The 282882-nt window shown below is 40.4% G+C and overlaps 12 protein-coding genes across 13 annotated transcripts; 2 read left to right on the forward strand and 10 right to left on the reverse strand.

Moving 5' to 3' along the window:
* Nucleotides 1-33135: 33135 nt before the first annotated feature.
* On the forward strand, nucleotides 33136-43689 carry dpys (dihydropyrimidinase; the record flags this gene model as incomplete). The annotated part of the gene is made up of 9 exons (XM_080768282.1): nucleotides 33136-33387; nucleotides 33803-33961; nucleotides 34432-34611; nucleotides 38071-38260; nucleotides 38676-38832; nucleotides 39132-39273; nucleotides 40440-40582; nucleotides 42159-42366; nucleotides 43630-43689. The coding sequence occupies 9 exons, from the start codon at nucleotides 33136-33138 to the stop codon at nucleotides 43687-43689; spliced, it is 1491 nt and encodes a 496-aa protein (XP_080624408.1).
* A 1636-nt stretch (nucleotides 43690-45325) lies between these two features.
* LOC308318659 (dendritic cell-specific transmembrane protein-like) lies at nucleotides 45326-114125 on the forward strand (the record flags this gene model as incomplete). The annotated part of the gene is made up of 3 exons (XM_080768283.1): nucleotides 45326-45330; nucleotides 46369-47167; nucleotides 114111-114125. 3 exons carry the CDS (start codon nucleotides 45326-45328, stop codon nucleotides 114123-114125), a joined length of 819 nt encoding a protein of 272 aa, XP_080624409.1.
* On the reverse strand, nucleotides 113763-124825 carry bnipl (BCL2 interacting protein like). Its single transcript, XM_080768042.1, has 10 exons — nucleotides 124607-124825; nucleotides 121542-121598; nucleotides 120650-120714; nucleotides 120226-120453; nucleotides 117843-118061; nucleotides 117013-117115; nucleotides 116663-116794; nucleotides 115333-115419; nucleotides 114643-114741; nucleotides 113763-114165 (listed from the first exon to the last, which is right to left on the reverse strand). Exons 1-10 carry the CDS (start codon nucleotides 124648-124650, stop codon nucleotides 114141-114143), a joined length of 1059 nt encoding a protein of 352 aa, XP_080624168.1. The 5' UTR covers nucleotides 124651-124825; the 3' UTR covers nucleotides 113763-114140.
* A 468-nt stretch (nucleotides 124826-125293) lies between these two features.
* prune (prune exopolyphosphatase) lies at nucleotides 125294-144159 on the reverse strand. The gene is made up of 8 exons (XM_080767748.1): nucleotides 143956-144159; nucleotides 139926-140030; nucleotides 139384-139589; nucleotides 133800-133984; nucleotides 132653-132811; nucleotides 131629-131723; nucleotides 128717-128875; nucleotides 125294-128169 (listed from the first exon to the last, which is right to left on the reverse strand). Exons 1-8 carry the CDS (start codon nucleotides 143992-143994, stop codon nucleotides 127861-127863), a joined length of 1257 nt encoding a protein of 418 aa, XP_080623874.1. The 5' UTR covers nucleotides 143995-144159; the 3' UTR covers nucleotides 125294-127860.
* Nucleotides 144160-150360: 6201 nt separating this feature from the next.
* Nucleotides 150361-180918, reverse strand: myo1eb (myosin IEb). Its single transcript, XM_080769266.1, has 27 exons — nucleotides 180638-180918; nucleotides 178179-178313; nucleotides 176998-177087; nucleotides 176815-176909; nucleotides 176593-176680; nucleotides 176116-176205; nucleotides 175193-175324; nucleotides 173934-174068; nucleotides 173225-173357; nucleotides 172140-172336; nucleotides 170659-170739; nucleotides 170332-170418; nucleotides 170139-170225; nucleotides 167793-167960; nucleotides 160427-160512; nucleotides 160063-160144; nucleotides 159286-159491; nucleotides 158463-158607; nucleotides 157764-157878; nucleotides 156730-156899; nucleotides 156079-156224; nucleotides 155303-155449; nucleotides 154534-154691; nucleotides 154010-154084; nucleotides 153257-153467; nucleotides 152208-152383; nucleotides 150361-151259 (listed from the first exon to the last, which is right to left on the reverse strand). The coding sequence occupies exons 1-27, from the start codon at nucleotides 180638-180640 to the stop codon at nucleotides 151183-151185; spliced, it is 3315 nt and encodes a 1104-aa protein (XP_080625392.1). The 5' UTR covers nucleotides 180641-180918; the 3' UTR covers nucleotides 150361-151182.
* A 2155-nt stretch (nucleotides 180919-183073) lies between these two features.
* pi4kb (phosphatidylinositol 4-kinase, catalytic, beta) lies at nucleotides 183074-208348 on the reverse strand. Of its 2 annotated transcripts, XM_080769119.1 has the most exons (13): nucleotides 208293-208348; nucleotides 203859-204637; nucleotides 198288-198638; nucleotides 195727-195954; nucleotides 195028-195255; nucleotides 193886-193995; nucleotides 192720-192824; nucleotides 191589-191712; nucleotides 190025-190138; nucleotides 189511-189662; nucleotides 187617-187749; nucleotides 186866-186986; nucleotides 183074-185636 (listed from the first exon to the last, which is right to left on the reverse strand). In XM_080769119.1, the coding sequence occupies exons 2-13, from the start codon at nucleotides 204618-204620 to the stop codon at nucleotides 185455-185457; spliced, it is 2610 nt and encodes an 869-aa protein (XP_080625245.1). In that variant the 5' UTR covers nucleotides 204621-204637; nucleotides 208293-208348; the 3' UTR covers nucleotides 183074-185454. The 2 variants fall into 2 exon arrangements, with proteins under 2 accessions (XP_080625245.1, XP_080625246.1); XM_080769120.1 differs by lacking the exons at nucleotides 198288-198638; nucleotides 203859-204637; nucleotides 208293-208348 and adding an exon at nucleotides 197476-197559.
* On the reverse strand, nucleotides 201192-202757 carry LOC308317907 (protein angel homolog 2-like; the record flags this gene model as incomplete). Its single annotated transcript, XM_080767255.1, has 1 exon — nucleotides 201192-202757. The coding sequence occupies one exon, from the start codon at nucleotides 202755-202757 to the stop codon at nucleotides 201192-201194; it is 1566 nt and encodes a 521-aa protein (XP_080623381.1).
* Nucleotides 208349-211176: 2828 nt separating the features above from the next.
* On the reverse strand, nucleotides 211177-217911 carry LOC308318660 (extracellular calcium-sensing receptor-like; the record flags this gene model as incomplete). The annotated part of the gene is made up of 7 exons (XM_080768284.1): nucleotides 211177-212090; nucleotides 212171-212294; nucleotides 212395-212622; nucleotides 212839-213114; nucleotides 214357-214491; nucleotides 215223-215492; nucleotides 217624-217911. 7 exons carry the CDS (start codon nucleotides 217909-217911, stop codon nucleotides 211177-211179), a joined length of 2235 nt encoding a protein of 744 aa, XP_080624410.1.
* A 12810-nt stretch (nucleotides 217912-230721) lies between these two features.
* On the reverse strand, nucleotides 230722-239583 carry LOC308318661 (extracellular calcium-sensing receptor-like; the record flags this gene model as incomplete). Its single annotated transcript, XM_080768285.1, has 10 exons — nucleotides 230722-231674; nucleotides 231760-231883; nucleotides 234247-234453; nucleotides 234732-235001; nucleotides 235384-235470; nucleotides 235640-235669; nucleotides 236765-237059; nucleotides 237265-237401; nucleotides 238328-238428; nucleotides 239505-239583. The coding sequence occupies 10 exons, from the start codon at nucleotides 239581-239583 to the stop codon at nucleotides 230761-230763; spliced, it is 2244 nt and encodes a 747-aa protein (XP_080624411.1). The 3' UTR covers nucleotides 230722-230760.
* Nucleotides 239584-239848: 265 nt separating this feature from the next.
* On the reverse strand, nucleotides 239849-243467 carry LOC308318662 (extracellular calcium-sensing receptor-like; the record flags this gene model as incomplete). Its single annotated transcript, XM_080768286.1, has 5 exons — nucleotides 239849-240762; nucleotides 240851-240974; nucleotides 241055-241282; nucleotides 242499-242774; nucleotides 243345-243467. 5 exons carry the CDS (start codon nucleotides 243465-243467, stop codon nucleotides 239849-239851), a joined length of 1665 nt encoding a protein of 554 aa, XP_080624412.1.
* A 5790-nt stretch (nucleotides 243468-249257) lies between these two features.
* Nucleotides 249258-253248, reverse strand: LOC308318663 (extracellular calcium-sensing receptor-like; the record flags this gene model as incomplete). Its single annotated transcript, XM_080768287.1, has 6 exons — nucleotides 249258-250224; nucleotides 250310-250433; nucleotides 250521-250748; nucleotides 250841-251116; nucleotides 251607-251813; nucleotides 252988-253248. 6 exons carry the CDS (start codon nucleotides 253246-253248, stop codon nucleotides 249311-249313), a joined length of 2010 nt encoding a protein of 669 aa, XP_080624413.1. The 3' UTR covers nucleotides 249258-249310.
* Nucleotides 253249-256976: 3728 nt separating this feature from the next.
* On the reverse strand, nucleotides 256977-273943 carry selenbp1 (selenium binding protein 1). The gene is made up of 12 exons (XM_080769239.1): nucleotides 273893-273943; nucleotides 271676-271729; nucleotides 270870-270982; nucleotides 268949-269134; nucleotides 265704-265824; nucleotides 265130-265312; nucleotides 263304-263485; nucleotides 262859-262937; nucleotides 261368-261489; nucleotides 260826-260918; nucleotides 258732-258850; nucleotides 256977-258260 (listed from the first exon to the last, which is right to left on the reverse strand). The coding sequence occupies exons 1-12, from the start codon at nucleotides 273894-273896 to the stop codon at nucleotides 258098-258100; spliced, it is 1419 nt and encodes a 472-aa protein (XP_080625365.1). The 5' UTR covers nucleotides 273897-273943; the 3' UTR covers nucleotides 256977-258097.
* Between the last annotated feature and the right edge of the window lie 8939 nt (nucleotides 273944-282882).

Consider the following 282882-nt stretch of genomic DNA (forward strand, 5'->3'; position numbering starts at 1 on the left):
CCGGTATACGACGATAGCAATCGTAGGTGTAGCCTATTGCGCCCATTTTCTTGTATTTTCCGTACCACAAAAAACGTGTGTATGATGTTGATTATTATTATTATAAAAATACAAATCCATATAAATATCGGCTCTTATTTACTCTGTTTCTAATAAAATACAGGAAAGTGATTATATGAATGTGGCTGATAGTTCTTCGGAACAGGGCCTAGTGGAATGTCTCCACTGCTCTGTTTAAACAAAGCCAAAGATAAGATTTAAGGAGAATCCTTAAGGTGATCCAGCTGCCCTCTCTCTCTCCCAGGCTGCAGACCACTGTAGTGACTGACCTTCAGTGTGCAGGGCTACAGTTGAGCACTTCACCACAGAGTGGGAGAGATTATGTTTATGCTTTACCAATATAACATACATTCACACTGTGCACACTTTAACCCTGATATCCCAATTTCGGGCATGTCATTTTAAGTTTAAAAAAAGAAAGACTAGCTGATCTGGAACATCCAATTAACCACGTTTGTGGTTAATTGGATTTATATAATAATAAGAAGAAAATAACAATAATTTTTATGTTTTAGTTCTGCTCCACCTGACTGTTTCTGATTTCAGTTTTCCTCCAGGCAGCCAGAACTGCTGTTGTCCAGTTGGTTACATCAACTGTTTATCTTCAGTCTCTGTCATTTTTCATTTTCTGTTCATGATTTACATGTGAATTAGTTCGAGAACAAATCATTTCTACGTCTCATCCATTCTTTACAGTACATTTTAATGATTAGCCAACTGCACGTCTGAATTTCCTCAATTATTCCATGACCCCTTTTGCTCAATGTAAGGAGACAAATGCTCTTTTGCCATTTAATCGCATGCAAAACTGTAAAACTGAAAGGAAAAGAAAACCTGTCAACTGCCAGAGTGCATTAAAAAAGCAGAGCATGCATATAAATGTATTTTGTCATATGCACGATTACATTACATCAAAAGAGTGTTTAACAGTTTGTCACATCACATTGTAATTAATGCAAAACATATTTGCAAGAACAACAATTTTCTGTGGAAAAAAATTGTCATTATTCACTATTGCTATGTGCTGCCCAGGATAATCCAGTGGTTGGTAAAGAGAGAGAGAGAGAGAGAGAGAGAGAGAGAGAGAGGGAGGAAATAATTAGCAGAGAGAAACGATTGCACTAATGAGAGAAGCATTTGACTAGGATACTTTACTTGACCCCCAGTGTTCCTTGGCTGTCCTAGTAAAAGAAGGCTGATTTATAATTATACTCTGCAATGCACCATGAAATTGTTATTGTGGAATACCTTTTTGAAAATGTTATCAAACAATTACTTTAATTTTTCCCCCCTGGAAACTGTTGCACACACGTCTACCAAATGAGATGGTGGAAGCGGTGTCTTCCTGCCTGTCATCCACTGCTATTCATGCAGATGAGCTCACTACCCCCCCATGCCCCCCCACCCTCCCCAGAGCCGCTGTTCCGAGGAATGCTGTGGCAAATAAAATAATACTCTGATAAAACTGAAATATTTTATGACAGAGTGATAATCATTGCAAGCATACGTGCCACTGATATGGGGCTGTTGCAGTTGGGGGAGGAGAGGAAATAATCCTTTTTGTGGGCTTTAAAAAAAATGAATCTCAGTCGAATCACATCAGAGGGGTGGAAAAAAAAGAAAACTCAAAGACAGTTCCAAGATGAGCCAACTCCAGGAGAAAATGACCTCCTCGTTTTGGTGATAAAGTTCTAGCCAAAATATGATATCAGCCCGCGACGTGACTCATTAGAAATGTGTGTATGGCGTGGAGGCAGCTCTCCCTATCTGCCAGTGCCTGGCTTGCCGACTGATAAGAGGCAAATGCAAATGTCCTGATAAGAACTGAATGCAAATATTTATGATATGATATTCCCTGGGAATTATGTGTGGATAAAACAAAGTGTATTATTTCCCTGTATTTCTTTCAGGTTTGCCAAAATGCCCCTTTTTGCTTTCGGAATTTGCATTTCTTCAAAATTGATTGGGCCTGCGTATTATGTTAAGCTATTTGTTTGCTGAGGATGGTAATTAGTTACTGTAATTACGGCGATGACAGTTGCTAAATTGTTTTTAAAGCATTACAGTGCGTCTGTGCCAGAAGATTGCAGTACTTATTTTAGGATTTAAGCATGTGCCGGAGAAACTCCCACTCTAAGGCCAAAGTGGGAATTTTTTTGAACTACAAAGCAGCCATTTTCTAAGCAAAGATTTTTTTTGAAAATGTCTGTTAATTTGCACTAATTGCTGAGTTGCCTGTGTTTCGTGGTTTATTTTTCGATTGGGGGCATGTTACTGATAGGATGTCTTGGGGGATCAAAATGGGCTTGAAATAGTATAAATACATGTGTTTGTTAGCTTTGACTGCTCATTTTAAGTCAGACTTTTTTTAATGTTCTCTGTAACCCAAGAAACAAATTGCCGTTGAAGGCAAGTTTGTAATTATTGTTCCCAGTGTAGCCTATACATGCTTTCAAGTTAAGGAAACATTAATTAGTGTGGATGTGGACAGTTGGGTGTTTTATAAGGCGTTTCATGTACAGCATGAGCAGCAAATGTCTAAATCACATGGATCAGGACTGTCAGAGCTGCTTATGCATATTTCTAATGTTGGAATATAAAAACATACCCAAAGAATTACATACTGTAGAGCACAGTATTAAGTGTGTGACACTGTATTTGTGCTTCAGAATGTATGCTAGCCTGTAGCAATTGAGCCTGAAACTGGTATTGGTTCAAAGTCAGATTGTTGCACAACTTTTTGTGTGTTATTCTTTTCTTTTCATAAATTAACGCTCTTGATCATACTACAGTGTCATACAAAAGCATCAAATGCCTGTAGATCTGCTACTTTTGCTGTTTTTGAATTTGAATCCTGAAAAGCAACAGTTTTGGACATATGGGGTTTCCACCCGTGAACCGATAGAGACGATATATAATACTCTAGCAGTAAGATTGATATATAGTAACAACACATACAAGACACACTATGATGAATATCTTTGAACGTGACCCATAAATCTGTAAAATTGTAATATCTGTAAACTGTAATAATATACACGTATCATCCATTGATAATTTCAAGCTGATTTGTTTTTACCAAGGGGAATTGTAAGAGGTGACAAAAATACAATGTGAGAGTCCTCTCTCAAAACTACTGATTCCTCCATTTTGAAAATGAATCACGCAGTGGTTCCACTTCTCAAGACCCCATGGGCAATGAGCCTGGCTCTCTTCTCAGGCATTATGCTATAAGTACGTAATTGGATTTACTATTAACATAATCGGACAGCGTGCATGTTGACTTCTTATTCCCCAATGAGTTTGATTTGCTCTTATGAACCCTATAGTAGGAGATGCTGAACGTACATTATAGCCCCATGAGGTGATCTTTGTGTCTGTGACTTCTACTCAACTCTTGCAAAAGCTTGTACCTTTTTTTTAACTGGAAAAATATGGTTTCTAATGAAAGAGCAGGGTTGGATTTGCTGGAGGGTGTGTGTGTGTGTGTGTGTGTGTGTGTGTGTGTGTGTGTGTGTGTGGGGGGGGGGGGGGTCCATGCCCCTGCCCCTGCGTTTGATATCCCCCCTCTGGTCATTCAGTTTTATTCGCTGGTGGGGATATGTTTTATCCTTGCTTCTGGTCAGACTGAATTAAATATAGCCTGTGCATTTGCTTTTGGGAAATGTAGACTGACTGATATGTTTGATATTTCTGTTTGATGACACCCCAATGTAACTATTTAATACAAATCTATGTTAACCACATGAAATAGCAGATCTACAAGCTCACAATGGGTCCTGATGTGCCACATTGTGAGCTTGTGGATTGGCTATTTTTCCTATTGGTGATATGAAGCATGGGGGCTTACAGTAAGTGTTTCCCCCATAGTTGGCTTTTTTGTCTTTCTCAAATACAGCCTTGTGAAAGAAATGAAACCATGTCTGTCTGTACAGTAAGGTGAGGAGTTTGGTACTATTTACTCCTGATGCATATAGGTTTATGCTGAACAGCTTCAACCATACATAATGTGACCATTTTAAGCAATTACATGCAGAGTTCATAGGGATGGGGAGTACTGATTGTGAATATCTGTAACACAAAAGCAGTTATCACAGCAGCCAACAAACATATATTTTGAATGGCTGTTAGATTTTTTGAGTGGTGCAACCACTCCTATACGGAGCTTGTGTGTCTCTGGCTGTCCCTGGGTCCCTGACTGGCTGTGTCCGTCCCTGTGTCTGAGCACGAAAATAGCGTTTGGTTGGTCTAGTAGTAAACTAAAGGTATTCCTATTTTAGATTAAATGTGGCCTCTGTGAGTGAGGCTAATTCCAGTGTTGTCTTTCTGTTGAACACAGATCCTCCACCCCAAATCCACATCTGCCCCAGTGAGCCCCCTACCAACAACACATACAGTAGGTAAGTGCCTGTACACACACACACACACACACACACACACACACACACACACACACACACACACACACACACACACACACACACACACACACCCTTATTAGATGCACCCGCTGGTTACTTCTTAATTAACACCTACTGCGGCCATAATAATGGAATCGCTTTCTCCCTTTCTGAAATCCCTTTGAAATTACGCAGGATTAAGGAAAGTTGGTTGCTAAATTGGTGTGTGCATCTGTAATTTAATTGCATCTAAGGCTGTTAATTAATAAGGTGCCTCCATTAATAGTTAATGTATAATTGCCATTAATTAACAGGCGGTCTTGATAACGTGTCACCAAAATCAAACAAAAACAATTAGCTTTTGGAGGTAAGTGTCTTTTAAAAGCCTCATTATTAGGACTGGAGGTAATATACAGGAGTTAGAATGATAAAGAAGCCAGTGCAGTTTATTTGGTTGGGGAAGGAGAAAATAACACAGTTGACATCCATAAGGGAATTAACATGTGTTAATTATGGACTAAGCTCATTGCAACATGATAAATAGAGCTGGGAATCTGTCCCTTCTAGTTGGATTCTCTTTTCTTTATTAGGCTGGACTATATTTGTTATAGACAGTGCAGCCTGTTTTAGATCAACTAATATTTAGTCCCTCTATGCTAACAACCAGTGGTGTAAAGTAACTACATTTACAGTTTCAAGGTACCTTTACGGATTTTTGCGGATGTTTGTGGATTTCCCATTACTTGATACTTCTACTCCGCTATACATCTCAGAATCAAATGTTGTACTTTTTACTTTATTTTATTAAAGTATAATTAGTATAAAATAGGGCTTAAGTGGTTAATGATCAATAATTATTAGTCCAATAATTCTGAAATGGAACATTCTGCACTAAACTACTTTTACTTGTGCTACTTTACATATATTTTGATGCCCACACTTTTGTATTTTGACCTTAGAAAGATTGAATGCAGGACTTTTACACTGTGGTATTGTGACTATTGTCACTGTTTCCAAAATCCGAGTACTTCTTCCAACCCGGCTAGCCGGCTACCCGGCTAACAACACATATTTAGACAGATCTCCCATCAAAACAATCGTCTAGTTAGACTCTAACTAAGCGGCGAAGCGCACAATTGCTTTGGCTTTTATTGCTGATTGCAATACTATATTATATAGTTATATCCAACGAACTCACACAGATGAAGTTGTACTTCAGTATAGCAACTCTAATGTTCAATCCCATAAACATAACATTAAATACTTTAAACAGAGTATTCCATGTTGATCAATTCAGTAAGCCAACTTCCAGTGGGATTTGGTGGCCTTGGTTTGCTATTTGGAAAGATCTGACTGTTTGTGGCAGTGGCACCGAGTTCATGAGGGAAAGTGTTATTCCATGACAAAAGCAATCATCTGAAGTCCCGGTGTTTGAGCTTTCCTTTATCACAGTGTCACATGGAGTAAATATAACAAGTAATAACTTAGGCGCCAGGTAAAAGCATGACTAATAATTTAAATACACGGTGTGACTAGCAGCTTTTGTGTTTGAGCTAGTGTGTCACCTGAAGCCTCTTCTGGGAGAAATAACACCAAAACAGTTTAGTAGCCTGGTGCGTCCTACGTGGTATAAATCAATAAGTTGTGGTTTTAGCCGTGATTTACAAGTGGAGTGGGCGTTCACGCGAAATGAATTAGGTGTAAGGTTGAGAAACAACGTACATTTGGAGCATGGGAGTTTAAACAAACCCGGCTATTATTTTCAGTACCATATTACCATGAATACAAATGACAGCACGACCTCAATCTTCTGCAGTGCGAGAGAGCGGGCGGAGCCCAAGATCCCAAAGTGCTTGTTTGGTCTCAATTTCCCTCCTATCACAGTGTCAACAATCATGCTGTTTAGTGTTGAATTGGTCCATAATATTCAGGTGAGCTGTCCACAGGGAAACCACTGTGAAATGCAGTATTTCCCTGAAATGTAGCTAGTTGATAGAAATACTGTACACCTCTAATATTTTCAAGAAACATGTATTCTTTTTAACCTGTTTTACTCTTTATTTAATGAGGCACCAGCGACAGACAAAAACATGCAATGTACAAAACACTTGGCCTATTAGAAATCCTTTTCACCCCGGTTCGCCACCGAGAAAAGCACCAGACCACTTGCTAAACAATTAGGACATATTAGCTACTTGTCAGTCAGACCTTCTGGAAACGATACATCTCCATTTATTTCCTCTCTACATTTTCTTCCCCGTCTCCTCTTTTTCTCGCTCTCCCCAGACAGGCTGGAGATGTGTGGAGAGTCCACAGGGAGCTGTGGAATATTTCACTCCGCCAGAGAGGGACCCATTGGGAATAGGGGTTGAAACTGTGTGAGTATGTATCTCATTAGTTCAGTTATGTAATTTGGAGCACTGATAATCCTCCAGGACCGCCGAGTTGCACACCTCGGAAACAAGAGTCGTAGTCGTCAACTAATTGCTGGGTGTGGTAATGTAGCCTGTAAAGTAAGCTATGGTCCTCTGTGGTTTTACAGGTTAAATACCACTGTTACAAGTGGTTCTTGTGGAATTGCTTGCCACATAGTGTGGTTAGGTCATCGATGCAGATGATCTAAATAATCAAATGCTCTAGGAAAGGAAAGGTACTATGTTTACCCAGGGTAACTGGACTAAGCTCAAGAACTTGTTTACAGCCAGGCCCTGCTCATAGAACATTTCATGGTAGAGGTTCAATGCCTTGCTCAAGGGCACTTCAGCGGTGGTAATTTTAACGTGCCGGTCCAGGGATACGAACTAGCGAACTTCCGATATCAAGACCGCTCCGCAAACCGTTCGGCCACCGCTGCCTCTAATTCAGTGGTTCCCAAGCTTTTCTGGACCAAGGCCCAAAAAGCCCGGTAAACCAGGGATACTCAAATAGATTTACCTGTGGGCCACATTACAAAAATGGCAAGGGGCCAGGGGCCAGTAGATAAAATTACGACATTAATGATACTTGATAACTTCTCTCTTTCAATTGCTTTATTTTCGCAAAATGTATCAAAATACAATGTGCATGCACACAATATGTAAATAAATAAATATGTTACATTTTCTTGCATAAACACAAAGAGCTGTTTCCATAACTGCACAAATTATTGCACATAACATGAGTAGCTGTTATAATAACATAATAACATAACATGAGTAGCTCTTTGCCTGCCTGCCTGCCTGCCTGTCTGTCTGTCTGTCCATGAGTAGTTATTTGTCTGTCTGTCAATGAGTAGCTGTCTTACTGTCTGCCTGTCTATGAGTAGCTGTCTGCCTGCCTGTCTATGAGTAGCTGTCTGTCTGCCTGCCTGCCTGTCCAATTGTCCATGAGTAGCTGTCTGTCTGCCTGTCTGAGTAGCTGTCTGCCTGCCTGCCTAATTGTCCATGAGTAGCTGTCTGTCTGCCTGTCTATGAGTAGCTGTCTGCCTGCCTGCCTAATTGTCCATGAGTAGCTGTCTGTCTGCCTGTCTATGAGTAGCTGTCTGCCTTCCTGCCTGTCCAATTGTCCATGAGTAGCTGTCTGTCTGTCTATGAGTAGCTGTCTGCCTGCCTGCCCAATTGTCTATGAGTAGCTGTCTGCCTTCCTGCCTGTCCAATTGTCCATGAGTAGCTGTCTGTCTGTCTATGAGTAGCTGTCTGCCTTCCTGCCTGTCCAATTGTCCATGAGTAGCTGTCTGCCTGCCTGTCCAATTCTCCATGAGTAGCTGTCTGTCTGCCTGTCTATGAGTAGCTGTCTGACTGCCTGCCTGTCCAATTCTCCATGAGTAGCTGTCTGTCTGTCTGCCTGTCTATGAGTAGCTGTCTGCCTGCCTGCCAGCCAGCAAGTTGGTTAACAGAAAATAAATTGTTATGGCTGAGTAAAATAAAATACAATAAACACAATTTGCCTGAAAATAGATTACCCAGCTATGACCTTTTTCATGAAAAAAAAAGAGTAGTGATATGGCTCACTGAGTAAAATAAAACAATCTACCTGAAAATAGATAGCTATAAGTGAAAGCAATTTCCGCAATTTCCGCAATTACCATTTCCGCAATTTCCGCAATTTCCGCAATTTCCTCAATTTCCATTTCCGCAATTTCCATTTCCACCATTTCCGTAATTTCCGCAATTACCATTTCCGCAATTTCCACATTTCCGCAATTTCCATTTCCACCGTGACCGTGACCGTTTAGCTATAAAATTATGTCAGGGAATAGGGATACACAGTATATGTCTTTCATTTGCATTGCATCCCCCCCCCCCCCCCAAGCTTTTATTTTCGTTCGAGTAATAGTACAACTCTAATAGTATTACTTATAATAATGTAATTAAAGATAACTTCATTCAGATTTTTTTATTTTTATTTCATTTTCCAGATTTTTTTTTCTTCTTTTTTTTAGATTTTCATTGGTGGGCCAGTCATAATGGTCCCGCGGGCCTGATGTGGCCCGCGGGCCTGAGGTTGAGTATCACTGCGGTAAACCATATCGATAGCGTGAATTCACGTTTTCATGTGTACCTGACTGACCACTTAACACATCCGTTCAATCACAATACACAATGCTTATAGAACCACCCTTTTATTTTTAAAACACAAGATAGAAAAAGAATACAAACAGACATTACATTAAACAGACAAAAAGAAAAGAAAAGCAAGGGAAGAAAAACAGAATAATAGTGACAAGACAAACGAGTACACCACAGTCCTGACATGATTGTACGTACATTCCAGGTCACCAGAGTCCTTTTTAGTTTTTTGCTACAGTTCAATTAGGTACATTGAAGCACAGTCTAGACGGGTCCACTATATCTAAGACTGGTTTCCATACCTTCGTGAACCCTTCCATGTTATCACGGAGGAGATAAGTAGCATGATTGTTTTAATGATCACTCAATCGACTCTGTTCCGGCTTGGATCAATGGAGCAAGCCTACTGTAGTATGCTTTAAGTTCCTACAGTAGTTGTATCACAATGAACTCATTTTTCAAGTTTCAAAAGAAAAAATCCCATGATATTTTAAACACAAATGTATTTATATCAACGTTATATCAACGTTATATTATGAATAAAATATCAGTGTAAAATATTAGTGTCAAAAGACAATGATTTGGTGTCCCACTTGCACTATCCAGAGATTCCTACATATTGGTAATCGCTGCTCAAATTTGAACTTGAATCAGATCAGAGGTTTGGACGGTCCATTTCCCATTCCTTAAAATGTAGCATCGTCATGGACCACTGTATTTAAGTAAGTGTACAGTACAGTCAGTGTTTGTTCCATAGACCCGGTTCTCAGCAGCAGTACACCATCTTTCACTGAGCAGCCTGGATGGAATCACCTCAGTCTATGGGGATGGTTAACTGGCTGACTGGGTGCAAGGTTGAAGACCTGGGTTCATCACGGGGGCTTCGACCTCCAACCCAACCTGGAGCCCAGAATGAGGAAGGGTAGAGAAGGTGTCAGTATCATTCAACGTGACACGCCATGTCCAATAACAACCAGCAACATAACATCATTTAACCTTTACAACGCGTCGTATTGATCCATCTGGTCGTTATCGCGCTGCCATCGCAGCTTGGGGGCTCGGCTTAGCTTCAGCTTTAGGGGGCTGTTGGAATCCACCCAGGCAATATTACTGAGAGACAAAGAGACCCAGTTCTATTTTTTTTTCTCCACCTTCTCCTTGGATCATAACCCCCCCCCCCCCACACACACACACACACACACACACACACACACACACACGTACACTTTTGTATTACTATACTTGTGAGGACATAAACATTTTAGGAAAGTGATTTTATGTATGCCAGGAAAGTGGTTTAATTTTGAACCCTAACCATGAAGCTGAGAGTGGCTATTTTTCGGTGCATGACACCTAATCTTTTCTTCGTTTTTGTCATAAACAACTATTTTCCTTGGAAAAGGAAAATGGTCCTCACAATGCTTGTGGGGACACTTGGCACTCACACACACGCATGCACAGTCGCACACAGATCTGTTGAACAATAGGCTAGATATCTCTAGGTTCTTTCTGAGACGTCTAAATGGCAATTGGAGGTGTGAGATATAATCTTGGCAAGCTGGTGCTGAATGATTAATAAATAAATAAACAAGTATTGCTCCCCGCAATCCCTTGATGATTTTCCAGTGATGCCAGGAGAATCTGTGTACTCATTTCGTCCTCAGTAAGACATCGTAAAACAATACCTTAATTAAGTGGTGTCTGTCTTTATTGGCATATTCCTATATGGATGCATTATCAGAGAGAGCATATTAAAGCTGCACTACAGCATGTAACTTTCCGCTTCTACCCGTAATTTGAACCCGGTTTCCTGCGCAAGTGCTGACATTTTGGAAGGCCTGTAAATGAGAAGAGTGGATTCATAGGAAGAGTAACATCGTACCACAACTTGAAATATCTATCCTAGGTGATGCATGCTACTGTTGTGTCTGAAGGGCAATTTAAGACATTTTGTTACTACCTCTGGAGACAAAATAGTAAACACAGTATAGTTTATTAGCTGAATCTAATCTTATTTTCGAAGCAGTGTTTCACCTTTCAGTGTGTGTTTCACTGACAGAATGGTAAATCTGAGGTCTTTACAGCATGAATTCTTTGTTGACGTACTTATACCTTAGATTCTAATAATACCAATCATGAATCATTCCGTATGTCATGTGTAAAGCAGTTTGTAACACCATTTTGAAAGGTGCTATATAAATAAAGTTTTATTATTATTATTATGAAGAGATGGCTGAAGGATATATGGGGACGGGGGGGACGGGGGACGGACAGTAGTAGTAGTGGTGGTGATGATGAATAACAATTGACAATAATGGTGATGACAGTAATGATGCCTGTGACAATGTGAGATGTCAGAGATGTTGTGGTGGCTTTTTGATTGCTATAATGGCTGTGTCGGTACAAACAAAAATCACACCCGTGTGAAGTCATGAGCGCTAATATGAGTCTAACTCATGTTGATTAGGTGATGTAATGGTGATATAAAACAAACGGTGCCAACACAAACATTAAAGGAATTCTTACCTTTCTTACCTTTCTTTGTAGTTGTTACGTCCAGTGGCGTCAACTCCGTGGGTTCAGAGGCGCAAATGAACCCACTGGCATTTTGGCAAAATATATCAATATGCAGTATATGCACCCACTGTCCACTGAAATTTCCCTTCCCCAGTGGTCATGTTGTCATGCACGTAGTCACATACCTTTACGGGGTAAATAAAGTACCAACCGAAAAAACAAAACTCGTTTTTTTTCCACCGCTGAGGGGGGGAGGGGGCGTGGCTGCATGAACCCACTGCCGTTATAATAACCTTCCGCCTCTGGTTACGTCCCCATTAAAGAGGTCCAGGTGTTTTTTTGTGCAAAAACTCGTTATTGGCTATTTCCCCTACCCCTACCATAAGCCCTCAATGAATTGCATTGAATTGAATGGGATTTGAATGGGGCTATGGGGTGCTAATTCGCTTATTTCCATCGAAATAAGTAGTAAAGTGTGCCGCTTGGGATATTATTTACATTATGAAGAGAGGATATATACAAAAAATATATAATTTTGAGCATGGAAATAAGCGAATTAGCACAACACCCCATAGCCCCATTCAATTTCCATTCAATTCAATGCAATTCATTGAGGGCTTATGGTAGGGGAAATAGCCAATAAGGAGCTTTTGCACAAAATAACACCTGGACCTCTTTGGTGGGGACGTAACAACTACAAATAAAGGTAAGAAAGCCTTCTAAGCATGGAATTCTCCTTTTAAACGCCATTAACAATAAAGAGACAATATGATGTAAACGACACATTATGACGTAATTCATGTGTTTACATGCGTTTACTAAACAAACTTTGAACTAAAAACAAACCTGTGTATAGGAGGGGCTAGCGCCCCTCAAAAACCATGGAAAAGTGTACTCTTGTAAAAAGTATTACGTAAATGCTACATCTTGTAGGCTGGACCACTGTTCAGTTAATGAGGAAATGAGACCCGTGATCATAACAGAGTCACTTTGACAGAGCCAAAGCCAGGGTTATCAGAATGTGCCTTGCATGCTGATAATAGACACATGTGCTGAGGAAAACGGTGCTTTAATAGAGTTTTTAACTGTAGATCTGGAATAGAAAATTGGACATACGTTCTAATTGAATACCTGGTTGAAAATGCACCCGGCACGCCATTATAAATCATTTGGAATCAGTTTTCCAGAACTGCTCTCTCCCTCTCACCCACTTTACAAACACAGAGCAAGGCTTTTTCAGCCTCTGATAAGTGTTAATAAATTACCTGAATTTGAAAATTAATGGCCAGCCGCCTGCTTCAGGGAGATATCATTGTGTTTCATGAATATTTTGATTTTGTGATTAGATCAAAATGCGGTGAATTCCTAAACAGCCCCATGCCCAAGCTCCACTGATCATAAACTCTTCCCTTCTTTAAAAAAAATTCTATTCCATGCAAATGTGCTGATATGGAATAATTAGAATGAGTTTTTGCCAGTATTTTTCTGCTGTAACATTTGCATGACTTTAGATCTCACCCTACTGATCTCCTCCAAGCTGAGGGAAAATGTATGTTTTTGTGCAGCTACCCCCCCCAAAAAATTTACCTTGCCAGGCGAGATAATGGCTTACATTGTGATGTTAAAGAGGCTTGTATTTACAAAAAGAAACAAAGGCGAGGCAGTTGCCAGTCCTGGAGGACATTGATTAGGCTCTTCCTGTCATTTCCTATTCACTGGCTGTATCAGCGGCATTCCAGCTCATCTGCTTTTTGTACACGATAGGGATCAAATAGATTTCTGCACCGCTCATTGTCACAACATTTCACTTGTGCAGAATGTACGGAGCATGAATAGCCAGTCAAACTTTGACTTGATAACATACCGTACAGTACGCTTACACTTTGGACTACATTGCGGTGAGCATACTGTATGTCCCGGTTTGGCTGGGATTGTCCCGTTTTCAAGGTGGTTGACCTGAGCAGGGGCTATCGGTGTGTCCGGACACGGACAGTGGCAAGGCTTGTCCATGTCTGTGGCAAATCTTTTATACATTTTGTTTTCATGATATTATTTTGTTCATGTATGTATGTATGTGCGATTAAAGCACTGACTGTAATGGAGAAGACCCAATTATTGAAATGAAATCCCAAACAAGCTGCATTGATGCCTGGGTATGCAGCAAAGTCTCAGATTGCCAGTCTCAAGTTTTCTTCACTAGGTAGGAGACTGATTTAATTAATGCAGAAATGTTATCATTTTAAAATATGTAGCACAGATAGACACTATGGCACATTAGCCGCCCATTAGTATACATTTAGGGCTAGTTCTATGTGTTTCTGTATGTCTTGTATGCCAGTGACAAATAAATAAATCACACTCGTGTGAAGTGAGGGGTGCTCTTATCATACCAGACAGTGTCCTTGTGGTTAGAGTGTCCGCCCTGAAACTGTGAGGTCAGGGTTCGATCTCCGGCCGGGTCATACCAAAGACTGTAAAAATGGGACCCAATACCTCCCTGCTTGGCACTCGGCATCAAAGGGTTGGATTGGGGGGTCAAATCAACTATAATCAAATGATTCCCGATCGCGGCACGGCTGCAGCTCAGCGCTCCTTGGCTGCGGCTCACCGCTCCAAGAGATGGGTCAAATGCTGAGAACAAATTTCACTGCGGTAACGTGTGTGACAAATCATACCACTTTATCATCATATCACATTCTGTGCTCAGCCAATCAAATAATCACAAATCTCACTCCGGCCAATCACTTTTGGCGTCTTCACTTTTCTGCCCTCACTTGAATATGTACTTTGCTCAGCCAATCAAATCACCCAGGTTGATAACCCCTGCTCTAGACCACGGGTTCTCAACCTGTGGGTTGCGACCCCTCGGGGGGGTCGCCAAATTATTCTGGGGGTCCCCAATTCTTTTTTAAAGTTTTTTATTTTTTTTGCAACTGAATGCCTGGAAAATGGAAATTAAGAGTTTACATAGTATGTGGTGCATGCATAAACTTTCCTTAATGATTATATCTGGTTTCAGTATTCATTTATGATGAATTTTCTGTATTATTAAGGTTAGTTTGTATTAGTGGTGGGGAGGGGGGCGGGGGTGGCGAGACATGGCCAAAGCATTTCCGGGGGTCCCCAGCCAAAAATGTTGAGAACCCCTGCTCTAGACTATCTGTGTGTGTGTCTGCCTCTCTCAACACACACACACACACACACACACACACACACACACACACACACACACACACACACACACACACACACAAATACTTGTGAGGAAATAAACATTTTATGAATGCTATTTTTGTACATTAATTTGCTATATTGAACCCTATCCATGAAGCTGAAAATAAGTTTGATCCGTGGCTATTTTTCAGTGCAAGACACCTAATCTTTTCTTGTGTAAAGAGATACACATTCACACAGGAGGTAACATTAAGTTATTTATCCTTAATCTTTGTGGATAACATTCCACATTAGGCATACTGTAGTATTTTATGCAGTGTATTACTGTACAGTAACATTTTGTCAGGATACATTTTGTCGCATTCGTTCTCATCTAGAACGATGAGAACTACTGTGTATTCTGTAGTGTGTGGTCGCTGTATAGGAAAGTGTACAGTACGATGCACAAAACAAACATACACTTTGTGAAGTTGCCTGACTTAAGATCCTAGTTAGCCACACTGTACTAAACATGGAAGGATGCTGGTGGCTGTGTGCGTGCGTGTGTATGTGTGTGTACTTCTATTACCGGTAGGTTACTATACTTGTGAGGGCAATGTACCCACAAGTATAGTAGAATTTCAGAAACCGACATGTTGAGGAAGACCATTTTCCTGGTCCTTGCAAGATAAATAGTTTTACGGTTAGGTAAACATTGGGTTGGAGTTATGCATGATTTTATTCTCAGCTGTGTAATATCTAAACTCGCAACATGTCACAGTGCGATGCGCTGTGAGCTTGTATAGTTCGGTTATTTTCGGCCAGGGTCAGGGTTAAAAATTTCCAAAAATTATACAAATTACATTAATAAAATTGACGTTCTAAAATGCCAGTGTCCTCACAAGTAAAGCAATACAAATACTGTGTGTGAGTGTGTGAATGTGTGAGTGAGTGTGTGTGAGTGTCTGTCTGTGTGTGTGTTTGTGTGCCCGGCAGCTGCACAGGGCCCCAGGGACCAGCCTGTGTAGATTGGGTCTCCTCAACCCATAGCTCATTAGTGGAGAGTGAAAGGAATCTTCGCAGATGGCTGTCAACGTTCAAAAAAGTCGACTGCGTGAGACATGTCAATTGAGGTTTAAGTTCCTTCTGCTTGTTTCTGTGACACTGCAGTATTCAAGCGATATTTGTTTATTCCTCCCCAAAAAGTACAAAAACACAGGAGCTGGGTGACATCTGAAAATGTGTTTTCTAATGAGCGCTCAGAGTACTGAACAGGAGTCTGCACTTGTCATTCATCACCACAAATTACTCGCTCTAACTTGACATGTTTTCAGTGCTACAGATGACGAGCTTGTCTGTTCTGCAAACAGTGGGAATAGTCGGCATTTAAACTGGGAAAATGTGGCGCTGAACAGTCCGGCAAGACGCTACAGAAAATCAATTAGATTGTTTACCTGTCAGAGTTGGAATGGAGGCCATGCCACTTTTAAGGTTGGCTCATCATTTTCACTCCAGCACTGTCACCTGCACTCCTCCTGTTATTCAATTAATACAACTGAATACACAGTTCTGATCCGGCGTTGTTATGCACTAGGCTCTGTTTCTTTTTTTAATGACTGCTGTCGTTCTCATACTATATGTTATACCGTAGCCATTTGGAAACCCGCTGATGAACGTCGACGGTTTGAACTAGCAAGATGAAAGACCATTGTAATCTGTACTGTTGTGTCGTTATGACCACTGGCCACAGTAAAGGAAAGCCTGCACATTGCTCTGCTAGTGTGATTCAGATATCATCATGATAACAGATTAATGGCAAATGTGCATTTGTTCAGTACAGGCTTTTGTCTAATTTTCCTAGAACTGACATTTACAACTGTAATGCATTGCTGACTGTTCGCATTGCGTTACAGTGCTGAAGGAGTACCTGAGGTTAGTGAGAGCAATGCAGTCCAAAGGAGACGGTTAGATTAAAGTAAGTGATATCTTGTTAAAATACATGTCAAATACTATAAACATTCCCATAATAATCATTGCTTTAAAGCGTTTGTTCAGTAACAGGGTAGCTCAGTACACAGAAAATATATTTTCAGATCAGCAAACCAATTCCATTCAATCATTCAGTATGCAGGACCAAAAATTAGCAGACAAAATTAGCATTTTTTCTTTACAGTACAGAAAAAACACACAGTGGCCCATGCACATTTTACAGCAGCTGTTACAGTATGTACTGTAACACTAATGTCAGTATATACAGGTACAACAGCCAACTCCAAGAATTAACTGTTTTAAACTTCAGGAAGGAGAGAGGTGACGCGTTTATCTAGTTCGGTATGGGATTTAAAGTCGGTCTGGACCAGAGATGCTACTTTTCAGTAATTGTACATAACAGCAATCTGAAAACCACTCAAGCTGACCTACTTGTGGGGCTCAGAAACTTTTATCCTGCGGCCAACTCTAAAAATAACCCCTGTGGCCAGTTTTAGATCCATCTCACTGGTAACCCTGACACTTTTACAGCGTGCCAGTGACAGAGACCCGTTTAAGAAAGCAGCGGTCGGTGCCGTTCCTCAAAAATAGCAGATCTGCAAGCTCACAACACATTGCAGTGAGATGCATTGTGAGCTTGTAGATGGGCTATTTTCGGTGTGCGACACTGGCGCGCAACTAATTATAAATCCAGCTTAAGCACTGCACACGTACCATTGTGACATCTTTTGAGTCCCTGCTGAAATATCTTTCCATTATAGCCGTGGCGTGCTTCAAACATTACTGTACAAATGCCTACCTCGATGATGTATGAATAATGAACAAGCAGGCAAGTATGTGCATTTTTGGATATAGTACTGTACCTCTATGAAGTGCAACTCAAATGATTTGTATGCAAATTAATAGCAATGAAACCAAGCTAATGTGTAAGTGGAATCTATGCAATTCCTTGTTTGGCTACACGGAGTTAGTGAGCTTTGTGTGCTAGATCAATGTGAAGTAGTTCCCTTTTAATCATTTACTATGAATGGCAGTAAAACGATTCGCTGAACAAACTGGTATTGATGTCCAGGCAAAAAAAATCACATGCCGTTTTTGTGTTCTCTTTTCTTGTCGCCTTTTCTTTCTCCGTGTGTCACTGCGTGGATATTCTCTCTTGCTGCATGCATCGCTCCTTTAAGATGATTTGGAATTAGACGGCTTTTCATACAGCACACATTATGTAGCTTGGTGGGACTCCATTAGTCTGAATCAAAGAGGACAGCAGCCCGCATAGAACCACACAATACTGTGGCAGCCTGTGTTTCAGCAAATAAATAACAAATCCATCCGCTGCTTACTGTAGCCGCCAATGCAAAACCAACTAATTAAAAGATGAAAGGAGGACACCCTCCTAGCAGTGTGACGATACAGTTTGGTTGAATGCTACTGTAACATCAGGGTATTCAGAACTTGGCCAAAAACGGAGTCTACCGCTAATAAGGATCCAAACCAGCCAGCAGTATTGATTTGTGCACATGGAGGGATAGGCAGACATAATCTCGAGTTGAAGTGGGTGTACAATGAGGTCCAAAGTGTTGCCCCACAACTGACATCGGCCTGTGGGAAAACTAAACCAGGGGTCTCTGCGAGTCTGTTTGGTTTGGTCTCTCCTCCAGTATTCCTTCTCTCCTCTCCGAGCATCTTGGGAGCGTTGAGCTCAGACAGCGGGATTAGTCAAGGATCCATCTTGAGACGCAGATAATGTTCTGTACCAGCTCCCCTGCTCTCTGCAGGCTTCTGCTCCACTGATTACAGCTCCCAACTACACCAGAAATGGCTATTTGTTTTTGAATTGTTATTTTTCCCTTTTTATTTTTGCTCAAACTGTTTTTGTCGGTTATCCCCACCCCCAATTCAATTCGATAACAAAGTCACAACTAGGTCAAGACAATGCATGCAGCCGGCAGTGTCTCTGTCTGAGAACGGACTGACAGCAACATGGAAGCGCCACAGGGCTGTTTAAATATGCCCTCTGGTCTTTCCCTCGCACACAGCCTAAATTACTTAAAGTGGGTGGCACTTTATATTCCACAATGTGACGCTCTGTTTTCTGGAACTAAAGTTAGATTGTTGTTTATATGATTCGCCTTTACCGAACATTTCCTTATAACATTTTTTTTGGTCCTTGACACGCAGAGAAACATAAGTTCAGTGCATAAAGTTTCCTTATGGCATGCAGCATAGCACATACCTTAACAGTTGTGCGATTGTACTAGATGTGAGGAGAGTGTGTGTCTGCCGTCTCACCTGCCTGTCATTGTGAGTGACAGAGGAAAGGTTGGGGAGGGATGGGGGGGGGGGGGGGGGGGGGGAGGGGACTGCAGCAGCTGGATTTGCACCTGCAGACTCTCACAGACATACAGTGGTAACAGATCATCACATCCCCTCCCTCTGTCAGTGATACTTAACAAATAATTCATTGCTTCACTCTTGTTTTTCCTTCTCTTCTGAAGATTTGTATACACACACACACACACACACACACACACACACACACACACACACACACACACACACACACACACACACACACACACACACACACACACTGTACATATGCACTTAAAATAATAGACATTGCAGGCAACATAAGCCCTGACAAAGTATAGTAAAGCTGGAACGGTCAAGTATACTGTAGTCACATAAACAGGTTTTGGCCTAGACTGACATTCCTAGTTGTTATTCACATACAGTATTTTCTTAACTTCTGAAATGTATACAGAGATACACCTGTAGTATATATGTGAACGTGTAGGTACATTGTGCATTTATGTTAAAATAGACATAGTGGGCAACATAATGTATGGCAAAGTAGCCAAATAAAGCTGTAACGATCAAGTAGACTAATTTGAACTAAGATTTTGTCCTAGAATGAGTTATTATTCACTTATACAGTATTGTATTTCCATGAGGCAATTGACATTTGCACATTACGATTTATGAGTTTTACATTTATGCACACTTTTTTGTGTGATTGTCAAGTAGGTTCAACATGAGCTCTGTTAGAGAGCCCACTACTTCATGACGCACGCACACACGCATGCACACACGCACGCACGCATGCATGCACACACGCATGCACACACGCACGTGTACGTACCTGCAGAGTTAGTGCAGGGCCTGGGCAAATTTAATTTCGAGACATTCTCTCCTTGCCTCTACATCCTGGGCTGTTTAAGACACTGAAGTGACTGTTCTTCGCCCGTGTAAAAGAACCCCATTATCAAAGCATTAAGATGTGATTAAACTGACATTTTCTTAAGAAAACCAAAAGAGTTGGGAATAAAGGCAAGGAGAGAACTACATATTGTACATGAGATCTTATCGTGTGTGTGTGTGTGTTTGTGTGTGTGTGTGTGTGTGTGTGTGTGTGTGACTGTGTGTGTGTGTGTGTGTGCGCGCGCGCATACTGATCTTTGAAGCAGCTTATTACAGAGCAAGCTAACAAGACAAGTGCGCTGGTGTACAGATCAGAGGTATGCAAGCGAAATGCACCTGCTAGATTTCGCTATCATTCACAGGGTGTCAGTCAGTCTTGAGGCCCCAAAAGCTGGTCCATCTCTGAGGCCGGGCCAGGGAGTGGGATACAGCACCATGTCTGTTTGTCTATCATCGTCACTGCGCACAAACAAAGTCTGTATGGGTCTGATGGTGGCCAACACGAAGCTTGAGTTATACTTGGTTGCACATCGTGTTGCGCACTGAAAATAGCTGATCTACAAGCTCGCCACTATTGGCAATTTCTGGTGCAAGCACCAGCATGCACATACGTTTAAATCAGGTGTGAGGATGTTCTTTTGATTGTCCAGCTCAAATTGGAGTATGCTCTGCATGTGATACGAAATATGTTGAATTCCCACACATAACAGTAAAAATGCAGAAGTCAGAAGTTCTGAAGGCCCTAAATGCATAGTAATGAGGGGTTAAAATCTTACTGGAATACATATTTATCTTCTCTTTTGTCATTTTTCTCCCAGAGAAAGTGGTATTTTTTTTCACTCCCTTAGAAAGACATACTGTATCTCATAAATATATGAAATGTTTGACTGCAAGACTGATCACTGCCATATATCACACCATAACAGTTATAGTGCGATATACTGTAAATCCTGGTCTCTATACTGCCTCCCCCTGGCCAGTCTGATGGAGGGGAAAGGGAGGAAAGGAACTGGTTGGAATAACGTGTTCCTTCCACATGCTGCGTCCTACCGGGAAAACTCCCACCTGTCAGTTGAAAAGAAGCGGCTTGGACTCCTCATGCATAGAAGGAAGCATGAGGTTAGTCCGTTGCTCTCCCCAGGTTGGCAGAGGGAGTGTAATGCCCAGGATTATATTAGACAATCACAATTTCCACTGGGTGAAAAAATGGGTTGCAAAATCGTGGGATAAAAGTTGAAAAAAAATGAAAAAAAAATTGTATGGTGTGATATATTAGCTGTGCATTTACAGTATAATATAACTAATCTATTCAACATCCAATTCCTAATTTGATTTGGAAGTTACAAATACAGCCACCAAAGAACAAAGGCTTTTTAAAGAGCCCCGCATTTCTGTTGCTCCGTGTTGCTAAAGGCTTGAGTGAGTACAAGTGGTTTAATAACATTTGTTTGTCATTTTAGATTTCAACATCTAAGATCGGAAATGGGATCTGTATTTACTGTATTTTATCTATCTGGCTTGATGTGAGGCCAGCAGCCCTTTTTGTAATAGGAAAACAAGCAATATAGTGTCAAAAGATCTGAGCCAAGATAGTTGGAAGACATTTTGATTTATAGTTTGATCATCTGTCGTCTGCGTGAGCCTCGACACCCCTTCCCTCTCTCCCTCACCCCTTCCCTCCTGCTCTCAACTATCCACCCACTCTTCTCACTTTTTACATTTCTTTCTTTCTTTCTTTCTTTCTTTCTTTCTTTCCTTCTTTCCTTCTTTCCTTCCTTTCTTTCTTTCCTTCTTTCCTTCCTTCCTTCCTTCCTTCCTTCCTTCCTTCCTTCCTTCCTTCCTTCCTTTCTTCCTTTCTTTCTTTTTTTCTTCCTTTCTTCCTTTCTTTCTTCCTTTCTTCCTTTCTTCCTTCCTTCCTTCCTTCCTTCCTTCCTTCCTTCCTTCCTTCCTTCCTTCCTTTCTTCCTTTCTTTCTTTTTTTCTTCCTTTCTTCCTTTCTTTCTTCCTTTCTTCCTTTCTTCCTTCCTTCCTTCCTTCCTTCCACTCTGTATTCCTTCCTTCCACTCTGTACACCAGCGGTTCAATAGCTCTTTAAAACCTTGAAAAATGTGTTTTCCAATACCGATAAATAGAAATATAAGTGTACTACATGTAGTTCCATTGATCAAAGCAGAAACAGAATATATGGATTGATCATTAAGATAAACACGCTGTGGACAATGCATGCGGCCCAACCATCTGACCACTTTACAAAGCAGCTGGTCAGATGGGTGGGCTGCGAACACATGTGAAATGTTTTAAGTGGCTTGTGATCCAGAAAAGGTTGAGAATCACTGCAGTGTACCCTTGTTACAGTATACTGTACTCCTCCTCACACCCCTTCTAATAAACCTTGTGTGGCTGTCTTACAGTTCATCAATTTATCATTCAACTATTAACCTCTTAAACCCTACAACCTACATACAGTATATATACTTAGTTGACCGGGGTTCTCCAGAGGTCACCACGATATGTAATCGTTTTTAGATTCCTAAATTGTAATGTATTTTCAACAGTAATGTTCTTGAATGCATTGCATTACTCAACAACACTGCAAATGAGTTTAACTACTCAATTTAATTTCGAGAATATATAAATCATGAATGAATGAATGATTGAAATGGCAGATCTACAAGCTCAATGCGTTGAGTTGTGAGCCTGTAGATTAGCAAGTTTTACTATATATTTTTTCATGACACCGTGATATGGATACATTTATTTATCAATTATTCTATAAAATTATTGATGAGAGGGTCATTATTCTAATTGATTACATTCGATTAGTCTGATAGACTGATGCACCCCCTACAAGCCACACACCCTAGGACTACCAGAACTCCTCTATATTTTACAGATACTACTATTGATATAAGGGGGTTCCAGTGGGTCCCAGTAAATGAGAACAGTTGATTGATTGAATAATTCATTACAGTAGTCAGAAATGTTAACAGACGGTGGTACAGTAAGACATTAGAGCTAACACAAACGAATCCTGGGGAGTTGTTTACCATTGTGGTCCTACTAGGCAAGAAGGCGTTTAAAAAGTGAGATGTGCATCATTGTGACAGTGTGTAGCGTTGATGACGATTTCCAATGCTTCACTCAACACACCTGCTGAGTTAATAAATCTGACCCCAGCTTAATTAAAATAACACAACATTCTCCACTGAGAGACGGGGGGAAAAAAGAGCAGTTTGAGAATTATTCTAACTAATCGCTAATTAAGATTGAGCACGATTAAAAAAAAAAAAAAAACAAGAACAGGGGTCGGAAAGATAGTATAGATAGAGTATCACTTTTTGCCAGTGATGTGCATTTGGGAAATTGTCGGGTGGAAACCTTATTATGTCCAAAGACTGTTACTTTTCACGATTCAAATTAAAAAACAGCTAGTTTTGAGTATTTTTAAAAGCATGTTCTTTTGAAAAGCCAAAGTACTCCAGTACTTTAACTCAAGTACAGGTTTGACTGAGCAACTTTCAATTGTATTTGAGTACAATTTGACTGTATAATACTTGACTCAAGTATTGTGTGTGGGTTGAGTACTTTAATTGTCCACCACTGTACTGTTTGTCAATGGTTCATTCATTCGTCACTCATACAGCTACAAGCAGCAAAAACGTTGGAATATTCTGCAGAGACTATATGCTAACAACAACAATACAATATAACAACACAATAATAATAAATGCATCTATACAAGAGTGAATCTGTCCCTTGGAAGGGAGACAGAATATACTGTATAGTTAGCATCTTTTCAAGAACAAACTATATTCATAAAGAAATAATTTACACTCTCAATGTCTCCAGTGAATGATAAATGATTGAACTGAGAATCACTGTAATTTGTCATCATGGGTAGTCCAAGAATCACAGGAATTCTGAGGAAATGTTAACTCTTCCCATGAATACATAAAGTAGGTTACTTGACCCTCACTTAGGCATTCCTTATCAAGCTCTAGAAATTGCAAAGTTGTTAATTCAGCTATATTATGTGAGCAAAAATAAACAGTGATACAATATTATTTCCCCCGTCATTGAGAAGTAAACCTATTGGACAATGGACATACAAGGTTTCTGCCCAACAGCAACGATATCTTTAGAAGCATTATTGAATGTGCAAGAAACAGAAGGAAAACATGATGCATGTAAGTCAAAGACATCTTGTCTTTCACCTGCCTACAACAAGTCACTTGTATTGAAACTAACATTTTGAGCAGCCCCACAGGATTTTTACAGTTGTGTTATTTGTAACAACGTAGTGTGTAATGTAACATGCCCATCTCCTTGTGAAGTTCCATAACATACAGCTTCACTAATTGCTCATTTTGTATGCTGCACTTTTGATCAAATAAGGTGAACAAGGCCAGAAATACAGTCATCATATAATGACTGTTATAACTGTGAATCTTGGCCTCTGCTGCCGCGAGGGCTGTAATTCTGCAGCAAGGACTGTTAAGAGGATATCATTATCATGTGTTTTCTCAGTAAGCCGGAGATTTGGTTAAATATAGTAGCTTTTTGTTTCCCCCTCTTTTCATTTGTGCATTAAAGCTGGGTCAAGCCGACCCCTCCCGTGGCAATTCCCTCAAATTGAGCCGCCAAAGCTGCCTCCTCTGCCACAAACGTGGCCAATATCGATGCCATGCTCACAAAACTGATTGAAAAGAGACTTACATGTTTTCAAGGCATGCTGGGAATTGGGGGGCAGGCGGAAGCCCAAGTATTAAAGCTTAGATACTCACCAGTATGCTCTAAAAGGAAAGCATATGCCCACATGTCCAACGTTGCACAAATGAGTGCATGTAAACCATTATTCTGAGCATCTTTAAAAAGCATTTCAAGACAGATTTAGTGGATTTGTGTGTGTGTGTGTGTGTGTGTGTGTGTGTGTGTGTGTGTGTGTGTGTGTGTGTGTGTGTGTGTGTGTGTGTGTGTGTGTGTGTGTGTGTGTGTGTGTGTGTGTGTGTGTGTGTGTGTGTGTGTGTGTGTGTGTGTGTGTGTGTGTGTGTGTGTGTGTGTGTGTGTGTCTCGCTCTCTCTCTGTCTCTCTCTCTTGTGGTGGGAAAGGAATCCTTGGCTTTTGTCCTGTTCTATGCTAATATGAGCACAGGTGAATTATACAATTTTTGTTTCTAAATACTATTTTTGAACAAAATCAGCCTTGAGAAATTGAATTAAAGGTATCATAAAGTCTAACTGTAGAAGGTTGATACACTTGACAATATTGTGCTTAGAAATTATAATCATTCTATTTAAACTTGTTTCTATTATTTCTGTAACAGTCTGCTGTTGCTTTGTGACCACAAGGCAATTACAGCATATCAATAAAAAAATATCTGTTCTTTTTTTAAAGTCTGCAATTCAGATGCATTTTAAAGGACACATTTGAAAGGGACATATTTGAAAGAGATGACAATGATGGATAATTCTGCTATTTGCGAATGTCTGCATCTATGAATTAATGTTTTACGCTGACATTCAAAGGACTGCTCAGAAAATATCAACAATTGATTTCTTGTGAAGGGGAAAAGATATTCTTAATTAGTATATCTGAATGAGTAAAAAGCAGCAGATTTTTTGTTAATATCCTGAGAAAAAGAGAAAAAAAAGAAAAAAACTTTCTTCCAAATCCCAATGAGCCCCACTGTCAAATTCTCAATACAGTACTGTTCTAAATCTGAGTGTATAATAGAGATTGTGGAGTGAAGTGTAGCGCTGTGCAGTTGTTTGCATATTTATTCAGCTGTCATATCTGAGCTGATCATCAGAGGATATAAACTAGAAAGATGAGGGAATAATGGCTCTTGCTGAGAGGCTGCGAAATGATTCAAGCATATTCCTGAAAAGAGACTGGGAGTGTGTAAACAAAAAGTATTCAACAAAAAAGCCATTGAATTCCAAATGAGAAGAGAGTGAAGATGAGGAAGATGGCACTGATAATGAAGATGAAGATGCTGATGAATGATATGAGGAGAGCAGATTTTTTTTATTTTTTGATCCATCTATGAAGCAGGCATTAACTTTTCACAGTTATAAAGTCATTGAAAATAGACATTTTAAAACTCTGCCGTGATAAATGACAACTATTTTACGTCTTACGGATAAGAAAACATCAATCTGCCCGTGTAAAATAAAATTGTTTGATATTTTGTGGCTTGGAGAGATACAATGCTTTGCAGAACAGAGTGGGTAAAAATGTGCTTCAAACACTACTCGAGCATTGTAGAATAATGTTCCTGAAAAGAACACAGACCCTGACATTTAGTGAGAGAAGCCTCTAAGGTCATGCTGTTGATACCTCTTGTGGAAGAAAAAAAAAAAACCCCGGATTAAACATCAGGGCAACCAAAGAGAGACACAGGAAATGTTCTCTTTGATTTGCGCTAGATAAATGTAAATATCACCCTTTTCCTTTTCTAAACAGAATGTTATTGCTCTCAGCACTTGTTGAAAACACTGACCTTTTTATTTCACCCTCCCTTTGGTTCCTCGTCACTGTAATGTTTAAGAGACATTCATCTACAGCTGAAGGTGTCACAGGGCCCTCATATCGTCCATCCGTCAATGTGTATGTAAACCCACTCAATGAAGACAGTGTAGGACAGTTAATTGAAGCAGTATTCTGAGAAGAAGACACAGTGACACAGAGCATGAAATGCTACTCAATGGTGCCATCCAGTGGTGCTGATGAGAGGACTGACTGCACAGCCTCCTCATCACCCATGAAGTTTGGATAACAATTATCTGTTATATTTGCATTAATTTGATTGCTTTGTCTGCGTACTCATCTGTCTGCAATTATAAAGAGTAGCGTTAAAAAGCACTAATTAATTAACTCGATTGTGAGTAGATTGATTAATTCTAAACAAACACGAGATCGCTGCAGCAAATGAGCTCTGGAGTACTGATGCATCAGGGAGTGCTTCCGCACAAGACATTTTGATTATCTGCAGACACATGTAGTTGCAAATCTTTTAATTAGCACAAATAGATAGTGGGAGTGAGTCTGTTTTGTGCAACCAGAACTAACTGCTCGTTACTTTCTAATCATAATTTGGTCCGCTTAAAGGGCGGACAAATGGACTGTGGGTGTGAGACAGTGACTGAGAGGCAACGCAATTATTCTATCCCAAAAAGTAAGTGTATGTGTGTGTGTGTGTGTGTGTGTGTGTGACTGTGTGTGTGTGTGTGTGTGTGTGTGTGTGTGTGTGTGTGTGTGTGTGTGTGTGTGTGTGTGTGAGACAGAATGGGTCTTGACATCTAAAGTCACCACACAAAAAGAGATAATCAAATTATGATCAAAACAAAACAGATGGTCACATAAATCATCCATTCATATGTTGGATTGCTGCCCCTCCTGCAGAACAATGAATCACTCCCTATCAATGCTTGAATCAAAACATGAGAGCTATTATGAATGCAAAATGCTGTTCAAGCTGTTATTCTGCCCTCAACACGTCTCACGTTTTGGCCAAACGTAACATAATAGTGAAGATTTGAGTAATTTTATCCCTTCAAAATGTACCATTCAGCCAGAAACCTTGTATCACATGATTCTTTCTATGATTTTATTTATTTTAAATTAATTATTTCATGCAAAAGTGCAAGAGTACAAGCAAGTGTACAAGCCAAGGTTTCGCCCTCACAATGACGAACAGTAACTTGTTTTGTTTTGTTTATAGTTTTCAATGTTTCCCTTAATTGTAAAAAATTACATAGTGGAAATTGTTGATCTGTGTAGTTTAGTTTGAAAGGACTCTTGCTTCATCAACATCCTCTTGTGGATCAGAGATGTCAGTAAATAAATTAAAATGAATCTTCTCAATAGAGGATGCACCTTCTGTATCCTTAAAATCCTGAACTAGATTCATGTGGGAGCAGTCAGTCACAGCTCCCTTTCTCGGTGTGCTGTCAGCATCTGCACATGCAGAAAAGCCTAATCAGAGAGATACCAGTAAAGTGCATGTAATACTTTAGAGATTTAATGCAGTTTTTAATTGGATAGAGGCCCATTATTTTTCAATACAGAAGGGGCAGTGAGGCACATAAAGCTCTTGAATATTTTTGCAAATCGTGTTCAACAGCATAATGATTAACCATGGCACTAAATTTGCCTCACAAAATGAAAAGCAAACTTCATGCAAGGCGTAATTTAATTGTTTCCCTTCACATTTTCTGCCTCCCATTGTTGGAAGCTTAACATTTTTAGAGTCTGCTTAACAGCTGCCTTGTGATGCTTGAGCTGCAACAATGTGACTGACAAATGTTTTGAAGTAGCTGGAGACTCCAAGTGTCTTTTCATATCCGTAGTGCCAGGGAATTTTTTACATTAGTTCATGTCATTTTTGATGCCTTACTACATGGATATTTATTTCTCAATTCAAGAGTACAAATTTCTACTGTAATACTATATTGACAGTAATATACTGCAGATTGAGTTAGTATTAATATCAATTATTTCTGTCATTTCTTCATTTCAGTTCTAATCTCCACTTGGGTGACATTCAAGAATGTAAAACAATTTCAGAAGACAGAAGGTATTCTAATTCTATAAAATTTTGTATAGTTATCAACAATGTTTAAAACGTTAATACAAAACGCTTATTAGGACCAATGTGGCTTATACTGGTGTTTCACTGTAAGTGCAGTATTTATTTTATTTTTTGTTCTGTATCATGTTTTAGCGCTTACTTAAACCTTGTATCTCCATATTTGACATTTTATGTGTTTTTCATAAATTAATGCCCACAAGTAGGGACATTAAGGACACAAGTAGCAAATATAGCCGATCTACAAGCACTTGTAGTTCTGCTATTTGTGCCATTTTTTTAATTGGTTACTTTTGTCTATGAGTTTTATAAATACCGGTATGAAGTTATGAACCAATGCAAAGTATTACCAAGAGTTTGTGACTAAATTACGACATTCACAAGTATTACCAAGAGTTTGTGACTAAATTACAACGACATCCACAGGAACAAAGTTTCCCCCCCCCCCCCCCCTAACTCCTGAAAACGTAATAATAGTTTGGGACATACAGGGTTTCCACCTGACAGCCACGATTTCCATTTTGTGTGTTCAACCTGAGGAGAACACTGCCATCTGGACTACAATTAGTGGAAATGCAGTGCTGCTGAACCGTCAGCTGCTTGCTGGTAATGCAGCAGCATTCCACTATAGTTCTGAAACACTTCACCATCGGATGAAAAGAGCAATAGATGTGTCACTATAAATTATTCCCGGCAGGAGGCTTACTTTGATGCATTTCTTCATCATTTATTTGAAGACATCTGTGATGATCCCAAAATATGCTATGACAACACAGGAGGAGCGCTGTGTGTGTGTGTGTGTGTGTGTGTGTGTGTGTGTGTGTGTGTGTGTGTGCGTGTGTGTGTGTGCGTGTGTGTGTGTGTGTGTGTGTGTGTGTGTGTGTGTGTGTGTGTGTGTGTGTGTGTGTGTGTGTGTGTGTGTGTGTGTGTGTAGGGGGTGTAATGCTTCAGGTAATGCAGTTAGATTAAAGGAAAATGAGCAAATGGTGTTGCCCCTAAAATAGGACAATGAAAAACGGCTGACAGAACTGATTACTGTAAATTTGATTAGAAGGGCATGAAAAGGTGAAATAATTTCATTCCCCAAAATAAAAAAAATAAAAAATCATTCCTCTCTTCTGTCCTACAATCAAAATAAAATAATTAACAAGGTCATTGAAACCGTGGTCCTCCAACAATTATTTTTATATATTTTTTTCTTTCCTAGCTTCTGACATGGCAACTATAATATTGTCGCTGTCAGGCAGAAACCTTTTATCTCCATATTTAAACTTGTTTTTTCTTTTTTACAAAGAAAAGTGGCACAATGTACAAGCTCACAGCCTGTCGCAATGTGTTATAAGCTTGTTAGATCTGCTATCTTTTAAGTGAAAGTGTAGGTGGACAATTCTGTCGTTTTTAATTTAGGTTATTTTTTCCCCCCATTTTCTGAGAAGTGAGCATTTTCGACATACAAGGTTTCTAGCCGACAGCCATTCTATTGTTCCAGTGCTACAGTAAGTGTGATAATGTGTATACCACACAAACTTGGCAATCAGCCTTCTTTCAGCCTAAGCAGTGAAGCACTGATAATCTGTCGGAGAATAATATTATCATTCCTGTATATTAAAGTGTCTGTACTTGGTGCTCACTGGATGTCATAGGACACAAATAACATCATGGGACGTCTGTCCAGTTTGTGCTATAGTTAGTAAAGGAAAATTGCAGAGATAATGGCATTCCCTCCCCTATAAATCCAAGCAGAATTGTAACTTTCCCTCATTCAGCAGCACAGAGACTGTTGAAGAGATGCCATTGCTGCCTCATTGGTTTTTCCTCTTCCCTCTGATTACTCTTCTCATCTTATGTAAATCCTCTTAAGTCACATGTTATTGTTTATTGCAACTGTGAAGGTTAGGTGTTCCTAAGCCCTGTGCGCTGGCTTATCTCGCCAGCGCATGCATCTTTGTCTCTCCAATGTGTCTTGTTTTCGTAATACACTAATGGATGGGGAAAAAAGTTGTCTGGACTGATGCGGGTGCCGACAACCACCACAATCCACTGCACTAAAATGCTAATCTCTCTCCCACAACACTTGATGAAAGAGAGGCAGATGCATGGTCCAGGGACATCGCACATCCTTATCTGAAGTCTGGTTTATTTTTTTATTTTTTTTTAATGCAAAATGTAAATAGTCTTTTTTTTGGTTGGTCTTTTGGTCATTCGTTTTTTGGGAGTTTTCATAAAGACAAGTTGTTCTGAAATCTGTGTTAGAGGTTGCAGATGCACTTTAACCACATGAACCCTTGTGGGCATGTCGTCAGAGACGGCACTGGACAATCGGCTAAATTGGCCAATTTTCTGTGAAGATATTTGGTGTAGAGGGACAAAAGGAAGGGGACAAAGTACAGATCCCTGGGGGATCCCGGTCGAAGGTATATAGGGGTCACCGAATGGCCAGCGATCCACTCCCTTCTTTTATCAGTTCACTGGAGTAGCACAATAAAAAAAAGAATCGTCTACAATGCAATATTATATGAAGGTAATCTGATGGAAAAGAAATTCCAAAATGTGTTAACCCAAACCCCCAAATAAAAAGCTTCTGTAATGGAGGTGATGTCCTTTCTTGTTGTTTCAAGAGGCCTGCAGGGTTTTGTTTAGTTATGGGAGCATACTGTAATGCCCTCCTGGACTACAGGCTAGGCTGCTGTCTAAAGATTTGAAGTTGCACTGTGCTTAGCATTAATAACTGGTGGTGGAACAAGTAGTCTGATTATTTTACTTAAGTGAAAGTAGATCACAACATAAACATACTCTCGTCATGTTATTCGAAATTTGTAAAAAGTAAAAAGTACAAAAGCATTCGCATCAAAATCCAATACTACTGGCATTATTGAAGATTTGTCAAACTTTTCCCAACATGGTCCATCTATATGGGGGGGCGTGGTTGTGAGCTTATCGATTGGCTATTTTCGAATGGCTAATGTTTTATATTAATAATCTACATCTGCAAAGTAACTAGCATATCAAATTGTAGTAGTAGTAGAGTACAATATTTGCCTTTGGCATGTAGTAGAGTAGAAGTATGAATTGAAATGCTCAAGTAATGTACCTCCAAATTGAGTAAATGCACTTACCGTAGTTACTTGCCACCACTGACTGGCTCTTCTTAGCAGTGAAAATAACATTGGAGATATTCTGGATAATAGCATAGAATAGAATAGATGTGAATTTGATGCATAGGATATTTATGCTTTCTGTCTTCTTGCACTATCCATTGCTGCTAGAGATATCATACCTGTACTTTAGCAATTCTATCTTATCAATATCTTTTGCATTTGTTTTTCTTTTTTACTTCATTACATCTATTTGGTTTATTATTAATATTAATATTACAATGGCTGTTACAGTATCTATATCAATACTTTATGCAAAATGATAATTGGATAAATAATAAAAGACAGCTACGGTTTTAAAACAGCATAATGTTGAACCCTCCATAAATAAAAGTAAACAGTTTAATTGCCAGGGACGTTAACCTCTCTGAGTAGAAACACTTTTTGTTCTGAACTAATGTCCTCACCTCTCTAATTGTGTTCCACTTATTTTGGGAACTTTGCATTTATGGAAATTATATTATTCTGGTGAATGGTGCTGTTTAAACTTTTAAAGAGCATGGAGCAAAGAAAGGCTGGTTAATTCCTGACTGCTAAATGTTACAGTTTGTGTGTGTGTGTGTGTGTGTGTGTGTGTGTGTGTGTGTGTGTGTGTGTGTGTGTGTGTGTGTGTGTGTGTGTGTGTGTGTGTGTGTGTGTGTGTGTGTGTGTGTGTGTGTGTGTGTGTGTGTGCGTGTGCGTGTGCGTGTGCGTGTATTCTACGTCCGAGCATAGACATGGTAACGCCCCGTCTGCCTCTGATTGGCCTACCAACACTGCCGGCCTTACCAGACTTTCCTCAGAGGTGGATAGCTTTATGCTGGATAGTCTGCCAAGAGGTTTCTCTGTGGTGGGAAATAATAAATAAATAATAATAAAGTACGATATAATACAAGTGAATGACAGCTTGGCACGCGCTACAGTAACTTTATGTCGAAGAGGCAAACTAATATATTGTTTATGCCGTTTATTTTACTTTAACCATTATTGTAGGCTACTGTAAAAAGGTCTCTTTTCCCTTGATCTTTTTTAGTATAATAGTATTAGTTTACTATAATTAGATTAATACACGATAATCAGCTGTGCAGCACTTTGTAAATGTTTTAAAGTTATTTTCGTGTACTACATACTATGCAGTCAGTGTAGAGAGGAGTCCATTCAGAACAATAGGAACAGCCCTCCACTGTTTACATTAGGAGTCTGGTTCATTACCCATTTACCCCAGAGAAGTCAACACTCACCTCGTCAATTATTTACTGACAGGTGCGGCCGTTGTTCTGGGGTCCGACTGATATGGTCGGCCGGACTTTTGACCAGCTGCGCATTTAAATAAATTGAAAACAAACACAGCGGTGCTTCCTTTAGCTGTAACAGCACTAATGTGTTCAGGATCTGGATCGAGAGGCACATGACGTTTTCTTTTAAGCGACTACTGCACAGTTAGATAATTGCATTGGTTTTTAGAGAGGTGTGTCTGCTATCTGACCAGACTGAATCCATCTGGGTAATTAAAGTACTTTTGCTTCCACTTTCCTCCAGCAAAGCATGGCAGGTCATGGCATGATCCTAATAAAGGGTGGAAGAGTTGTGAATGAGGACTGCTCCGTAATCAGTGACGTCTACATTGAAGATGGGAAAATTCTTGAAGTTGGATTAAATCTTCAAATCCCGCCGGGAGCACGAGTTATCGATGCTACTGATAAACTGGTGATACCTGGCGGCATTGACACCCACACCCACATGGAGCTGGCCTTCATGGGAACTAAAGCGGTGGATGACTTCCATATCGGTACCAAGGTAACAAAATGAAGGAGTCCAGAGGTTTCAATAGGATGTTATCAGTCCATGGTAGCCTTTTGATGGAATTGTAGGCACCAGTCAATTCTATTTATGGATTAAAGCCCAAACCACACCAGTTGCAACTCCTTGCAACTAGTCGCAACTCCTTGCAACAAAACAAGATCAACCACACCAATGCAACTCCTTGCAACTGCCATTGGGGATAATGATTGCAAGGAGTTGCGTGGCGAATCATTCGTACGGTTTGGGCTTAATTTAAGTATTCAATTTTCTAACCTCGACTTTGCAAATAACACATTCCCTGCTCTGCCCCTCATGGTTCATGATCAATACCTCTTGCTATCTTGTACATTTTGACATACTGTACTGTACTCTCGTGTGTGTGTGTGTGTGTGTGTGTGTGTGTGTGTAGGCTGCCCTGGCAGGGGGCACTACTATGATTCTGGACTTTGTCATCCCCCAAAGGGGCACTTCTCTCCTGGAGGCCTACGACCGCTGGCGGAGCACAGCTGACCCCAAAGTGTGCTGTGACTATAGCCTCCATGTGGCTGTCACCTGGTGGAGTGATGAGGTACAGGGGGGGGGTCCCTGCTTCATCTCTCTCAGTTAAGGGGTCCTGGGCCCCTGCTGTAGCCTGCTATGTACAAATAAGTTCCATTAGGACCATTGTAATTATTATTTAGTCACAAGCTTTTGTTAATCATTTTCATAGGTTAAGTATCATAAAACCCACAGACAGAATGAACCACATTCACTTTCAACACAAACAAATTGCTAAAATAGCAGTTCTGTCAGATAACTCACAAATAGATTGAAACGAATATTTGTCTTGACACACATGCAAGACAAAGTAGGTTGTTCATTTAGGGGAAAACATTTACATAATAACTTAAGTTGAAATATGGAGAACGATTTCGCCCTGACAGCAACGATAAACAAAATGTTCTCTTTCTCTCTATGTCACTACAAAATTAGGCATGTATCAAAGACCTTTCCCCCATGCAACACTCCATCTCAGACTGCTCCCTCTTCTTCCTATAGGTTAAGGGGGAGATGGAGACATTGGCCAGAGAGAAAGGTGTCAACTCCTTCAAGATGTTTATGGCCTATAAGGGAGTGTTTATGCTACAGGACCATGAGCTGTATGCTGCGTTCTCCCAGTGTCAGCGTATTGGAGCCATAGCTCAGGTTCATGCTGAGAACGGAGACCTTATTGCCGAGGTTTGTATGAGGATCAACATTTTGGTTACCTACATTGAACACTATAGCATCCAGATTCTGGTTATGGCATTATATGTGAACATTTGGCCAAAATAGCAGATTTATAAGGTCGAGCTAGCTAGATTTGGTGATGAGAGAAATAGGAGGGTACCAAATATAGTCCCCTGGTCTAATAAAAAATGAATGGTACCAGGGTGTTGTGTCTCTGTCGGGTGGAAACCTCATGTCCAAAACTGTTACTTTTCAGGATTATAAATTCAATATAGCAAAAGTAGCAGTAGCTATTTTTGATGCTCTTGTGTGATGCTGTAGTATTGTCAAGTAAGGGATTAATTTACCAAAAACTCAAAATGTTAAAATATGGAGATAAGAGGTTTCTGCCCGACAACAACGAAATCATAGAACTATTGGTATCCATTAATTCCAAATATTATTTGGAATTTGTTATCAGAATCAGCTGGGTGAACTTGATGTTTTTCCATCATTTTTAAAGGGAAGAGGAATGGTGATATGACATGCAGTCACATATCCCTCTCAGATATGTATGACAATGACAATGGTATGAGTCTACAGTATAAACCTGCATCATGCATGGTAATAGGTATTTATGATAATATACAGTACATTATATCGTCACTGTCAGGTATCAGAAACCATTCCTTTTTCATTAAACATTATTATTATTATTATTTTATATCAGTGCAATTAGCCGATCTGCTATCTTCACAACTTTTGTGTGAAACCTTTGCATGATGAAGGGTATGAATTTACAAAAAATGCGAAAAGCTGAAATATGGAGATACAAGGAGAGCAAGGGGTATATATGTACATTATATTATACAAAAGCAGAATATCAGTAATGGGTATGTACACTGGGTTACAAAGTAGTAGTACTGTAATTACCGTACAATGTAGCAGTAATAGGCCTAGTACTATTATTGCAAATGCAGGTCGCATTTACTATGAAAACGTGCATTTCCCGTCAGTTGGCCCGTCACCCCAGGCATGATCATATATTATGATCATGCCTCGTGACATCACGTGATTAAGCCCATATATGGGAATGCCCATATATGGAGATCCCGGATGTCATCCCCCAGGAGGAAGTCACTAATGTTTCTCTGGAGAGGGAAGTCTGGAACACTCCGGTGGAGCTGTTGCCCCCGCGACCCGACTACGGTTGAAGTGAGCTCTCGTGTAAACATACCGGTGGTGGACCTGGTGAATATTTAAACCTGATTTTAGGCACTGCTCAATCTGTGTACATGTCCCAAAAAAGTGTGTAGCTTTCATGATCACGCACACACGCCTGATGCTACATTAACTAATTTAGCTGGGGACCCCTCTGGAACCCACTCAAGGACCCTTTGGGCCCCAGGACCCTACTTTGAGAAGCACTGCCTCACAGAGGTCAGAATGCAGTGAATTCTCCTTTGTTAACATTTATAGAGACAGTATGACAAAGCTATTGAATTACACATTCAGGAATGTGCAGTTATCAGATAACTGAACTGAGGATAACTGTTATCCTCGGTTCACCTCAGCATTTCCTTATCATGTCTTCTTAGCCAGGCAGAACAAAGGCAAAAACAAACCTCTTCTGTTGGTTCACTGGGTTGTCTTGTTATTAATATAATACTAGCTTGCCACCTATACAGTACGTGTGTTTATTAGCTACCATGTTTGATATCCTGAAAAGTATTCTTGTAAAGAATATTTGAGAATAACCCATGATAGACTAGGTCCTTATCTGTTCATCAACATTAACATACCTGAAATATTAGTCTCAGTCCAATTTACATTATTATATCGGCATCAAAAAGTAATCAAAAAACAATATTAATTCCAGAACTGGCTTTTTGTTTCTGCTTATTTCTTTTTTTCCCCAGTGTATCTTAATGTTCAAGGCAGCAAATCACCACTAGAGGGTGGTAAATGCAAGATATAAAGCAAAATTCAAATGGTGGCAGGCAGCAATTTGTGAACTCCAAGGACATTACTGGTTAACTAGCCTGGTGGAACCTGGACAACATTTGCATCTCTCGGGCAGAGACAATGTACTCCGGACCAAATCAGACCGGAGCGATATGCACCATATGCGGCCGCTAGAGTCGGGATCAACGCGAGACTGATGACATATTGTAGCTGTGCCACAGCACAAATGTAAACACAACCTAACAAGACTACAACTCGAAATGATTATGGAGATATCAGATTGTTGTCCCGCTGCTTCAGGTTCATCGTTTCTGCTTGAGAGAACCCAGATGCAGGCAGGCAGGAGGAGGGAACTTGTGTACTCAATACTGCTGCAATCTGGCAGAGTCAGGTTACTGGTTATTGGTTAACCACTCCGCCTTGAAATCACATTTAATGTGATTTCAAGGAGGAGTGATTATAGTCTGGCAGCCGACAGGCTTCTTTTGTTTAAAGTGGGAAATTTGGTATAGCCTATAGTCTTTTTTATTGCCCTAAAGTGTTGTCTAGATATACATACATATGCTGACCGGCTGTCGGCATTGAGCAATTATTTTAGCTTTATAATATGTGACTATACCATTGACATCCTAATATAAGGCAAGATTTTCAAATTTTCATTATGCTTCATGTAGCATGTGACATCTCAGTCTAGGGGTTTTTCATAATTCAAGCATTAGTTTTGCACAAAAAACACTCCTTGGGCTAAAAACGGCCACTTTTCCCAAATTCCCCAAAATGTGCTGACCTCATCACATTTGTGATGATTGCAATGTCCGTTTTTAGCCCAAGGAGTGTTTTTTGTGCAAAACTAATGCTTGGAATGGATTCTGAATCATGAAAAGCCCCTAGTTTGACATGTCATAACTTATTTAAAGCATAATTAAATGTTGACATTTTTGACATTTTGCCTTATATAGGATGTCAATGGTATGGTCACATCTAAACCCCTATAAAAAAATCACAACCGTGTGAAGTGGTCATTACAGTAGGTGATGTAATGGTGATGTAAAACAAACAGTTCCAACACAAACATTAAACACCATTAACAATAAAGAGATAATATGACGTAAACGACACATTATGACGTAAATCTTCCCTTCATTGTCAATGCGTTTACAAAACAAACTTTGAATTTAAGACAAACATTAAACCAACTCAATACCGACAGCAAGTGGATTCATGAATGTATAGACAATATTTTAGGCCAATAAAAAAAACTATATACCAAATTTCCCACCCCACAACCCCGGCTGCCGGACTATTTACTTGGCTACAGTAGGTCCTTGGCACAAACACCTTACAAATGGGGGTCCTTGGCCAAATATACATCAATTTGGCTGTCCTGATATGAACAGGTTTGAAAACCGCTGCACTAAGCACTGGTAGATTTATTTTTTATTTATTTTCATTTAGGTACAAATAACATGTTTTTATTTGTATTCGTCCTGCTTCTTTATTCCCGACCCCCCACCACCACCACAGGGGGCCAAGAAGATGCTGTCCCTGGGCATCACAGGGCCCGAGGGCCACGAACTGTGTCGCCCTGAGGAGGTGGAGGCCGAGGCCACCCAGAGAGCCATCACCATCGCCCACGCTGTCAACTGTCCCCTGTATGTGGTCCACGTCATGAGCAAGTCCGCTGCCAAGGTGGTGGCCAACGCACGCAGGGAGGGTGAGCTGGCACGCACGCACGCACACACGCACGCACGCACGCACGCACACACACTGCCACCTGCTGGGAGGAAGAGGAAAGGAAGCATCTTGTGTGTGCTGTACTGACTGTACTGTCGTCTCTGTCGGGTGGAAACCTCACATGTCCAAAACTGTTACTTTTCAGGATTCTAATAAAAAAACGGCAATGGTAGCAGATCTACAAGCTCGAAATGTGCAGATTCACACTACGTTTCGTGCTTGTGGATCTGCCACTTTTGATGTAGTGTGATCAAATAGGGCATTCAATTACAAAAAGAAAAAATAATTATGGAGATGCGTGCGTGTGTTTCTCTGGGAGGGTGTTTCTCCTGGTACTGGGACTGGTAGGTTTTGTGACTTTATTTCAAGTATGGATGTGGGTTGTCTCTCTCCAGGACGTGTGGTGTTTGGGGAGCCCATTGCAGCAGGTCTGGGTACAGATGGATGCCACTACTGGAATAAGGACTGGGCCCACGCTGCCAGCTTTGTCATGGGCCCTCCACTGAGACCGGACCCCAGCACCCCTGGGTACCTCATGGACCTTCTGGCCAAGTATGTGCAGATAAAAGTACACCAAGTCAGTTTTATCAAACGTTTTCATGTCAAGGATCCCCAAATGCATATGTGAAAAAGGTTTGTTTGTGCCAGGCACCACTCAGGATTATCCAAAATGTTCCAAACATCTTTGATATTGTTCAAAAATAGTAGATGTACAAGCTTGTAGAGCTGCTATTTTTGAATACCCAACATATAAATGGATACAAATACTAGATACTGTACTACTGTACAGATAGACAGACAGGGGGAAACACAATTTAATTCTTTCATTTCTCCATTCATCTCTTTGCCAGTGATGATCTCAGTGTAACGGGCACAGACAACTGCACCTTCTCTGTGTGCCAGAAGGCCCTGGGCAAGGACGACTTCACCAAGATCCCTAATGGAGTGAATGGAGTGGAGGACAGGATGTCCGTCATCTGGGAGAAGGGAGTGGTATGTCCAGTTACTGTGCTCCTATAGCTTAACTCTTACTGTACATGTTTTATGTTACTCTGGGGGTTATTAACTGTTACTGTACAGATTTATTTAGCTCTCTGGTTTATTTCATGTTTTTAGTACACCTTTATTTTACACTGGGGGTCATCAATACAGTGACAAAAAAGAAAAGCAGCCATTGCTCACAGAACTTGATGATTTACACCTTTAAAGGCCTCTGACTGACACTGATTTCATTTTCAGTGAGAGGCGGGTGATTATTATCGACGCACAGAGAAGTTGATGGGTGTTGACGCAAACGTGTGTGGTCCCGTGAAATTGTTGCGTTGTTGTTTCGTGCATACACCCGCGGGTGGCTAGAGCTGGATTGTGGTCAGCTTTTTTAAACGCGGCTACGCACCAATCATGTGCAGACACGTCGCTGATCCAGGCGAGAACGCCTGCGTCACTCGCTCCCCATCTGAAATGGCTTTTACTTGTACAACAAAATACATCACGATAATGTAAGATTTAAAGATTCCTTTAAGACGGGATAAAAGCTAAAATTTTGTTTATGACTAATGTCTTAAGACAACTTTGAGAAGAGGCTGAATGTGTAGTAGTATAGTATAGTAGTATGTGTAGTAGTATAATAATAATAGTTTTCTTTGACAAGATTACATAAGCATGCTAAGAACCTAATTTATGTCTAACAGTAGATTATCTGTACAGGGTTAGGTATAAGCTATAAGTATACATAGAGTGCTAATATGTGCTATGTCTACATAAAATGCTAAAATTGTAAATCTAATGAAATCCTAAACTATAAATCTATAATTTATATAATACTTTATTTGTTATTTGGATGAACCATAAAAAACCTTGAACGATTACTTTTGCAATTTCTTTTGGGTCAAATCTTGGATTGACTGGCCTAAAGCGTGTCGCAAAGTGACACGTTTTGAACTTGTTGCGAACGCAGTGAGCACTTACTATGAGACCTAGCAGATCATGTCTGTCTGTCTGTGTGTCCGTGTGTCTGTCCCGCTATCCAAATATGGAGTGTGTTGCATCAGCAATCACTCGTTTGCGTGTCTTACTGGTAGTATGGATAGTATGGATTGTCATTCACTGTGGCACCACAATGAAAGTTTGATGTTTTGTGAACGTTTCTCTCTCCTCAGCACAGTGGCAAAATGGATGAGAATCGATTCGTGGCCGTAACCAGCAGCAACGCGGCGAAGATCTTCAACTTTTACCCCCAGAAAGGCCGCATCGCCAAGGGATCCGATGCTGATGTGGTTATATGGGACCCCAAATCGACAAGGTCAGCACAGAACTCACCATTTCATACCCATTTGATTTATTGAGTTTTATAGTTATGTACTGTACTGTATAGCACTGTCTTTCAACGTACAGGCTGACCGGGGGTCCAAAGGGACCCTTTTGGGTCTGTAACTCTGAGAGAGTATGGAGTCAGTAGAGTATTCCATTCGTACACTTTCAAAGTTACAATAACACTGACTGCTACAGTATATCTTGCGCCACCCCTTACCCCTTATCCCTAAACTTATTTGCTTTTTTTTACTAATTTGAAAACCAATTTTAAATAGTTCAAATAGCCGATCTTTAAGCTCACAACGTGTTTATGTAAATCGGCTAGTTGAAAATGTTTTTCAAGATAGTAAAATATGGCAAAGAAGTTTAGGGATAAAGGGTAAGGTGCCCCCATAGATAGGGCCATGAGAATGTAGATTTGGGTTCCAGTGCTGTAGTTTTCAACCCTTTTAATTTCAAGGATCCCATGGCCCATTTTGAAAAATCTTGCATACTCACCAGCAGATGGTGCTGTTGACACACTGATCAACCATGAAATCCTGTCTTCAAGGAAGAACATTTGGATAGAATAGAATAGAATTGCTAAAAGGATTAAACCCAAGAAAGCACTAGGCCTATGGCTTGTTTCCACTGGGGTCCTATGTATTAAATTCATTGAAACATTTAATGACAAATATACTATGCAAAAACATCATATACACGAGCAGTATTCAAAAAGAAAAATATGTTTATGCTCATGGCCATAATACGTTCATATCGGACGGATCAGCGGTGCTGGACAAAGTATGAAGTATGACGTTTGTGAGTGAGAGTCCGAAGTCAATATCTTGGCATCTGCCCCCCTGCCTCCCTGTGTGCCCTTCCCATGTCATTTAGTCCCTTTCCTGTCCAGTGTGGTGACTTTGACAGTGTGTTTTCCCCATTGAGCCTGTCGTGTTGCTTGCCTGTGTAGATATTATTATCTATTGTCCTCTTTGGTTTCCTGCATTTGTCGAAGTCCTGCTTTTGTCTTGAGACCTGCGTTTCTGCATTTGGGTCCAAAAACGGCACCTTTCTGTAGGGCTGTGGGGGATTTGTATAGTTGAATCTGACTGGCCAAATGTTGTCTATATAGTCGACTGGTAGTCAACTATTGAAGGACAACCCAATAAATTATGATTTTGAAGTATTTGTTAATTAATATAACAAATTAGGCTAATCTCTAAGTCGAATCATGCAACAAAAAATAATAATAATAATAATAATCAACTAATCCCTCTATCTATTAGTCGATTAATCGAGGTCGGCCTACACCTATCATAGACATACATACAATTGTTGTATTTATGTGCGTGTGTGTCTGCCTGTGCATGTGTGTGTCTGCCCGTGCATGTGTGTGTCTGCCTGTGCATGTGTGTGTCTGCCCGTGCATGTGTGTGTCTGCCCGTGCATGTGTGTGTCTGCCCGTGCATGTGTGTGTCTGCCCGTGCATGTGTGTGTCTGCCCGTGCATGTGTGTGTCTGCCCGTGCATGTGTGTGTCTGCCCGTGCATGTGTGTGTCTGCCCGTGCATGTGTGTGTGCACAGAAGGATCTCAGCCCAAACCCACCACCAGGCTGTGGACTACAACATCTTTGAGGGCATGGAGTGTCATGGTGTCACTGTGGTCACCATCTCCAGGGGGAGCGTGGTGTATGAGAATGGTCAGCTAAAGACAACACCAGGCCACGGCAGGTTCATTCACCGGCAGCCCTACTCCCACTTTGTGTATGAAAGAATCAAGCAGCGAGATCAGGTCAGTCTTCCTAATTAATGTATCGGTTTAATATATTGCTTATAATCAACATTTTAGTCATGGTCATACCAACCCTCTAATGCAGTGGATTCCAAACAATCAGTCAGGACCCATTTTTGGGTTTTCAGACCAATTCTAATCGCGTCCCAAAAGATTTTCAAAAATGTAAATGATAAAATAATTTGTGTTGTAGTCGAGTCCACCTAAAGCAAGTCCGAGGGGGGGGGGGGGTCCTAGTCAAGACCGAGTGTGGGAGGGGGGCGAGTCCTAGTCAAGACCGAGTGTGGGAGGGGGCGAGTCCTAGTCAAGACAGAGTGTGGGAGGGGGGCGAGTCCTAGTCAAGACCGAGTGTGGGAGGGGGCGAGTCCTAGTCAAGACCGAGTGTGGGAGGGGGCGAGTCCTAGTCAAGACCGAGTGTGGGAGGGGGCGAGTCCTAGTCAAGACCGAGTGTGGGAGGGGTCGAGTCCTAGTCAAGACCGAGTGTGGGAGGGGGCGAGTCCTAGTCAAGACCGAGTGTGGGAGGGGTCGAGTCCTAGTCAAGACCGAGTGTGGGAGGGGGCGAGTCCTAGTCAAGACCGAGTGTGGGAGGGGTCGAGTCCTAGTCAAGACCGAGTGTGGGAGAGGGTCGAGTCCGAGTCGAGACCCTGACCGACAGGAGGCGAGACCGACTAGAGACCGAGACCAGACTTTTTTTCCTTTTTTCGGTAGGTACGGAAAACACTGCGAGAGCAGGCAGGCGCGTCATCTACACTCTGTTACTTATCAAGATAGCTGTCAAGCTCTCTTATAATGTTAATGTGAATGGGTTACTCATAATATGGTTATAATACATTTATTTCATTGCATTGTCGACTCATGACTCGAGTGGACTCGGGGGGGGGGGGGAGTCCTGAGTCCCTCTGTCCGAGACCTAGTCAAGTCCAAGTCAAATTAAGGACGAGACAGAGTAAATTAAAATGTTGTAATGCCAATATGTTTTATTTTGCAGGAAATGCACCATTATAATATCGTTGCTGTCAGGCAGAAACCTCTTATCTCCGTATTCTAACTTGTGTTTCTTCATATTCTAACTTTCTGAGTTTCTAACTTTGGACATAATGAGGTTTCCACCTGACAGAGTATAAAGAGTAGGACAAGAATAACATTACCTTGTATTGTTATTCAGTGTGTAGAGTAGACGTTAGATTCTTTCAGGTGAATATGACTCGAGAGGAGTCAAAATGTTGATGTAAACATCCTTAATTCTTTGTGCTTGGTTTACAGGTGGGGCAACCTACAGCTGTGGACAGGAAGCCCTATGAAGGGCATGTCATATCTTTATGAATGAACGCTACTGGACTAACGCTATTACATCCCAGCTGCAGTCTGTCCTATATGCAATGTACATCTGTACTGTATTTCATTCAAGCCTTGAGTATTATTCATTCTGAAAAAGCCCATTACTCTTTATCAGTATTTGCCAAACAATGGGTCAGCACTCATTTGTGGGATGCTTTGTTTAATGCATTGCGGTGTCAGCTTGTAAATCAGCAATTTTCACTATTATTGAAATAGTGATTATTTCATTTTCCATGTCTCCTGTAGAGACACCAAAATAATTATTTTGAGTCTTGAGCTGAAAACATTTGGGAACCAATACTAAAGGTACTGTAAAGGTAAACTATAGCCTGGTTTCCAGCCCATAGACCCCGCCCACTCCACTGAGTGAACTGTAGAATCTGATAATGAGGCTAGGTAAAATATGCTCTTTTTCAAAATAATACCCTTTACTCCATTTGCTCAGTTGTTGAGTATTATGCCTGACCTTTAGTATAATACTCTGCCATAGAACACATATTATGGTATTAAGCAATTGAATTCAATGTGACTCAATGTGACTTCAATGTGCTTTTATGCCACAATAAATAGTTATGAAGGATGATAAGGCGATGAACAAGTGTAATGACATTTTAGTCTATTCTTTTGTGTTAACTGAGTACAACTATATAAAAATTACTTCTATAACAGGTTTATTTTTCTTTTCTTTTTTTCCATAAACTAATTCAGTATATTCAACATTGTTTAAAAGTGCTTGAACAGTTGGTATGCCAGCAATATTTATTCAGATGACCTAAGCTGACTCTATTTGCATATTGAGTACTACTAACATGCATAACGAAACTGTATGTTTGCCCATATAAGGTCAACTTCCTTGCTGTGGTTAAAAGGGGGCCAGCAGTGCTGTCACCCAGCGTCATGTGGCATGTTGCGTCCTGTTGCGGTGGCATGCTGGCGTGTAGTGTGACATAATGTGACTGAGTTTATCTGCACCACGGGTCAGTGGCGCTCCGCTGTGTGACTCATCCCCAGTGCTGCCCAGAGATTTTCTTTAAGTAAAAGTAGCAATTCAATATGAAAGTACTCTTACAAGTAAATGGCCCCTATTCATCACACTATTTCAACTGTTTAATTTGGCTTTGGAAAGTTGAGCCAGTTTATTGCCAGTTTATTGTGGTTTTATTTATTGTAGAGTTACACAGAAACTACACAGTTGACATTTGGGTTTTTATTTTGGTACAATGAAATATCTGGCCTACAAATGGATTTATTTAAACCGAGGAATTGACTGTGTTCATAGAATCATTCCATTCAATTCAAACTTTATTCCAGAGACTCAGGGTTTCCATAGAGAACATACAAATTGTCAGAACACTTAAAATATATGAAACAGGATTGACCTACATAAACATATTACATATTATTCAGGATTTGTTAGCTACCGTTTGAAAACATTTCATTTAAAAGGTCAAGCGAGATTGCTGCTCTGTTTTATAGCCTTTTTTTATATATCATTTTTTTATCCCACGATTTTGCAACCCATTTTTTCTCCCAGTGTCAATTATCTAATGTAATCCTGGGCGCTACACTTCCTCTGCCAACCTGGGGGGGCAGCAGATTAACCACATGCTTCCTTCTATGCATGAGGTATCCATGCTTCTTTTCACCTGACGGGGGAGTTTCCCCGGCTGGACATAGCGCGTGGAAGGAACATGTTATTCCGACCAGTTCCTTTCCCCTCCATCAGGCGCCCCGGCTGGCCAGGGACCAGGGTTACTGCATGTTTTGTTTTACCTACCCTAGGCTAGGGGACACAGGGAGAACATGCAAACTCCACACAGAGTTTGCATGTCCTTTCGCCAACCCTGCCTCGGGTATGGGCACTGATGACACGGAGGAGAGAACACGCCCCCAGCGCCCACAGCGGGAATCGATCCCAGGACCTTCTAGCTGTTTATAGCCTTTTTGGCTGATTGGTGGCTCTTCTACTTCTTTATTATTAAGAAGTTATATTATTAGTTATATTATTTATTTAATTCAGTTCTAACTTCTAATATAAGCTGACTAAACAGATTGTGTTGTTGTAGGATCCCTTTTTTGCGGGTGGGGGGTAATATGTAATATAATATGAATTATATTATATTACTCTTGATTCTCTTGATACTCTTGAAGTAATACTCAAGGAGTAAGCGTTCCTACTCTGGTATATGTCATAATAGAGTAATAATCTGCGAAAATAGCCAGCAAGCAATAGCAATAGCTTGTAGGCCTAGGTTGTGAATTGGCTATTTTCAGTGAATAGATTTGGGGGCAAAGAGCAACACACAGTCACACACACATATACACACACTTTATGCCCGAATGAGGAACGTTTGGGATGAGCTGGAGCCTTTCTACAGATTTCTTGGGAATCACCTAAAATGTGTTATTATTATTTTGGTTTTACTTCTGCTTCGTTGTAAATGTTCAAGTGCCGCCTCCAAGAAGATGACTGGGAAATGAGTAATACCCAAGGTTTGAGTATAAATGAACACTGTTTATGGAGAGGCAGCGCACAACGCAGCCCAGCTGAACTCTACAGATAGATTTAGGGTTTATACTTTTACTTCACTGTTTGTCTTGCTACGAATACAAACAGTACTTTATGTTCTCATTTCTTTCCGCTGTCACTGTGCTTGTGCAAAGATTTGGAGTGTTCTTTCAGAGGCTTTTTAGGGATCTCGGATCTCTGGCCTTGGAGGTTTACATAACTGGCACCAGCAGGGACAGCTGGAGGTCGACAATCCTGCTCCTCCTCACCTGCCTCCTATTCGGTCTCCTGCTCGGCTCCCTGCTCCTCTTGTACATCCTCTACACGCTGAGCTATGAGGCGGAGGTGGCTGGGGGCGCCGCAGTCTCTGTGGGAGCACTGCTGGCGCTCACTCTCTTCCTCTCAAAGAAGGTACACTGTGCTGCCATTCTGTTTCTGATCTCCTGCTTTATGAAGCAGAGTCGCACGCTGCTGCTGACCGCTTGGATCAGCTTTGTGGTGCTGAGGAACGTCCAGAACACATTAGACAACCTCACAGGCCTCATCAGGAGTATGATATGCAACTTGCAAGCAAAGAAGGAATATATTGCCACACCACTGGAAAAATACATCAAGATGCTGAACTGGGTCGGTGACATGCTCAGGCCAGAATTACCAGATATTAGTGTGGTACATTTTAACTCCAAACTTAATATTTCACTCAAGATATACGATGGCAAATTCGAGGAGAAACTTGTGGATGCCAGACAGAATTTGAACAAAACAGCCATACATGTCCAGTCTGTTTTGCCCACAGTGTCCTCTGTGAGTCACAGAATGTTCCCCGCACTCAGCTTCCTCCTGCTCATGACGTTTATTGTGCTGCACGTGAAGAAGTATTGCAACAACTTGAAATATCAAAACAAGTTCATAAGCAGCAGATTCATCTCCTTTGATGAGAAGCAGAACATCCAGGTAGGTACAGTATGTTTGTAAAACTATAACGAGACCTATAATTAGAGCAAGGCAATATCTTGATATTGTGATGATAATATATTTGTTACAAAAATAATCTGAAATAGTGACAAAATTGCAGATCTACAAGCTCAATATTGATGCGTAAGACCACACTTAAACTCACATTATGATATAATAATGCCAAATCCCAGATAGTATATCTTCCAGACCCATAGAGAGAGAGAGTTACGTCACTAGCATAGACTCCCATTGTAAGAATGGAATGCGGAAGTTCTCATTCTATTTCAATAGGGAAGTTCCAATGTTTGGAACATATAGCACCCAGCTTTGCAGCGAGATAAAACTCTTATTTGCGGAGTGTTGCGGAGGATGAGAAACATTAGCAAATTGCGGAGTGTTGCGGAGGATGAGAAACATTAGCATTTATCCTCGTTTTTCATCATTTTGGACCACGCCGTTTTTCATCATTTTTGAGGATTTGAAAAAAAGATGGGTTATAGCCCATGTTTTTTGAAATTTTGAAAAAGAGTTATCCTCGTTTCTCATCATTTTGGACCATGGGCTATAGCCCATATCGTACGGCATACTATAGCACGCCGTTTTTCATCATTTTTGAGGATTTGAAAAAAATGAAAAAAACGATGGGTTATAGCCCATGTTTTTTGAAATTTTGAAAAAAGAGTTATCCTCGTTTCTCATCATTTTGGACCATGAGCTATAGCCCATATCGTACGGCATACGATAGCGCGCCGTTTTTCATCATTTTTGAGGATTTAAAAAAATGACGAAATGACAAAAACGATGGGTTATAGCCCATGTTTTTTGAAATTTTGAAAAAAAAGGTTAGCCTCGTTTCTCATTATTTTGGACCATGGGCTATAGCCCATATCGTACGGCATACTATAGCGCGCCGTTTTTCATCATGTTTGAGGATTTGAAAAAAATGACGAAATGACAAAAACGATGGGTTATAGCCCATGTTTTTTGAAATTTCAAAAAAAAAAGTTAGCCTCGTATAACGTATTATATCGTATTATATTAGATCTAAATCTATTTTAGACGTGTTTTAGACGTCTATTTTTAGACGTTTTTCTCATCATTTTGGACCGCTATAGCCCATATCGTACGGCATACTATAGCGTGCCGTTTTTCATCATTTTTGATGATTTGACAAAAATGAAAAAATAAAAAAAACGATGGGTTATAGCCCATGTTTTTTTAAATTTTGAAAAAAAAAAGTTATCCTCGTTTCTCATCATTTTGGACCATGGGCTATAGCCTATATCGTACGGCATACTATAGCGTGCCGTTTTTCATCATTTTTGATGATTTGACAAAAATGAAAAAATGAAAAAAACGATGGGTTATAGCCCATGTTTTTTGAAATTTTGAAAAAAAAGTTATCCTCGTTTCTCATCATTTTGGACCATGGGCTATAGCCCATATCGTACGGCATACTATAGCACGCCGTTTTTCATCATTTTTGATGATTTGACAAAAATGAAAAAATGAAAAAAAAAGCGATGGGTTATAGCCCATGTTTTTTGAAATTTAGAAAAAAAAGATATCCTCATTTCTCATCATTTTGGACCATGGGCTATAGCCTATATCGTACGGCATACTATAGCACGCCGTTTTTCATCATTTTTGATGATTTGACAAAAATGAAAAAATAAAAAAAACGATGGGTTATAGCCCATGTTTTTTGAAATTTTGAAAAAGAAGTTATCCTCGTTTCTCATCATTTTGGACCATGGGCTATAGCCCATATCGTACGGCATACTATAGCACGCCATTTTTCATCATTTTTGATGATTTGACAAAAATTAAAAAATTAAAAAAAAACGATGGGTTATAGCCCATGTTTTTTGAAATTTTGGGAAAAAAAAAGTTATCCTCGTTTCTCATAATTTTGGACCATGGGCTATAGCCCATATCGTACGGCATACTATAGCACGCCGTTTTTCATCATTTTTGATGATTTGACAAAAATGAAAAAAAAACGATGGGTTATAGCCCATGTTTTTTGAAATGTAGAAAAAAAAGATATCCTCATTTCTCATCATTTTGGACCATGGGCTATAGCCTATATCGTACGGCATACTATAGCGTGCCGTTTTTCATCATTTTTGATGATTTGACAAAAATGAAAAAATGAAAAAAACGATGGGTTATAGCCCATGTTTTTTGAAATTTTGAAAAAAAAAGTTATCCTCGTTTCTCATCATTTTGGACCATGGGCTATAGCCTATATCGTACGGCATACTATAGCGTGCCGTTTTTCATCATTTTTGATGATTTGACAAAAATGAAAAAATAAAAAAAACGATGGGTTATAGCCCATGTTTTTTGAAATTTTGAAGAAAAAGATATCCTCATTTCTCATCATTTTGGACCATGGGCTATAGCCCATATCGTACGGCATACTATAGCACGCCGTTTTTCATCATTTTTGACGATTTGACAAAAATGAAAAAAAAAAAAAAACGATGGGTTATAGCCCATGTTTTTTGAAATTTTGAAGAAAAAGATATCCTCATTTCTCATCATTTTGGACCATGGGCTATAGCCCATATCGTACGGCATACTATAGCACGCCGTTTTTCATCATTTTTGACGATTTGAAAAAAATGAAAAAATACAAAAAACGGTGGGCTATAAACCATCGTTTTTTTTTTTTTTTTTAACACTCCGCAATTTGCTAATGTTTCTCATCCTCCGCAACACTCCACAATTTTTCCTCCGCAACACTCCGCAATTTTTCCGCAACACTCCGCAATTCCTCCGCAACACAAGTAGACGTCTAAAAATAGACGTCTAAAACACGTCTATTTTAGACGTGTTTTAGACGTCTATTTTTTGACGTTTTTCTCATCATTTTGGACCATGGGCTATAGCCTATATCGTACGGCATACTATAGCGTGCCGTTTTTCATCATTTTTGATGATTTGACAAAAATGAAAAAATACAAAAAACGGTGGGCTATAATCCATCGTTTTTTTTTTTTTTTTTAACACTACGCAATTTGATAATGTTTCTCATCCTCCGCAACACTCCACAATTTTTCCTCCGCAACACTCCGCAATTTTTCCGCAACACTCCGCAATTCCTCCGCAACACAAGTAGACGTCTAAAAATAGACGTCTAAAACACGTCTATTTTAGACGTGTTTTAGACGTCTATTTTTTGACGTTTTTCTCATCATTTTGGACCATGGGCTATAGCCTATATCGTACGGCATACTATAGCGTGCCGTTTTTCATCATTTTTGATGATTTGACAAAAATGAAAAAATGAAAAAAACGATGGGTTATAGCCCATGTTTTTTGAAATTTTGAAAAAAAAAGTTATCCTCGTTTCTCATCATTTTGGACCATGGGCTATAGCCTATATCGTACGGCATACTATAGCGTGCCGTTTTTCATCATTTTTGATGATTTGACAAAAATGAAAAAATAAAAAAAACGATGGGTTATAGCCCATGTTTTTTGAAATTTTGAAAAAAAAGTTATCCTCGTTTCTCATCATTTTGGACCATGGGCTATAGCCCATATCGTACGGCATACTATAGCACGCCGTTTTTCATCATTTTTGACGATTTTACAAAAATGAAAAAATACAAAAAACGATGGGCTATAACCCATCGTTTTTTTTTTTTTTTTTAACACTCCGCAATTTGCTAATGTTTCTCATCCTCCGCAACACTCCACAATTTTTCCTCCGCAACACTCCGCAATTTTTCCGCAACACTCCGCAATTCCTCCGCAACACAAGTAGACGTCTAAAAATAGACGTCTAAAACACGTCTATTTTAGACGTGTTTTAGACGTCTATTTTTAGACGTTTTTCTCATCATTTTGGACCATGGGCTATAGCCTATATCGTACGGCATACTATAGCGTGCCGTTTTTCATCATTTTTGATGATTTGACAAAAATGAAAAAATGAAAAAAACGATGGGTTATAGCCCATGTTTTTTTAAATTAAAAAAAAAAAAAAGTTATCCTCGTTTCTCATCATTTTGGACCATGGGCTATAGCCTATATCGTACGGCATACTATAGCGTGCCGTTTTTCATCATTTTTGATGATTTGACAAAAATGAAAAAATGAAAAAAACGATGGGTTATAGCCCATGTTTTTTGAAATTTTGAAAAAAAGGTTATCCTCGTTTCTCATCATTTTGGACCATGGGCTATAGCCCATATCGTACGGCATACTATAGCGCGCCGTTTTTCATCATTTTTGAGGATTTGAAAAAAATGACGAAATGACAAAAACGATGGGTTATAGCCCATGTTTTTTGAAATTTCGAAAAAAAAAGTTAGCCTCGTTTCTCATCATTTTGGACCATGGGCTATAGCCCATATCGTACGGCATACTATAGCGCGCCGTTTTTCATCATTTTTGAGGATTTGAAAAAAATGACGAAATGACAAAAACGATGGGTTATAGCCCATGTTTTTTGAAATTTTGAAAAAAAAAGTTAGCCTCGTTTCTCATCATTTTGGACCATGGGCTATAGCCCATATCGTACGGCATACTATAGCGCACCGTTTTTCATCATTTTTGAGGATTTGAAAAAAATGACAAAATGACAAAAACGATGGGTTATAGCCCATGTTTTTTGAAATTTTGAAGAAAAAGATATCCTCATTTCTCATCATTTTGGACCATGGGCTATAGCCCATATCGTACGGCATACTATAGCACGCCGTTTTTCATCATTTTTGACGATTTGACAAAAATGAAAAAATAAAAAAAACGATGGGTTATAGCCCATGTTTTTTGAAATTTTGAAGAAAAAGATATCCTCATTTCTCATCATTTTGGACCATGGGCTATAGCCCATATCGTACGGCATACTATAGCACGCCGTTTTTCATCATTTTTGACGATTTGACAAAAATGAAAAAATACAAAAAACGGTGGGCTATAACCCATCGTTTTTTTTTTTTTTTTTAACACTCCGCAATTTGCTAATGTTTCTCATCCTCCGCAACACTCCACAATTTTTCCTCCGCAACACTCCGCAATTTTTCCGCAACACTCCGCAATTCCTCCGCAACACAAGTAGACGTCTAAAAATAGACGTCTAAAACACGTCTATTTTAGACGTGTTTTAGACGTCTATTTTTTGACGTTTTTCTCATCCTTTTGGACCATGGGCTATAGCCTATATCGTACGGCATACTATAGCGTGCCGTTTTTCATCATTTTTGATGATTTGACAAAAATGAAAAAATGAAAAAAACGATGGGTTATAGCCCATGTTTTTTGAAATTTTGAAAAAAAAAGTTATCCTCGTTTCTCATCATTTTGGACCATGGGCTATAGCCTATATCGTACGGCATACTATAGCGTGCCGTTTTTCATCATTTTTGATGATTTGACAAAAATGAAAAAATAAAAAAAACGATGGGTTATAGCCCATGTTTTTTGAAATTTTGAAAAAAAAGTTATCCTCGTTTCTCATCATTTTGGACCATGGGCTATAGCCTATATCGTACGGCATACTATAGCGTGCCGTTTTTCATCATTTTTGATGATTTGACAAAAATGAAAAAATGAAAAAAACGATGGGTTATAGCCCATGTTTTTTGAAATTTTGAAAAAAAAGTTATCCTCGTTTCTCATCATTTTGGACCATGGGCTATAGCCCATATCGTACGGCATACTATAGCACGCCGTTTTTCATCATTTTTGATGATTTGACAAAAATTAAAAAAAAAAAAAAAAAAACGATGGGTTATAGCCCATGTTTTTTGAAATTTTGGAAAAAAAAAAGTTATCCTCGTTTCTCATAATTTTGGACCATGGGCTATAGCCCATATCGTACGGCATACTATAGCACGCCGTTTTTCATCATTTTTGATGATTTGACAAAAATGAAAAAAAAACCGATGGGTTATAGCCCATGTTTTTTGAAATTTAGAAAAAAAAGATATCCTCATTTCTCATCATTTTGGACCATGGGCTATAGCCTATATCGTACGGCATACTATAGCGTGCCGTTTTTCATCATTTTTGATGATTTGACAAAAATGAAAAAATGAAAAAAACGATGGGTTATAGCCCATGTTTTTTGAAATTTTGAAAAAAAAAGTTATCCTCGTTTCTCATCATTTTGGACCATGGGCTATAGCCTATATCGTACGGCATACTATAGCGTGCCGTTTTTCATCATTTTTGATGATTTGACAAAAATGAAAAAATAAAAAAAACGATGGGTTATAGCCCATGTTTTTTGAAATTTTGAAGAAAAAGATATCCTCATTTCTCATCATTTTGGACCATGGGCTATAGCCCATATCGTACGGCATACTATAGCACGCCGTTTTTCATCATTTTTGACGATTTGACAAAAATGAAAAAATACAAAAAACGGTGGGCTATAACCCATCGTTTTTTTGTTTTTTTTTAACACTCCGCAATTTGCTAATGTTTCTCATCCTCCGCAACACTCCACAATTTTTCCTCCGCAACACTCCGCAATTTTTCCGCAACACTCCGCAATTCCTCCGCAACACAAGTAGACGTCTAAAAATAGACGTCTAAAACACGTCTAAAATAGACGTGTTTTAGACGTCTATTTTTAGACGTTTTTCTCATCATTTTGGACCATGGGCTATAGCCTATATCGTACGGCATACTATAGCGTGCCGTTTTTCATCATTTTTGATGATTTGACAAAAATGAAAAAATTAAAAAAACGATGGGTTATAGCCCATGTTTTTTGAAATTTTGAAAAAAAAGTTATCCTCGTTTCTCATCATTTTGGACCATGGGCTATAGCCCATATCGTACGGCATACTATAGCACGCCGTTTTTCATCATTTTTGATGATTTGACAAAAATTAAAAAATAAAAAATAAACGATGGGTTATAGCCCATGTTTTTTGAAATTTTGAAAAAAAAAAAGTTATCCTCGTTTCTCATCATTTTGGACCATGGGCTATAGCCCATATCGTACGGCATACTATAGCGCGCCGTTTTTCATCATTTTTGAGGATTTGAAAAAAATGACGAAATGACAAAAACGATGGGTTATAGCCCATGTTTTTTGAAATTTTGAAAAAAAAAGTTAGCCTCGTTTCTCATCATTTTGGACCATGGGCTATAGCCCATATCGTACGGCATACTATAGCGCACCGTTTTTCATCATTTTTGAGGATTTGAAAAAAATGACAAAATGACAAAAACGATGGGTTATAGCCCATGTTTTTTGAAATTTTGAAGAAAAAGATATCCTCATTTCTCATCATTTTGGACCATGGGCTATAGCCCATATCGTACGGCATACTATAGCACGCCGTTTTTCATCATTTTTGACGATTTGACAAAAATGAAAAAATACAAAAAACGGTGGGCTATAACCCATCGTTTTTTTTTTTTTTTTTAACACTCCGCAATTTGCTAATGTTTCTCATCCTCCGCAACACTCCACAATTTTTCCTCCGCAACACTCCGCAATTTTTCCGCAACACTCCGCAATTCCTCCGCAACACAAGTAGACGTCTAAAAATAGACGTCTAAAACACGTCTAAAATAGACGTGTTTTAGACGTCTATTTTTAGACGTTTTTCTCATCATTTTGGACCATGGGCTATAGCCTATATCGTACGGCATACTATAGCGTGCCGTTTTTCATCATTTTTGATGATTTGACAAAAATGAAAAAATTAAAAAAACGATGGGTTATAGCCCATGTTTTTTGAAATTTTGAAAAAAAAGTTATCCTCGTTTCTCATCATTTTGGACCATGGGCTATAGCCCATATCGTACGGCATACTATAGCACGCCGTTTTTCATCATTTTTGATGATTTGACAAAAATGAAAAAAAAAACGATGGGTTATAGCCCATGTTTTTTGAAATTTAGAAAAAAAAGATATCCTCATTTCTCATCATTTTGGACCATGGGTTATAGCCCATATCGTACGGCATACTATAGCACGCCGTTTTTCATCATTTTTGATGATTTGACAAAAATTTAAAAATTTAAAAAAAACGATGGGTTATAGCCCATGTTTTTTGAAATTTTGAAAAAAAAAAAGTTATCCTCGTTTCTCATCATTTTGGACCATGGGCTATAGCCCATATCGTACGGCATACTATAGCACGCCGTTTTTCATCATTTTTGATGATTTGACAAAAATGAAAAAAAAAAACGATGGGTTATAGCCCATGTTTTTTGAAATTTAGAAAAAAAAGATATCCTCATTTCTCATCATTTTGGACCATGGGTTATAGCCCATATCGTACGGCATACTATAGCACGCCGTTTTTCATCATTTTTGACGATTTGACAAAAATGAAAAAATAAAAAAAACGATGGGTTATAGCCCATGTTTTTTGAAATTTTGAAAAAAAAGTTATCCTCGTTTCTCATAATTTTGGACCATGGGCTATAGCCCATATCGTACGGCATACTATAGCACGCCGTTTTTCATCATTTTTGATGATTTGACAAAAATGAAAAAAAAACGATGGGTTATAGCCCATGTTTTTTGAAATTTAGAAAAAAAAGATATCCTCATTTCTCATCATTTTGGACCATGGGCTATAGCCTATATCGTACGGCATACTATAGCGTGCCGTTTTTCATCATTTTTGATGATTTGACAAAAATGAAAAAATGAAAAAAACGATGGGTTATAGCCCATGTTTTTTGAAATTTTGAAAAAAAAAGTTATCCTCGTTTCTCATCATTTTGGACCATGGGCTATAGCCTATATCGTACGGCATACTATAGCGTGCCGTTTTTCATCATTTTTGATGATTTGACAAAAATGAAAAAATAAAAAAAACGATGGGTTATAGCCCATGTTTTTTGAAATTTTGAAGAAAAAGATATCCTCATTTCTCATCATTTTGGACCATGGGATATAGCCCATATCGTACGGCATACTATAGCACGCCGTTTTTCATCATTTTTGACGATTTGACAAAAATGAAAAAATACAAAAAACGGTGGGCTATAACCCATCGTTTTTTTGTTTTTTTTTAACACTCCGCAATTTGCTAATGTTTCTCATCCTCCGCAACACTCCACAATTTTTCCTCCGCAACACTCCGCAATTTTTCCGCAACACTCCGCAATTCCTCCGCAACACAAGTAGACGTCTAAAAATAGACGTCTAAAACACGTCTATTTTAGACGTGTTTTAGACGTCTATTTTTAGACGTTTTTCTCATCATTTTGGACCATGGGCTATAGCCTATATCGTACGGCATACTATAGCGTGCCGTTTTTCATCATTTTTGATGATTTGACAAAAATTAAAAAATTAAAAAAACGATGGGTTATAGCCCATGTTTTTTGAAATTTTGAAAAAAAAGTTATCCTCGTTTCTCATCATTTTGGACCATGGGCTATAGCCCATATCGTACGGCATACTATAGCACGCCGTTTTTCATCATTTTTGATGATTTGACAAAAATTAAAAAATAAAAAATAAACGATGGGTTATAGCCCATGTTTTTTGAAATTTTGAAAAAAAAAGTTATCCTCGTTTCTCATCATTTTGGACCATGGGCTATAGCCTATATCGTACGGCATACTATAGCGTGCCGTTTTTCATCATTTTTGATGATTTGACAAAAATGAAAAAATAAAAAAAACGATGGGTTATAGCCCATGTTTTTTGAAATTTTGAAGAAAAAGATATCCTCATTTCTCATCATTTTGGACCATGGGCTATAGCCCATATCGTACGGCATACTATAGCACGCCGTTTTTCATCATTTTTGACGATTTGACAAAAATGAAAAAAAAAAAAAAACGATGGGTTATAGCCCATGTTTTTTGAAATTTTGAAGAAAAAGATATCCTCATTTCTCATCATTTTGGACCATGGGCTATAGCCCATATCGTACGGCATACTATAGCACGCCGTTTTTCATCATTTTTGACGATTTGAAAAAAATGAAAAAATACAAAAAACGGTGGGCTATAAACCATCGTTTTTTTTTTTTTTTTTAACACTCCGCAATTTGCTAATGTTTCTCATCCTCCGCAACACTCCACAATTTTTCCTCCGCAACACTCCGCAATTTTTCCGCAACACTCCGCAATTCCTCCGCAACACAAGTAGACGTCTAAAAATAGACGTCTAAAACACGTCTATTTTAGACGTGTTTTAGACGTCTATTTTTTGACGTTTTTCTCATCATTTTGGACCATGGGCTATAGCCTATATCGTACGGCATACTATAGCGTGCCGTTTTTCATCATTTTTGATGATTTGACAAAAATGAAAAAATACAAAAAACGGTGGGCTATAATCCATCGTTTTTTTTTTTTTTTTTAACACTACGCAATTTGCTAATGTTTCTCATCCTCCGCAACACTCCACAATTTTTCCTCCGCAACACTCCGCAATTTTTCCGCAACACTCCGCAATTCCTCCGCAACACAAGTAGACGTCTAAAAATAGACGTCTAAAACACGTCTATTTTAGACGTGTTTTAGACGTCTATTTTTTGACGTTTTTCTCATCATTTTGGACCATGGGCTATAGCCTATATCGTACGGCATACTATAGCGTGCCGTTTTTCATCATTTTTGATGATTTGACAAAAATGAAAAAATGAAAAAAACGATGGGTTATAGCCCATGTTTTTTTAAATTAAAAAAAAAAAAAAGTTATCCTCGTTTCTCATCATTTTGGACCATGGGCTATAGCCTATATCGTACGGCATACTATAGCGTGCCGTTTTTCATCATTTTTGATGATTTGACAAAAATGAAAAAATGAAAAAAACGATGGGTTATAGCCCATGTTTTTTGAAATTTTGAAAAAAAGGTTATCCTCGTTTCTCATCATTTTGGACCATGGGCTATAGCCCATATCGTACGGCATACTATAGCGCGCCGTTTTTCATCATTTTTGAGGATTTGAAAAAAATGACGAAATGACAAAAACGATGGGTTATAGCCCATGTTTTTTGAAATTTCGAAAAAAAAAGTTAGCCTCGTTTCTCATCATTTTGGACCATGGGCTATAGCCCATATCGTACGGCATACTATAGCGCGCCGTTTTTCATCATTTTTGAGGATTTGAAAAAAATGACGAAATGACAAAAACGATGGGTTATAGCCCATGTTTTTTGAAATTTTGAAAAAAAAAGTTAGCCTCGTTTCTCATCATTTTGGACCATGGGCTATAGCCCATATCGTACGGCATACTATAGCGCACCGTTTTTCATCATTTTTGAGGATTTGAAAAAAATGACAAAATGACAAAAACGATGGGTTATAGCCCATGTTTTTTGAAATTTTGAAGAAAAAGATATCCTCATTTCTCATCATTTTGGACCATGGGCTATAGCCCATATCGTACGGCATACTATAGCACGCCGTTTTTCATCATTTTTGACGATTTGACAAAAATGAAAAAATAAAAAAAACGATGGGTTATAGCCCATGTTTTTTGAAATTTTGAAGAAAAAGATATCCTCATTTCTCATCATTTTGGACCATGGGCTATAGCCCATATCGTACGGCATACTATAGCACGCCGTTTTTCATCATTTTTGACGATTTGACAAAAATGAAAAAATACAAAAAACGGTGGGCTATAACCCATCGTTTTTTTTTTTTTTTTTAACACTCCGCAATTTGCTAATGTTTCTCATCCTCCGCAACACTCCACAATTTTTCCTCCGCAACACTCCGCAATTTTTCCGCAACACTCCGCAATTCCTCCGCAACACAAGTAGACGTCTAAAAATAGACGTCTAAAACACGTCTATTTTAGACGTGTTTTAGACGTCTATTTTTTGACGTTTTTCTCATCCTTTTGGACCATGGGCTATAGCCTATATCGTACGGCATACTATAGCGTGCCGTTTTTCATCATTTTTGATGATTTGACAAAAATGAAAAAATGAAAAAAACGATGGGTTATAGCCCATGTTTTTTGAAATTTTGAAAAAAAAAGTTATCCTCGTTTCTCATCATTTTGGACCATGGGCTATAGCCTATATCGTACGGCATACTATAGCGTGCCGTTTTTCATCATTTTTGATGATTTGACAAAAATGAAAAAATAAAAAAAACGATGGGTTATAGCCCATGTTTTTTGAAATTTTGAAAAAAAAGTTATCCTCGTTTCTCATCATTTTGGACCATGGGCTATAGCCTATATCGTACGGCATACTATAGCGTGCCGTTTTTCATCATTTTTGATGATTTGACAAAAATGAAAAAATGAAAAAAACGATGGGTTATAGCCCATGTTTTTTGAAATTTTGAAAAAAAAGTTATCCTCGTTTCTCATCATTTTGGACCATGGGCTATAGCCCATATCGTACGGCATACTATAGCACGCCGTTTTTCATCATTTTTGATGATTTGACAAAAATTTAAAAAAAAACAAAAAAACGATGGGTTATAGCCCATGTTTTTTGAAATTTTGGAAAAAAAAAAGTTATCCTCGTTTCTCATAATTTTGGACCATGGGCTATAGCCCATATCGTACGGCATACTATAGCACGCCGTTTTTCATCATTTTTGATGATTTGACAAAAATGAAAAAAAAACCGATGGGTTATAGCCCATGTTTTTTGAAATTTAGAAAAAAAAGATATCCTCATTTCTCATCATTTTGGACCATGGGCTATAGCCCATATCGTACGGCATACTATAGCACGCCGTTTTTCATCATTTTTGACGATTTGACAAAAATGAAAAAATACAAAAAACGGTGGGCTATAACCCATCGTTTTTTTGTTTTTTTTTAACACTCCGCAATTTGCTAATGTTTCTCATCCTCCGCAACACTCCACAATTTTTCCTCCGCAACACTCCGCAATTTTTCCGCAACACTCCGCAATTCCTCCGCAACACAAGTAGACGTCTAAAAATAGACGTCTAAAACACGTCTAAAATAGACGTGTTTTAGACGTCTATTTTTAGACGTTTTTCTCATCATTTTGGACCATGGGCTATAGCCTATATCGTACGGCATACTATAGCGTGCCGTTTTTCATCATTTTTGATGATTTGACAAAAATGAAAAAATTAAAAAAACGATGGGTTATAGCCCATGTTTTTTGAAATTTTGAAAAAAAAGTTATCCTCGTTTCTCATCATTTTGGACCATGGGCTATAGCCCATATCGTACGGCATACTATAGCACGCCGTTTTTCATCATTTTTGATGATTTGACAAAAATTAAAAAATAAAAAATAAACGATGGGTTATAGCCCATGTTTTTTGAAATTTTGAAAAAAAAAAAGTTATCCTCGTTTCTCATCATTTTGGACCATGGGCTATAGCCCATATCGTACGGCATACTATAGCACGCCGTTTTTCATCATTTTTGATGATTTGACAAAAATGAAAAAAAAAACGATGGGTTATAGCCCATGTTTTTTGAAATTTAGAAAAAAAAGATATCCTCATTTCTCATCATTTTGGACCATGGGTTATAGCCCATATCGTACGGCATACTATAGCACGCCGTTTTTCATCATTTTTGATGATTTGACAAAAATTTAAAAATTAAAAAAAAACGATGGGTTATAGCCCATGTTTTTTGAAATTTTGAAAAAAAAAAAGTTATCCTCGTTTCTCATCATTTTGGACCATGGGCTATAGCCCATATCGTACGGCATACTATAGCACGCCGTTTTTCATCATTTTTGATGATTTGACAAAAATGAAAAAAAAAAACGATGGGTTATAGCCCATGTTTTTTGAAATTTAGAAAAAAAAGATATCCTCATTTCTCATCATTTTGGACCATGGGTTATAGCCCATATCGTACGGCATACTATAGCACGCCGTTTTTCATCATTTTTGACGATTTGACAAAAATGAAAAAATAAAAAAAACGATGGGTTATAGCCCATGTTTTTTGAAATTTTGAAAAAAAAGTTATCCTCGTTTCTCATAATTTTGGACCATGGGCTATAGCCCATATCGTACGGCATACTATAGCACGCCGTTTTTCATCATTTTTGATGATTTGACAAAAATGAAAAAAAAACGATGGGTTATAGCCCATGTTTTTTGAAATTTAGAAAAAAAAGATATCCTCATTTCTCATCATTTTGGACCATGGGCTATAGCCTATATCGTACGGCATACTATAGCGTGCCGTTTTTCATCATTTTTGATGATTTGACAAAAATGAAAAAATGAAAAAAACGATGGGTTATAGCCCATGTTTTTTGAAATTTTGAAAAAAAAAGTTATCCTCGTTTCTCATCATTTTGGACCATGGGCTATAGCCTATATCGTACGGCATACTATAGCGTGCCGTTTTTCATCATTTTTGATGATTTGACAAAAATGAAAAAATAAAAAAAACGATGGGTTATAGCCCATGTTTTTTGAAATTTTGAAGAAAAAGATATCCTCATTTCTCATCATTTTGGACCATGGGCTATAGCCCATATCGTACGGCATACTATAGCACGCCGTTTTTCATCATTTTTGACGATTTGACAAAAATGAAAAAATACAAAAAACGGTGGGCTATAACCCATCGTTTTTTTGTTTTTTTTTAACACTCCGCAATTTGCTAATGTTTCTCATCCTCCGCAACACTCCACAATTTTTCCTCCGCAACACTCCGCAATTTTTCCGCAACACTCCGCAATTCCTCCGCAACACAAGTAGACGTCTAAAAATAGACGTCTAAAACACGTCTATTTTAGACGTGTTTTAGACGTCTATTTTTAGACGTTTTTCTCATCATTTTGGACCATGGGCTATAGCCTATATCGTACGGCATACTATAGCGTGCCGTTTTTCATCATTTTTGATGATTTGACAAAAATGAAAAAATTAAAAAAACGATGGGTTATAGCCCATGTTTTTTGAAATTTTGAAAAAAAAGTTATCCTCGTTTCTCATCATTTTGGACCATGGGCTATAGCCCATATCGTACGGCATACTATAGCACGCCGTTTTTCATCATTTTTGATGATTTGACAAAAATTAAAAAATAAAAAATAAACGATGGGTTATAGCCCATGTTTTTTGAAATTTTGAAAAAAAAAGTTATCCTCGTTTCTCATCATTTTGGACCATGGGCTATAGCCTATATCGTACGGCATACTATAGCGTGCCGTTTTTCATCATTTTTGATGATTTGACAAAAATGAAAAAATAAAAAAAACGATGGGTTATAGCCCATGTTTTTTGAAATTTTGAAGAAAAAGATATCCTCATTTCTCATCATTTTGGACCATGGGCTATAGCCCATATCGTACGGCATACTATAGCACGCCGTTTTTCATCATTTTTGACGATTTGAAAAAAAAAAAAAAAAAAACGATGGGTTATAGCCCATGTTTTTTGAAATTTTGAAGAAAAAGATATCCTCATTTCTCATCATTTTGGACCATGGGCTATAGCCCATATCGTACGGCATACTATAGCACGCCGTTTTTCATCATTTTTGACGATTTGACAAAAATGAAAAAATACAAAAAACGGTGGGCTATAACCCATCGTTTTTTTGTTTTTTTTTAACACTCCGCAATTTGCTAATGTTTCTCATCCTCCGCAACACTCCACAATTTTTCCTCCGCAACACTCCGCAATTTTTCCGCAACACTCCGCAATTCCTCCGCAACACAAGTAGACGTCTAAAAATAGACGTCTAAAACACGTCTATTTTAGACGTGTTTTAGACGTCTATTTTTAGACGTTTTTCTCATCATTTTGGACCATGGGCTATAGCCTATATCGTACGGCATACTATAGCGTGCCGTTTTTCATCATTTTTGATGATTTGACAAAAATTAAAAAATTAAAAAAACGATGGGTTATAGCCCATGTTTTTTGAAATTTTGAAAAAAAAGTTATCCTCGTTTCTCATCATTTTGGACCATGGGCTATAGCCCATATCGTACGGCATACTATAGCACGCCGTTTTTCATCATTTTTGATGATTTGACAAAAATTAAAAAATAAAAAATAAACGATGGGTTATAGCCCATGTTTTTTGAAATTTTGAAAAAAAAAGTTATCCTCGTTTCTCATCATTTTGGACCATGGGCTATAGCCTATATCGTACGGCATACTATAGCGTGCCGTTTTTCATCATTTTTGATGATTTGACAAAAATGAAAAAATAAAAAAAACGATGGGTTATAGCCCATGTTTTTTGAAATTTTGAAGAAAAAGATATCCTCATTTCTCATCATTTTGGACCATGGGCTATAGCCCATATCGTACGGCATACTATAGCACGCCGTTTTTCATCATTTTTGACGATTTGAAAAAAAAAAAAAAAAAAACGATGGGTTATAGCCCATGTTTTTTGAAATTTTGAAGAAAAAGATATCCTCATTTCTCATCATTTTGGACCATGGGCTATAGCCCATATCGTACGGCATACTATAGCACGCCGTTTTTCATCATTTTTGACGATTTGAAAAAAATGAAAAAATACAAAAAACGGTGGGCTATAAACCATCGTTTTTTTTTTTTTTTTTAACACTCCGCAATTTGCTAATGTTTCTCATCCTCCGCAACACTCCACAATTTTTCCTCCGCAACACTCCGCAATTTTTCCGCAACACTCCGCAATTCCTCCGCAACACAAGTAGACGTCTAAAAATAGACGTCTAAAACACGTCTATTTTAGACGTGTTTTAGACGTCTATTTTTTGACGTTTTTCTCATCATTTTGGACCATGGGCTATAGCCTATATCGTACGGCATACTATAGCGTGCCGTTTTTCATCATTTTTGATGATTTGACAAAAATGAAAAAATACAAAAAACGGTGGGCTATAATCCATCGTTTTTTTTTTTTTTTTTAACACTACGCAATTTGCTAATGTTTCTCATCCTCCGCAACACTCCACAATTTTTCCTCCGCAACACTCCGCAATTTTTCCGCAACACTCCGCAATTCCTCCGCAACACAAGTAGACGTCTAAAAATAGACGTCTAAAACACGTCTATTTTAGACGTGTTTTAGACGTCTATTTTTTGACGTTTTTCTCATCATTTTGGACCATGGGCTATAGCCTATATCGTACGGCATACTATAGCGTGCCGTTTTTCATCATTTTTGATGATTTGACAAAAATGAAAAAATGAAAAAAACGATGGGTTATAGCCCATGTTTTTTTAAATTAAAAAAAAAAAAAAGTTATCCTCGTTTCTCATCATTTTGGACCATGGGCTATAGCCTATATCGTACGGCATACTATAGCGTGCCGTTTTTCATCATTTTTGATGATTTGACAAAAATGAAAAAATGAAAAAAACGATGGGTTATAGCCCATGTTTTTTGAAATTTTGAAAAAAAGGTTATCCTCGTTTCTCATCATTTTGGACCATGGGCTATAGCCCATATCGTACGGCATACTATAGCGCGCCGTTTTTCATCATTTTTGAGGATTTGAAAAAAATGACGAAATGACAAAAACGATGGGTTATAGCCCATGTTTTTTGAAATTTCGAAAAAAAAAGTTAGCCTCGTTTCTCATCATTTTGGACCATGGGCTATAGCCGGTAACAAGAACACTCGGCGGATTTACCCTTTTTGCCGACTTCTCAAGACAAGTCGGCAAACCGTGGAGAATATTCGGCAGACTCTTAAGAAGATTCGCCGCGCGACGACTCTTCTTCAGATTCTGCCGAATATTCTCCACGTTTCGGGGCACTTTCAGCAGCTGCAAGTTTCTGAATGTTAGCTACTGCCAGCTACTGTGCTAACGATGCTAAAGCAACACAATGCTTAGATGCATGCAGAAGACGCTAACACTGAGGAGCTAAAGTAAACGTGACGTTGTTGTGATTACGTTACATAACGTAACTACTATTTGCAGTAACCTAACGCTTTACATTTCCCCATTCCATAACGGCGCTATAGTTATTGTGCGAGCGTTGCCCGCGTTATGTGATCAGTGAAAAAAGTCTGGCCATGCAGCTCCGTGAGTCTATCATACAGGCGTCTCTGTGCTGCTGAAGTGAAGCCCGGGGGCAAATAAAGTTGTGAATCGATATAATTCAACTAAACTGCGGGAGAAACACAGATGTACAAGCCCAACGTGCCGTGCATTGCGGCGGGTAGATAACTTGTAGATCTTCCAGCGCAGGAAGGGCGCATGCTTATGAGTGACGCTCTTTAACTATGCATTCAGCCAGCCAGTGACAGACAGACTCACAAGAGTAACACAGAAGTTGACAGAACACACACGCAGTCACGCACTGCAGCAGACGGAATGCACAGGCAGATCCGACAAAACTTTGCACACATCTGTGCTTTGCCTTTCATCCACGCTTCCATAGCCTTTTAAATCTTATTTCCCATCCACGGGCACAAGCAACGTGATATCAGCAGCTTCCACCCGATCTGTGGTGTTGTTGTGTTGACGAGGGAAGCTACTAGCTAGCATGGGAGCTAACGTTAGTTTCATATGTACTTTGCATCCGTTCCCCAACCCCTCACACTCGCTGGTGCGTTACACGGGCAGACACAAAGACGAATGGGAATATCATTTCTATCTATAAGGACAAAGAGCAAAAATTGCTCTTTTGCAATGTGAAAGAAATGCCACCGAATTCTTAATTATTTTCCTTCTCTATATGGGCACACTTTTTGCATGCTTTTATTGATCTGCTGTCTGATCAGCGTGCATGATCATCATGCAGTAGCTAGATGCGCGCTCCAGTGCCGAGATTTCTTCCCGTTTCGCCGACTCTTCGTCACTTTCCGTCCGAGTTCTCAGACAGAACTCGGACCGGAAAGTGACGAAGAGTCGGCGAAAGGGGAAGAAATCTCGGCAAAGATGAAGAAGAGTCGGCGACCCGAGTTCTCCAGTATTCCTATAGCCCATATCGTACGGCATACTATAGCGCGCCGTTTTTCATCATTTTTGAGGATTTGAAAAAAATGACGAAATGACAAAAACGATGGGTTATAGCCCATGTTTTTTGAAATTTTGAAAAAAAAAGTTAGCCTCGTTTCTCATCATTTTGGACCATGGGCTATAGCCCATATCGTACGGCATACTATAGCGCACCGTTTTTCATCATTTTTGAGGATTTGAAAAAAATGACAAAATGACAAAAACGATGGGTTATAGCCCATGTTTTTTGAAATTTTGAAGAAAAAGATATCCTCATTTCTCATCATTTTGGACCATGGGCTATAGCCCATATCGTACGGCATACTATAGCACGCCGTTTTTCATCATTTTTGACGATTTGACAAAAATGAAAAAATAAAAAAAACGATGGGTTATAGCCCATGTTTTTTGAAATTTTGAAGAAAAAGATATCCTCATTTCTCATCATTTTGGACCATGGGCTATAGCCCATATCGTACGGCATACTATAGCACGCCGTTTTTCATCATTTTTGACGATTTGACAAAAATGAAAAAATACAAAAAACGGTGGGCTATAACCCATCGTTTTTTTTTTTTTTTTTAACACTCCGCAATTTGCTAATGTTTCTCATCCTCCGCAACACTCCACAATTTTTCCTCCGCAACACTCCGCAATTTTTCCGCAACACTCCGCAATTCCTCCGCAACACAAGTAGACGTCTAAAAATAGACGTCTAAAACACGTCTATTTTAGACGTGTTTTAGACGTCTATTTTTTGACGTTTTTCTCATCCTTTTGGACCATGGGCTATAGCCTATATCGTACGGCATACTATAGCGTGCCGTTTTTCATCATTTTTGATGATTTGACAAAAATGAAAAAATGAAAAAAACGATGGGTTATAGCCCATGTTTTTTGAAATTTTGAAAAAAAAAGTTATCCTCGTTTCTCATCATTTTGGACCATGGGCTATAGCCTATATCGTACGGCATACTATAGCGTGCCGTTTTTCATCATTTTTGATGATTTGACAAAAATGAAAAAATAAAAAAAACGATGGGTTATAGCCCATGTTTTTTGAAATTTTGAAAAAAAAGTTATCCTCGTTTCTCATCATTTTGGACCATGGGCTATAGCCTATATCGTACGGCATACTATAGCGTGCCGTTTTTCATCATTTTTGATGATTTGACAAAAATGAAAAAATGAAAAAAACGATGGGTTATAGCCCATGTTTTTTGAAATTTTGAAAAAAAAGTTATCCTCGTTTCTCATCATTTTGGACCATGGGCTATAGCCCATATCGTACGGCATACTATAGCACGCCGTTTTTCATCATTTTTGATGATTTGACAAAAATTAAAAAAAAAACAAAAAAACGATGGGTTATAGCCCATGTTTTTTGAAATTTTGGAAAAAAAAAAGTTATCCTCGTTTCTCATAATTTTGGACCATGGGCTATAGCCCATATCGTACGGCATACTATAGCACGCCGTTTTTCATCATTTTTGATGATTTGACAAAAATGAAAAAAAAACCGATGGGTTATAGCCCATGTTTTTTGAAATTTAGAAAAAAAAGATATCCTCATTTCTCATCATTTTGGACCATGGGCTATAGCCTATATCGTACGGCATACTATAGCGTGCCGTTTTTCATCATTTTTGATGATTTGACAAAAATGAAAAAATGAAAAAAACGATGGGTTATAGCCCATGTTTTTTGAAATTTTGAAAAAAAAAGTTATCCTCGTTTCTCATCATTTTGGACCATGGGCTATAGCCTATATCGTACGGCATACTATAGCGTGCCGTTTTTCATCATTTTTGATGATTTGACAAAAATGAAAAAATAAAAAAAACGATGGGTTATAGCCCATGTTTTTTGAAATTTTGAAGAAAAAGATATCCTCATTTCTCATCATTTTGGACCATGGGCTATAGCCCATATCGTACGGCATACTATAGCACGCCGTTTTTCATCATTTTTGACGATTTGACAAAAATGAAAAAATACAAAAAACGGTGGGCTATAACCCATCGTTTTTTTGTTTTTTTTTAACACTCCGCAATTTGCTAATGTTTCTCATCCTCCGCAACACTCCACAATTTTTCCTCCGCAACACTCCGCAATTTTTCCGCAACACTCCGCAATTCCTCCGCAACACAAGTAGACGTCTAAAAATAGACGTCTAAAACACGTCTAAAATAGACGTGTTTTAGACGTCTATTTTTAGACGTTTTTCTCATCATTTTGGACCATGGGCTATAGCCTATATCGTACGGCATACTATAGCGTGCCGTTTTTCATCATTTTTGATGATTTGACAAAAATGAAAAAATTAAAAAAACGATGGGTTATAGCCCATGTTTTTTGAAATTTTGAAAAAAAAGTTATCCTCGTTTCTCATCATTTTGGACCATGGGCTATAGCCCATATCGTACGGCATACTATAGCACGCCGTTTTTCATCATTTTTGATGATTTGACAAAAATTAAAAAATTAAAAATAAACGATGGGTTATAGCCCATGTTTTTTGAAATTTTGAAAAAAAAAAAGTTATCCTCGTTTCTCATCATTTTGGACCATGGGCTATAGCCCATATCGTACGGCATACTATAGCACGCCGTTTTTCATCATTTTTGATGATTTGACAAAAATGAAAAAAAAAACGATGGGTTATAGCCCATGTTTTTTGAAATTTAGAAAAAAAAGATATCCTCATTTCTCATCATTTTGGACCATGGGTTATAGCCCATATCGTACGGCATACTATAGCACGCCGTTTTTCATCATTTTTGATGATTTGACAAAAATTTAAAAATTTAAAAAAAACGATGGGTTATAGCCCATGTTTTTTGAAATTTTGAAAAAAAAAAAGTTATCCTCGTTTCTCATCATTTTGGACCATGGGCTATAGCCCATATCGTACGGCATACTATAGCACGCCGTTTTTCATCATTTTTGATGATTTGACAAAAATGAAAAAAAAAAACGATGGGTTATAGCCCATGTTTTTTGAAATTTAGAAAAAAAAGATATCCTCATTTCTCATCATTTTGGACCATGGGTTATAGCCCATATCGTACGGCATACTATAGCACGCCGTTTTTCATCATTTTTGACGATTTGACAAAAATGAAAAAATAAAAAAAACGATGGGTTATAGCCCATGTTTTTTGAAATTTTGAAAAAAAAGTTATCCTCGTTTCTCATAATTTTGGACCATGGGCTATAGCCCATATCGTACGGCATACTATAGCACGCCGTTTTTCATCATTTTTGATGATTTGACAAAAATGAAAAAAAAACGATGGGTTATAGCCCATGTTTTTTGAAATTTAGAAAAAAAAGATATCCTCATTTCTCATCATTTTGGACCATGGGCTATAGCCTATATCGTACGGCATACTATAGCGTGCCGTTTTTCATCATTTTTGATGATTTGACAAAAATGAAAAAATGAAAAAAACGATGGGTTATAGCCCATGTTTTTTGAAATTTTGAAAAAAAAAGTTATCCTCGTTTCTCATCATTTTGGACCATGGGCTATAGCCTATATCGTACGGCATACTATAGCGTGCCGTTTTTCATCATTTTTGATGATTTGACAAAAATGAAAAAATAAAAAAAACGATGGGTTATAGCCCATGTTTTTTGAAATTTTGAAGAAAAAGATATCCTCATTTCTCATCATTTTGGACCATGGGCTATAGCCCATATCGTACGGCATACTATAGCACGCCGTTTTTCATCATTTTTGACGATTTGACAAAAATGAAAAAATACAAAAAACGGTGGGCTATAACCCATCGTTTTTTTGTTTTTTTTTAACACTCCGCAATTTGCTAATGTTTCTCATCCTCCGCAACACTCCACAATTTTTCCTCCGCAACACTCCGCAATTTTTCCGCAACACTCCGCAATTCCTCCGCAACACAAGTAGACGTCTAAAAATAGACGTCTAAAACACGTCTATTTTAGACGTGTTTTAGACGTCTATTTTTAGACGTTTTTCTCATCATTTTGGACCATGGGCTATAGCCTATATCGTACGGCATACTATAGCGTGCCGTTTTTCATCATTTTTGATGATTTGACAAAAATGAAAAAATTAAAAAAACGATGGGTTATAGCCCATGTTTTTTGAAATTTTGAAAAAAAAGTTATCCTCGTTTCTCATCATTTTGGACCATGGGCTATAGCCCATATCGTACGGCATACTATAGCACGCCGTTTTTCATCATTTTTGATGATTTGACAAAAATTAAAAAATAAAAAATAAACGATGGGTTATAGCCCATGTTTTTTGAAATTTTGAAAAAAAAAAAGTTATCCTCGTTTCTCATCATTTTGGACCATGGGCTATAGCCCATATCGTACGGCATACTATAGCACGCCGTTTTTCATCATTTTTGATGATTTGACAAAAATGAAAAAATTAAAAAAACGATGGGTTATAGCCCATGTTTTTTGAAATTTTGAAAAAAAAGTTATCCTCGTTTCTCATCATTTTGGACCATGGGCTATAGCCCATATCGTACGGCATACTATAGCACGCCGTTTTTCATCATTTTTGATGATTTGACAAAAATTAAAAAATAAAAAATAAACGATGGGTTATAGCCCATGTTTTTTGAAATTTTGAAAAAAAAAAAGTTATCCTCGTTTCTCATCATTTTGGACCATGGGCTATAGCCCATATCGTACGGCATACTATAGCACGCCGTTTTTCATCATTTTTGATGATTTGACAAAAATGAAAAAAAAAACGATGGGTTATAGCCCATGTTTTTTGAAATTTAGAAAAAAAAGATATCCTCATTTCTCATCATTTTGGACCATGGGTTATAGCCCATATCGTACGGCATACTATAGCACGCCGTTTTTCATCATTTTTGATGATTTGACAAAAATTTAAAAATTTAAAAAAAACGATGGGTTATAGCCCATGTTTTTTGAAATTTAGAAAAAAAAGATATCCTCATTTCTCATCATTTTGGACCATGGGTTATAGCCCATATCGTACGGCATACTATAGCACGCCGTTTTTCATCATTTTTGACGATTTGACAAAAATGAAAAAATGAAAAAAACGATGGGTTATAGCCCATGTTTTTTGAAATTTTGAAAAAAAAAGTTATCCTCGTTTCTCATCATTTTGGACCATGGGCTATAGCCTATATCGTACGGCATACTATAGCGTGCCGTTTTTCATCATTTTTGATGATTTGACAAAAATGAAAAAATGAAAAAAACGATGGGTTATAGCCCATGTTTTTTGAAATTTTGAAAAAAAAAGTTATCCTCGTTTCTCATCATTTTGGACCATGGGCTATAGCCCATATCGTACGGCATACTATAGCACGCCGTTTTTCATCATTTTTGACGATTTTACAAAAATGAAAAAATACAAAAAACGATGGGCTATAACCCATCGTTTTTTTTTTTTTTTTTAACACTCCGCAATTTGCTAATGTTTCTCATCCTCCGCAACACTCCACAATTTTTCCTCCGGAACACTCCGCAATTTTTCCGCAACACTCCGCAATTCCTCCGCAACACAAGTAGACGTCTAAAAATAGACGTCTAAAACACGTCTATTTTAGACGTGTTTTAGACGTCTATTTTTAGACGTTTTTCTCATCATTTTGGACCATGGGCTATAGCCTATATCGTACGGCATACTATAGCGTGCCGTTTTTCATCATTTTTGATGATTTGACAAAAATGAAAAAAAAACCGATGGGTTATAGCCCATGTTTTTTGAAATTTAGAAAAAAAAGATATCCTCATTTCTCATCATTTTGGACCATGGGCTATAGCCTATATCGTACGGCATACTATAGCGTGCCGTTTTTCATCATTTTTGATGATTTGACAAAAATGAAAAAATGAAAAAAACGATGGGTTATAGCCCATGTTTTTTGAAATTTTGAAAAAAAAAGTTATCCTCGTTTCTCATCATTTTGGACCATGGGCTATAGCCTATATCGTACGGCATACTATAGCGTGCCGTTTTTCATCATTTTTGATGATTTGACAAAAATGAAAAAATAAAAAAAACGATGGGTTATAGCCCATGTTTTTTGAAATTTTGAAGAAAAAGATATCCTCATTTCTCATCATTTTGGACCATGGGCTATAGCCCATATCGTACGGCATACTATAGCACGCCGTTTTTCATCATTTTTGACGATTTGACAAAAATGAAAAAATACAAAAAACGGTGGGCTATAACCCATCGTTTTTTTGTTTTTTTTTAACACTCCGCAATTTGCTAATGTTTCTCATCCTCCGCAACACTCCACAATTTTTCCTCCGCAACACTCCGCAATTTTTCCGCAACACTCCGCAATTCCTCCGCAACACAAGTAGACGTCTAAAAATAGACGTCTAAAACACGTCTATTTTAGACGTGTTTTAGACGTCTATTTTTAGACGTTTTTCTCATCATTTTGGACCATGGGCTATAGCCTATATCGTACGGCATACTATAGCGTGCCGTTTTTCATCATTTTTGATGATTTGACAAAAATGAAAAAATTAAAAAAACGATGGGTTATAGCCCATGTTTTTTGAAATTTTGAAAAAAAAGTTATCCTCGTTTCTCATCATTTTGGACCATGGGCTATAGCCCATATCGTACGGCATACTATAGCACGCCGTTTTTCATCATTTTTGATGATTTGACAAAAATTAAAAAATAAAAAATAAACGATGGGTTATAGCCCATGTTTTTTGAAATTTTGAAAAAAAAAAAGTTATCCTCGTTTCTCATCATTTTGGACCATGGGCTATAGCCCATATCGTACGGCATACTATAGCACGCCGTTTTTCATCATTTTTGATGATTTGACAAAAATGAAAAAAAAAACGATGGGTTATAGCCCATGTTTTTTTAAATTTAGAAAAAAAAGATATCCTCATTTCTCATCATTTTGGACCATGGGTTATAGCCCATATCGTACGGCATACTATAGCACGCCGTTTTTCATCATTTTTGATGATTTGACAAAAATTTAAAAATTTAAAAAAAACGATGGGTTATAGCCCATGTTTTTTGAAATTTTGAAAAAAAAAAAGTTATCCTCGTTTCTCATCATTTTGGACCATGGGCTATAGCCCATATCGTACGGCATACTATAGCACGCCGTTTTTCATCATTTTTGATGATTTGACAAAAATGAAAAAAAAAAACGATGGGTTATAGCCCATGTTTTTTGAAATTTAGAAAAAAAAGATATCCTCATTTCTCATCATTTTGGACCATGGGTTATAGCCCATATCGTACGGCATACTATAGCACGCCGTTTTTCATCATTTTTGACGATTTGACAAAAATGAAAAAATAAAAAAAACGATGGGTTATAGCCCATGTTTTTTGAAATTTTGAAAAAAAAGTTATCCTCGTTTCTCATAATTTTGGACCATGGGCTATAGCCCATATCGTACGGCATACTATAGCACGCCGTTTTTCATCATTTTTGATGATTTGACAAAAATGAAAAAAAAACGATGGGTTATAGCCCATGTTTTTTGAAATTTAGAAAAAAAATATATCCTCATTTCTCATCATTTTGGACCATGGGCTATAGCCTATATCGTACGGCATACTATAGCGTGCCGTTTTTCATCATTTTTGATGATTTGACAAAAATGAAAAAATGAAAAAAACGATGGGTTATAGCCCATGTTTTTTGAAATTTTGAAAAAAAAAGTTATCCTCGTTTCTCATCATTTTGGACCATGGGCTATAGCCTATATCGTACGGCATACTATAGCGTGCCGTTTTTCATCATTTTTGATGATTTGACAAAAATGAAAAAATAAAAAAAACGATGGGTTATAGCCCATGTTTTTTGAAATTTTGAAGAAAAAGATATCCTCATTTCTCATCATTTTGGACCATGGGCTATAGCCCATATCGTACGGCATACTATAGCACGCCGTTTTTCATCATTTTTGACGATTTGACAAAAATGAAAAAATACAAAAAACGGTGGGCTATAACCCATCGTTTTTTTGTTTTTTTTTAACACTCCGCAATTTGCTAATGTTTCTCATCCTCCGCAACACTCCACAATTTTTCCTCCGCAACACTCCGCAATTTTTCCGCAACACTCCGCAATTCCTCCGCAACACAAGTAGACGTCTAAAAATAGACGTCTAAAACACGTCTATTTTAGACGTGTTTTAGACGTCTATTTTTAGACGTTTTTCTCATCATTTTGGACCATGGGCTATAGCCTATATCGTACGGCATACTATAGCGTGCCGTTTTTCATCATTTTTGATGATTTGACAAAAATGAAAAAATTAAAAAAACGATGGGTTATAGCCCATGTTTTTTGAAATTTTGAAAAAAAAGTTATCCTCGTTTCTCATCATTTTGGACCATGGGCTATAGCCCATATCGTACGGCATACTATAGCACGCCGTTTTTCATCATTTTTGATGATTTGACAAAAATTAAAAAATAAAAAATAAACGATGGGTTATAGCCCATGTTTTTTGAAATTTTGAAAAAAAAAAAGTTATCCTCGTTTCTCATCATTTTGGACCATGGGCTATAGCCCATATCGTACGGCATACTATAGCACGCCGTTTTTCATCATTTTTGATGATTTGACAAAAATGAAAAAAAAAAACGATGGGTTATAGCCCATGTTTTTTGAAATTTAGAAAAAAAAGATATCCTCATTTCTCATCATTTTGGACCATGGGTTATAGCCCATATCGTACGGCATACTATAGCACGCCGTTTTTCATCATTTTTGATGATTTGACAAAAATTTAAAAATTTAAAAAAAACGATGGGTTATAGCCCATGTTTTTTGAAATTTAGAAAAAAAAGATATCCTCATTTCTCATCATTTTGGACCATGGGTTATAGCCCATATCGTACGGCATACTATAGCACGCCGTTTTTCATCATTTTTGACGATTTGACAAAAATGAAAAAATGAAAAAAACGATGGGTTATAGCCCATGTTTTTTGAAATTTTGAAAAAAAAAGTTATCCTCGTTTCTCATCATTTTGGACCATGGGCTATAGCCTATATCGTACGGCATACTATAGCGTGCCGTTTTTCATCATTTTTGATGATTTGACAAAAATGAAAAAATGAAAAAAACGATGGGTTATAGCCCATGTTTTTTGAAATTTTGAAAAAAAAAGTTATCCTCGTTTCTCATCATTTTGGACCATGGGCTATAGCCCATATCGTACGGCATACTATAGCACGCCGTTTTTCATCATTTTTGACGATTTTACAAAAATGAAAAAATACAAAAAACGATGGGCTATAACCCATCGTTTTTTGAAATTTTGAAAAGAAAAGTTAGCCTCGTTTCTCATCATTTTGGACCATGGGCTATAGCCCATATCGTACGGCATACTATAGCGCGCCGTTTTTCATCATTTTTGAGGATTTGAAAAAAATGACGAAATGACAAAAACGATGGGTTATAGCCCATGTTTTTTGAAATTTCGAAAAAAAAAGTTAGCCTCGTTTCTCATCATTTTGGACCATGGGCTATAGCCCATATCGTACGGCATACTATAGCGCGCCGTTTTTCATCATTTTTGAGGATTTGAAAAAAATGACGAAATGACAAAAACGATGGGTTATAGCCCATGTTTTTTGAAATTTTGAAAAAAAAAAGTTAGCCTCGTTTCTCATCATTTTGGACCATGGGCTATAGCCCATATCGTACGGCATACTATAGCGCGCCGTTTTTCATCATTTTTGAGGATTTGAAAAAAATGACGAAATGACAAAAACGATGGGTTATAGCCCATGTTTTTTGAAATTTTGAAAAAAAAAGTTAGCCTCGTTTCTCATCATTTTGGACCATGGGCTATAGCCCATATCGTACGGCATACTATAACGCGCCGTTTTTCATCATTTTTGAGGATTTGAAAAAAATTACGAAATGACAAAAACGATGGGTTATAGCCCATGTTTTTTGAAATTTAAAAAAAAAGTTAGCCTCGTTTCTCATCATTTTGGACCATGGGCTAAAGCCCATATCGTACGGCATACTATAGCGCACCGTTTTTCATCATTTTTGAGGATTTGAAAAAAATGACAAAATGACAAAAACGATGGGTTATAGCCCATGTTTTTTGAAATTTTGAAAAAAAAAGTTAGCCTCGTTTCTCATCATTTTGGACCATGGGCTATAGCCCATATCGTACGGCATACTATAGCGCGCCGTTTTTCATCATTTTTGAGGATTTGAAAAAAATTACGAAATGACAAAAACGATGGGTTATAGCCCATGTTTTTTGAAATTTTGAAAAAAAACGTTAGCCTCGTTTCTCATCATTTTGGACCATGGGCTATAGCCCATATCGTACGGCATACTATAGCGCGCCGTTTTTCATCATTTTTGAGGATTTAAAAAAAATGACGAAATGACAAAAACGATGGGTTATAGCCCATGTTTTTTTAAATTAAAAAAAAAAAAGTTAGCCTCGTTTCTCATCATTTTGGACCATGGGCTATAGCCCATATCGTACGGCATACTATAGCGCACCGTTTTTCATCATTTTTGAGGATTTGAAAAAAATGACAAAATGACAAAAACGATGGGTTATAGCCCATGTTTTTTGAAATTTTGAAAAAAAAAGTTAGCCTCGTTTCTCATCATTTTGGACCATGGGCTATAGCCCATATCGTACGGCATACTATAGCGCGCCGTTTTTCATCATTTTTGAGGATTAAAAAAAAATGACGAAATGACAAAAACGATGGGTTATAGCCCATGTTTTTTGAAATTTTGAAAAAAAAAGTTAGCCTCGTTTCTCATCATTTTGGACCATGGGCTATAGCCCATATCGTACGGCATACTATAGCGCGCCGTTTTTCATCATTTTTGAGGATTTGAAAAAAATGACGAAATGACAAAAACGATGGGTTATAGCCCATGTTTTTTGAAATTTTGAAAAAAAAAGTTAGCCTCGTTTCTCATCATTTTGGACCATGGGCTATAGCCCATATCGTACGGCATACTATAGCGCGCCGTTTTTCATCATTTTTGAGGATTTGAAAAAAATGACGAAATGACAAAAACGATGGGTTATAGCCCATGTTTTTTTAAATTTCAAAAAAAAAAGTTAGCCTCGTTTCTCATCATTTTGGACCATGGGCTATAGCCCATATCGTACGGCGTACTATAGCGCGCCGTTTTTCATCATTTTTGAGGATTTGAAAAAAATGACAAAATGACAAAAACGATGGGTTATAGCCCATGTTTTTTGAAATTTTGAAAAGAAAAGTTAGCCTCGTTTCTCATCATTTTGGACCATGGGCTATAGCCCATATCGTACGGCATACTATAGCGCGCCGTTTTTCATCATTTTTGAGGATTTGAAAAAAATTACGAAATGACAAAAACGATGGGTTATAGCCCATGTTTTTTGAAATTTCAAAAAAAAGTTAGCCTCGTTTCTCATCATTTTGGACCATGGGCTAAAGCCCATATCGTACGGCATACTATAGCGCGCCGTTTTTCATCATTTTTGAGGATTTAAAAAAAATGACGAAATGACAAAAACGATGGGTTATAGCCCATGTTTTTTGAAATTTTGAAAAAAAAAGTTAGCCTCGTTTCTCATCATTTTGGACCATGGGCTATAGCCCATATCATACGGCATACTATAGCGCGCCGTTTTTCATCATTTTTGAGGATTTGAAAAAAATGACGAAATGACAAAAACGATGGGTTATAGCCCATGTTTTTTGAAATTTTGAAAAAAACAGTTAGCCTCGTTTCTCATCATTTTGGACCATGGGCTATAGCCCATATCGTACGGCATACTATAGCGCGCCGTTTTTCATCATTTTTGAGGATTTAAAAAAAATGACGAAATGACAAAAACGATGGGTTATAGCCCATGTTTTTTGAAATTTTGAAAAAAAAAGTTAGCCTCGTTTCTCATCATTTTGGACCATGGGCTATAGCCCATATCATACGGCATACTATAGCGCGCCGTTTTTCATCATTTTTGAGGATTTGAAAAAAATGACGAAATGACAAAAACGATGGGTTATAGCCCATGTTTTTTGAAATTTTGAAAAAAACAGTTAGCCTCGTTTCTCATCATTTTGGACCATGGGCTATAGCCCATATCGTACGGCATACTATAGCGCGCCGTTTTTCATCATTTTTGAGGATTTGAAAAAAATGACGAAATGACAAAAACGATGGGTTATAGCCCATGTTTTTTGAAATTTCAAAAAAAAAAGTTAGCCTCGTTTCTCATCATTTTGGACCATGGGCTATAGCCCATATCGTACGGCATACTATAGCGCGCCGTTTTTCATCATTTTTGAGGATTTAAAAAAAATGACGAAATGACAAAAACGATGGGTTATAGCCCATGTTTTTTGAAATTTTGAAAAAAAAAGTTAGCCTCGTTTCTCATCATTTTGGACCATGGGCTATAGCCCATATCATACGGCATACTATAGCGCGCCGTTTTTCATCATTTTTGAGGATTTGAAAAAAATGACGAAATGACAAAAACGATGGGTTATAGCCCATGTTTTTTGAAATTTTGAAAAAAACAGTTAGCCTCGTTTCTCATCATTTTGGACCATGGGCTATAGCCCATATCGTACGGCATACTATAGCGCGCCGTTTTTCATCATTTTTGAGGATTTAAAAAAAATGACGAAATGACAAAAACGATGGGTTATAGCCCATGTTTTTTGAAATTTTGAAAAAAAAAGTTAGCCTCGTTTCTCATCATTTTGGACCATGGGCTATAGCCCATATCATACGGCATACTATAGCGCGCCGTTTTTCATCATTTTTGAGGATTTGAAAAAAATGACGAAATGACAAAAACGATGGGTTATAGCCCATGTTTTTTGAAATTTTGAAAAAAACAGTTAGCCTCGTTTCTCATCATTTTGGACCATGGGCTATAGCCCATATCGTACGGCATACTATAGCGCGCCGTTTTTCATCATTTTTGAGGATTTGAAAAAAATGACGAAATGACAAAAACGATGGGTTATAGCCCATGTTTTTTGAAATTTCAAAAAAAAAAGTTAGCCTCGTTTCTCATCATTTTGGACCATGGGCTATAGCCCATATCGTACAGCGTACTATAGCGCGCCGTTTTTCATCATTTTTGAGGATTTGAAAAAAATGACAAAATGACAAAAACGATGGGTTATAGCCCATGTTTTTTGAAATTTTGAAAAAAAAAAGTTAGCCTCGTTTCTCATCATTTTGGACCATGGGCTATAGCCCATATCGTACGGCATACTATAGCGCGCCGTTTTTCATAATTTTTGAGGATTTGAAAAAAATGACGAAATGACAAAAACGATGGGTTATAGCCCATGTTTTTTGAAATTTCGAAAAAAAAAGTTAGCCTCGTTTCTCATCATTTTGGACCATGGGCTATAGCCCATATCGTACGGCATACTATAGCGTGCCGTTTTTCATCATTTTTGAGGATTTGAAAAAAATGACGAAATGACAAAAACGATGGGTTATAGCCCATGTTTTTTGAAATTTCAAAAAAAAAAGTTAGCCTCGTTTCTCATCATTTTGGACCATGGGCTATAGCCCATATCGTACAGCGTACTATAGCGCGCCGTTTTTCATCATTTTTGAGGATTTGAAAAAAATGACAAAATGACAAAAACGATGGGTTATAGCCCATGTTTTTTGAAATTTTGAAAAAAAAAGTTAGCCTCGTTTCTCATCATTTTGGACCATGGGCTATAGCCCATATCGTACGGCATACTATAGCGCGCCGTTTTTCATAATTTTTGAGGATTTGAAAAAAATGACGAAATTACAAAAACGATGGGTTATAGCCCATGTTTTTTGAAATTTCGAAAAAAAAAGTTAGCCTCGTTTCTCATCATTTTGGACCATGGGCTATAGCCCATATCGTACGGCATACTATAGCGCGCCGTTTTTCATCATTTTTGAGGATTTGAAAAAAATGATGAAATGACAAAAACGATGGGTTATAGCCCATGTTTTTTGAAATTTTGAAAAAAAAAGTTAGCCTCGTTTCTCATCATTTTGGACCATGGGCTATAGCCCATATCGTACGGCATACTATAGCGTGCCGTTTTTCATCATTTTTGAGGATTTCAAAAAAATGACGAAATGACAAAAACGATGGGTTATAGCCCATGTTTTTTGAAATTTTGAAAAAAAAAGTTAGCCTCGTTTCTCATCATTTTGGACCATGGGCTATAGCCCATATCGTACGGCATACTATAACGCGCCGTTTTTCATCATTTTTGAGGATTTGAAAAAAATTACGAAATGACAAAAACGATGGGTTATAGCCCATGTTTTTTGAAATTTCAAAAAAAAAGTTAGCCTCGTTTCTCATCATTTTGGACCATGGGCTAAAGCCCATATCGTATGGCATACTATAGCGCACCGTTTTTCATCATTTTTGAGGATTTGAAAAAAATGACAAAATGACAAAAACGATGGGTTATAGCCCATGTTTTTTGAAATTTTGAAAAAAAAAGTTAGCCTCGTTTCTCATCATTTTGGACCATGGGCTATAGCCCATATCGTACGGCATACTATAGCGCGCCGTTTTTCATCATTTTTGAGGATTTGAAAAAAATTACGAAATGACAAAAACGATGGGTTATAGCCCATGTTTTTTGAAATTTTGAAAAAAAACGTTAGCCTCGTTTCTCATCATTTTGGACCATGGGCTATAGCCCATATCGTACGGCATACTATAGCGCGCCGTTTTTCATCATTTTTGAGGATTTTAAAAAAATGACGAAATGACAAAAACGATGGGTTATATCCCATGTTTTTTGAAATTTTGAAAAAAAAAGTAAGCCTCGTTACTCATCATTTTGGACCATGGGCTATAGCCCATATCGTACGGCATACTATAGCGCGCCGTTTTTCATCATTTTTGAGGATTTGAAAAAAATGACGAAATGACAAAAACGATGGGTTATAGCCCATGTTTTTTTAAATTAAAAAAAAAAAGTTAGCCTCGTTTCTCATCATTTTGGACCATGGACTATAGCCCATATCGTACGGCATACTATAGCGCACCGTTTTTCATCATTTTTGAGGATTTGAAAAAAATGACAAAATGACAAAAACGATGGGTTATAGCCCATGTTTTTTGAAATTTTGAAAAAAAAAGTTAGCCTCGTTTCTCATCATTTTGGACCATGGGCTATAGCCCATATCGTACGGCATACTATAGCGCGCCGTTTTTCATCATTTTTGAGGATTTGAAAAAAATGACGAAATGACAAAAACGATGGGTTATAGCCCATGTTTTTTGAAATTTTGAAAAAAAACGTTAGCCTCGTTTCTCATCATTTTGGACCATGGGCTATAGCCCATATCGTACGGCATACTATAGCGCGCCGTTTTTCATCATTTTTGAGGATTTGAAAAAAATGACGAAATGACAAAAACGATGGGTTATAGCCCATGTTTTTGGAAATTTTGAAAAAAAACGTTAGCCTCGTTTCTCATCATTTTGGACCATGGGCTATAGCCCATATCGTACGGCATACTATAGTGCGCCGTTTTTCATCATTTTTGAGGATTTAAAAAAAATGACGAAATGACAAAAACGATGGGTTATAGCCCATGTTTTTTGAAATTTTGAAAAAAAAAGTTAGCCTCGTTTCTCATCATTTTGGACCATGGGCTATAGCCCATATCGTACGGCATACTATAGCGCGCCGTTTTTCATCATTTTTGAGGATTTGAAAAAAATGACGAAATGACAAAAACGATGGGTTATAGCCCATGTTTTTTGAAATTTTGAAAAAAAAAGTTAGCCTCGTTTCTCATCATTTTGGACCATGGGCTATAGCCCATATCGTACGGCGTACTATAGCGCGCCGTTTTTCATCATTTTTGAGGATTTGAAAAAAATGACAAAATGACAAAAACGATGGGTTATAGCCCATGTTTTTTGAAATTTTGAAAAAAAAAGTTAGCCTCGTTTCTCATCATTTTGGACCATGGGCTATAGCCCATATCGTACGGCATACTATAGCGCACCGTTTTTCATCATTTTTGAGGATTTGAAAAAAATGACAAAATGACAAAAACGATGGGTTATAGCCCATGTTTTTTGAAATTTTGAAAAAAAAAGTTAGCCTCGTTTCTCATCATTTTGGACCATGGGCTATAGCCCATATCGTACGGCATACTATAGCGCGCCGTTTTTCATAATTTTTGAGGATTTGAAAAAAATGACGAAATGACAAAAACGATGGGTTATAGCCCATGTTTTTTGAAATTTCGAAAAAAAAAGTTAGCCTCGTTTCTCATCATTTTGGACCATGGGCTATAGCCCATATCGTACGGCATACTATAGCGTGCCGTTTTTCATCATTTTTGAGGATTTGAAAAAAATGACGAAATGACAAAAATGATGGGTTATAGCCCATGTTTTTTGAAATTTCAAAAAAAAAAGTTAGCCTCGTTTCTCATCATTTTGGACCATGGGCTATAGCCCATATCGTACAGCGTACTATAGCGCGCCGTTTTTCATCATTTTTGAGGATTTGAAAAAAATGACAAAATGACAAAAACGATGGGTTATAGCCCATGTTTTTTGAAATTTTGAAAAAAAAAGTTAGCCTCGTTTCTCATCATTTTGGACCATGGGCTATAGCCCATATCGTACGGCATACTATAGCGCGCCGTTTTTCATAATTTTTGAGGATTTGAAAAAAATGACGAAATTACAAAAACGATGGGTTATAGCCCATGTTTTTTGAAATTTCGAAAAAAAAAGTTAGCCTCGTTTCTCATCATTTTGGACCATGGGCTATAGCCCATATCGTACGGCATACTATAGCGCGCCGTTTTTCATCATTTTTGAGGATTTGAAAAAAATGATGAAATGACAAAAACGATGGGTTATAGCCCATGTTTTTTGAAATTTTGAAAAAAAAAGTTAGCCTCGTTTCTCATCATTTTGGACCATGGGCTATAGCCCATATCGTACGGCATACTATAGCGTGCCGTTTTTCATCATTTTTGAGGATTTCAAAAAAATGACGAAATGACAAAAACGATGGGTTATAGCCCATGTTTTTTGAAATTTTGAAAAAAAAAGTTAGCCTCGTTTCTCATCATTTTGGACCATGGGCTATAGCCCATATCGTACGGCATACTATAACGCGCCGTTTTTCATCATTTTTGAGGATTTGAAAAAAATTACGAAATGACAAAAACGATGGGTTATAGCCCATGTTTTTTGAAATTTTGAAAAAAAACGTTAGCCTCGTTTCTCATCATTTTGGACCATGGGCTATAGCCCATATCGTACGGCATACTATAGCGCGCCGTTTTTCATCATTTTTGAGGATTTAAAAAAAATGACGAAATGACAAAAACGATGGGTTATATCCCATGTTTTTTGAAATTTTGAAAAAAAAAGTAAGCCTCGTTACTCATCATTTTGGACCATGGGCTATAGCCCATATCGTACGGCATACTATAGCGCGCCGTTTTTCATCATTTTTGAGGATTTGAAAAAAATGACGAAATGACAAAAACGATGGGTTATAGCCCATGTTTTTTTAAATTAAAAAAAAAAAAGTTAGCCTCGTTTCTCATCATTTTGGACCATGGACTATAGCCCATATCGTACGGCATACTATAGCGCACCGTTTTTCATCATTTTTGAGGATTTGAAAAAAATGACAAAATGACAAAAACGATGGGTTATAGCCCATGTTTTTTGAAATTTTGAAAAAAAAAGTTAGCCTCGTTTCTCATCATTTTGGACCATGGGCTATAGCCCATATCGTACGGCATACTATAGCGCGCCGTTTTTCATCATTTTTGAGGATTTGAAAAAAATGACGAAATGACAAAAACGATGGGTTATAGCCCATGTTTTTTGAAATTTTGAAAAAAAACGTTAGCCTCGTTTCTCATCATTTTGGACCATGGGCTATAGCCCATATCGTACGGCATACTATAGCGCGCCGTTTTTCATCATTTTTGAGGATTTGAAAAAAATGACGAAATGACAAAAACGATGGGTTATAGCCCATGTTTTTGGAAATTTTGAAAAAAAACGTTAGCCTCGTTTCTCATCATTTTGGACCATGGGCTATAGCCCATATCGTACGGCATACTATAGTGCGCCGTTTTTCATCATTTTTGAGGATTTAAAAAAAATGACGAAATGACAAAAACGATGGGTTATAGCCCATGTTTTTTGAAATTTTGAAAAAAAAAGTTAGCCTCGTTTCTCATCATTTTGGACCATGGGCTATAGCCCATATCGTACGGCATACTATAGCGCGCCGTTTTTCATCATTTTTGAGGATTTGAAAAAAATGACGAAATGACAAAAACGATGGGTTATAGCCCATGTTTTTTGAAATTTTGAAAAAAAAAGTTAGCCTCGTTTCTCATCATTTTGGACCATGGGCTATAGCCCATATCGTACGGCGTACTATAGCGCGCCGTTTTTCATCATTTTTGAGGATTTGAAAAAAATGACAAAATGACAAAAACGATGGGTTATAGCCCATGTTTTTTGAAATTTTGAAAAAAAAAGTTAGCCTCGTTTCTCATCATTTTGGACCATGGGCTATAGCCCATATCGTACGGCATACTATAGCGCACCGTTTTTCATCATTTTTGAGGATTTGAAAAAAATGACAAAATGACAAAAACGATGGGTTATAGCCCATGTTTTTTGAAATTTTGAAAAAAAAAGTTAGCCTCGTTTCTCATCATTTTGGACCATGGGCTATAGCCCATATCGTACGGCATACTATAGCGCGCCGTTTTTCATAATTTTTGAGGATTTGAAAAAAATGACGAAATGACAAAAACGATGGGTTATAGCCCATGTTTTTTGAAATTTCGAAAAAAAAAGTTAGCCTCGTTTCTCATCATTTTGGACCATGGGCTATAGCCCATATCGTACGGCATACTATAGCGTGCCGTTTTTCATCATTTTTGAGGATTTGAAAAAAATGACGAAATGACAAAAATGATGGGTTATAGCCCATGTTTTTTGAAATTTCAAAAAAAAAAGTTAGCCTCGTTTCTCATCATTTTGGACCATGGGCTATAGCCCATATCGTACAGCGTACTATAGCGCGCCGTTTTTCATCATTTTTGAGGATTTGAAAAAAATGACAAAATGACAAAAACGATGGGTTATAGCCCATGTTTTTTGAAATTTTGAAAAAAAAAGTTAGCCTCGTTTCTCATCATTTTGGACCATGGGCTATAGCCCATATCGTACGGCATACTATAGCGCGCCGTTTTTCATAATTTTTGAGGATTTGAAAAAAATGACGAAATTACAAAAACGATGGGTTATAGCCCATGTTTTTTGAAATTTCGAAAAAAAAAGTTAGCCTCGTTTCTCATCATTTTGGACCATGGGCTATAGCCCATATCGTACGGCATACTATAGCGCGCCGTTTTTCATCATTTTTGAGGATTTGAAAAAAATGATGAAATGACAAAAACGATGGGTTATAGCCCATGTTTTTTGAAATTTTGAAAAAAAAAGTTAGCCTCGTTTCTCATCATTTTGGACCATGGGCTATAGCCCATATCGTACGGCATACTATAGCGTGCCGTTTTTCATCATTTTTGAGGATTTCAAAAAAATGACGAAATGACAAAAACGATGGGTTATAGCCCATGTTTTTTGAAATTTTGAAAAAAAAAGTTAGCCTCGTTTCTCATCATTTTGGACCATGGGCTATAGCCCATATCGTACGGCATACTATAACGCGCCGTTTTTCATCATTTTTGAGGATTTGAAAAAAATTACGAAATGACAAAAACGATGGGTTATAGCCCATGTTTTTTGAAATTTTGAAAAAAAACGTTAGCCTCGTTTCTCATCATTTTGGACCATGGGCTATAGCCCATATCGTACGGCATACTATAGCGCGCCGTTTTTCATCATTTTTGAGGATTTAAAAAAAATGACGAAATGACAAAAACGATGGGTTATATCCCATGTTTTTTGAAATTTTGAAAAAAAAAGTAAGCCTCGTTACTCATCATTTTGGACCATGGGCTATAGCCCATATCGTACGGCATACTATAGCGCGCCGTTTTTCATCATTTTTGAGGATTTGAAAAAAATGACGAAATGACAAAAACGATGGGTTATAGCCCATGTTTTTTTAAATTAAAAAAAAAAAAGTTAGCCTCGTTTCTCATCATTTTGGACCATGGACTATAGCCCATATCGTACGGCATACTATAGCGCACCGTTTTTCATCATTTTTGAGGATTTGAAAAAAATGACAAAATGACAAAAACGATGGGTTATAGCCCATGTTTTTTGAAATTTTGAAAAAAAAAGTTAGCCTCGTTTCTCATCATTTTGGACCATGGGCTATAGCCCATATCGTACGGCATACTATAGCGCGCCGTTTTTCATCATTTTTGAGGATTTGAAAAAAATGACGAAATGACAAAAACGATGGGTTATAGCCCATGTTTTTTGAAATTTTGAAAAAAAACGTTAGCCTCGTTTCTCATCATTTTGGACCATGGGCTATAGCCCATATCGTACGGCATACTATAGCGCGCCGTTTTTCATCATTTTTGAGGATTTGAAAAAAATGACGAAATGACAAAAACGATGGGTTATAGCCCATGTTTTTGGAAATTTTGAAAAAAAACGTTAGCCTCGTTTCTCATCATTTTGGACCATGGGCTATAGCCCATATCGTACGGCATACTATAGTGCGCCGTTTTTCATCATTTTTGAGGATTTAAAAAAAATGACGAAATGACAAAAACGATGGGTTATAGCCCATGTTTTTTGAAATTTTGAAAAAAAAAGTTAGCCTCGTTTCTCATCATTTTGGACCATGGGCTATAGCCCATATCGTACGGCATACTATAGCGCGCCGTTTTTCATCATTTTTGAGGATTTGAAAAAAATGACGAAATGACAAAAACGATGGGTTATAGCCCATGTTTTTTGAAATTTTGAAAAAAAAAGTTAGCCTCGTTTCTCATCATTTTGGACCATGGGCTATAGCCCATATCGTACGGCGTACTATAGCGCGCCGTTTTTCATCATTTTTGAGGATTTGAAAAAAATGACAAAATGACAAAAACGATGGGTTATAGCCCATGTTTTTTGAAATTTTGAAAAAAAAAGTTAGCCTCGTTTCTCATCATTTTGGACCATGGGCTATAGCCCATATCGTACGGCATACTATAGCGCGCCGTTTTTCATCATTTTTGAGGATTTGAAAAAAATGACAAAATGACAAAAACGATGGGTTATAGCCCATGTTTTTTGAAATTTTGAAAAAAAAAGTTAGCCTCGTTTCTCATCATTTTGGACCATGGGCTATAGCCCATATCGTACGGCATACTATAGCGCACCGTTTTTCATCATTTTTGAGGATTTTAAAAAAATGACGAAATGACAAAAACGATGGGTTATAGCCCATGTTTTTTGAAATTTTGAAAAAAAAAGTTAGCCTCGTTTCTCATCATTTTGGACCATGGGCTATAGCCCATATCGTACGGCATACTATAGCGCGCCGTTTTTCATCATTTTTGAGGATTTGAAAAAAATGACGAAATGACAAAAACGATGGGTTATAGCCCATGTTTTTTGAAATTTTGAAAAAAAAAGTTAGCCTCGTTTCTCATCATTTTGGACCATGGGCTATAGCCCATATCGTACGGCATACTATAGTGCGCCGTTTTTCATCATTTTTGAGGATTTAAAAAAAATGACGAAATGACAAAAACGATGGGTTATAGCCCATGTTTTTTGAAATTTTGAAAATAATAAGTTAGCCTCGTTTCTCATCATTTTGGACCATGGGCTATAGCCCATATCGTACGGCATACTATAACGCGCCGTTTTTCATCATTTTTGAGGATTTGAAAAAAATTACGAAATGACAAAAACGATGGGTTATAGCCCATGTTTTTTGAAATTTCAAAAAAAAAGTTAGCCTCGTTTCTCATCATTTTGGACCATGGGCTAAAGCCCATATCGTACGGCATACTATAGCGCACCGTTTTTCATCATTTTTGAGGATTTGAAAAAAATGAAGAAATGACAAAAACGATGGGTTATAGCCCATGTTTTTTGAAATTTTGAAAAAAAAAGTTAGCCTCGTTTCTCATCATTTTGGACCATGGGCTATAGCCCATATCGTACGGCATACTATAGCGCGCCGTTTTTCATCATTTTTGAGGATTTGAAAAAAATTACGAAATGACAAAAACGATGGGTTATAGCCCATGTTTTTTGAAATTTTGAAAAAAAACGTTAGCCTCGTTTCTCATCATTTTGGACCATGGGCTATAGCCCATATCGTACGGCATACTATAGCGCGCCGTTTTTCATCATTTTTGAGGATTTAAAAAAAATGACGAAATGACAAAAACGATGGGTTATAGCCCATGTTTTTTGAAATTTTGAAAAAAAAAGTTAGCCTCGTTTCTCATCATTTTGGACCATGGGCTATAGCCCATATCGTACGGCATACTATAGCGCGCCGTTTTTCATCATTTTTGAGGATTTGAAAAAAATGACGAAATGACAAAAACGATGGGTTATAGCCCATGTTTTTTGAAATTTTGAAAAAAAACGTTAGCCTCGTTTCTCATCATTTTGGACCATGGGCTATAGCCCATATCGTACGGCATACTATAGCGCGCCGTTTTTCATCATTTTTGAGGATTTGAAAAAAATGACGAAATTACAAAAACGATGGGTTATAGCCCATGTTTTTTGAAATTTTGAAAAAAAACGTTAGCCTCGTTTCTCATCATTTTGGACCATGGGCTATAGCCCATATCGTACGGCATACTATAGTGCGCCGTTTTTCATAATTTTTGAGGATTTAAAAAAAATGACGAAATGACAAAAACGATGGGTTATATCCCATGTTTTTTGAAATTTTGAAAAAAAAAAGTTAGCCTCGTTTCTCATCATTTTGGACCATGGGCTATAGCCCATATCGTACGGCATACTATAGCGCGCCGTTTTTCATCATTTTTGAGGATTTAAAAAAAATGACGAAATGACAAAAACGATGGGTTATAGCCCATGTTTTTTGAAATTTTGAAAAAAAAAGTTAGCCTCGTTTCTCATCATTTTGGACCATGGGATATAGCCCATATCGTACGGCATACTATAGCGCGCCGTTTTTCATCATTTTTGAGGATTTGAAAAAAATGACGAAATGACAAAAACGATGGGTTATAGCCCATGTTTTTTGAAATTTTGAAAAAAAAAGTTAGCCTCGTTTCTCATCATTTTGGACCATGGGCTATAGCCCATATCGTACGGCATACTATAGCGCGCCGTTTTTCATCATTTTTGAGGATTTGAAAAAAATGACGAAATGACAAAAACGATGGGTTATAGCCCATGTTTTTTGAAATTTCAAAAAAAAAAGTTAGCCTCGTTTCTCATCATTTTGGACCATGGGCTATAGCCCATATCGTACGGCGTACTATAGCGCGCCGTTTTTCATCATTTTTGAGGATTTGAAAAAAATTACGAAATGACAAAAACGATGGGTTATAGCCCATGTTTTTTGAAATTTCGAAAAAAAAAGTTAGCCTCGTTTCTCATCATTTTGGACCATGGGCTATAGCCCATATCGTACGGCATACTATAGCGCGCCGTTTTTCATCATTTTTGAGGATTTGAAAAAATGACGAAATGACAAAAACGATGGGTTATAGCCCATGTTTTTTGAAATTTTGAAAAAAAAAGTTAGCCTCGTTTCTCATCATTTTGGACCATGGGCTATAGCCCATATCGTACGGCATACTATAGCGCACCGTTTTTCATCATTTTTGAGGATTTGAAAAAAATGACAAAATGACAAAAACGATGGGTTATAGCCCATGTTTTTTGAAATTTTGAAAAAAAAAGTCAGCCTCGTTTCTCATCATTTTGGACCATGGGCTATAGCCCATATCGTACGGCATACTATAGCGCGCCGTTTTTCATCATTTTTGAGGATCTGAAAAAAATGACGAAATGACAAAAACGATGGGTTATAGCCCATGTTTTTTGAAATTTTGGAAAAAATAAGTTAGCCTCGTTTCTCATCATTTTGGACCATGGGCTATAGCCCATATCGTACGGCATACTATAGCGCGCCGTTTTTCATCATTTTTGAGGATTTAAAAAAAATGACGAAATGACAAAAACGATGGGTTATAGCCCATGTTTTTTGAAATTTTGAAAAAAAAAGTTAGCCTCGTTTCTCATCATTTTGGACCATGGGCTATAGCCCATATCGTACGGCATACTATAGCGCGCCGTTTTTCATCATTTTTGAGGATTTTAAAAAAATGACGAAATGACAAAAACGATGGGTTATAGCCCATGTTTTTTGAAATTTTGAAAAAAAAAGTTAGCCTCGTTTCTCATCATTTTGGACCATGGGCTATAGCCCATATCGTACGGCATACTATAGCGCACCGTTTTTCATCATTTTTGAGGATTTGAAAAAAATGACAAAATGACAAAAACGATGGGTTATAGCCCATGTTTTTTGAAATTTTGAAAAAAAAAGTTAGCCTCGTTTCTCATCATTTTGGACCATGGGCTATAGCCCATATCGTACGGCATACTATAGCGCGCCGTTTTTCATCATTTTTGAGGATTTGAAAAAAATGACGAAATGACAAAAACGATGGGTTATAGCCCATGTTTTTTTAAATTTTGAAAAAAAACGTTAGCCTCGTTTCTCATCATTTTGGACCATGGGCTATAGCCCATATCGTACGGCATACTATAGCGCGCCGTTTTTCATCATTTTTGAGGATTTAAAAAAAATGACGAAATGACAAAAACGATGGGTTATAGCCCATGTTTTTTGAAATTTTGAAAAAAAAAGTTAGCCTCGTTTCTCATCATTTTGGACCATGGGCTATAGCCCATATCGTACGGCATACTATAGCGCACCGTTTTTCATCATTTTTGAGGATTTGAAAAAAATGACAAAATGACAAAAACGATGGGTTATAGCCCATGTTTTTTGAAATTTTGAAAAAAAAAGTTAGCCTCGTTTCTCATCATTTTGGACCATGGGCTATAGCCCATATCGTACGGCATACTATAGCGCGCCGTTTTTCATCATTTTTGAGGATTTGAAAAAAATGACGAAATGACAAAAACGATGGGTTATAGCCCATGTTTTTTTAAATTTTGAAAAAAAAGTTAGCCTCGTTTCTCATCATTTTGGACCATGGGCTATAGCCCATATCGTACGGCATACTATAGCGCACCGTTTTTCATCATTTTTGAGGATTTGAAAAAAATGACAAAATGACAAAAACGATGGGTTATAGCCCATGTTTTTTGAAATTTTGAAAAAAAAAGTCAGCCTCGTTTCTCATCATTTTGGACCATGGGCTATAGCCCATATCGTACGGCATACTATAGCGCGCCGTTTTTCATCATTTTTGAGGATTTGAAAAAAATGACGAAATGACAAAAACGATGGGTTATAGCCCATGTTTTTTGAAATTTTGGAAAAAATAAGTTAGCCTCGTTTCTCATCATTTTGGACCATGGGCTATAGCCCATATCGTACGGCATACTATAGCGCGCCGTTTTTCATCATTTTTGAGGATTTAAAAAAAATGACGAAATGACAAAAACGATGGGTTATAGCCCATGTTTTTTGAAATTTTGAAAAAAAAAGTTAGCCTCGTTTCTCATCATTTTGGACCATGGGCTATAGCCCATATCGTACGGCATACTATAGCGCGCCGTTTTTCATCATTTTTGAGGATTTGAAAAAAATGACGAAATGACAAAAACGATGGGTTATAGCCCATGTTTTTTGAAATTTTGAAAAAAAAAGTTAGCCTCGTTTCTCATCATTTTGGACCATGGGCTATAGCCCATATCGTACGGCATACTATAGCGCACCGTTTTTCATCATTTTTGAGGATTTGAAAAAAATGACAAAATGACAAAAACGATGGGTTATAGCCCATGTTTTTTGAAATTTTGAAAAAAAAAGTTAGCCTCGTTTCTCATCATTTTGGACCATGGGCTATAGCCCATATCGTACGGCATACTATAGCGCGCCGTTTTTCATCATTTTTGAGGATTTGAAAAAAATGACGAAATGACAAAAACGATGGGTTATAGCCCATGTTTTTTTAAATTTTGAAAAAAAACGTTAGCCTCGTTTCTCATCATTTTGGACCATGGGCTATAGCCCATATCGTACGGCATACTATAGCGCGCCGTTTTTCATCATTTTTGAGGATTTAAAAAAAATGACGAAATGACAAAAACGATGGGTTATAGCCCATGTTTTTTGAAATTTTGAAAAAAAAAGTTAGCCTCGTTTCTCATCATTTTGGACCATGGGATATAGCCCATATCGTACGGCATACTATAGCGCGCCGTTTTTCATCATTTTTGAGGATTTAAAAAAAATGACGAAATGACAAAAACGATGGGTTATAGCCCATGTTTTTTGAAATTTTGAAAAAAAAGGTTAGCCTCGTTTCTCATCATTTTGGACCATGGGCTATAGCCCATATCGTACGGCATACTATAGCGCGCCGTTTTTCATCATTTTTGAGGATTTGAAAAAAATGACGAAATGACAAAAACGATGGGTTATAGCCCATGTTTTTTGAAATTTTGAAAAAAAAAGTTAGCCTCGTTTCTCATCATTTTGGACCATGGGCTATAGCCCATATCGTACGGCATACTATAGCGCACCGTTTTTCATCATTTTTGAGGATTTGAAAAAAATGACGAAATGACAAAAACGATGGGTTATAGCCCATGTTTTTTGAAATTTCAAAAAAAAAAGTTAGCCTCGTTTCTAATCATTTTGGACCATGGGCTATAGCCCATATCGTACGGCATACTATAGCGCGCCGTTTTTCATCATTTTTGAGGATTTAAAAAAATGACGAAATGACAAAAACGATGGGTTATAGCCCATGTTTTTTGAAATTTTGAAAAAAAAAGTTAGCCTCGTTTCTCATCATTTTGGACCATGGGCTATAGCCCATATCGTACGGCATACTATAGCGCGCCGTTTTTCATCATTTTTGAGGATTTAAAAAAAATGACGAAATGACAAAAACGATGGGTTATAGCCCATGTTTTTTGAAATTTTGAAAAAAAAGGTTAGCCTCGTTTCTCATCATTTTGGACCATGGGATATAGCCCATATCGTACGGCATACTATAGCGCGCCGTTTTTCATCATTTTTGAGGATTTAAAAAAAATGACGAAATGACAAAAACGATGGGTTATAGCCCATGTTTTTGGAAATTTTGAAAAAAAAAGTTAGCCTCGTTTCTCATCATTTTGGACCATGGGCTATAGCCCATATCGTACGGCATACTATAGCGCGCCGTTTTTCATCATTTTTGAGGATTTGAAAAAAATGACGAAATGACAAAAACGATGGGTTATAGCCCATGTTTTTGGAAATTTTGAAAAAAAACGTTAGCCTCGTTTCTCATCATTTTGGACCATGGGCTATAGCCCATATCGTACGGCATACTATAGTGCGCCGTTTTTCATCATTTTTGAGGATTTAAAAAAAATGACGAAATGACAAAAACGATGGGTTATAGCCCATGTTTTTTGAAATTTTGAAAAAAAAAGTTAGCCTCGTTTCTCATCATTTTGGACCATGGGCTATAGCCCATATCGTACGGCATACTATAGCGCGCCGTTTTTCATCATTTTTGAGGATTTGAAAAAAATGACGAAATGACAAAAACGATGGGTTATAGCCCATGTTTTTTGAAATTTTGAAAAAAAAAGTTAGCCTCGTTTCTCATCATTTTGGACCATGGGCTATAGCCCATATCGTACGGCGTACTATAGCGCGCCGTTTTTCATCATTTTTGAGGATTTGAAAAAAATGACAAAATGACAAAAACGATGGGTTATAGCCCATGTTTTTTGAAATTTTGAAAAAAAAAGTTAGCCTCGTTTCTCATCATTTTGGACCATGGGCTATAGCCCATATCGTACGGCATACTATAGCGCGCCGTTTTTCATCATTTTTGAGGATTTGAAAAAAATGACAAAATGACAAAAACGATGGGTTATAGCCCATGTTTTTTGAAATTTTGAAAAAAAAAGTTAGCCTCGTTTCTCATCATTTTGGACCATGGGCTATAGCCCATATCGTACGGCATACTATAGCGCACCGTTTTTCATCATTTTTGAGGATTTTAAAAAAATGACGAAATGACAAAAACGATGGGTTATAGCCCATGTTTTTTGAAATTTTGAAAAAAAAAGTTAGCCTCGTTTCTCATCATTTTGGACCATGGGCTATAGCCCATATCGTACGGCATACTATAGCGCGCCGTTTTTCATCATTTTTGAGGATTTGAAAAAAATGACGAAATGACAAAAACGATGGGTTATAGCCCATGTTTTTTGAAATTTTGAAAAAAAAAGTTAGCCTCGTTTCTCATCATTTTGGACCATGGGCTATAGCCCATATCGTACGGCATACTATAGTGCGCCGTTTTTCATCATTTTTGAGGATTTAAAAAAAATGACGAAATGACAAAAACGATGGGTTATAGCCCATGTTTTTTGAAATTTTGAAAAAAATAAGTTAGCCTCGTTTCTCATCATTTTGGACCATGGGCTATAGCCCATATTGTACGGCATACTATAACGCGCCGTTTTTCATCATTTTTGAGGATTTGAAAAAAATTACGAAATGACAAAAACGATGGGTTATAGCCCATGTTTTTTGAAATTTCAAAAAAAAAGTTAGCCTCGTTTCTCATCATTTTGGACCATGGGCTAAAGCCCATATCGTACGGCATACTATAGCGCACCGTTTTTCATCATTTTTGAGGATTTGAAAAAAATGAAGAAATGACAAAAACGATGGGTTATAGCCCATGTTTTTTGAAATTTTGAAAAAAAACGTTAGCCTCGTTTCTCATCATTTTGGACCATGGGCTATAGCCCATATCGTACGGCATACTATAGCGCGCCGTTTTTCATCATTTTTGAGGATTTGAAAAAAATGACGAAATGACAAAAACGATGGGTTATAGCCCATGTTTTTTGAAATTTTGAAAAAAAAAGTTAGCCTCGTTTCTCATCATTTTGGACCATGGGCTATAGCCCATATCGTACGGCATACTATAGTGCGCCGTTTTTCATCATTTTTGAGGATTTAAAAAAAATGACGAAATGACAAAAACGATGGGTTATAGCCCATGTTTTTTGAAATTTTGAAAAAAATAAGTTAGCCTCGTTTCTCATCATTTTGGACCATGGGCTATAGCCCATATCGTACGGCATACTATAACGCGCCGTTTTTCATCATTTTTGAGGATTTGAAAAAAATTACGAAATGACAAAAACGATGGGTTATAGCCCATGTTTTTTGAAATTTCAAAAAAAAAGTTAGCCTCGTTTCTCATCATTTTGGACCATGGGCTAAAGCCCATATCGTACGGCATACTATAGCGCACCGTTTTTCATCATTTTTGAGGATTTGAAAAAAATGAAGAAATGACAAAAACGATGGGTTATAGCCCATGTTTTTTGAAATTTTGAAAAAAAACGTTAGCCTCGTTTCTCATCATTTTGGACCATGGGCTATAGCCCATATCGTACGGCATACTATAGCGCGCCGTTTTTCATCATTTTTGAGGATTTAAAAAAAATGACGAAATGACAAAAACGATGGGTTATAGCCCATGTTTTTTGAAATTTTGAAAAAAAAAGTTAGCCTCGTTTCTCATCATTTTGGACCATGGGCTATAGCCCATATCGTACGGCATACTATAGCGCGCCGTTTTTCATCATTTTTGAGGATTTGAAAAAAATGACGAAATTACAAAAACGATGGGTTATAGCCCATGTTTTTTGAAATTTTGAAAAAAAACGTTAGCCTCGTTTCTCATCATTTTGGACCATGGGCTATAGCCCATATCGTACGGCATACTATAGTGCGCCGTTTTTCATAATTTTTGAGGATTTAAAAAAAATGACGAAATGACAAAAACGATGGGTTATAGCCCATGTTTTTTGAAATTTTGAAAAAAAAAGTTAGCCTCGTTTCTCATCATTTTGGACCATGGGCTATAGCCCATATCGTACGGCATACTATAGTGCGCCGTTTTTCATCATTTTTGAGGATTTAAAAAAAATGACGAAATGACAAAAACGATGGGTTATAGCCCATGTTTTTTGAAATTTTGAAAAAAATAAGTTAGCCTCGTTTCTCATCATTTTGGACCATGGGCTATAGCCCATATCGTACGGCATACTATAACGCGCCGTTTTTCATCATTTTTGAGGATTTGAAAAAAATTACGAAATGACAAAAACGATGGGTTATAGCCCATGTTTTTTGAAATTTCAAAAAAAAAGTTAGCCTCGTTTCTCATCATTTTGGACCATGGGCTAAAGCCCATATCGTACGGCATACTATAGCGCACCGTTTTTCATCATTTTTGAGGATTTGAAAAAAATGAAGAAATGACAAAAACGATGGGTTATAGCCCATGTTTTTTGAAATTTTGAAAAAAAACGTTAGCCTCGTTTCTCATCATTTTGGACCATGGGCTATAGCCCATATCGTACGGCATACTATAGCGCGCCGTTTTTCATCATTTTTGAGGATTTAAAAAAAATGACGAAATGACAAAAACGATGGGTTATAGCCCATGTTTTTTGAAATTTTGAAAAAAAAAGTTAGCCTCGTTTCTCATCATTTTGGACCATGGGCTATAGCCCATATCGTACGGCATACTATAGCGCGCCGTTTTTCATCATTTTTGAGGATTTGAAAAAAATGACGAAATTACAAAAACGATGGGTTATAGCCCATGTTTTTTGAAATTTTGAAAAAAAACGTTAGCCTCGTTTCTCATCATTTTGGACCATGGGCTATAGCCCATATCGTACGGCATACTATAGTGCGCCGTTTTTCATAATTTTTGAGGATTTAAAAAAAATGACGAAATGACAAAAACGATGGGTTATAGCCCATGTTTTTTGAAATTTTGAAAAAAAAAAGTTAGCCTCGTTTCTCATCATTTTGGACCATGGGCTATAGCCCATATCGTACGGCATACTATAGCGCGCCGTTTTTCATCATTTTTGAGGATTTAAAAAAAATGACGAAATGACAAAAACGATGGGTTATAGCCCATGTTTTTTGAAATTTTGAAAAAAAAAGTTAGCCTCGTTTCTCATCATTTTGGACCATGGGATATAGCCCATATCGTACGGCATACTATAGCGCGCCGTTTTTCATCATTTTTGAGGATTTGAAAAAAATGACGAAATGACAAAAACGATGGGTTATAGCCCATGTTTTTTGAAATTTTGAAAAAAAAAGTTAGCCTCGTTTCTCATCATTTTGGACCATGGGCTATAGCCCATATCGTACGGCATACTATAGCGCGCCGTTTTTCATCATTTTTGAGGATTTGAAAAAAATGACGAAATGACAAAAACGATGGGTTATAGCCCATGTTTTTTGAAATTTAAAAAAAAAAAGTTAGCCTCGTTTCTCATCATTTTGGACCATGGGCTATAGCCCATATCGTACGGCGTACTATAGCGCGCCGTTTTTCATCATTTTTGAGGATTTGAAAAAAATGACGAAATGACAAAAACGATGGGTTATAGCCCATGTTTTTTGAAATTTCGAAAAAAAAAGTTAGCCTCGTTTCTCATCATTTTGGACCATGGGATATAGCCCATATCGTACGGCATACTATAGCGCGCCGTTTTTCATCATTTTTGAGGATTTGAAAAAAATGACGAAATGACAAAAACGATGGGTTATAGCCCATGTTTTTTGAAATTTTGAAAAAAAAAGTTAGCCTCGTTTCTCATCATTTTGGACCATGGGCTATAGCCCATATCGTACGGCATACTATAGCGCGCCGTTTTTCATCATTTTTGAGGATTTGAAAAAAATGACGAAATGACAAAAACGATGGGTTATAGCCCATGTTTTTTGAAATTTCAAAAAAAAAAGTTAGCCTCGTTTCTCATCATTTTGGACCATGGGCTATAGCCCATATCGTACGGCGTACTATAGCGCGCCGTTTTTCATCATTTTTGAGGATTTGAAAAAAATGACGAAATGACAAAAACGATGGGTTATAGCCCATGTTTTTTGAAATTTTGAAAAAAAAAGTTAGCCTCGTTTCTCATCATTTTGGACCATGGGCTATAGCCCATATCGTACGGCATACTATAGCGCACCGTTTTTCATCATTTTTGAGGATTTGAAAAAAATGACAAAATGACAAAAACGATGGGTTATAGCCCATGTTTTTTGAAATTTTGAAAAAAAAAGTTAGCCTCGTTTCTCATCATTTTGGACCATGGGCTATAGCCCATATCGTACGGCATACTATAGCGCGCCGTTTTTCATCATTTTTGAGGATTTGAAAAAAATGACGAAATGACAAAAACGATGGGTTATAGCCCATGTTTTTTTAAATTTTGAAAAAAAACGTTAGCCTCGTTTCTCATCATTTTGGACCATGGGCTATAGCCCATATCGTACGGCATACTATAGCGCGCCGTTTTTCATCATTTTTGAGGATTTAAAAAAAATGACGAAATGACAAAAACGATGGGTTATAGCCCATGTTTTTTGAAATTTTGAAAAAAAAAGTTAGCCTCGTTTCTCATCATTTTGGACCATGGGCTATAGCCCATATCGTACGGCATACTATAGCGCACCGTTTTTCATCATTTTTGAGGATTTGAAAAAAATGACAAAATGACAAAAACGATGGGTTATAGCCCATGTTTTTTGAAATTTTGAAAAAAAAAGTTAGCCTCGTTTCTCATCATTTTGGACCATGGGCTATAGCCCATATCGTACGGCATACTATAGCGCGCCGTTTTTCATCATTTTTGAGGATTTGAAAAAAATGACGAAATGACAAAAACGATGGGTTATAGCCCATGTTTTTTTAAATTTTGAAAAAAAAGTTAGCCTCGTTTCTCATCATTTTGGACCATGGGCTATAGCCCATATCGTACGGCATACTATAGCGCACCGTTTTTCATCATTTTTGAGGATTTGAAAAAAATGACAAAATGACAAAAACGATGGGTTATAGCCCATGTTTTTTGAAATTTTGAAAAAAAAAGTCAGCCTCGTTTCTCATCATTTTGGACCATGGGCTATAGCCCATATCGTACGGCATACTATAGCGCGCCGTTTTTCATCATTTTTGAGGATTTGAAAAAAATGACGAAATGACAAAAACGATGGGTTATAGCCCATGTTTTTTGAAATTTTGGAAAAAATAAGTTAGCCTCGTTTCTCATCATTTTGGACCATGGGCTATAGCCCATATCGTACGGCATACTATAGCGCGCCGTTTTTCATCATTTTTGAGGATTTAAAAAAAATGACGAAATGACAAAAACGATGGGTTATAGCCCATGTTTTTTGAAATTTTGAAAAAAAAAGTTAGCCTCGTTTCTCATCATTTTGGACCATGGGCTATAGCCCATATCGTACGGCATACTATAGCGCGCCGTTTTTCATCATTTTTGAGGATTTGAAAAAAATGACGAAATGACAAAAACGATGGGTTATAGCCCATGTTTTTTGAAATTTTGAAAAAAAAAGTTAGCCTCGTTTCTCATCATTTTGGACCATGGGCTATAGCCCATATCGTACGGCATACTATAGCGCACCGTTTTTCATCATTTTTGAGGATTTGAAAAAAATGACAAAATGACAAAAACGATGGGTTATAGCCCATGTTTTTTGAAATTTTGAAAAAAAAAGTTAGCCTCGTTTCTCATCATTTTGGACCATGGGCTATAGCCCATATCGTACGGCATACTATAGCGCGCCGTTTTTCATCATTTTTGAGGATTTGAAAAAAATGACGAAATGACAAAAACGATGGGTTATAGCCCATGTTTTTTTAAATTTTGAAAAAAAACGTTAGCCTCGTTTCTCATCATTTTGGACCATGGGCTATAGCCCATATCGTACGGCATACTATAGCGCGCCGTTTTTCATCATTTTTGAGGATTTAAAAAAAATGACGAAATGACAAAAACGATGGGTTATAGCCCATGTTTTTTGAAATTTTGAAAAAAAAAGTTAGCCTCGTTTCTCATCATTTTGGACCATGGGATATAGCCCATATCGTACGGCATACTATAGCGCGCCGTTTTTCATCATTTTTGAGGATTTAAAAAAAATGACGAAATGACAAAAACGATGGGTTATAGCCCATGTTTTTTGAAATTTTGAAAAAAAAGGTTAGCCTCGTTTCTCATCATTTTGGACCATGGGCTATAGCCCATATCGTACGGCATACTATAGCGCGCCGTTTTTCATCATTTTTGAGGATTTGAAAAAAATGACGAAATGACAAAAACGATGGGTTATAGCCCATGTTTTTTGAAATTTTGAAAAAAAAAGTTAGCCTCGTTTCTCATCATTTTGGACCATGGGCTATAGCCCATATCGTACGGCATACTATAGCGCACCGTTTTTCATCATTTTTGAGGATTTGAAAAAAATGACGAAATGACAAAAACGATGGGTTATAGCCCATGTTTTTTGAAATTTCAAAAAAAAAAGTTAGCCTCGTTTCTAATCATTTTGGACCATGGGCTATAGCCCATATCGTACGGCATACTATAGCGCGCCGTTTTTCATCATTTTTGAGGATTTAAAAAAATGACGAAATGACAAAAACGATGGGTTATAGCCCATGTTTTTTGAAATTTTGAAAAAAAAAGTTAGCCTCGTTTCTCATCATTTTGGACCATGGGCTATAGCCCATATCGTACGGCATACTATAGCGCGCCGTTTTTCATCATTTTTGAGGATTTAAAAAAAATGACGAAATGACAAAAACGATGGGTTATAGCCCATGTTTTTTGAAATTTTGAAAAAAAAGGTTAGCCTCGTTTCTCATCATTTTGGACCATGGGATATAGCCCATATCGTACGGCATACTATAGCGCGCCGTTTTTCATCATTTTTGAGGATTTAAAAAAAATGACGAAATGACAAAAACGATGGGTTATAGCCCATGTTTTTGGAAATTTTGAAAAAAAAAGTTAGCCTCGTTTCTCATCATTTTGGACCATGGGCTATAGCCCATATCGTACGGCATACTATAGCGCGCCGTTTTTCATCATTTTTGAGGATTTGAAAAAAATGACGAAATGACAAAAACGATGGGTTATAGCCCATGTTTTTGGAAATTTTGAAAAAAAACGTTAGCCTCGTTTCTCATCATTTTGGACCATGGGCTATAGCCCATATCGTACGGCATACTATAGTGCGCCGTTTTTCATCATTTTTGAGGATTTAAAAAAAATGACGAAATGACAAAAACGATGGGTTATAGCCCATGTTTTTTGAAATTTTGAAAAAAAAAGTTAGCCTCGTTTCTCATCATTTTGGACCATGGGCTATAGCCCATATCGTACGGCATACTATAGCGCGCCGTTTTTCATCATTTTTGAGGATTTGAAAAAAATGACGAAATGACAAAAACGATGGGTTATAGCCCATGTTTTTTGAAATTTTGAAAAAAAAAGTTAGCCTCGTTTCTCATCATTTTGGACCATGGGCTATAGCCCATATCGTACGGCGTACTATAGCGCGCCGTTTTTCATCATTTTTGAGGATTTGAAAAAAATGACAAAATGACAAAAACGATGGGTTATAGCCCATGTTTTTTGAAATTTTGAAAAAAAAAGTTAGCCTCGTTTCTCATCATTTTGGACCATGGGCTATAGCCCATATCGTACGGCATACTATAGCGCGCCGTTTTTCATCATTTTTGAGGATTTGAAAAAAATGACAAAATGACAAAAACGATGGGTTATAGCCCATGTTTTTTGAAATTTTGAAAAAAAAAGTTAGCCTCGTTTCTCATCATTTTGGACCATGGGCTATAGCCCATATCGTACGGCATACTATAGCGCACCGTTTTTCATCATTTTTGAGGATTTTAAAAAAATGACGAAATGACAAAAACGATGGGTTATAGCCCATGTTTTTTGAAATTTTGAAAAAAAAAGTTAGCCTCGTTTCTCATCATTTTGGACCATGGGCTATAGCCCATATCGTACGGCATACTATAGCGCGCCGTTTTTCATCATTTTTGAGGATTTGAAAAAAATGACGAAATGACAAAAACGATGGGTTATAGCCCATGTTTTTTGAAATTTTGAAAAAAAAAGTTAGCCTCGTTTCTCATCATTTTGGACCATGGGCTATAGCCCATATCGTACGGCATACTATAGTGCGCCGTTTTTCATCATTTTTGAGGATTTAAAAAAAATGACGAAATGACAAAAACGATGGGTTATAGCCCATGTTTTTTGAAATTTTGAAAAAAATAAGTTAGCCTCGTTTCTCATCATTTTGGACCATGGGCTATAGCCCATATTGTACGGCATACTATAACGCGCCGTTTTTCATCATTTTTGAGGATTTGAAAAAAATTACGAAATGACAAAAACGATGGGTTATAGCCCATGTTTTTTGAAATTTCAAAAAAAAAGTTAGCCTCGTTTCTCATCATTTTGGACCATGGGCTAAAGCCCATATCGTACGGCATACTATAGCGCACCGTTTTTCATCATTTTTGAGGATTTGAAAAAAATGAAGAAATGACAAAAACGATGGGTTATAGCCCATGTTTTTTGAAATTTTGAAAAAAAACGTTAGCCTCGTTTCTCATCATTTTGGACCATGGGCTATAGCCCATATCGTACGGCATACTATAGCGCGCCGTTTTTCATCATTTTTGAGGATTTGAAAAAAATGACGAAATGACAAAAACGATGGGTTATAGCCCATGTTTTTTGAAATTTTGAAAAAAAAAGTTAGCCTCGTTTCTCATCATTTTGGACCATGGGCTATAGCCCATATCGTACGGCATACTATAGTGCGCCGTTTTTCATCATTTTTGAGGATTTAAAAAAAATGACGAAATGACAAAAACGATGGGTTATAGCCCATGTTTTTTGAAATTTTGAAAAAAATAAGTTAGCCTCGTTTCTCATCATTTTGGACCATGGGCTATAGCCCATATCGTACGGCATACTATAACGCGCCGTTTTTCATCATTTTTGAGGATTTGAAAAAAATTACGAAATGACAAAAACGATGGGTTATAGCCCATGTTTTTTGAAATTTCAAAAAAAAAGTTAGCCTCGTTTCTCATCATTTTGGACCATGGGCTAAAGCCCATATCGTACGGCATACTATAGCGCACCGTTTTTCATCATTTTTGAGGATTTGAAAAAAATGAAGAAATGACAAAAACGATGGGTTATAGCCCATGTTTTTTGAAATTTTGAAAAAAAACGTTAGCCTCGTTTCTCATCATTTTGGACCATGGGCTATAGCCCATATCGTACGGCATACTATAGCGCGCCGTTTTTCATCATTTTTGAGGATTTAAAAAAAATGACGAAATGACAAAAACGATGGGTTATAGCCCATGTTTTTTGAAATTTTGAAAAAAAAAGTTAGCCTCGTTTCTCATCATTTTGGACCATGGGCTATAGCCCATATCGTACGGCATACTATAGCGCGCCGTTTTTCATCATTTTTGAGGATTTGAAAAAAATGACGAAATTACAAAAACGATGGGTTATAGCCCATGTTTTTTGAAATTTTGAAAAAAAACGTTAGCCTCGTTTCTCATCATTTTGGACCATGGGCTATAGCCCATATCGTACGGCATACTATAGTGCGCCGTTTTTCATAATTTTTGAGGATTTAAAAAAAATGACGAAATGACAAAAACGATGGGTTATAGCCCATGTTTTTTGAAATTTTGAAAAAAAAAGTTAGCCTCGTTTCTCATCATTTTGGACCATGGGCTATAGCCCATATCGTACGGCATACTATAGTGCGCCGTTTTTCATCATTTTTGAGGATTTAAAAAAAATGACGAAATGACAAAAACGATGGGTTATAGCCCATGTTTTTTGAAATTTTGAAAAAAATAAGTTAGCCTCGTTTCTCATCATTTTGGACCATGGGCTATAGCCCATATCGTACGGCATACTATAACGCGCCGTTTTTCATCATTTTTGAGGATTTGAAAAAAATTACGAAATGACAAAAACGATGGGTTATAGCCCATGTTTTTTGAAATTTCAAAAAAAAAGTTAGCCTCGTTTCTCATCATTTTGGACCATGGGCTAAAGCCCATATCGTACGGCATACTATAGCGCACCGTTTTTCATCATTTTTGAGGATTTGAAAAAAATGAAGAAATGACAAAAACGATGGGTTATAGCCCATGTTTTTTGAAATTTTGAAAAAAAACGTTAGCCTCGTTTCTCATCATTTTGGACCATGGGCTATAGCCCATATCGTACGGCATACTATAGCGCGCCGTTTTTCATCATTTTTGAGGATTTAAAAAAAATGACGAAATGACAAAAACGATGGGTTATAGCCCATGTTTTTTGAAATTTTGAAAAAAAAAGTTAGCCTCGTTTCTCATCATTTTGGACCATGGGCTATAGCCCATATCGTACGGCATACTATAGCGCGCCGTTTTTCATCATTTTTGAGGATTTGAAAAAAATGACGAAATTACAAAAACGATGGGTTATAGCCCATGTTTTTTGAAATTTTGAAAAAAAACGTTAGCCTCGTTTCTCATCATTTTGGACCATGGGCTATAGCCCATATCGTACGGCATACTATAGTGCGCCGTTTTTCATAATTTTTGAGGATTTAAAAAAAATGACGAAATGACAAAAACGATGGGTTATAGCCCATGTTTTTTGAAATTTTGAAAAAAAAAAGTTAGCCTCGTTTCTCATCATTTTGGACCATGGGCTATAGCCCATATCGTACGGCATACTATAGCGCGCCGTTTTTCATCATTTTTGAGGATTTAAAAAAAATGACGAAATGACAAAAACGATGGGTTATAGCCCATGTTTTTTGAAATTTTGAAAAAAAAAGTTAGCCTCGTTTCTCATCATTTTGGACCATGGGATATAGCCCATATCGTACGGCATACTATAGCGCGCCGTTTTTCATCATTTTTGAGGATTTGAAAAAAATGACGAAATGACAAAAACGATGGGTTATAGCCCATGTTTTTTGAAATTTTGAAAAAAAAAGTTAGCCTCGTTTCTCATCATTTTGGACCATGGGCTATAGCCCATATCGTACGGCATACTATAGCGCGCCGTTTTTCATCATTTTTGAGGATTTGAAAAAAATGACGAAATGACAAAAACGATGGGTTATAGCCCATGTTTTTTGAAATTTAAAAAAAAAAAGTTAGCCTCGTTTCTCATCATTTTGGACCATGGGCTATAGCCCATATCGTACGGCGTACTATAGCGCGCCGTTTTTCATCATTTTTGAGGATTTGAAAAAAATGACGAAATGACAAAAACGATGGGTTATAGCCCATGTTTTTTGAAATTTCGAAAAAAAAAGTTAGCCTCGTTTCTCATCATTTTGGACCATGGGATATAGCCCATATCGTACGGCATACTATAGCGCGCCGTTTTTCATCATTTTTGAGGATTTGAAAAAAATGACGAAATGACAAAAACGATGGGTTATAGCCCATGTTTTTTGAAATTTTGAAAAAAAAAGTTAGCCTCGTTTCTCATCATTTTGGACCATGGGCTATAGCCCATATCGTACGGCATACTATAGCGCGCCGTTTTTCATCATTTTTGAGGATTTGAAAAAAATGACGAAATGACAAAAACGATGGGTTATAGCCCATGTTTTTTGAAATTTCAAAAAAAAAAGTTAGCCTCGTTTCTCATCATTTTGGACCATGGGCTATAGCCCATATCGTACGGCGTACTATAGCGCGCCGTTTTTCATCATTTTTGAGGATTTGAAAAAAATTACGAAATGACAAAAACGATGGGTTATAGCCCATGTTTTTTGAAATTTCGAAAAAAAAAGTTAGCCTCGTTTCTCATCATTTTGGACCATGGGCTATAGCCCATATCGTACGGCATACTATAGCGCGCCGTTTTTCATCATTTTTGAGGATTTGAAAAAATGACGAAATGACAAAAACGATGGGTTATAGCCCATGTTTTTTGAAATTTTGAAAAAAAAAGTTAGCCTCGTTTCTCATCATTTTGGACCATGGGATATAGCCCATATCGTACGGCATACTATAGCGCGCCGTTTTTCATCATTTTTGAGGATTTGAAAAAAATGACGAAATGACAAAAACGATGGGTTATAGCCCATGTTTTTTGAAATTTTGAAAAAAAAAGTTAGCCTCGTTTCTCATCATTTTGGACCATGGGCTATAGCCCATATCGTACGGCATACTATAGCGCGCCGTTTTTCATCATTTTTGAGGATTTGAAAAAAATGACGAAATGACAAAAACGATGGGTTATAGCCCATGTTTTTTGAAATTTAAAAAAAAAAAGTTAGCCTCGTTTCTCATCATTTTGGACCATGGGCTATAGCCCATATCGTACGGCGTACTATAGCGCGCCGTTTTTCATCATTTTTGAGGATTTGAAAAAAATGACGAAATGACAAAAACGATGGGTTATAGCCCATGTTTTTTGAAATTTCGAAAAAAAAAGTTAGCCTCGTTTCTCATCATTTTGGACCATGGGATATAGCCCATATCGTACGGCATACTATAGCGCGCCGTTTTTCATCATTTTTGAGGATTTGAAAAAAATGACGAAATGACAAAAACGATGGGTTATAGCCCATGTTTTTTGAAATTTTGAAAAAAAAAGTTAGCCTCGTTTCTCATCATTTTGGACCATGGGCTATAGCCCATATCGTACGGCATACTATAGCGCGCCGTTTTTCATCATTTTTGAGGATTTGAAAAAAATGACGAAATGACAAAAACGATGGGTTATAGCCCATGTTTTTTGAAATTTCAAAAAAAAAAGTTAGCCTCGTTTCTCATCATTTTGGACCATGGGCTATAGCCCATATCGTACGGCGTACTATAGCGCGCCGTTTTTCATCATTTTTGAGGATTTGAAAAAAATTACGAAATGACAAAAACGATGGGTTATAGCCCATGTTTTTTGAAATTTCGAAAAAAAAAGTTAGCCTCGTTTCTCATCATTTTGGACCATGGGCTATAGCCCATATCGTACGGCATACTATAGCGCGCCGTTTTTCATCATTTTTGAGGATTTGAAAAAATGACGAAATGACAAAAACGATGGGTTATAGCCCATGTTTTTTGAAATTTTGAAAAAAAAAGTTAGCCTCGTTTCTCATCATTTTGGACCATGGGCTATAGCCCATATCGTACGGCATACTATAGCGCACCGTTTTTCATCATTTTTGAGGATTTGAAAAAAATGACAAAATGACAAAAACGATGGGTTATAGCCCATGTTTTTTGAAATTTTGAAAAAAAAAGTTAGCCTCGTTTCTCATCATTTTGGACCATGGGCTATAGCCCATATCGTACGGCATACTATAGCGCGCCGTTTTTCATCATTTTTGAGGATTTGAAAAAAATGACGAAATGACAAAAACGATGGGTTATAGCCCATGTTTTTTGAAATTTTGAAAAAAAAAGTTAGCCTCGTTTCTCATCATTTTGGACCATGGGCTATAGCCCATATCGTACGGCATACTATAGTGCGCCGTTTTTCATCATTTTTGAGGATTTAAAAAAAATGACGAAATGACAAAAACGATGGGTTATAGCCCATGTTTTTTGAAATTTTGGAAAAAATAAGTTAGCCTCGTTTCTCATCATTTTGGACCATGGGCTATAGCCCATATCGTACGGCATACTATAGCGCGCCGTTTTTCATCATTTTTGAGGATTTAAAAAAAATGACGAAATGACAAAAACGATGGGTTATAGCCCATGTTTTTTGAAATTTTGAAAAAAAAAGTTAGCCTCGTTTCTCATCATTTTGGACCATGGGCTATAGCCCATATCGTACGGCATACTATAGCGCGCCGTTTTTCATCATTTTTGAGGATTTGAAAAAAATGACGAAATGACAAAAACGATGGGTTATAGCCCATGTTTTTTGAAATTTTGAAAAAAAAAGTTAGCCTCGTTTCTCATCATTTTGGACCATGGGCTATAGCCCATATCGTACGGCATACTATAGCGCACCGTTTTTCATCATTTTTGAGGATTTGAAAAAAATGACAAAATGACAAAAACGATGGGTTATAGCCCATGTTTTTTGAAATTTTGAAAAAAAAAGTTAGCCTCGTTTCTCATCATTTTGGACCATGGGCTATAGCCCATATCGTACGGCATACTATAGCGCGCCGTTTTTCATCATTTTTGAGGATTTGAAAAAAATGACGAAATGACAAAAACGATGGGTTATAACCCATGTTTTTTTAAATTTTGAAAAAAAACGTTAGCCTCGTTTCTCATCATTTTGGACCATGGGCGATAGCCCATATCGTACGGCATACTATAGAGCGCCGTTTTTCATCATTTTTGAGGATTTAAAAAAAATGACGAAATGACAAAAACGATGGGTTATAGCCCATGTTTTTTGAAATTTTGAAAAAAAAAGTTAGCCTCGTTTCTCATCATTTTGGACCATGGGATATAGCCCATATCGTACGGCATACTATAGCGCGCCGTTTTTCATCATTTTTGAGGATTTAAAAAAAAATGACGAAATGACAAAAACGATGGGTTATAGCCCATGTTTTTTGAAATTTTGAAAAAAAAGGTTAGCCTCGTTTCTCATCATTTTGGACCATGGGCTATAGCCCATATCGTACGGCATACTATAGTGCGCCGTTTTTCATCATTTTTGAGGATTTAAAAAAAATGACGAAATGACAAAAACGATGGGTTATAGCCCATGTTTTTTGAAATTTTGGAAAAAATAAGTTAGCCTCGTTTCTCATCATTTTGGACCATGGGCTATAGCCCATATCGTACGGCATACTATAGCGCGCCGTTTTTCATCATTTTTGAGGATTTGAAAAAAATGACGAAATGACAAAAACGATGGGTTATAGCCCATGTTTTTTGAAATTTCAAAAAAAAAAGTTAGCCTCGTTTCTAATCATTTTGGACCATGGGCTATAGCCCATATCGTACGGCATACTATAGCGCGCCGTTTTTCATCATTTTTGAGGATTTAAAAAAATGACGAAATGACAAAAACGATGGGTTATAGCCCATGTTTTTTGAAATTTTGAAAAAAAAAGTTAGCCTCGTTTCTCATCATTTTGGACCATGGGCTATAGCCCATATCGTACGGCATACTATAGCGCGCCGTTTTTCATCATTTTTGAGGATTTAAAAAAAATGACGAAATGACAAAAACGATGGGTTATAGCCCATGTTTTTTGAAATTTTGAAAAAAAAAGTTAGCCTCGTTTCTCATCATTTTGGACCATGGGATATAGCCCATATCGTACGGCATACTATAGCGCGCCGTTTTTCATCATTTTTGAGGATTTAAAAAAAATGACGAAATGACAAAAACGATGGGTTATAGCCCATGTTTTTTGAAATTTTGAAAAAAAAAGTTAGCCTCGTTTCTCATCATTTTGGACCATGGGATATAGCCCATATCGTACGGCATACTATAGCGCGCCGTTTTTCATCATTTTTGAGGATTTAAAAAAAATGACGAAATGACAAAAACGATGGGTTATAGCCCATGTTTTTTGAAATTTTGAAAAAAAACGTTAGCCTCGTTTCTCATCATTTTGGACCATGGGCTATAGCCCATATCGTACGGCATACTATAGCGCGCCGTTTTTCATCATTTTTGAGGATTTAAAAAAAATGACGAAATGACAAAAACGATGGGTTATAGCCCATGTTTTTTGAAATTTTGAAAAAAAAAGTTAGCCTCGTTTCTCATCATTTTGGACCATGGGATATAGCCCATATCGTACGGCATACTATAGCGCGCCGTTTTTCATCATTTTTGAGGATTTAAAAAAAATGACGAAATGACAAAAACGATGGGTTATAGCCCATGTTTTTTGAAATTTTGAAAAAAAAGGTTAGCCTCGTTTCTCATCATTTTGGACCATGGGCTATAGCCCATATCGTACGGCATACTATAGTGCGCCGTTTTTCATCATTTTTGAGGATTTAAAAAAAATGACGAAATGACAAAAACGATGGGTTATAGCCCATGTTTTTTGAAATTTTGGAAAAAATAAGTTAGCCTCGTTTCTCATCATTTTGGACCATGGGCTATAGCCCATATCGTACGGCATACTATAGCGCGCCGTTTTTCATCATTTTTGAGGATTTGAAAAAAATGACGAAATGACAAAAACGATGGGTTATAGCCCATGTTTTTTGAAATTTCAAAAAAAAAAGTTAGCCTCGTTTCTAATCATTTTGGACCATGGGCTATAGCCCATATCGTACGGCATACTATAGCGCGCCGTTTTTCATCATTTTTGAGGATTTAAAAAAATGACGAAATGACAAAAACGATGGGTTATAGCCCATGTTTTTTGAAATTTTGAAAAAAAAAGTTAGCCTCGTTTCTCATCATTTTGGACCATGGGCTATAGCCCATATCGTACGGCATACTATAGCGCGCCGTTTTTCATCATTTTTGAGGATTTAAAAAAAATGACGAAATGACAAAAACGATGGGTTATAGCCCATGTTTTTTGAAATTTTGAAAAAAAAAGTTAGCCTCGTTTCTCATCATTTTGGACCATGGGATATAGCCCATATCGTACGGCATACTATAGCGCGCCGTTTTTCATCATTTTTGAGGATTTAAAAAAAATGACGAAATGACAAAAACGATGGGTTATAGCCCATGTTTTTTGAAATTTTGAAAAAAAAAGTTAGCCTCGTTTCTCATCATTTTGGACCATGGGCTATAGCCCATATCGTACGGCATACTATAGCGCGCCGTTTTTCATCATTTTTGAGGATTTGAAAAAAATGACGAAATGACAAAAACGATGGGTTATAGCCCATGTTTTTTGAAATTTAAAAAAAAAAAGTTAGCCTCGTTTCTCATCATTTTGGACCATGGGCTATAGCCCATATCGTACGGCATACTATAGCGCGCCGTTTTTCATCATTTTTGAGGATTTGAAAAAAATGACGAAATGACAAAAACGATGGGTTATAGCCCATGTTTTTTGATATTTTGAAAAAAATAGTTAGCCTCGTTTCTCATCATTTTGGACCGTGGGCTATAGCCCATATCGTACGGCATACTATGGCACGCCGTTTTTCATAATTTTTGAGGATTTGAAAAAAATGAAAAAATGAAAAAAAACGATGGGTTATAGCCCATGTTTTTTGAAATTTTGGAAAAAAAAAAACTCCAGGCCCATGAATTAGAGCAGTGATACTCAACCTCAGGCCCGTGGGCCACATCAGGCCCGCGGGACCATTATGACTGGCCCACCAATGAAAATCTAAAAAAAAAATCTGGAAAATGAAATAAAAATAAATAAATCTGAATGATTAATTACATTATTATAAGTAATACTATTAGAGTTGTACTATTACTCGAACGAAAATAAAAGCTTGGGGGGGGGGGGGGGGAGATGCAATGCAAATGAAAGACATATACTGTGTATCCCTATTCCCTGACATAATTTTATAGCTAAACGGTCAGAATTCTATTTTATTTGAATGATGAAACCCAGCTGCCATTAATAGTTGGAAATGGAAATGGAAATTGCGGAAATTGCGGAAATTGGGGAAATTGCGGAAATGGAAATTGCGGAAATGGCGGAAATTGTGGAAATGGAAATTGCGGAAATGTGGAAATTGCGGAAATTGTGGAAATGGTAATTGCGGAAATTACGGAAATGGTGGAAATGGAAAATGCGGAAATTGCGGAAATTGCGGAAATGGTAATTGCGGAAATTGCGGAAATTGCTCTTCACTTATAGCTATCTATTTTCAGGTAGATTGTTTTATTTTACTCAGTCAGCCATATCACTACTCATTTTTTTTTCATGAAAAAGGTCATAGCTGGGTAATCTATTTTCAGGCAAATTGTGTTTATTGTATTTTATTTTACTCAGCCATAACAATTTATTTTCTGTTAACCAACTTGCTGGCTGGCAGGCAGGCAGACAGCTACTCATAGACAGGCAGACAGCTACTCATAGACAATTGGGCAGGCAGGCAGACAGCTACTCATAGACAGACAGACAGCTACTCATGGACAATTGGACAGGCAGGAAGGCAGACAGCTACTCATAGACAGGCAGACAGACAGCTACTCATGGACAATTAGGCAGGCAGGCAGACAGCTACTCATAGACAGGCAGACAGACAGCTACTCATGGACAATTAGGCAGGCAGGCAGACAGCTACTCAGACAGGCAGACAGACAGCTACTCATGGACAATTGGACAGGCAGGCAGGCAGACAGACAGCTACTCATAGACAGGCAGGCAGACAGCTACTCATAGACAGGCAGACAGTAAGACAGCTACTCATTGACAGACAGACAAATAACTACTCATGGACAAAAACATGGGCTATAAACCAATCAATCAATCAATCAACTTTATTTGTTCAGACTCAAGGTCCAATAACAACAGACAACATAAAACACTACATACAGAGAGAAACACCCCTAACCCATAAAAACATAATTTTACAATAAACATTCATACCAGTGCTTCCAAAAAGCAGACCGGTACCTGGTGCTACTGAAGCTGGGGTTACATAGCAGCATAATTATACAGTTTTTAGACTCATTGAGCCGACACATACATTTGTACATCAGGTTTCTCAGTAGGGCATGAAAGGTGTAGACTCCCACACTACAGAACAACTCACTAGCACTGCTCCACCTCGGTTTGTTCAATAGTATACGCATGCAATCGTTATAGGCAACCTGCAGTTTATACAAACTTGCTTTCTTATATTTTACCCACAAGGGGGCGGTATAGAGGGGAGTACAGTATGCTCTGAAGAGATTAACCTTCACCTCAGGTGAACATGAGCGGAATTTCCTCCCCAGCATGTTTGCCTGAGCATACAGTATACGCCTATACGGCACTGCCTATACAGATCCTCATCATCAGACAGTTAGTCAGTTATCACATGTCCCAGATACTTCGCTTTACTGCAGATGGATACCACCTGATCTGATAAATAAAAGGATGGAAAGGAGAGGTCTTTATCCCCTTTCGTTCTGCAGAACATTACTACGCTCTTTTTGGCATTATATTTAACGTCATACGCTACCCCATATTCAGAGCATACATTTAGCAGCTGTTAAAAGCCAGCACTACTGGGAGAGAGTATTGCCAAATCATCAGCGTACATCAGATTGTTAACCAGGGAGTTTCCAATCATGCACCCTGTGCTACAGTTATTCAGCTGAACAGAGAGATCATTCATATAGAGATTAAATAGGGCTGGGGAGAGTAACCCCCCCTGCCGGACCCCATTACCTACAGTAAAGGGAGCCGAGACCCCACTTCCCCATCTAACCTGCATACTCTGGTTAGCATACCAGTATGCCAGGATTCTTATGATGCTGTCAGGCACCCACCTTTCCCTCAGTTTTAGGAACAGCTTCTGATGACAGACCCTGTCAAAGGCACGGGAAGCATCAATAAAACCAACTATAACAGATGAGTTAAGGCTTTTGTAGTTATCAACCACCTCTTTTAGAGCATAAATGCAGAGGTCAGTACCATGTTTAGCCTTAAACCCAAACTGATTGTCCGTGGTGTTAAAAAAGGAGCCTAAACGATCTAATAGGATCCTTTCAAGGACCTTGGATAATACACTGGCAAGAGCAATAGGCCTATAGTTATCCACTACATTTATGTTAAATGGTGAATGTTTTCAGACATCATGTAAAAATACAATGTATCGTCTGTTTTGATGAAGGTCTAACGACCAAAACATTTAATAAAGAGCAGCATTGTTTCTGACAGTGTGCTCTTCTTTGTCATTCAGAGATTCCCTTTTGAATGTAAAAATAAAAAAATAAAGTCCCAATCATGAAAAGATTTGGCGGCCCCCCCTACAGTATCTCTGAGGACCCCCTAGCGGTACCGGACCCCTTGTTGAAGATCCTTGATGTATCCTATTCTTCCACCACTCTCTTCTCCATGTCTTCTGTTCGTCCACCTCTCTGTTCATGTCTCCTGTGTCTTCTCCTACAGTATCTTTTCTCTTGAGTGGTGGCATTGTTCTCATCTGTTCTGCTCCTCATCAAACCTGATGCATGGAGATAGTGGAGGGCAGAAAGACAACACAATGAATGAGAGTGTTATTTCCATTCGTTTTGTTTTCTAATTTAAGTTTAGGTCTAATTCCTTTTTAAAGTGTGTTTGCTAACTTAGTTTAGTTTAATGTGTCTGAAAAGGCTTAAAGGACCACTTCACCACTTTTCAACCAATCTTCATATAATTGGTCCTCACTAATGGTCATGAGAAAATAGCACAATATTTTCCTACTCAGTCTGTGTCTCATAGGAGGGCTGTGGGCAGTTCAGAAGCCCATCCACCAGTGACATCATCGATGGGGAATCCAAGCTAATAGAAACTGCATGGGCTTTCTATTCTTGAAAAGTTGCGATGTGGAAATGGAAGCCATCGTTCTCACGATAATAAATATCATCTAGTTGTAGTTAGTTGTGTTATTTCTTTGTGAACTATAATAACCTTAGACTGTGCGTGCGTGCGTGTGTCTTACTGTCTGATACATTCAGGGATCTGCAGGTGGTCCAGGGGTAACATTTCTGACAACTCCTTCAGACTCGAAATGAAACACAACTTCCTGCTGAACTTCTCACTGAGGACACAAGAACATGGGTCAGAGAGCAGGCATGATTCGTCACCACAGCAATCAATCAGTGAAACGAATTCTGCGTAAACACTATAGCTACATTTATGAAAAAATAACTTAAACCGGAAGTAAAATTGGGTGCATTAGTGACATTGTTAGTTCTATGTAAAGCACAGACGGAATGGATTTTATATCCAAGCTGACTCAAGTCTTCATAATTATTTGTATAAACATTTTTGCATTTCATTTCAATCCTAGTTGTATCTCTCTACTTGTAACTGTATCTGTTCTGTGATTCTATGCGTATTCTGTGTGTGTGTGTGTGTGTGTGTGTGTGTGTGTGTGTGTGTGTGTGTGTGTGTGTGTGTGTGTTGGGAGGGGGAGATTATTTCGATTATTTCGGGGAGATTATTTCGGCCTGAAAAATGTGAAAACCCCTGTGTGAATGGATGTCGTGTCTAATGTGCAGTATTGTCTACTGTCTGAATGGATATGTTTTGTGTAACGTAAAACATTATGAAATGTGTTGGTTTGTACATGTTCTGTTCACTCTGTCCATTAAATGTAGAATCAACAGAACCCTGAAGAGGTAAATACCTGATGAACGGTTTGACCACCATGATGAGAGCTTTGATGTACCAGGCAGGATGAACCACAAACAGTCCCTTCAGGTCCTTCTTTAACCTGACACGCACACACACACACACACACACACACACACACACACGCACAGGCAAACGCACACACACAACAGAATTGCCATAATAAACATTTGTCATCTATCATTCTGTACCTTGAATATTATTCAAAATGACACTGTTTGTGTACAATTAAAACACATTATGAAAAAAGAATAAAATAGGCTAGGAGTCAAACTGAGTTATAATTGGGAGAATATAGGGTAAATATACTTAATTCAACTCAGCCAGATTGCTGTTTAGCAAATGTGGTTGCTCTGATGAGACAAGGGCCCTTCCTTCCCACCAAACAGATGCTAAAGGCAAGTATGGTTGCTGCCAAAAATGTATTGATAAACAGTAAGTCTCTAACTTCTTCATGGTCTGGTCATGGTCTGATGAAGAGCCGTGAGGCTCGAAAAGTCATGTCCACTTTGGTGAGAGAATAAATCTTTAGGCTTTGGAGCTCAGTCCAGTGTGCGGACCTTATTTTCTTTTCTATTCGGCCCAGCAACTGCCGTTTAGTTAGTAGATGTGCGTGCTCTATTGTTTCTTTCAACAACATGCTCCATTGCAAAGCTGGAACAAATCCGTCATGACGGTCGGACAGAATACACAAGCTATCCATACAATGTGAATGCCATTCCTGGCAGTTCTTGACAATTGTTGAGTCTAGGCCTATATGTTCAGAATTGTTCTGGGTGCTATGGTGAGAAAGCATCTGTGTCATTTTATATTGAGACTATTGTCTTTGTCAGATGGAAATCTCATATGTCCAAAACTGATACTTTTCAGGATTCAAATTCAAAAGTAGCAGATCTACAAGCTCGAAAGGATCTAACTTTTGAGCTTGTGGATCTGCTACTCTTGTAGTATGATTGAGTAGGCTGTTAATTTAGGAAAAAACAATGGAGATATGGCGATAAGCGGTTTCTGCCCGACAGTAACAGTAGGCTAGTTTATAGAAAGCAGATTTAGAAGACTGGTCTGAACACAATTCAGACCAGCTCATAACAATTCACATTACAACATGTTGCCAGATCTATTGTAGCCAAATGATAGCCAATGATCACAGAATGTCTGCCTATTATGACATTGCCAAGAATAAGGACACTATAGTGGTTAATGATTCTAGGGTGGAGATGAGTAAAGCTGTAATCAGGGACTTTTTTTTAATAACATGTTATTATAGCCAATCTGTATGGTAGACAATATTAACTGGTTGTACTGGGCAGGTGTCAGTGGCTGACCTTCTGTCTATGGAGGTGTAACACTGACGGAGCCATTTGAGGGAGGGCAGCTTGTTCCTGGGAGCCATTCCACACAGATACACCAGCACGTAATCCTCTGATACCATGAGGTCCAGGGTCCCCACTATGTACCTGGAGGCAACAGACACACACGCACGCACAAAAGAACACATCAGAAAAACACATCAGAACAACAGATCAAACTTTGTAATCACTTTCAATCTGTAGCCTACTTAGGGCATGCCAGTCCATAACTGGCAACAAACAGTTATCTACAAGCTCACTGTGAGCTTGTAGATCAGTTATTTTCGCTTTCTTTTATTCATCAAGTATAGCTAGAGTTTTCTCACCTGAACAGGTTGTCCATCACATACTCATACTGCTCCACTGAGTTCTCTGGCAGGAAGCATGAAGATACCAGGATGATAGCCGTCATGTTGTCCCCATAGTAACCTTATAATCACATCCATGCAAGAGTTAGCATACCACAGCTTTATACAACTCTGCAAAACACACAATTAGGGCTGCATGGGCGTCGATATGGTCAAACATCATGACATTTTTGACCAAGTATCTCCATATCGATATTTTGAAGATCATTGAATTGTGATATACATTTTATTATATATAAATATTTTATTCACGATGCCACGTGATGTCACGTGCCCGACCAACACACTGACGGGAAATGCACTATTCCATAATCAGTCGCAATAATATTGATGTATTTTCCCAGCCCCATATAAAGTATTTATCTTCATTTTGTCTCAGTAATCAGTGATTATTCCGTCATTAATTCAAAACATTTAAAGAAAGTTTAAAGAATGAAAGTCACACCTTTTAAACAATTACAACATTTAAGATTTAAGATTTCATAAATACATCTTAAAAAGTTGTGAAAATATCTACAAGCTTGTACATTTTTCCCATAGAGATTTACAAAAATATTTATATAAAAATTGTTATACAAGCTTGTAGATCTGATATTTTCGCTAGTTTGGATCCCGGGCAAACGTCTAATTTCTCTTTTGGGTCTCGAGCTAAAGAGTTTGGGGTCCACTGATCTAGATGATGACCCCACCTGGAACCCCCCCCCCCCCCCCCCCACCCCCACCTCAAGGACCCCCGGGGGCCCCCGAGACCCCCACGTTATGAGAAAACAGTGTATGGTAACAGTCACCTCCGTGGGACAGGACCTGTAGGTAGGGCTGCAGAACGGACATGTTGACGTGGTATTCCTGTTCAGAGACACAGAACCTCCTCCACCGCTGCCCCCCGCTGTCCATCTGGTCAAACTGCTGCTCCAGCTCCACGCCACCTCCTTGCTCCGCCCGCTCCTCTGCGTCCTCCTCACTGGCCCCGCCCCCTGTCGCACGCCGGCCCATCCGAGGGAGGTCATCTGCGAGTGACAGGATTTTTTTTTAAATTATTATCTACTAGCCCTTACCCGTTGTGAGATATTTGCCCCCCCTTGTAGCCACGTGCGTTTTAATTCACTAATAAATCCATTATTAATCATTAATGTGTCAAATCGAAAAAAGGGCTCCGTTAAGACCTCCATATTCATATGGTCAATGCCTGTGTGAATGGGAGTGATTGGTGCAGGCAATGATGAGATAAGGCGCTGTTTGGTGCAGGCAATGATGAGATAAGGCGCTGTTTCTGACACACACACACACACACACAGACAGACAGACAGACAGACAGACAGACAGACAGACAGACAGACAGACAGACAGACAGACAGACAGACAGACAGACAGACAGACAGACAGACAGACAGACAGACAGACAGACAGACAGACAGACAGACAGACAGACAGACAGACAGACAGACAGACAGACAGACAGACAGACAGACAGACAGACAGACAGACAGACAGACAGACAGACAGACAGACAGACAGACAGACAGACAGACAGACAGACAGACAGACAGACAGACAGACAGACAGACAGACAGACAGACAGACAGACAGACAGACAGACAGACAGACAGACAGACAGACAGACAGACAGACAGACAGACAGACAGACAGACAGACAGACAGACAGACAGACAGACAGACAGACAGACAGACAGACAGACAGACAGACAGACAGACAGACAGACAGACAGACAGACAGACAGACAGACAGACAGACAGACAGACAGACAGACAGACAGACAGACAGACAGACAGACAGACAGACAGACAGACAGACAGACAGACAGACAGACAGACAGACAGACAGACAGACAGACAGACAGACAGACAGACAGACAGACAGACAGACAGACAGACAGACAGACAGACAGACAGACAGACAGACAGACAGACAGACAGACAGACAGACAGACAGACAGACAGACAGACAGACAGACAGACAGACAGACAGACAGACAGACAGACAGACAGACAGACAGACAGACAGACAGACAGACAGACAGACAGACAGACAGACAGACAGACAGACAGACAGACAGACAGACAGACAGACAGACAGACAGACAGACAGACAGACAGACAGACAGGCAGAGGCAGAGGCAGAGGCAGAATAACAGGCAGGGCGGAGAGTATAGTGTAGCCTGGTAAACCTTATCCCGGTCGTGTGAATTAACATAACGTCATATATCTTCTGCAGAGCGCTGGGTGAGCATTTTGCAGAAACCATGAGCCAATCAGCTTCTGTCAATCACAGGGCCCTGGCTGGGTGCAGAGGCTGATTGGCTCTTAAACTTTTTGGTTTCTGCAAAAGCAAAACGCCTACTGAGCACTTGGGGCCAGACTGGGAGGCTGGTCTGCAGAAGACACATGATAATGTGATATGCGGTATGCTCACATGCCATTTTGGACCTTCACTGGTGTCAACGATGATACTAATGAAATAAAAGTACCACATTCAGATTGTATATCAGAATGGGGAAATAGAAAAACCTGTCCATCCGTCAGTCAGGTCATCCATATATGGTTGTCAGTCCATTACGCCTTGTGACACCACGCCTCGTCACACCACCATATATGGTCGTCAGTCCATCACGCCCCATGACACGCTCCATATATGGCCGTCTCCATATATGAAGATCACGAAACTGACCTCATCAAACCTTGGATAGCCTTACATGGAGAAGACTGGATCATCATCTGCATATAAACCGGCCAGCAACTCTACATCTGACCTCAAACCCTTTCATCTCCATATATGGAGCTGACCTGTTCTGACATTCCATAGAATTCATTCCATATGTTGATATGGCCCAGCAGTCTGCCGTCACCCAGGCGGATGCGTGCACGCAACTTCTGAACTTCAGAGGTTGCGTGAGGTCCATTTTGAGGTCCATTTTGTCAGCAGCACCATTTTAGCGATCCTTCAGAGTCTGAAGGATCGCTAAAATGGTGCAAGACCCAAATTGCTCCCGATGTGCTGGCTGGTGCCTTGCATGGTTTCCGCCGCCATCGGTGTATGAATGTGTGTGTGAATGGGTGAATGTAACAATCTATGTCAAGCGCCTTGGATAAAGGCGCTATATAAATGCACCATTTACCATTTATAAGAAAACATATATCCAGAATGTCTCTCACCCTCCCATTCCAGGTCATGTGTGAAGTCAGGGAAGGAATATGATTGGCTGTCAGAGGGCGTGTCCAGACCATCCAGGTTGATGTCCAGAGAGGGTGTGTCTGGGGGCGTGTCCGAGAGGCCAGCAGCCGAGGGAACCGGCGAATCACAGTTCAGCATGTTGCTGAGGGTGGGGGCTGCAGCCAAACGCTTCTTGGCTGTTCCTGATAGGGTGAGGCTGGTGGGCGGAACTACGGGAAGGAAGATGATGATGTTTTGTACTTAATGAATAAATAATAATAATAAAGATAATGGGTGCAACTAGGGTGGTCCCGATCCAATCACGTGATCGGAAATCGGGGCCGATCACGATATTTTCAAATGATCGGAATCGGATCGGGAGAAACAAAACGGGTGACAGTTCTGTACCCCAGGAAAGTGACTCACCTGGTCTGTCTGCGGGGGGATTCTCCTGGTCTTCCAGAGGACTGTGGGGGTCTTCAGGTAGTGGTCTAGAGAGCACAAACACAAAACACACATAACCAATAAAACCTATATACTTTTTTGTACAATGAATAGTGAAAACATCTACAAACTCAAAAAGAGACAGATGATTAGATAATGAAAATAATTTCTGCTCAAACAACAGCTCACTGGATGATGTGCTGGTCTAAACCAAATAATTTTCATATTTAAAGCCAATTTTAGTTTAGACTTTTAGACCAGTGGTTCCCAAACTTTTTCATGTCAAGGACCCCCAAATTGACACTAATTATCCCGCGGATCCCCATTTGAAAATACATGCCCGGGACCCCCATAAGAGAAGATTTTTACGGCTCTAGCAGTGATTTTCAACCAGTTTAAATTCAAGGACGCCCAGTTTTACATGCATTTAGGCTACGGACCCCCCATTTAATGGCATTTCTATCACTGGGACCCCAATTTATATTGTAAAATCAATGTTAATTTAAGCCTGACGGGTGCATTTGGTTCCATTTGTACACTCTCAGAGTTACAGACCCATAAGGGTCCATTTGATTCCAAACTATCATTTAGCTGGGTACCCCCTGGAACTCCCTCAAGGACCCCTGGGGGTCCTCGGACCCCACTTTGGGAACTACTGTTTTAGATAAATGATGGATAAGCAGTTGAATGTTGTGCATGTAGCTCATTTGTTTTACCAGAGAGTTTTTTGTTTGTTTGCTTAGTTTTTTAGCTCTCCTAAAGTGAGCAGATGATAATGATGACACCTGTTCCCTCACACTGGGTCATAAATCACTGGGGATTCCCCACAGAGGTCATGGCCCCAAGCAGACTAACAGTCAAAAGTCACTTTTACCTAGGAAATTCTTCATCTTGCCATTCCTCTCTCAGCTCCATGTCTTGGATGGCACTCCTACAAGGAATAGTCAATATGTCAATACAGGCAGGCACACACTCACGCACGCACGCACGCACGCACGTATAGGTCAACAAATAGGTCAACAATACAAATGGCGTTAGTTTTGTGAATTAATTTACTTTTACTGCGTGGCCCCAGTGCCCCCCACAAAATGACCGGAACTACTTAATATTGTCCAAAACCAGAGCAGAACTCCCACCACGAGACTCGGGCAATCAATTAATAGTAATACAGTTGCAACCACTATATTAATGGCAAGTATTTCATACAACTTAAGTAAAAAAAACTGAACTATCCCTTTAATGGAAAAAAAGCCCAATACTAACAGCCGGTAAGCAAGTGGATTCATGAATGTGATGGGTATTTTCTTAATTAAGATTTATTAGGACTGCCCTGTCACACAATATTTGCGTGTGTATTAATTCCACTATCAGCTGTCACCCACTCCAGATTGTCTATTGTACCAAAGGGAAATATGATTAAATGGAAAAACATGGAGAAACAACACGACAACAACTTTGCCCTTAGAGATGAGGATAAACATACTCTTTCACCTCATGAGATAAAGGGTCAACAACAGAATCCTAATCACAGACCGTGATTAAAGTGAAAACAGGATTCAGACGATCGGACGCCCATGACAGCCTGATGACACCTCACTCTGATGTGACCTTTCAACCTATTGAAATGTGACAGCTGAATCCTGATCTATGACATCTTTTTCAGTATGTTTGTGCAAAATGATGTGACTTGCATTCAGAGCACTTAGGAGAATTCTCTCTCCTCTATCCTTTACATTTGTATACGCTCTGGATCTGAAGAAAACTTACTAAAGAGAACTTAGAAATACTTTAAGAATTTGTGTCTTGTGTCAAAAATCCTTTCAGGTCTTTTGCAATACTTCTTTTCTCGTTCGTTTCTCTAGAGTTCATCTTTTGGGTTTTGATACTTGGTTCTCACTTTTCCAGTGAATATTTATAAGGTCGAGGTATCTGGTCTTTTTGGCTATTTTAATAGCCTCACTCAGTTATAAAGCTGTCAGTATGTATACTATATAGACATTATTTTAGGCCAATAAAAAAGACTAGGCTATATACCAAATTTCCCACTTTAAACAAAAGAAGCCTGTCGGCTGCCGGACTACTGTGCTATTAACTCATTTTGGATTTTTTTAAAAAGGGGGGAAAAAGTTGTTCTCCTCTGGTGAAAAGCTGGAGGTTGCACGATGGCAGGCTCTCAGATGGTCACTGTTCAGACAAAATGCTGTTGTTGTTTTTTTCTCCCTCTCTTCTTTTATTCTATTAATTTAAGGTATTTAACAAATTATCAAACTCTTGCAATTATTGTTCTCCACATTGTATGATTCTTTGTGTTGTGATTACAAAGACACCCAAAGGCATAGTTTCAGCAGACACAAAGGAGGCCTCATTCACACGTATCAAACACCGATCAATCAAATGTTTGGTAATTGTTTTGTTTTTTTAGGCCACCACAATGCTTTTCCAATGGGAGTCACATGGTTTGACCAAACATTTGTGTTTGATTGCCGATTGCTGGTGGTGTTCTGCCCCTCCCCCCCGGTCAAACAAAAATGACCTTTAGAAGCCTGTGCACATATATGGCAGGATCACTTTCATTCATTGCAGATTTACTGCCACTATACATTATGAGACATGAATGCAGTGAGTTAATGTGAAAACCAATCACAAGATGCATTTATATTGACCCAGATGACATTTACTGCTGTAAACAAATATTAAAAGTCCATAGACTGCCATATGACATTATTTCAAAATCCAGACATTGGAGGGCCTAGCGGCTCTCAAAAATAGAAATGAGACAATAAAGATTGCGGCTTCTCTCTCTTTCTCTCTCTCTCAGGTCTGCATCTCCCATCCACACACACACACACACACACACACACACACACACACACACACACACACACACACACACACACACACACACACACACACACACACACACACACACACACACACACACACACACACACACACACACACACACACACACACACACACGTGTCTCTCACGCTCTTTGCTTTCTAAGAAGCATGTACAGTAAATGCTCTGCCAGCCTGAGGAAGTGGTCTCATGCATGAAATATTCCTGCTCATCCAGCTGTGAAACCCATCATAGTTCACCAAGGGGCCAGTGATAATGAGAAGCAACATTGTCAAATACAGAAACAAGACTTTATTGATCTGTTTGAGCACAGTCAGCTCTTTTATATATGGAGGTGTTTAGTGGCCCTCTACTGCCAGTCAGAAGAGGAGCTGAGAGATTTAGCAGATCGTCGGCACTGAACGAGTTGCTCTCAACAATGTGCCGACAATTCAGCACAGAGTGCATGCTGTGTGTGACAGTCAGAATCCTTATTTGTGCAGAAATATTGCAGTAAGTATTGATATAAGCTCACACTATTGCCTTGCACAGTACCTTTACTTTACTTTACTATATATACTTTATACTACTCTAGTACTGTATGTCTGAGAGGCAAATATTGTACTTTATATTTTACTCTACATATCTACACTACAATTATTTGAGAGCTTTAGTTACTAGTTACAGTTTCAGATTATGAATACAAAACATAGTTGACTGGTGTTCCCCTGCGCTCTACACTAGAGACCTCTTCCGTTCTCCTCTATAAGCACACAGATCTAACCACACACGTTCTAATGAAGGCTCTGTTCCATTTAGTGTTGCACAGTGGTTCTCAAACCTTTTAACTTCAAGGACCCCCATAACTATATGAGTGTACAAATGGAACCTTACAGCCAGGTCCATTTGGTTCCATTTGTACACTCTCAGAGTTAAACACCCGTAAGGGGCCATTGAACCATGAGGATACCTGGACCACACTTTCCTTTGTTTCTATGGCAGTTATGAACAGTTATAAACAGTCGATCATGCATATATAAGTATATATCAATCATATATATGCATACAGTACATTAGTGTCAGCTGCTGGTCACTCACCCACTGACTGTGAACTGCTTCCTGGACTCTGATTGGCTCTCCATGGTCTGTTCTCCCACGTCCAGACAGATGGTCAGGCAGACAGACAGACAGACAGACAGACACGCAGTCAGACAGACAGTCAGTCAGTCAGTCAGTCAGTCAATCGGTCAGGCAGACAGACAGAAGGAGGTCAAAAAAACAGTCAGTTGCTTGTGTGTCTGTGTTCCCCTGAGCAGACTTCTGTGTTGGTGTGGGTGTGGACATCTAAGTGCATATTATGTTTTGTCTTTGTGTGTGTGTGTGTGTGTGTGTGTGTGTGTGTGTGTGTAGTGTACAAACTGCCCTTACAGGTCTTTCTGCATTTTTTACATCATGTGATCCTGCCACGTGCCTATTGGTTGATACTCACCTTAGAGGCAGAGAGAGTGAGAGAGGGGGGGGGGATTTCCCCATGCAATTTGGCTTTCGAGCTCACCATTCAACTGAAACAGCAAACAGTGTCTTCATTGAAAAAATTCAAGAGCAGGTTGGATAAAAACCCATATGTAGGTGCTGTGTTCCTCGATCATCCAGGGGTGACTGTGAGGTCCATGGCAGAAAGTCTACCTTCAGTCAAAATGTACGGTCCATAAAAGGTTGTCAATACTGGAATGAGCTCCCTCTCACACTGAGGGAGAAACAGTGGCAAAAAAACAACAGTCACACTACAAATAAAGTTGATTTTAATATTTGTATTGAGAATACAGAATCAGAATTGAGAATCAGTCTGTTTGCCTGTCGATTCAATACATGTATACAGTTACATAGGTTCACTTTGTAATGATTGTCCTGCATCAAATACAACAGTGGCTCTCAAAGTGGGGCCCCGGGACCACCCAGGGGTCCTTGACGGGGTTGCAGGAGGTCCCCAGGCAAAATGATTGATAGTACCAAATGAGCTCCCAACAGGTCTGTAACTCTGAGAGCGTAAAAACTAAACGGTACAGTCTGAGTTCTGGGGGTACATGGCCCTAGTAATCTAAATGGACCCTTACAGGTCTGTAACTCGGAGAGGATACACATGGAACTAGGGTTGTCCCGATGCGATCACGTGATCGGAAATCGGTGTCGATCACGTTATTTTCAAATTATAAAAAACGTGATCCGACACAGGAATCATCCTGATATCCTTGTATCAATATTATATCCATATCATGATATTAGACTGGATATTATTCTATTGTGATATGGCATAAGTGTTCTATAAAAATATAAATATAGGATCGGGAAAAACCGGTATCGGCAGATACTCAAAATCAAATTATCGGAATCGGATCTGGAAAACGTGATTGGGACATCCCTACATGGAACCAAAAGGACCCGTAGTACATGTGTATCTTCTCTGAGTTATGGCTGTCTTACAAATCCAACCGTTTTGGGAAGCACTGTGTGTGTAGTGTAGGTGTAGGAACACTCTACTCTTCACAGTACAGCATCCCCCAATGACGGGCATCCTGTCAGCCACCTGTAAGAGGAGGCACTGGTGCATAGTTGCATACTATGGACACCCAGCCAAGCTGGGTGCGCCACCACCAGGGAGGTTACCAAACCTTAGTTTTGCATGGACAGACAGGGACTTCACCCCTGTAGCCACTCGAACACTAACTCTCAACACTTTGAATGGATTGAGAATCCATTAAAACTTCAATCCATTGATTAACCCATTAAACAGGGTTAACCGGCCGTTCAAAAATAGCAGATGTAAGCTTCACAGAACATCACTATTATTGAAAAACCTTGAAAGTGTGAGAACTACTGAAGGCATTTGTATAGAATCGACCTCCGGTCTCAAAAAAATAAAAAAAATAAAGCACACATTCTAGGTTGCTTTATACAGAATGGCATTTCAGCTGAAATTAACTCTATGTCACTTTTATATCACTATCAGCTTTGGTGAAGATTGATGCCAGCTGGGAGAAATAGACTTAAAACCCAAGGTTTTCCCACTAACAACATGCCACTGACATCTGCTACCTTAACAGCTACTATCATCTACAGCTAATGATGTTGGTTCATGTTTGTCTGCAGGATGCATGGGAGCAAAACTAACCAAAGTAACACGTAAGGGCAGCAGTTCTCAACCTTTTTGTCTGGATTCGGGGCCCACTTGAAAATCTCAAAAAGTGTTCACAGACACCCATCCATCTGACCACTACAGACTGTTTTATTTGAATGATTAATCCATTGTGTTTTGGCTTGGATCTGTATCGATATCACAATGAAAACTATTTTTTTAATTAGAAATATCATGACATGTTAATATAAATAAATATTTATGTTATATTATCATCCAAATCTCAGTGTTTTACCAATTATTTGGGGGCCCACTTGCAATGTCCTCACGGCCCAACAGTGGGCCCCAGCCCCACAGCTTGAGAATCACTGATATACAGTCGGGTCTGCTTATTATTAAACACTACAGTCATTATGAACCCATCTGCTGATGTCATAGAAATCCTACATACAGTACAGTAGTTACATAAAGACACACTTTAAAGCTACAATCCGGAACTTATTTTAATTAATTAAACATTAGTATTTAACCAATCTGTATGGAACAATACATAACAGAACTAGAACATCTGCCATTGAGACATAGTGACACTTACTGTACTGTAAATAAAGTTATTTGAATTGGACCGCCATCTTTGTTGTTCAATCACCTCAGAATGTTGGCAGAGGACGTAGAAACGTACAGATTGTAGCTTCAATATAGAGAGGTAAGCTGGCACATGAACCTCAAAACCAAACCTGTGTGTGTGTGGGTGATGGAAAGTAACTAAGTACATATACTCACAAACTGTACTTAAAATCAATCATTTGAAAACGTAGATTTAGAAATACAAAACGAACCTCTTAAGTTTATACGTAATCTACTCGAAAGTAGCCGTTCTACAAGCTCTAATATTGTAGAAAGATATTTTCTACAAAGATTGACACATTTTGATATGTTGTTTTGATGACTCAAGTAAACTTTTGAATATAGGTTGGTATTTTAGATCTTGTAATATTGCTCCTTTTACTTGAGGAAAAATCTGAGTACTTCTTCCACCACTGTTTGGTTTGTATGTGTGTGTGTGTGTGTGTAAATAACAGCATAATTTATCTCGCCAGCTTAAAAATGGTTTATAAAAGTCTCTAATAGTCTTAACAACAGTTGTACTGATTGTAAAACGGCGTGAATCAGAGTCTCACTGGTGGTGTTGAGACCGTCCGGACGTCAGACGTGCAGGTCAGCGCGTGTCGGCCATCTTACTGAACTTTTCCTGCAGGGCATTCATGGCGAGGGGCAGGCCAGCGTCCAACGGGCAGCCTTCCACCAGACTGTTCATGGGGGTGGGCGGGAACTGAGTGTCCTCCTCGTCTCCCTGGAGACAGGCTCCGCCCACCTCCCGCCCCCTGAGGAAGTCCTTAACGATGGGGAGGAGCTTCTTGCGCGAGGCCAGCGCGTTGCCCTGGTGATAGGCGTTGACGCGGGGATAGGGACTGCTCATTGGACGCAGGCTGAGGCTGGGCCGGCCGTCCTCCAGAGCCTGGCTGACCTGAGAGCAGCACACAGGTGATCAATGGTGGACTGGAAGTACTCACAATCTTTACTTAAAGGAGCATTCATTGATTTGGGTGATTTGGAAAACCCCCCAATCCGCCCCAGTAACAAGATGTGCACATGCACGCACGACAGGCCAACAGCATTCACGCCAAGGCCCGTCCCCGCTCGAGCATGATTGGCGGAAGGCCCCTATCTCTATCCTGATTGGATGAAGTCTGGGCCACCAAAAACGAAACCTAAGGTTTTTTGACCGCCAGGGGTTAACTGGGGACAGGGAAGAACTCCTTACCACCGAGTGCAGTGCCTGGCCTCGTCGGTCGGATACACGGTTGTCCAGAACCGCCCACACTTGATTACTTAGTCAGTCCACGTTTCACACTTCAGTGAACAATAGGATCCAAAATATGTGCTTTAAGTTAAAAGCAGATGGACACGCTCATAGCATGGCACAAAGGAAATACAATCTAAAATGACACAGATGCTTTCCCTGTTTTAATGGGATAAATACCCTAATTTGTAGTTGTGTGAGCATTTCTTACCTCCTCTCTGAATAGGGCACTGTGGCTGTACACAGCCAGTTGTCTGAATGGTTGCTGCTGGTTGTTGAAGGCGATGGTCATGGCTATCAGCACATCGTAGCCATGTTTATGACAGAAGGAGCTCAGATCCTGATCCAGATCTGCTCTTTGGAGAAACTCCTGAGCATGGGAGGGAGGAGGGTTTTTTTGTAATCACACAGTCATTCACGCCTGGTCCTCTGCCCAGTACAACCTCAAATACCAATAACTCTGAGAATGTACAAATGTAAGGGTCCATTTGGTCCCATTTGTACACTCAGAGTTATGGGGGTTGTTGAAATTAAAGTCTGAGAACCACTGTACACTATAATAAATACAATACAAAAAGTAGGGAAGGGCCCAGAAGTAGGAAGAGTTCTGTCCAAAATGGCTGCTGTGCGTGCTGAGCCTATTGGTCTCATGCCCAACCTCACAGAACTAACTACCAGGCCTTTGCACACATTGTAACTTCAATAGAACAGCTACATGTAGGACATCACACACCCACTCAATTACCACCTTAACCTACTGCCCTAACAGGTGCAGGTACACTACACTGAGATGCAGAAAACGTTTTTGAATCTTATTTTATTTTAGTTACTACAAAGTTGCACCACAAAAAACAATTACAGGAGGGAGACCACTGTAACTTGTTAGTTGTAACTTGTAATGCCTTCAAACATCTTTTTGTATAGGCAAACTATTGGCTCAAAACCTTACAGACTACTCAGCGACACGTTTCGAGTATGATAACTCTTCCTCGGGCTGCTATTTGTTCATTTGCCTAAACAAAAAGTTGTAAAATACTGTAGCTGTTTGAAGGCATTGAAATTCCCTTCTGTTACCATTTCTATCCACAATGTTGCACAATAATTTCTCTGTCTGACGTATAAAAGACCTGAATATTGAAGTTGAACATGATCATTTGTTGTATGAAACCCCTGGGGTTTCCTTAATTGCCAGCTGATGAACCTTTGTGATTAGGAGAAATGTCTTCTAGACCATCATTGTTTTCATTACGTTGTTTAAAATGTTCTAATTATAAAGTTAACAGAAAGCCAGCGAAACAGGTTTGGGTCATCCATTAGTGGAACATTCCATGGTTGGGTGTGATGAGTCTTTGTGTGTCGGTGTGACGTAGAGCTCCGATAGGACAGCAGGGTGTGACATGACAATGCTGACTCATCAGGGTTAAGCCTAGTGTGGGCATGATGTGATAACAGGTGAACATTCGGCAAAATATACAAACAATAAGCAAAAGTAGCCCATGCAATAAGTAAGATGTAGTAGATCGGCTGTTTCTGCTATTTGATGCACAGTACAACAAATGATTTGGAGTTTAAGTGGTTAATGTCTTGTTGCAGTGGTTCTCCTAGTGTGGTCCGGGGACCCCCAGGGGTTCTTGAAGGGGTTCCAAGGGGTCCCCAGTAAAGCACAAAATCTGTTTAACCAATTTAACCGTATTTCATACATAGGCCATTTGAAATTAGCCCAGCTTTAAGCTCACAACGCATTGCGATGAGGCATGTTGTGACCTTGTAGATCGGCTATTTTCAAAGAAAAATTATGAAACACAAGTTGTATCCCTTCTGGAGTTCTTGGCACAAAATCTTCAGATGGAGGTCTCCAATGATCCAATGGTAGACTCTTACAAGTAAACTGCTACTGTGACAAATCTATTCTAAACCCAATCTAAAGTCATCACCTCTGCCATGTAAACTCCTGCATGATCCATTATGACTCAGGCTTTCTACAAGCAATTTGTCAATCCCATTTTGGAACTTTCATTAAAAGATTAAAGAATTTCAAATATTTAAAATCAATTTCCAAATAAATAAATAAAAATATCTACATGCCCACAAACAGAGATGTAAATGGTACTTTACATAGATTGTGGATTACATCCCCATTCTTACACACATTCATACACCAATGGCGGCGGAAACCATGCAAGGCACCAACCAGCACATCAGGAGCAATTTGGGGTTCAGTGTCTTGCTCAAGGACACTTCGACACTAACTCTGTTCGAACTGGCAACTTTGCGGTTACCATCTGGCCACTCTACCCCTGAGCCACGGCACCCCTGTGACGTGTTGTGAGCTTTCAGATTGGCTATTTCTTTTGTGATGCTCTAGTACTGTCTAGTGTCTAGTATGATCAGGGGTTCACACAAGCGGTGCGCCAGTGCGCATGCGTCGTCAAAACGTTTGGTGCGCGGTAGATCAAAGGCATGACAGCTGAGAGACAGGGATTTAGAGAATGCTGACAGGCACTCAAAAGGCACTCAAATGAGATGTTAACGTCCTGTAAGTAGACTTAGAAATAAAACTAGTGTTGACTAATCATTACAAGTGGCTCATATTTTGATGAGGAAGTCAGAGGACAGGAAGTGCGTTTCAGTTGTAAACAAGCTAGATGACAGTTTTTAAAACGGAAAGTTATCGGTGAGCTTAGCTGTCAAAGTGCTAGTCGCTAAACCACGTTAGCCACCATATTTACAATATGAAAACTATCCGTCACTTAAACAATGTAGGTTACACACGCTGGAATTAAACATGGAACCTGCAGGCAGCATTAGGTGAGTAATTCATTGTATATGTGTTGGACGTTTGTGGTTGTGCTAGTGATAAACGGACAGTGGGATCCTCCTGCTGCTTAACGACTACACTGTCTGTGACTATAGGTGTACTAGTGTAGCTTTGCATCTGTTGCATCTGCCCGTGTGAATGCAGCATAACATTGAGTCAGTATACACTGTGCACCCCTGAGTATGATCAAGTTAATTTATGAAAAAACATAAACTAGTTATACATCGATAAATAAAAAACTTTTTGAGAGGTTTTTGCCTGACTACAACTATATAAAATATGTATATACTGTATGAAGTTCTTACCTCCAGGGTCATGTATATAACTGAAATGGCCAGGTTCAAGTCTCCTTCTGCCACTGCCTTCATGTCCTTCCGCAACATCTGCCGGGTGCTCAAACCTGTGACACACACAGCACCGTACATATGCACATTGAGTGTGCTTTTGAACATTTCAAAGGTGGGGGCAGCTCTGATGTGAGTTGGGAGTGTGTACATGACACAACACAACACACTTTGTGTTTTTTTGGTAAATTAATACTTAATTTACAAAAAGCTCAAAGTGGCCCATTTTGAGCTTGTAGATCTGCTACTTTTGCTATTGTTGAATTTCAATCCTGAAAAGTAACAGTTTGGATATGTATGGGGTTTCCACCCGACAGAGACGATGTCCTTAGCCACTAAAACCCTAGGTATACTTAGTTGAACATGACAATATACCAGTGGTTCTCAAAGTAGGGGGATTCCAAATGGACCCTTACAGGGTAGACAGTAGAAAAGGAACCAAATTGGTTCCATATGAGTACACTCTCAAGTTATGGGGGCCTTTGAAATTAAAACGTTTGAGTTAACCAGTCAATATAATTTTGCTAATCACAATCACGTCTTGTGGATAGAATTCACAAATAATGCCATCCAGGACAGTAAGTCTCAGTGCTCACTGAGTGGTGCAAATTAGTAAACAACAACTTGTCACCTGAGGGGATGGCAATTAGATTTTCTATTAAAACGCTAGAAACAGCATGGACTTTCCACAGAGCTCCATGTGACAGATAATGGTCTCAACAGGACTACTTATTTACCGTTTCACAAGATGATTAAACATAGCAAGCCATTTCCCCAGGGGAATTCATGACAGAACTTGGAATCTGATCACCATCATCTGCAGACATTTGAGAACTCACTATATGTCGTTGTGTTTTGATATAAGTGTAGTTTAAGTTGATTTGTGCACGGGCCACAGAAGCCTGATCAATATCTCATGTGTAAAACACAGAATAGCGCTAGGGTCCATATGGACAACATGGATCAACACAATCAGCCAGTTTACCTGAGACATCAAACTTGGCATTCTGGAGGGACTGGAAGAGAGCGCCTCTCGGTGGCAGGCTGGGGAAGCGCGTCTCCAGCAGGGCAGCGATCTGACTGTCTTTAGGAGTCACCTTCCCTGCTTCTGGAGCCATGTTGACACAGTCTAATACTATGGTACCTGACACACACACACACACACAAAGTTACACTACAGTCAATCAGATACAACTGCTGCTCATGCTTATTAAGATGTACACGTTTCTGTCCAGAAGAAAGGTTCCTAACCCCATTTTTGAGGTTTATGATTTTGTTTTCTTCCATAAATCAATGCTATTGAACACCCTTTATGTCTTTGTACAATATTGTAACCATTTTGAAAAAATGGAATTAAAACATTAAAAAGTGCACCACTTGAGATTAATGTTTTTTCATTTCCTTGGAGTTAGGTGGTTTCTTCCAGACCGCAGAGATATACAGATGACGATTGAGCACTATCCAATCAGCAATGACGTGCCTACTGTACGTTGGAATTCTGGAGACGGCCTGACTGAGAAGTAAAAGTTAAAGTTAAACTTTTTCTTAAATCTGCTGAACGGAGTGAATCGGTTGAATTCCAGGCAGCCTCAACTTTGCACCCCTTTTTCCTGGTTCCGCCTCCTGCCGCAGTGAAGGAAACGGCGGTCACTCCTCGCCATAGACAACGCATTGAACCTCGCCGTTTTCTCAGAACGCTGAAGGAGAATACCGCTACTGGTGTTAACTTAAAGTCCTATTGTCTTTCCATACAGTAGTAGCCTGGGATTAATACCATTTTCGAGTATTGATCAACCTTTGATCGAAGCTGCTGGTCTATAGAGACCAGTAGATACCAGTAAAGTCTTACCATACAGTAGTAACACTAGCTGCTGGTCCATAGAGACCAGTACAGTAAAGTCTTACCATACAGTAGTAACACTAGCTGCTGGTCTATAGAGACCAGTACAGTAAAGTCTTACCATACAGTAGTAACACTAGCTGCTGGTCTATAGAGACCAGTACAGTAAAGTCTTACCATACAGTAGTAACACTAGCTGCTGGTCCATAGTAGAGACCAGTACAGTAAAGTCTTACCATACAGTAGTAACGCTAGCTGCTGGTCTATAGAGACCAGTACAGTAAAGTCTTACCATACAGTAGTAACGCTAGCTGCTGGTCCAGGATGTCCACAGCCTTCTGGATGATGCGCTCCGTTACCAACGTGGCGCAGGAGCCCACTGTCTCCACGGTAACCGGGCAGGAGGGGGAGGGGTCTCTCTCCAGCAGGTGGTGGTCGATGACCTCTACTACTGCCCCCTCAAGGTCACCATCAGAACTGCACACAAACAAACAAACTTCTACTACAAAGCCTCCATCTCGACACGTGACCTTATAGAATATAATAGATCAGCTATTTCCCAATAACTGATGTAGCTAAACAGATTTTTATGCTATATTAACACATCCCCCCCCTCCCTTCGGCTGAAACCCAGTTAAGGTCGTGTGGGGGTCCCCAGATCTTACGTTGAGAACAACTGCAATAGAAGCTCTGACTTAACAGTATAGTAGAAATTAGGCATATAGGTCTAGGCTATTTTGTAGAGTTTTCACTTATGCCAAAAATAGGGACTCTGGGGTTTTTGTGGTTAAAGCTTTCATGATAAGACTAAGTGGACGGCGACACATACTCCACTTTTAGGTAATCACCTAAAATGGGAGCATGTAGCTGCCTTGAGGCTATGGACTAATTAAAGAAACCACTAGGTGTCACCAAAATACATGATAATGACTACAGCTGCAACAGAACGCAGGAACTGACTCAAGGTCATTGTTGGTTTACCAGACAGCAGTTAGTACCACTTAAAACTCTCCATATTCGTTTTGCTTTTGCTTTTTCTACCCTCAACACCAAACCTCTTCGGCAAAAATTGCCAAACTACAAATGCTTTGCGATACATGGTGAGCTTCTGCCCATTTTCAGTAAATGTTCAGTGAATGTGAATGTATGAGCAAAGTATTTCCATTTGACTTTTTGCTCTCAATTTCACGTGAGTTTGTTTTTTAATGGCTTGGCTCTGCAAGAGGATGGCCACGTGTGTGCGTGTGTGACGTGTGCGTACATGTGTGCCAGCCCAGTGTGTGTCTAAATCTCCTATAATGACATGCCCAAAATAGGGTTCAAATGTTTAGGCTCTCCAGAGCAGGGTGATGTGAAACACTGCGACTGTTTGCTGGGAATTGTAATGATGGATCAGGGAGGAGTTGACATGCATGACTTACAATTTAGGCATTTAGCTTTTAGCAGACACTCATATTCAGAGTGACTTACAACAAGCAAGGTAAACACATACATACAGTAGATGCAAATATTCAAATGAGAACAGAGAGACAGTGTAGTGCCTCAGTAAACTAGGATCACAGGTCAACAAAGAACTGAGCATCAGTCTATACAATAGTACTATCAAACAGTAAGCTGTACAAAATCTAGACTGAACTAGATAAAATGAAATTAACAATTACTTATATAATGATTCTTTATTTAGCTATTTTTCTAGCTATTTTCTATGCACTACGTGCTTACTCAAAGCGCTTACAATGGTTCATTCATTCATACATTGGGAGGTGAAGCGGCGAACAGTCAGCGTCCTCACTTCCCACATTCACATACCAAACACTTATGGCAGTGTTATGTTAAAGTGGGCAGAAGGGAGCAGGTCAGTAACTCTGAGTGTGTGTACAAGTCACGGGTGTTACGGGGGAACTTGAAATGTAAAAGTTTGAGAAGGACTGACTTTGCTACACAAACACCGGATCGACTTGCGAGATGCACACAATTAGTTTTCTATGGGTACAAACATCAATACATTGTTTTTTTAGGATTTATGTGCATTTTATGTGCTTTATTTCAGGCAGATGAGCGACAGAGAGGCACAAGGCACTAGAGAGAAAAGGAGGATGACATGCAGCAAAAGCGCTTCGGGTCGGACTCAAACAACCGGCCAGCTGCAGGAAGGACTATAGCCTTATTTAGATGGCATGCACTCTTACTCGACTCCCCAGACATCAATACATTCCAACCTATTTTTGGAAATGTTAGAGGGAAAAAAAACTAACAACATTTTTGCCTATAATGACATGCGCAAAATGGGGGACAGCAGTTTGAAAAGTTGTCAGCAAGCTGGGCACCAACCGTGGGGGTGGGGGGGACAAAATGGTGGGAAGAAAGTGAAAGAAGACTATTAGAATTAGAATTAGATAAAGTGGTCTCAGGTCTCCACCAGGGCAGGTCAGGTTGTGGCCTCCTGGTGGCGCTATAATAGACCAATGTGAAAAGGGTGGAATATATTCCTATACATTACTCAGCCTAGTAGGAAAGTCTGTGAAAGATTTCATGTAAATTGCATGCTGCATTCATGATTTGGTTGGTTTTTGTTCAAAACGGGCCAATCCTGCAAAATTTGAAAGCCATCATTAGCCAATTAGGATTATGAAATATCGGATAGTTCCGGCTTGAACACATGACTATAGAGATAGTGTGTAATGATTTGCGGGAGTTTGACAGAATCTGGAGGAGTAATATTTAAAAAATGTGTTTTTCAAAAGTGTGTGTGCAAAATTTGGCTAGTTAACGGTGCTGGAGATTAGCTGGTAACAGACGGACGGACAGACTCACACACACACGGACACACACATGGATGGAGTGCAAAACATACTCTCTCCCCATGAGGGAGGGCGAGATCCATTTGAGCCGACCGACGCGTCTGTCCGTGGTCCGACGCGGCAGTCGGTAAATCCGAGGTCGGTTGGTAAGTCCGACGGGTCGGTCGGTAAGTCCGACTTGCTGACCGAACGTGGGACTTACCGACCGACCGCCGCGTCGTAGAGCCCTGCGCGGGAGTGATTTATTGATCCCACTCCCGCCTGCTCCCGTGGAATTTCAGCCCAGCCTCATTCCCTCCCGCGCCCGCAATGATTTTATTATTATTACTCACAGACATTGCAGCAGCGCGCACATGCATGCTGGGTGGAGAGAGAGAGAGAGAGAGAGAGAGAGAGAGAGAGAGTGAGAGAGACTGCGCGTTAAAAACCCCATTGTGGGGAAAAGGAACTCGATCCACGCATGCACTTCTCAGAGTGATTAGCCTACTAATGATTGACTTGACCATGGTTTTACCTCAGTAAAACTATACCTAAACCTAACCCTAACCTTAACCTCAGTAAAACTATACCTAAACCTAACCCTAACCTTAACCTCAGTAAAACGATACCTAAACCTAACCTCAGTAAAACTAACGCAGTGGCTGGGGGGCGTTTCCAAGAGCCCTGGCGACAGCCGCGTCGGGCCACGGACCCTTGCTGCTCCCCATGCCTTCGGCCTGGTGGAGACAATTACCACTGCAAGCGGCGGAAATTAGAAGCAAAAGACAGCTGAAGGAGCCTAAAACGGCGAAACTCCCCGGTGAAGCGAAGGCCCCCCCCCCACCACCACCCACCCACCCATGTGGACAGAGTCAAGTTGACAACATCCATGTTGTCTAAAGGCATGCCCGTTGGAAATCTTGTATATCCCAAATCCGTTTGTTTTCAGAAAATGGAGGGCAAGGGGTAGTTTTCCAATGTTGTTAGTTGTTACTTAATGTTGTTAAGTTGTTACGAGAATGATGAAATATGGAGATATGAGGTTTTGGCAGTAATTAATTGGGTGACATGAATGCACACAGACAGACCATTAAAAGATTATTTCGAAATTGGCCTGAGAAAATATCAGGAGACTACAATTAGGGGAGGTAAATGCAAATTCTCCTAAGAAAGGAGGTGTCGTTTTTCCTTTTTTTCCGTTGTATAGGCTAGTGTTTTGTATTTGTTGATGAGTCATGATTTTTATATGCATTTGTGTTAAATTTGTATGCTGTTGATGTTTGAATTGAATACATTGGTCTTCCCCACATTGGTCTGTACCACGTGCTGTTTACATTTCTGACAAGTCGACAGACAGACTGACACAGACATACACACACCGCTACCCCCATGCATAAACAAAGTATTACTTAAGTCTGACTTCACAGCAATTGATAAACGGGTTGAAACACCAGGCAACTAACAATGTGATACAAAGCCCATGAACCATATGATATCACCATATTGGAAATATATTTAAAAAAAAATTAAACAAAACAATACAGGAATCAGACATATGTTGTGTTGTTGTATGGGTATTTTCAGCTCGAGTGATTTTTTTAAAGTTTATTTAGAGTATTATAACATTATATTATTTATTTACTTACAGTAGCCAATTCTAGTATTTTTACCCCTACGTTCTCTCAGTTTAGCCAATTAATCCCTCCCCACTCATTCTGTGTTGCCACTGCTGTTCTATGTGGCTCACCTGCCCGTGAGGAGGAGCCCCTAACGGGATGACATAGGGCCTCCATCCTACTCCTCCTGTTCAACACTCCCCTGCCCCGGCCCATATGAGTCTCTATAGCGCAACAATAAAGATCATGTCATCCCAAAGCTGAACAGTTAGGGCGCGTACCAAATGGACGCTAAATAAAATGCCTTCTTCAGCGTGTCCCCGATTTCACTGCTGGCAGTTTGCAGTGTTTCTTTCCCCTGCTCTATGTCAACCTTTCTTGCCTCTGTCTCACCGTTATCGAAAAGTACAGCATATGGCAGATGGTGAAAAGAAATAAAGATAACTTCCCTCTCACAAACATTGTCAATTATATTCCTGTAGACCCTAATAAAAGAGATAGCTAACGCTACACCATTCTGTTTAGACAGTTGTGGATAAAAATAACAAAACTATAAAACACACAAAGTGTTTGAACTGCTGCGAGAAGTTATCATATTTAATGAATGCTTGTTTACATTAATTTATATTTGGTAATTTTGATATGCTAATATACACTTAATAGCCTGTGTTGTCTTCATTATAAGGCTCAAATATGTTTGCTACTCCAGACAGATATTGTATTGTTTTTGGTCCATAATGGCTGTTTTGACATTTACATCCTGGCCAAACCAAATGTGGAAAACCCCAAACCATGGAACACATCATGAGATACGCTCATGATGCTACGCTCCACAATGTGCTGGAGATGACCTGGCCGAAGCAAATGCTGCTGCACAGCTGCACTCTACTGCCTGTGCCAACCACTGGAAAGACGTGATATAGATCGCCACAGCTAACAGGCGCAAATGAAGGAGGACTACAGACTTTTACAGCGCAGTGAAACTAATCTGGGAATGGGTTCTGCCGTTTCGGCTCCTCAAAGTAGGAACCGGTTCCTCAAAAGAACCAGTCCCTGATCCCAGTGGTCAGTGTGTCAGTTACCTGGTGGGCAGGTGGTGAGTCTGTCAGTGTGTCAGTTAGCTGGTGGTCAGTGTGTTCATTGCGTCAGTTAACTGGTGGGCAGGTGGTGAGTCTGTCAGTGTGTCAGTTAGCTGGTGGTCAGTGTGTTCAGTGCGTCAGTTACCTGGTGGGCAGGTCGTGAGTCTGTCAGTGTGTCAGTTAGATGGTGGTCAGTGTGGTCAGTGTGTCAGTCACCTGATGGGCAGGTGGTGAGTCTGTCAGTTAGCTGGTGGTCAGTGTGTTCAGTGCGTCAGTTACCTGGTGGGCAGGTGGTGAGTCTGTCAGTGTGTCAGTTAGCTGGTGGTCAGTGTGTTCATTGCGTCAGTTAACTGGTGGGCAGGTGGTGAGTCTGTCAGTGTGTCAGTGTGCCAGTGCGTTACCTGGGCAGGACGTTGTGGTCCACCAGGGTCAGCTGCAGCAGGCCGAGGCGGTGCAGGCGCCGGAGGTCCAGCTGCTCCCTGAAGGGCAGCAGGTCCGGGTCCAGACCACACTGTCTCAACAGGAACATGCTGTCACTGCGCAGCACCAAGTCTGACTGGACCAGGTTCAACATGGGCAGGGGGAAGGGCTTATCACTGGGCTGGGTCTGGTGGGGGGGTTAAGGGTGTAGAAGAAGAGAGTGAGAGAGAAAAATAGAGTAAAAGTCCTTGCAGACTGGACGCATTTTCTTTTCCTTCAGAAAAACACAGCAAAAAATCCTTAAAGGTTTTCCCTAAACTTCGTCAACAATGTAACTCCATATTTGATAATGCACTTATATACTTGAATCTGATTTGTGAGTAACAGAATAAAGCACTGTTTAAAGATCCAATGAAAACATGTATATTGAAGAATCAGATGAAGAACAGCCCTAAATTAGGTGATTGCGAGATTATGACTAATGGTTACCTTTGTTGTGATGCGATTGGCTTTAGAGTCTTACCTTAAACAGGAAGAAGGCGTAGGCCAGAGCAGACACCATGGAGTCCAGATCACATGCCTCATTCCCGAGAACGACATGGAACCTTTGACTGCCGTCTCCGTTCCCCTGGGGAGCACATAGCATGTTGTACAACCTCAAACATCTGCTGTGTCCAAAATCATCAAAGTCACACTATACAGTTCTACTCAAATTAGACGAATTCAGAAACGGGTCTCATGGGCGCAGCTTACGTATTTCCTGTAGGCGGAGCCGACATAGCTGCGGGGTAAACCTGCACCTCTTCTACTACATGTGAACTGTAGAGTGACTGATGTTAGTCTGCCTCAAACGTTACTCTTTTACCTGCTTTTTACTAACACTAACATTATAAAGATGCCCAGAACATCAGGATGAACCCGTGTAGTTTATCCTTAAGCCACATAGCTATAGAAGGGGGAGTTGGGGATTTCCACCCAACAATATTCTACGTCTTGCTATCAGTGAGGCAAATGCTACCATATTAGACTGTTTCTGGGTTAGAAATTCAAAATCTGATGGTACCCCAAAAATAGCGATCTGGGATGAGGGCTCCAAACGAACTTCAAATATATCAGACAAGATCTCAAATATTTTAGTCCAATAATGTACCAACTTGGGGCAAGACCAGAACATGTGTGTGTGATTAGCTGGTGTGAGCACATCTATCACATCTATCATCAATTCCAGGATATATTGTAGCAAGTTTAGATTTGCAGTAATGAAGTCTATGAAAGACTTCGAATTGAATAAGGCCTAGTCTAGCACATGATGTTGATGTGTTGACTCGATCAATAGCCCCATCCCACCATTCATCAAGAAACGTTTCACCCAACTCGGTCTCCCACCTATTCCTATTTTTGTCCATAGGGAGGATGTTTAATCTCATAAGAGATTGGTAAATCACTGAAATATGGCCCCTTTGCCCAGGATACAGTATTAGGAGCCGAGTTGTCCCATGGTTTATTTGCTGGTTTCTCAGGGTAGGAGGGAAATTGATTTTTAACAAAGTCTCTAACTTGAAAGTATCGGAAGAGATTATTGTGGGGTAGATCATATTTGGTACGAATTTTCTCAAAACTACTGAATACATTTCTCTCATAGAGATCTGAGAATTTGACAAGACCTTTATCTTTCCACTGTTTGAAAGCTACGTCTGATATAGAGGGAGGGAATAGGTGATTGCCAAGTATGGGACAATTTATAGAGCCATCCTTAAATTTAAATAAAGTGGGAGCGTAACTGTGACCAAATCTTAATGGTGGCAATCACTACTGGGTTTTGGGTAAATGTAGATAGGGGTAATTTAGAGTACTACTGGGAGAGACATTGAGTGGCATGATTTAAATTCTAGTACACACCAGTCAGTTAGAGGGGAGTGGAACCAGTAGGCCATTTTCTGAACATTGGCTGACCAATAATAATAAGTGAAATTGGGTAGAGCTAACCCCCCATCATCACGGCTCCTCTGTAGAACAGAATTTTTAATTCTGGGCTGTTTACCTCGCCAAATAAATGCTGAAATCATCTGATCTAAAGACTTAAAAAAGGATTTAGGCAAGAATAGTGGAATACATTGAAAGAGGTAAGAGAACTTTGGGAGTATGGTCATTTTAACAGACTGGATTTTACCTGTCAAAGATAAAGGCAAGCTATCCCATCTTTTCATGCCAGCTATTGTTAAGCCATTCGTGGTCAGTTTATGTACATGCCCAGGCTTCCAAATATCATATTTACAGAATCTACATCGGTACCCAAGGTTTGTTATGATTCTAAGTAATGGTTGGCACTGTAACTTAGAATGTTTATCTTGAAATGCCTGGTCCATGACATGTACAAACAAATCAAAGACACAGCCCACCTCCAGAAACAGGACCTCCTTGTGACCGGTGTCAACAAAAACAACATCAAGATCACATGCACAACTAAAAAAATCTGGTAACAATCTTGAATGTTTATACATTGCTGCACTGGATGGCATAATTTTTTTAACTGCATCAGACACTAGGTCAACATTAACAATACAGTCATGGCGATTGGCGAGCAATATACACATTTTTGTATGCACTGCATACAATTGTTATGTGTTCATTGTGCAATGGATAGGTGTTGTTCAGAATCATGATGGTTTATACAGAGTGGAGTACGGATGTCGGGATACCCGATTGTACTTGGTTGGTAATACTGGTGAATTTTAAACACACACTCTCTAATGTTCTAATATGAACTCACTGGTGCATTTGATTCTCACTAAAAGCCGGGCCGAGCAGCTCATATACCGGTGAGTTATTGGATACTGTGAGTGTTTTCCAGGCTTGCACGCACACGCACACGCGCACACACACACACACACACACACACACACACACACACACACACACACACACACACACACACACACACACACACACACACACACACACACAACAACAGTCTACACACAGTGAGTACTGAGTACACACAAATACACAAAGTGATGTTGCGGTGTGCCTCTGTGTAAACCAAGACCAGGTCAAGATAACCTGGATCCATAATATGTCTGTTCCAAAGTATCTGAAGGAATTAACCCATCAAGACATGGGGCCGATTGTATGAATGTCTTCTAAATCCTAAAAATCCTGTCTGAATCATAATTTCATAATGTTTTTAGGACGTTTGCTGGTATCGTCCAGTTGTGGAAAGTATAGCTTTTGCACATTTTAGATTATTTATTAAAAAAATGACATTCAGTTTAAATAATGATCTATTATACAGTAGGTTAAGCAACCCAGCACCGCAGCACATAAGTACTTAAAACAAGCCCCAACTTTACCAGCTGCAACATTAAAGTGAAGAACACATTAGTATTTTATCGACATATCTGACTTTTGCTTTGGTAGGCCTATGATAGGGGCGGCCTTATGGATCTGGAGGCCCATTTCAAGACCAAATATGGGGCCTGGGGCCCCATATATACGTAACTATGACATTATTATTCTGTTGATACAGGTGTATCGATACAAATAGTTTTGACTGTTCAATCAACAACACCTTTCCTCATTCTGTTGTCCCTTCACAATAAAGTTTCTCCCCTTTACCTCAGAATGCCGCAAATTTTACCCAGGTTATTAACAGGAAATAGGTTTAATTTAACATTTTGGGTTCTTCGCGAGTGAGCGAGTGAGAGAGAGAGAGAGAGAGAGACAGACAAGGGTGGCAGGGGGTTGACTGACGCCTGGCGGTCAGTCGGAGCTCAGAGGCCCCACTGAGGGTGAAGGCCTATTTCAATTGAAACTGGTGAAACATAGCAAAGGCCTCCTATAGGCCTATCTAGGTGTATTTTATCAAGTCAGACTTGATCAAATATGCACCTATGATAAGTCTTGATCCAGGGCTAACATTGGGTACTACTGTACTGTATACATGTACATATTTATTATAAGTTGCTATTACTGCTACAGTATTACTCAAGTAGCTAAATCAATCTATCTATAGTCTATATCTACTCTAGGTGTATCTATCTGAGGCCTGATTTCCCTCTTGTACGGTCCATATCCATATGCTATGCTACAGTCAGTGTCACACAGCTTTATTCTAATAAGAATGTAGCTCTGGTCCATATAGCTCTAATGCTTCTATGATTCTGCCCCCAGAGCTAATAAGAATGTAAAGCTGCATCATGCCATACATACAGCGTTGACAGGGGCTGAGGTCCACTATATGAAACCAATACACTGCACATTCTGCATGACCAGGCAATATTACGCAACACGCACGCCGCCGCACCACACACACACACACACACACACACACACACACACACACACACACACAGTCAGTCAGTCAGACACACACACACACACACACACGCGTATTGTGACATGGCTTGGTAAACACACAGCCCCACTGCGGTCAGCTGGACTGGACATACCAAAATTAACGGACATAAATACAGTCTACATCCTCCTCCACGAGCCTCTCTTAACAATAATTAACATTCATATGTAAAATAATCCAATAAAGATCAATTGTTTACCTTCAGTAAATCCTGGCAGCTTGTAAGGAAACTCTCCATTTGTGTGTCCTTTTACAAACGTTAACCCCCACAGCGTTACAAACACAAGCTGGATCCAAATAACTATACTATTACGGTGTAAGTATGTGTGTTACGATCTACTAGAATGAGGTAAAATCAAACAGCCCAGTCAGAAATATGATATGCAGCACCGTGGCGTGGAGCTGTGCAGCTAAAAGTGTCATGTGTGTGTTGACCTACAGGCGAACGGAACTCTGGGCAATGTAGTGTCATCAAAGCATAGGGTAAATATTTGTGCCTCAAAGCCTGAACTTCTTTTTTTTTATCAATGCCCTATTGTAGAAATAGTCTACAAGTACAAGTTCAGTAAAAGTAAAAGCATATATTGGCATCAAAATTTGTACCAAAAGTATACTCATTATGCAGAAGTTTTCAAATGTAAAATCCCTTTGAAAATAGCAGATCTTCAAGCTAGAAGCCAGATATACAAGCTCACAACGCAAAGTGACACATGGTGAGCTTGTAGTGAAATAATTGTAGTGGAGTGAAGGCCTATTCATAGTTTGGATTTTCGGTGGTGAGGTGACCACCGCTCCGGTGGTGAGGTGACCAAGCTGAAATAACGTTGATCGGTGGTGAGTAAAAACAGAGAGAAGGGCTGGAGCGGTGGCGGTGGTTTGCTCTTCACCGCGGCTCGTGGTGTCATGTTGTAGTTCGGTGGTCACCTAACCTCAAGTAAAGTAAAAGATATGTCAACATTGTACTTACGGTAAGTACAGTACTTATGTACATTATTAGTTACTTGTTTACACCACTGCTTAAAAACTTCAATCGCTGTTTTCTACTCGCACGACCGTGTCATGCAAGAATAGCGAAAATAGCCGTTATAAAGAGGCGCACCATGTTGTTAGCTTGTAGATGTGATATTTTCCACAATTATATTTCTACCTATAATGACATGCACAATACCAGGTTGAAAGCGGTTATGTCGAGTGTTCGACTCCCGAGCCCAACGCCCTTTGCCACACGTCACTCCCCATCTCTCTACCCCTTTCCTGTCTAATTACTGTACCCTATCAATAAAGGCAAAAAACGACAAAAAAGAAAAGAAAGTGGTTAAGTGGACTTAATTGGGCATGGCCCTTCCATAAGATTACATTAAATTTACCACATAATTTAATAGCTTCACATAGTTCTACATCAGTTAATTAGATATCACATCGGAGTAGATCCTAGCTCTGCTGCTGAGAGAATCTTAAATATTGAATTCAGCGGCGGAGGAAGTCACATAATAAAGTAAAAGTATCAATGGGCCTACCACAATGTAGAAATACGCTGTTACACGTAAAAGTCTGGTATTAAAAATGTACTTGAGTAAAAGTACAAAGGTATAGGCATCAAATGTACTTAAATTACCAAAAGTAATGATGGATGGGATCTGAAACAATGTAGCCTACTCTGAACTAAGTAAACTCAGCCTTTGCTCCATCTCCTTACTTACAGGCATAGTAAGAACTTGAAGGACTGTGAGATTAGGACATTATGAGACCGGAGGTTTATTTGTCCTTAAGACGTGGCAACAAATGGCTGTTGAGACAGGCAGAACCTGAAGCTAATATCTGTATAGTGAAACAGAGCTGTTTTAGAAAGCCTGTAATAACAGGGCCCTTTGTGGGGATATGGTCATAAACACCCCAGGGGTCCTATCTCCTATCTTCTGTGCTTATCACTAAACCTCTCAGCAGCCTCTTAGCAGCAGTGCCCTTGGGAGAGCTCTGCTCTCCTTCTGTATGTCATGAGTTTGGTGTCTATCTTGTCTGGAGTAAAGTATACATTGTACCTTTCATTTTCATTACATGTGTTAAACAATGTTCTGCATATTTCACATAATTGTTGCTGGCCTTATGCCCGTGCATGGCGCCTTGTAAACAGAGAGATTCCTGTTCAATAAAACTGACCAGAATCTTCTGCCTGACTCCTTTTTGAGTGGTGCAACCACTCCTACAACCAGCAATGTCCGTGAGTACCTATATGTATCATTGGTCATGAGCACGAGTATATGACTTATTAGTACCAGTAGGGGGCGCCAGAAACAGAGAGGGATAGTGCATGCTCTGTTGCCTGCTAAGAGTAAGAGAGAGAGAGAGAGAGAGAGAGGTGGGGGGGGGGGGGATTTCACCACTCAGTTCACACATCGTCACGCTACAACACAGAGGCCACTGGTACAGATATCGATATGTCAGTGAAAGTATACTCATTATGCAGAATGTGGGCACCTGGAGAGGCGTTTTGAAGTAGGACTTACTTACACAGCACCTTTGTTGCCACAGTGTTGAGGAACCAATTAACCAAAGAAGATTTACTCTTGTTTGTGTTATCATAGGCCTATATAAGATGCAAAAATCACACCCGTGTGAAGTGAGGGGCATGTTGATTAGGTGATGTAATGGTGATGTAAAAGAGACAATATGATGTAAATGACACATTATGACATACATTTTCCCTTCATTGTCAATGCGTTTACAAAACAAACATTGAACAAAAGACAAACATTAAACCTATGTATAGGAAGGGCTCAAAAATCAGACCAGTCTGAAGTGAGTGGTGCTGTACTGTACTCGTGCTGTAGTACTGTACTGTACTGTACTGTACTAGTCTGTACTGTACTGTACATCAGCATTTGATCGGAGTGCATCGTCTCTGCCCGAGAGAGACCAGATGGGTGCAGGAGGAGGAACTCACTGATGCCGCCATCCGGCGGAGTCAGGTTACCTTGGTCTGCCCCGGGGACCCAGCGGGACATGCATCAAGGACCTCCTAGGGAGACGCTCAAGAGGCATCCTAACCAGATCCCCAAACCACCTAAGCTGGTTAAACAAACTGAGGTCTCACTGATTTGGAATACAAAGCAGCTTTAGTGATGTTTTATACAGTAGCACTTACAAGCACGGAGGCCCTTGCCACCAGGGTGACATGGCGCAGCAGGACTGGGAACCACAGCCAGGACTGGATGCAATATCCTGCAGGACCACAAGACCAACATGAGAACACAGGGCCTACTTAGGTAGAAAGTGATAATGTTGGAAAACTACAGATTGGAAGGTGGATGAATGGTTAGGGCTGAAACTAATATGCTGAAAACATAGGCCTACTGTACTAATAGTACATGAATTCAAGAATGAGTAACAGGACTACTAATAACTTAGGGTAATATGTGACTAAGGTACATGCAGTGACATAAGGCTGAGGGGGAACATCTGTTTAAAACCCAGGTCACCTTGTTTGTTATCCACAATTTGCAACACTATTTTGACACTATGTCCAGTGTAAACACAAACATTGAAGACAAAAGTGTGTAAACACAAACATTGATGACAAAAGTGAGGACGCAAATTGTATTTGGGTGGGCGTGATAGGGTGGGAGATGTGTTGAGAATGAGATGATGTATGATGACCGATGATGATAAGAGCGCCACTCACTTCACACAGGTGTGATTTTTGAGGGGCGCTAGACTGTCCAGTTTGAGGGTTTGTGTAAACACAAACATTGGCTATGCCCAGCTTTGTGTGTCTGTGTGTACCCCATACGATGATTTGATTGGCTAAGGGCTTAAAAAGTGAGGACAGAAAAGTGAGGACTTTGTGATTGGCCAGAATGTGATGATGTATGATGATGTACCTCACTTCACACAATATTTTTTCCTATGTGTTGGAGTTTGGTATTTAGTTAATACAAGCAGATCAGACTTTTCTGTTTAGATGAATGGGCTGTCAATGGCTGGTAGTGGTGGTATTGGAACTCTAGACTCAACTGATCCTGTCCACTGGAACATCCTTAAAATGTGGAACTGTAGCATACTGGGTGTGTCTTTTAATGAGGAAATTTCATAAATGCTCTTCAGATGTCAAGTTATCACTGTTTAAAGCATTCTGTACATCGTTGTATACTGCTCAGTGCTCACCTGTGGAGTAACTACAAGGTGAGTAGCATGCATATAAAGATGCATTACGATTACTAGTGAGGGTACCAAGATGGCACAGTGCCAGTCAGCTGTTTGAGGTGGAGCGCCACACCTACCAGCTTCCCAGTACTTTACTGCACCCAAGCCGTGCTACTCATACACTGAGTTGGCAGTGACCGGGATCAAACTCATGAACTTGTGGTCCAAAGGTAAGAGCTCTACTGACTGAGCTACCCAGACACAAAGGACAAAGGTGGTAGAATCACCCAACAACAGTGAAAGTACGGAGACAACGATGTATGTGGTGCATGGAGTTCTCTAGGACTGTGCATGTCTACAGTCATAGTCATAGATTTGTCTCCTATAGCTGTGTTATGCATCTTTGAAACATCTCACCAACACTCAAGTGGTGCCGTGGCTCTCCGTGAACAGAGAGTATGTACATCTGCATCCTATGGAGGGCGGGATAAGCTGTCAGGTCCCTAGGGTGCCACGTCCAAAGGGTGCCGAAAGGGGCTATATGTCCTCCCTGCTGTGATAACAGTTTGGCTCATCTTATGAGCCAAACATATCTTATTCTGATAATATGTGACCATACCATTAACAACCTAAAAAATTTAACTTTAACAGTAAATGATATAATAGTCAAAACCTTTCCATCCAAATAATAACAAGACAGGTGAGCAACTCTTCCACTCATTAATGCTAATCATGAACAGCTGTGGGACCATCAGCAGCGAACTCCTTCAATGGTGGCAGCAATGGGAGGCATTAGCAATCTTGTTTTTGGTGCTGCACTAGTGACTCTTTGGTTTGCACAAGGTAATCGCTTTTTGGTTTGCTTCCAATGTGCATTTATTAAATTGTAGGTCTGTTGCAGATTCATAGGAAGTCGGTCAGGGGTGCCCAGATGTTTTTGACTTTCAACATTTTGACCAGCTGTCTACCAAAGAATATTGTCATTGCTGAAAATAGTTAAAAAATGTAAGCCTACCTGAGGGGGCTTTGGAATAGCGGTGCTGGCATTACATAATGACAAATACACTTTGAATGGGAAATAAAAGGGGTCAAATGGAATTGGTATTTTATATCTTTTCCTATGTAACTTTGTAATGCTACTGATGTTTGTGCTCAACACTCTTAAGAACAAAGTATTCCATTGTGGGTTAAACAGGCCATTTTTGATGTCAATAAAGTGTCAGATGCCAAATTATTATATTTAAATTATATACAGTATGTAGACATGGACATATCTACCTGCACAGCCTTTGCGATCTACTGGTAGATGACAGATCTACCTTTTGGGCACCACTGGTTAGGTGATGCATGACGTGTCTCGACAGAACACCACAGACCTGCCCCAATTATATAAATTGTATTAACATACTCTACAGATTGGCCAAACCTACATTTTCTTTAATTAGTATAATTGGCAAGCTTTCTTTCCAATGTGGCTGCTGTGCATATCCTAGATACTTAAATGGGCATTGAAGCTAATCATCCCCACTGCCCCAGTTTGATCGCAGTCTTGGTTCTTTGGCTGTTCCCCTGTGAATAACTCATTCTGTTTACAGGATTCTGTTTCGCACTGCCCGCTAGCAACATGAGTCCGCCCGCCGCCATAACCGACGGCAGCGACATGAGTGGCTGGTCCAATAACACGACTCTCACTGACTGCAGAAGATGGTTGCCGTCGAGGCCGTGGATGCTGCAGCCTGGATGAAATCGAAGTGAATGAAAACAATGATGATTGATGACTGCAACGACAGCCTGACGGTGGCAACTTGAACGCTGGCAATATGACTGCTTGCTTTAATTGAAGTTTTTAAACTAATCATTGGGTCCTCATTCTTTCCCTATGTTGACTACACTCAAGACAATTTACCAAAAGTAAGCTGTAACATTTCTATATAGTAAACTCATCTTAAAATCAAAGAATTGTACTCAAACATGTTTGTGTGATCAGAAGAAATGTGGTAAATAAAATTGATAATACTTAAAAAAATGGCAGATGTACAAACTCGCAGTGCAGCACTGTGAGCTTGTAGATCTGCTATTTTTGAATAGCCAACATATAAAATCTAAAATTACACTGATGCCTTTCCTGGTTTTAATGGTCTAATCTCCACAGGCTTGTTCAAGGCCATTTAATTTTAGAAGCTATTCACAAGATGCACTTATTGCAAAATAAATTATACACCAGAACTAGGCAAAAGGAAATTACCGTCTGTGTGGAATTCTGGGTAATGCAGTTTCATCTGTCTCCCCATAATGGGTTAAACATTTCGATTGTTTAGATCCAATACATTGATGCCAAATTATAGTATAATCAAATTCAAAGTGTCAACACAAGTTTGTCAGTACATTTAAAAAATCCAGATAAATGTATAAAATTGGTTACGTTGTACAATGACTTTGGTATTGTAAACTAAACGGCACAACCAATATTTCATAGGATTTATTTCATATTTTACATGCGATCAAATACAGATTGTAGAAACATCACTGTCCACCACGGTAAGAGAACAGAATAAATCTATCAGCGTTTTGAAAGATTCCTATCACTTGGTGGTTCTCAACATTAAACACATTTTCAATATGTTCTTTACATACAAAGCAAACAATAGTTCTTTTAAAATAGACCATTTCTATAAAGTTTTTCAAACTAACATGATGAAATAATGTATATGCCTCTTAAAGCACAAGAAGTTGGTTATATAATATAGAAAGCATTTCCTTTTCTATTATCAGGGAAATGGTAGTTGTATACCAACCTGACATTATACTTTTAGCAACACATCGCTTTCATTTACATTTTAACACTGCTCCAAAAACAAAATGCTCACAATGTATAGTATCACATTGCGACGTGTTGTGAGCTTGTAGATCAGCTAGTTAAACATTATTGAACTTTCCTCCCTGAGTGATCAATACCGTTTGAATTGATCTGATCACTGAGATCTGTGAGAAGTGATGATGCTGATTAGCTGTGGTTTAAAACAGAACATGGTTCGACGGGATTGTTCTAAAGAATGGACATAAAGCTACAATCCATATCCAGGTCTACAAGCTCACAGTGACTCATGCTGAGGTTGTAGATCTGCTATTTTTGGCTAATGGTCCCCTCAGAAAAGGAATTATACGCTACAAGATTTGGTGGAACCCTGTAGACACTGAGGAATCCCTAGGGGTCCCAGGACCCCTGTTGAAGACCCCTGGAATGAAGAGGAACAGAGAGTAGGACAGAGGAGATGCATGGAGTTGTTTACATCTTCTCTACGTAGTTTCCAGGGAACATTCCTTCTCTTCCCCTGAGACGACCGTACCACCACCCTGACGGATCTGTGGAGACCCAATTACATTCATGTAACAATCGCGTTCTACTTCTTCCACTTCTTGACACCATGTAATGTATTGAAGAGCCTGGACAATGACTTTATATTTACGTGACTTTACTGATCATTAGCAGGTAGTAGGTACAGATAACTTCATACAGACCGGTACAAATGCACATCATCATAGTATCTAGTGAGCTTTACGACACTGCCGTTAAAGGTAGGCTGCTACGGGTGCCCGTTACAGTTCCAAATTTGTCTGCTCATTTTCCCTTCTTTAACACCACGAATGGCCGGGGGTATTTAGGACCATTAAATCAGAGCGCCCAGCGATTTACAGCAATGGAGCACATTTAGCGACGCACCAGGCCCTATCCCGGATGTAGCTGAAGTAGCTAACGCGACTAGTAACGGGACCGCGATGGCCAGTCTAAAACATAATCTTTGCTTAGAATTGGACGGAATGATTTAGATCAAGAGTTATTCACGTTTTAAGATTTTCGGTCTCATCCCCTAAAATGGTGGGGAAAATCTTCGATGACGTCCCAACCGGAAATGACATAGAATGTTGCGCAACAGACGCTCCCAGCCTGTGAAGCGATGCGATCGGTTTTGATATCAATAAATCTCTGTCATTTTATTAATCTCCGTCCTGAGCGCTGGGCGTTACTATTTGATAGGACGGTGTTAACTGCAGAACATTGTCATCCTGACCTCAAAATTAGAATTTTAAGTTTATTTAGGCAGGAGATCCTATTGAGACAGAAACCTGCCTTGAAGGTACAAATCACAACTACAATCATATAAAGTGTCTGGAGTCTCTGGACAGATAGTGATATGATAAAAAATCTTGACTAGGGTCAAGGTGGTCCGTATAAAGGGGCCAATGACCCATTTTGACCCCCCGTGGCGCCAAGATATAGCCCTTGGTGTTTACACTTTTTCAACCACTGACCTTCGGTGAGGATGTCGATGACGTCATCTGCATTGAAGCTGAGTTCGTCGGTGTCCTGCGCGTCGTAAGCGTACAGCGCTCTGCACTGTGGACCCCGGGGTTTGGGTCTCGGTGCTGGTTTGGGTCGACCTGCTCCTGGAAGCGGCTTCACCTCCTTAGAAAGTCTACGGTGGAGACTACACACAAAGGCAAAAATACACTAAAGGTTGCACACTGGTGCATTCTTTTGCTGTGTGTTTTGCAGATCCGAAAGTAGTAGGCTATCACTAGCTATCACCTTGTTACCAACACCCCACTTGACACATGCGGAAAACTGATAAAACCAACCCCAGTCTGAAAAAAGGTTATATGGACGAAATATTTGGTGGCAGTGTGCAAACATGATTGACATAAAGTGAGGTTGATTATTTTTCTTACGTTCCTCCGAAGTACAGGCCTTTGGAAAAATCTCTTTGGAAAGAAATCCTTGGCAGTGAATGAGTTTAACCACTTTCATACCCGACGGCGGGGTTGGCGAAAGGGCCTTTCTGTGTGGAGTTTGCATGTTCTCCCCGTGTCCCCTAGGGTAGGTACCCTCACAAAAACATGCAGTAATCCTGGTCTCTAAACTGCCTCCCCCTGGCCAGCCGGGGCGCCTGATGGAGGGGAAAGGAACTGGTTGGAATAACGTGTTCCTACCACGCGCTACGTCCAACCAGGGAAACTCCCCCCTGTCAGGTGTAAAGGAGCAACTTGGACACTCAGGCATGAAGGGAGCATGAGTTAAGTCCGTTGCTCTCCCCAGGTTGGCGGAGGGTGTGTAGAGCCCAGGATCACAGTAGATGATTGGCACAGGGGTGAAAAATGGGTTACAAAATCGTGGGATAAAAAATATATTTAAAAAAGAGTTTAACCACTTTCATTAGCATCCTGTCATAGGTGAAGATTAGCCTGGTAAACCACCTCGGTCATGGAAAATGTAATTCATTCATTCATCTTCTTTTTAGAGATTTGTAAAATCGTAACATTTAAAATGAATTTGAAAACACAGGCTTCAAGCAGGTCCTCACCCGGCCACGCCCTGGTCCGGTACGTCCATGAAGGAGTTGTCCTGGTCGTGTGCGTTCCTCTGGTTCTGGTGGGAGTGTGCGGCCGCGAGGCGCGGCAGAGTGGGCTGCTCCATACTGGACTGCTGACGCAGGAGAGAACCTCTCTGATGAGCTCTACCTGCACCTCCTCTACCACCACCTCTACCACCACCTCCTCCTGCTCTGGGAGAGTCTGGGAAGGGAGAGGAGACGAGGGGTGAGGAGAGGAGAGGATTTTGGGGTTTATTAAATTAATATAAAATATTGATAGGACAGTAGACTGACAGGAAGTGGGGAGAGAGAGATGGGGAGTGACACGCAGCAAAGGTCGTCAAGATTACGATTCAAATCCCTGTGACACGCTGGCTGGATTCGGGCTGAGAGGAGAGGTTTTAATGGCAGTGTGACATATAGGAATTGGTTCTGGTCAAGGTGCAAGAATATTAAATATGGGTTTAGGTAAAGAGCCTCTTCTACAATGTTACTTTTACTTATTTTGTTTTATTGCATCCTAATGTCATTTTAAAATTTGTGTTTTCTTCGCTTTGTGTAAAGCACATTCAATTGACATGAATTTTTGTTGCAATGTGCTATACAAATACAAAGGCCTTTCCTTGCCTAGGTGAATCCATATGAGAGTCAGTAGACGAGACAATAGATTAATCAGTAGATGAGTCAATAGAAGAGTCAGTAAATGAGTCTGTGGTTGGGTGAATAGATGAGTCAGTTGCTCACCTCTGGACTGATAGCCGGTAGATGGAGCCTGGCTGCCCATGTAGCGACTCTTGCGCTTGTCTCGGCGGGTTGGTCCTATTGGGCAGAGAGGCAGTCGGTCACATTGCAAACAGGAAGAAAGCAAGGAGGAAAACAGAAAGAAAACAGGAGGTAACCCGAGCTCTCTGTCAGCAAAGACTCTTATAAATAAGGAGTGGATAAAGTAGTGTTACTTTATCATTCTAATCAATGATGGAAAAGGCCTCAATGGAGTTAGGAGATTTAGGCAGAACAGTAAAACCCACACACAGATGTAAAGGGTGTTCAATACCACATATTTTGAAAAATGGTGATAGTTGGATTCTGCCCGACAGCAACAATATTGGGTTTAAGTGATTAAAAAAAAACTTTTTTGTAAATCTTTGAAAAAAATAAAGTAAAGAAATGTTGCCCATTCACCAAAATGTTTGTATAAACGACACTGTTGCTTTACCGAACAGTCGTTTTCTGGGCTAGTTCTGACCCAAACCCTGATGCTGACTTACGGGAGTTCTTGGGCAGACCCGGTCCGACGCTGACCAGCAGAACTTTACCACTGGGCTTCAGAACCGCCTCGTCTCCCTGACCAGCCTGGAACTGGATCTGTCTGGAACCCGCCGACCCGAATGGACCCCAACCACCTTTCTTCACTTTAAACTCCAGCCTGTACAATGGGGGAGCCAGACAGACAGTTGCCTCCCACAATTTGCAAATGCTTCCGTTATACAGTCTGGAGCAACAAAAGCTCTGAAAATTAACAAGAGATAAAGCGGATGTAATCTCGCAAGAACAGATTCTGAGCAGCGCTACCGAGGGCAGGCCAAACGGGCAACATCCTGTTATAGACATTCTATTGAGGCCTGCCCCCAGAGGCAAATTCAAAGTCAACAAACAACAGAGGGCGCTGTTTTTCCTGTTTTTTTCCGATTGGTTCCCAGATTGAAGCGGATGTGACCCCCCCCTCCCCCATACTTCCGTTTCGTCTTTACAGTCACGTAAATGTATCTGAATATAAATCCAACCGGGGAAACTCCCCCGTATCAAGTGAAAAGAAGCAGCTTGGACTTCTCATGTATTGACGGAAGCATGAGGCCAGTCCGCTGCTCTCCCCAGGTTGGCAGAGGGGGTGTAGCGCCCAGGATTACATTAGACAAAGTTACAAAAATCGTGGGATAATTTATTTCTTTATTTAATGCTTCTCGAAAAAATAAGATGCTTCTCGTTTGGTACCAAAAAAAGGTTGAGAACCAATGGTGTGGTTACAGTACTACTTACAGGCTGTTGAATTTGAGCGATAGCTTCCTGTGTGTCTTCTCCTCGTAGCGTTTGTACAACAGACTCAGGAACTCCGTTTTAAACATGGACTGTAGAACACTGTCGTACTGCATCTCATGAATGATGAACATATCATCCTGCAGAGGACTGGAGGAGATGGGACAGGAGAGGAGAGGAAAGGAGAGGAGAGGAGAGGAGAGGAGAGGAGAGGAGAGGAGAGGAGAGGAGAGGAGAGGAGAGGAGAGGAGAGGTGTGACATGCATACCAGTGTGACATACTACCATGTTTATTAAAATAAACATGCTCTGAAAATGCACGCAGCCCACCCATCTGATCACTGCTGGGTTAAGTGGTCAGATGGGTGGTCCGTGAATGTTTCAGTGGGCTCTCGTCCTAAAATAAGGTTGGTAACCACTGCGTTAGCCAGTTTAGTCGACTAAAACTATGATGAAAAATGTTTGTCAACTACCCTTTTTCACAGACGAAAACTAAACAAAAACTAAGAAAGACAAAAATATGACAAAAACGAAATCATTTTTTATTCAGAAGACTGACTGAAAACCAAACCAGTAAGACGCCTTACTGGTTACAGTACCCGACCGAGCGACGGGAAATGCAGGTTTTCATAGTAAACTGCGACATACAGCCGCAATAAAGATTTGGTGGACTGGTGTCAACGCAGCATTAGCATCAAAGAATCAACCAAAGTTTTGGGCAAGCGTTTTCATAAATGCATGAGATATCCTGTAACAGACAGACAGACAGCCTTGTTGTACCTTAGAGAGACAGACTGGATCTGGTCCAAGTCCATCTTCCTCTTCAGAACCTCCCTGATCTGACCTTTCTCCGGGCCCTGTTTCACCTTCTCTCGACCAATCAGATACACAAACTTAGACGTCAGGATGAGGTCACGCTTCACCGTCTGGGGGGAGAGAGAGAGAGAGAGAGAGAGATAGTGTCAGGTGGTATTGGGAGTCTCAGGACAGGCCTCAGATCAGCTGACAAACAGTGGTGGAAAGTAACTATGTACTCAAGTACTGTACTACCATTTTGAGGTATTAAGTATTTCCAATTTCCCAAAACCTTTATTTCACTACAATTATTTGTAGATTTTTATTATTATTACAAAACACATTAATCACTTCAGCCCTATATACATTTCGGCCATTTGAAAATAGCAGATCTACAAGCACACAATGCGTGTGAGCTTGAGCTTTATACATACAGATAATCTTACATTTTATGATACCGTATTCTGTTGAATGAATATCTGACATTTTTTATATGTATTTGTATATGTATTTATTAACCTTTTTTAGAAAAAAAAAGGGTTATTTAGTCGTGCCCCATAAAAATGGGTCCGTGACGCAAACATGGGTCCCGACCCAGGGTTTGGGATACACTGCCCTAAAAGGCTGAGGTCTTACCCTGAACCTGCGGTCGTATTTGACGACAACGTCGGCAAAGTCAATCCTCTCTCTGCGACCGACAAACTGTCTGATCTCGGGGTGGCTGTCGGTTCCGATGTAATCCCCTACAAAGTTCCTGTTCAGGCTGTTTCTGCGACGTTCTTTCTTGTTCAAGAGGATATCGGAGGCTGAAGGACAGAAATCGACAACATGGATAAAGCGTGAGTTCGTTCACAACTGAAATTGGGATAATAATGATAATTTTAAAAAGGATAGATACCACTACAACACAAAACAAATGAAACGTGGCACGTCCTTTCCTTTGTGCCAGTAGCTTTGACCTGGTAGAGCGACCTCTGCCAGGTCAACCGCAACATAACTGTATCAAGGACTCTAACCTCTACTGGCACTTTTGGGGTATGGTTATTGTAGGAGCCAAAAAGGGTGTTTACAGTCTAAATGGATTCTGGTAGAAATAGCAGAGGGGATTTAACAGAAGAAATATATATCATCACATCTCTATCCTAAAGCTCAACCTCTTCTACCCCGGATTTGAACCCGGGAATCTTTACCATTGAGCTAATGGAGCCTGCTTTCATGCTCAAGGGATCCAATGAAACGTGACCTTCAGTTTAAAATGATGTCAGATACCGTGTCTAAGTGAGACATGACCTTCGACACAATCTAAAAGTCTCAATAGAAGAGCAGGGAGACTAAATACAACCACCCCGATTGTATAATTATGTTATATATTGCATTAACATACTCTACCATAGATTGTATTCATAAAAACTAAAAAGTTACATAGTGCCACTTTAATGTCCGTAATGGCTTATATAAGTGAGGAGGTTGGTTCTATCTCAACAATAAAATTGTGGAGGTGTTCAGGTGGCGCAGGGGTACACGCAGTTCCTGTCCAGACTTTGGGTACAAATCTGTGGCTAGAAGTGACAGGGGCCATACGAATACAGGGGGAATTGAAATTGAGTGGGAGGAAATGGAAAAACAACAAGCAGTGGATGGAAAAAGGTCAAAACTATAGGCTGCTTTACCTTCTTCTCTCATCTTGACGTACTTGCGGACGGCGATATGTTTCCTCCACGCCTGCTGGATCACTCTGGCATACCCGTTGTACTTCCTGTCGCGCATCTCCTCCAGCAAGAACAACTACAACGCAACACAATGTACCACAATACAACATAATGAACTGCAAGGAGGAAATAGACCAATTATTTGTTCACAAACATTGAGAGTGCGTGCACGTGGTGTATGAATCCCTAGCGAGATGCCACGTTGTTGCATGCCGAGAATAGCAGACCTAGAAGCTCACGATGTGTACAGTCATCAAAACTGCCTTCTTCCACCTCAAGAACATCATCTGACCCTCTCTGTAATTATGATATTTTTAGGTCAACAGGAAATGGGGAGAGCGATGGGGGGGATGAGACATGCAGCAAAGGTCGTCAGGATCGGGACTCGAACCCACAACACATCGACAAGCAACTCACAACACGTCGCATCATAAAATGACTTGTCTTTTAGTTCTACTGGATAGCTTCTCCATTCGGTATATGTTCTATTTGTTGACGAAATTGTCAATATATTTAGTCTCAGTTTTAGTACTCATAACTTGGTTTTTATTTAGTTTAAAGGTACTTGACGAATGTTTTTCGTCATAGATTTGGTCGACGAAATCACCAATGTATAGAACACAAATGCTGTGGTACTGTATGCGTGTGTGGTGAACATACCGACTCTGGAGCTTTGATGAAGATCTTGCTGCGTCCCAGTTGGTACTGGTCTGAGTCCATGTTCACAGAGCGGAGGATGTGAACCACCCCCTGGCGCTCCTCGCCCTGCCAGCGAGGCCACGTCTCCCTGGTCAGGATGGCATACCTACACACACAATATTGCAATGTTAGCCTGAGCTGTAGACCAGATTCTACAAAAAAACCTATGTTGCTATATATCAGTGCTGCTCAAAACCTAATTTCATGTCAAGGACTCCCAAAAATTATCTGTAATTGTCTGCAAACTTCTCAAAATATGTTTTGAGAAGGGGTGACTCCCGGAAGCAAGGATTTGAGTTAAAAATGTTCGATCTGGAAATATATCTATTTAAAGATTTGCAAAACATCTTCACAATTTCCCCAAATGATGCGCTATGAGGTTGTAGATCCGCTATTTTTTTAAAGTCGTGACACACACTTAACATTAAATCATAGTGCCTAGCGATTTATAGCAGCGGAACACTTTTACCGACGGACCGGATGTTATCCCGGATGTGGATGTTGCAGCTAAATGTAGCCAAAACACTCTAGAGCCGATCGACAACAACAGGAGGTATGATGAAAACTAACGCGACTAGCGACGGTGGGCCGTCTAACACATGATCTTTTCTTAGAATTGGACGGGATGATTTAGATCAAGAGTTATTAACGTTTTAAGATTTTCGGTCTCGTCGGCTAAACAGGGGGGGAACTTTCTTTTTTTAATTGAAAGGACGGTGAACTAACTAACTAAAATAACACGGATGCTTTCCCGGGTTTTACACAGGTGAAACGTTGTCGTGACCTTTGCAGGAACTTGCTGAAGACCCTCCTGAAGGCGTAGCCCGCCCTGCGGACCCGGATGTTCTCCCTCAGGCCCAGGTACTCCACCTGGTGCTTGGCCCTGGAATCCTCCCAGTCGCGAGCGCGCTTGGTCTCGTTGGGCTTGATGCAGCGGATGTAGTGGGGGGTGCAGCGCATCAGGGTCTGCACCAGGTTGTTGGCTTGTTTCTGCGCAAATGAACACACCCGCACGGATTTTAATGCACAAATAAAATCTCAAGACATGCTGGTTTCTATGGAATCCAAATGACTGAAATCAGTTGTGGACAGTAGTTGTAATCCATGCATATGCACACACATACACTTTCAACCTTGTCCGCAGCTAATATAACTATGATCCCAGTGCTCATTGGCAGAACTACCATACCACATGTCGAACATACAGCACGTCTCTCCATGATACCATGTCAATTATAGCATAACCATCACCACTTGGAATATTGTCTCGACTCCTATTGCCTCATCAATTACTGCCAGGAGGTCACCTCGCCGTTAACATGTATCAAACAAACAAGGCAGTGCTGAATTCAAGTTTATGTTACTGGATTGCATATTTCTGGACTAAAATGTTTTCAGAAAGCTATTTTAGTTTACTGTTTATCTTTAAAATGAGGTCATTCATAACATTCCCACCATGTTTGTTTAAATCATACATTGTAAGCGATTTTGTTTTTGGCATGAATAGGGATTGGAACCTCCAACACTGACAGCGTTAGTGCCTTGCTCAGTGAATCCTGACCTTGATCTTACTGCTGGCGGTGGAGGGTCTGCCTCTCTTCTCGGCATCCAGGTTCTCAGGAAACAGGTCTCTGATGAACGCACTGGCAAAAGAAGACACTAGTTGAATATATGAATATACTAATTGTCTGGACGTGAGTTGAGTGAATCGTTACATGCCTAGTTATGAACATCTAACTAATTAGTTAGATGTAATAATGTAATAATAATAGCGCATCTATAAGCCCACATCAAACAAGTATGTAATCAGTCTAATCGATTTAGTTAATTATAAAAAAATAATCCGTTCTTTTTTTGCATCAATTCGTTAATAATAATCACTAAGGAGTCCATTCCATGACTCCAGATTCCAGTTCAGTACTTACAACTCACTGCTCTGCATCAGCTCGATGATGTCATTGAAGAGCACGTCTCTGTTTCGCTCACAGAAGCCGCAGACATCATACGACACCTGACGAGACACGGTTCAATAATACACACACACACACACACACACACACACACACACACACACACACACACACACACACACACACACACACACACACACACACACACACACACACACACACACACACACACACACACACGTGAATCAGGTCCTTCTTGCAGCTGGCCCAGGTTCGAATTATTTCTTTTTTTTTTTTATAATATTTGTTTTATTCGGAAAGTGCAGTATAATTGTACATATAGCATTTCTACAAACGATATAAGAGCAGTTCCCAAGATTTTCTTCTTTTCTTTTTTTTCCCCACCCCTCTTCCCTCCCTCATCCCCCCTCCATGTGGCAACATCTCCAATGTCTCTGTATAGTATAGTCCTTTTTCCTATATAAGACATCGAGTCCACACTCAAACAGAGACAGGCACGTCAGTAATACTTCAGGTGGTACATTTCAGGAGGACAAAGAAAAAAGAAAGAGTGGGCGGAAAAAGACATAAGAAACAAAAAACAACAACAACTAAAGTATATACATTTATGCTGAGGGGGACAAAAACAATATAGCTTTGGTCTTCGACCACGAGAGGAGGAGAGGTGTCTTATACATTTTATATTTATACAATCAAACAGCAGGCAATGAACCAGTGAGATTACACGAAGTCCGCTCTCAGGGGGGCAATATGCACAATCCAGTTGTTCCAAATTTGGTAGAAATTGTCTAATCTAGTTCTTAACATGTATGTTAATTTTTCCATTTTGAAGATGTCTAGGACTATTCCATGCCAATCGTCCATTGTGGGTGTGATTGGGGATAGCCATCTTCTTGTTATTGACTTTTTGCTGGCTGCCAAGAGAATCTGCAGTAGCTTTGTGTATCTCGACTGGTTAAGACATTCAATGTGGCCCAGGTACATGGTTGTGAAGTTGAAAGGTATTGGAGTATTAAATACTGAGCACAGTGATTTGTGAATATTGTTCCAAAACACCCCCAATTTGGGGCACCCCCAGAAAATGTGGAAGTGGTTGGCTTTCTTTGCCCCACACTGCCTCCAGCACAGCCTATCGTCCCCTTTGTATTTTTCCTGGTATGGGGTCTTAAAATATCTAATAATATTTTTCCAACAGTGCTCTCTCCAGTCCATAGAACAAGTTGAGGTAGACTGGAACTCCCAGATCCCTCCCCATACTTCCTCTGAGAGTTCAACTCCTGCGTCCCTCTCCCATCTCTCTTTGATGTACAACGTGCTTTCATTCTTAGCATCTGAAATGGCGCCATATAACTCAGAGATGGACTTACTTGGCTCCACTGTGAGAGCTGACTTTAATATGAAAAAGAATTCTGATTCAACTGCAGAAAACTCTTTGAATTTGCATTCTTGATTGATATAGTGCCGCACCTGGAGGTATCTGTAAAAGTCAGCCTGTTCCAGATCATGTTTGACTTGTATTGATCTGAAACTATCAATTTCAGTTCTTTGCATAAATGACATGTAAGTTGTGATTCCTTTCTCTATCCATGACTTAAATCTAATGTCGCCTCTATTTGGGACAAAGTCTGTGTCGAAGGCACACCATCTGAAAAGTTTCAACATTTTTTTTAAACCACATGACCTCACAACCTTTTGCCACACATTTAACGTATGGTTTATCCATGGGTTATTGATCCTCTCTAATCGGTCCGCCAAACCCCTGTCCCCTATTGCAGCCTGCAGAGGGAAGTCAGCAACTAGACCAAGCTCCAACTCCTTCCATCTCGCTTTATACCCCCTGTTACTCCAGTATAACAGAGGAGTTATCTGGGCTGCATAATAGTAATTTCTTAAACAGGGAAGAGCCATGCCCCCTTTGTCCTTTCTCAGTTGTAGGGTGCTATATTTAATTCTTGGTTTCTTCCCTTGCCAAATGAACCTAGAAATCCATTTGTCCCATTCTCTGAATTGTTTATCGTCCACTTCTACTGGGAGATTTCTAAAGATGTAAAGTAAGCGGGGAAGAATGTTCATCTTGACTGAACTTATTCTTGAGTTTAGGCTTAGGAAGGGGATTAGGTTCCATCTATGTAAATCAGATTTAATTTTCATCGATATGGGACCATAATTAGCTTGCCTTAACTTTGAAGGATCTTTCGTCACATTTATTCCCAAGTATTTGATTTCTTCGTTGTCCCATTTCAAATCATATTTTTCCCTCAGTCCCCTTGGGGCATTAAAGTTTAGAGCCATGACCTGTGTTTTAGAAGTATTGAGCTTATAACCGGATAGTTCACCATAACCTGTTAGTAGTGACATCAGTTCGTTAAATGACCTCTCAGGGTCCCCCCCTAAGTACACGAGGACATCATCTGCGAACATGGCAGCCTTGTGTTCGATACCCCCCATACTTATGCCTTTGACGGCTTCACTCTGTCTTATTAATTGGCCTAGGGGTTCAATAAATAAGTCGAAGAGGAGAGGCGAGATTGCGCACCCCTGCCTCGAACCACGTTTCAAAACGAAAGCATCAGACAAATCTCCATTAATCTTGATACGAGCTGTAGGTTTGTCGTATAGGGTCTGAATAACTTTTATAAATGTTTCATCAAAACCAAATTTCGCCATTACTTTGTAAAGGAAGGTCCACCTTACGGAATCAAAGGCTTTTCTTGAATCCAGGGCTACTAGGATTGCTTTGGATTTGTCCTCAGTAGTTTGACTTAAGATGTGTAGTGACCTCCTAATATTGTCTGAGGTTTGCCGGCCGCACAAAAACCCTGCCTGGTCCAAACTTATGATGGAGGACAAAGTGTTCTCCAGCCTCCGGGCCATAATAGAGGTGAAAAGTTTATAGTCTAAATTTAAAACACTTATCGGTCGATAATTGTCACATTCTAGTTTATCTTTTCCCTCTTTTGGAATGACTGAGATAATGGCCTCCTTCCACGAGGGCGGGGCATCGCCTCCCCGCAGGATCCCATTGAAAGTATTGAGCAACAATGGTGACAACTCCGCTCTCAACGTTTTATACCATTCTGTGTTAAAACCGTCTGAACCCGGGGACTTCCCTGCTTTTAGCCTGGAAATGGCTGAGTCCACTTCTCCGCTTGTAATTGGTTTTATCAAATTTACATTTTGTGGGTCAGTAAGGACTGGTAAATCCAGGGAGTTCAAAAAAGAATCTATCTGGGTTTCATCTGCTGCTTGGGGTTGAGAATATAGTTCTCTGTAGAAAGTTTCAAAACACTCTTGGATTTTTCCTGCTTTGTTTTCGATATCCCGGGACACAGGATTTCGTATTTTATAAATTGTGTTTTCTTCTTGTTGTTTACGCAGTTTATAAGCCAGATATTTAGCTGATCTACCACCCGTCTCATAGTATCTCTGTCTTAGGAAAAGAAGCTTTTTGTGAGTTTCTTGTGTATAGATGTCATTAATTTCCCCCTGCGTTTTCCTGATTTCCTGTTTCAAGTTGGAACCTGCAACATTACTGTCAGCCACCTGCAGCTGTTTTAATTTATTTTCTAGTTCCAGCAGCTTTTGCCTCTTGAGTTTTTTTTGATACGAGGTTAGAGAAATGATTTTCCCCCTCATTACAGCCTTTAATGCGTCCCACAATATTGCAGGTGAAACCTCCTCCGAGGTGTTCAGCTCTAGATATTCTTTAATATCTTTTTTAATCTTTGTCAATGTAGTCGGATCATTTAATATGTATGAATTTAGTCTCCAGAGGGTTTTTCTAGCTTTCCTCTCCAGGAGCAGGGACAGATTAACTGGACTATGGTCTGACAGGTCAATTGTTGCAATGTTGCAGTTCCTTATCTTGAATCTGTCTGAGCTGAACATGAAAAAATAATCTAGCCTAGCATATACAGAATGTGGGCATGAGTAGTGAGTGTACTCTCTATTGCTAGGGTGCAGTTCTCTCCACACGTCAATAATACCCAGTTCCACCATTAGTGAGTTCACCTTCCTACTAATGGGGTTGTTCTGATTTGCTGTGCCTGAGGAGTCTTTTTTAGTTAACCGTATGTTGAAGTCACCCCCCGACAGGACCACCCCCTGAGAATTAACCATTAAATCAAAAATACGTCTGTATAGAGCCCATTCGCTTCCCGGTGGGATGTATACATTTATTATTGTTATCAATGAACCCTCTATTTTTCCTGTAATCTTGATAAACCTTCCCTCGTCATCCCTGGTTTCTGAAATATGTTCGTAGTTAACTGAGGCTGAGATGAGGGTTGCAACCCCTCTCCTATGGCTTGGAATATTAGATGATGAAAACACATGTCTAAAACCCATCTTTTTTAATTTTTCGTGCTCAGATTGATTCATGTGTGTCTCCTGAAGGAGAGCGATCTGTGCCTTTTCCCTCCTTAATTTAGCTAGTATCTTAGACCTTTTAATAGGATTCAAAACCCCATTTACATTGAAAGAAATTATTTTCACCGGCTCAACCTGCATATCTGTTATTATGTGCAACGGTCAACACCCCTCCTCTCTCCTTAAATAAACAAAAAACCCTCAGCATAAGGAAAGAAAAAACAGTCAAAATACACACAAAATAATAATACCGTACTTGGTCAAAAAACATTGTAAACCTGAGTTCCAGCAGTGGAACCCTTCCACTGCCCATTCTCCTAATAAAGGGAAAACCTCTCCCTGCTTGTGCTAGAGGGCCCTTATCCACCCTGATGACAGCTATGAAAGAAAGATCTTGCATAGTAGTTTGTCTCGGTCGTATCAGAACAAATGCAGCAATGTTGTGTCTATTAGAATATAACCCACCCCCCCCCCCCCCCCCCCCCTATTTTATCAACTAGCTTTCAGTGATATGACATTCCACATATTTAGTCCCACTTAATTTCAAGACAGTGTGTTGAAACCCATTCCTTCATTCCCCCAGATTATCAGTTTGATTTCAGTGATATATTAGTGCCCCGGACACACACACACACACACACACACACACACACACACACGTCACTCATCCCCCCATGTTATCGGTTAAATTTCAGTGATATATTTTTGGTGTTTTGGCTCCCCCCCCACACTCATTCCCACATACCCCCACACACACACACACACACACACACTTGTCATTTCAATTGCATCGGTACACCCCCCCCCCCCCCCTTTTTTTTTATCCCTTTGGAAAGAAAAACAAAGGAAGATTAGTCTGTGTCTTCACGTCTGAATACTTGCAGCCTCTCTATGTATCCTGGAACCCCGCTGGCCCGCGGTGGGCGCGCTCCCCCTGCCGTCTGCCACGCACCTCTCCTGATCCTCTCCCAGAGCGTTGTTGGTTTCTTGATCACTGCAACCGCCAGTCCACGCCTCGCCAGGTCTGCCGTCGCCTCTTCCACTGTAGCATATGTCTTCGTCCCATCGGCGTGGTGGACTCTTAGTCGTGCAGGAAACAGCGTCTGGAACCGTGTGTCTTTTGTTTTCAGAGCTCTCCGTGCCTCAGCATACTCCTTTCTTTTGGCCAATATTTCGGGTGCATAATCATGGTCCAGGCTGATTTTACAGTTTAGCCATGTAAAGCCCTTCTTCTCCCAGGTCTGCTTAATCACTTCTTCTTTCATGGTGTAGCTCAGGAACTTTACCACGATCGATCTGGGTTGGGCACCATTTGGGGGCAGCGGAGCCATGGCGCGGTGCGCTCTTTGTATCTGTAATGGCGTCGTTGGGGGGATATTCAGATTCTCTCTTAGCATCTTTGCCACAAAGGGGATAAGGGACCTTGCTGTCCCCTCTGTCCCCTCTGCTACCCCGTATATTCTCACGTTGTCCCTCCTGGACCGTCCCTGTAAATCAGTTATCTTAGTTTGGAGAGCCTCCTGGATCGTTAGCATCTCTGCTAGTATCTCTTCCACGTTCTGTAGCCTTTCCTCACTGCCTACGATCCTAGCTTCGGCCTGGTCCACCCTCGCGTTTGTTTTAGCTATTTCCCCTTTCAGGTCTTGCATCTGTTTCTTATTTTCTTGCCTGAAACCGCGCAGTTCCCTCAGAATTATAGCCAGATTTACCTCCTCCTCTTGGTCGGAGCAGGGTGAGGGGGGGCAAGCGCCGCTAGCCACCGCGGCCGGAGATCCCACGGTGATGTCCACTGGTTGCTGCGTTGCCGAAGTGCTAGCGGTAGCATCATTGTTAGCTTCAGGTTGCTGTGCTTCGTTATCGCCGCCGGCATGCGTACTCTCCCTTGCTTTCTTTTTCCTTTCTTTCAACACCATCCTCGCCCCTTCTTATGAGTAAATATAACTTGACTTCTTGATATTTTAGTTGACTTTGGGGCCGATATTATATCTTTTGACCGAGCGAACTTTCCTCAAGCTGTCATCCTCTCAAACCGGAAACCGGACAGGTTCGAATTATTTCATAGATGCCCCCTGTTCTCCATTTTCTGTCGAGCTGAACCAAGGCCTGGCCCATGCCTTAATTTTGAGGCCCTTTGAGAACTTGCATTAGAATGAAGACAACTAGTTCCATTCTAAATGTATTTTACTGTGGGAGGGGTGGGGAAATGGAGAACAGGGGGCATCTATGAAACAATTCAAGGCCAATATGTTGGGACAGGATTATAGGCTGATTCAGGGTACACTTTCAGAAGGTTCCCCTTCCATGACCATCATCATCCATCATCATTCCATCATCTCAGATTATTTTGACATCTGAAACGTTTTCTAAATATGAATTAAAGCACATGCTACTTCTGTCCCTTTTTTAGTGTTAGTGTTAAAGCCAACTCTCCACCGTGCCGATATCGGCCTGACTCTGCCGCAGAAGGATTTGGATGGAGTCTCCTGCTGACAACTTATCAATGGCACGGCGGATTGGGGCCTGGTTGGGACTTCTAATTGGACGCCGATCGTGAAAAGTGTTTTGTTTTGGTGTAGATACGGAGACTCCGGTGTTGCCAGATTCTGTGAGTGAAACAAGCGACTAGGTTTAGTAAAACAAGCCCAAAAGAAGTGACCGGTTTCACCGCTATTTTCAAAAAGAATCTTGAAAGCAAGCCTAAATACTACACAAATAAGCCCAAACTAAAGCAACCCATAACTATATAATATTTACAAGCGACTTTACATATTATACAGAACAAAACAAAACAAGCCCAAAGTCGCTTATAATAAGCAGACAACCATTTCCGGAAATGGTTCCAAATGTGATGGGACCGATTCCGGTTACTCAATGCTGGATCCGGTTCCTACGGTTCCGGATAGGATCCCAACCCTAGTGTGTGTGTGTGTGTGTGTGTGTGTGTGTGTGTGTGTGTGTGTGTGTGTGGCGCGCGCGCGTGCACTGTGCATACCTTCCCAGCATAGTGGTGGATGATGAATCCTTTGTTCCAGCTGTTGAAGTGTTCATGGGAGCTGATCTGACTCTGCAGCTTCTGTATCAGAGTCTGGTCTGCACCTTCCCCTTTAGCGTGCATGGTTGCACACACATCATCTAGTACACTCATCACACCTATGGGGTTCTGACACACACACACACACACACACACACACACACACACACACACACACACACACAAGCAGCAATAAAAGTGGTGTGAGCAACAACAACAAATAAAGGTTTTCTATACAGTATTCTATGAATTCACTATAAAAGCTCCAGATCTATCTTTCTCTAATCTCTGTTCGTACTCTCACCTCTGTTATTAAATGTGGGTCATGACCAGAAGAACATTATTAATACAAGCATCTGAAACGGGTTTTCTCAGGTGGGTGGCATCCCAAGGGAGGTTTTCCAGGTATCTCCAGCTGGGAGAAGGACCATGGGGCAGACCAAGGACCAGATGGGGACTTATATCTCCACGCTTGGGATCCCCCAGTTAGACGCAGGTAATGTAGTCAGAGTATATTAATAAAATCTGGGAATACATTTCTTACCAAGCATTTTCTTCACCAATGTGTTTGTAAAGTTGTCTACTATCATATCCCACATTGATTTCTATTCAACCACCATAGGTACCCCAACTTTCAGCTGCTGAAAGTTGGGCAAGTGGCAAGTGGCTATTGCCAAACTAGCCATGAGTCAAACTAGGGGGGTTTTCATCATTCTGAATCCATTCCAAGCATTCGTTTTGCACGAAAAATACTCCTTGGGCTAAAAACAGCCATAGACGTCATCACAAATGTGATGAGGTCAGCACATTTGGGCTTTTGTCTATGGCCAGATTTAGCCCAAGGAGTGTTTTTCGTGCAAAACGAATTCTCGAAATGGGTTCAGAATCATGAAAACCCCCTAGTTTGACCCCTAGTTTGGCCATAGACCCCCTAGTTTGGCCAAAAACTCGTACAAAACTGGATTCAGAATAATGAAAACCCCCTAGTTTGACACGTCACATGCTACTTAAAGCATAATGAAATTTAGAACATTTTGCCTTATAATGGTTGTATGGTACCACAATTTTCAGCAGCTGTCAAAAAATCCCCTAGGGTGGTTGAATAGAAACCAATGTGGGATATGTTAGTAGACACATTGGTTAAGAAAATTCTTGGTAAGAAATGTATTCCCAGATTTTACATTATACTGATAATATTCCCTGACTAATGTGGCTGGGAAAGGGAAGTCTGAGATTCTCTGTGTTCCGTGTGTTAAGATAACACTGAATCTAATCCAGTGGCGTTCAACCCGTTTCATATCAAGGCCCATTATTTATTCGACCACAGAACACCATTTAATGAGATTTAGCCTCTCAGACCCAAAACTTTGAATATTTTGTTGTTGTCGTTGGATAAGATTTTGTCCACAATTCCATGGTCTATTGATGTGGTGCCATAGGACATAGGAGACATGACAGGCAAACGTTGATCAAAATAACAATAACAATTGTGTAGACTTCGTGTAAATTAAGTCATGCAGATGTTTAACAATAATTTAACTCTTGAGAGTGTAAAATTAAACCAAATGGACACATATGGATGCATTTGGTTTCACTTTACACTCTCAAGAGTTGAAGATCTAATAAGGGTCCACTTGGTTACCAACTCTGCGTCATTTACGTAGCTGGGGACCACCCGAAACCACCTCAAAGACCAAAGGTGGTCCCCGGACCACTGGTTGAGAACCACTGATCTAATCCATTAAGTTTGGTTTGTAACTAATTAGTGACACCCGGTGACCAAAATATGTTACTCCAGCTATGTTGACCGAAATGAATGAGCCAGAACGTGTTGCGATTCTTTTTTGGTGAAGAGATTTGGTGTAGATTAGAATCTACACCAGAAGGACAAAAGACGTCTAATTACAGTTACAACTATTAACTAAGACTAGTATAGAGGGTTTAACTCATTAAAAGCGGGAAAGCATCTGTGTCATTTCATTTTAGATTAGAGCTAAAAAGCATCATTTTACACAATGGCTATTAAGAAATAGCAGATATACAAGCTCATTGCACGTCACTTCATGCCACGCTACGAGTTTGTTATTTTAAAGTGAACATGTTTAACTCAAATCTTTGCTTCTGGGGGGGTTCCACTCCCTGGAACAATACATATACTTATGGGGGTCCTTGACATGAAAACATTTGAGCACCACTGACATAGCAACATGTTTTTCAGAAAAATAAAATAAAATCTGTTTGTATAAATGTTTTGTATTTGTTGTTCATCAAAACCAATCAGAAGCCAAACCAATCAGAAGCACTCACCAATTTGGACTCGATGAGGTCACACACCACCTTGTTGTTGAAATAGTCGATGGTCTTCCAATTGATTCCTTCACTAACATACTCCTCCTACACACACACACACACACACACACACACACACACCTGAGTATAGTACACACATCAAATTAATGAAACCATGTTAATACCCACACAGGACGTGAAAGTGTCCTACCTGTTCTGCTTTCAGCGTCAGTTCAATGAAGATCTGCTGCAATTTCTCGTTGACAAAGTTGATGCAGAACTGTTCAAAACCGTTTTTCTGACAGACAGACACAGACAGACAGACAGACAGTCAGTCAGTCATGCGTTTCTAAACATTCTAGACACTAGTTCTGTTCAGTCCAGGCCTTGCTTGGTGAACAAATTCAAATTAGTCTCCCTTAGGCATGGGTAGAGCTCTGTAGCTTTGTTAAAAAGAAAACGTGATAATGAAAACTTCCAACGAAGTGCACGAAAAATGCATAGAAATGTCACACGAATTTTAATACATCAAAATCACCTTGAATATCTCAAAGCCGTAGATGTCCAACACGCCGATGTTAAACTCCTCCTGATCCTTCTGTATGGCCTTGTTGACAGCCTGACACACACACACACACACACACACACACACAATCATCATCATCTCAACTGTAGTCACAATGTAGTAGATCAGTGGTTCTTAACATGATTTTGAATGGATCCCCAGATGACAGTGAAGTAAAGAAAGGGAAAGAAATCCATTACTGCATCAAAAGTAATCAAAAAACTATACTATAGAACCTGGTCAAACATTGGCCAACTAAATCTAGCCAATCACCAAACACATTGCAACATGAGGCGTTGTGCGTTTGTACTGTAGATCTTCTATTTTCACAATTTTTATCTGAGTCAAACTAAATTAAATGCCTGCTTGATTTGAAGGAAGGCACTGGACTAGGCCCGGCGCCACAGGGGTGCAAAAGGGTGCATTGCCCCCTTAACGAGACCTCCTTGCACCCCCCATGTGAAAAGTGCGTTTTTTTCAATTTTTTAAAAATGATTAATTTGTTTCCGTTTGTAATAATGTCAATATTAAAATATAAAACTAAATTTTTACGATTTTTCAAAAATAGCAGACCTACAAGCTCGTAGCGCGCTACTCGGGGGCGCGCTATGAGCTTGTAGATCTGCTATTTTTCAATAGCTAAAGTATAACAGAATGCTAGACAATGACACACTGGACTGGCTTGCTGCAACAGAGCTGAAGGTCTAAGGACACACGACAGAAGAAGAAGATGTTATTCTGTCACACAATCATCCTACACTTCTCCAAACCCCCACACAGTCCACAGCGCCCTCTAGAGGCAGAGGCACCTGTACAGTTATTATCACACTAGCAGTTTGATTTAACGCAATAGCTGTATGAAATTTTAAAAAATAACACCCGTGTGAACTGAGTGGTGCAATTCCCCCCCCCTCATCTCTCTCTCTCATTAGCAGGCAGCAGGCACAGCACTATCCCTCTCTGTTTCTGGCGCCCCCTACTGGTACTAATAAGTCATATACTCATGCTCATGACAGACCACTGATACATAGATACGCACGGACATTGCTGGTTGTAGGAGTGGTTGCACCACTCAATAACAACACTTAGTGTACACCCTTGACATTTTTGACTGCACCCATAGACTATCATTTCACCCTGGAGCCGCCCTGCACTGGACCAAACTAAACTACCAAAGTCAGACAATGAAAGCCTTTTTTAATAACAGGGCAAATAACATGTCGTTTCGATGCCAATACACCGAAACGCTGTAAAGTCCTCAGTGATCATTTAACTCAAAGAGTGTACAAATGGAACCATTTGTACACTCTTAGAGTTACAGACTTGTGAGGGTCCATTTGGTTCCTAACTATCAATCATCTAGCTGGGGACGCCCCTGGAACCCCTTCAAGGACCCGTGAGGAACCCTACACTGAGAACCAGTTTACCAGATGGATATCAGAAGTTGAACTTACGTCCACCAGGAAGTCGAACAGGCGCGAGTAGAGCGCTTTGGACAGGGCGTCTCTGGTGAAACACGCCTGCTCCGTGTTCAGGGTCACCGAGATGACCTCGGTCTTCCCGCCCCACTTGCTGTCCATCACCCTACTGGTCAGCTTGGAGCACAGCCCGTCCTGACTGATGCCTAGCAGATAGGCTGGAAACGCCAGGACTGAGGATGAGAGGGGATTGATGGATTCATACTGTCAGAAATGTAAACAGCACAATGTACATTTTGGCTAAAGGGATAACACAAAAACGTCTTGGGGACTTGTTTCCAAATCTAATTTCCATGGTGATCCTGTATTCATTCATCTGCATATAAATTATACAAGAATACATGCCATCAACAAAACACTTTACGTCCCCTTGTGGTCTCATGATAGATGGATATTCAGGCCTGTTTTGAAAGCCAGTGATCCACATTTTGGTGTCAGGGCATTCCACATTTTGGTGGCAGAGTAGTAGAATTGTCCCACGTTTGTTCTATAAATGGGTAGTACCAGATCATTATCGCTCCCTCTAGTATTGTGGCTGTGGGTGTCACTCACATTGGAGAAGTAGTTAGTGACATGGCCCAACTTCGTGGAATGAACTCCAAAACTGAGCTCCCTGCCATCCTTTGGTCAGTTCAAAGGAATGCTCCAGAACATTTTTCACCGTGATTGCTCCTGCTTCAATTGATTTATTTTACTGAATGGTTGTTCTGCATAAAGCTCCTTTGAAATTGATCATGTTGTGTTTGATGTATTGTTTTTTACTGTATTTTGTGTATTGTAACCTCAGCTACATTGAAAATGAGGGCTTTCCCTCAACTGTATTTCTGAGTATAAATAAAGGTGATGATGATGATGAGTCATTCCCCCTTTGACTATCTTAAAAAAACAATCCCATTTTTAATCCTGTCTGAGCCATCCCAGACTAGCAAAGTGTGTCGGAATGAAGTTGGTCATGGGCTGTGTGTGTGTGTGTGTGTGTGTGTGTGTGTGTGTGTGTGTGTGTGTGTGTGTGTGTGTGTGCGTGTGTGTGTGTGTGTGTGTGTGTGTGCGTGCATCCTTACAGTCTTCACACTCTACAACAGCGTAGTTGTTCTCCTCTCTGAAGGCGATGTTTCCCAGATGAAGAACGGCAGCAACAATCTGTAGAACTGTGTCCTGTTCGTCTCCCGTCAGCCCCACTACAGACATGGCCTCCTGGTGGACAACAAAGATATACACAGTACACACATTATATACAGTATTAGCATAATACATATAGTCGTCATATAGCCATGGATGAAAAGGTTATTTACAGGGGTGACCTGTAAATAAGACTACAGAAGTATTTTAACCACAGTAGATTTTCTACACCAGTTTCACATCAATATCGGAAAAATAAATGCGTCTAAAATTCTAAAGTAAAAACTTATTTTGATATGCCATGTAATTGCTTCAAAATGTGACAGCCAAAAGCAAAACTATTTTAATATGGAGGAGGAATCATCACTTCCTTTGTCTGCAATAATCAACTGCTTGCTTTATGTTATTGAACTATATCAACAGAGTTTTTCTTTACAAATATTAATTATTTGTGGAGATTGTGGGTTGAGCTACGGTTTGGGGCGCCACACACACAACAACAGAATGCAGAAACTGAACAAAAATACAGTGATTTTACAGTGAAAGCAAACAGTGGTTTATCATCCGTCAACAGTCTTGGAATTCATGTTTAATGTTTTAAACAGAGCATACATTTGACAGACAGACAGACAGACAGACAGACAGACAGACCATGGTATCAGAGAACTCCTTCTTGTCGTCCATATCCTCTACGGTGTAGGTTCCAGACTGGTTGAGGTACAGGTAGTAATCGGCCGTGGTGATGCCCAGGTTCTCTCTCTGCTCACCACTCGCTCCCTGCAGCAGCTACAGCGACACACAGGACAGACACGCTATTAGTAGTGGACGACGGTTCACTAACTCTAGACCCATAATAGATGTCTCCCTGGGACCCAAACTAGTGAAAATTAAAACTATTTATTACCGGTACTTTTTTTCCCCCTGATTCATGGGATTTCTTAGATTTTGTATTTATTTAATCATGAAATGTATGACTTTTTTTAATGATGATGAAAAAGGAAAAAAGTAAAACAAAAAATAAAGGGACATTTACTTGTCAGCTACCATACGTTATGTAGAATGTCAATTATGATTGACAGACAGTCCCATCCAATCACCTGCCAAGTAGCTTGAAAAAACGTTGTGAAATAACCCACAAATAATACCAGTGCACTACAGTAGTACTAGCAGTAGTAGTAGTAGTACTAGCAGTAGCAGTACTGATGAGGTAGGCCTATTTTGAGTGTATTATTTACTTAAAGGGTAAGGCAGATAACAAACAACTTCAGATATTTACACAGTAGTCCATATCCATATCTAAAAAAATAACTAGTGGAGGAAGTAGCTACTTGTAATCACTTTACTATAGAATCAGAATCAGCTATATTGTCACATCACATCAAGTAAAACAGTGGGTGAAGTTTTTGTGCATAGTTCCCATCGTGTCATATTTTAACAATAACAACATTATTATTGTTTATCAGAATGACAAATGATAACAGGTACTGTGTTTCACTTTACAGCAGTAGTAGTAGTAGTAGCACTGTTGTAGTAGCACTACACTGTACACATGTAAAATAAACGTTATAAACAATAAATTAGATTGACTCTTCTAAAAAACATAAAAGTTACTGTCGCACGTGCCAAGCTGTCATTGTATTATATCGTACTTGTATTATTTATTTATTTCCCACCACGGAGTAACCTCTTGGCAGACTATCCACCTCGGAGGAAGGTCTGGTGCGGCCGGCAGGGTCGGTAGGCCAATCAGAGGCAGGCGGGGCGTTACCATGTCTATGCTCGGACGTAGAATAGATATACGCAGTACCACTGGTGGTACTTGAGCCACGCCTCTGGTGGTACGCAGAGGAGTGGCCCAAAAAAGGAGAAAGAAGACAAAAGTGGACAGTACAGTACAGTAGTCGTAGTACCTGGTAGTAGATATGGAAGTTTCTCTCTTCTTGGTTCTGGGAAACCACTCTGGTTTTCTCCAGCAGGAAGTTGGAGATCTTTCCTCCGTCTGGTTCTCCTCCTCGGCTGAACTGGATATCAAAATACTTCCCCTGCAACAGGCAGTACATCACAATCACAATCACTGGTTTACAGGTGTATAATCAATGCATCTACAGATTTACACATAGTAAATTGCACGTACATTTCACATGTCTACCCGGTACCTGAGGTCAGTGTTAATTTTTGCAGCAGATTCTGATTTAGTCTTAGTCTTTTGAATAACACACAATTTAGTTTAAGTCCTATTTAGTCATCTGAAATAGTTTAGTCTTCTAAAGCCCTAACCACACCAAAGGGTCAAGACGGTTTTAGCGTTTTCCCTGCTGTGTGATATGTCTTGTTGCACGTTGAATTCAATGACCCAAACCACACCAAAGGGTCGAGACGGTTTTTGGTCAACGTGGGTCAACGTGCAACAAGACGTATCACACCGCCGCAGGCACAAGACTAAAACTGTCTCGACCCTTTGGTGTGGTTAGGGCTTAAGTCTTAGTCAACAAAATCAATACTGCCTGAAGTAAGACATATGTGGCACATAGTCCACGTAAAATCACTGTCATTGGACAGGTATAATCCACAGGTAGGTCCATGAGAGCGATCGATAGCTCTTCCTCATGGACCAATCGATCGATTGATTACTACCAACCAACCAACCAATCATGTGGCAGTCAGTAGCTTTCAATGTGAACGCACCTTGAGAATTTCTTCGATAAACAGAACAGGCTCGTTACATTTGTATTTTTTGTTTAGGTCAATCTCAGCCATTTCTTTTTTGTTATTTGTCTGTGCTATTTATTATGAATTTTACACCGTCCCATCCCCAGTTGACACTGGTACTTACAAAGCGACTGGAGTTGTTGTTGCGAACCGTCTTGGCGTTTCCAAACGCCTCCAGGAGAGGGTTCGACTGGAGAATGATGTCTTTAACGTGCTAGACAGACAGACAGACAGACAGACCATTTGACATTAGAAACACAATGTGAAGGACTGAATAAACCAGAATAAAAAGAGATGATATTAAATAATAAGAATCATCATCATCATAAAATACTTCCCCATTAGTTGTTTTGGAGTATTTATCAGTGTACATTTGCACATTATATGTGAATTGTGTCCTCTCCATTTAACCAATCCTAATCATTAGGAGCAGTGTGTGCCATTAATACACTCAGAGAGAAGGCAGGGGTTTATTGTCTTGCTCAGAGACACTTTGACATAATATACCAGGGCCAAACAGGAGGTGGATATGAGTGTAGTGTAACAGTAGAGGAGGTTCAAAGGAACAGTTGAGGTTCTATTAGAGGTGGTGTAGACTTACCTGGACTTTGCTTCCTCCTCCAGATACTTTAGAAATGTAACTCATGATGTATTTGGCTGCAACTGTTTTACCTGCACCACTCTCCCCACTACACACACACACACACACACACACACACACACACACACACACACACACACACACAGTTTACAGATTGTTACAACCTTAAAAAAATGAATAATTCCACTTGGATAAATGGATTTTATAAATTCATGTTCCTACCTGATAATGACACACTGGTTCTCACAGTCGATCATCATGTTACGGTACATGTTGTCAGCTAGCGCATATATATGAGGAGGATTCTCATACTGGGCCTGAGGAGAGGAGAGGAGAGGTTGGGGCTGGTGTCTCCAAATGTAGCAAAACAAGGTGTGTATGTAATATGTATGTGCGTGTACTTACAGCTCCCTGGTACAGCTCTACCTCTCTCTCAGAGAAGTACGGCAGCTGTTTAAACGGGTTTACTGAGATCAGAACCGACCCAATGTATGTCTGAGGTCAGAGGTGAAGGAACACAAACCACCTGGCTGGTACCAACATAACCAGAATTTAAGACTGACTGATTGATTGATTGAATAATTTATTAGTCAGAAATGTAAACACCAACACAAAAATACATATCAACAAATATTAAACACTGTCTGTAATGTGCAAAGGCAAGAAGTGGAAAATAATGTCAACAGTGAATGTCACCCCCTTTCTTTGAGAAAAATGTGTTTACCTATTTACTAGGGTTGTCACGATTATTACATTTTACTTGAGGATAACTACAAGCTAGCGGCGTCATCAGTAGCTCACATCAAAAAGGTTCATTGTATCATTGCATTGCGCCAGAATACCACCACGCCGACAGTGTGGTTCTTTGCTCACCATAGACGACGTTCAGTGTAATTGTTGTGGTCTGTGGTCGGGAATGGATGGTCAATTCACGTCTGCACCATCAATGTAGTGACCACTTGGCACTTATCAGAGATGTTTAGACATTACAAATCACTGTGGGGAAATGTATGCTAATGTTATCTTAGAAAGCAATACACCGTAAGGGGGGGGGGATATGTTTCATTGCTTCTGGTCAAACTGGATTAAATACATGCTTTTCCTTTTGGGAAAATGTAGACGGTGTGACGTTTGGTATTTATGTTTGATAATGTCTTATGTATTATGCATTATAAATGTTATGCATTATGTAGGCTATGTATGTTAACCATGAATAAGGATGTCTGTAAGGATGTATGTTAACAATTAATAAGGAGTTTCGAGATCGTATTGACAGAACATACAAAAGACTCCTCGTGCGTCCAGAACCTCTCATGGAAGGACCATCCCACTAAAGCTCAGATTCATGGAGGCATCCCCCAGTGCTGGACACTGCTGGACATCCCCCCAGTGCTGTACACACAGACTGGAGACTACCCTGCCCATCATGAGGAGCAAGACCACTCACATTTCCAGATGTTCTGAGTAGGGACACAGGACTGACTGTGAATGAACTTGGTGTGGCGATGAGCAACAGAGACCAGTGGAAGCAGCCTGTGTCGCAGATCTCGAGGGCAATTGAATGATGCTGATGATGTTAAGGATACAAAGATGTAGTCGTCCATGTATCTCCTCTTCAGGTTGTCTGTGATGGCGTCCTCACTGATCTTAGACAGCAGGACCATGTCGTCCACACCTGACACCTTGACATTCTGAGTCTGCCAATGGTATTTCTCCTTACTCTGACACACACACAAAGACACATCACACAGGGATATATGAACCGGTGATCATTGCATTTTCAAACCACAAATCAAATGTTGCCACATAAAACCATTGAGACGGCCTCTTCCAACTACAAAAGCAGTTTATTAGTCACATGATTGTATTCATGTGACAGTCAGTGTGGACCCAGCCCCCCACTTGTCATCTCCATTCAGACCACATAATGTCAGTATCACATCAACTCCACAAAGGCATGCTGAATCTATGGAAAAAGGGCGCTTATTTCCTATCGATTCATTATTCTATGTATGGTCTACTCTACTCTATAAGTACTTAAACAAAGCAAGACTAAATAGCCCAATTGCATATATTAGACACAGCATTGTAGACTATACCAACGTGGGGTCGGGGGACAACCCAGGAGTCCTTGAAGGGACTCCCAGGGGTACCCATATAATATTGATAGTTAGGTACCAAATGGAACCATGCACACCCATTCGGTTAGATGTATTCCCTCTCAGAGTTAAATGAACACTTGCATTTTACAATGCAAAAAATTCATGTCAAACTGGGGTCCTTGAATTTAAAAAGGTTGAGCTGGTGTAGACAATGCCATACATGCTAGAAGGACATCTATCACTGTCATATACCGTTTATAACCTGGTTAAATGTCAGGAAGGGAGGCTATTATGATGGTATTATGACACTGTCCAATCTAAGCACTAGTACTGTACTGTAACTGTACAGTAGCCTAGAATAGTACTATAGAACAGTGGTTCCCAAACGTTTTAGCTCAAGACCCAAAAAATAAATTAGACATTTGTCCGGGACTCACACTAGTGAAGCAGATCTACAAGCTCACAACATGTCGCTTCGCGCCATGTTGTGAGCTTTTAGATCGGCTATTGTCTTATTTATGTAATTTTAGATTTTTCTTTGATTTCTTCATGAAATTACTGAAAAATGTTGCTTTTTTGGGATAATTTTTCTTTTTTTACCCATAAAAATGTGTCCACGACCCACAAATGGGTCCCGACCCAGTGTTTGGGAACTAGTGCTACAGAATACATTAGATTAGATAATACTACTCTGAGGGCAATTTACTACAGTAGTCAGAATAGATGCCGTTTCATGATAACTGTTACAGTATTCTTGTCCTGAAGGGATCTGAATTCCCAGCATTCCCGTGTCACCTGGGAGCAGAGAGGATCAGCTCTGTCCAGACACGCTCTTCTCACACATCATCTACCTACCTCTGAATCCTGACACTCCCTACCAGCTTACCACTAAAACACTGGTCCTCCCTACCAGCTTACCACTAAAACACTGGTCCTCTGGTCCCAATTTTTTTTATGTCAAGGACCACAATAACTCTGCAGGTCCTTTTTCCACCGGGGTTGAACCAGTTCCATTATTTATTTCCCGCCTAATTTTTTACCAAATTCATTGGTTCAGATCCTTAAAAAATACTTCTTCTTGCCCTGAACTGGGAAGTGGGAACCAAAGTGGCCATGTCACTATTCAGGTTGGAAGATGCAGATGTGATATAAATCATCGTAATAAATAAAGAATGGAACCAGTTCTAGAACCAAAGTTCATTTTTGGTGGAAAAGGGGTCTGAGAGTGTACAAATTAAACCAATTTGTATACTTTCTCAGAGTAACAATCCTGTAAGGATAGTTAAAATCCTTAAAAATCCCAACCCTACATTAAACCTGCAGTACTAGGTTCTGGTAGGGATCACCAAGTCGACCAACTATAGGTCCTGGCTGGTAGGATATAAAACCAGCAGTAGAGGTCCTGGTAGGAGATAAAACAAGCCGTACTAGGGGTCCTGGTAGTATATAAACCAAGTTCCAACAGTACTAGAGGTCCTGGTAGGATAGAAAACCAGCAGTACTAGAATTCCTGGCAGTCTAATTCTATACAAACATAGGTTGTAGCCTGCAGCCATGAACATTTGTTTATGATAGCCTTTTATTGGCTAGTCATAGGCAATCAACTGAGTTGACTATTGATTGATGGACTATTACACTTTTTTATTTAAGCAGTTTTCTCTTTTGATGACAGATCTCTGGTTGATATTAAGGAATTATCTGACTGTCTGTCAGGAATAGCTACACACTGTCATACTGCTGACACAAGACATTGACATACGGGTGTGAACTGAAGCAATTCATAACAAAGGCTATATTTCTAACTTAAGACATGTCTGCAGGTACAGTTAGGGGCAGAATGTGCACATTAATTCGTAGCTTTGCATTATCCCATAAACCACAACATTAACAGTCGTACAGGATTAAAATGTGAATTAAACAAAGTCTCAAAGAGTTGATCTCACCATGTCTGCGTGCTGTTACTTCCTGCTCGTTGAGAAAGGATCCTTCAGGTACAGAGAGAGAATAAAGGAGTGTCCTCCTCCCGTCGACACTTCAAAACAAAACTGTCACAACATGGTGAAAACTCTCACTAAAAACAACACTTGATCCGTTTATCTAGAACACATCACAGCTGATGTCCCCTCGATGTCACTGTGAACGCTGTGGCTACAGATTGTGTCAGATTTGTCAAATTTCCAGATGTGGAGCGGCTTATTTGTGTGGAGGTTTGGTTTGGACGGACTCCCTGTTCATGTGTGAGCAGGTAGAGAAACACCTTCACTGACTCAAGTTCACAACCGCCTGGAAGTATGGGTAGTGTAGTTCCGGAATCTATACATCCCATGGCCTGGAGGGACGACATGGCCCTGCTGGCCTGCATGCCTGCATATCAACTGTCAAAAGTTTCACAGAAGCCAAAAGTGTGAATCCAGCTGGCCCCATTAAATCCAAGCCTAATGGGGTGCATCACACACACAAACAGTCTACTGTAGCCTACATACTGTATGTCTCTTTTTGATACTAATGTTTTAGTAATGTTTGTAGTACTAGTACCGTATATTTGTCTATCAGGTTTCAATTAATTGAATACACTACTAGACCAATGACGATAGAAGTTGGAGATTCATGCCCCAGCAACCCCACACCACCCGGCTATGCAATAGGCTACCTGTTGTATCCGTGTCAGAGTACCCGTTCCACAGTTCCACCTGTATCCCTTTTATGCCCATATGGAGATTTCTGTATTGTCTCTCTGTGTTCCTTTATTCCCATCAAGGTCAAGGTCAAGGTAAACTTTATTGTCCACAAGGGAAATTTGTCTTGGGCTTTCACCCCAGCTACAGCCACACATAAAACATCAAAGACAACAAAAAATACATTACAGAGGAAGACACAACATTACACAATTGCACACATTATGTGAATAATCTAGCCTCACGTAGTTACCGCTGTTTCAGAGCCTCGTTCAGCATCTTAGTTGATGCTGATACAAATTATTTTTTAAATCTGATGTACTTCCACTTTGGTTCTTTGTATCTTCTCCCAGAGGGCAGCAGTACAAACTCGCCATTTAAAACATGGGTAACATCACTGACAATTTTTTGAGCCTGTTTTAATGTGGCCTGCTTATAAATAGACTGCAGAGAGGGGAGTTGTCTTACCCCTATGATCTTCCCTGCAGTCTGCACCAATCTTAACAATTTGGACCTCAGTTGCACTGAGAGATTACCGAACCAAACTGTGATGCCAAACCTGACCAGGCTTTCCAAGACTGCTCGATAGAACACTAACATAAATCTTTGGTCAACACCATGAACCCTGAGACGTCGGAGGAAGTGCAGTCTTTGCTGTAGTTTACTACAGAGACTGTCATCATGTGTATTCCAAGTCATTGAGTTGTCAATACAGATCCCCAAGTATTTATATGAGGAGACCTGTGAGATGGTCGAGTCATGGATGACCACAGGCCTGTGGTCACCAATACTCTTGGGGTCAAACACCAATATATGGAGTTCTGTGTCAGGCATGCCCAAATAATGGAGTGTTGTCAGAACAGGCCAGCTCCATATGTACTCTGGGCAGGGGCCCTGTCCGGAGCTTGAATTCCCCATCGATGATGTCACTGGTGGATGGGTTTCTGAACTGCCCACAGCCCTCCCATGAGACACAGACAGAGTAGAAAAACATTGTGGCATTTTATAGCTAACCAATCACATAAATCCAGTTGTTCATGAGATGATGTATGATGATACACGCGGTGTGATTTAAAAATTGTTGTAATCATTTTTCTATTTAATGTAATATATATAAGCCTAGTAATGACATGATTTAATGTAATATAAGCCTAATGCAGGGCTTAAAGTTCTCCGTCCTGGAGACGGATTTCAGTCCTGAGGATTTCATAGGGGTCATTTAATGAGATCAGATCTGAAAGGATGATCTCTGCATGTGTGGTTCCAACCGTGGACCCTGAAAGGTGTGCTTTACTGGTGACTGTTGGTGATTTATTTCAAATTCAAGGCATACTTAAACCAGCAGCCTTCTGCAACAAACCTATCTGACTATAATTCCAATGTGGGTGAATAATCCGTCTCTGACAGGGCCGTAGCTGACCATTTGGTTGCCCTACTCGTAGGATATTTGTGTTGCCCCCTCCCGACGAGAGCACTGCTATTCCTCATGCAGATCGGCTATTTTCACTGTTTGTGAGGGCGCACACACAGCCGCGGAGCCGCAGAGAAAATTGTTATTTTGAGGGTCGGCTTGGCACATTTTGTTGCCCCCCTCGGCGTGTTGCCCTACTCACAGCACGTACTGCGCGTATAGGTAGCGACGGCACTGGTCTCTGATTTCAGACAGCTGATGAAGCACTAGCTAAAGTGATAGAACAAGTCAAATTAAGACAAGAACATTTAATTTATTGTATAAAGGAACATTTACAGAGTTAGGTAAGAATACTGACAACATCTTGATGAAACCCAGCCCATCACTTCTGGGAGGCTATAGTAACAGACTAATAGATTAACTCAAACATTTGGTATTTAATATAAATTAACAGAAACTAAACTGTTAGTAGTGACAGTATTGCAAAAACATACTGACACACTGCATGTGTGTGCGTGCATGTGTATGTGTGTGTGTGTGTGTGTGTGTGTGTGTGTGTGTGTGTGCGCTTGCATGTCTGACCATGTCAAACCATGTTGGCTTTTCTACTGAACTGGAATCAGTCTCCAACTGATGAAATGGCCAGGACAACAAGTGTGACTGTGTTCAATAGATCTCTGCAGAACTATGCATTCAGTAGATTTCTAAGACTATGCTGTCCAGTTGATCTCTACACATGACTAGAGATGGGACGATAATTGTTATTGTTTATCGTAAAAAAACCCACTCACAATAATCATATCGTGGATATTTTAATGTATCGTGAACTTGTCCTCCGTCATACACTAGGAATTATCTTTTAGCTGCAAATTCGGTACCACTTAAACCCTCTACACCAACACCTGTATATACCTTGTAAAGTATATGTACATTGGTATGCTCTTATTTCACTCTACACTAATCCATTGGCCAAAAATATTCCCCCCAGAATAGGGATGCTGGGTGTTCAAGTGGTGAACAGAAGTGCCATATTGATTATCGCAACATTAATGAATATAATAATTAATCATTTTTGCCACAATAACATGTAATCTTCATATCGTCCCATCCCTACACATGACTGTGTAGAGTAGATCCCTATAGAACACACTGTTCAGTAATGAGTAGAGTTTGTCTTTACAGCAGACTGGGAGCCAGTGTGGATAACGTTGGTTCCCAGTATAAACCTTAGCTTGGCTTCATTACCTCCTGTTTGAACTAGGGCTGCACTACTATGACTAAAACCATCACTATGATTCATTGTGATCACGTTTGTTAATCCCAATTATGATCGATTTTATAATACTTTTTTGGTCATTGTGCTTCTCTTGTTGTCATATCTTTGGGCAAATGGTATGTCATTTTATTGTAGGGCTGAAACTACCGATTATTGCCGTTGCAATTATTCTATACATTACTTTTTTGCTCGAATAATCGAGAAGTGTTTTTACAATAAATATTTTCATATAGAAATCATATAAGCCATATTTTACACACTTTGTCGGACAACAATGTTGTGCAAAAATAGCCAAAATAGCGCCCCCTACAAGCTTACAGCTATTTTCACTAATATGAAAATAAATTTCTTTTTTGAAAGAATTACATTCCCATAATTATGGATTATTTCAATAATCAATTAAATCGATTAGTTCCATTAACTGTTTCACCGCCTTTGTTATTGTTCCTCTGTGAGCATGACGGATGCAGAGATGAGCTGTACAATGTTCTAGTTATTAAGGCTACAATCCACACGTTTTATGTCCTCTCCCGATGCGAGAGAGGTCGTTTGCAATTGTCAACACCAGAGATTCCAACCAGTAGGCCTCTGGTCAAGCATAATAGGTTTTAAGTGGTTTTAAAAAAAGCGCTTTATTCGCACTCACAAAATAAGTTTCACAGCTTCTTTTTAATACGTCACAGCAGCAATCAGTAATAATCGCGTATCGCGCTGAAGGAGATGTACCACGAAAATAGGATAAAATTACGTTTAGATTAAAAATATGATCCAAATTGTAATGGAAAAAAGACGAGGGTGATATCCAGCAGCTGACCAAATTAAAGGTGTTTGAAGCAACTGCCAAGTTTCATAAAATCACAATTTATAAATTCTGATCCATTGTGCAGCCCCGGTTTAAACGCACTGCTCTGTAACTTCAGACGGTCACGGGGTCACCTGCTCACATCAGAAAAATGGAGTGATGGGTCAACGGTCAAATCAGGACATTTCCTGTTCTGGTCTAATCCAACTGGCCCCCTGATTGGTTAAGATGCCAGCCCCTGGGTCGATGAGCGAGTGTTTGAACCATGACAACAACAAAAATCACAAATTCAAAACAAAAAGACAAAGAGAAAAAGTGGAATCAGTCAACCAATCAGCTGTGAGACTGGCAGGAGTCTGTGGGGGGGGGGGGTTAATGGTCAGTCTTTGCGGGTAGAAGGGTGGAGGATCATGGAAAAGGTGGCGCCAAAAGCTCTGGGGGAGTGGTCTCGGTACGGCCAATGCCGACAGGTCTTACAAACAAACAAACGCACGCCACGCACACAATCACGCATACTCTCTCACACTCGTCTCTCTCTCACACACACACACACACACACACACACACACACACACACACACACACAGAGTATAGTTTCACATGATTCCGTTGGTGAGGTATTGGAAGCCGTCGTATAGTTTGGTTGTGATGGAGCGCATGGATCCATCCACCAGCTGATCCACCAGCACCTGTAGTTGCTCCTCCGTCAGACTCATGTGGAAGCGCTCCTTTAAGGCACGCATGGTGCTGCTGCCGTGGAAACAGGGGAGCTGGGAGCCTGACCAAACACATTCACGCACAAAGTGCACGTTATTAATGGGGCTATGCAACAACAGCATTCATTTTAAGCAGCAATCTAGCACAAGATTAGTACGGTAGTAAGATAAGATAGTGAGATTCAAGTTATTGTTCCTGTAATGCTTCTATGAATATTTACTTTATGCATTTGGGTCACCATCCCTGCTAATTCCTGAGTCCCCCCCCTCTCCCCTCCCCCATTCATGTTAAACAAGATATCAAAATGGAAATAGGTTTACTTCTACTAATTTTATCATGCATTGTATGCCATTACTTTTTCACTAAATACCTCAATGAATCAATGAATCAATGAAGGCCTTGTTTTCAGTCTCTCTCCAGAGTACAACACGGTCCAGTATGATGCAATAGCGTGAACAGCAGTGTTGGAATAAGCACTCAGTTTCTTTACTTAACCACTTGAAACTTAGCGTTTCTACGTAAGTATTTTTCAACCTTATCTTCATACAATTAGTCTGACTTTCTCACGCTCATATGCGATGCCACCATTTCTTTCCTCTGGCTCTGTCTCAGAAGTGGACTGTGGACAGTTGGACTGTGGTTAGAGACCAGGATTACTGCATGTTTTTTTGTGAGGGTACCTACCCTAGGGGACACGGGGATAACATGCAAACTCCACACAGAAAGGCCCTTTCGCCAACCCCGCCTCGGGTATGGGCACTATGGGGGCGGCGGTGGCTCAGGGTTAGAGTGGCTGGATGGTAACCACAAGGTTGCCAGTTCGAACCCGGGCTCCCCCAGAGTTAGTGGCAAAGTGTTGTTGAGCAAGGCAATGAACCCCTAATTGCTCCTGATGTGCTGGTTGGTGCCTTGCATGGTTTCCGCCACCATCGGTGTATATGAATGTGTGTGTGAATGGGTGAAAGTAATGCACAATCTATGTAAAGCGCCTTGGATAAAGGCGCTATATAAATGCACCATTTACCACTGATGACACGAGGAGGAGAGAACACGCCCCCAGAACCCACTAATACTCTAGTCTATAATTCTGAATATTTTCTTTCTTGGCTGCGACATACAGCAGGCATATTCACACTTAGTTAAAAAACTTAAAAATACAGCGGACAACAACCTTAATGAAGCAAAATGCAAGAGGCACATTTCACTGGATATGTAAATATATACAGTGACAAATACTGTATACCGAAATACTGAAGACCGAACTATCATGAATTATTATGTTACCGTTACCTTGTTGCATGATCTCTACCAAGCCGATGACCCTGTCCATATGTTTTCTAGCTGCTATGAGTCCTTGCAGCATCAACATCTTATAGTAGTTAAACATGTCTCCATCCTGCCCCCCCATCACCTGCAACACAGCACAACACAATATGGTCTTAAACATGTTCCATATCACCTGCAAAATAACACACAATATGGTCTTAAACAGGTCCCATATCACCTGCAAGATAACACACAATATGGTCTTAAACATGTCCCCCATCTCCTACAAAATAACACACAATATGGTCTTAAACAGGTCCCATATCACCTGCAAGATAACACACAATATGGTCTTAAACATGTCCCCTATCACCTGCAACACAGCACAACACACTATGGTCTTAAACATGTCCCATATCACCTGCAAAATAACACACAATATGGTATTAAACATGTCCCATATCACCTGCAAAATAACACACACTATGGTCTTAAACATGTCCCCCATCTCCTACAAAATAACACACAATATGGTCTTAAACATGTCAAATATCACCTGCAAAATAACACACAATATGGTCTTAATTTCTTAAACATTTCCATATCACCTGCAAAATAACACATAATATGGTCTTAAACATGTCAAATATCACCTGCAAAATAACACAATATGGTCTTATAGTAGTCAAACATGTCTCAATCCTGTCCCGCATCACCTGAAAAACACACAAAATGGTCTTACAAATAATAATATATTAAGTCTAGCCAGACTCACGTCCACAAACTCGGCGGTCAATTTAAAGGCCGACGTCTCGAACCCGAGGTTCCGAGGAGAACTGGACAGAATGAAGCCAAAGTCTATATGGATGATGTGTCCCTCAGCGTCCAATAGGATGTTCCCATTGTGCCTGAGAGGGGGGGCGGGGCATAGAGACAGACAGAACATTGAAATGTAGTTCACAACAACTAGCAGTATTACCAATATTAGTATTAGAACTAGTATTACCAATAGTAGTGTCTGAAATAGTAACAGGTCAGATAGATCAGACAGTAGGGATGGGACAATATGAAAATTACATGTCACGATTATTGTGGCAAAAATAAACAATATTATCGCGATAATGAAAATATACTCAAATCTTTTTTATATATATATATTTTTTTTTATCCCACGATTTTGTAACCCATTTTTCACCCTGTGTCAATTATCTAAAGTGATCCTGGGCTCTACACACCCTCCACCAACCTAGTCCCCATATATGGGGGACAAGGGGAGAGCAACGGACTTGAACTCATGCTTCCTTCATGCCCGAGTGTCCAAGTTGCTCCTTTACACCTGACAGGGGGGTGTTTCCCTGGTTGGACGTAGCGCGTGGAAGGAACACGTTATTCCAACCAGTTCATTTCCCCTCCATCAGGCGCCCCGGCTGGCCAGGGGGAGGCAGTTTAGTGACCAGGATTACTGCATGTTTTTTGTGAGGGTACCTACCCTATGAGGAGCTGCAGTGCTCGCCCCATGGTGAAGACAGCACTGTACCATTGAGGAGTCGAGGCCAGTTAAGTTACGGTGGTAAAGCCAGCTTCTAGTTGTATTGAACTGTATTGAACCTGTATTGAACCAGACAGCTGTATTGAAGCCAGCTAAAGGTTGGTGTATATGCCTGGTGTCAGAGGATACAATTTCGCACTGAGGCCAGACTAAAGTGTGTGTGAGAGCACATCCAGAGTCGGAGGAACCAAAGTTCTTCACATCCAGGGTCGGAGGAACCAAAGACCGAAGTATTTTGTTTTAAGTTTGGATTTTTGCCAATGTTTTTCTATTTTCTTCATTTGTTTATTTATTTTTGTACTTTTTGAGAGAGCTCTATTTTTGTTTGAGTACCCATTCAGGAAAGGACAGAAATGCAAAACACTAATTTAGAATTAGGTATATTGTGTGCTGGTTCAGGGTATATAACTGTTTTGATAAGTTTCCTTCTCTTTGACATGATTGTTGAAATGGTGTGGTTATTGTGGTTTTATTTGTTTTGTGAAGTACGCTCCAGTTCGAACATAAATTCAATTTTTCATTTGATCAATTCAATTGAAACCGGATAGTAATACGCCATCTAAAATAAATAAATACAATAAAATTCCGTATTTAAGGTGATCCATGGTTGTGTTGTTTATTTAATTATATAGACGTATAGGAAAAATGAACCACTTGACACCCAAGCATTCCTACTCTGGGGGGAACGTTCGCCAAAAATAGCCGACCTGCAAGCTTGTACTCTGCTATTTTTGCCGATTCGGTTACTGTAGAGTGAAATAAGTAAAGAGCATACCAAATGCTTTTATCAAGTATAGCACAGGTTTAAGTGGTACTGAATTTGCAGCTACTATCAGACAGACAGACACCTACCTGTCTTTGACCTGCAGCAGGTAGCAGATCAGACTGTAACCCTACTATCAGACAGACAGACACCTACCTGTCTTTGACCTGCAGCAGGTAGCAGATCAGACTGTAACCCTACTATCAGACAGACAGACACCTACCTGTCTTTGACCTGCAGCAGGTAGCAGATCAGACTGTAACCCTACTATCAGACAGACAGACACCTACCTGTCTTTGACCTGCAGCAGGTAGCAGATCAGACTGTAACCCTACTATCAGACAGACAGACACCTACCTGTCTTTGACCTGCAGCAGGTAGCAGATCAGACTGTAACCCGCACAGCTTTGGACAAAGTTCCTCTGAGCACACAGGAAGTTCTCTGTGGTGTGAGAGCCGTGCTCCTGCAGGAAGTAATCTAACATAGACATCTGACTCTGTTTCTTCACCTGCAATTAGACCAATAAACCACACTGTTAATGAGTGTGTGTGTGTGTGTGTGTGTGTGTGTGTGTGTGTGTGTGTGTGTGTGTGTGTGTGTGTGTGTGTGTGTGTGTGGGTGCGTGCGTGTTAGAGCTGCCTGCAACTATCGATTATTCTATTGATCACCTTTTTGTATAATCTCATCATGAAAAAGAATATACCGGTATACGGTATATATCAACGCAAAGCAAAAACAAATCTGTCAAACGACCAAATCAATTAGTATGATGAATCACTTAAGCACAATTTCATAGTTTGTCGTACAAACTGTGTGTGTGTGTGTGTGTGTGTGTGTGTGTGTGTGTGTGTGTAGTGCGCGTTCGGTCACCTGGTGTATAGAAACAGCGTTGACTACAGGTTCTATCATCCCACTGTCTGATGACAACACCAGGATCTTATAAGGTTTAATCCACAGAGGAAGTCTCTCCTGCTGCCAGATGCTCTGAGAACAAACACACACATAAATATTGTATTATTCCCTTGAGGGATAATAAAGTATATCTCATCTCATATTCACATGGATTTTGTCATATAAACACCTTAGTTCAATTTATTCCATAGTTTTTAACTACATCTATGCAACATTAAAACCATCAGTTTATCTCCTGTTTACTTAGCGTGAGGCAGCTTGATGTACAAGTACAGCCCCTGGACATGATGCTAGTATGTCGCAGGGATTTACGCCCAATCCAACCCTTGATGCTTGAGTGCCAAGCAGGGAGGCAACTGGGTCCCATTTCATTTGTATAGTCTTTGGTATGACCCGGCTGGGGATCGAACCCCGACCTACCAGTCCTAGGGCGGACACGTGGACAACAAGGCCACTAAGCTGGTAATGTTCATTACATAGGGGTTCAACAGGTTCCGTTCGATTTCCCCACCTAATTTTGAACCAATTAATTGGTTCAGATCCCTAAAAGTTGGTTTGGAACCAAAAAAAGACTTCTTCTTGCCCTGAAGTGGGAACCAAAGTGGGCGTGTCACAGTTAAGGTTAGAAGATGCAGATATGATATAAACCATCATAAAAAATAAAGAACTGAACCAGTTGGAGAACCAAAGTTATTTTGGTGGAAACGGAGCCTCAGAGGTCGACTGTGGACAGAAACCTTTTGTTTTGTTTTTATTTTATTGATGCAAGAACAATTGCTTCCGTTCCATCGTGCTAACTATCCTGGAGGATAAAAGCTGTAGTGTCTATTAGTTTGGAGTGAGTTGATGGAAATGGTGCCATCTTAAAATGAGCATTACGCTGGGAACCCCCCCCAAAAGGTGTTGCTCACAACACACAAGCTATTATTGCACGCACAGGTTTGCGTGCAACTGTTCTCTCCAAACCTGGCAACAATGCATTTCAATGACAATGCGAGTGAAAAACCTTTTTTTCCTACCCCAAGCGGGGGGGAAAAAAATCTCTGTGAGTACGAGTGGAGCGTCCATGTATGGCTGGTGAGAACAGCCGGAATGTGTGGAAGAAATCAGCATCCGTGAGCTTATTAGGGATAGGACGATAATCGTTAATGTTTATCGTGCTGAAAAAACGCTCACAATGATCGTATCGCAGAGGTTTAAATGTATTGTGAAATTGTCGCCGTCATAGACTGGGATGAATTAGCTTTTGTTCAGCTGGAACTCTAATGAGCGCACTTGGTACACTCTTATTTCACTCTACACAAACCGATCTACAAGCTCGCAACACGCAGTGAGGTTGTAGATAGGCTATTTTTGGCAACTCCTCCCCCTCAAATAGGGATGTTGGGGGTTGTATCTGTACCAACATACAAAAAAAATGAATTTTGACATTTGTGAATCGATAATCGTCCATGTCCACATCACGATTAATCTATGAATCTATTTTCCACCCCTAATCAGTGGCGTGAGGCTAGGACTGTACCTGTAGCTGTTGTAGGACCTGATGGGCCAGAAGTTCCTGCCTGAGGTCATCTCCACATTTAACAATAACAGAGAGCAGCCTCCAGTTTGGCATGTGACCGTATGGCGAACCTTCTCTGATTCGCCTGAAAACACACAAATACAACTATTACAATACTCTACTGGACAATACTATAAAATACTAGTTTACTGTACAATACTATACTACTACTACTGATACCAGGGCACAGCCAGGAAAGGCAGGAGGCGAGTCCGCCCTATGTAGACACACTGCAGCACGACAGCGGAGCTAACAACACTGCAGAGCTCAAGACGCTGATGCTAGACAGGAGGGTGTGGAACTTAAGGCAGCGATTCAAGAGTCCCGAGTTGGCGTTGGCTTGACGGCACTCTCAAATCGCAATACTAATACTATTACACCCACCCACCCACAACAACTAGTGGTTTGAGCCACTGGTACGTGGTTGCGTTGTAGATCTGCTATTTTAGCTGGCCCGAGTATAAATAACCCTTGAAGGATTAGTTCGCCACTTCGCCCAAAAAAGTGACTTATTTTGAGGGGCGCTAGTCCAGCTTTTGGTGGGTGTGCACAAACTTTGTCTTACACAAACATTAAAATGCCATTGACAATGAATGGACAATTTTTAGTGTTTATGTAAACACAAACATTGATGACAAAGATGAGGATGGAAATTGTGATATGCCAGAATGAGATGATGTATGATGATAAGAGCGCCCCTCACTTCACAGATGTGAGACATCTTTACGCTGCGTAATAATGCCTTCTCCTTTCTTCTCGTGTGCCGAATACCAACTTCTTCATACCACAATGGCACATTCATCCCCCTATATTTAATGCGATTGTACCACAGTAAAATGCGGTTCTTTGGTGTGCTTCAGGATTCGAATGAGCCTTCATCAATTTTGTCAAAAATAGTCGATCTACAAGCTCACCACTTGAGCTTGTCTGAGGGGGTATATTGTATTGCCACTGGAGGAAAGGTCATACGGTCATCAAAATCAGTAGGGGTGATCCAACAATCTGATGACTGATCCCTTCGGTTCAGTCTTCTGTTTTGAGCTTTTAGGTCCATTAATGTGATTAATAAAAGCTTCCTGATGTTATCATCACCTCATTTTCTCCTCCCAGGGCTCTTTGAGAGCCACAGCTGAGGGGTCCTCAGGGTCTCTCTTAAAGGACGTAGGAGGATGTGCCAACTGTTCTGATAGACGCCTCCTGAAACACAGACAAGAGCGTGCACGCACGCACGCACGCACACACACACACACACACACACACACACACACACACACACACACACACACACACACAGACGTCTTTTAAAGTGAACGTGTATGCTGGCACTGGAAACTGGGGTTTATGCTAACAGCTAGCGGTAGACATAGAGTTAACACACATAGCTACCAGCTGTCTACCAGTTCAATCCAACTGATGTTTTCAAATCATCATGGCTTGAGAAGTGAGCTTGTTTAGCCAGTAGATGGTGCTAATGCCCTATTTAACTACAACAGTACATACAGCATGACACCTACTGTAGCTGGCAAAATAACAACACTAGGGCAGTGGTTCCCAAAGTGGGTTATAGGGACTCCCAGGGTTCCTCTGATGGCCTTGAAATTAAAACCACTGCACTAGGGAAAAAAAGTGAATTACAGAGTATAACTTGTAGAAAGTGGAGGAGACGTGTCGTCCATCACACCCAGAATTTTAGCAACCATGTAAAAGTTGCACAGGAAGAAACACACTCAATAGATTAAAGCTGGCGGTCAGCTAATGGCTGATGTTTGCACCCATGATAAATGTCTTGGTGAAAAAAATCTAAGTTATTAGATCAAAAGAACTGAATAGGACGTTGGGAATGAAGTTTCAAGTTTCCAGTTTATATAAGAAAAAAGCCTTACAGGAAAAGTAAAAGAGTTTTTTTCTCTGCTTTTTTTCTAATATAGCTCGTATCTCTACTCTACACATGGATCAACAAACTAAAGAAAAAGCCGGCACATTCACCGGACATCCGGCACTAGTTAAAAGGCATTATGGGAAATGCAGTTCCAGCAAACGCCCAGTAAATGAATACTAACAGAAACAGCTATTCTAAATGAATTAAATTATTTTTTAACTCCAACAAGTTTTTTTTAAACTGTAAATAATAATACTATGAAATAAACAGCTTTTAACCCATTTTGACCTAAGATCAGATTCTAAAAATGACTTCTACATCCTGTGTGTGTGTGTGTGTGTGTGTGTGTGTGTGTGTGTGTGTGTGTGTGTACACGTACCTGATATCTCCCGCTGCGATGAAGACAGGCTCTTTATTCTCCAGACTGGTGATGCTGTCCACTGAAAACTGACTGATGTTATCACAGCTGTTAGTGTGAACCTCTGTGAGCTATGGAGAGAGAGAGAGAGAGAGAGAGAGAGAGAGAGAGAGAGAGACACACACACACACACGTAATGAAACAATTCAGCAAACTAAGTTAATTGATTATTTTAAAAAAACGGTAGTATAATTTACAGTAGATTTGAAATAGTGAAAATAGATGGTGAAAAAATGGTGAAAATTAAATAAATTATGAAACAAAATGTGGTTCTCGATTATTCAATTAATAAAAAATACGAATCGGTAGAACAATAGAAAATAATTGATAGTTGCAGCCATAACTGTATATGCTCAGATTTGACTGACATTGGGCTGGCTGACACTGCGGTCAATAACCAGCCAAAATTCTCACATGTCTCCCCCCTGCTCCGCTCCCTCCACTGGCTCCCGGTCGCTGCCCGCACAGAATACAAAACTCTGATGCTGGCATTCAAAGCAACCAAAGGTATGGCTCCCCCATATCTTGCAAGTATGATTGAACCCTACAAACCCTCCCGCGCACTCAGATCAGCCAACACAGGGAAGCTGGAAGTACCCTCACTAAAAACGCCGGGACAACGCTCCACACGTCCCAAAATCTTCTCCCTTCTGGCTCCAAAACTGTGGAATGCAGTCAGAACTGCAGCATCACTCCCAATCTTCCGCCGTAGTCTGAAAACCCACCTTTTCAGACTCCATCATGGCCCATAGCACTTACCCTACCCCCTTAGATAGCATTTCTGTAGACTTAGATAGCATTTGATACAGACTTATAGCATGTTATGTAGACAGCACTAGAATTGCATTGTATATAGTCATAGCACGCCATAGTGTATAGCATAGTAGTATATATGCATAGTTTATATGTATAGTTTCATTATATAGATATTCCACTGTTACTTTCTTAGCTTACGCATGTTTCATGATAAATGCTTTTATGTGATGTATTCCCATGCTTTTGTTCTTGCTTAATGTAAATCGCTCTGGATTAAGAGCGTCTGCTAAATGCCTAAATTGTAAATTGTAATATAAACAGTGACTGGCTGAAGTCAGGAGCCCCACCTCCACCTGCAGGTCTGCGATGTCGTCTACGCTCCAGGCCTCGTCGTCGTTGTCGTAGTTTGGAACCGTGGAGAAGCTTCCGGTCCGCTGCTCCGCCGTCAGGAAACAGTCCGGGAGGTTCTCCACCGAACGAGTGGAACGGATCCGGTTCTCTGGGATCCGCACCGGAACATTGGACGTCTCAAAGTTGTCACACTCCAAAACCTCCACGTAGATTAGATACGGAGCCTGGACACGTGCGCACGCCCACACAGACACAGACACACACACACACTTGAAACTTGACCCTCTGACCCTAACCGTGAGCTTTAATCTTGACACGCAAACTCTAACTTTGACCCCTAAATACTTGAGAACCCAATTATCATCATGACAGCTTTCTGGAAAAGAAAATCTTTCTATGTCAGACAGTGTTGCTCAAACTTTTTCATGTCAAGGACCCCCAGAATTATCTGTATTTGGCTGTGGACCCCCATCTGAAAATATGTAGTTATTCCCAGAAGCAAAGATTTGAGTTAAAAACTTTGGCTCTGAAAGAATATATATTCAAAGATTTGCGCCACATTTTCACGAACAGCAGATTATGAACTTGTAGATCTGCTATTTTTCAATAGCTAAAGTATAACATACTGCTTAAAACACCAAAAGGGGTTAGCTCTTCCACCACCGCTCTCGGTACACAACGATGTAAAACATTACCTTGTCTTTGGAGTTGAGGACCACCGCCTGGGTGTGAGGGACCCGTACGACGTGGTGCTGGTAGGCAGCGGTCGGCAGCCACACGCGCCCCGGCAGTTTGTGGTTGAGCAGCGACAGCTCCGAGACCAGCCTCTGCGTCTTCTGCTCTTTAGTGGGCAGCACGGCCAGGCGCTTCCCGATGCCCATCAGCGACTTGATGAACTCTCTCTGAGGAGCGAGACGCACAGGCTGACAGACGGAGAAAAGGAGACAGTGAGACAAGGAGGAGAACGGGTTATTGCCTACATAGGTGCTCTGTCGCACGACAGGGGACGTGTGCCAAAAATAGCCGCTCTACAAGCTCACTAGGGTTGGGATTCTGAACCTGGTGCAACATCGAGCTATCAGGAATCACATATGGAACCGTTTCCGGAAGCGGTATGTGAATTTCGCTGGTACTGCTATACAATTACAGTACCAGTGGTTCTCAAATGTTTTAGTTTCAAGGACAGCCCTGTAAGGGTCCATTTGGAAGCCACGATAAGAACCGTTACATGGAACCATTAAGGAATCAGACCATTACCAGAGAATCGTTAAGGAAATGGAGTCATTAAAATCCTAAAGGATCCCAACCCTACTCATGAGGTGTTGCATCATGAGCTTGTAGATTGTCTATTTCTGGTTTACGTGCCGAAGTAGAAATCAAGCTTCCGAGAAGAGAGACATTTCAGCTTGATGCAAATGCATCTCATTTGTTGAATCACAGTAAAGCAACAAAGTGGAGACATGAGAACCAGTTTTGGACACAAATTATCATCACCATCAACAAAGCAGATTTTTTTTTTCTTCTTCTCTGAATCAGGTCAGGCAACCGATTGGTACAAAGTAAACTACAAACATAAAAACAACAGACATGTTATGTTACACAACTTCTAAATTAAAACACATTCAGTCCGTGAACATGTACCACAGTATGACTTGTTTACTGCCGAATGCAGATCATAAGTTAAAGCTACTCCATGCAATTTGTTTTAATAAAAAGTTGGTGTAAGCGATACTTTTGTTAAAAAATGCAGCGGTTTGTTCAGTAACAGGGGTCTCTTCAGTAAACACTCTACAGTAAACATGACTAACAGAGGTCTGCGGTAGAGGTCGGGATGCCATTCTCATTCAATCACGAGAGAGAACTCGTACAGGATACAGGATAAACAATGAAATTCGAAGTGATGACAAAGAAATGAGCCGACAAACTGGAACACAAATAAAATAGTTGATAAACGGGTTCTCTCTCCTGATTGGATGAAATATGTGGCCCACCTGAAAATATGGTTAGTCTTTATGAAAGAGTTGGAGATGGGGGGACCCCTGTTACAAACACTAGTTAGTAATGAATGATTACTATCTTTGAGACATACGGTAATCCAATTTTTCACTGTGTTCACAGTTAAAGCAGTGGTTCGCAAAGTGGGGTCCGCGATGCATAGCCAGGGGGTCCGCGAAATTCCAGTCTGTATAGGTTAAAAAACTGATCGAAAGCACAAAGGCAACACAGTTCATGGCCAACGGGAGCCGCTATTGTGCCAAATGTGCATAGCATGGCTTTAACTACTGGTTATTTTTTATTAGGTACTTAAATGGGATGTCCGTTACTGTCCGTGTACATGTTCAGGGGCCACACACGTCCGATGACAACAACCGCACCACTGTAGCCAATGACGACGGCCAACCATATCCCAGAATGCATCAGGACAGAGAAGGTGGTGAACTTACGGGACCCGTTTCACTATCTGACCCTTGACTGTCAGAGCTGGAATCCTGAAAGGTCGGAGGTCAAGAACATGACATCATCATATGCTGCGATGAAGACTTTCCATCCAGTCTGCATACTGTTGGACTTCATATTTGTGTGTGCTCGTGCGTACATGCGTGCGTGGCGTGCGTGTGTTTTAACCCTGTAGGAATTGTAAAATGAAAGTGACCTGACTGAGAACCTTTTGTGTATCAATATCATTTTGTATCAGTTCTGTATAGGTGATGTTTTAATAATTTAAATGATACAGTATGCATCATCATTCTGTGACGTTAATAAATTCCAATTATTATTTGGACATTATTTATGCCACACGCTAGCTTGAAGATCAGTGCTTGTGGTTGGTGCAGTTGTCTTGTTGTTTTAACCCATTCTGACCGGGCACCCATTTTGGTGTTAGCATCATGTTATGCTTTACCTATTGAAAAATAGCAGATCTACAAGCTCATATCGCGCCACCGAGTGGCGCGATACGAGCTTGTAGGTCTGCTATTTTTGAAAAATTCGAAGAACGACTGACATTTTTAGAATCTGATCTCAGGTCAGAATGGGTTCATCAGACCAGTGTGTGTCCAGTGGAAACCTCGTATGAATCTGATCTCAGGTCAGAACACCCTACTCCTTGATCATACCGCAGCGTCACACTAAAGCATCAAAAGCAGCAGATCAACAAGGAGCTTGCAGATCTTCTACTTTTTAATTTGAATCCTGAAAAGTAACCGTTTTTGAACGTGTGAGGCTTTTCACCCGACAGGGAGACCGATCGATATACCTCGTCCTGGCTGTTCTCCACCTTGGGGTTGCTGGCGGTCCTCTTCAGGTTGCTGCTGAGGCTGATGGAGACGGTGGCGTCCGACTTGGAGCGCTGGTGGGTGCGTTTGGTCGGAGACAGGCTGTGCTCCGCCCCCCCGCTGGCGGCGGGGGGACAGAAGGGGGTGAGGGTGGTGAGGAGCTCCCTCCGGGCCCGACTCGCCGACGGCTTCAGCTCGTCGGACAGGATGAGCTTTCGGAGCTTGGTGCCCCTGGAATGTCTCTGGGTGGAGATGTGCATGTCGGAGCTGTACGCGCCCAGCAGCCAGGCGCAGCGCAGCGAGAACGAGATGCTCTGTCTGCAACGGTGGACCTGGAGGGAACACACGACAACATCATCATCTGTCGTATTAATGCACTGGTTCTAAAAGGTCGGGGCCTCACCAGGGGTCAAAAGAAACGGACACTTAAAGGTCTGTAACTCCCAAGAGTTTTAATTTGTAGACGGTTGTATGTTGTTGTTTTTCTCCATTTGTCATGTTGTCACTGTGGTGTGTGAGACTACGGATGGAATTTAACTTCTACCTAAATCTGGCATATTTCCATGAAATCGATCATGTGTATTGATTGAAATGTTCATTAATATGCACTATCGCAGAAATAAATAAAGTGTACAAATGGAAGAAAATGGACCCTAACCCTTAGAATCGATCAAATTGGGAGTACATAGTTTAATGCATATCAAACTGGGGGTCCTTTAAATGTTACATTAATTATAGGTGAAACTGTTTAAAGAATTGTCAAATAATTGTTAAAAGATTAAATGTTAAATAATTATATTTAGATAGGATGTTGTTTAGACAGATGCTAAGATGTATGCTTGTTACTTGGAAGAACTCTGATCTTAGACTTTCTAAAGCCACATTTACACTGGCAGCCAAATCCAGTCTGAATCAGATCTGAGGCACATCCAGATTAGAATCTGATTAGTTTAAATGAGTCATGTGACATGTTGGACTGGTTCATTTGGCAAGGGACACTTGCCAAATGAACCAGTCCAACATGTCACAACACACCAATTGGGTTGTTAGTCTGAATCTTGTTCATCTTGTTCTTTTTGGAAAGCGACACAGACGTTCTACTTGAGTTCATTATTTTCACATTATTAACACACTGTCACACACCTTTGAGTGTTATCGCCATTCAAAATTAACATACTGGTAATAAAGCAGCATAATAAAAACTGTGCAGTTAACAGTTACTTATGTTTTCTTGTTTGCTGGGTGGCCTATCTATATAATAATCAGGGTTTGGCCTGACAATGCTGAACTTGAGTAAACTGTTTAATTCTAACTAACAAAGCCTACAAAGGGCGCATGTAACAAACATACAACAGTATCAATCTTATGAACCCTTAATAGCATATCGGAGAGACAACCCGTGTTCAAATAACCAGTGTCATGGGGCAAGCCGTGCCCTATATACACACATGCATCAAACTGCTTTCGATAACATGTAAGGACTAATGTTTTAAACTTGTTACTTGTGTATATATTTCCCTTGATTAGGAAGGGGCCAGGTGCTATGCAGGAGAGGGGTGTTTCCTATGCTTTGAGTTTAATTGTCATAGACTTTCCAATTCCAACCCACGTTATACTTGTGTGAGCAGGAGCACATGTAACTTCCCTGAGGGAGAGCTACAGGGCCTTGTGTGATCAGGGTATTGATGATATGCACATGACTGCCATCTTGCCAGCAAGGTGCTACCTAGGTGCAACTTCCCATAGACAGCCCATTCATCCAAACAGAAAAGCCCTATTTAATTGTATTAAATAACGTCAAACTCAGGGTCATTGCAGCTGTACGAAAAGCTTGAATTATCGTCTTACTATCTGCAAAGTGTTTGTTTCATACAAATCCACCGTAGACATGTTATGAGCTACTTCCTGTCATGAAATTCCTTGCAGATGATTATTTTTCTAAGTGTCAGAGTTTGGAAGCACTTGTCATCAGTAAAGCAACCTCCTGCATTATGTGTAAATTCTAAACAGGTGGTACAGTGAGTGATAGTCAACGAGCACTTCCAAACTCCAGCACAAATCATCTGCAAGGAATTTCTTGACAGGGAGTAGCTCATAACATGTCAGTGGATTTTTATTAAACAAACACATTGCAGATAGAAAGAGGATCATTCAAGCTTTCCGTACAGCTGCAATGTTGGTGAGTTTGACGTTATTTAATACAATTAGATAGGACTGTTCTGTTTGGATGAATGGGCTGTCTATGGGAAGTTGCACCTACTGTAGGTAGCACCTTGCTGGCAAGATGGCATCCATGTGCATATCATCAATAGCCTGAAGAGAGTTCTTAACCAGTTGGGTTTTGTTAATTTGTGTTTTATTGTGCTTATTTAGTTTAATCATTTCTCTATTTTCATCCAGTATTATTTGAGCTATTTTCCTTTTTTCACTGTAAAAACATCTGTACTGGAGTTTGGTGGAGGACGTTCCGGGAGAAATAAAAACCCATAGCATACATCTATCTCTTGACTGTTCTTGGAGCCTTGACCATCGGCCAACTTCACAAGCAGTTAAATCAGTTGAGTTCTAAAACACAGATTAATGAAAGATAGCACAAAGTAGTACTACAGTTTCAGTGCTGCAGGTTAAAAATCACCCGTGGTGTCCGTGTGCGGTTAGGGTTTTGGGTAGGGTGTCAGACTCATGATTGTAGGACTGTTGGTGGAATTGGTCAGTAGGAACTCTGCCTCTTTCCTTTCATCTCTCTCAATGCCGTTTCCATCAAGATGCAAAAGTAAAGGGAGTGTTTTTCAGCGCAAAGGACCATGACTGTAAAGTGATGGATGCCAGTAAACATCGTTCACCTTGCTGACATCACAATGACGCCACTCTGGGGCTGACTGCGGTCAGCGGTGGAGACGGAAGCGAGCAAGGAGAGGCAGATGGTCAGATGAGTGATGCTGATTGGGCAGGTGGCGGACCGCCTTCAGCTCAGACTTTCCCACCAACGAGAGCCTGCCCAGAAGTTCCAGGCCCCGGCCGTCGAGGAGGTGTGAGCACGTGCCTGCGTCCGGTGGCGTGTACAGTATGTAGTCCACCGTGGAGTTCCAGGTGGTGACTTCGGGTGCTCCGTTGTGCGCCAGGAGGTGCTGGTAGGAGGATCGCAGATTCAGGCTATGGTCTATTCTAGGTCTGTCTGATGTCATTTGGCTTGACACGGCTCCAGTATGGATGATGGGTGTGGTGGTGGTGTCGCACAGAGGGGGTACAGTGGTGTAGTACTGACAGGGTCGAGTGGAAGTGGTGTAGTTGTGAAACTGTTGCTGTGCATTGGTGTCATACCGACAGTTTGTGTCGATGCCCAGCCTCGGAGACCAAAGAGGAGCCGTGAGGAGACGGTGACCTCTGGGGGCGCTGTTCTGACCCGACGCCCTGTCGACGGGTATGCCCTGGTACTCCAGAAAGCCCGCCGTTAGGAAGCTGTACAGTGGACTCCAAGGCGTCGAGTTCAAATCCCCGCACATCACCATTGGATTGGCCGAGCCGCCCGGGAGGCGGGACAGGCGGTTTATCTCGGCCAACAGGACGGCCAGCTGAGCCAGCTTGACGTCACCGCGCTGGGGGTTGTAGAGCAAGTGGGTGTTGGCCACGCAGATGAAGTCTGAGGGATCCGATTGGACACCGTCGGGGGGGACGGGCTGCAGCAGGAGGATCAACCCAACATTGTCTCGGTCCAGGGGGGGAATGCCGGAGCGGAAGTACTCAACAGGGTGGGCGGAGAGGAGGGAGAGACGAGACGGCTTGAAGACGACTGCGCAGCCGTCGAGATTTGGGCCGGTACGCTTCTTATATTCACACCGGTATCCCATCTCCTGTAGAGCAGGTTTAATCTGCTTCTCGTAATGGTCCACTTGCACCTCCTGAAGACACAGAATGTCTGCGTCGTAGTGGCGGATCTCAGCCAGTAGGTTGGGCAGCCTGTACTCCCAGGGCAGTGCCCTGCCGTGACAATGTTTATACAGAGAGGCGTTGCGATGTAGCAGCTCTTGAGACAGGATGTTGTAGGAGAGCACAGAGAAGTCAAACGGAGCAACCCCTGGAGGTCGGAGGACAGTACAGACTTCCCAATTCCTCTGCAGAGGCCTTGTCGGTGTCCTGGCCTGTGGATGCTGTGGGTGCCTATTCCTTCCCTGCCCCCAAGCACCCTTCACCGGGGAGGGGGTTCTGTCTCGGTTGGTGCCGTTGTCAGGGTGAGGGGTTCTGCTTCTGTCGGTGCTGTTCTGAGTTAAACACGTAGGTCTGTCTTTCAGCTCTGAGTGATGCCCTGCGTATTTGCCGCCGTCTCCATACCTGTCTCTTTCTTTATCTCTGCACTCTTTCCTAGAGCTATTTTCTCTGCTTCTCGCATTCTCCCACTGACCATTCGAGCTGACAGATAGCACAGGGATGGAGCCGGGACATGCCCGAGGCATGCCTTTGACCGCTCGATTCATACATATAACTTTAGCATGCATTTTATAACCACGATGACGAAGTTTTAAATCCCCCCAGAGTGACGTCATGATGTCAACCGTCAACGATTGAGACCTTTCTCCGCGCTGTTCTTCCTTATTTGGGCAATACAAAAATGAGCATACCTCAGGTATGCGTAAGTGTGTACGCAAACATTTTCTAAAAAGAGCAGGCTCATATGCATACACGTAAAAATACATGTTCAAATGTAACACTCAGTCATTTAACACTCCCTGCTCCAAAAACGAACCTCCTTAAACAAACAGTTATGTATCGATCAATATCATTTTGGAACATGTTACCACCTCACATTAATATAATACAAAATAAATTATCTTTCAAATATGCTTTAAAGGAACACTTGTTACAGCTGACCACATGACCGGAATGTCATTCTTATTATGTTGTATTTAATTTTATAGAATAAATTGTAATTACCGGTATGTATTTTAATGTATTTCATCTTGTAGAATGTATTTGTAATTATGGAAGGAAGATTAGCTGTCGCCCCGGCATCAGCTAATGGGGATCCATTCAATAAACAATGTGACGTGTTGAGAGCTTGTAGATCGTCTATTTGTTTTTATTTATTTTTGAGGGGCGCTAGCCCCTCTTATGCCCAGCTTTGTGTGTCTGTGTGTACCATGGAATGTGATGATTTGATTGGTCGAGCACGGAATGTGATGATGTATGATAATCGCACTTCACACAAGTGCGATTTTTTAAATAAAAGGTAGGTGGTGAAATTAATTTAAGTTCAGTATAAGTGTTGTTAGCCTTTTTTGTATAACAAGAGCTAAATGTTCTTTTCATCTATTCACATTGTATATTTAAATTTGTATCTACATTTTAAATCTGATCTGTCACAAAGTATAGTATAGTATTTGTATTTATGTGTTTACAAATCAAGTTAAATGTTATGTTTCAAATTGATCAAGATTCTGCACTTTTTCGTACAAGACATTGGTCAAAACATCAGTAATCTGTGGTCTAGGCTCTAGGTCCTAGACCTAGAGCATCAGTCAAAGCCCTGGCATCGGACAGCCTGTAATAATACCCACCACATAAGGTTTAATGGCGTCCCCCACGTCTTCGTCCATGTGGATGTACATGTTGAGCAGCTGCGGGAGGTAGAAGTCCACCTCGTCGTGTTTGAAGCTGAACAGACGGTTCCCGATGTAGGCCTGCACGCCCGGCTCCTTGGAGTTGTGGAGGTAGGATATGGCCATGGAGACGTCGAACAGCTTGGACTCGAACAGGCGGAGCAGCCACGACTGCTTAGACGGGTTTTGCCGCTGGCGCCGGCGCGCGCTATGCACCGAACCCTCCTCCGGGCTACTGCTTCCGGCCCCGTTAGCCAGGCCCGGGGCGGGGTCAGGGGCAGGGTTAGAGTTGGAGTGGGGGTTAGCGTTAGAGTTGGGGTTGGAGATAGAGCTTGGGTCGGGGCTAGAAGTCGGGTCAGGTTCGGGATTAGAGTTAGGGTCATGGTTGTCGGTGGTGTCATTAGTGGGACCAGGTTCAGAGTTGGGGTCGGGGTCGGAAATGGGGTCCGGTTCAGGGTTAGAATCGGGGTCATCTTCATCCCCCTGCAGTCTCTTGACCTTCTGCAGGACCTCCTGGCAAGCCATATCGGCCACGTCCTGGTCGATGCACAGACTGAGCTCCCCTACGCCCTCCCTGATGACCCCCAGCGGAGGACTGGGGTGGGGGAGCGGGTGGGGGGAGCACGAGGAGGGGGTGGAGGGAAGGGACAGTGAGGATGAGGAGGGGCTGTGTTCATCGCCGGAGAGAGAGGGAGACGTGTCCTGCTCTTCATCTCCCATGGTGCACCTCACCTCCACTGCAACACAGACACATTCTATGTCACAACATGTCAGGAGTGCAACAATTAACTTAAAAACAATATTGATTTAAATAAAATACCCACTTTTACAAGCTCACAATGCATAGCGATGTGTTGTGATCTTGTAGGATAAAATACGGTTTAGGTGGTTTATAAGAAATACATTTAATTAAATTTGTATTTGCATTTGTAAAAAAAAAAATGTGTGTTTCTCGTTTTAAATGTATAAATAATTAAATATCAGTAATCAATGTAATCAATAATCTTACAGAAATAATCAATAGTTGCAGCTGATTATTTCTTTAAGATTATTGATTACTAATCTATCTTATCACAAGTTAAAAAAGATTCATTTCAAACAGATTGAAGGGCATGGAGGAAGTCCCCCCTGCACATCAAAGGCCTGTCCTGTCATCACAAAACATCTCGTCTCTAATCTCGTCTCTTCGACAGATTAACACAGCTTAACACTGACCACACACACCACTGACCACACACACCACCAGTCAGACAAACACCCCATGAGGGTGGGGCAGAGATGGGTGTATCACCGGGTCCTTATTGTCAAATGACTAGTTCCTACTCAGGGTTGAGAATGCATGGAGATCTCTGTATATGTCTGCCCTTTTCCCCTATATGGCTGCATGTTAGTTCCCTGATGTCATCAGTATATTGTACACAGTACACCAATAACATAATTTCATTGTTCTGATGACACCAGGGATGATGAACGCGGCCGGCAACAGCAGTGATCCAATATGACATCCAATATTTGATGATTAATTTATGAGGGGCGATGTCCAGCTTTTGGTGTGTGTGCACAAACTTTGTCCTACACAAACATTAAATTCCTATTGACAATGAATAGACAATTTTAGGCCATAGTGTCTGATGACAGTACGTCATGATGATGTACGATGATAAGAGCGCCCCTCACTTCACACAGGGGTGTGATTTTATCATATTAATAAGGCATTATTTTCACTGGCCCCAGCGGGCAAGTGCCAGGTGTGTTCAGTTTAAAGAGTACATCTGGGTCTTTAGAATTCATAAAACTTGAAAACTCTCTCTCTCTCTCTCTCCCTCTCTCACATCATTTAAATGGGAGCAGAGCGACAAAATGCACTCTCAGACGGAAAATATAACAGCTTTAGTTAAGCTCCCTATATCCCACTACGTATGTGAAGCATTTAAAGGGGTAATTTCCTGCTCATGCTTTATGTATGTCAGCACACTGAACACTAACAAATGGGCCCTATTCCGTCAGTGCTAAACCCCTTATCCCTAAACTTCTTTGCCTTTTTTTTTTACTATTTTGAAAAACAATAAAATTGTTCAACTACCCGATCTACATAAACACATTGTGAGCTTGTAGATAGATCTATTTGAACTATTCAAAAATGTTTTTCAAAATAATAAAAAAGGCAACGAATTTTAGGGATAACTTGGATAAGGGGTTTAGCACTGACGAAAATTCCTATCTTGGGCGCGCCTTAGCTTTTATCCCTAAACTCATTTGCCATATTTTACTATCTTGAAAACATTTTAAAATAGTTCAACTAGCCGATTTACATCAACACGTTGTGAGCTTGTAGATCGTCTAGTTGAACAATTTTGATGTTTTTCAAAATAGTAAAAAATGGCAAATAAAATAAGTTTAGGGAAAAGGGGTAAGGCGCAAGATATAGCCCCATGTGTACAGAATTCCGAAGAATAAACTTTTACAACCCTCCAACAAACAAAAAAATCACACCTGTGTGAAGTGAGGGGTGCTAATATATTAAAGTCTAACTCATGTCTAACTCATGTTGCTATGATTAGGTGAAACACAAATTCTCTTTATTAACATTGAACTAAAGACAAACATTAAACCTGTATATAGGAGGGGCTAGCGCCCCTCAAAAACGAAAGTTAAAGTTAATAAAATGACACCTGTGTGAACTGTGAAGTGAGGTGCGCTCTTATCATCATACATCACATTCCGTGATCAGCCAATAAAATCATCACAAAAGTCATTCCAGCCGCTCACTTTTGGCATCTTCACTTTTATCCTCAATATGTACTTTGCTCAGCCAATCACAAGCCAATGTTTGTGTTACTTTCACACAAACATACGAAGCTGGGCAAAGGAGGGGCGCCCCTCAAAAATAAATCACACACGCACGCACGCACGCACACACACACACACACACACACACACACACACACACACACACACACACACACACACACACACACACACACACACACACACACACACACACACACACACACACACACACACACACACACACACACACACACACACACACACACACACACACACACACACACACACACTTGAAAAGATGGAGGAAGTCTCCTCCATCAATGTCTCAGAAAAGTGTACAAATAAATAAATAGTGTACAAATAAATTGGAAGCTAATACTGGTAATGAGGATTTTACTGTGTATGAGTGTCTCTTCTCTACTGTATGTCCATTGTCCAGTCACATGAAGTGGATTAATAAGCCTGCTTTCACTTCCCCGCATAATCAAACCGTTTGTTCGGAATCTGAACGACTTCACAGCCTCTTGTGTGTGGGAGGGAGTCGGGACATTATTACACTTTCATAATCCACTAACATACGTCCATGCATGTGACTCTCTCACACACACACACACACACACACACACACACACACACACAGTCTTATTTATATCAGTATTGATCTTTTTTTTTTGAGGGGGGTGCAGCCGCTCCTATGCACAGCTTTGCGTCCGTTTGAGCACGGAATGTGCTCATATGATTGGACATCATGTTGTTGACATCAGACACATCATTGTGATGAAAGGCACTGCTCACTTCACACGAGTGTGATTTTTTTAACGTGGTTGCTTATTTTCTACTTAAAATACGTAAAATTCTCTCTCACAACTATGCCAGACTGCCAGTGACTTATGCCAGTGACCCTTCTCCATGCCAATGGTGGCCTAAACAGATCAATAGTACACCCGCCTAAACCATTGGTTCTCAAGAAGAAAGAATAGTATTCATAATTTTCCAAACATTTTCGATGTTATATCCAATTTATGAAAGAAACAAAAAGAAAGATTAAGATTAAGATCAAATCTGCTATTTTCCAATAGCCAACATATATACATGGATAAAGTGGAATCTGGGACCCCCTGGAATCCCCTCTACCCCTGGGGATCCCCGGAGCCCACTTTGAGAACCACTAAACAACACACATCAACTGTTATGTGTCATCAACTAACTTGACACATACACAGTCAGTCACACTAGAGCAGATCAATACACACTAAAAATGACACTAGTATAGTTGACAACTATACATACACTAAACAACTACATACAAACTTAACAGACCTGCTACACACCATGGATTCTAAACAGACCAGTTAATATCCCTAGACAGTAGAACATTGTGTCTTTCTTGTTGTTGTACCATTTAAAGAACTCTGTTAGCTGCTAGTCGGCTAACTTTAGCCCCGTTAGCATCATCATCATCAACATTATTATTATCAACATTGCCACCGTTTTAAACGTTTAGACGTCTAAAGCAGAAACTTTTAGAAGATATGACAACCACACAACCAAGTGCAACTTGTGTTGTTTTAGATGTGACAGTAGAAAGAAGATTATTCGTACCTTAAAAGTGCTACTGGATTTAAACGTTAGATGATCCAGCTTCTCTCCTCCTGTTTGTATAGCTGTCCTTTAACCGCCTGCCTAGAATATTATAAATACCATGCTATAATATAGCATGATACATGCTATAAAAGATGGAAAACTCTTCGCCGTTCACGTTTTTTCCAACAGTAACAGTAGAATTTATATGATGACTTAAATTACCATATGAACCCGATATTATATTATTCACATACAGGCTAGCAACAGACAGCTAGTCAGACGGTAGGGTTGCCAGATGTCAGACTCAGGACGGAAACAAGCAAAAACAACTATCAAAAGAAACCAAGAAAACTAAAAGTACTTATATTTTATTTAAGTAAAAGGTATTGACATCAACATATACTTTAACTCTTAACTCAGTTTCAGTTTATTTTTTATTTATAGTGCAACATCACCCCAAGGGGTTTCTGTGCACTTCACAACAATACACAGCAAAAAACACAATAGCACAAATAACACAACAATAGCAAGGAAACACAAGTAAAGCATAATAAAATGTGCCAACACACATGGCTGAAACAAGTACCATGGAATGAATTCTGTACTGGCCATATATGGAGCATGTCTTGAGTGTACAGGGTTTGATGTGATCAGATCAACATATGGAATGTCAGAACAGCTCAGCTCCATATATGGAGATCTAAGGGTGGCAGTGGGGACAGTACAGGGTTTGATGAGGACCCAGTTAGAGCCGGACCTTAATTTCCGGGCCTGATGAGAACTCTAGTGTGGCAGTGGGGGCAGTGTCTTGAGTGTACAGGGTTTGTGATGAGGGCCCAGGTAGCGCCAGGCCTTCATTTTCGGGCCTGTTGAGGACTCTAGTTGTCGCCGGCTGCCGGGCGTGGCTGAATTTATAACTTTTGGGCAGGCCCGTCTAGTTTAAATGGACAAGTATCAGTCAAAGGGGAGACATCGAAGACGAAGGATGGATGGGGAAGGATCAACATATGGAACGTCAGAACAGGTCAGCTCCATATATGGAGATCTAATTGGGTTTGATGTCAGAGGTATACAGTTTCTGGCCAATATTGATAACATTAGGGATATATGGGCATTCCCATACAGTATATGGGCTTAGTATTGATGATGTTGGGGTGACCAACCAACCGACGAGAGATGCACGATTTCATAAATGCGACCTGAAGTCACAACAATAGGGATAAAGTGGTTAATGTATGTAAGTAAGTTTTCAAATAATTATAGTGGAGTAAAAGTACAATATTTGCTAATATATGGCTAACGTCACAGATTATGCCTAAATATGTTGAAGTATGAAGTTGTCTGTGACGGTCACAGTCCTAACAACCCTGATGTAATACACTGGCCTTCAAGTTGTGCATGTGTGTGTGTGTGTGTGTGTGTGTGTGTGTGTGTGTGTGTGTGTGTGTGTGTGTGTGTGTGTGTGTGTGTGTGTGTGTGTGTGTGTGTGTGGTGCGTGCGTGCATGCGTGCGTGCGAGCGAGCGTGCGTGCGTGCGTGTGTGCGTGCGTGCGTGTGTGTGCCCCCTCGTCCAGATTAGGGCAAAGGTCACCTATGCTGGTCACAGTCACCTGCTAACAGCTAAAGGTCGTCATGGATCTCTAAACCAACAAAACAACACTACTGGACTGGACTAAAACGCTAGGGGAAACTTGCATGTCTTCCCTCTGCTGATCAGTAGCTCTCTGTCTCACCCTCATTCCTTAAGAATCATCACATTCACAGTAAAAGACAGACCACCTTCTCTCCTTCTTCCATCTGGTTCCCCAATCCCCTCCAATTGCTCCCTCATTGGCACACCACACCACACCACACCGCACCACACCGCAGAACAGGTCACTGCAAACACGGTCACATATATTGATGTCATGCATACAAAGGGACACAGTACATAGCACATCATGACAGAATACTGTAAATCATTGTAAAGTACATCAAATATCATCATGCAGATTGTAAAAGTCACACCCGTGTGAATTGAGGGGCGCTCTTGTCATCGTACAAATTTGACCTAATTTCTCCTTTCATTGTCAATGGCAAATGCGTGAAACGCATGGAGACAAGATCTAAGTCATATTTACATATGACGTAAATTCCCCCTTCATTGTCAATGGCATTTAATGTTTGTGTTGCCACAAATGTATGTAATATTTGGCGGACATTTGACCTAATTTCTCCTTTCATTGTCAATGGCAAATATTGAGACGTGTGGGGACAAAAGCTGTATATACGAATGTGATGATGTATGACATTAAGAGCGCCCCTCAAAAATAACAATTGTGTGAAGTGAGGGGCGCTCTTAATGTCATACATCATCATCGCATTCGTGCTCAGCCAATCAAATCATCACTATGGGGTACACACAAACACACAAAGCTGGGCATAACATTCCTGTCATTCCATCCATGTTTCTTTCATCTCTGTGATAAGTTATCACTGACAACCCATACATGTTTATATCTTTGACAGCTGATATGAGCTAATACACCAGATTTGTTGTGGTTGATGAAGAGTCCAGAGAAGTGTCTGTATTGCTCCTGTGAACTTACAGTCCAGTGTAAAGGGGATCTGTGGCCTTAATACATCCAATGATATGAACGTGAACTACAGACGGACGTACATACGTACAGAGATTTTGAGCATTTTATTAGTAAGATTTTTAGGTCTAAAATCATCAAACATAGGGAGCATAATCAACTTTTCACCAACTTCTGCAAATAATACATTTGCATCTCCGACTTTTCATTCATCTGGTACAATATGGAATCTGCTATACTAACAAGGTTATCAGCAATGAAACATTGTTTATTATACACTTATTGTTATAAAATACATAGAGAAACTGTTATGCCATTGAATTACTTCTATGTCTTGGTGGTGCCTCGTCCCATGATGGACTTCTTAGTGTTTCTCTCTGGTTTCAAAAGCATTATATAACACTTTGGTCCAAACAATGCCACCAACACACCAGAACTAGATGCTAAAATAGCAAATACTTCCACTACATCTGCATATTTGCCTGGAGAGCTGATATATGCAGGAATGAAGGCTATCCACACGGCACAGAAGATCAACATGCTGAAAGTGATTAACTTGGCTTCATTGAAGTTGTCTGGAAGATTCCTTGCCATGAATGCTAGGAGGAAGCTGAGCAGGGCCAGTAAACCAATATAACCTAACAACACTCCAAAACCAACTGTTGATCCCACAGCACACTCATAGACTATCTTATCACTATGGTATTGTGTGTTTTTATGAGGAGTTGGTGAGGCAGACACAAGCCAGGCTATGCAGATTGTTGCCTGGATGAGAGTAAGACCCAGAACAGTTCCTCTCTGCTGCATGGCACCGAACCACTTCATAATGTCTGCACCCCCAGGCTTGGAGGCCTTGAACACAGCCAACACCACCATAGTCTTTACCAGGATGCACGAGATACACAGCACAAAACTGATTCCAAATGCTGCATGCCTCATTTGGCAAGTCCACAGCCGGGGACGGCCAATGAACAGAAGTGAGCACAAGAAACATAGTTTGAGAGACAGCAACAGTTTGAAGCTAAGTTCTGAGTTGTTGGCTCGTACCATGGGTGTGTTTCGATAATAAATGAAGATTCCCAGGACAGTGGCGCAGGTAAGTGTGCCCAACAGTGAGATAGTTGTCAAGGAGATACCCAGGGCCTCATTGTAGGAGAGGAACTCCACACTTTTATGGATACAGTGGTCACGCTGGGGACTAGACCAGAAGTCCTCTGGACAACTGGTGCACTCTGTAGAGTCTAATAAAGAGTACAGAAGTAAAGGTACAGTATAATTCTAAAGATAAATTACTGTACATTGTTACATGATGTAAACCTACCAGTCTCATTGTTGATTTCTCCCTCAGAGCAAGCAATGCAGTCAAAGCAGCAGACTGGTTGCCCTTTCCTTCTGGCCACACGGGTTCCAGGGGAACAGCTCTCACTGCACACTGACCGAGGAGGCTACAGAGGAAAGTAACACTGAACAATTTCAGTCTAAACTAAATTACATTCACATCATGACATTCATTTGACATTAGCTATTTTAGAAAGCCAAAGTGACCTTTGTGTATTCAAAGTTCCAGAGGATTATGTCTTCATCAAGGATCAGTTCTTCACCTGCTGAGGCTGATTTCTTGAACACACCCACATTGTAAACCTTAGTACTTCCATCAGGGAGCCACACCCAGTTCAAGATATCCCAGATTGGTAAAGCATCACCATTTTCATCAAATGATACATCATCACCAAATGACGTGGTGAAGTTGACCTTTTCCAGGTAATGCACAAGCTAGAAATGGTGAGTAAAATTATGAAAATCAAGAGACAGAAAAGGGGGTATTATAATTTTTCCAGCATGATCATAAAGGTATTTTTGTGTTACTGAGTTTATATGTAAATGCACACGGCCGCATCAGATTCCGTTTTCCAGATTCAAGTTGGCCCTGATCCAGAAAGATTTGCAAACCAATGAACTAGAAACATTAACAGGAAAATTCTATTACACCTGCCATGGCTGCATTGTCTGCAAACTGGCACAGCTGTGCCCAATGAAAGGCCCTCTTCCGGGCACACACTGCAACATGTCATTGAGGGCATGGGCCAGAGCATACACAGCCTTGTATACATTGTACTCTGACCTGAGGTCAGACACATCCAAAAGTTCTGCTTCGGATGTTCCTAGGTCCTCTTGTCCAGTACACACCTCTCCACCAGCATCCAACCACTCTGACGGAAGGGGTGCAAATTTACACTGAAATGTGTGCTCCCAAAACTTCCTCACCTAAAGAAACAAAATTAAGACTTAAAGGGGAAGGGAAATTAAAAAATATTACACGAGAGGGTGTGCTTTATCATGATTATTGGCACGCCAGTGATGCGGTCAGGAACAAGGCTTTAGCCGAGTTCCGCAAGCGTCACTGAAGTGACTTCGTCTCATCAGCACAGCTCATTTTTGAGGGGCGGCCTAGCCCCTCTCATGTCCAGCTTTCGGTGTGTGTGCAACTTTTTCCTTTGTGTAAACACAAACATTGCGTAACACAAACATTGATGAAAGTGGGGGCACAAATTGTGATTGGCTGGAATGAGATTGGCTGGTTTTGATTAGGTGTGTCATCATGCTTGTTTGAAGCACAGGTAGATGGCCATTTCATCCAATCAGATTGCTTCCTCAAAACTACCTGTTTATCTTTAAAACACCTCTGGGGTCATTTTAGCATCTATAGCTGTCATTTATGTGCACACCGTGCTTTATTCAACATTTAGATATTTGATATTACACATCAACCACATCTCTCTCCTAAGCCCATATAGACCTTATGCAGACGCTGTCCATCTTGCCATTAAGTTAATGGCAGGGTGGCAACTAGCCGCAATTTGCCATTGACAGCCCATACATCCAAACAGAAAAGTCCACAGACTCAAGACAGGCGGCTGACGGGGACTGTTTTCCCTTTGTTTTGCAGATGGGTTCCCAGATTGAACAACGTCAAACCCACCAACATTACAGCTGTATGAAAAGCTTGAATTATCATCTTTCTATCTGCAAAGTGTTCAAAGATCCACTGCAGACGTAGATGTTATGAGCTGTACTTTCTGTCAAGAAATTCCTGGCAGATGATTATTTTTCTAGGATATCACTCAACAGCCCTGTTTTGCATTTGCTCAACCACCTGTTATGCATTTGCACATAATGCAGGAGGCAGGACATTGCTTTACTGGAAGCGAGTGCTTCCAAACTCCAACACTTCTTGATAGAAAGTAGCTCATAACATGTCTACGGTGGATCTTTATGTTGCCACCCTGCCATTAACTTACAGTATATGGCCGTGGTCTGCATAAGGTCTTAGAAGAGAGATGTGGCTGTAATATCAAATATCTAAATGTTGAATCAAACATCTTAAAAACTGTCTGGGGTGCACAAAAAAGCCACAGTAGATAAAATGACCCCGGAAGTAATTTAAAGTGATATACAATTGCCATTTACAAATTGCTGTTTAAATACTAAATTAAACAAAAGACTCACTAAGGTATTTCCAATTGTGTTGTCGGAATCATTGTGAGGATGTATTTTTGACAAGAAGTCCTTGAAACCTGGTATCTCTCCACGATGGAAGGCGACACCTAGGGTTCCTGCCAGGTACGGCATGAAGCGAGGAGCCTGGAAATGAGAATTTGTCGACCAACCCGCAGCGCCCACCCATTGCAGACCTGTCAAATTCTGTCTTACAACCTGTTGATTGTGTGGAAACAAACACTCATTTTACACTTGGAAAAGTGTCAGGGTTAGTTAAAGAAGGAGCCGCGTGATTTGTGTATTTTTCCAGTTTATCATGCGTTTATTTCGCTTGGTGTGGTTGTTATGTGCAATGATGTCTTCCCTTTGTATTTAGGGTTTCTTCCTGGAGAAACCTTGACAGTCAAACGTGGCAATGAAAAAAACAGTGATATCACAATTTTAACAAATACTGTACACCTTTTTGAAAAACATCTTCCTCCTTATATAATATTAATACCTGACGATCATGTTTTAGGGTGGGGAAAAAATCACGACAATCCATCTTTAATTATTAGAGGATAGAGGAACATGGGTCTGTTCAAATGGACATAAATAAAAAGTGTATAATAGACAAAAGCTATAAAGATAAAGTAAACTGGTGTACCAAACTTTTCTTGAGAAAGAAAGAAAGAAAGAAAGAAAGAATAGTGAGTGCTTCATACCTCAACATAACTCCAGTGGTTAAATAAAGGTTACATACAGGTTACGTACATATCTACATTTATTCCACTTTTCTATGAACTACGTGCTTACTCAAAGCGCTTTACAGTGGTCCATTCATTCATGCAGGTATACTGTACATATCTACATACGTACTGTACATACATACAAACCTCATCCATGAGATTAAGCATATAGCTCCCAAATGTAAATGCAATGACCACACGAGCTGTGGATTCCTTCATGACAGTGACAATCCTATCCAGTTTGTCCAGGTCATTGTCCCAGGGCAGGGCCTCTGAATAAGCCACACAACCCAGACCAGAACGGGCCAGGTTGGCCTGGAAGGTTCGACCAGCATTGCGGCCATAAGCACCATCGTTAAACACCAATCCTACCCAGGTCCAACCAAACCGCCTCATAAGCAGCAGCATAGCTCGCACCTAAAGAACCACACCATCAGTTCAGAAAAGATCTGATCTCTATCTCTATGCTCTCCACAACAATTACAAAATCACATTTGTGCACATTTGGGTAAGTGGCTATGGCCTGATTTAGCCCAAGGAGCGTTTTTCGAAAACCTTATAATGGTACCCCAACTTTCAACCCCATGGATTTACCATGATCCACTAATTATTTCATTGACTATTCTTTATATATTATTTGGATGACCGTTAAAAAACCTTGAACGATTACTATTGCAATTTATTTTGGTTCAGACCTTAGATTGACTGGCATAATAGTAGAGGAGAGTATTCCTAATAGAAATATTAGGAATGAAAACAAAGCCGCAGCACCGATAGAGGAGGGCTGAAGGGGAGTCAACAGGCCGACATCCAGTCTCTATACACAGGGAATTGGGCGGTGCCGCATGAGAGGCAAATTCAAGGTATTCTTTTTTGCCAATGGGTTCCCAGATTGGCTTATAACAGACTATTTCTACATTGTAGTAGCCTATTACAACTTTTAATTAAGTTAAATCAACAACAACTCTTCTTCCACCAGTGTTCACATAGAGGTAAATCCATGAATCTCCTACACCAGACATGGCCAAACATTTGTCAAAGTAAAATATGGAGGATGACCTTAGGAACGACTGCATCTCCTGCAGAACCTTTGGACTAGGGGTGCACGTTTATGAAATTATGACCGATATCCGATCTCTGATTATTTGCAGGGTCATATCTGCCGATACCAATTCTGACCGATTCCGATATTATACAGAGGACCACAATGGAAACAAGCCTAGGCCCTAGGGGCTTGGCCCAAAGCTTGTTAATAAAGTATTCAATCAATCAATCAATCAATCAATAAATAGCATATACTCTTTTCCAAGTGTCTGTTTTCAGATGAGTACACACATTAAATGTAGAAAAATGTTTATTTTACACCATATTTGATTTGGCTTCTGTTCTAGACTAGAATGAGACAACACAAGGAACAAGCAGTTAGGAAACTTTACAAATTCTATTGAGAAATAGCCTACTGCCCAGGTTAATTTAAATAGCCTACTGCCCAGGTTAATTTAAATAGCCTACTGCCCAGGTTAATTTAAATAGCCTACTGCCCAGGTTAATTTCAAAACAATGTCAATGTATGAATTCCAAATTACTATAATGGTGGTGGGCCATAAATAACACATCTTAGGAAGGAAAAAGTGTATACCTGGGAGTCATTATTTGGGATTGTTCTAAAAAAGGATGGGAACTGATTCAGGTCACTCAAAGTAGAAGAAGCAGCAGTGTGACTTATCTGAAAAAAGGCACACAATATCTCTGCTGTAAAACATTTCATTTCTTGTCAAACTACCCCTGCAAACAGAGCAGGGGAATAGCGGAGGGGAGAGGACAGGAAAAGAAGAGAGTAAAGAAAGTAAAGAATAAAACAAAGCTGCTTTATCTTTATCTTCTTTTATCTTCAAAAAAGCCTTTGCCACTTTGAATTGCATTTCAGAAACCAATTTGAGCACAATCTGTCCTACCCCATACTAAACATAATAGACTCTCCAGAAAAACCTGGGCCAAAATCCTTGATTATGCTGGCAAAAATCCTTCTTTATGCTGACTGAGTAAATATGTGGGTTTTGTGTGATTTTATGCAGTGAAATTGCGGAAAGTTGCAAAATATGCAGAAAAAGTATGCGAATAGTTGCCAAATATGCAGGATTTTATGTGATTTTATATACATATTTTCGGTGTTTTAAAATACAGAAAATACCGTATGTTCTGTATTTTAAAATACAGAAAATACATTTGTAATGTATTTACAAATACATGTATTTCAAGTACTGCCCATCTCTGATGTTAAGCACCATGGACAGCAACACTGTCAAGCGGCCTGTGTTAGAATAGTGAGCCATCTTGTATCACAGATACATTGCCATCTGACCTTTTGAAAGCCTGCTTCAAAATCAAAATCCATTCAATTCAGCCCGCAAGTAAATATGTTCTCTGTCTTTCAAGCTGTAAAAAAGACCCAATTTGACATTTATAAATAACCAAATAAACAGTATAAGTGGTTGAAGACGGATGGAACATATGTCATGGTTAAAGGGGATTTAAGGTGGAAACTTACCATGGGTACTCGGTATAAACCCAATATTCTAGAGAGAGCAATGGAACTTGACGAGGTAGCAGGACCCACAATTCCTGGCACTGGAGGAGACCCAAGACAGCTCTCATCCAACTGAAAGTGCTCCTCTGTCCCACTCACCAATGTCAAGGCTGAACGGAATTCAACTGCATGTGTCATACAGTTATCATAGATATTATAGCCCAGTGTCACGTTGGGCAGTATGTATGGGTTTCTGTTGATCTCAGTTATTGCATAAGCCATGGTCTGGGCCTGCATGAACCCTTGCATGTATAAACTAACACACAAAAACGTGTGTTTGTAACATTGCATGATATTCATTGAAGGAGCCATTTCTGCCTGTCTGTGCCTTTAACCCGTTTGATGGGCGGGTTCACCATGGGGGGTGTGTGTCACACAGGATTGACATAATGACACAGGTGCAACAAGCCAGGTTGAATGGTTTGGAAGGTATGGGCACAAGAGATCACACGGTTTTTACCGTATCACTGTATTTTGCATAACAAAACTGCTGTATTACAGAACCTGTACAATAAATGGGAACCTCACCCTATACAGCAGTCAATGCCTGGACAATATAATATATACGCGTCACAAACAGTCTCTGTATGCATGTGCCCAGCCGAGAGGCAAAGTAAAGTTTGAGTTTGCCTCTACACAAGTAAAAACCTGATCAAGGAAGACAATCGCGATTCGTCTTATCTGGAGATTCTGATCTGGAGATCCTGAGCAGGCTGAGCTCCTTTCCCGAAGTACCCTGGATGGAAGAAGAGCTTTGGATCGTTCCCGAACTGGACTGGACAACACAACACAACTTCAACACTTCGCTCATCTGAGAACGGCGTCTCCCCGGGCCGCCCCCCCGCCCCCCCTTTGTGAAAGAAACGGAGCGCACCGATCGCCGACACATGCAAAATGCTGCAGGCTATCGCTGGTTAGTGCATATTCACACACACATTTATTTTTGTTTGGAGCGGCATCGCGCCGTAAAATGACTTGGATCACGGCCGCTGTTTGATGAACAAACAACCCCCCCCCCCTTTCTGCCATACACGCGCACATCAAGACCACAAGAGTGCGTGTCTCTGACAAAACGGCACAACGCACTAACGCAGCATCTTTGCACAATATCCGCACACACACGCCTAACTGGTTCTTATTGTTTGGTTGCAAATGAAAACACTGCGTAAGGTCTTATTGTTGTTTGCAAACGAAACTACACTGTTTAAAGGTCTTATTATTGGTTGCAAACGAATGCAATGTTTGGGTCTTATTGTTCATTGTTGCATTTAATACAGTCTTATCGTTGGTTGCAAATTAATGTGTATTTTATTTTTGGGTAAAAACGAATTTATGCACTGATTTATTGTTGGCTCACTTGGTTGAAAATGAGCAGTACCAAACGAACCGGGTCTGCAGAAATGCAAATGAGCAGTAGGGGAGAGCCGCCTTGGATGTAACGCGTCACGGTTGTAACATGGACGTTATCTCTTGATTGGTCAACGCCACCATGACGCCATCGCGTCAGTATGTGTACAGCAACGTACTCTACGTGCCCAGGAAGTTTGAAGTGTTTACCTTCATCCTGCGGGGAGCTATTGGCGAAAAACTGACTTTTTTCAAAATGCGTATAATTTTACACCTGGAGTATTTGTGTGCTACAAGTTTTTTCTTTGGTGTTGGTGAATAAAAATCCACATGGATGTCTTCATGCTTATGTTCTTCATTAGTTTGCATCGTGTTTAGACGGAATTCACGTTCATTCTGGTCTGTAAGCAACGGCAAAGAAAACTTCGGAGGGAGGGTCAATTGTAACATGTGTTACAAATGGTCCGCTTCCATTCAATGCCATTATAAGTAATATTTACATATTTGACATATTGGCCAATATTATATGTTCTAAAATTGTATTGTATTGTGTAGTGTATTCTAAAATTAGTTTAGGGTTGTATAACATTGTACAACTCAATCAATCAAACGTTTGTTTAATCAATGTATTTCCCCATTGAACTGAAAAAAAAAGCCCAAACTGCACACCCGATACTATTTAATATTTCCCAATATGTTTGATACATTTTCTTATCACATCCATGGTATGAAAACAATGCTAAGGAGTTGCTTCAATGAAATATAATTGCTTTAAGCTGAAAACGATATGTTTAATGGTGTTTTTTAGCGTTGTTACATTTATACTCCATGCTGTTACAATTAATCCGATATGCGCAGCAAATGTAACACTGAAACAGCGTCCACGTTCGGTTTAATAACTCCCGACCTGTTTCATCAAAAAAATAACTTTAAGTGGTTTATGGTAGCTGACATGTGTAGGTCCGTTGCCTGAAAATATTACATGTGTAGCTAAACGGATCTCCGAGTAAAAAAATGAAACGTGCAAAATGTTACATCCAAGGCGGCTCTCCCCTACCAAACAAACCGGGTCTGCAGAAATACAAATGGGTTCTGATATTGAAAAAAGGATGAGAACGCCAACTTTGAAAGGAATCCAAATGACAATGGAACGGCTTCAAATGGAAAGGAATGGAAAGGTTAAACAGGCAAACAAACTAAAGACACAAACCACTGCTCTCATGGCTTCAAAGGAAAATGTCTCTGCTGTCAATCAAAATCTGAGAAAGATCAAAACCCTATTTGAAAAGGCTGAAGAACAGCACAACACCCTGTTCACTGATTTTCCTATGCCCGAGGGGGAGCAAAGTAAACAAAATGCATGGCTCCATTCAGTGATGACAAAGAGTAACACGTTCATTAAAGACACATTACAATGGTTACAGGAAAATGGTTTTTCAAATGAGGTCGATGAATATGATAATGCAAATGATGATTGGGGTGAACATGTACCGTGTCAAGATGACATTAATCCTGAGGACAGTGTGTCTAATGTATCTGTGTCTCATGTGTCAAAGGGGTCAAAAAGGTCAAGGTCTTCTAGCAAAGTTTCTGGGGTGTCATCTGCATGCTTAAAGGCCAAGGCAGAAAAGGCAGCTTTATTGGAAAAGGTGGCTGCTCTGGAACAGAGACATGAAATAGAGGCACAAGAGGAAAAATTGAGGAAAAGTAAGGAGCAACTGGACCTCAATACGCAAATAGCAGCTGCTGATGCAATGGTCTCTGTGTTGGAGGGCAGTGATGTTGGAGGAAAGGCCCCTTCAAATGGAATGAGCTCTTATGTGAGAAAAGGTTTTAAAGGGCAAAGTCTTGCATTTAACCCAAAAGCACAAGAGTTTGTACCAAAGATGGACGCCCAAGGCTCAACAGCACCACCTATTTCATCCGCCCCTGATGTTCGACCAAAGGTCAAAGGTTATCATACTATGGACCCTCAAAGTGCAAAACGTCCCACTGTCAGACAACTGCTGCAACCAAACATCCCCATCACCCCAAGGAACACCATTCAGAATGTCAATACAATTATACAACCTCATGTACAGCAACAACCCATAAACAGGTCCCTGTCTGCACAAAACCAAACACCAGTACAGTCATTACAAAACTCAGTTGACCCGGAGACTCTTTGTGGAATCATGAAACGCCAAAATGAAATAACTACACTGCTGGTACAACAACAAATGGCATCCACTCTACCACAAAGAGACATAGCAGTGTTTGATGGTGATCCATTACAGTGTACTTCATTTATCAGGACCTTTGAACATTGTGTCGAAGCAAAGGCAAGCAGTTACCAAGACTGTCTACATTACTTGGAGCAGTACACCAGGGGGCAGCCCAGAGAGCTGGTGAGGAGCTGCCTACATATGCTTCCACAAGAAGGCTATGAAAGGGCAAAGGCATTGTTGAAAGAGCACTTTGGCAATGAATATGTAATAGCCACAGCCTATATGGATAAAGCTTTTGGATGGGCCCCTATTAAAGCTGAGGATGTTAAAGCACTGCAGGAATTTGCATTGTTCTTAAGAGGGTGCTGCAATGCTATGATGGAGATCCAATATATGGAGGAGATGGACATCCCATCAAACATGAGGCAGGTCATGCTGAAATTTCCATATAAGCTGCGGGAAAGATGGAGGTCTCAGGCTTGTGCGATTCAGGACCAACGAGGATACAGGGCCACATTTCCCGACATGGTGAAATTTCTGGAGAACCAAGTAAGGGTCTTGACACATCCCCTTTTTGGAGATATTTCAGATGCACGACCAAGCACCTCACAACAGACTGTAAGCCGAAGCAGACAGCTACCCAGGAGTTACATAAAAGAAAGCAGTTTTGCAACAACAATCACAGCTACCAGCCATATTGCAACCCCTGAGTCCATAACATCACAGGAGCAAGCCTCAGAGTCCTGTCTGTACTGTGGAGAGAGACATCCATTATTCCGGTGTTCAACACTAAATGCAATTTCTCAAAGGGAGAAAATAGAATTTCTAAAAATAAAAGGAATTTGTTTTGGATGCCTAAATGCAGGACATATAAATAAGCAATGTAGAGCTCGTCTGACTTGTGATGAGTGTAATTTAAAACATCCAACGATTCTGCATATCCACAGAGACGAGACACAGGAAAGACCAGTTAGTAGCGCACTTGTCTCCCTCCAAGCATATGGTTGTACTGGGGCCGGAGACCAAGACAGCACACTTTCCATCGTGCCTGTGCAAATAAAATCTAAGAAGGGAGATAAGGTGCTGCAGACGTATGCTTTCTTGGATCCTGGAAGTACAGCAACCTTTTGCACAAATCACCTAATGGAAAAATTGAATTTGCAGGGTACAAAAACCAACATCCTACTGCGCACGATGGGCCAGGATAGTGCTGTTAAGAGTGAAATCTTTACAGGACTGGAGGTGTCTAGGTTGGATGGCAACCAATTTGTGGAGCTCCCAGAGATGTTCACTCATCATACTATCCCTGTTTCAAGGAGTAATATTCCCACACAGAAAGATATCGACAAATGGGACTATCTAAAGGCCATCAAAATCCCAGAATTAGACGCTGACATTGAAATGTTGATCGGGACGAATGCGTCAAAACTCATGGAACCCTGGGAAGTAATAAACAGCCCTGGTGACGGACCCTATGCAGTGAGGACCCTATTGGGGTGGGTCATCAACGGCCCTTTGAGGGGCAATAATGGTTGCCAGGGAAACGGTACAACCATATATGCCAACAGGATCTCTATTGTCAAGCTGGAGGAGTTGTTGGTTTCCCAGTATAACCAAGACTTCAATGAGAAGGTACTGGAGGAAAAGCAGGAGATGTCCAGAGAGGACCTGAAGTTTATGGAAATCCTACAGAAATCAACATGCATGCTGGAAGGTCATTATTGCATGGACTTGCCCTTTAAAGTAGATCACGTCAACATGCCAAACAATAGGTGTGTAATTGAACAGCGCCTTCAAAGTCTCAAAAGGAAGTTCATGAGGGATAAAGCATACCAGGAGGAGTATACAGCATTCCTCACGGATATGATCAAGAATGGATATGCAGAAGTGGTACCTCAAGACCAGGTGGAAGGCAAGGACGGCAGTCTGTGGTATCTCCCTCATCATGGGGTGTATCATCCAAAAAAGAAAACCCTGAGGGTAGTCTTTGACTGTGGGGCAGTGTTTAAAGGAACCTCATTGAACTGTCGGCTTTTGCAAGGTCCCGATCTCACCAACTCTCTCTTTGGCGTCTTGACAAGATTTAGACAAGAGAACATTGCCCTAATGACTGATGTCCAGGCCATGTTTCATCAAGTAAAGGTGTCAGAAAAGCATGTGAATTTTCTGCGTTTCCTGTGGTGGCCACAAGGAGACATCTCACAGAGCCCAGCGGAACACAGAATGAGAGTTCACATCTTTGGAGCAGTTTCTTCACCAAGCTGTGCCAACTACGCTTTGAGAAGGAATGCAGTGGACAACAAGGACGAATTCAATGTAGAGGTGACAAATACCATCCATAACAACTTTTACGTGGATGATTGTCTAAAATCCGAACCCACAGAAGAACAAGCAACCCAGTTGGTAATGGACCTAACTGACATATGCTCAAGAGGGGGATTTCAGTTAGTTAAATGGACAAGCAACAGTCGGGCTGTACTATCATCTATTCCTGAAGCAAAGCGGTCAAAAATAACCAGACATCTATGCTTGGACCAAGAAGATTTGCCAGTGGAGACGGCACTTGGTTTGAATTGGTGCGCTGAAAGTGATGCTTTCATGTTCAAGCCAGCGGTGGAAACCCGACCACACACAAGACGTGGGATCCTTTCAATTGTTAGTTCCATCTACGACCCACTGGGATTCTTAGCACCATTCACCTTGGTACCAAAATTACTGTTGCAAGAAATGTGTAGAAAAAACATGTCCTGGGATGACCCTATTCCTCAGGCCTTCTCACAGCAGTGGAACGAATGGCTGCTGGACCTGAAAAAGTTGGAAGAATTGAAGGTTGATCGCTGCATTAAACCACATGGCTTCAGAGGACCCATACAGGTGCAGTTGCATCATTTTGCAGATGCCAGTGACCATGGTTATGGCACAGTGTCTTACATCAGGATGGAGAACCAGGATGAAGATGTTCACCTTGCTTTCATGTTGGGCAAAGCCAGAGTTGCTCCATTAAAACAGACAACAATCCCTCGTCTTGAACTTACCGCCTCTGTGTTAGCCGTTAAAGTTGACAAGATGCTGAGGAACGAATTGCCACTTGAGTTGGAGGAGTCCTGCTTCTGGACTGACAGTCAGACAGTGCTGAAGTACATTCATAATGACACCAAGCGGTTCCACACCTTTGTGGCAAACAGAGTGGCTGCTATAAGGGATGCAACAAAGGTCGTTCAGTGGAGGTACGTCAGGTCAAAGAATAATCCGGCTGATGAGGCCTCCAGAGGTTTGACTGCTGATAACTTCATAGCATGCAAAAGGTGGATTTCAGGCCCAGACTTTCTGCGAAAGCCAGAGACGGACTGGCCAAGACCTTTTGAACCACGGCCTATTTCTGCAGATGATCCAGAGATTAAAAGAGAGCTGATAGTGAATGCTGTCATCACAGAAACCGAAGGTGCAACTATCAAGCTCATGAAGTACTTTTCTGGGTGGACTAAACTCAGGACTTCAGTCGCTTGGTTCCTTAAGCTCAAAGGCATTCTTCTGGAGTTGAGGAAAAAGAGGAATGAAGTTGTTACTTCTTTATCTGTCAATGGAACTTCCACACAGCCAGAAATGGTAGAAGAAGCGATGAGAAAGGTTCGAGCTGCAGTTGGAGGTCAGTCGCTGTCCGTAAGTGACTTGTACAGAGCAGAATCTACTATCATCCGTTTCAGTCAGCAGGAATCCTTTGGTGAAGAAATTACTTCATTGGAAGGTGGAGCATCTGGTGTAAGGAAAACCAGTACCATCTGTAAATTGGATCCGGTGTTAAAGGATGGTCTACTGCGAGTAGGTGGAAGACTCAGTCGGGCAGCTTTACCGGAAGAGTCGAAACATCCTGCAATACTCTCCAAAGGTACACATATTTCACACCTCATTCTGCAGTACATTCACAGACAACTTGGACATGCGGGTAGAAACCACATGCTCTCAACATTGCGACGGAAATACTGGATCACCAATGCTAACTCTGCCTGTCGGAAGGTGATATCTGACTGTGTAGTCTGTCGACGGTATCGAGGACAGCCAAGTGAGCAGAAAATGGCTGACATGCCAATGGAAAGAATTATTCCAGACCTACCTCCTTTCACCAATGTTGGAGTGGACTACTTCGGGCCTATTGAGGTCAAGAGAGGGCGTGCTATGGTCAAGAGGTACGGGGTGATTTTCACCTGCATGGCTAGCAGGGCCATACATTTGGAGATTGCTTACACTCTGACTACAGACTCCTGTATTAATGCCATAAGGAGGTTCATGTGTCGCAGAGGCCAAGTGCAGCATTTGCGTTCGGATAACGGCACAAATTTCGTTGGAGCAGAGCGAGAGTTAAGAGAGGCCGTCACTGCTTTAGATCACAGCAAGATTCAAAGTGCGCTCCTGAAAAGGGGTATTAATTGGACCTTTAACACCCCCGCCGCGTCCCATCATGGCGGTGTCTGGGAGCGGCTCATCAGAATGGTTAGGAAGGTATTGTTTTCTGTTTTACGACAACAATCACTGGATGATGAAAGCCTTCACACTATCTTGTGCGAAGTTGAGGCTATTCTAAACGACCGCCCCATAACCAAAGTTTCTGATGATGTCAATGATTTAGAGGCTCTCACTCCAAATCATATCCTGTTGCTCAAAGGGAAACCCCTTCTCTCACCCGGACTCTTTCAAGAGAACGATCTATATATCAGGAGACGATGGAGACAGGTTCAGTATCTGTCTGACCTGTTTTGGAAGAGGTGGACAAGGGAGTACTTGCCGCTACTGCAGGAACGACAAAAGTGGACGAAGCCTCACAGGAGTTACATGACAGGGGACATTGTTGTTGTCATGGACCAAAATGCTCCTCGTGGATCATGGATCATGGGAAAGGTGACAAGGACCTTCCCGGACAAGAAAGGATTTGTACGTTCAGTACAGTTGAAGACAAGGACAGGGCAGTTGGAGCGGCCCATATCCAAGCTCTTCCTGCTTCAAGAAGCACTGTAATAATGGACATGACTTAATATTGAACTATGGCTCTCTTTTGATAATTGCTTCATATTCGCAATTAGGGGCCGGGGTGAAGGAGCCATTTCTGCCTGTCTGTGCCTTTAACCCGTTTGATGGGCGGGTTCACCATGGGGGGTGTGTGTCACACAGGATTGACATAATGACACAGGTGCAACAAGCCAGGTTGAATGGTTTGGAAGGTATGGGCACAAGAGATCACACGGTTTTTACCGTATCACTGTATTTTGCATAACAAAACTGCTGTATTACAGAACCTGTACAATAAATGGGAACCTCACCCTATACAGCAGTCAATGCCTGGACAATATAATATATACGCGTCACAAACAGTCTCTGTATGCATGTGCCCAGCCGAGAGGCAAAGTAAAGTTTGAGTTTGCCTCTACATTCATCTTTGTAGAAACACAACATCAACTATGATACAACCTATCAAAACATGTTACATTCTCTTGCTTGCTTTTGTAAACGCATGTGTGCTATACTCACCTATAGCAAATGTACTCGAGTGGCTTGGAGGTGAAAGATAGCTCAGGGAAGACAGAGGCAGAGTGGAAATAAAACAAACCACCCAGAACGACGTCCCCAGGCTTGTAAATTCTGTTCAGCTTAAACTGTGCCTGTATCTGACATGAATAGTTGGGTGAGGAAGACAAAGGAGAGAAGGAGAACAATATCAAGTACATGTATGAAAGCAGGTGTGTGTCTAGAAAAGCCAACATGACTGTCCTCCCCTGTCTAACCCCCTCTCCTAAATCCTTTTTGTCTAGTTATATTTTATACACAGTGCTAGGCCATCGATCCCACCTATATGCCATTACGTAATGTGTCTCACACCGCCCATCTGGGCAGAGAGAGGCACAAGTAGGGGCAGGGCTTTTGAAACATTACATTTCAAGGACCCCAAGATTTATATGCATTAGGGCCACTGACAGACCCCCATTTAAAACAGTTTTTTCATCTTTGGGAACCAAATCTATTGTATTAATGTAATAAAGAAATATAATAATTTTCCCAAATAATAATAATATGGATTGCATTTTTATAGCGCTTTTCTATGCACTACGTGCTTACTGCTTACTCAAAGTGCTTTACAATGATCCATTCATTCATACATTGGGAGTAAATAATAACCTGCCAGGATGTGGTTCTGGAGGTTTAGGACTCAGGTGCAGAATGAACCAGGCACAGTCAGAGGAGTGAATTAAAGGGTTTTAATTCTCAAAAGATGCACATCGTGAAACAACTAGACATAACTAGGACTTGGAATAACTAGGACTTAACTAGGGAAACACAAGGTACTGACCACATCAATCACGACAACGAACTGACAAGGAGCTGAAAACACTGGGGCATAAATATAGACAAGACTAACTACACACGGGTGAACTGAAACACACAATCAACAATGGGATAGGCTAACAGACAACAGAACACAGGTGGCTAGGGTTACACTAATAACCCTAGTGAGACAAGGCAGGAGACAGAAAACAAGGCAGACAGGAAATCACAGAACACTATTACAAAATAAGGTACAGAACACAAATACAAGTAATAAGTCCCAATACACAGACAAAGTCCAAGGGCAGAGGAGCGTACCGTGACATAGCCTATATTAACCCATTTAGACCTGAGGCCGATATAAAAAAACGCCTTCTAAAATCTAACCTAAGGTTTCTGAAATTTTTCTCAAATTCGTATAAAAAAATCACACCTGTGTGAAGTGAGAGGCGCTCTTATCATCTTACAACATCAATTACAACATAATGTTTGTTTAAGCAACGGGTGCTAATGTTTGTTTTAGTCCTCAAAACAAACTCTCTTTATTGTCTATGGCGCTGTCTTAAACAATGATGCTTCATTGAAAGACAAACATTAAAGCTGTATATAGGAGGGGCTAGCGCCCCTCAAAAATCAGACCTGTCTGAAGTGAGTGGTGTAACAGCACCCCCTGTTGGTACCCTAAACATAGGGACATACAGACAGGGATGGACATAGGGACATTGCTGTTCCTTGAAGTGGTTGAAAGCGTTGAACAAGAAGCTGTCATCTGCTATTCAGAACCTAAAGTATTGGAAATGGAATCATGACGAGGTGTTCACGGACATGTCCTTTTTTTAAATATCTTTTTTACATTTACATTTCTACCAAGCAGCAAACTTGATAGGCTTTGACTAATTTGATTTGCAGTGGGAATGACTTATGCCACTGCAGAAGTGAGGGGAGGCCGGACAACCGCTTACTTTCTACACATTACATTTGTAGCACCGTTAGGCAGAAGCATTTGAAAATAGTCTGAGCCAACAGTCTGCCTCTCTTGACTATTTCATTCTATCCAGGAGAATTGGAGTACACTGAATAGAGAATTATTAGTGGTAGCAGAGCTGGGGTCTCCATAAAAGCTATGGTCTGCAGGGCCTCCTCAACCCAGCTTAATCTGTGTGTGTTTAAGGCTGTGTGCGACCATGCTCTGGTCCATGCCCTGCACGTCATGTTACAATGTGTGCCAGGAAGAGGGCCTTTCACGGGTGACAACACGGATCAACACTTCAGGGGGATTCAGTCGGTGAATGAGCTGCCACCACCGCCCAACATTGCTGTGATTCTAAATAAATCACAAATTACGGTTACGAAAAAAGCCATTTCAGCTGTCTTTAACACCATGTTACTTCTCCCAGTATAATTATTGGGAATAGTTGCCTCTGGTTGGAAGGGTACATTTTTCCTCTAATCATTTCATGGATCCTAAAATCTATCTATAGTACCCTATTCCCTTTTAATAAGGCCTTTACAATTCCCGATGCCACAGCAAAGGTTGTCGCAACTTGTTGGGGGTGGGAATTGAACCCGTGTCAGAAGCAAGAAGTATCTGCCTATGTAGAACTGCATTGTACTGTAGCTCGTTTTATTACTAATACCTTTTGCGCTTTTCACACCTGATTGAATATTTCTTCATGTTTATCTAACTTCCATTCGGTTATAAAAAAGTAAAATAAAAAAATACAAATACAATAAAGTCAATGTCATCCCTTGATTCCCCTTGAGGAACAGCTAGGTTGTTTGTGAGCTCCAGCAGCTGGAAAATTACCAGTCGGTAAACACTTCCCTCAACTAGAGAATGATGCAATCTCTCAGCTTTCATTACTAAAACTGGGTGGGAAAGGAAGAGGAAAGGAAAAAAACAGGACCAATCCAAAAGTTTTAGGGTGGTCCTTCATATTGAGGTGGTGCGAGATTATTGGTTTATAAAATCAGTGGGCTTTCAGTAGCTTTGTGTCCTCGCAGCGTTCTTGGCTCAACAGTTGCAACCTTGGAAAATAATTAACTTTCAGGTCCAATGAGACAATTGAGTCACCAGAGATTGTTTCGAAACATTAATTAACAACATGGACACAAGGGTGCCATTATGTACTAGGCCTACTGTAGCTAGGTCTATTGTAGAGCGTCATAATACAGACAGATAATACATCAAAATGTTAAAGAGAAAATAGCCTAAATAAGCATTACGGTATTGACTGGTGGGTTTCAGATGAGAAGTATTAGTTTTGATGACCAGCATCCTTTTTCACCTGTACCACATAAAAGCACTTTATAGACACATTAGACAGGCATATACAGTAGACAGCCGTCAAATTTTGGGTCCTTAGTTACACCGGTTAGAGTTCGTTATCGCTGTGATTCTCAAATGTTTTAATTTGAAGGACCCCAAGTTATGCATTAGGCCAAGCCACAGACCCCCATTTTTTATGTACAATCCTCAGTGTTAATCTAACTCACTGTCCCATTTTCATACACTCTCAAATCCAGGTTAGAATCAGAATTTGTTTTATTTGTCATATCACAGGTTTACAGGTGGAAGTGGGTGAAATTATATATTTTTGTTCATGTGCGCACCATCACAAAAAGGAAATGATGCGTAGCAGCCTTGCGGAGTTAGTTCAGTCAGATATAATCGAGCGTGTTCATGCTATGCTCAAGGCCCAAGGGATATACATGTATTTGAGGGGTTAATATGCTGCATTACTATGTGGGTGTATAGTACAGTGTTTGCAGCCCCACATGCCATTCGCTGATGTGGCAGTCAGCTGACCAATTGGGCAGGGTATTTAATCTCACCCAGACTGCATGCATTCTTCTTGCCTTCCTTCTGCATATGGTGACTGACTACATACAGCACAGGTCATCTGAGTAATGGATTGAACATTTTATTGACACATTTGTTTAAGTACAGCAGTACAAAGAGTTTGGAAGAGTTTCCATTGTGCTCCATTACAAATTCAACACTCAAACAACTCGAGCAACAGGGCAACAGTCAGCAATACAAAATAGAAATCACATAATAATCAAATAATCAAAAATGCGGTACACACAAACACACAGCTGGGCATAGGAGAGGCTAGCGCCCCTCAAAAATGTCAATGTCAAAAAGCAATTAACAATCAAATATATTTTTTATGAACTTATCGTTGTAAAATACACACAGATGAACTGTTTTGTGATTGCATTTCTGCTTCTATGTCTTGGAGGTGCCTCGACCCATGATAGACTTCTTAGTGTTTCTCTCTGGTTTCAAAAGGATGATATAACACTTCGGTCCAAACAATGCCCCCAACACACCAGAACTAGATGCTAAAATAGCAAATACTTCCACTACATCTGCATATTTACCTGGAGAGCTGATATATGCAGGAATGAAGGCTACCCACACGGCACAGAAGATCAACATGCTGAAAGTGATTAACTTGGCTTCATTGAAGTTGTCTGGAAGATTCCTTGCCATGAATGCTAGGAGGAAGCTGAGTAGAGCCAGTAAACCAATATAACCTAACAACACTCCAAAACCAACTGTTGATCCCACAGCACACTCATAGACTATCTTATCACTGTGGTATTGTGTGTTTTTATGAGGAGTTGGTGAGGCAGACACAAGCCAGGCTATGCAGATTGTTGCCTGGATGACAGTAAGACCCAGAACAGTTCCTCTCTGCTGCATGGCACCGAACCACTTCATAATGTCTGCACCCCCAGGCTTGGAGGCCTTGAACACAGCCAACACCACCATAGTCTTTACCAGGATACATGAGACACATAGTACAAAGCTGATACCAAATGCTGCATGCCTCATTTGGCAAGTCCAGAGACTGGGGCGGCCAATGAACAGAAGTGAGCACAAGAAACATAGTTTCAGTGACACCAAAAGTTGGTAGCTGAGTTCGGAGTTGTTGGCTCGTACCATAGGTGTGTTTCGATAATAAATGAAGATTCCCAGAACAGTGGTGCAGATAAGTGTGCCTAATAATGAAATAGTTGTCAAGGAGATACCCAGGGCCTCATTGTAGGAGAGGAACTCCACACTCTTAGGGATACAATGGTCACGCTGGGGACTAGACCAGAAGTCCTCTGGACAACTGGTGCACTCTCTAGAGTCTAATAAAGAGAAGTAAAGGGACAGATTACAGTACAATTCTAAATTCTACAGATAACCTATTGTACATACATGATGTAAACCTACCGGTCTCATTGCTGATTTCTCCCTCAGAGCAAGCAATGCAGTCAAAGCAGCAGACTGGTTGCCCTTTCCTTCTGGCCACACGGGTTCCAGGGGAACAGCTCTCACTGCACACTGACCGAGGAGGCTACAGAGGAAAGTAAAACATCAATTTCAGTCCAAACTAAATTACTTTGACATTAATTTGACATTAGCTATTTTAGTAACCTTTGAGTATTCAAAGTTCCAGAAGATTTTGTCTTCGTCAAGGATGAGTTCTTCACCTGCGGAGGTAGATTTCTTGACCACACCCACATTGTGAACCTTAGTGCTTCCATCAGGGAGCCACACCCAGTTTACGATATCCCAGATTGGTAAAACATCACCATTCTCATCAAATGATACATCATCACCAAATGACGTGGTGAAGTTGACCTTTTCCAGGTAATATACAAGCTAGAAATTGTAAAATTATGAAGCTGAAGAGACTTTCAAAAACCTACTTCATACAATATGCACAATAGTTACATTGATATGGACCGTTGTATAAACTTCACCCTTGCATCATTTACAAAACAATCCATCTGTGCCTGAGGGATCAGGTGTGGGCGGTACTTGAGCTCAATATACAGTAGATTGGGCTCAAGTATGGGTCTTTGGCATGATTATTATTATCATTATTGCTTTGGTTGATGAAAAGTCGATTTTGATGAACATTTTTGTTCAAAAATGGAATTCACAATAATGAATGCACTGGCAAACTGCAACTGCATAGACAACGTCTATGAATGGGGCATTAAATCATCTGGCAATTATAGAAAAAAGGGGGGTATTTTTTTCTGCATGAACTTCTTTAATTATATCACATTAACATTTACTAACACTATATAAAAAAGATTCTCCACCAGGCCGAAGGCATGGGGAGAGAGTATGTTTTGCACTCCGTCCGTGTGTGTGTGTGTGTGTGTGTGTGTGTGTGTGTCCGTCTGTCTGTTACCAGCTAATCTCCGGCACCGTTAACCTGGTCGATACCAAATTTTGCACACACACTCCCTGGATGCCAATGATGAACCTCTTTTGTAAAACACAATTTTTTATATTACTCCTCCAGATTCTGTCCAAAAATCCCTGCAAATCGTTACACAGTATCTCAATAGTCATGTGTTCAAGACGGATCTGTTCGATATTTCATATTCCATCCTAATTGGCGAACATTGGCTTTCAAAGTTTGCAGGATTAGCCCGTTTTGAACAAAAAGTCTCAAATCATGAACGCAGCGTGAAATTTACGTGAAATCTTTCACGGATTATCCTACTAGGCTGAGGAATATATCCCACCCTTTTCACATTAGCCTGTCATAGCACCACCAACAGGTGGAATTTTACAAAACACATTTTTGGAACAAAATGCCTCAAATCATCCAATTGCCATCCAAGGCGTAAGAAGAAATGGCACCCTTTTCACATTGGCCTATTATAGCGCCACCAGGAGGCCACAACCTGACATGGCCTGGTGGAGACCTGTTCCCTGATGGGCACTTTATCTAGTTTTTCCATCCTACCATTTTCATGCAATTTACCAATGTCACATTAAAATATGTATTATTATAATAAATTAGAATACAGCTAGAAACATTAGGAGACTAAACTGTACATTCATATCACACCTGCCATGGTTGTATTGTCTGCAAACTGGCACAGCTGTGCCCAATGAAAGGCCCTCTTCCTGGCACACACTGCAACATGTCATGGAGGGCATGGGCCAGAGCATACACAGCCTTGTATATATTATACTCTGGCCTCAGGTCAGACACATCCACAATGGTCGTTTCTATATTTCCTAGGTCCTCTTGTCCAGTACACACCTCTCCACCAGCATCCACCCACTCTGACGGAAGGGGTGCAAATTTACACTGAAATGTGTGCTCCCAAAACGGCCTCACCTAAAGAAACGCAAAGACTTAAGAATGCCGTCACACCGAACTTTGATTCTGCCCATAAGGGCAGATTCTGACAATGCTTTTCAATGGGAATGGAGTGGTTTGTTAACCTGACGCTGCCAGATCCAAGAAATACGGCCCCCATCTGGCAGAGTCAGGTTAGTGGTTTGTTGCCATTTGCGGATTTACACAAAAAAGGGGATATTTATTTTGAACTACTATCTACTTAGCCGTTTGTGTGCATTCCAGACAGTGTTTACGTTACTTGATTCAATATTTTGTGTGTATTTACTATTTTCTTCTTCTTCAAATAAATGATAAAATAAAATGAAAAAGTAATCGAAAACACAGCCCCCTCATTCATTAGAAGGACAATATCAGTCACCAGTAGGCTACCATGGACATGTGTGTATTTGTCTTTTATACTTTTTTGGGGGGAGGCTTTTTCTGCGTTTATTGGATAGTGTACAGTATGGTGACAGGAAATTGGGGGATAGAGATGGTTAGTGGCAGCAAAGCCGCAGTAAATGCTAAAATTACCCTAGAAATGTTTGAAATAACGAATTACTCACTATGGAGTTTTCATGTGTATTGTCAGGATCATTGCCAGGATGTATTTTTAACAAGAAGTCCTTGAATCCTGGTATCTCTCCACGATGGATGGCGACCCCTAGGGTGTTCAACAGGTATGGCATGTAGCGAGGAGTGTGGAAATGTGGAAGTGTCGTCCAACCTGCAGCCGCTAACCATTGCAGACCTGTCACTTTCTGTCTTACCACCTGTTGATGGTGTGGAGACACACACACACACACACACACACACACACACACACACACACACACACACACACACACACACACACACACACACAATACTACACAATATATGATATATGAAGCAATGCATTTCCTTCAGTGTAACTTACTTCAAATTTCTTATAACCATTTCATATATAATAATTATTTTCAAAAGAGGTTTCTCATCTCATCGGAACTCTCCTTCCTGGTCAAAGAAAGGTTACATACATACATTTCAAATCCCTGATAATAAAACAAACCTCGTCCATGATATTTATCATATAGGTTCCATATGCAAACGCAATGACCACACGAGCTGTGGATTCCTTCATGACAGTGACAATCCTGTCCAGTTTGTCCAGGTCATTGTCCCAGGGCAGGGCTTCTGAATAAGCCACACAACCCAGAGCAGACCGGGCCAGGTCAGAATGGAAGGTTCGGCCAGCATTGCGGCCATAGGCATCATCACTAAACAGCAATCCTACCCAGGTCCATCCAAACCGCATCATAAGCTGCAGCATAGCTCGCACCTAAAGAATTAGAATCTGATCAGAAATGAATCGGTCTCTATATTCCCTATTCTCTCGACAAAATAGTGTGCAAAAGAAAAAACACAGATTTGTGCATCAGTTATTTCTGAGGTAGTGCTTAGGCTAGATATTCAAAATTAGAGCTTCTGTTTTTAGACAACAAAGAAAAAGTAAAACATAAAAACGTGAATATACACTAGTACGTTTTTGAATGCAGGCTAGTCATATAGGTAAATTGTGATATTACTACTTCTACTTAATACAAACATCTGTGTACTTCTTCCACCATTCGATGAATCTCGGACCTACACAGATTATGCACCATCAATTACACTCACTAGAGGTATTTGTTAAAGTGTGTGGAACATGTACAACTGTTTACCTGAAAGTCATTATTTGGGATTGTTCTAAAGAAGGACGGGAACTGATTCAGGTCACTCAGAGTAGAGGAAGCAGCATAGTGACTTATCTGAAAAAGGGCACAAAACATCTGTTCTGTGATAGGCCTATACACATCTTTCTTCTTTTTTTGTGAAACTTTTCCCCTGCAAGCAATATCTACAATACTATGCCTGTAAAGCGAAAATGGGAAGCTGATTTGGGGTGCATTTATGATGACATTGATTGGCATAACTTACTTGAGTGCTCTCAGACTTTCTTAATCTCCACTAAACACAGACAAATGCAGTTTAACATTTTTAATAAAACCCATTATACTCCACATAGATTACACAGAATATTCAATAATGGTTCCCCCAACTGCCAGAGATGCAAAATCTCTGATGGAGATTTACTTCATATGCTGTGGAGCTGTCCATGCTTGGAGGAGTTCTGGAAATACATAGTTAGAACAACTTCAGAAGTAGTAGGGTGTGACATAGTACCTGATACTAGGATCTGGATATTGGGTGACATACAGGTTCTCCCTCTCAGAGACATTAGTTGAACGAGTTAACTTCATATTGTACTCCTGAAAAGATTGTATACAATGTACTGTACGGAGGAACCCAGCAACATTTGAGAAAATATGGGGGTTTTGTTGCTTTTGTTGTTTGTTTTTTGATCAAATCTTGATTGCCTTTATTCTTTAAACAAGGAGGGCAGGCATTGCCTTTTTGAATCAATGTGATCTGAATTTTTCAGAAACCAATTGGAGCACAATGTGCTCTTTTAACACAATCTGCCCTACCCCATATTATTATAAGAATGTATAATAGCACCATGGACAGCGACACTGTCAGGGAGCTGTAGGATTCCTATGAGCCATAAGTCAAAAGTTATACTTCAGTTCTAACACTGATACATTTAGGCCAGTCAATCTAAGATTTGACCCAAAAGAAATTACAATAGTAATCGTTCAAGGTTTTTTTTTATGATCCTTAGGCTCATCCAAATAAAAATGGATTATTATATAAATTGTGGATCATGGTAAATTTGGGGTTGGGGTACCATTGAAAACCTATATTTAAATGATGTTTTAAGTAGCATGTGACATGTCGAACTAGGGGTTATTCATGATTCTGAATCAATTGCAAGCATTCGTTTTGCACGAAAAACACTCCTTCGGCTAAAAACGGCCATAGCCGTCTTCATGAGGTCTTGATGAGGTCATCACATTTGGGCAAGTGGCTATGGCCTTGAACGATTACTATTGCAATGTATTTTGATTGACTGGCCTAATTATCATATTTTACATTTGTGAATAACCAAATAAACTAAATTAAATAGATCATGGTGACAGGGCATTGAAGTAGGAAACTTACCATGGGTACTCTGTATAAACCTAATATTCTAGAGAGAGCAATAGCACTCGATGAGGTACCAGGACCCACAATTCCTAGCACGGGAGGAGACCCAACACAGCTCTCATCCAATTGAAAGTGCTCCTCTGTCCCACTGACCAGTGACATGGCTCCGCGGAATTCAACTTCAGTCGTCAAACAGGTATCATAGAGGATATATCCCAGAGTCACATTGGGCAGTAAACGGGGTTTTTTGTTGATTTCAGTTATTGCATAAGCCTGGGCCTGGGCCTGCCTGAACCCTTCTCCAGTTTTGCTAATATATCATCAAAATCAGTTTGACAACTTTAATCCTATCTCATCATCAATCATTCGAAAATAGCTGATCTACAAGTTGTAGCTATTTCAAATTAAAATTTGGAAAATCTAGACAAATTGTAAAAAAAAATATATATTCTCTAAAATATCTTTTCAGATGGGATTTCACGGTCAAACAATTTCATTGTTACATTGCTACTCACCTAAAGCAACTGAACTTGTGTGGCTTGGAGGTGAAAGACAGCTCTGGAAAGACGGAAGATAAATGGAACTCAAACAAGCCGCCCAGAACGACGTCCCCAGGCTTGTACATTCTGTTCAGCTTAAACTGTGCCTGTATCTGACATGAGGAGTTAGGTGAGGAATACAAAGGAGAGAAAAAATAGAACAGCGTCAAATACAAGTACAGGTATGAAAGCAGGTGTGTGTCTACACAAGCCGACATGACTGTCCTCTGTCTAACCCCCTCTCGCATTTACCTTTGTGCAGTTCTTACATTTTATACACTGTACTTTATATGCTATGTCATCCATTCTGTCAAATCATGTCATTACATAATGTGTCACACCGCCCATCTGGGCAGAGAGAGGCAGGGCTTTGGAAACTTTGAATTGTTTCGAAACATTAATTAACAACATGGACACAAGGGTGCCATTACGTACTACTGTAGCTAAGTCTATTGTAGAGCGTCATAATACAGACAGATAATACATCAAAAAATGAGAAAATTCCCTAAATAAGCATTACGGTATTGAATGGTGGGTTTCAGATGAGAAGTATTAGTTTTGATGACCAGCATCCGTTTTCACCTGTACCATATAAAAGCACTTTATAGACACATTAGACAGGCATATACAGTAGACAGACGTCAAATTTTGGGTCCTTAGCTACACCGGTTAGAGTTTGTTATCGCTGTGGTTCTCAAACGTTTTAATTTCAAGGACCCAAAGTTATGCAAATTTAGGCCAAGCCACAGACCCCCATTTTTCATGTAAAATCCTCAGTGTTAATCTAACTCAAGTGTCCCATTTTCATACACTCTCAAGTCCAGGTTAGAATCAGAATTTGTTTTATTTGTCATATCACAGGTTTACAGGTGGAAGTGCGTAGCTTGCAGAGTCAGTTCAGTCAGATATACTCGAGCGTGTTCATGCTATGCTCAAGGGATATAAATGTAGTTGAGGGGTTAATATGCTGCATTACTATGTGGGTGTATACAATGTTTGCAGTCCCACATGTCATTCGCTGATGTGGCAGTCAGCTGACCAATTGGGCAGGGTATTTAATCTCACCAAGACTGCATGCATTCTTCCTGCCTTCCTTCTGCATATGGTGACTGACTACTGTAGTGTTTGCCCGATAAGCAGCTGGAAATGAGCACAGAGTCAGGATGTAAAAGGCCGCCACACCATGGTTTATTCCCAAAATAAGTTGTACAGCATGGGAAATGGCATGATACACGCAGCAAACAAATGGGGCATGTTGGTGTGCAGCTCCACCATGCCCTAGCTCACTGAATCTAACACTGAGTGGGTGTGTGCTCCCTGGCAGCCTTTTATAGGCAGCTGAACCAATCAGTGCAGACTCTACCATATTACCGGTTAAACATGCAACACTTAATTCTGAACCCCACATAACCAACATCACATGAGCCTATAAATCTATATCACTACACCGGTAAGTAAATATCAATTATGCCCACTATTGCAAGATAAACCACATATCCCATTACAAGTACCCATAACACAGTCTCATATTACATTTTCATGTTCACAATACTCTCAATAAACTAGTTCAACGCATGACTCTTCCTTTGTGTGCAAATACTTAAATGTGTCAAATATCAGTAACGGAGGACCACTTCGTTACAACTACATACAGTACAGCACAGGTCATCTGTAATGGATTGAACATTTTATTTTTCATTTTATTTATTTGTTTAAGTACAGCAGTACAAAGAGTTTGGAAGAGTTTCCATTGTGCTCCATTACAAATTCAACACTCAAACAACTCTAACAACAGGGCAACAGTCAGGAATACAAAATAGAAATCACACTCGTGTGAAGTGAGGGGCGCTCTAATCGTCATTTATATCATCATAAATCATTATACATCACATTCTGTGCTCAGCCAATCAAACAATCAAAAATGTGGTACACACATACACATAGCTGGGCATAGGAGAGGCTAGCGCCCCTCAAAAGTGTCAATGTCAAAAAGATTTAGACTTGCATGACATTCAATTAATGGTAGGTTCTATTTATAATATTTCTATTATAGCAGCTGAGTGCAAGCTTCTAGAGTTCGGCCAGAAGTTTCAAACATAATTTTCAAAAATTGTAGAGAACAAAAACAAGTAGGCCTACATGTAATGGTTGGTGTTATGAAAGGGTACGTTTGCCAATTTGAACCCTATATAGAATTTCCCATTAGTCTGACAAACCATTTAGAACCTCCAATAGTCCGACAAATGTTAGGTTAGTGTGAGGTTTTAGGTTTAGGGTTGATTTGAGCACAGTCATGACCGAATGTGCTTTGAAATAAAGAGCCAATGGACCAATGTCATGGCAACGCATGATTTGACCAAACTTAAAGTAGTATGATCAACTTTTCTTCAAAATAGATAATACATGTTGGTGTCTCTAACTGGATTACTAATTTCAGTTTAATCTGGCAGACATAAGATTATACTACTTATTGACAATCACATTGTCTATGTTTATTTTTTATAAACCTATCGTTATAAAATACACACAGATTAACTGTTTTGTGATTTAATTTCTGCTTCTATGTCTTGGAGGTGCCTCGACCCATGATAGACTTCTTAGTGTTTCTCTCTGGTTTCAAAAGGATGATATAACACTTCGGTCCGAACAATGCCACCAACACACCAGAACTAGATGCTAAAATAGCAAATACTTCCACTACATCTGCATATTTGCCTGGAGAGCTGATATATGCAGGAATGAAGGCTACCCACACGGCACAGAAGATCAACATGCTGAAAGTGATTAACTTGGCTTCATTGAAGTTGTCTGGAAGATTCCTTGCCATGAATGCTAGGAGGAAGCTGAGTAGGGCCAGTAAACCAATATAACCTAACAACACTCCAAAACCAACTGTTGATCCCACAGCACACTCATAGACTATCTTATCACTGTGGTATTGTGTGTTTTTATGAGGAGTTGGTGAGGCAGACACAAGCCAGGCTATGCAGATTGTTGCCTGGATGACAGTAAGACCCAGAACAGTTCCTCTCTGCTGCATGGCACCGAACCACTTCATAATGTCTGCACCCCCAGGCTTGGAGGCCTTGAACACAGCCAACACTACCATAGTCTTTACCAGGATACATGAGACACATAGTACAAAGCTGATACCAAATGCAGCATGCCTCATTTGGCAAGTCCAGAGCCTGGGACGGCCAATGAACAGAAGTGAGCACAAGAAACATAGTTTCAGTGACACCAAAAGTTGGTAGCTGAGTTCGGAGTTGTTGGCTCGTACCATAGGTGTGTTTCGATAATAAATGAAGATTCCCAGGACAGTGGCGCAGATAAGTGTGCCTAATAATGAAATAGTTGTCAAGGAGATACCCAGGGCCTCATTGTAGGAGAGGAACTCCACACTCTTAGGGATACAGTGGTCACGCTGGGGACTAGACCAGAAGTCCTCTGGACAACTGGTGCACTCTCTAGAGTCTAATAAAGAGAAGTAAAGGGACAAACAAGTACAGTATAATTCTAAATTCTACACATAACCTACTGTACATACATGATGTAAACCTACCGGTCTCATTGCTGATTTCTCCCTCAGAGCAAGCAATGCAGTCAAAGCAGCAGACTGGTTGCCCTTTCCTTCTGGCCACACGGGTTCCAGGGGAACAGCTCTCACTGCACACTGACCGAGGAGGCTACAGAGGAAAGTAAAACATCAATTTCAGTCCAAACTAAATTACTTTGACATTAATTTGACATTAGCTATTTTAGTAACCTTTGAGTATTCAAAGTTCCAGAAGATTATGTCTTCGTCAAGGATGAGTTCTTCACCTGCGGAGGTAGATTTCTTGACCACACCCACATTGTGAACCTTAGTGCTTCCATCAGGGAGCCACAACCAGTTCATGATATCCCAGATTGGTAAAACATCACCATTCTCATCAAATGATACATCCTCACCAAATGACGTGGTGAAGTTGACCTTTTCCAGGTAATATACAAGCTAGAAATTGTAAAATTATGAAGCTGAAGAGACCAAAAACCTACTTCATACAATATGCACAATAGTTACATTGATATGGACCGTTGTATAAACTTCACCCTTGCATCATTTACAAAACAATCCATCTGTGCCTGAGGGATCAGGTGTGGGCGGTACTTGAGCTCAATATACAGTAGATTGGGCTCAAGTATGGGTCTTTGACATGATTATTATTATCATTATTGCTTTGGTTGATGAAAAGTCGATTTTGATGAACATTTTTGTTCAAAAAGGGAATTCACAATAATGAATGCACTGGCAAACTGCAACTGCATACTAGACAACGTCTATGAATGGGGCATTAAATCATCTGGCCATTATAGAAAAAAGGGGGGTATTCTTTTCAGCATGAAATTCTTTAATTATAACACATTAACATTTACTAACACTATATAAAAAAGATTCTCCACCAGGCCGAAGGCATGGGGAGAGAGTATGTTTTGCACTCCGTCCGTGTGTGTGTGTGTGTGTGTGTGTGTGTGTGTGTGTGTGTGTGTGTGTGTGTCCGTCTGTCTGTCTGTTACCAGCTAATCTCCGGCACCGTTAACCTGGTCGATACCAAATTTTGCACACACACTCCCTGGATGCCAATGATGAACCTATTTTGTAAAACACAATTTTTTACATTACTCCTCCAGATTCTGTCCAAAAATCCCTGCAAATCGTTACACAGTATCTCTATAGTCATGTGTTCCAGACGGATCTGTTCGATATTTCATATTCCATCCTAATTGGCGAACATTGGCTTTCAAAGTTTGCAGGATTAGCCCGTTTTGAACAAAAAGTCTCAAATCATGAACGCAATTTACGTGAAATCTTTCACGGATTATCCTACTAGGCTGAGGAATATATCCCACCCTTTTCACATTGGCCTGTCATAGCGCCACCAACAGGTGGAATTTTACAAAACACATTTTTGGAACAAAATGCCTCAAATCATCCAATTGCCATCCAAGGCCTAAGAAGAAATAGCACCCTTTTCACATTGGCCTATTATAGCACCACCAGGAGGCCACAACCTGACATGGCCTGGTGGAGACCTGTTCCCTGATGGGCACTTTATCTAGTGCCTACCATTTTCATGCAATTTACCAATGTCACATTAAAATGTATTATTATAATAAATTAGAATACAACTAGAAACATTAGGAGACTAAACTGTACATTCATATCACACCTGCCATGGTTGTATTGTCTGCAAACTGGCACAGCTGTGCCCAATGAAAGGCCCTCTTCCTGGCACACACTGCAACATGTCATGGAGGGCATGGGCCAGAGCATACAGAGCCTTGTATATATTATACTCTGGCCTCAGGTCAGACACATCCACAAGGGTCGTTTCTATATTTCCTAGGTCCTCTTGTCCAGTACACACCTCTCCACCAGCATCCACCCACTCTGACGGAAGGGGTGCAAATTTACACTGAAATGTGTGCTCCCAAAACTGCCTCACCTAAAGAAACGCAAAGACTTAAGAATGCCGTCACACCGAACTTTGATTCTACCCATAAGGGCAGATTCTGACAATGCTTTTCAATGGGAATGGAGTGGTTTGTTAACCTGACGCTGCCAGATCCAAGAAATACGGCCCCCATCTGGTAGAGTCAGGTTAGTGGTTTGTTGCCATTTGCGGATTTACACAAAAAAGGGGATATTCATTTTGAACTACTATCTACTTAGCCGTTTGTGTGCATTCCAGACAGTGTTTACGTTACTTGATTCAATATTTTGTGTGTATTTACTATGTTCTTCTTCTTCAAATAAATGATAAAATAAAATAAAAAAGTAATTGAAAAACACAGCCCCCTCATTCATTAGAAGGACAATATCAGTCAACAGTAGGCTACCATGGACATGTGTGTGTTTGTCTTTTATACTCTTTTGGGGGGAGGCTTTTTCTGCGTTTATTGCATAGTGTACAGTATGGTGACAGGAAATTGGGGGATAGAGATGGTTAGTGGCAGCAAAGCCGCAGTAAATGCTAAAATTACCCTAGAAATGTTTGAAATAACGAATTACTCACTATGGAGTTATCATGTGTATTGTCAGGATCATTGCCAGGATGTATTTTTAACAAGAAGTCCTTGAATCCTGGTATCTCTCCACGATGGATGGCGACCCCTAGGGTGTTCAACAGGTATGGCATGTAGCGAGGAGTGTGGAAATGTGGAAGTGTCGTCCAACCTGCAGCCGCTAACCATTGCAGACCTGTCACTTTCTGTCTTACCACCTGTTGATGGTGTGGAAACACACACACACACACACACACACACACACACACACACACACACACACACACACACACACACACACACACACACACACACACACACACACACAACCACACATACATACATACACAAAATACTACACAATATATGATATATGAAGCAATGCATTTCCTTCAGTGTAACTTACTTCAAATTTCTTATAACCATTTCATATATAATAATTATTTTCAAAAGAGGTTTCTCATCTCATCGGAACTCTCCTTCCTGGTCAAAGAAAGGTTACATACAACATACATTTCAAATCCCTGATAATAAAACAAACCTCGTCCATGATATTTATCATATAGGTTCCATATGCAAACGCAATGACCACACGAGCTGTGGATTCCTTCATGACAGTGACAATCCTGTCCAGTTTGTCCAGGTCATTGTCCCAGGGCAGGGCTTCTGAATAAGCCACACAACCCAGAGCAGACCGGGCCAGGTCAGAATGGAAGGTTCGGCCAGCATTACGGCCATAGGCATCATCACTAAACAGCAATCCTACCCAGGTCCATCCAAACCGCATCATAAGCTGCAGCATAGCTCGCACCTAAAGAATTTGAATCTGATCAGAAATGAATCGGTCTCTATATTCCCTATTCTCTCGACAAAATAGTGTGCAAAAGAAAAAACACAGATTTGTGCATCAGTTATTTCTGAGGTAGTGCTTAGGCTAGATATGCAAAATTAGAGCTTCTGTTTTTAGACAAAAAAAAAAAGTAAAACATAAAAACGTGAATATACACTAGTACGTTTTTGAATGCAGGCTAGTCATATAGGTAAATTGTGATATTACTACTTCTACTTAATACAAACATCTGTGTACTTCTTCCACCATTGGATGAATTTCAGACCTACACAGATTATGCATAATCAATTACACTCACTAGAGGTATTTGTTAGTGTGTGGAACATGTACAACTGTTTACCTGAAAGTCATTATTTGGGATTGTTCTAAAGAAGGACGGGAACTGATTCAGGTCACTCAGAGTAGAGGAAGCAGCATAGTGACTTATCTGAAAAAGGGCACAAAACATCTGTTCTGTGATAGGCCTATACACATCTTTCTTCTTTTTTTGTGAAACTTTTCCCCTGCACGCAATATCTACAATACTATGCCTGTAAAGCGGAAATGGGAAGCTGATTTGGGGTGCATTTATGATGACATTGGCATAACTTACTTGAGTGCTCTCAGACTTTCTTAATCTCCACTAAACACAGACAAATGCAGTTTAACATTTTTAATAAAGCCCATTATACTCCACATAGATTACACAGAATATTCAATAATGGTTCCCCCAACTGCCAGAGATGCAAAATCTCTGATGGAGATTTACTTCATATGCTGTGGAGCTGTCCATGCTTGGAGGAGTTCTGGAAATACATAGTTAGAACAACTTCAGAAGTAGTAGGGTGTGACATAGTACCTGATACTAGGATCTGGATATTGGGTGACATACAGGGACTCGCATTAAGCCATCATATCATACTTTATTTTGTTGGCTGGCGCAGCTGGGAAAAAATATATTCTTCAAAACTGGAAATCTGAAATTTCTCCCTCTCAGAGACATTAGTTGAACGAGTTAACTTCATAAAAGAAAAGATTGTATACAATGTACGGAGGAACATTTGAGAAAAGATGTTTTTTTTTTTTTTTGTCCTTGTCTTTGTTTTTTGATCAAATCTTGATTGCCTTTATTCTTTAAACAAGGAGGGCAGGCATTGCCTTTTTGAATCAATGTGATCTGAATTTTTCAGAAACCAATTGGAGCACAATGTGCTCTTTTAACACAATCTGCCCTACCCTATATCATCATACTATAATTCAGCGAATGTCTGAATGTCTGTCTGTCTGAATGTCACTGACAGCGCGTTATCTCATCATTGACTGCACGAATCACTCCCACTTTTCACACAGGCATTGACCATATGAATATTTGACACATTAATGATTAATAATGAATTTATTAGTGAATAAAAACAGCAGTTTACCCCCGTTTATCCGTCTGTGGTCTATCTCCGACCGAGCCACACTATTAGCACACATCTCTCCATGCCAAAAAAAACCTGCACGCTCCCAGAAACCGGCTAGGCTACTTTTTACAGACGCAACTGTCATATTTACTGTACAAATATTGTTTTTACATCACCACACGATGGGCAATGCGCCCGGGCGCAGTACCCCCCACGGCCACAAGAGGGGGGCAAATATGTCACAACGGGTAAGGGCTAGTTATTATAACAACTAGAATTTCGCCCCCCTTCGTGGGGCTCAATCCTAGTGTCGTTGCAGCGCAATATGGGAAGAAGGAAATTGCGGGAGTTGACAGACTCCACTTCATGTTTCAGCTGTGTTTTTAAACTCAGTAGTGTGCCCTGCACACAGCGGCAGCGCACACTCGCAATTGCAGCTGGAGGGCGACGCGACACACACACACACACACACACACACACACACACACACACACACACACACACACACACACACACACACACACACACACACAGAGCGATGTGTGGATAAATCACTGAGATTTGGGAAATGTGTTGAGAAGTACAACGATGAAGCACGCACAGGCAAATGTCAGAAGCATCTGTTTCGGTTTCCAAACAGGAAGTTCTAAATGTGCTTATTAGACGGAGCCAACTCGCAGGCAGTGCGAGAGGCTCGTTACAGGATTCTATAGGTCACCCGTTTTGGTGTGACACACACGGCTTCCACATTTAGCTTCATACTGGGTGAAAGTGTCCTTCCAAAAATTATTTTTTCGCTCGAAATTCTTATTCACAATGACATCGAGTTGAGGTGTTTGTGTTTTTAGGGTAATTGTTGCATAAGCGCTATTTCGCACGTGACCGTGACCCGGGCCATCTCCCGAGAGGATCGTTACAGGATTCTATAGGTCAGCAGTTTCCGGCTTCCACATTTAGCTAGAGTAGGCGTGGCGCAGCATTAGAAGGGCGCAGCAGATTCACGACATTGAGGGGTAGAAACCATCCCGGTCGCGTGGTTCATCTAACGCGTGTGTCACTGTGAAGGACTGGCCCCATTAAGTGAACGTAGTTGGCGTAGTAGACGCCAACATGACGATTTTGACGTAGGCTGGTGAGGTTGAGCAATAATAGCGTGTTTGACAAAAGTAATATTTAAACAGTAAATAAGACATTTGTGGCGAATGCAATGTAGTCTATATGTTTTCTGGGAGTGTGCAGGTTTTATTTTGCATATAGAGATGTGTGGTGAAAGTGTGGTTCGGTCGGAGAAAGCTCTTGGATAAACGGCCATGTGCTCATGTACCCCCTGTCTATTAGGGTAGCAGGATGTATAATAGCACCATGGACAGCGACACTGTCAGGGGGCTGTAGGATTCCTATGAGCCAAGTCAAAAGTTATACTTCAGTTCTAACACTGACTGATGCATTTAGGCCAGTCAATCTAAGATTTTACCCCAAAGGAAATTACAATAGTAATCGTTCAAGGTTTTTTTTATGATCCTTAGGCTCATCCAAATAACATATTAAAAATGGATTATTATATAAATTGTGGATCATGGTAAATTTGGGGTTGGGGTACCATTGAAAACCTATATTTAAATGATGCTTTAAGTAGCATGTGACATGTCGAACTAGGGGTTATTCATGATTCTGAATCAATTGCAAGCATTCGTTTTGCACGAAAAACACTCCTTCGGCTAAAAACGACCATAGCCGTCTTCATGAGGTCTTGATGAGGTCATCACATTTGGGCAAGTGGCTATGGCCTTGAACGATTACTATTGCAATGTATTTTGATTGACTGGCCTAATTATCATATTTTACATTTATGAATAACCAAATAAACTAAATTAAATAGATCGTGGTGACAGGGCATTGAAGTAGGAAACTTACCATGGGTACTCTGTATAAACCTAATATTCTAGAGAGAGCAATAGCACTCGATGAGGTACCAGGACCCACAATTCCTAGCACGGGAGGAGACCCAACACAGCTCTCATCCAATTGAAAGTGCTCCTCTGTCCCACTGACCAGTGACATGGCTCCGCGGAATTCAACTTCAGTCGTCATACAGGTATCATAGAGGATATATCCCAGAGTCACATTGGGCAGTAAACTGGCTTTTTTGTTGATTTCAGTTATTGCATAAGCCTGGGCCTGGGCGGCCCTGAACCCTTCTCCAGTTTTTCTAATATATCATCAAAATCAGTTTGACAACTTTAATCCTATCTCATCATCAATCATTCGAAAATAGCTGATCTACAAGTTTGGAAAATCTAGACAAATTGTAAAAAATTGTTTTATTCTCTAAAATATATTTTCAGATGGGATTTCACGGTCAAACAATTTCATTGTTACATTGCTACTCACCTAAAGCAACTGAACTCGTCTGGCTTGGAGGTGAAAGACAGCTCTGGAAAGACGGAAGATAAATGGAACATAAACAAGCCACCCAGAATGACGTCCCCAGGCTTGTACATTCTGTTCAGCTTAAACTGTGCCTGTATCTGACATGAGGAGTTAGGTGAGGAATACAAAGGAGAGAAAAAAGAGAACAATGTAAAATACAAGTACAGGTATGAAAGCAGGTGTGTGTCTACACAAGCCGTCATGACTGTCCTCTGTCTAACCCCCTCTCGCATTTACCTTTGTGCAGTTCTTACATTTTATACACTGTACTTTATATGCTATGTCATCCATTCTGTCAAATCATGACATTACGTAATGTGTCACAACGCCCATCTGGGTAGAGAGAGGCAGGGCTTTGGAAACTTTGAATTTCATGGACCCCCAGTTTAATTAACAACAATTAATTAACAACATGGACACAAGGGTGCCATTACGTACTACTGTAGCTAGGTCTATTGTAGAGCGTCATAATACAGACAGATAATACATCAAAATGTTTAAGAGAAAATACCCTAAATAAGCATTACGGTATTGACTGGTGGGTTTCAGATGAGAAGTATTAGTTTTGATGACCAGCATCCGTTTTCACCTGTACCATATAAAAGCACTTTATAGACACATTAGACAGGCATATACAGTAGACAGCCGTCAAATTTTGGGTCCTTAGCTACACCGGTTAGAGTTTGTTATCGCTGTGGTTCTCAAACGTTTTAATTTCAAGGACCCAAAGTTATGCAAATGTAGGCCAAGCCACAGACCCCCATTTTTCATGTAAAATCCTCAGTGTTAATCTAACTCAAGTGTCCCATTTTCATACACTCTCAAGTCCAGGTTAGAATCAGAATTTGTTTTATTTGTCATATCACAGGTTTACAGGTGGAAGTGCGTAGCTTGCAGAGTTAGTTCAGTCAGATATACTCGAGCGTGTTCATGCTATGCTCAAGGGATATAAAGGTATTTGAGGGGTTAATATGCTGCATTACTATGTGGGTGTATAGAGTGTTTGCAGTCCCACATGTCATTCGCTGATGTGGCAGTCAGCTGACCAATTGGGCAGGGTATTTAATCTCACCAAAAAGCATGCATTCTTCCTGCCTTCCTTCTGCATATGGTGACTACATACAGCACAGGTCATCTGAGTAATGGATTGAACATCTTATTTTTCATTTTATTTATTTGTTTAAGTACAGCAGTACAATTTCAGTTTAATCTGGCAGATATAAGATTATACTACTTATTGACAATCACATGTATTTTTATAAACTTATCGTTATACACACAGATGAACTGTTTTGTGATTGAATTTCTGCTTCTATGTCTTGGAGGTGCCTCGACCCATGATAGACTTCTTAGTGTTTCTCTCTGGTTTCAAAAGGATGATATAACACTTCGGTCCAAACAATGCCACCAACACACCAGAACTAGATGCTAAAATAGCAAATACTTCCACTACATCTGCATATTTGCCTGGAGAGCTGATATATGCAGGAATGAAGCCTATCCACACGGCACAGAAGATCAACATGCTGAAAGTGATTAACTTGGCTTCATTGAAGTTGTCTGGAAGATTTCTTGCCATGAATGCTAGGAGGAAGCTGAGTAGGGCCAGTAAACCAATATAACCTAACAACACTCCAAAACCAACTGTTGATCCCACAGCACACTCATAGACTATCTTATCACTGTGGTATTGTGTGTTTTTATGAGGAGTTGGTGAGGCAGACACAAGCCAGGCTATGCAGATTGTTGCCTGGATGAGAGTAAGACCCAGAACAGTTCCTCTCTGCTGCATGGCACCGAACCACTTCATAATGTCTGCACCCCCAGGCTTGGAGGCCTTGAACACAGCCAACACCACCATAGTCTTTACCAGGATACATGAGAGACATAGTACAAAGCTGATACCAAATGCTGCATGCCTCATTTGGCAAGTCCAGAGCCTGGGGCGGCCAATGAACAGAAGTGAGCACAAGAAACATAGTTTCAGTGACATCAAAAGTTGGTAGCTGAGTTCGGAGTTGTTGGCTCGTACCATAGGTGTGTTTCGGTAATAAATGAAGATTCCCAGGACAGTGGCGCAGATAAGTGTGCCTAATAATGAAATAGTTGTCAAGGAGATACCCAGGGCCTCATTGTAGGAGAGGAACTCCACACTCTTAGGGATACAGTGGTCACGCTGGGGACTAGACCAGAAGTCCTCTGGACAACTGGTGCACTCTCTAGAGTCTAATAAAGAGAAGTAAAGGGACAGATTACAGTATAATTCTAAATTCTACAGATAACCTACTGTACATACATGATGTAAACCTACCGGTCTCATTGCTGATTTCTCCCTCAGAGCAAGCAATGCAGTCAAAGCAGCAGACTGGTTGCCCTTTCCTTCTGGCCACACGGGTTCCAGGGGAACAGCTCTCACTGCACACTGACCGAGGAGGCTACAGAGGAAAGTAAAACATCAATTTCAGTCCAAACTAAATTACATTCAAATTATGAAATAATTTGACATTAGCTATTTTAGTAACCTTTGAGTATTCAAAGTTCCAGAAGATTTTGTCTTCGTCAAGGATGAGTTCTTCACCTGCGGAGGTAGATTTCTTGACCACACCCACATTGTGAACCGTAGTGCTTCCATCAGGGAGCCACACCCAGTTCATGATATCCCAGATTGGTAAAACATCACCATTCTCATCAAATGATACATCATCACCAAATGACGTGGTGAAGTTGACCTTTTCCAGGTAATATACAAGCTAGAAATTGTAAAATATGTATTATTATTATAAATTAGAATACAACTACAACTAGAAACCTTAGGAGACTAAACTGTACATTCATATCACACCTGCCATGGTTGTATTGTCTGCAAACTGGCACAGCTGTGCCAAATGAAAGGCCCTCTTCCTGGCACACACTGCAACATGTCATGGAGGGCATGGGCCAGAGCATACACAGCCTTGTATATATTATACTCTGGCCTCAGGTCAGACACATCCACAAGGGTCGTTTCTGAATTTCCTAGGTCCTCTTGTCCAGTACACAGCTCTCCACCAGCATCCACCCACTCTGACGGAAGGGGTGCAAATTTACACTGAAATGTGTGCTCCCAAAACTGCCTCACCTAAAGAAACGCAAAGACTTAAGAATGCACTGAACTTTGATTTTGCCCATAAGGGCAGATTCTGACAATGCTTTTCAATGGGAATGGAGTGGTTTGTTGCCATTTGCGGATTTACACAAAAAAGGGGATATTCATTTTTATTCATACGTTTGTGTGCATTCCAGACAGTGTTTACGTTACTTGATTCAATATTTTGTGTGTATTTACTATTTTCTTCTTCTTCAAATAAATGATAAAATAAAATGAAAAAGTAATTGAAAAACACAGCCCCCTCATTCATTAGAAGGACAATATCAGTCACCAGTAGGCTACCATGGACATGTGTGTGTGTTTGTCTTTTATACTTTTTTGGGGGGAGGCTTTTTCTGTGTTTATTGGATAGTGTACAGTATGGTGACAGGAAATTGGGGGATAGAGATGGTTAGTGGCAGCAAAGCCGCAGTAATTGCAAAAATTACCCTAGAAATGTTTGAAATAACGAATTACTCACAATGGAGTTTTCATGTGTATTGTCAGGATCATTGCCAGGATGTATTTTTAACAAGAAGTCCTTGAATCCTGGTATCTCTCCACGATGGATGGCGACCCCTAGGGTGCTCAACAGGTACGGCATGTAGCGAGGAGTGTGGAAATGAGTATATGTCGTCCAACCTGCAGCCGCTAACCATTGCAGACCTGTCACTCTCTGTCTTACCACCTGTTGATGGTGTGGAACACACACACACACACACACACACACACACACACACACACACACACACACACACACACACACACACACACACACACACACACACACACACACAATTTTACAATTTAGGCATTTAGCAGACGCTCTTGATCCAGAGCGACTTACATTTAAGCAAAAACAAAAGCATGGCATACATTTAAGCAAAAAAAAAAAAGCATGGCATACATCACATATATCAAATGTGGTTATCATGAATCATGTATAAACTAGAACGTAACAATGGAGTATCTATGTCAACTATACATACTGTACTATACCATATTATATATTACACGATATACATGTGTACTATAAAGTGCTATGACTACATAAAATGCAATTCTAGTGCTGTCTACGTAACGAGCCATAAGTCTGTCTAAAATAACAACGCTAACCTAAGTCTATTATCTGAGTCTACATAAAGTGCCATCTAAAGGGCTAGGCTAGGGAAAGTGCTACGGGCCATGGTGGAGTCTGAAGCGGTGGGTTTTCAGACTACGGCGGAAGATTGGGAGTGAGGCTGCCGTTCTGACTGTGATGGAAAGTGCTTTCCATAGTTTTGGAGCCAGAAGGGAGAAGAGTTTGGGACGTGTGGAGCGTTGTCCCGGCGTTTTTAGTGAAGGTACCTCCAGCTTTCCTGCGTTGGCTGATCTGAGTGCGTGGGAGGGTTTGTAGGATACGATCATACTTGTGAGATATGGGGGAGCCATGCCTTTGGTTGCTTTGAATGCCAGCATCAGAGTTTTGTATTCTGTGCGGGCAGTGACCGGGAGCCAATGGAGGGAGCGGAGAAGGGGGAGACGTGTGAGAATTTTGGCTGGTTGAAGACGAAGCGAGCTGCGGCATTTTGGATCAGTTGGAGGGGTTTAAGTGCACATGCCGGTAGGCCAGTAAGGAGGGAGTTGTAATAGTCAAGTTTTGACAACACACACACACACACACACACACACACACGCACAATATATGATATATTATGAAGCAATGCATTTCCTTCAGTGTAACTTACTTTAAATTTCTTATAACCATTTCATATATAATAATTATTTTCAAAAGAGGTTTCTCATCTCATCGGAACTCTCCTTCCTGGTCAAAGAAAGGTTACATACAACATACATTTCAAATCCCTGATAATAAAACAAACCTCGTCCATGATATTTATCATATAGGTTCCATATGCAAACGCAATGACCACACGAGCTGTGGATTCCTTCATGACAGTGACAATCCTGTCCAGTTTGTCCAGGTCATTGTCCCAGGGCAGGGCTTCTGAATAAGCCACACAACCCAGAGCAGACCGGGCCAGGTCAGAATGGAAGGTTCGGCCAGCATTGCGGCCATAGGCATCATCACTAAACAGCAATCCTACCCAGGTCCATCCAAACCGCATCATAAGCTGCAGCATAGCTCGCACCTAAAGAATTTGAATCTGATCAGAAATGAATCTGTCTCTATATTCCCTATTCTCTTGACAAAATAGTGTGCAAAAGAAAAAACACAGATTTGTGCATCAGTTTTTTCTGAGGTAGTGCTTAGGCTAGATATTCAAAATTAGAGCTTCTGTTTTTAGACAAAAAAAAGAAGTAAAACATAAAAACGTGAATATACTGTATACACCAGTACGTTTTTTAATGCAGGCTAGTCATATACTGTAGGTAAATTGTGATATTACTACTTCTACTTAATACAAACATCTGTGTACTTCTTCCACCATTGGATGAATTTCGGACCTACACAGATTATGCATAATCAATTACACTCACTAGAGGTATTTGTTAGTGTGTGGAACATGTACAACTGTTTACCTGAAAGTCATTATTTGGGATTGTTCTAAAGAAGGACGGGAACTGATTCAGGTCACTCAGAGTAGAGGAAGCAGCATAGTGACTTATCTGAAAAAGGGCACAAAACATCTGTTCTGTGATAGGCCTATACACATCTTTCTTCTTTTTTTGTGAAACTTTTCCCCTGCACGCAATATCTACAATACTATGCCTGTAAAGCGGAAATGGGAAGCTGATTTGGGGTTTATTTATGATGACATTGATTGGCATAACTTGCTTGAGTGCTCTCAGACTTTCTTAATCTCCACTAAACACAGACAAATGCAGTTTAACATTTTTAATAGAACCTATTATACTCCACATAGATTACACAGAATATTCAATAATGATTCCCCAACTGCCGGAGATGCGAAATCTCTACCCCATATTATTATAACAATGTATAATAGCACCATGGACAGCGACACTGTCAGGGGGCTGTAGGATTTCTGAGTCATAAGTCAAAGGTCATACTGATGCATCGTGTCTGCCCTCTCTGTTCACATGTGGTGCCTGCAAATAAATATGTTATAAATATGTCTTTCAAGCTGTAAAAAGGATCAATACATTTATGCCAGTCAATCTAAGATTTGACCCAAAAGAAATTACAATAGTAATCGTTCAAGGTTTTTTTTATGATCCTTAGGCTCATCCAAATAACAGGTCATCACATTTGGGCAAGTGGCTATGGCCTTGAACGATTACTATTGCAATGTATTTTGGCTCAAACCCTTTTTTAGCTTAGATTGATTTGTGAATAACCAAATAAACTAAATTAAATAGATCGTGGTGACAGGGCATTGAAGTAGGAAACTTACCATGGGTACTCTGTATAAACCTAATATTCTAGAGAGAGCAATAGCACTCGATGAGGTACCAGGACCCACAATTCCTAGCACGGGAGGAGACCCAACACAGCTCTCATCCAATTGAAAGTGCTCCTCTGTCCCACTGACCAGTGACATGGCTCCGCGGAATTCAACTTCAGTCGTCAAACAGGTATCATAGAGGATATATCCCAGAGTCACATTGGGCAGTAAACTGGGTTTTTTGTTGATTTCAGTTATTGCATAAGCCTGGGCCTGGGCCTGCCTGAACCCTCGAATGTAAACACTAACACACAACATCACACTGTAACAATGCATATTTATCTTTGTAGAAACATACATCAACTATTCTTGTGTTACTATCTATCAATGCAAGAAGTTACCGATTCTCCAGTTTTGCTAATATATCATCAAAATCAGTTTGACAACTTTAATCCTATCTCATCGTCAATCATTCGAAAATAGCTGATCTACAAAACGAAATTTTGGAAAATCTAGACAAATTGTAAAAAAAGAAAAGTTTTATTCTCTTGTGGTGGTTCCTGGCAAAAGATTCCACGGTCAAACAATTTCATTGTTACTTTGCTACTCACCTAGAGCAACTGAACTCGTGTGGCTTGGAGGTGAAAGACAGCTCTGGAAAGACGGAAGAGAAATGGATCTCAAACAAGCCACCCAGAACGACGTCCCCAGGCTTGTACATTCTGTTCAGCTTAAACTGTGCCTGTATCTGACATGAGGAGTTAGGTGAAGAATACAAAGGAGAGAAAGAAGAGAACAGCGTCAAATACAAGTACAGGTATGAAAGCAGGTGTGTGTCTACACAAGCCGTCATGACTGTCCTCCGTCCAACCCCCTCTCCCATTTACCTTTGTGCCGTTCTTACATTTTATACAGTGCTGTCATCCAGTCTGTCAAATCATGTCATTACGTGTCACACCGCCCATCTGGGCAGAGAGAGGGCAGGGGTTTGGAAACTTTGAATTTCATGGACCCCCCAGTTTGATGTGTGCATTAGGTCAGATCTAGCAAACCCAGCAAAGGCATCGACTAATTTGTTATACAGTAAGATTTATGCCATTAGGCCCACTACAGATGAAGCAGAATGGGGTGGAGGCCAGGCTTTACATTCTTTGCATTTGTAACAAATGCAAACTGTATGGCAGAAGCATTTGAAAATAGCCTGAGTCAACAGTCTGCCTCTCTCGACTAATTCAGGATAAGGCCCATCTATCCAGGATTGGGGTGCAGCGAATAGAGGATGATAACTGGTAGCAGAGCGGTCTCCATGAAAGCTATATGGCCATGCAGGGTGTCCTCACTCCTTAATCCATCCCCGAGTGTACAAGACTGTATGTATGCTAAGGTCCATGCATGCCCTCCATGACATACTTACAATGTGTGCCAGGAAGAGGGCCATACCTTTCATTGCAGACAAGTAATCAAACACTGGTGTGTGTGTGTGTGTGTCAGCTGCTGCGATGCAGGTTGACCACGACTTGGTGGCCTGCATCACGGACTACCTCACTGTCAGACGTGCTAGTAAGTACAGGTCAGTGCTTTCACCCTCAGGTCAACTTCAGGGGATTCATACCAACTTTGAATGAATGAAAAAGCTCTATTAAATAATCAACTTTCACTTCAACTCAACATGTTGCCCCGATGAGTCGCCCGATCGATGACATTGTCATTAGAGTTCTCAAACTCTGCCTGAACCAGACCAGGCCCGACCCAAATGTACGCTAATCAGAAAGGACCGGGCCGGGCCTCGGGCTCCATGTGTTCATTCATGTGTTGTTTTTTTTTACAACCCCTGTAAACGTGCAAATTAAACAAGCCATGTGCAAGCAAAAGTGTGTGTGAGTGAGAGTGATGCCATCTGGCCCAGTGGTGATGAAATAGTGGCTCCAGTGGTGATGAAATAGTGGCTCAACAGGTGCACCGTTGGAAAATAATTAATTTTCAGGCCAAATGAGACGACTGAGTCACCAGAGATTGTTTCAAAACATGCTAACAATAATTAACAAGGACACAGGGGATTCATATTTACTACTGTAGCTAGGTCTATTGTACAGCGTCATAACAGTCTCATCCCAACCCATTTACATTGGACATTAAAATGATATGGATAGTTTCAGGACTTTAACATTTCTAGCAAGAAATGTGCATTGTAATTTCACTATCTAATAACGCAAACTACTACAGCACAACTGCGACCTGTCATATTTTTTCACACATGCAGCACCACCCTCATTTCCAGTAACAAATGTACAAAAGAAACCATGAAAGATGAGTTTTCAATGTGATACACAGGAACTTGAAGTATATTGATTCAAGCCGGAACAGAATTAATTTATTGATCAGTAAAATGAAATGCTTTGGCCCGGACGCGAACACTTTTGTGATTTTTAAGAGGGCCCTGATGCAGAAAAGGTAATGGTGAATGAGTGAATCTAACATAGATTCAAAGCACTTCTAAGGGATGTTATAGAAATGCAGACCATTTATTGCACATGTGTACAGAATTATATGAATAGAATTCAAGCTCTCATAATTGAAAATAAAAATACAATTCCTCAAATAAATCACAACCCAAATATTGGTGACGTCAAACCTGAATTACAACAGTGACATTTAAGACAATTTCAATGTCAGCTTTAAGATCATAATCAAGGATTAAAGGACTTACTGTAAGTCTCAGCAGGATTTAGAAAAATGTGTCCATGCATATTTCTTGAGTATGTTTATTCAGAATGCTGCTGTCCTCATACTAACGCCAATAACATGGATCACATCAGTCCAGTTCTCAGATCTTTACACTGGCTCCAATGTTTGTCAAATAATTGATTTCAATAATACTGCTTGTCCTTTTATAATGCCAGTCTTTGTCTTAACACTCATGATTTGAAAGTTTGTGTGCACTGAATTCCGTTTTTGTTTAAATGCGCTATACAAAAACAAACTTGCCGAAAGGAATGTATTGCATAATACTTACAGCATACATACGCTAATATTTCCAGTAATTACAGGATATATAATATTCATATAAAAATAGAAGTTAATAGGCTAGATTGAGAATCCGTTATCTAAAACAATATTCAGCGAGGTTGGCGAAAGGGCCTTTCTGTGTGGAGTTTGCATGTTCTCCCCATGTCCCCTAGGGTAGGTACCCTCACAAAAACATGCAGTAATCCTGGTCTCTAAACTACCTCCCCCTGGCCAGCCAGGGCGCCTGATGGAGGGGAAAGGAACTGGTCGGAATAACGTGTTCCTTCCACGCGCTACGTCCGGCCGGGGAAACTCCCCCGTCAGGTGAAAAGAAGCAGCTTGGACTCCTCATGCATAGAAGGAGGCATGAGGTCTGTCCGCTGCCCCCCCAGGTTGGCAGAGGAAGTGTAGCGCCCAGGATTACATTAGATAATTGGCACTGGGTGATAAAACTGGGTTGCAAAATCGTGGGATAAAAATGATATATATATTTTTTTAAAAGCCTATACACGTATTCAGCGAAGTTCAGTGTTATATAATGGTTGAAGAATTAGCGTCAGTATTAGTCAGGGTTGTAGTCGAGTGATCCCAGCAGCAGGGGGTGGTATAGAGCTGATCAGATCCAGATGTCAGAGGTGCAGTCTCCTCCGGGGTAACGGAGCTCGTGGGCCAAAGCCGGACCGTCTGGTTCTTTACCGAAGTCGATCAAGAAGTTCTCATTGCACTTCAAACCTCCATTAACTGAATCTACGTCTATCTGCATCATCACTGAGCCCTCTCTGGAGACAGACAGACAAGAGAGAAAAGCTCTTACCTCCTTGGCATACTGGCGGTGTGCACAAGACAATTGGCTCTGATTGGTCCAGTGGTTTGCATGATTAGCGACAGACAGACAGTATCTCTGTCATATAAGAGTATAAATGTGTTAAAGTATAAATCATGCTTTAAAATTGTAGCCCAGTTACATAGTGCATGATGTTTTTGCGTTCTGGCCTATAGTTTAAAACATTGTAACCCTAGCCAAGTAGATCATATTTGGATATATATATATATAAGATCTGTATCAAAGTTTAACTACCCCAAATCCAATCTGCTTAGATTGCTTCGGTGCCGTTTATAAGTAACATGGTAAGTCAGTCCCTCTGTTAGACTGACAGTCAAACGGACGCAGACTGGCTGTGTCTGTACTCTGTAGGTGTCAGTATACACGCAGCATGTTACACGTAGAGTATTAGAAGTGTGTGAGTTACTTGATCATGTCAGGGTAGAACTGTTTGTCCCAGGCGCTGTAGAGAGACGTCGTCACGTACAGCCTCGTCCCGTCCAAACTGAGCTGCAACATCTGAGGACTGCCCTGAATACGCTTCCCCTACACACACACACACACACACACACACACACACAGTAAAAAAAATATTATTTACACTGTGCAACGTAAGTCTATTGCTTGTGTACAATTTTGAGGTAAATTTTTTTTAATACTTTATACTTCCACTCCAATAAATCTCGTAGAATCTACCCAGCGGCACATATAGTAAATTAAAAATCAGCCCCACCTTTGGTCAGCTGTAATATTAAAGTTCTGAACAGTGAACACATGAATGCATTACTATTATAATCCAATGTGACACAGGGGGAATTTCATAATGGTACAATTATGATTATGACAATATTTATGCACCAAACCACGTTAAAATGTTCTCCATATTTTCAATACTCTAAATGTAATCACATCTCAGTCTAACTTCATGGAATTGCTGCCCCTTGGATGGGGCTAATCTCACTCAGTCACTAAATTACATTTCAAATGTTCGCCCAAAATTGATTTATATTCAAATAAATGTTTTTTATAATATCAATTAATTTGATGAACTATTTCAACCCTGATTTTACATGATGTACCCTGGAGGAGTCTCAAGTCTACCAACTGTCCCAAGAGTTCAAATACAACATGGTGAAGCATAGTTTACCTATTATGTCACATAGTTGGAACAAACTTAGAGACACACTCTTTGTGCCAACAATGACTACTTTTAAATCCATGTCAAGTTCGCCACTGCTTTTCTTGAAACGAGCTTGTAGATCTGTTACTTTTGGTACACTTTGAATTTGAATCCTGAAAAAAGTTCAGGAACAGTTTTGGACATTTTTCCAGAAGAACCAGACAGACAGAGTAAAGGTGTTGGTGTGTGGCTTTCCTTTACCTGCAGTATAATCAGCTGATAAACACACCGATAACCGATAGTCAATACGACCTTCGATAAGATCTGACCTTCACCACGTTGAAAAACAGGGACATTCTCTTGACAGAGCGTGATAAATGAACCATGTTAAATATTTACATTACATAAACACTAGTATGTATACAATATAAACAATAGGTACTGTACCGGTATATAAAATATATTGTATTATCATTGTCGTGTAGGAATCTCTTGTCCCCATATTCTTTGTGTTTTTTTGGTAAATGAACGCCCTACTTGATCATCCTACAGCTTCACACAAAAGAAGCAGATCTACAAGCTTGTAACATGGCGAGAAGCAACACGTTTTTAGCGTGTAAATCTGCAATTTTTGCCATACGATTTGCCATGTCCACCGGACAGAGACAATATAAAGTTAAGTGTGTGTGTGTGTGTGTGTGTGTGTGTGTGTGTGTGTGTGTGTGTGTGTGTGTGTGTGTGTGTGTGATGGACGACCACATTCCAGGTGGTCAGATTGGGCTGAACTGTTCCATAGTGTGTTGTGATACAAAGAAGTTCATGGGCAGGTCAAAATGTTTTATACTTATCTAAATATTTAACTTTTGAAAACCGAAGAGGAAAATAGGGAGTACTCAAATATATGACATTATGCATTGCTTATTAATTTCCACTCCTACCATGTTTGAGCATGCCAAGTCTCATGGTCAGATAGATACACATTTTGTGCAATCTGTATAATAGAGTATGTTAATACAATATAACATATACAATGAATTGGTGCGGTTGTATTTTGTCTCTCTGCTGCTCTTCTATTAAGACATGTGTCAAAGGTCACGTCTCACCTTGACACAGGTTTCTGACACGAATTTTGACCTGATGGTCAAATATTCAATGTATTCCCTGAGCAAGCAGGCATAGCTTAATATAATGGTAAAAATGTCAACAATTGTGCAGGAAACTCCAGGGTAGAAGAAGAAAGTTACATAGTGCAGATTTAACTCTGAACTGATTTCTGTCATTCAAATGTCTCTGTGATCCGCATAAGGACTGCTGGAACCACAGCATCCCTATGCTGGGAGTGAACATTCTGCATACAGATGGTCTACATTACAAGGTTGATTAGTGAGGTTGAAGATGTACCTGGATAATGCGTGGAGGGGGCTGGGCCTGGTCCTCTGGATCATCCATGACTTTGACAGGGCCATCATTAATCATGCTACCTCCTAGAAATATCTGAAACATAGCATAATAATCACATTAACCAAACTACTACTACAATATTAGTATTGATATATGTATTAAATGCAGAGATTCTCAACCTGTGGGCTGGGGCCCACTGATGGGCCATGAGGATATTATAAGTGGGCCTCCAAATTGGAAAGATACTAGTGAGATTGTATCGATAACTATAACAATGTACAAACGACAAAAGAAAACATTTTGTCATGTTCTTTTTTTGTGATAAACAGGAACTGAAAGTATATGGATCCAAGCAATCGATTCATTGATCATTAAAATAACATGATGTGAAAATGCATGCTCAGATGGGAGGGGCACAAACGCTTTTGCGATTTTTTCTAGATTACATTATATTCACAAGTTGCAAAAATATTACTAAACCCAATCTAAATTGATATGAAACAGAAATTCAGTATCTTTTATTTTATTGGATAGACTCAGACCTGGCCGACCAATCGCGGTGCCTTTCTGTTGCTGATGTCATACTGTCTGATGTCGCCATGCAGCCAATTACTGAAGTACAGGAAACGGTCGTCAAGAGAGATCAGGATGTCTGTGATTAGACCTGTCAAGAAAACAGTGAAACAATACATATTTATGTCAATAAAAATGAAAATATGACTCAGTAAAATTGTAAATACATACTCCAGTAAAACATAGTACCTTTTCATTAAGCCCCACCATTCTCACCCATTGATGGGATTTCTCCATATAAAGAATTGATCATTTCAGTAGCAAGAGCTTCAAAATGTCTTCTAAATATAGTCAACAGGGCCTGCAGTAAGCTATGCACTGGATAAATGAGCATGACATTATTTCAATAAACTAGAAATACGAGGAAATGTTAGAGGGAGAAACAGTATCCAACTCAATCAACGTTAACGACTGTCCGACGGGAGTTTTCATGTAATGCATAGCAAGACTACAGTGATTTTTATTATTGGCATCACCTGGGTGGCTCAGTCGTGTAACTTTCCCAACGTTAAGCTGTGTATGTGTTCAACAACACAGCCATGCAAAATAACACTGACAGAGCTATGAGCCGGTGACGAAATCTTGCCCAGCATTAGCAACGGTTGCTAAACTATTTGGATTGGCATTGGACAATCGCTTTTGGGGTGGGGTTTAGCAAAGGTGCTAATTGGATTGTTGCCAATTTCCCCCATCTTTGCATATGCCCATGTCACTGCTGACCCCTACTGGTTGGTCTTGAGAAGGGTGTAGATACAAGCCGATACAAGCTCACAAGCTTGTAGAACTTCATAATTTTTTACACCAGCTGCTTCTTTTGACTCGACAGTGAGGAAATTCACTGAAAGGACATAACACCCCTCCGCTGCTGAACAAACCGTTTAACAAACCGGTTAACCAATTAACCGCTTACAATAGGAATTAGAAGTTTCTGGAATCCCTGCAATGCAACTAGTTGCTGAACGTGTTTTTATCTGCTTGCTAAGATGTGAAATATTTTCAATTCAAATCAGTTGAGAGGTTATGGACGTGATATCATTATCATACCCGGCCGGATGTTATTCGGGAACGCCTACCGAGTGGCAAAAACTACTTTCTGGCCTTGACAGCACATACAAACAAACAGAAACCCATTTGATTGCATCAAACAACGTTAAACTCACTTTGCCACTCCCTTTATGCATACATCTACCCTCTATTGGAAGCGTTTTTTGGCAAGCTACCTTGGTGTTTTCATCTGGGAAAAAACACCATGTGGACATATGTTGTCACTATCGTTCAGTGACAGAAATCACCGTCCCGTGCCTGCCTGCCACCCCCAAACAAACAAGACAAAGCCGGTGAAGGAATAGAACACATTGTATGTGTATAGGAATTCCTTGTGTGTGTCGTTTACTGTACATGAAGTTTGTTTGAAGTTGGAATAATATTTCTAATGGCAATAGAAGATGATAATACAGTACCAGGCATCTCAGGAAGCATCCAGCCCTCCACCTTCTTCATGGGGACCTCAATGACTTTATCTGCAGCCCACTCTCCTGTCTGGTAGTACAATAAACACACACTTTACACTCTCCTGTCTGGTAGAACAATAAACACACACTACACTCTCCTGTCTGGTAGTACAACTATTACATACGCACATAACATACATAACTACTACTATACATGCTATATGTATATATATCTTTGATTATTCAACCTGTTTGTATGCTGTGTTCTTTTCCCCTTACCTCTCCTGCTCTACCCTACCGCTCTCCTCACGAAAAAAAACAACGTATTTAGACCCGTGCTGTGACAATTTGAATTCCGGACTTTTACTTGTAACAGAGGAGTTCTACATTGCAGTATTGATACTTTTATATTCAAGTAAAACAACAGAGTATTTTTCCCACGACTGGACAGTACCGTTTTCTTGTAGAAGTGGAAGATGGCGCCAGGCAGTGCACAGCCCACGTAGCCTTCAGCAGCAGAGGGCTCGTGGAGGAAGCGACACTCCAGAGGAATCCTGCCGCTCTCTCCCAGCTCCACCGTCTGGATGCGCTCGTGGGTCTGCCAGTCCCACACATGCACCGCACTGCCATACTTACCTGGAGAATTACAGTACACTTATCAATGGCTAAAATGGACAAAACTACTACTCAAATAAACGTTTGCGATTTCAAAGTTCTGTTTCTTTGTCTGGACGGCATGAGTGTAAAGTGACGATTGAGGGGATGATCAGTGTCATTTTCTATTGTGAGTGCTAAACATGTGATGGCTTTATCGTTCTTGGGAGGCAATACTGAAAAGTTTGCATTTGTTAGACATGGTCAATATATTGAAAGAAACATGGAGAACAATACAGCAGAACAGGTTGAATAATATTTTTACAGTATATAGTAGGACAAGTAGGTGATGCTGGGAGAGACAGCGAGATCAATTCGTGGCGGTGACGACTCGCCACGACCTATTTTTTTAAGCCATGACGTATTCTTCATTATCCGCCATGGCAGAACAAAATCCGCCGTGGCGAGTACAGAATCCGCCGTGGCGGAGACTCGCCACGACCTATTTTTTTACGCCATGACGTATTCTTCATTATCCGCCAGGCAGAACAGAATCCGCCGTGGCGAGTACAGAATCCGCCATTGTTTATTTTTTTTTTGCGTCCGTGGTGCAGGTTTTATTGTCCTAGTAGTACAATTCTCGGAATTATTTCATCCTCTTGTAGCGTAACGGTTAGCGCTCTCGCCCCTATAGTCAAGGCACTGTGCCGGGCCAGGTTCGATTCTTGCAAAAAACAAACTTTTTTTTTTTAAAGTTATTTTTTTACCCGTACATACAGTGTGTGTGCGTGCGTGCGTATACAGTGTGCGTGCGTGTATGCGTGCGTATACAGTGTGTGTGTGTGTGTGTGCGTGCGTGCTTCATCGTATTTATTATTATTATTATTAATATGCAGGTAATAATAATAAATACGATGAAGCACGCACGCACGCACGCACACACACACTGTATACGCACGCATACACGCACGCACACTGTATACGCACGCACGCACACACACTGTATATGCGTGCGTGCGTGCTTCATCGTATTTATAATTATTACCTGCATATTAATAATAATAATAATAAATACGATGAAGCACGCACGCACACACACACACACACACACACACACTGTATACGCACGCACGCATACACGCACGCACACTGTATACGCACGCACACACACACACTGCATGTACGGGTAAAAAAATAACTTTAAAAAAAAAAAGTTTGTTTTTTGCAAGAATCGAACCTGGCCCGGCACAGTGCCTTGACTATAGGGGCGAGAGCGCTAACCGTTACGCTACAAGAGGATGAAATAATTCCGAGAATAGTACTACTAGGACAATAAAACCTGCACCACGGACGCAAAAAATAAATAAACAATGGCGGATTCTGTACTCGCCACGGCGGATTCTGTTCTGCCTGGCGGATAATGAAGAATACGTCATGGCGTAAAAAAATAGGTCGTGGCGAGTCTCCGCCACGGCGGATTCTGTACTCGCCACGGCGGATTTTGTTCTGCCATGGCGGATAATGAAGAATACGTCATGGCGTAAAAAAATAGGTCGTGGCGAGTCGTCACCGCCACGAATTGATCTCGCTCCACCTGGATGCTGGTCAACAGAAAATGTGGATGCTGAGAACGTGAATGAAGAAACATGCATCTGGCGGCTGGCCTAAGCAGAACCCGCAACGTACCCTCTTTCACGTGTTGAGGGTCGAAGCCGCCGGCCAGGGATTTGGGGGCGCCCCACTCGGTGCTTATCATTACGTTGTGACGAGGCTGGTACCAGAAGTCGTAACCGAACGGCGCCGTGTCCCCTTCGTGCTCCCAGTTCCCGACCACCTCAAACGTCTCACCATCCAACAGCACGAAACCACCTGGAGGTCAAAAACGATATTGGATCCGCCTGTTAACCCATTAAGACTTGAGGCCGATTCTAAAAAGGCCTTCTAAGATCAGTAGTTCAGTTTGAAAGTTTTTCAAAAATGTTCAAAAATAGATGCAGTGCAGCACAAAGTGACAGGTTGCGAGCTTGTATATTTTGAATAGTCAAAGCAAAAATCTAAAATGACAGATGCTTTCTCGGCCTTAATAGGTTTGCTAATGCCGAAGTTATGCTACGGTGTGCAACGAAAACAATCGACCTACAAGCTCACAACGCACTGCATCCGCGATGCATTGTGAACTTGTGAGCTATTTTCGGTGAGAAACGCCGTCATGCAACCAAGCGGGAATATACGTGTACAGTTTCAGTGCGCCCCTGCTTACCCTTGCCATTGCCAGAAGGGTCTCCCATGCAGCTGATCATGATTTCACCGGAACCCAGGCAGTGTGAGGTGTGTGGGTTAGCCAGACCACATTTCCAGTACAGCTCAGTGGGCTCCACGATCTACACAAGAGCACAACTCAAGAGATCAAACACTGGAGGCCCGTGGTCTTCTGTTCCCCACACAAACGTATGTTTGCACGCAACAGCAGTAAAATGGTTAAATACAAAGGGATCAGATCTACTATAGTTCTATAGTATAGAACAGCGATACTCACAAAGCGTGAAAATAGCAGATCACAACATACTGTATATAAAAGTGCCCCCCAGGGCACAGGTCTCTAACTCTCCACCAGGATAGAAGTGTTTTTGGAAAAGTACCATTTCTTCCTCAGCGGGAATATACGTGTACAGTTTCACCACAATTGGACGCTGTGTTAATGATTTGCGGCATTTTGTACAAAACCACTCCCATATTCCATCGTGATTGGCTTCCAAACAGACCCGTCTTGATCACGCGACTATAGAGATCATGTGTACCGATTTGTGTAAGATTTGGATCAAATCTGAAGGAGTAATATAAAAAAAGAAGTTCAACATACAGTAAGTCTGCCTCCTGGTGCCGCTATAAAGAGCAGATGTGAAAAATGCAGGTCAAAGGTTTTTCCTTGGCCTCTAGGGAGTGTGCATACAAAGTTTTACAGGCATTTCTTCCTCTGCCTAGTGGGAATGTGCATGCAAAATATTCCTCAAATTGCACTCTTCAAAACAGACCAATCCGGCAAACTTTGGAAGGCAATCTTAGACAATGGGGATGGAATATGGGGAAGCAGACAGGTCCATGTTGATCACATGAGTATAGAGATAGTGTATACCGATTTGTGTGATGTATGGAAATGTGTTTAGCAAAGAATCTGCCTCATGGTGGAGCTATAACAGGCCAAAAAGCAAGGCAGAGGTTCATCGTTGGCATCCAGGGAGTGTGTGTGTGTGCCGTTTGGCATCAACCAGAGCTGAAGATTAGCTGTACACAGACGGACGGATGGACACACACGGATGGAGTGCAAAACATACTCTCCCCATGCCTTCGGCTGGTGGAGACAAAGATCTTTGCATTTTGTTTTTAATTCACACTTTTGCTTTTTTCGTGAAAGTTTTTTTGAAAATGTTTTGAAATAATTAAAAACAAAATGTAGGAAACAAAAAGTAAAGGGAACCAACCAGTGTTCTACAAGACATTAACTCTGGCCTCTGCTTCTTAAGTCAACTGTGAATCTTTAACACTGAGCTTACCTAAACTGCAACCCCTGGGCATTTTGTAAGCTAATGTTTGGGTTAGCTCAAGTGTTAAAAAGCCCTTATGATATGATCTCCGTCTCTGATTATAATACACTTAAGCATTACAGCTCCAAGCAGTTATCATTTCCTAACATTAAAAAGCAACATTTAGCAGTTATTCCATTTCAGACAAATGTGAGACGCTAATGAGTTGTGAATGTGAACACACACATTAATCATTAATTCATAGCATCACACATTTGACACACACCTACAGTAAGGCATGCTGATAGAAAGATAATGTTGACCCATAAGTCTGACCAATCTACTTTCACACATCATTTGTGTCCAAAAAGTCATTTTTTCAAATCTGTTAAAGAAGTAACACCGGTATATCATCTCTGTTGGGTGGAAACCTTATCCAAAACTGACATTTTTATCAGGGAAAAAACAAACAAACAACAAAACTAGTGTTCCAGTGGTGGATCCAATGCAATTATTAGTTAGCCACAAGCTCTTATTAATGCTTTTCAATTGTTCAATATTTATAAAACCCACAGACACACTTACAGTAACCACTTTCAACATTTTTTGTGTGTCACTCTTTGATTCAATTAAAACTTTTTTTAATCCACCTCATGATGGGTACGGAGTTTAAAGGCAGAATCAAATAGGTTGTGTATTGACTAAAATGTCCCTGCAAACTACTTTATGGGAATTGAAAACAAGAATGAATTGTCAACTCATGATGACAGTGTTGAATAGACAGATGAATTGCATCTGTGTGGAGTTTCAAAGCGAAGAAGAGGAAGAAGGAAGTTGTCCTGCTGCTCAGGATTTCATTATAATCTTCCTCTGTTGTCGCAAACTGATGACATCACTGTCCCCAAGGAGGTTTAACCTGTCCCCCACTCACTCTCTCATGCCCTCTCGCCAACAGTCCCATGTGTTTTATTTGTAATGATTGACACATAGGTTGTGTAACCTACAGCGATGACAGTGCAGAAACCATCACCTCACTTATCTATTTTACTTATGAAATTTTGACCATAGATGACCTTTTGACATCTTACCTTCTTTTGGTTATAAAAACAGACGCACAAGTTTGATATTTACTACGCTAAGGGCCGATTCATACTCCTATTTTACAGCTGTTTCGGCGCTGTAGTGCCAAAATGATTTCGGCTCGTGATGATGAATGATTTCAGTAGCACCGAAGAGCCGACTTTAGGACGGTATCCACCCGCCCCGAACCTCAAATGACGTCACATTGTAGGCTCTACAGAGCCGAACCGACTTTTATTCAGCTCTAAAATAGGAGTATGAATAGGCCCCAACAGTAAGACAGCTGAGAGGGAGGGAAATACTTAATGCATACCAGGGCATGACAATCAGAGGCAGCGTAGGCTTGTCATGTCAGCAAAATGTAGTTAAAACTACCGGTATGTAATTTAGTTAAACTACATGTAGTTTAATGCTCCCTTAAACTACATGTAAACACTCCTATTAATGATTCTTGACCACCCTCTCTATAGCCTACTTAGTCAAATGGACAGGAGTTGCAACTGTACTTGGTAGGCTCTTTGCCAAAAGTAGCAGATCTATCTACAAGCTGCTGAGCTTGTAGATCTGCCATTTTTGGCAAACTTCCCCCCCAAAAGGGTTCAAGTTGGTGGTCTTTTGTGTGGTCAGTCTATGACATCAGCTCACATTTTTTAACCTGGTTTGAATGAATTTTGAATATTAAAGCCAGACAAAAGTGAACAATTTTTTTTATAAAAACACTGTAACATGGTATTGTATTTTGGGCATGCCATTTTAGGAAAACCTAAAATAACCTAAAAAGAAAACAAGCCGTTAGAAACAACCCGTTAAACTCTTTACTGTCATACCCAAAATATAAGTCAGGTTGAAAGTATAAAAATAAAGTTTGAAAACCAGACTGCTAGATGATGTGTCGACCTCTCACCTTGTGAATGCGGGGTGCACGGGGCTCTGTCCCCACATCCACCACGTAGACACGCGAGGAGATGAGCGACGGGAGGATGAGACGGTTGCGCCGCCTGGAGCTGTCACCAAAGCAACTGCTGCACGCGTTCCATCCTGAGTGATGGAGCTCATCGTTCAGGTTGGGCATGGGCAGCCTGTGGATCACCTAGAGGGGTCAAAGGTCATACCATGTGTAACTGACTATTACTCCACCAGTTGCTGTTTGAGTATTGCTTGTATCATTGTCGTTATAGTTTTGCTATTGTTGTTGAAATTACTTGTATCTCTCTATCTCTCTCCATATTTTTCTGTCCTCTGTCTCCGTCTCTCTTTTCCCCTGACACAATCAAGGAAGATGGCCACCCACCCTAGAGCCTGATTCTGCCTGATGTTTCGGTCCCGTGTTAGGTCAATGTTAGGTCTCTGCTCTATATGTACAAGTTATTCGCTTTGTTTCTCAACATTGGGTCTACAACCAGGGTTCCAAATATACCCCGATACATCAGTCAGGCTCTAGTGGACATGCTTGTGTACACAGCCCAGGGGGCATTCAGAGTATTTATTTCTCCATTCTAGTGTGTTGATCATCTCAGTAGCCGTATAGCCCAAGACAGAGAATGTGTTGCAGATGTTTCAGATTGTGCAACAAGTGACAAGCCAATAACATTTCTTCTCCCCTATATGGTCAATATCCTGCAGCTGACTCTCAGGACCCCCACTGGGAATGGAATTCATTCCTGGCCTAAGTTCAGGTCTCTGTGGTTTCTTTCTTGTGATGAACACAGCCTGGGTCAGTTGGGTGTGATGATGGTTTCAGTGTCTTTAAAACTTTAACAAAAAACGTAAAGTTTATCCTGAGATCAGAGGCCAGGAGGTAGAGAAGCCGCTCGGGAATCAGAAGGTTCCCCGTTCGATCCCTGGGTGCCCCTGGTTTACTGTCCTTGAGCAAGACACTGAACCCAAAATGCCCAACCTTGAATGGTTTATTTTGTTATGAGTGGTGATTGTGTGTCTGTGTGAATGAGTGAGTGAATGTAATGTCAGTGCATTGTTAATTTTTACTACATAAATACAAATAAATAAATACAAATTTCCCCAAGCCCAAACCACCCGTTAGGGACTCGTTTTAAGGTCAACCACACCACCAATGCAACTCACATTGGTGTGGTTGACCTTAATAAAAACCATCTCATACCGACCCGACCAAGTTTGGTGTGGTTTTAGTTTTAGGTAAGAATAATAACCCTACTTAAAATCTACAGTATAACAACTGGACAAGAGGAAGGTTTTCCTGTCAGACTCAATATCCATGTTAGTACTACAGTAGTCTAGAAACGGTCCACACTCACAAAAGCCAATTTTTTTTGGTTTTGTGATTTACAGCAGAAGCAGTCAAACAGATGCGTTTCGGCTCCTCAGGCCTTCATCAGTGTTTACGGGTCATCAGGTAAACACCTTCCTAAGCGTGAAGACGTTAGCCCAAACTTCTGTGAGTCATCTTCTGCTGGGGCTACATGATAAATAAGACATTCTAAGAAGGCCCAAGTGAGTGCTGGTGATCTTTTCAAACATACCGTTTCTGCCAGAGCTGTGCATCTAATAAACTTGAATTGTGAACCATTCAACTGATGAGTGCTTGATTTTCTCTTTTTCAAATGCTGATGTAGGACTGACTGAGGAACCGAAACGCATCCTTTTGTCTGTCACACAGCTGATGCAGTAAATAAAATTGCTTTTGTGAGTGCCAGTTTCTGAAGACTATTTGCTCTAGTCTGAAGACTAGTCTGCATCTGCCATTCGTTGAAATGTTATCAGTAGAGAAAGCTTGGCTCGGGACTCCAGACTATAGTATTTGAATACTACTACAGTAGTACCCAGCAGTAGTAGAATTGTTGTAGTACCTGGCAGAACGTAGGAGACTTGGGGTCCACATCCACAGTAGCCAGGTAGTCAGGTTTCTGGATGTCCGTGTTGCGGTAAATACACGGCAGGTAGACAATCTCTTCACGAGGACCTGCAACACAAAAGGGTTCGTATTTTAACCACATGAGCCCGAGCATATCCCTATTCTGGGGTTGAACATTCCGCACACACGAAAATAGCAGCTTGCGGATGTGCCATTTGCATCTATGATTATCTTTTGTTTACAGAGGAAACAGGATGGGTTGAGATGTTGACAGCTAGAATAGCCAAAGTATAGAAGAATTGGGAACATGTTCACCTATAACGACATGAGCAGGGGTCATCAAAATGTCTGTGCGCTGACAATTGTATTTGTGGCTTTGTAAGACTAGATTTTCTATTTTACACCATTATTATATTCGGATTTTGATCACAAGACCAATTACTGAATGTCAAGTCTCCAGGTTTTCTTCAGAATATGAATGACACTACAGCACATTATGAGTAGTTTTATTTGCAAGGACCCATTAACTCTGGGAGTGTAGAGTCAGTATATTATGTGTTGTGTAATGGAGGCTATGCGCATGCTTAAAGTGAGTGGCAAATCGAGTGGCAAAGTGAGTTTAACGCCGTTCAATGCACTCAAATAAGACTTTTCTGTTTGGATGTATGGGCCGTCAAGGTCAGAAAGTAGGTTTTTGCCACTTTGCCAATTGTCCGCTCAATTTGGTCAAAAATGTTCGCCATAAGCCAACAAGGTGATGGCCATCACAGCCCCTGGACACGAGATAAGACAGTCTCTCACCCTTCATGGCATCCAGAGGGGTCTTGTACCCGGGTCCGCAGCCAGAACAACTCGCTGTGGAGGAAGAGATAAAGGCTGTAAAAACAACACTTAACTCTAAATGACGGCTGGAAACGAAAGATCATTGTTGTGCAACTCTGTGTTCTGAACAGGGTACAAATTTCACTTTTTCCTCTGTCCTGTCCTGTCTCTCTCTCTCTCTCCTTCTATACCATCTTGCCTCCCTCTATAGCCTGCCTCCGATCTAAACCCTGTGTCTCTCTCTCCAACTCTTGCACAGATGTTTACATCTGGACTGGAAGGGAACCCTGGTTCTACAATAGGCCGAAGAATGAAGATGATGGAACTCAACTCTGCATGCTGCTGACTCTAGTTGTTGTCCCAACCTCACAGAAAAGAAAGAGGTGGCCCGGGTGGCTGTCGGTCTTATGGTGTCGGTAAAGCGAGCGCACCCCGAAAAAAAAGGCAAGAAGGAATGATGAGTCTATTTGTGTATTTACTCACTACTTGCATTCCCCCACCTAACTGTAACCATCCTATGCACTGATTAACCAACCATTCCTTTTGCAGCTTTATCTGTACGGTTGCTGCACTGTACACAGTACACGACGGGTCATACATTTGAAAGATCCTTTACATTTTGGTAGAATTAGAGATGTACAACTTTGAAAACTTTGGCCAAAACGATTTATGTTATTGCAATACAATATTCCAGTTTACCATACACAGTTTACCATACACTTGCTATACATTAATGTAATGTATTTTATACTTTAGCTACAGTATTTTGGAAAAACCATCTAGAAAGTAAAAAATAAACTTCTAATACAGGCTGCGGACTATTAATAATATTGTGTAATTTCCCTCTGGGTGACCTGTGGCACAGTTGATAGGGAGGGACATTAATGATTGCAAGACAATAGTACTACAAACGTGATGGGATACACATCTGTTGATTCTGTTCCTCCACAGAGATGGTTTGGGGGTTGGCTTAACTTGGCTTTACAACAACAATGGCTGACATTGGCTGTTATTTGGATAAGCCTACATTTAATGAACATATATTAAGATGACAACGTCTAGATAACAGATAATCTAAATAAACATGGCAATTCAGGAGAGAGAGGGATACACCCTGCAAAAACATGTTACAATGTAGGCATTTAGCAGACACTTTTAATCTAGAGCGATTTACACATGGTAATACATCAAATACATAGAAGTTTAACTACAAGTCAAGCAAACAACAATGCACACACTCATTTGAAACTTCACAACAGCGGTCTGATAGAGACTGTTCAGGACATGAACTGAATTAATATATATTTTTAGTGGGAAACTTGGAAATAGAACAATAATTCAACAGTAGAGATTAAATTGCTGCTAAACGTCTCACAGAGGAGCATCTGAGGTCAGGAGTGGACACCAAGATAACACACACACACACACACACACACACACACACACACACACAGTGTCAGGGGAGTAGTACTAGTTATATAACCTCTTGGCAAGATACTTTACTTTTTAACCCAACTTTTTCTGTTGCAGCCTACTTGAGGCAGCACTGCAGGCAGCATGAAGTGGAAGTGCTTTATTGAGTCTACACATTCAGATGTATTGATCAACAAATATCAGAGCGTATTGTGCCTACAATCTCAACACCAGCTATAAGATCACAAGGGTTTAAACTTTCAGCTGGAGCTAATAGGTTACAATGTAAACCTTTGTACTAATAAAATGTGCGAAGTAGCCAATGGGCCAAATGGCCAATGCCATGTCAATAAAATACAGCCTTCAAGTCAACCACTTTCTCGCACACGTGTACGGTGGTGAAACTACCGTAGACAGTTTTGGGGACGCTTGAAAAGTAAGTTGCACACACATTTCAGCAAATGTCATGCAGAAAGATAGGATGAAGCTAGCCCTGGTCCAAGGCTTGGACCAAGGTCCAAGGCTTGGACCAGGGCTAGGATGAAGCATGAAGGTGGTAAATAAAATATAGGAAAGCTTTACCGATTACAGCAAGTAATTATGATCTTGTCCTGTTTTATGATTAATAGTCTATACCGCCGCGCTATCATACTGCTTATCAAAACCGTTTTGATCACATTACAGTAAAAGTTCCGTTTAAGGATGTTTAGTAAGTCGACCTATGCAGTCATATAGGATGAACAAACATATGGCTGTATAGTGAGTTGTGTTCTTAGTTCTTACCCATGTTGCTGCAGGTTAGTGTGTCGAACTGTCGATGCTGCTGCTGAAAAACGGGAGAATTTGACGTTTGTAAAGAGGTTAGGCCACGCCCCCCTGCGCACACACACGCGCGCGCGCGCTCACACACACACACACACACACACACACTGTATGCATTGTTGCTGACCCCCTTTCAAGCAGGTGGATTTGGAATGTTTAACTTGAACCAGAACTATACACCAGTGGTGGAAAGTAGCCGATGAAACCAGTCTGACCAGAAGCATTGTTGTAGGCCAGGGTGAAAAAACTGTAGGGTGGAAACCTCATATTATGTTCAGGATTCAAATAAAAAAGAGCACAATGCACTGAATGCAGCAGTGTGAGTTTATAGATTGGCTATTCTTGCTACTTTTGTATGATACTGTAGTAGTGTAGTATGTGACGAAGTAGACTCAGTAGATAATGTAAAAAAAACTAAACAAAATAACAAAAATAACAGAGTAGAATAGAGAGGAGAAAAGATACCATCCACAATGACCATAGGCTACAGATGATTTCCTCCCATACCCAGCAAATCCAACCCACCCAGGTATGTATAGTAGCCAGCTATATCTGATCCAACACATCCTGCATACCATACCATACCAGTATCCAGTAACCAAGTACATTTACTTGAGTCGCCACTATAACTTAATTGCAGCCTTTCGCTCGCTTTATCAAAGTCAGTGGTGTATGGCAGGGGCAAGAAGGGCATTTTATGCCATCAAAAGAAACACGGTGGGCAACATTTCAGTCCAGAGGGCGATACTGGTATCTGTGTTTTGTGTCTGTAAAAATTACAACCCCCATATAGATTGCTTTCTTATTCAAAAGTAATGTTTTCACTGCCATCTTGAATTCCGGGGCCTTATGATTAAAATTGTGTCAGATTTGGAATCCTCATGGTTGACTTGTGTCTTCATACATGATTCTTGGTCATCTAGATCAAAAGTTCATTTTGAATTTGGCTCTCTAGCAAAAAAATGCCAGGATTTTAGCGAGGGTCCTGGGGGCTAAATCTTTTATAAAGGGTCCATGGAGGTCAAATCAATCATCAAAACATCCTTGCCAGAGGATGGTCACAGAACCTTAGTCTGTGACTCTATTACTGTGACTGTGCTGTCCCATGAGTTTGTCACATGAGGGGCTGATTGAGAGGTGGGCCCCTGCAGCAAGTGATGTGTGTGATGTGTGTGATGTGTGTGTGTGTGTGTGTGTGTGTGTGTGTGTGTGTGTGTGTGTGTGTGTGTGTGTGTGTGTGTGTGTGTGTGTGTGTGTGTGTGTGTGTGTGTGTGTGTGTGTGGTTTAAAAGTAAGGGCTCAGTAAAGGTCAAAGGCCATCATCAATGTTATGTCAATGGGGTCTTTTTTGAACAACTTGACAGAGGCCTTTTCAACCATACACGGCCAGATTCACTTGTGGTTGAGAGATATGGTATAACATTTAATGTGTGAACTCCTAGGACTACAATAAGTGCCCGAGATGACCCTTAAATATGATCAGGTTGCCAATGTGAACTTGTGAAGTGACACAGACATACAAAACACCAAGTTTCAGAACCTTTTAGTTTGAATTTGTTTCACTTCACTCACTCAAGATATTCAGCTCCACAGCTCCACCATGTGGATGGGATTCATTGTTTCATAATCAAAACCACAATGGGACATATAAAGTGGCTCATAGAACTAGAAGGAAAACAATCTCTGTAGCTCAATATTGTTTGTTTTTGTCAATCAAATGAATCAAAAAATCATCTTGTTCAATCCACAAGTTCACAGTAAAATAAAATCTAGTGTTAATTTATCCATACATCAATAAATCAAATTATCAAACACATGTAGGGGCCCAGAAATGAGGAGAAAAATATATATCTACAAGCTCACAAAAGTAAGTAGAAAAACAGCCCAATTAACCTTCACCCGTGTGAAGTGAGGGGCGCTCTTATCATCTTACAACATCGAGGAGTAGAGGTGATTATGTGATGTAATGTAATGATGATGTAAAACAAATGGTGTCAAAACAAACATTAAATTATCTTTATTGTTAATGGGATTTAATGTTTGTGTTATGGGACAAGGTGACGTACATTTTCCCTTCATTGTCAATGGCGTTTTTAAAACGAGATCATTCATTCATATTTGAATGAAATTTGTGTTGTTTGTGAGAATGAACAAACGGCTGATAGAATGCCTCTCTGTCTCTCTGTGTTTGTTCACTCTCTCTGGTCCATCAATAACTTTTGTTAGACTGACTTGACTTGATGAGGAAAACATCAATGTTAAACATTAGTGTTTTACTAGATTGCCTCTGATTGATTTAATGTTGGTTAAAACGGTATACTAAACAACTAAACTCAAATAACAAGACATGTGGGTCAGGGGATCTTAGAAATTGAGTAGACAAACAAGTTTTTTCTGTTTTTTGATATTTGTAAGTTGTGTGCATAGGCCATACAGCATCTAGCCAAAGAGATTCTACATGTATATAGAATCTCTTTTGATCTAGCTCTGGTCCATAGCTCTAATGTAGGGGTGGGCAACTGGCGGCCGGGGTCCACATGCGGCCCCCACCTTCACTTAATGCGGCCTGCATGTTAATATCAGAATACTGATATATTGATTTCAATTCAGCTTTTACAATTCCAACCCACTTTAATTAGGCTACTTCGTCTTCATGACTAGTATTAAATGACTAGTGCTTCATGACTAGTATTAAAATGTTTGTCTTTTTGTGTCCAATGTTAACAGTTCATAAAGTTAACATAACTAACTACCGGTAAATACATTTGAAATTCAATAAAAAGGTTCCTTTTCAGGATACCATTAAAAATAGTAAAAATATTTTTCAGGTTTTCAATTCAAATATAGCAAAGAAGATCTACAAGCTCAAAAATGTGTCGCAATGTGTTTTGTGCTTGTAGATCGGCTATTTTTTCTACAACAGTAATATGCACGTGGCCCTCTGGAGTGAGTGTGGCAATGTATTGGCCCTCGCCATCGTCATAGTTTCCCACCCCTGCTCTAATGCGTTGCATTTAGAGCTATGTTACTCTCGACTTCCAGGGGTCGCATGAATGCAGAGTTTGCAGACCAGCCTCTCGTCTTTAGCGTAAAGATTTTGCTGCTAACCAAAACAAAGGCGGGTTGTGTCATTAGAAAGCCTACTTTCCTTAGTGGAAGCACTCTGAGCCCCCCACCACATAAACGGTACTTTTTGGCCAAAGTATGGCCAGGCACCCCCATATATTTGTGACATACTCCACCCATATGTTCCTAGATTTAGGTCTCTGAAGTCCTCATCCCAAGCCCTGCTGGTCGTTCCATCCACAAAACTAAAGGTGATGGAGCCTTTTATAGTTCTGTTTCGCCCCCAGGCTATGGAACGACCTCCCAGACCACCAAAATCTGTGGCCTCTGTGGCCCTTTTTAAAAACATTTAAAGACACATCTTTTTAGACAGGCCTTTGCAACATAGTGCTGTATTGATTTCTTGGTTTTTACCTGTGCCGTTTGCTCTGTTTTTCTTTGCTTTATTCTTATTAATATTACTATTGTTATTGACATGTTTAGCTTTTTTGTTGTGAAGCACTTTGTGACTATGATGTCTATGAAATGTGCTCTATAAATACAATTTACTTACAACTATGAAAAACTGGCTGTTAAGATCAGTTTTGGAAGATCAGTCACCGACAGTAGGAGTATGCAGGTATTCTGCCACTATGTATTATTCTCTATATTTAGAGCCAATAGGGTCAGTATTTGTCAAATACTTTTGAGATGTATCTGTTCAATCAATCCACAGGTACAGCGAAACCACTCACGACACATGGATTCCATTTGTACGCTCTCACTTGGGGGCCCTGACATATTTCAGGGGAGGTCTAATTGGGACAAACTTTGTTTTACTGTGCTTTAATATATTATACCGGTAGTCACAATTTGGACTGACTGCGTGAGATTTTAAAAACATCAGTGTTACATTAATAAAACAGAACAACTGAACTCAAATCACACAATAGATTTATTTGAATAAAACATGATTCCATTCCATTAGATGTCTCAATTGTTTGATCAGTCAGATCAAAATAAATCTATCAAATAGCTTAATTATGTTGTAGTGATTAGACTTGGAAAATTAAAAGTCCAGAAAAGTCCAGGAATCTAATATTCCTTTATGCTAAAACAAGACATAATGTACCTTTAAAACAAATACTTAAAAAAAAAGAACTAGGCCTAGAACTGTGAAATCCCACTACCATGCTACCTGGAACGACAAGTAACTGAATATAATCTTTCTTCACCAACATAATTTTGGTTTGTCTTTTATATTCAATTATATTCAGACACATGTACAGACATTTTACGTGGTAAAATCTTCAGGGTAGTGCGAGTAGAATTAACGAATGGAAAGAGTGTCTCAGTGAAAGTGTCAGTGAGTGTGAATGTATATGTGTGTGTTAGCATCAAGATCGGAGAATGACAGCATTCCTCTGTCCCAGTCCAGGTGGACTCTGATCCTCCAGGGAACCGGTATTCCTCTGAGTCTAATAGTGTGTGACCCCAGTGTGATTGCACCTAGTGAGAAATCGTCGGCGGCTATTCCCCAGAATTTACCCCGTACATTTCCCTGCCTATGAAAAGACTGCCACACACCCAGTTGCCAGAAATTGCCTTGTCCAACCTCAACGTCCCAGCTGCGATACCCTGAGTCAATGCCCTCAGAGCCCAGTACCCAGTTCCACCGGTTCATCCTCTCTGGGATGTCAGGAACCTGCTCCATGAATGGATAATCAAGCCGAGAGGACCTATTCACACTGGTCAGATCATCAGACAGCATGAGGGGCTCTGGATAGGCAGTGTTGGGGTCCAGGATGACAGGAGTCCAGAATACAATGTCGTTCATCTTGTCCCAGACTCTGTAAGCCAAGTTGCCCAGGTGTTTGGCCACATCTATCAGTGCTCCTGGGGGCAGATGTGTGGGCCCAAAAGCTGCACACTGGATTCTTTCACATTTTTCCAACGTCATCTTGTAGTCATCCTGTAGGAATGAGCTGTCTCGGAATTCGCCGTGTTCATGCAGCTCTCAGCTGTGTCTGGATGGCTCTGCTTGTGTTTGAAATGTATGATATATTTCGGCGCAGGCCCTCAAGTCTCTCCTTCATCAACTGACTCTTGTGTTAAATGGTAAATGGTGAATTTATATAGCGCCTTTATCCAAGGCGCTTTACATAGATTGTGCATTACATTCACACACACATTCATACACCGATTGCGGCGGAAGCCATGTAAGGTACCAACCAGCACATCGGGAGCAATTTGGGGTTCAGTGTCTTGCCCAAGGACACTTCGACATGTAGCCTAAGCCAGGAGGAGCCGGGATTCGAACCGCCGACCCATGGATCATTGGACGACCTGCTCTACCTCTTGAGCCACAGTTCCTCTTCCTCTCTCAGTGCAATGATGCTAGCCTCCTCTTCCTCATGTAGAAACTGACAGAGCTTTTGAAATTGTTCCTTGATCTCCCCTTTTGTGCTCTGGGCCTGGACTTTAATGTATGCTGCTGTTTGGACACATTTCTGCCTGACTGCATTAAATACCTTCAGTTTCTTCTGAATAGTCTCCTGACATTTCTGGAGGTCCTCCTTCTTGTAGTCCAGTGCAGCGATAGGTCTGGAACTGTAGTTTGTACATTTCTCAGCATGCTGACGTCTATCCTGTAGAAAGGCCTCACACAACTTCTTCAGAGCCAGGTTACGGGGTGGATGATCCATTGAAGAGATTTTCTTACAAACTGGACATTCCTTGATTTGCTTCTCTCCCCACCATGTCTGCAGACAACCTTTGCAGAAGCTGTGACCGCATAGCAGGACAACAGGATCTTTGAAAATGTCCAAACACACAGTACAGGAAAAGTCTTCTTCTGAAAGACACGACTGAGATGCCATTGTGTCTCTCTGTGAAGCTACAATCACTCTGATCAAGACAGGAAATCAGCCAGTCAGTGGTAGAAACACTCCCTGCTCCAGATACAATGTCCCCTCACTTCCCTGAAGTTGACTTTCACAGTGAATCCTGGTTCTTGTTAAAGTCCATTCATCTGACAGTCAGCAACAGTCTCCTGGTTATAGTATTCCCTCCTGTAGCTGTGGAAAGACAGTCTGTCCTCCCTCACTGTCTGGAAGTTGTGTTTGTTCCGGCACTCTCTGAACTGAACTGAACCTTCTATTGTCTCAGCTGACTCTGGAGGGCGGAGCTGAACATTGACATGCAAATCTCACACACACACACACACACACACACACACACACACACACACACACACACACACACACACACACACACACACACACACACACACACACACACACACACACACACACACACACACACACACACACACACACACACACACACACACACACACACACACACACACACACACACACACACACACACACACACACACACACACACACACACACACACACACACACACACACACACACACACACACACACACACACACACACACACACACACACACACACACACACACACACACACACACACACACACACACACACACACACACACACACACACACACACACACACACACACACACAAATTAACATCAGCTGGTGTAAACAAACACAGTTTACTCTGTTACCAAGTGGGATTGTGGATCAGCTGTTTGTCAGTAATAAAACCATAAAAATAACAGATTGGACATGAGGCAGACTTGCAGGTGATAAATAAAGTTTTAATGTCTTCCAGGCCTGGACAACATAAGTGAAATAAGTAAAGAAAAGAAAAACTCAAAACAACTGAAACAACATAACTCATCTGAACTTGCACAGAGAGGTACTACTGTCAACCTCTCCCCATGGCAGCACCATCTCTAGTACTGAGCCATTTCCCCTCTATATATAGACTGCCGACTCCACCCCTGGCTAAGCAGTCAGCTAATCACAAGGCATTTAACAACACAAGCAATCCGAGCTCTCTTCAGGCCATCAAGGCAGCTTCCCAATTACAGCATCTGCATAGATAAACACAAGTATATTAATTCACATGTCACAGCAGAATGTGCACCTTCTGTGGGACTGAGAATCAACCTGTTACACATACCATACAGAGACAATAAAATGAATGTGTATTGTTATATTACTCTGACAGAGGCTGCTCTGTCACATACTCGAGTAGCCTACTGTAGTAAACTTTTTAGATATATTTTTACTTTACTAGAGTATTTTTTAAGTTGCCATGGCAAGTGTCAAAAAACAAATACAATTTAAGAAAAACTGGAGAAAGCATGCAGTTGTATTTGGTGGGGTTAGGGGTATAGGCTACAGCAAGCATCATGTGTAAACAGCACAGAACACTAACAGAGCTATGTCACAAAAAACTGTCGGAACAATGAACCTTCTGACTAATGACACAGCACCAGCTCTGCAGACTGCACTCAACCAAAAAAGGTTCTATGTTCCCCACTCAACCATAGGAGGTGGCTGTGGACAGTTCAGATGTCCGCCTACCAGTGACATCATCAACTGGGATACTAAAAAAGGTTCTATGTTCCCCATTTACCTATAAAGGTTCTATGTTCCCCATGTATCCCTGGGGAACATAGGTACTAATAATATAAGGAAATGTGTTTTGAAAAAATCTAACTCATGGTGGCACTATAACAGGGCATTGTGAAGAAATTGGGGCAGAGTTTCGTTGTCTGCATTCAGGGTGTGCATGTGCACAGTTTGCCATCGGACGGTGTCAGAGATTGCAGAATTGGGACAGAGTGCAAAACATACTATAGCTCTCCCCATGCCTTCGGCCTGGTGAAGACAATACAAATAAATACATTCAAATTCATAAAAGGCAGCAGATTTTGAGTAAATTAAATTAACTTGATTCCAAATATAGGCAATTCTAATTGTATAGTGGCTAATATACAACTTTTAAATTATCCTACTAATTTCTGTGGAATGCATAGGCCTACTATAGCCTATAGTAGGCTATAGGCTATGATTAACAATGATTAAACACAATGATTAAAATCTACACTGAAACCATGCAGCTGTGTTTCGCTGTTTCCATTCCATTCCACTCAACAGTCGTCAGCTTTCTACAGAGGTGGATTTTATGGTCACTTGTATCCGAGTATGACTGTCCTCCTTCTTGGTCCTTGTGGGTCGTCAGGTGGCGATGGAGGCAGATTCTGGACCCGATTACTCTGGTGCAGTGTGGAGAGAGTCCACACTGCACCAGAGTCAGTGAAGAAGCGCCTTCATTGACTTCATCACAATGGAACATCAGCAACACGCTGTGAGCGACCTGAGAGGCAAGGCAAAGGCATTTTATACCATCAAAAGAAACACGGAGGTTGGGCAGCATTTCAGTCCAGAGGGCCTTATACTGGTACTGACTTTAAGTGAGAGAAAGGCCGATACTTGAAACAGATCAGTGCTGGATTATGTTAAAGCCCATGAAATTTTAATAATTTACCTCAATGCAGTGCCATCTTTTAAATGATGAAGTGTATAATATCTTGTCACTAGAGCAAGTGTCTAGACTCAAGCCTATATGCAAACGTATGTCAGTATGCAGTGTGGACCATAGAGATATGGTATACTCAAGTCAGACTGTTTCACAGTGGCACATAGTTACCTGCATAATTTGGAATCAAGTAATTTAATTTACTCAAAATCTGCTGCCTTTCATGAATTAATGTATTTATTTGTATTCGTCTCCAGACTCCACCAGGCCGAAGGCAAAACATATTTCTTTATAGTATTTGTACACATTTTATCAATACATCACGCAAATCGCTATACACTATTCCACATCTGCTGGTTATAAAACACATTTCTGTACATTACTCGTACATTCCTTACTTTGGGTTGCGTTTGTGCCAGTGCCTGTGACTGTGCAGTCCAATTGATGTGTGTGTGTGTGTGTGTGTGTGTGTGTGTGT

The sequence above is a fragment of the Protomyctophum bolini genome (genome assembly GCF_963924005.1).
Source record: "Protomyctophum bolini genome assembly, chromosome: 7".
Taxonomy (NCBI): Eukaryota; Metazoa; Chordata; class Actinopteri; order Myctophiformes; family Myctophidae; genus Protomyctophum; species Protomyctophum bolini.

Coding starts and splice junctions, on each gene's coding strand:
- bnipl (XM_080768042.1), bottom strand. CDS start 124,650: ATGGAGAGCCAATCAGAGTCCAGGAAGCAGTTCACAGTCAGTGG. Junction 121,599..124,606: donor AAGCAGTTCACAGTCAGTGG/GTGAGTGACCAG, acceptor TATTCCTTGTAG/GAGTGCCATCCAAGACATGG. Junction 115,420..116,662: donor TACACCTCCATAGACAGAAG/GTCAGCCACTGA, acceptor TGTGCGTGTCAG/GTTAAAGAAGGACCTGAAGG.
- prune (XM_080767748.1), bottom strand. CDS start 143,994: ATGGAGAGTTTCCTTACAAGCTGCCAGGATTTACTGAAG. Junction 133,985..139,383: donor GACCACAACGTCCTGCCCAG/GTAACGCACTGG, acceptor GTTTGTGTGCAG/TTCTGATGGTGACCTTGAGG. Junction 128,876..131,628: donor TTATATACATGACCCTGGAG/GTAAGAACTTCA, acceptor TCCCATGCTCAG/GAGTTTCTCCAAAGAGCAGA.
- myo1eb (XM_080769266.1), bottom strand. Junction 176,681..176,814: donor AACCAGTGTGTCATTATCAG/GTAGGAACATGA, acceptor GTGTGTGTGTAG/TGGGGAGAGTGGTGCAGGTA. Junction 176,206..176,592: donor GAGGAGGAAGCAAAGTCCAG/GTAAGTCTACAC, acceptor CTGTCTGTCTAG/CACGTTAAAGACATCATTCT.
- pi4kb (XM_080769119.1), bottom strand. CDS start 204,620: ATGGGAGATGAAGAGCAGGACACGTCTCCCTCTCTCTCCGGCGATGAA. Junction 195,955..198,287: donor TGGAGAACAGCCAGGACGAG/GTATATCGATCG, acceptor TCCGTCTGTCAG/CCTGTGCGTCTCGCTCCTCA. Junction 186,987..187,616: donor TGACCGCCGAGTTTGTGGAC/GTGAGTCTGGCT, acceptor GCTGTGTTGCAG/GTGATGGGGGGGCAGGATGG.
- selenbp1 (XM_080769239.1), bottom strand. Junction 258,851..260,825: donor CCCCTCCACGCATTATCCAG/GTACATCTTCAA, acceptor GTGTGTGTGTAG/GGGAAGCGTATTCAGGGCAG. Junction 258,261..258,731: donor TTCTACCCTGACATGATCAA/GTAACTCACACA, acceptor GTCTGTCTCCAG/AGAGGGCTCAGTGATGATGC.